This window comes from Micromys minutus (assembly GCF_963924665.1).
Source record: "Micromys minutus genome assembly, chromosome: 9".
Lineage (NCBI taxonomy): Eukaryota > Metazoa > Chordata > Mammalia > Rodentia > Muridae > Micromys > Micromys minutus.
The window spans coordinates 26,311,656-26,585,801 of NC_137978.1; the positions used below are offsets into that span (position 1 = coordinate 26,311,656).

Below are 274,146 nucleotides of genomic sequence, written 5' to 3' on the forward strand. Positions count from 1 at the left end.
CCCAGCCAGTCTGATCTACAGAGCCAAGACTGCATACTGAAATATTACCAATAATAATAATAATTTATTCTATCAATAGTTATTCTGCCACCATGCTGGCTATCTCTACTAGCAGCATGTGACTCTGCAGGGAAGGACTGGAATTGCTCACCTTGGTATAACCAAAGACTGAGTACCCACCAGAGCCTAGTAACAGGACAGTATCTAGAATATAATGCATGTGTCAGAGAGGGACCCAAGAGAGGGACGATCTTGAAGGCTGGGCAGGGTGTGCAGGAAAGCTCAGAGAATCCGATTCAGAGCCCCCAGAACCAGCAGGGGTAGGTGGCCGAGAGAATGGAGAAGAGAATTTTAGAGAGAAAGGAAAGGGGCCAGACTTTTGGTGCCTGCTTGTTCCTAAACAAGAGAGAGAGGGAAGAGTCAAGATGACTCCAGGCAGCTCCCCAGTCATCAGGGAAAGAGGGAGGCAGCTAGCAGGCAGCTCGGACACCAGTTACCTTGGACACAAATAACCCTCAGGGACCCTGGCCCCGTCAGCGCAAGCTGCAGCCTCTTGACAGCGCCTCGGCAGCAGCCAGTGCACTCCTCCTCCCTTCCCCAGGGGCTGACTTGACGCTCCGCTGGCTGCGAGCCCACCGCTCCCTCCCGCAGTCAGCTCTGCGCCAGCCAGGAGGGGAGGGAAAAGGAGGGGCGGCCCCCGTAGCCCTGCAGGGAAGAAGGGAGGGGCGAGTAGGCAGGAAGGCAGCCCTGCAGACCCTAACTGAGGAGCAAAAGAGCACAAGAGAGGGCGTGGCCGACAAAAGAGGAGGGGTCTAGCTGTGTCACCTAAGGGTGGGGGTTGGGGGGCTGCGGGGGAAGATGCTGGAAACCTTTATAACCCCATGTCCCCCTCCCATTTTACGGATGTGGACACTGAGGTCTAGAACCCAGCGTTTTGCAATTGCATACCTTTCTGTAGCCCCCCTCTCCCCAGCCAGGAATTGCCACTTTCACCCAGTCTGGCAGGGTGTAACTCAGGGCTGCAAAACAGAGAGCTTGGCTTGCTCCCCAAACCTAGGTTCCTGTCCCCATGATACAGGAGATAAACCACAAAACAGGGACTTCAGCTCTCCACTGACTGAACAAGTGAAATTTCTGAGTTCTCACTTGTAAAATGAGACTTGGTGCTTCAAGAATGGCCCTAACGACAGGGGACATGAGTGAAAACAGCACAGCCGGTTCAAACAAGCCTATGAATGGAGGATCTTCCCTCTGGGGCTCTGTTTCAGTAACTGCAGGACCAAGAGACTTGACTAGGGGAGCTTAAAGGTCCAGCATCCTCCAGAAAGGCAGTAGGACGCACCCGACTTCCCACCCAAGTTTTAAACTCTAGAATAGAAACACAAACCCTCCTGCCCCATCCTCAGCCCTTAGAACTGTCACTTGGGGGCCGTCCTCCAGCCTGTCACCAGCCCGCCAGGAGCACCCCAGCCCAGCCCTGTACTCCAGGACTTGTTAGGCCTCTAACACCCTAGGGCAGCCTCCCTGGTCCCACGGACTGGGCTACATCCCTCACCCTCCACACCCTCTCCCCTTCTCCGGCAGACCCGCGGCGGCCCCTAGGGGGCAGTGTTGCTCCGAACTTGGCGGGCCGCCGCCACTTCCCCCGCCCGGGCGAGCGCCGGGAGGACGCTAGGGTTCTGGGAATATACTGGATGCCCCCGGCACACGCCGCCCCCCGCCGCCGGCCCAGCCCCGGGGCTCCCGCGCTGCGCAGCCCGCTCGGTGCGGACTTGCTGCGGCCTCCCACCCCTCCCCGCACAAGGCACTTCGCGGGAAAAGGCTGGTTTTGCCTTTTTATTTTTCGTCAGAGGTTGAGGCAGACACTGGGTTCAAGCAGTACGCACGGACCTACTCGGCTGTGCTCGCAGATGAAGGGGGAAAATTAAAGAGGCCAGGAGGCTTGTTCTACCCAAGAACCTGTCAACTGCTTCCCTGTCACCCCTTTATCCTCTGCCACCCCTCCTGCCGTGACTGACAGGCATCCATCCCGCGAACCTCCTCTCCCAGAGCATCGCCTAGGAGCCCCAACCCTAGCAGGACGTGCCCTGAGGCTGTATAGTGTCCGAGGGGTTATGGCTCCAAAGCCGGCCTCGCCAGTGCAGCCGCGAGGTCCGGGGTACATTTAGGGGATGGTTCCTGGTGTGGATGCCCTCATCGTCCGGCTGAGCCCAGAAGTACGGCTGGAGCGATGTCTCTAGGGGGGAAACGGAGGGAAAGCCCCATTCCAGTTCCGGCCAACGATTTAATGGGAGGCGGGGGGGGGATGTAAAATCCCCGAACCCACAAAGCAGACTTTTTAAAAATTCTAATTGAAACCATCTCGAAGTAAGGGCCGCCAGGAGTGGACCAGCTCCCCACCCCCAGTCCCATCCCCCTCCTCTGCTCCCCGGAGTCCGATGAAGTCATGATAACTAGACTACAAAAAGAAAAAAAGTGGGGGTGGTGGTCTGGGGGGGCATGGGGGTCCCAGGCTCACGGACACAGTTTGGATACTATGGTTACGCGATCCGACCCAAACAGCGAAGATGAACAACAATAGCGGCCGCCAGAGGAGGAAATTCCTTCCGGGGTGGACGGCGCGGGGGGAGGGGCGCCTGGCTGGAACGCCGAGGCGGCGGCTGGGCCAATCAGCGCGCGGCCGCCGGCGGTTTCAAGGTGCCCCGCGCCGCCCGTTCCCTCCTCCCCGCACCCCCTCTCCCCGCGCGCTCCGCTCGGGTGCTGGAATTGCTGAGACGTTTCCCTGCACGCGCCCGGGTAACACTGCGGGGGCTGCTGCCCAGACCGACACCCCCAGCGCTCCCCTCACCCCTCCCGGAGCCCACCACCCGAGGCGACTGAGCGTTCCACTGCACGAGTTGCTTGCACTGGAAGGGGGGGGGATCCTTGCCAGTCACCCCTGTCTATGGGTTGGTTTCTGCATAAGCCTGTTTTCTATTTTAAAGTATGTCTCAAGGGGGAAAAAAGAGAGAGAGGGAGAGTGAGAAGGTTCACCCCGGATTCTGCAAACCTGGGAAGATTGGTCCCTGACTCCCAGATCTCAGGGTTTGTTACGTAATAAGTTGGGTTGTTAATTCTGAAGGTCTTGCTCGGGCAGCAGAGAAGCAGGAGGCCAAGGACAAAACTGCCATGTAACCCACCATCACCATCACGTTAAAAATCATCTGTCTACCTAGTCATAGCCAACCCAGGGGCTCCCCTCACCTGGCATCTGAATTTTTTTTAACGTGGTAACTAGAGATGGGATTGTGCTGGCGGCATCTCTTCCACCAGCTTCTCCCAGAGTCTAGAGTCTGCCCCGGGTCATCTTCCTTGGGAAGACCTGGACTAGCTACCAAGCCCATGTCTCTCAGTATTTCTATCCTGCCAGTCCCCGCAAACATGGTATACTCAGTTCTGGGAGCATCAGCTCTTCATCTGTCCCTTTTCTTTTTTAAGCTCCTGACCAGGCTTTTGCTTTCCGATGTCTCTTGGGCACAGAGCATCACTCCCCACAGGAGCACATGCGTTTTTATTCATTGCATGCATAGAGATTTGCTTCTCTGGAAGGATCCGATGTTCAAAAACCGTCTCTCCCTACTCTCCATAGATAATGGGGATAGCCTTAATTCTCCAGTTCCCCGTGTGTGTCTTTTTTATAAATAAATAATAAGATTTTATTAATTATGCACGCATGGTATCTGCACGCAGATTGCTAGGTCTCCAGATGCATAATAATAATAGTAATAGTAATAATATTATAATAATAACAATAACAACAACAAAAGAGAAACATTCCACACGGTGATTGGGTCTGTTCCCCCCCCCCCCCAAGCAAACAAAAACTTCGAGGGGCCATATGTCCTCAGAGGGAGTGAGAGGAAGGCAGAAGTTGGGGAGTGTGTGTGACACGGAATAGAGGGGCTTCCTCGCGGGTTTTCAGGGCAGCTGAAGGCAGGTTTCAAGCTGCCTGCTTCTCTTTCTGTAATTGAACTGCAGGTCTGAAAATTCACCGAAGTTCTCTAGGGCATCTGTGTGCTCGGTTGGCGGGATGGGCAGCTGTTGCTGTAAACAGGAAACCAGCAAAAAGAGAGTTGGCAGGAGCCCAGTCTCTGTCTCTTTTTGTGCCCCTCCTCAGAACCCCCCGACTCTGAGCTCTCAAAACACACTTAGCTCCTGACCACTGAAGCATCTATGTTCCTGAGATTGGCACCAAAATAAGTACTGAATAAACTTTGCACACTGAATGCATGGCGTGTGAATCATGCTGTTTAAAGTCGACCAAGGCTAGGAGGTCTCAGGTATTATACATTAAAGGTGTAGAACTGAAATCTGTTCCTCAGAAGAGGATGTGGGGGTGTGGGGTCCCTAAAGTTGTCTGGCCAGCAAAGTGACCTAGCAGAACTGAATGTTAAAAGGCTGAGACCAGAGAGAAATTAAGAGTATAGATCAGAGTCAGAACTGCCAAGGAGACATGAACTCAGAGGAGAGGGAGGTACCCTGCCCTTGATACCATTTTCTATCTCTGCAGTTAAGGCCTGGGGTCAGTGGTGCAGAGGCAAGCTTCCACTCCAAGCATTCTACTTCTGAGTCTGTGTGTGTGTGTGTGTGTGTGTGTGTGTGTGTGTGTGTGTGTGTGTGTGTGTGTGTGTGTGTTTTGAGCAGGATGGGGTTCGAGACAAGGTTTCTCTGTGTAGCCCTGGCTAACCTGGAACTTGCTATGTAGACCAGGCTGGTCTTGAACTCACAGAGATCCTCCTGCCTCTGCCTCCTGAGTGCTGGGATTAAAGGCACTACTGCCTGGCTGAGTTCCAAGTATTAATGAAAAGAGATAGGATAAAAAAGGGAGCTCAGGAACCACCACCTTAAACTGATCTTTTTTCTCTTCTAATGCTGGAGGGAAGAAATGCAGAAGGAAGGTTTCATGATAGACAAACACTCTACCAAAACCCTGAAATTTTAAATTTAAAATTGTGTGTGTGTGTGTGTGTGTGTGTGTGATGTTATATGTCAAAGGACAACTTTCAAGAGATGGTTTTCTCCTGCAGACTGAGTCCCAGATTGAGCTGTCAGTCTTGGTGGTAGACACCTTTTCCTGTTGAGCCATATTGGAGCCCTGACCCTGGAAATAATAATAAACAAACAAAAGTAAAATAAAATTACCCATGCAACCATTACCCAATGAGGACTTGGGGCAGGATGGGGGTGCAGTATGGGCCCCACCTGGAGTCCCACATGTTAAAAATGGATCTAGGGTCTCAGAAAAAATGACTACAGAAAATCCAAAGCCCTTTGGCAAAGTACAGTTTCCTTCTAAGGATGCCACAGATTTGCTTCTTACACACAGCAGTGAGGCCGAGATTCCTGTCTGTCTGCCTCACAAATTGCAATAGTCTTCTGAGCCAACCTAACTCAGACCAAGCTTCCTCACGAAAGGGAATTAAATTAAACCGCTGTTACTCACACTCGTGTATATATATATATATGTATGCACACATTTTGTGTGTGTAAAGTTGTGGATGCCATTTCTCCTGCCTGTGATATGCCTACAGATCACTGCCGAGTTCAAACATAAAAACAAAATTGCTCTGGCGGTGGTTACCACAAAGCTATCAAGCTGGGTCTTGTTGGTGAAGCCCTGGCATCTGCTGTGTAATTTGGGGAGCACTTAGCCTCCCGTCCGTGAGTGAGTGGGGGTGGCTGTCTGACTTATTCTCTTTGTATCTTCCTAATTAAAAAGAACCAGGATCACTTTCCATGTGTGTTCTAGAGCATCCCCAGTAGGGAGAGGCAAGGGTTGCAAACACTAGAGACTCTTAGAATAGCAGACAGCTCAGGAATCTGACATGCTTCCACCTGTCAGAGGAGTTATTCCCTCATGTGTGACCCTGGGCAAGGTCCTCCATTTGCCCACAAGCTGGGCGAGGGAGACTGGGTGTAGACCTCTGATCTTCCTTGTGCAGTGATTCTAAGTCAGCCTCACTATGAGCTGTTTTCCTGTGATCTGTTGAGATGGGGCCTCTTGTCATGCCAATATCCTTCTCCTGGTTCCAGTTTTAGTCCATGATCCCATAGGCAAGGCATGTCTACACAGCAAAGGTTCCTAAATTAGGGACACCCGGGAGCTGACAAGCACTGTTTCTCAAACATACACACAGCAAAAGACACATCACAAGCTGTCAGGTCTGAGAAGTCAGATAGCCCAGCTTGCATAAGAAGATGGGAAGAAATCCTCATCAGCATCCCTAGCTGCTGTGTGACCAGCCCCTATCTGACTGCTGCGAACGGCAGGGAGCTCATTCCCGCCTTCTATCCTAACTGTGCTGCCTACCAAGTCCATAATGGTTCCATCACTTTCTGAAACTGAACCCCTGTTCCCAACAGACCTATTCATCTCCCTTTGTTCAGGTGCTCTGACTCCAAAAAAATGGCATCCCAAACTAGAAGCTAGAAGAGCCCCCCATCTCCTGGTCACTCTACATTCAGCCCATCCGAGTCCTGGAATTCTGTCCTCAGGCTGACTTCCCCCAGTCAGCGAGCCTTAACCTCTGTCTTACAGCTTTATCTTGTCACCTGTTTGGGTACAGATACTTTCTAGCCACCTGGTATTGCTGCCTGCCTGTTCCCTTCTAAATTCTGCTCAAGAGGCCTATCCCTGAACACAGGAATATGTTTAGTAAACTATGGCCTGAGCTGCCTGTTTGAGTCTGAATTCCTTTATTTATCCAAGGCACTTTGGGCCTTGGCCACACACATATGCATACACACATATGTACACATATACATATGCACACACTCACATCTACACCATATGCACACACACATGTACACACACATACATATATATGTACATATACATATATGTTAATATCTTCACATGCACACTCACACACAGGAGCTGTGCACTATTCACCACTCCAAACTTCCGCACCAATTGAACCAGAGACCAGGAGATGGCCATGAACTTGAGCTCAGCCTAAGTTACACAGTGCCAGTTAAGGCAGTTTAGGCTACAGATAAGGAGAAGAACAAGGAGAAAGGGGCCAACATAGTTGTTAAGATGCCAATAAGGCAGAAGAAAGACTGAAGGTTGTTGTCTCATTTGCGGAGAATGGATTCTTGTCCCCTAAATGATTTGTTCTTTCATGCCTCCGGGTCTTTACACATGCTGTATCTTCTACCTAAGATGAGAGGCTGGAGAGATGGCTCAGCAGTTAAGGGCGGTGGCTGCTCTTCCAGAGGTCCTGAGTTCAATTCCCTACACCCACATGGTGGCTCACAACCATCTGTAATAGGGTCAGATGCTCTCTGCTGGTCTGTAGTCTGAAGACAACTACAGTGTACTCATATAAATAAAAATAAACAAATCTTATTTTTTTAAAGGAAGTTACTATGGCAGGAATGGTAGCACACACCTGTAATCCCTAGTACTTGGGAAGCTGAGGCAGGAGGATGGTACACATCCCAGTTATACAGAGAAATCCTGTCTTGAAAAAGCAAAACAAGGGCTGGAGAAATGGCTCAGCGGTTAAAAGCACTGACTGGTCTTCCAGAGGTCCTGAGTTCAATTCCCAGCAACCACATGGTGGTTCACAACCATCTGTAATGAGATCTGATGCCCTCTTCTGATGTCTGAAAATAGCTACAGCGCAGTGTGTGTGTATATCTTTAAAAGAAAGAAAGAGCAAAACAAACACAAGCAAAAAGATTTCCAAGCAACTCTAGACTCCAAACAAACAAAAAGAACTAAGCCAGGCTGAGTATCGCAAGTCTGTGATCCTACCTTACTACAGGACAGCAGTTAAATCTTCTCAAATTCAAGGGCATAGTCAAGTCAACTTAGGAGGACACTATCTGACTGAAAAAAAAATATTTTTTTAAAGAATTATTTGTTTATTTTATGTATCTGAGTACACTGTTGCTGTCTTCAGACACACCAGAAAAGGGCATCAGATCCCATTACAGATGGTTGTGAGCCACCATGTGGTGGCTGGGAATTGAACTCAGGACCTCTGGAAGACCAGTCAGTGCTCTTAACCACTGAGACATCTCTACAGCCCCTGACTGGAAATTTTTAAAAAGGAAGGTTAGGGGTGTAGAGGGTACACAGAACAGCAGTAGACTTCACTAACACAAGCTAATAAGGAAAAGGCAGCCGAGTATAACAATACATGTCTATAAACCCAGCACTTGGATTCAGAATCAGGAGTTCAGGACCAACCTTGGCTACATGAAACTGTTTCAAAAAAGGAAGAAGAAAAGTACTGTGCCTGTCAACATGTGTTGGGAGGGCCTCATGGGGACCTTACCTCTCCTTTCTGAACTATTGGCAATCGACGGATTCATGGGACAACAGTCAAGACTCTCACATGTGTACCAAAACATTAAGTCCACACACAGTCCTGGTTAACAGCAGTGAATCACAAAACAAAAAGGTATGGCTGTGAGAACTGTTGGGGAAGAGGGGTGTGTCAGGCATAGGAGAAAGATAAAAGGATATAAGGGATAAGGACACACATATGTATCAAACTGTCAAAGAGCAAATTTAATTAATGAAAGAAAAGAATGTATAGTCCAAAAATGAATTAATTAAATACACCTACTATAAAATTAAATGGGTGTGACTCACCTTTCTGACTTGCATCATTTGTCTTTGGTACAGAAACACAAGGAGCACAGTCATGAAAACAAGAACTTATAGGCAATTGGGGTTACCAGAGAGATAGTTCAGTTAAGAGCATTGGTTGTTCTTCCAGAGGACCTGGGTTCAAATCACCAGTCTGTAACTCTACTTCCAAAGGTTCCAATGCCCTCTGACTCCACAGGTACTACACACATATGCAGAACAGGTATAAATGCAGGCAAAACATCAATACACATGGAATAATTTTAAAAAAAAATAGCTGGGCATGGGGGTGCATAACTTTAATCTCAACACTCTAGAGACAGAGGCAGGTGGATCTCTGTGAGTTCAAGGCTAGACTGGTCTGCAGAGTGAGTCCCAGGACAGCTAGAACTATGCAGAGAAACGCTATCTTCAAAGAAGTTGAAAAAAGAACTAAAGAAGGAAAAGGAGAAAGAAAGAAGGAAGGAAGAAAAAAAAGAAAGAAAGAAGGAAGGAAGGAAGGAAGACAGACTACAGGTATGATAGCACATACAGGCAAATCCAACACTTGGAGGCAGAGGATTGTCATAAATTGGAGACCAGCCTGGATTATATAGTGAGTTCCAGGACAGCTTACAACATTGAGGAGGAGAAAGAAGAAGAGGGACCACCACAGTTAAGATGGTAATATGGCAGGAGAAAAGATGTTTCTGTGGCTGACTGGAATCAGGTTACCACTAGGGGAGGGATTCTCCTTTAGGCTGGCCAACCCCAGTTCACACCAGGCTTCCCAGCAGAGCTGCATGCCTTCAGCCGCACCTGGTTTCCCCTGGCTTGCAATGACAAATGCTGGCTGAATTAAGAGCATCAAGAAGGTCACTTGGTCATTTTTGTCTAGAAAGCTGTCCAGTCTTGGTCGGACTCTCCCCAGGGTCCCTGTCCTCTCTGTTTGCTGGCCACAGCTTCAGCCTGCAGGCTTCTTGTGGTGCTTTTGACCGGCATGACAATGGGCTTCCTTCCCAGACTCCACCTTCGGAGTAGCCAGCCTTGCTGTCTTAGGGCTTTGCTCAGTGCTTGAAGCAAGGAAGACATTTGGTAAATGTTTGTAAAAAGGGAAGAGAATTCCTTCATTCAACAAACATTTATTGACCCCCCCCCAGTGACCTTTCCAACTGCAACTATCAACAGCCCCACATGTTCTTAGGCTGCCTCCCTCCGTCCCTGTAGATGTAATGGGAAGGGTTAGTATGTCTAGCTCAAGGTTCAGCTAGAGGAGGAAATAACTTGCCCAAGGTCACACAGAAGGTCCACTTGAGGCTGACCGTCTCCAACCCATCCTTCAGTTCACAGACCTACTGCCTGAAACAAGGTTGGTCCAGGATTTTCTTGGGACAGTCCCAGTTGAGCAAAGAGAGCATCCCAGCCCTCTTTGCCTAGATCACCAGCCTGCCCTTCAATACCTCTAAAGATGTAAGGCAGCCAAGTCTAGCTTGTTCACAGCCCAGCAGCTAGTGAGCCCCTTACCCCTTACCCCCTCCCCTGCTGCCTTGAGCTGAACACCCCACCCCCAGCACCCCCAGAGGCCCCATTTGGGAAAGGGAAGAGGGAGGAAAAGAAAAACCCACGGGGCCTCCGGGGCACAGCCCTTGAGGAGCCCCGGTGTTTGGTTTCAATTAGGAGGAGAAATTCCAGGAAGCTAGGCCAGTGCTGGGGGAGGGGTGTGCAGAGCAGGGTTTAGAAAGAGGAGGCTCCTGGAATCCAGCCTCCGGAAGAGGCTCCCAGAGGGCTGAGCTCAGGGCCAGTTGGGGAGCTGTGAGACCTGTAAGGCTAGGCTCCTGTCCCAGGTCAGTGTGTACCTTCATGTTGGCTAAGATGTGGGCCAGGTGACTGTTACCCTACACACTCTCAAGACTCAGTGAACAGTGGTCAGCCTTGCGCCTCTCCTCTTCTTGCTAACATTGTTCTGGAAATTCCAACTTGGGGTGGGGAGGGCTGTCTGATGACAATGCAATCAGCCACATACCGAGATGGCCTTAGCCAGGAGTTTGAGCCAGCTCAGGAGCCCCAGGTGCAAACAGAACAGCTCTGCAGGATAGTCCTCTGGGGACAGAGCTCCCAGGAGCGGGTAGCAGAGAAGCCAAGGGAAGAATGGATGGTCCTGACCTGTTCACCCTGTCCACCTTGGCACACTGTCCCTGGTGCTTGGCACTCAGCAAGTGCTAAGCAATCTTGCCACATAAATGGCGTTGGACTCTGTTGGGAAATTTCAAAGGACGTTTCTTAGAAACAGGCTGTATCTAAGTGAGAAGCAGGTGAGGGCCAGTCTGAAGCATGGTGGGCTGACAGAAGTCGGGACACTATACTGTAAGCTGTAGGGACCCCCTAAGAGAAAACCAAGGAACCATTCAAACAAGGACCTATAGTTCCCAGTGGTATTAAGGAAGCAGAGCTGGCTTCCTGACAGAGTTCACTCGTGTCTGCCAGGTCCCCAGCTGTCCACTCAATGTAGCTTCTCTTCTGTCCGTCCCTGACACCATCAGAAATCTTCAGTGACTCTGGGTTATATCCTACCCCCTACTCCGTAGATCAGAAGGCAGACCAGCACATCTTTCCAGTGTTGGCACAGGCTGTGAGTGGGATGGGGCAGTGAGGCTCCAAAGCTCACAGACCAAGCCATAGGAAAACGGAGCCTCCACCTCGTCACAGTGCCAAACATCTTTAATCCCAGCGTTCCGGAGGCAGAGGCTGGTGACTTTTGTCACCACCATGTGGTTCTCAGCCACCGTGTGGGTGCTGAGAACCAAAATGAGGTGTCTGTCCAGCCCCTAGAACCTCATCTTAACAAAAGTTCTTCCAGGTGTCCGGAGAGGTAGCTAAAGTGCCCTCGTCTAGCTTGCAAAACACTCTTGGCTCTTTCTCTGGCACCACAGTAAGAAAACATAAGGCTTTCCTTTTTTTTTTTTTTTTCTTATAGATTAATTTTTTAATTTTAAATATGAGTACACTGTAGCCTTTTTCAGACTCACCAGCAGAGGGCATTAGATCCCTTTACAGATGGTTGTGAGCCACTTTGTGGTTGCTGGGAATTGAACTCAGGACCTCTGGAAGAGCAGTCAGTGCTCTTAATTGCTAAGCCATCTCTCTAGCCCACCCTCCCCCTTTAATAAATGTACTTTTATTTCATGTGCATTCGTATTTTGCTTGTAGGTGCGCCTGTGTTGGAAGGCCAGCGCCTCTGGAAGTGCACTTACAGGCAGTTGTGAGCCGCCATGTTGCTGTATGGGTTCTGTGAATCCAACCAGGGTCCTGTGGAAGATCAGCCAGCGCTCTTTGTCTCAGAGTCATCTCTCCAAGCCTCTGTTGTTTAGTTTTCATTTTTATTAGGGAGGTGGGGCCATGCACTTGTGGAGGTCAGAGGACAACTTTCAAGAGTTCTGTCCTACATATCGGGATCAAAGTCGGGAGGTCAGGCATAGACAGCAAACAGTTCTACCTAGTGAGCCGTCTCACAAGCCCCCTCTCCCTTTTTTCTTTTGGTTTTTCAAGACAGAGACAGGGTTTCTCCAGGTTATCTTGGCTAACCTGGAACTCATGCTGTAGACCAGGTTGGCCTTGAACTCATGAAGATCCGCCTGCCTCTGCCCCAAGTGCTGGGTTTAAAAGTGTCCCGCCACCGCTTGGCTCAGCTCAAATTCATTAGGTTGTCTCTTCAAATAAGTTTAGGCAGACAAAGGCTCAGTTTAAGGCTAATGTGATGGTTGATATGTCTTTTAAGACCTTTTTGTTTATTGTAAGATAGTCCTGCTATATAGCTGCAGCCAGTCTTGAACACTCAGCTGCCGAGTGCCAGGGTTACCGGCATTTGCCACCATACCTTGTGTCAATGCCTTTCTTACCCTGGTAAATCTGCCCGTATGGCAGAGAGAGTCCTCCTAGCAGACACGAACAGCTAAGCTAGAACCGGTTCGTTTTCCTTGAATTTATTTTTATCTTTGCCTTCTGTTTTTTTCTTTTTCTTTTTCTTCTTCTACTTCTTCTTCTTTTTTTTTTTTTTTTGGAAAGTCATGCTGGTTTTCCATTTTGAGTACTGATGCAGTTTCCTTGTTAAGTAAAGTTTTGCAAAACTGAACGAATTCAAAAGAAAACACTAAGTTACCATGCATGGTAGCCCGAGCCTAAGAATCCCAGCTAGTCAGTTTGCTGAGGCAGGAGTTTTGCTTGAGCCTGAGAGTTCAAGGCCAGCCTCTGTGACAGAGTGAAATGGATGGGAAGGAAGACCAGGGAGATAAAGGAGGGGACTTACTAAGTAGACTGTAAATACATGTGACTATTTACAAACTCCAAAGAAGCCCTGGGTGGTAGTGCCACCTGTTATCCCACCGCCACGGAAGCAGGAGAAGCAGATGGTCACATCCATTCAGCTTTGTTTTGTGATATTTTGAGACAGGGTCTCTCTATGTAGACCTTGCTATCTTGGAGCTCTAAGTAGACCAGGCTGGCTTCAAATGATAGAAGTCTACCTGCTTTTGCCACCCTATAGTGCACTGGCTCCAAGTCAGTGTTTCTCTGTGTAGCCTTGGCTATCCTGGTCTACTAGCTCTGTAGATCAGGCTGGTCTCTAAATCACATAAATCCTCCTGCCTCTAGCAGATTAAAGGTATGTACCATTACCACCCAGCTCCAAGTTAGAGGCTAGCCTGGGCTACTCAAGATTCTGTCTCAAAAAATAAACAGTGGCTAAGGAGATGGCTCAGAGGGTAAGCACTGGCAATGCAAACATGAAGACTGGAGTTTATATCCCCAGAACCAATGCAAAGCCAAACGAAGGAACAGATGTCCATAACCCTATGAAAGGTAGATGCGCCCAGCCGGCTGACCTGGTTTGTGCATTGACAAATAGGAGAGTCTGTTTCAAAAATGGAGGAAGTGAAGACAGATACTGAACTTGCCCTCTGACTTCCATGCGTAGGTTATGGGAACCTGTGTAAACCATCACAGGCTGGGAAACACACACACACAGACACACACCTTCATGAATTTCTTATGCTCTCTCTATAGTTCTAAGCTCAGTTATTCCATCTGAAACCAGCTTGGAGTCCAGGTGCTGTGGTCTGTGCAGAAGCAGGGATGACCATTCTCAAGGGCTTTAATGGTGGGGTAAGTCCCTTTTCCCAAAGAGTGGCTGTCTTTCAATGCTGTCTGTTTGACCTTTGCTGCCTCTACATGAAGGCACATGAAGCAGAAACCTCCAGTTGGGGTAGCTGAACCAGAAATCTGGTCATCCCTTTTTTATTTTTCCAGGGCTGGGATTGAACCCACAACCTTGTGCTTGCCAAGCAATCACTCTTCCACTGACTCATGGCCAAGCCATGCCAATATCTTCTAGATGATTCTGGAACACACTCTAGGGAGAGAACCCTGGAACTAGAGAAAATGAAGAGATGCTGTCAGACCCTCAGATCTACCATGTTTCAGGAAATATGCTAATGAAGGCAAAGACTCAAAGAGATGCCTACTTCCCAACTGTGATGCTCACAGGGTTCTTTGATATCATTGAAGAACTCAAAGTCATCTACAGTTCCAGTCTATTTTGCTGGTTACAACTCCTTCCTCAAGATTCTCTTTCTCCTTCCTGGCACCGGCCCTTTCAACCTGGGGAAATCCTTGTCTCCTCAGCATCCCAACCCAAGGCATGCCCATTATGTCTCCAAGGATAGGGCATTTATTCATCTTGATACCCAGCACAGGGTCTAGGTCTGGACAGTGCTCAGAACAGTTCTGCAGAATTGAAGAGGGTATACTCAGGGGGCATTGTGGTGGCCTTAATCTGATTCCTCTGAGAACTGTCCTAAATCCCTCTTTCTATAGGTTAGGTGTTTATTAATAGTTGTCAGAAACCAGGGAAAACAGATCTTATACCAGATAATGGGCTTCAGATCCTGGTTAACGTCCAACTGGAGTGGGTAGTTGATTGAGCTGAGCTCCTCCTGTGTATTAATAAACATCTGTCCTAACCTCTACCACAGCGGCAGACAGGGGACAGGATATAATGGATGAAAGGTCACATAAAGTGAGAACAGTGACATCTGCAATTCAGGTACATACTTGCTAATTAAATTATGCAAATGTTCCAACTAAGGAAAGAAAGCACAGGAAGCCTAGATACTTGTTGATAATTTTGTCTAAGGAACTTAGATAAAGCACTATTCTTTGTACTGGGCTTTGAAGCTGAAAGGAGTCCCCCTTCCCATGAGTCAGCCATGAGATTTAAGAAGTAAAGTGTGGGTTTTAGAGAAAATGTGGTTTAGACAAAAAAAAACAAAGAGACTGAAAAGAAAGAGACAGCAAGAGATTGACTCCATCCAGCCTCTTCAAGAAGAAGGAGGAATTCTATTTTCTGTTTTGAGACAGTACTCAGTCACTATGTAGCCTAGGCTATCCTAGAACTCCATGATCCTCCCTCCAGCCACAGGCTTGGGATTCCAGACTTGAGCCACCATGTTCGGTTGATTAGAAAGAAAAGTTTACAGTGTACGCTGTAAGGGAACTGCAGACCGCGCAGAGGCTAGAACACAGCTGCTTTTAGGTCTCTTAGCAAGGGCTGGGTAATTGCTGTAAGATCTCTGCTTTCCCTGTATAAGTGTCTTACCTACAGGAAGTGAGGACCTCTGACAGCTTCCAGAGGCATCAGGACTGATGACACCATGATATCTACTGAAATGTTGCTCACTCTTTGACTCTGTGGAGCTTGACGGAGGAGCGCTGTCTGGGCTGAGATGCTGGTGTAAGGAAAAGATGACGGGGCACCAATGAAAGGAAAAGTCACTGAAAGGAAAAGTCACAGGGCACCAATGTTGTGAAAGGATGACGATCCGAGTCACGGCACCAATGTTAGGGGAAGGATGAAGAGAGTAGGGGGCATATGGCCCATGGAGGTGCGGCGAGGCCTGAGGGCAAGGGAGATGTCTCTGGGGGGTCCATGTTGGGAATCCCTTCCCTGAGGGACCAGCCACACAACAGTATAGTACGGAATAGAGTTTATTCAGGTTATGGGAGAGTTAAGAGGGTGGCAGAGGCAGAGAGAGAGAGAGAGAGAGAAGTAGAGGAGTAGAGGCCGGCCATGAGCACGTGGGAGAGAGGGGGGAAGGGAAAGGGGAGAGCAAGGCTGCAAGAGCACAAGGGCAAAAGAGGCCAAGAGAGAGGAGGGGTCAAGCAGCTCCTTTTATAGTGTCAGGTCACTGGGGCGGAGCATACCTGGCCACTGCTGGGTAATTGAGAGGTGGGGTATACCTGGCTGTTGCTAAGTAACTGAGGGGTGGGGTTTACAGAATCCCAACAGCTGGGCTGTTTGTTGGAATGTTACTCAGCAGAACACTTGCCTAGTTCCCACAAAGCCCTGGGTTCCAGCCGCACCATTGGTAAGATGAAGGAAATGCTTCCTTAGCATTCGCAAGGTCCTAGACTTGATCCCCAGATCAAGGACAATTTCTAGTCCAGGATTTGATTAAAGGTATAAACTGACTTAGAATAGAGGTCCCCTGCCTCCTGAGTCAAAAGGTCACTGGTTTCTCTTTCTATGACCAAGCCCAAATTATAACCACTTTTCTCCCTAAGCCTGCTCCCTTGTGCTGGAAGTAAGCCTCGCTTTTTTTTTTCTTCATGAATGGGAGAGCCCCCCACCCCCAATACTTGGGTTTGTGTCCAACAGCCTGGGCCCATGGTCAAGCAACCCCTCCCTCTCTTTCCAATGCCTGTCCTCCCTCCCCTCCTCCTGAGCAGGTCCTTACCCCTTCTACAGCCTTGACCTCAGGCAGGCATGCCAAATTGAAAAACAAGCCCTTTTCCTAGGCCAAAGGCATAGGAGGAGGCCAAGCCCAATTCTGGGTCAGAGCACTTTGCCCTGCTCTTCCTCCCTTGCTCCTGTTGTCAAAAACTAGACCTTGGGGAAAGCTGGAGAGGGAGAGCCGCCTCTGCGAGTGCCTCTGAGAGGAAGGGGGGCGGGGAGGGAGGGAAAGAGAAGTGAGGGAATATGTGGGGGATGGGAAGAGAAAACAGCTTGGGTGTGTGTGTATGGCTGTATGACTACAGGACTGTGCAAGAGACTGGTGTGTGTGTGCGCGTGTGCGTGTATGTGTGTGTGTGTGTGTGTGTGCGCGCGCGCGCGCATGCATGTGCACGCGCCCTGCTCCTGCAGCAAGCTGTACCTTAAAGGCACAGCCCCTCCTCTAGAGTCCCCGACCTCCATCCGTCTCAGCCAGAAGAACCTCCTGTCATCAGCTGGGATCCAGCGCCCACTGGTCCCCAATGCCTGCAGGGCGCTCACATCCCCTCACAAGCTGCAGCAGGGATGTGGAAAGCCTGGGGGGGAAAAGTGGAGAACAGAGCTGGAGTGCCCTAAGGAACGAGGCGGGGAGGATCCCAGCTCTTCCCTCATCAGGGTCGAATCGGGAAGATTCCACCTCTTTCCAAAGCTGACAGAGCCAAAAATGTCACTACCACTGATGAAGATGGGGAGGAGCGGGACCGGGCTATAGCCTCTCTGAGGCAGCCTGAGCCGTGGCCTCAGTTCTGTGCCCTCAAGCAACCTTCTTGCTTCCTTGGCAGCTGGAAGTTTAGAATGTCTCCTCCTCAACTGCAGCTTCCCCTACCCTCACCCCTGCAGAGGGTGAGGGGGTGGTGCGCTGGAGGCCAGGCTTCTTATCCTGCTTCTGGCTCCTCCCCAGTTTGTGACCCTAGACAAGTCCCTCAAGGGTGCTTGCTCCCTGGGCTGGTGTTGCTTAGATGTGCACAGGAGACACCGAGTGCTGAGTCTACCAACTGTCTCAAACAACGCTGCCTGGTTTTCAGCCTTATGGAGGGTAACATTTCATGAGAAAATACCTCTGTGTATGAGAAATTACCCTTCAACCCTCCAAACCTTATCCTCGGGCTACCAAAAGAAAATAATAATAATAATAATATGCAGCCCTCGATTGTTTGCTTTTGCTCTGAGATGCCCGCCAACAACTGTCTCGTTAAGAATGCCTTCGATATTGGTGTGGCACACACCATTAATCCCAGCACTAGGAAGGCAGAGGCAGAAGGATCTCTGTGAGTTCGAGGCCAGCCCCGAGTTGTGATCCTGTCTCAAAAACAAAAGGGGGAGGGGTAGTGTGCAAGTGTACAGGGAGTGCTCAAAGGACCATTTGGTCCAGTTCTTCCAGTCACAAAGGGAAACTGAGGAAAGCGAAGGTGGTGAAGGTAAAGAGTTGCCCAGAGAACCAGAGGTCATTGCAGCTCCAGGTCCCAGACTCCTAACTGCAGGAGGAGGAGCTGCAGGGGAGCTGGCAACGACCCCGCAGGCCCTTTCGGACCCCTCCCCCAGCCCGCACAACGTCCAGCCACCTGCTCCCCCGCCCAGAGGGCGGGACAGCCACCCCTCCTGGTTCCCACGGCAACGTGCGGCTCAGCAGGCCCCAGCCTCCCAGCTACAGCACAGTCCATCTGGCCCCCAGCCCACCCGAGCTGGGCAGCCCAAGGCTAGTTCTCCGGGGAACCCGGCTGCTCTCTGGGGGTCACTGTAGCCCCCGCGGAATGAGAGCCCAGAGCCAGGTGCCCGCACCTCCCCCGTACCATGACGATAACTACCTTCTGGGATCAAGAAGTGGGTGAGAAACCACCTGCCTTCCAGAATCTACCTTCTGTGCAGAATTCAGAAACACTCCCCCAAACCAATTCAGTGCTGCAGAAGGCAGCTTGGAACAGCTCAGTGCTGTTCCAGAGGCCAGCTTTTTGGAGATAGTAGACCTGGGTTCCAGTCTCCAAGAAGTGTGAAATTAGCCAGCTACCAGGTGAAACAATGGTGACCATAGAACCTGCCTCTCAGAATGGTTGTAGGGAGTGGGTGGATCTATACAGAAAAAAAATGCATGGAGGTAGAATTAATAAATATATCAGCCACAATTTTTAGGGAAGGCTACCTGTTGGGTTTCATTACAGAAACCCAACATTACCAGTGGGCTTGACAGGCCAAAAATGGAAGGGTCCTGGCCCAGCCTGAGGCAGCGAGGGTTGGATCTCACAACAATCTGTAATGGTCATCTGATGCCCTCTTTAGTGTGTCTAAAGACATCGAAAGGGCTGGAGAGATGACTCAGTGGTTAAGAGCACCGACTGCTCTTCCAGAGGTCCTGAGTTCAAATCCCAGCAACCACATGGTGGGCAAGGACAAGGAGGTGAAAACATGGAAGGCAAATTGTGGGGAGACTGCTCTGCACTGGTTTGGTAGCTGGGGAAGCCAGCACTAGGATTGTGTAATAGTGAAAGGGACGGGGTGGGGGCTTCTAAAGGGTGTGGAAGGGAAAAAAGCATCCTGCGGTAGATTACCAGCCTGCCCGACGGTGGAATAGCTTCAATGTGTTAGTGGTCCTGGAAGACCAGGCTCGGGCAAGGCAGGTCCAGGGAAGGAGCATTGTGTAGAGCTGCTCATGCAATGACCCACAGCAGGCAGTGACCCATTATGGGTGCTTAGATGCTATGGGTGGCTACTGGGAGCATTTCAGGGCAGAGAGAGGAATGTACCGAGGGTGGGGAGGAGATGAAATTCTGACTTTGAGAAGCAGTTGTGTGGTGTGAGAGCTCTGGCCAGTTTGAAAACAGCTGCACCGTGGGTCTAAGAGACCTGTGCTGCTGAAAACAGGGGACAGGGACAGTGGCTGGATGGTAATCAGTACCCTAGAGCTGTCCCAGAGTCTGCAGGTAGAGCATTCCAGCTCCCTTCTTGGAGAACAGAACCGGCCTGCGTAAAGAAACCGTCCGTGCCCTTGCGTGGATACCTAGTGGAAGCAGAGATAAAACTTAGGGCTTGAGAGACAGTAGTTACAAAGATTCTCGTCCACTGATCTTTCATAGACAGGACCAGGGTTTGATTCCCAGCCACCCGCATGGCAGCTCACAGCATCTCTAACTCCAGGAATTTGGGTCTTACAGCACCCTCTTCTGGCAGTGCTCGTACATTCATGAAGGCAAAACAGTCAACAAGGAAATCTTTAATGAACAAAAGGCCTCCGGGTGGATGGTAGTGGCTTACACTCAGCAGTCTGGAAGCAGAGACAGGTGGCCAACCTGGTCTAAGGAGCAAGTTCCAAAACAGCCAAGACTACACAGAGAAACCCCATTTCAAAAAGCAAAATCAAGGGGATGGCTCCGTGGTTAAGAGCACTGACTGTTCTTCCAGAGGTCCTGAGTTCAATTTCCAGCAACCACATGGTGGCTCACAACCATCTGTAATGGGTTCTGATGCCCTCTTCTGGTGTGTCTGAAGACAGCTGCAGTATGCTCATATTCATAAAATAAATAAATCTTAAAAAAAAAAACAAAACAAAACCAACCAGCCAACCAACTCCAGGATACATTCTACACATGTTGTGATCTCTTTCCAAGCTGTTTGAGATGCTAGGGGATTGCTGTGTGGGAGAGAGGCAGAGATAATTCAGAAGGTGGTTGTCTGACTGACCCTTCACTGGGTCTCAGCATCCTCTTAGAAACACTGGAGAGCAAATCAAATCAGGGGGTGGACAAGCCCATAAGCCTGAGTGTGGGTCTGGAGCAGTTTTCTAGAGCATGCCTAAGGATGTACGGGCAAGAGTAGCCTCCCATGGCTGCTCCCTGGACATTTCTCAAGAAGGTCCTCTACAAGGTCTAGAATTCCAGAGCCCAGGTAACTAGAGAGTTATCTGGAACAAGAGCTTTATAAGCTCAGAGGATATATTCTCCTGTGCCCTGTCCCACTCCCATTAATCTTGTAGGGAGGGGTGAGGCTGGAAAAAATGGTTTAGGAGATTCCAACCTTATAATGTTCCAGAATAAGACCCAATTGCCTGGGGGACTCCCTGCCTCTGTTCCCAACAGAGCTGTTACTTTCCCAAGAAACTTACCAGAGTCAGAAGCCTTTGTTCCTCTGCCCCATGACCAGCTAAGGACCCCTCAGATTTTGCCTGTAGGCACAGTCAAAGTCTGTAGGGAGAAAGGAATTCTAAAGCCTCCTACTCAGCCACCTCATGAACTATCACATCACGTGTGCTAGCCCTCAGCTGCCCTGAGAGGTTACTGTGGAAACAAAGAGGGTGTAGCACAGTAGCTTGCCGTCTGTCTGTACTGAGTCAGGAGGATTACTATGAATTTGGGGACATCCTCGGCTCCATAATGAGGCGGTGTCTCAAAGGGGGAAAAATAGTCTGGGCTGGAGAGATGGCTCAGTGCTCAGAGCACTGACTGCTCTTGTCAAGGACCCAGGTTCAGTTCCCAGCACCTAGGGGTGATTCACAACTGTAATTCCAGTTCCACAGGATCCAGCCTGCTCTGGTGTTTGAGCAACAGTCACACAAGCAGTGTTACATACACATGCAGGCAAACAACCCAAACACATAAGATAAAAATAAAAACAGAACACACCAGATGGCTCAGTGGGTACGGTTTTTGCTGCCCAGCCTGAAACCCGGTTTTGTTCCCCAAGATCCACATGATGGAAGGAAAGAACCAGTTTCCTGACATTGTCCCCAGAATTCTTCAGGAGCACACTGTAGTATTTCCCCACTCCATGAACACCCAATCCCAACAATAAATAGTAAGTAACTATTTGTTGTTGTTGTTTATTTAAAAGGAAAAAAAAGGAAACAGGCTCATAGGCAGCTAAGGAGGGCAGGCTTCCTAACAGGGCTCCTTTGTAGCCTCAGAACTCTTCAGAGCCACAGGTAACCTCAGGGGGGGGGGGGGACTGTAGTTTATTCAAGGATTATCCAGATAGGAGAGTGGTGGAATTTGACTGTGGACCCTTAAAGTCCAAGGCTAGACCCAGGACAGACATAATGGGTCCTCACTTATGTCCAACTTAGAGGAGCTGAGGTTAGCAGGAAGCCTGGGCTGGCCAGCGCTGGAGAGACTCTTGGAATGTGAGGAATGTCCATCCCCAGGGCTGGGTGTGGACAAGGTGACCTCTGGGAGATAAAGTCAAATTCCAGCACTGAGAAGTAAGGTCTCAGAAAGCAGCAGAAACTGGCCCCGGGTGCTACAGACAGCGACAGGGATGGGAAGTGGAGCCTGTCTGGCTCCAAACCCCTTCCAGACGTAGTTATTAGAACGGAGGTCTGCAGTCGGGTGCAGAGAAAAGACAAGATAACACTCCAACTCCTACTGTTAGGACACCAGGTATGCCCTCCCTTCTCTGCCAATGACATGCCAGCTGATTCCTTGAACCCTGTTCCCACCCCAACCCCAGGCCCCAAGCATTCACCTTGTCATCTGCCTGTTGCTCTTTGGGAAGATCTGGAGAACCTCAGCCACTGTCACCTAGAATTATGGTCACCGCATTCCTTGCCCACTTCTAAGCTGTTCTGTACCTTTATCTGAGCACTCCGAGCTTTGCATCTCCCTCACACCCTGTGTGCCCACACACAGTGTCTCAGTGTCTCTGGGACCTTTTCTTCTGGCTACCACCATGTGTCAGTCCCTCTGTTCCTGCCCAGAGAACTACTAGTACATTCCCCAGGAGCCAGGGAATGAGAGGTAATTTGCCAACTAGCACCCAGACGGTGGGAAAATTAAATATAAAATGAAATTTCAATGGAGCTGGTGAGATGGTTCAGCAGATAAAGGTCCCCACCTCCAAGCTTAATGACCTGAGGTCAAGCTCTGGAACCCACAGTGATGAGAGAAGAGAATGGACTCCCACAAGTTGCCTGAACACACACACACACACACACACACCATAGTAATAAAAGCACTAACTGCTCTCCCAGAAGACCTGGGTTTGATTCCACATATGGTTCACAACCAAACACTCAACAGATAAAATGAAATATTAATTTAAAACGTTTTTTGAATCCTCCAACAACTGGAGGGGGGTGGAGACCCGGGTGGGGCTGTCCCTGAATCTGTTGCCTGCCTGTGGATTCCATTTCCCTAACCTTGTCTGGCCTTAGTGAGAAAGGATGAACCTAGTCCTGTAGTAACTTGATGTGCCAGGGTGGGGTAACACTGAGGATGATTCTCAGAGGAGAAAGAGAGGGTGGGTAAGGGGGAGGGACTGTGTGAGGGGGGGAATCCAGAGGGGGCTGCGATCTGGATGTAAAGTGAATAAATTAATTAATTAATGGAAAAAAGAAAAGAAGTATTTTTGAAAAGATTCAGGCAGTGCTCTGTTGCTCTGTGAACAGAAGATGCACTCCCCGCTTAGAGCATTCTCCTCTGGTCCTTCTCCACCCAGCTCCTGACCACCTCAATTGTCCAAAGCCACCGATTGAAGAACCTTCCTCAACCCCCATTCCATACATCAGAAGCAGCTCTGGACGGTCTCTTCCACCGAAGATCTCCACAAGAGAAAGAGATCTCTTTTGTCTGCTTTGTTACGTTTTCGTTTGTGATTTGTTTTGTAGTGTGTGTGTGGGGGGGGTCCTGTGTGTATGTGTGTGTGTGTGGGGGGGGTCCTGTGTGTATGTGTGTGTGGGGGGGTCCTGTGTGTGGGGGGGTCCTGTGTGTATGTGTGTGTGGGGGGGGTCCTGTGTGTATGTGTGTGTGTGTGGGGGGGTCCTCAGTACTCAGCCCAGGCTGATCTCAAACTCAGAGTCCTCTTGTCTCTGCCTCTGGGTGTGTACCATGAAGGCAGTCTGGAATCTTTCCCTTGTGTTTGCCATTGCCCCAAGCCCAGCATGATACTTGGAGTGGCTTGCTGCTTTCTCCATACAAGAGTGTCCTCTGACCCTAGAGGTGAGTACGGTTCTTTCCAGCCATGGCGATCCTGGGCACTGTGGGCCCAGAGAAGAAGCCTGGATTCAGCCCGGGAGACTGAGGTTCCTCCTTCCCCCTCTCTCCTTGACTTCTTATGATCAGATTCTGTGAAGACCAGGCCCCCACGCATGCTTGGTGAGGCTCTTACACTGAAAAGGCAGAGGGGAACTGTATAGGCAGAGTCAGAGCGCTGGAAGACCTTCCTTGCCCTGAGGAGATTGGGCTACCGCAACCATGGACGGGTAAGAACTGCAGGGTAGGAAAGAAGGGAGATGCTCGACTAGAAGCGTTTAGGCAAGAAATTAAACCTGGTCTTCCACTTTGTATGTTCTCAGGGCTTAGCTTCTTCTATGAGAGAGGCAAGGCTCAGCCCAGCTTGGACAGAGGTAACGGGAGTAAATCCTCTTTATTGGAAAGGTTTCATTTTCTGCCTTGGTGGAGGGCAGGAAGAAGTGGGTATGGATGGAGCATTCTCCAGAGGCTTTAGTCAGCTTTATATTCCCCAACTTCCAGGCCTCCAGGAAGCGGGGTGCCTGAGGAACCAGACTGTGTCCACTGGTCACTGGACAGGGTCTTTTACCCTCTGTGCGTACCTCCATAGTCCTCCAGTGCTGCATGCTGTTTGCCCAGTAGTGGGGAGAGAGGTTAAGGACTCCCTGCTAACCCTCTAGTTTCCTGCACCTACACTGCTTCACCAGGGACCATGTCTTCCTGGGTCCATTAAGTCTCCTCACCCAGGCAATCTGGGGCCAGAGCATACTATTAGCCTGGAGTGGCAGCACCCCAGGTCTGTGCACAGAGAAGCCATTTCTTGCCTCTGAATAGCAACTAGAAGGCAAACCTTCCCCTCCCCCTCCGTTCCCCCTTCTCCCCTTCCCACCCCCACCTCCCCAGCACACTGAACTAGTAGTTTCCTGTCTGTCCAGGAAACAGGCCTGCCTGAGCCCAAGCCGGAGAGCCTAAGAGGACAGGGAACAGGGAAGAGTATGCCTCAGTGCAGCTGGTCTGTCCCCGTTCCTTTGATCGGCCTCCCCAGCCACCTTGCCGACAGTACCTATTTTTTTTTTTTATAGGAGAAATTGGGTTCAAGAGTGTAGGCTAAGCCTGGTGGTGACACACACCTTTAGATCCACCATTCAGAAGACAGAGGCAGGGGGATCTACAGAGTAAGTTCTAAGACAGCCAAGGCTACACAGAGAAACCTTGTCTTGAAAATTATCTAAAAAAAAAAACAGGGCTGGAGAGATGAGTCAGTGGTTAGAGCACTGACTGCTCTTCCAGAGGTCTTGAGTTCAAATCCCAGCAACCACATGGTGGCTCATAACCATCTGTAATGGGATCTGATGCCCTCTTCTAGTGTGTCTAAAGACAGCTACAGTGCATTTACATATAATAAATAAATAAATCTTAAAAAACAGAACAAAACAATACAAAGAAAGAATATAGCCTGGCAATTCATTGCTTCCTCACTTACTCTGGGTCTTCAGGTTAGCAAGGAGAGGTGTTGCAATTTACCAGAAGCCGGCCACTTCAGGACCCTTGCAGTGATGGTACACACCTTTCTGTAAGCCCAGCCTTCTGGAGGTTGAGACCTAGGGATGTTGAGGCAGGGAGATACTCAGTTCAAGGCCAGTCTGGACTGGAATACAAGGTTCTCCATCCTCAAGTTTCAGACACCTAGAGAAAGATGTCCAGGTTCAGTCAAAGTGCACAGAGAGACTGGGTCTGGACATGCAAGTCATTTGCTTGAGGAACCCTCTGTCCAGCCGCACTCTCCCTGAGAGGAACCTTTGCCAATAGGTGCCTCCAGCCCTGCCTTGGGCACAGACTTCATTATGATCCCAGCCCTATTGTTTCCTAGCAAGATACAAGCATCTCCTGTCAGATGCTTCTGTCCTCTGCAAAATGGAGGTTTTCTGGAGAGAACAGCTCAGGGGAGAATGAGCAGTGATACCCAATCTTACAAAGTTCTCACATTTCAGTGGGGCGGCAGACAAGTCACCCCACCCACTCACACACACTTAAAGACTTCTGCACATTAACTCCACACTCAGCTCTCAGTGTGACTGGTCTCCCTTTTGCAAACCTACATCCCTCCCTGCCCCTGCCCCGGCCCCTGCAGCTCCACCCTCTTTCTTCCTCCCACCCCCACTCTCCCCACCCAAGAACAAAGGGGGCATTTGACATTCTTTGTCAGGTGCAGACTCATTCTATGAGACCTGGGACCTACCAGGCCCACAGCTGGGACCTGCCACCTTCCCCCAGTACTGGCCCAGCTCTCCAGGGATGCCTTCCAGGGGAGAGAAAGGGAGGGGCCTTAAAGGAGCAGAGGCTGCCTTCAGGATCTGCTGGAAGGAAAGGAGGAAGGTGTAAGGTAGCCTGAAGAGACTGTAGTCACATGACTTGCGTGAGCTTGAACTGGGGGCTACACCACAATCAGCACCCGCTCTCCTGGCCCCTAGCTCCAAGTTCTTCATTTGCTGGGGTCTCAAAACTGCTTTTTGTTTGGTTACTGTTGTTGGATTTTTTTTCTTCTTTCTTGTTTTGTTTTGGAGCCAGTGATATTCTGTTTAGTTCAGGCCAGCCTGAACTTCTTGATCCTCCTGCCTCAGCCTCCCAAGAAACTAGTTCCAATCCTGCTCTCTTCTGATGTGTGCTTCAGAGTGAAATCTTTCCCCCACTCTGGACTTCATTCTCGGCTGTGTAAAATGAAGGGGGACAGTGAGGGCGTGCGTACATTCCAGAAGTCTCTGAAGCAGACATGGAGTCTGAAACAGACAGCCCCCTGGGCTCTGCAAGTCCATCAGGAAAGGGCACAGAAGGTTTTGTGGCAACATTTCCACTGCAATAGAAACCCAAAATTGGGACCCCAAAACCAGTGAAGGGCAGCCCTACTCTCGAATGGTATCTTCTTACAGAACTCACAAAATTCTTTCAGCACCCTATCTCTCTCTACCATCAATGTCCCCAGCTTTCTCCCCCCTCCCTCTCTCTCTATGTGTCCCTATGTGTTCTTGTGTATGGAGGATAGAGGTCAAATTTAGATGTCCTTTCTCAGAAGTTGCCCACACTGGCATTTTGTTTGTTGATTCACTTTGTTTTTGAGAGAAGATCTCACTGTGTAGCTCTGGCTGTCCTAGAACTTGCTGTGTAGTCCAGGCTGGCCTTGAACTCACAGAGACCCAGCAGCCTCTGCCTCTCCATGCTGGGATCATGCATCACAACTTCCACATCTTTGTTATTTTTGTTTTTTTTTTCTTAAAGTATTTTTAGCATGCTTGAGTGTGTATATGTTTGCCCATACGTGTGAAAGATGTCTGTGTGAGGGCACACATGCACATGTGTGTGGAGGTCAGAGGACATTATAGAGTTGGTTCTTTCCTAGCTTTATGTAGGTTAGGGTGACAGGGCAGTCAAACTTACCACCAAGTGTCTTTCCTCTAGACTATCTTGCTAGGTCAGTGTTTTGAGACAAGATCTCTCCCTGGGACCTGGAATTCACTGATTAGTGTATAGTGTCTAGCCAGTGAGGCCCACAGATATCTTTCTAGTCCTAGGATTGCAGACCTATGTCACTGTCCAGACAGGGCCTGGGGTTCAGACTCAGAGCCTCGTGTTTGTATGCCATGCCTACATGCTGATTGAATCATCTCCCCAGCCCCTATCCCCACCCCCCTTTTCCTCCAGAAAAATCAAGACTGCTGTCACAAAGGCTAGACCCTGTCCCAGCCTGGGGTCCTGTCTAGGACCTGATGATGTCTGTATGTTGGAGAAAGATGGTACCTTGCAGCTGGCATTAGACAGGCCATGGGTGCGGGGTGGAGGTGGGGTGCAAGGCAGAAATCTGGACTCTGCTGTAGTTTAGTTTGGCAGGAGTCTAGGATTTGAGGGGGTGCTCAGCAGCTGGCTAAGGAGCTTGTTCTGTGGGTACAAAGAGAACTGGGGCTCATTGCATGCCAGGCAGGGTTTATTCACTATGGTTGCCATACGGAGTGAATGTGAGTAGCCGGGACAGCTGTACATACAGGTACCTCCTGACAAAGGGACATGTGGGGGAGGGGCAGAGAAGGGGCTCACCATGTTGCTGAGCAAGTCCTCCAGGGAAAGAGGGGAAGTGAGCAGGGAGAGGAAATGAAAGATTAAGTGCATAAGGGCCATAAAGCTCCGTGCAGGCCTGGCCGGCCGGATTCCCAGTTTATAGCTACATTTTAATGTTCAGGGATGCCCCACCAGGCTTGATGGCCAAGGGAGAGCTGTCACCCACTGAGGCAGGGAGGCAGGGAGGGGACAGGGGGAAGGTGGGTCGGAAGGGACCCTTAAAGCACTGTGGTCCTCTCTTGCCACCCCCTCCACCTATCCCCAGGCCTCTGCCTGGCTGACAGCCCAGCTGGAAGCAATTGTAGGCGCCCCCAGCCTAGACGCTGCATCCCGCAAAAGGCCCTGGTAAATAGCAGCCCACACCCTAGACAGCCTGCAGCACCCCTCCCCTGCCCCCTTGCAGCCCCCTGCCCGGAAATTTAAAACAACTGCTCAACACAGTCTTAAATCCTCCAGGAAGGGGCTTGGGTTGACAGAATGCAAGTTTGAGGCTAGCCTAGGCCCTGCCTGGAGATACCAGGGCCCCCAACACTCCCTGAACTACCATGAAATACCTACTCCTTCCTCAGCTCAGGATGGCCAAGGTTTGGTCCCCTGCTGTGTGTCCTATTGTTGGGACTGCCAGGGAGCAAAAGAAACTGTTGTATAGGAAGAATCAGCAAACAAACCCGTCACCTGGCCCCTAGCCATCACGATCCTTTTGGGGCTTGCTTCTCTTCTTCTGTCAAATCAGTGTGACTTTTAGCTAGGCTATCTCTCAGGATCATACAGGAACATGTGCTCAAGTGGAGCGGTGGGTGAGGCTGAGACAGTAGCTTTCTTTGGGCGTATACACGAAGCCTGGGCCCACCATGTAGAAACCAGGCATTGCACACTTCTAACTCAGCATTGGAAAGTGGAGGCAAGAGGCTCAGAAGTGAACTCCAGGCCAGCCTAAGCTAGACCCCATCTCAAGTGTGAGCAAGGTGGCTCATTGAGTGAAGGTCCTCACTGTCAAGCTTGACCACCAGAGTTCAAGCCTTGCAACCCACGACTCCCACCCACAAATTGTTTTCTGACCTTCATATATGTGTCATCCACACCCTTAATCCCACCATTTCAACAATGTTATTAAATGTTATTAAAAAGTTTTTTTTTAAATACTCTTATTTCAAAAGGAAAAGAGAGAGAGAGAAAGGAGGAACTCCTGCCCAAAGACAGGACAGCCATGGACACCGTGGCCAACGCATGGTTCTGCAAGACACAGGCCTGTCTGTGTGTGTTGCTCACTCCTATGGCCCATTCCCCTGGGGCTGAGCTGGCTCCCCCTGGGAAGTCTGAGGAAGGAATATAGCCAGTCCTGCACCAGATGGGTCAGTCTGAGGAAGGAATATAGCCAGTCCAGCACCGAAAAGCCCCAAGCAAACCTCGGACAAATCCCCTGCCCCGCCCCGCCCCCACACTGGGACAGACCTCAGCCAGCAGGCCTCCCGGCTTTGATCAATACAGGGCAGGCAGCCAAGGCGGCTGCAGGCTTCATCCTCCCAGGAGGCCCCAGCTCAGCCAGGGTCACAGTGGGGAGGGGCTGACGCCCAACCCAGAGGCTGGGGGCAGGGTAGGGGGAACAGAGAAGGAGAGCCTTTACCCACAGTTATTCACTCCTTTGCTGTTCGGTGGTCTGTTCAGGGTACAAATATTTAGTGAGCACCAGCTATGTACCAAGTCCTGTCACCCGCGTGGATGACATCACAAGGAGCAGCTCTCAGGAAACACATGGAGAAGAGACAAAAATGAATGAACAAAACAACAGAAAGGGTAGTTCCAGAAGGTGGCAAAAGCTGGTATGGTGGTGCCTCCCTGTAATCCCAGAACCTGGCAGGCAGAAGACACAGAATTATGAGTTCATATCCAGTCTGAGCTGTGTAGCATAGACTCTGTCTAAATAAATAAATAAACAAATAAATACTTTGTATGTTTGTTCATTTGAGATAGGAGCTCTCTATATAGTCCTGGCTGTCCTGGAAATCTTTAATGTACACCAGCCTGGTCTCCACCTCACAGAATTCTGCCTGCCTCTACCTCCTGACTGCTGGGATTAAAGGTATATGCCACCACACCTGGCTAAATGAATAAACAGAAAATGGCTGCTGGGCAGTGGTGGCACATACTTCTAGTCCTAGCACACAGGAGGCAGAGGCAGAGGGATCTCTGTGAGTTCCAGGACTGCCTGGTCTACACAGTGAAACTCTGTCATGGGGGGAAAAAAGCATGATATGAGTTTGATCCCAGAAATTCATAGTGTGAAGAGAGAATTGAACTCCAAAAATTGTCCTCTACCCTCTACATGCATATTTGTGTACACACACACACATATACACACACACACACACCCCACATATACATCATATGCAAAAAATAAAGTTGCTTAGGTTTTTTTCCTTTTTGATAAAAATACCTTGGCAAAGGCAACCTAAGGGAGAAAGCATTTATTTGGCTCCTAATCCCAGATTGCAGCCCATCCGGGCAGGAAAGTTGCAGCTGCAGAAGTTTGAAAGATCTGGTCACATTATAATCACTCTTACAAGCAGAGAACAACTGACTGCTATATCCAGTGTAGTGCTCAGCTGGCTTTCTCCAGTCTTCCCCTTCATAGGGTCCCACAGTGAGCAGTTTTTTAGGATGAGTTACAGAATAGCTATACACAGGGAAACCCTGTCTCAGCAGCCAGGGTGGGGTACAGGTGGGTGGGTATGGGGTGTGAGCAGATGTGTCCAGAGCTGTGAAGGACAGAGATAGAAGAACAACCATTGGGTCTTGCTGGCCACCTGCCTACCTCCAGGCTCAGTGGGAGACCTTGTCTCGTGAAAATAAGACAATAACAGAGCCGTATATTTAACATCTTTCTTTGGCTTCTCTGTAAACACCACATACATAACACACACACACACACACACACACAGAGAGAGAGGGAGAGAGAGAGAGAGAGAGAGAGAGAGAGAGAGAGAGAGAATATGGCAGAGACAAGGAGAGTGCTGTGCTTGTGCTAACAATTCAGAACATAGAAAGCTGGACCTGCTGGGGGATTTATTTAAAGCATTTGTGACCCCTTGTGAGTCAGAGAAGGGAGAGGTTAAGGGAAAAAGTAGACTGGGCTACAGGCACCACAGAAGGCTTTGCTTTCTCCCACAGGCTCTGGAACTGGAAGTACCCTTCAGGAGAGCCCTGCTTTGCTCAAGCTTGAGGCAACAGGGCTGGGACTTTGCACCACTCTTGAACACGTGGGCGGAGGGGCCAGCTGTCTGCTGATGGATGGTCACGACACCTGTTTGCTATGAGGGCTCTGCCACTGGAGGAATGAGAACCTCACCCCAAAGGGGACATTTGGGCGACACACTGAAGCATCCACTACACATTCTGACGTTTATTTGTAGGGAGAATGTCCCAGAGGGACAGTGTTAGCATAGCAAGCAGAGGTGGGCAGAGCCCACCCAGAGGGACTCCTGCTGAGAGTTAGAGTCATCTGCTGGTTACCTCATGGGGAAAGACCCTGGGTGGAGATGTGGGCAGAACATGTGGAGGGTGTGAACAGCCATGACTTAGGACAAGAGGCATGAGAGCTGGGATGAGGGGCCCAGGGAGAGACTCTCACTTGTTATAGACTGCCATGGTGTATTGCAGAGACGTTTCTAGCATCCCATGGGGGTGTTAGATTTCTTTTTCCAGGCTCACAAGATTTTTAACCTCTTGAGGGTTTGAGAAGAAACCTCAAACCAGTTCTATTCCTTTAGGTGGGCAGTTATCTCATCCCTAAACCTTGGTGACAAGTAGGCACACAGATCCTGTGTACCCCAAGGGAAGGAGCCCTCTGAGTTTTCATCCTTTTTCTGGAATGTTCCTTCCCAGAGCGGCCTCCTTGGAGCAGCCTCCAGGGTCCCCTGTTTTACTCCATCCTGACTGCATCTGTTCTGCTCCCTGTCAACTCCACAAGAGTTAGCACACAGACCCTGTCTCCATCCACACCCTGTTACTGCTGAATCTCCATCGAAGGGAGCATGGGCTCTCATAGCCAAAGGATGGAGAAACTGACAAAAAGTTGAAGGTGGAGAGGCTGTGACCAGGTTGCCAGCAGGAAATGGGTAGCAGTCAAAGGACTCCCTGAAGAGAGTTTAACAGAGGATCCACAGCTGCCCCTCTGTACTCTTGGGCTCTGCATCTAGAGATGGAGCCAACCACAGAGTAAAATGTACGGGAAGTAAGTTCTAGGTATATGGCTCAGTTAGTCCCTGCTTGCCTGGGAAGCACAAAGCCCTGAGTTCAGTTCCCAGCACTGCATAAAATTGTCTATATTCATATTCTTACAGAGGTAGATGCAGGGGGGCTGAAAGTTTAAGGTCAACCTGGGATACATGAGACCCTGTTTCAAAAAAAAAAAAAAAAAAAAGAGGCTGGTTATTGAGGCATACACCTTCAATCCCAACACTCAGGAGGTAAGGCAGGCAGATCTCTAAGTTTAAGACTAGCATGGTCAACAAAGATGGTTCTAGGGCAGCCAGAACTAAACAAAGAAACCCTGTCTCAAACAACAACAAAAAACAAAAGTCAAAAAAAAAAAAAAAATACCCAAAGGGATGCTCAAATGTTAAAAGTACTGACTGCTTTTCCAGAGGTCCTAAGTTCAATTCCCAGCAATCACATGGTTGGTGGCTCATAACCATCTGTAATAATGGGATCTGATGCCCTCTTCTGGTGTGTCTGAAGACATCTACAGTGTATCACATACATAAAATAAATAAATCTTTAAAAATAAATAGACAAACAAACAAAAAGAGAGAGAAATATACAGGCATCCTTTGTGATTATTCTCTCTTCTCTAGGTGACAGTATTTCTACAGCATTTCATTGTATTGGCTATTGAAGGTAATCTTGAAATGACAAAGTTACACAAGAGGATGTGAAGGTTGTCTATAATTAAGGACTTGAGCATCTGTAAGTCTGCCTGGGGTCCTGAAAACAAGTCCTCATGGATACCAAGGGACCACTGCCCTTAACATAGATGAAGAAGGCTAAGCAAACCAAAGGAAATGGTGAGGTCCCCTGAGGCAGAGGGCATTGTCACCTCCACAGATCTGACTGGGTGAAAAGATGATCATAGAACCAGATAAGCACTGGAGTGGGTTACAGAAGGCCACCTAACCCTGGAGGTGACAATTCCTCTCTCCTGCTGGGGCCTCCTGATAGTTGAACTAGAGGCCATATTCCCTAGGTTCATGGAAATCAGCCTTCCAGGACATGGAATTGAGAAACAGCATAGGAAACAGGCTTGGGGGGAAGGGTGTGAAATTGAGAGTATCTGGCCCAGAGGCAGGCAGGGCACCACCTGTACTCTCAACGTCCACAGAAATAGAGAATGAGAGTTCAAATGATGCATTAAGGTCATGGGAGCACAGAAAGAGTTAGCAAAGGGCTTGGGGAAAAATGCACAGGAGAGGAGCTGGTACCTGTCAGAAGGGTGGGAAAGAGGACCGGTGACATGGCTCAGAGATAAGTGTGCTTGCTGCCAAGTCTGATGATCTGAATTTAGTCACTAGAACCCACACGGTGGAGAAAGAGGACAGACTCCTGCAGGCTGTTCTATGACCTCTACAAATACCATGTGGCACATGCATGTGCGCGCGCGCGCACACACACACACACACACACACACACACACACACAGAGCAAATAATGAGTAAATAAGTAAAATTTAAAGAAAGTGATAACAAGCTCAGACCACACATTACAGGTAACTCAGTACATGTGTCTACATATATGTGTATATTTAGGTTATAAAGGTTAGGTTATTAGGTTAAAGAGACTGTAATAGAGTTCAAAGAGTAGACACAGTTCTGAGACTTGGAAGCTGATAAGCATGCTAAAAAAATCCTGTTGAACTAACTAACCCAAAGAGAGGTCCTCTGGAAATACTGCTGCAGAGTCAAATCATACAGTCACAGATTTGAGCCTCAGGTCAAGTTACAGTTGTGAGGTGTAGAAACATGAGGCCCTGGAAAAGAAGAGCAGGACCAGCTCTAGATGGACAAACAGGAGGACAGGCAGTTGGCAGTTTGAATAGTCTCCAGCAATAGTGAAGAGTGTCAACCTGAAGCCTCTGTGATGATGATAGAGGTTTCCTACCTACTGGTCCCTTTACTCTTGTACCAAATGGCCAGATGACAGGGTGGCCAGGTCCCTGTTGTCTTAGTATTATAACTTTAAAAAGACAGAGAAAGCTGGCAAGTTTGTGGGAAGAAACTGACACAGGGTGTTTCTTTTAGGAGAGCCTTAGGACACGGAAAGCAGTGTGTGGGAAAGTGGGCCATACCAGAAACCTTGGTAAGGCTGGGCAGGTTCAGAGTCCCCGGTACCCAGGTACCCACCTGAGATGGTAGAAGGTCCCCTGCTCCCAACCAGATTCCTGGCCTGGAACATATGCCACACTTCTCACATAGGAAACTTGATCTAGGGTCACATAGCCTAGAACAGAGCTCTCCATGCTAATCAGGTATCTAGAGGCCCCGATAATTTAGCCACTAAGCCTCTCTTCCTGTATATTCCTCCCTGCAAAAGGTGTTTAATCTCTGGTCCATCCTGAGGAGATGATATGCCTTCCTTCATTTTCCATAATAAACAATCAATAAACAGTTTGGAACAACAACAACAACAACAACAACAACAAAACCAAGATAACAAGCAGGCTGGAAAGTTGGCTCAGTGGTTAAGAGCACTGACTGTTCTTCCAGAGGTCCTGAGTTCAATTCCCAGCAACCACAAAGTGGCTCACAGCCATCTGTCATGGGAAGACAGTGTACTCATATAAATAAAACAAATCTTTTTAAAAAATATAACAATGAAAGAAAGGATTCGAAGAACATTCTAGAACAGCACAGTGCAGGCAAAGGCTGGAGGTGGGTAAGAACAGAGCTTCTCGGGCAGGAGTAAACAGTTCTGGGGTAGGATGGTGATGGTAAAGAATAGTGAGAAAGTTCCAGAAACCTATGAGGTAGAAGTGAGTATTGATCTCAGAAAGATGGCTGTAAGAACAAAATAAAGTCACTGGCCATCTATTTAAAAAATAAAGTGAAGCCAGGTGTGATGGCATATGAGTATAATCTCAGGATGCAGGAGGCTGAGGCAGGTTTTGTGGCCAACCTGGGCTACCTTGTAAGGTACATGAGGCATGACAACAAATAAACAAGCAGACAGACAAAATTTCAAAAACAGAAAAGTTAATAAGTGCCCTAGGAGCTGGAACTCTGGTCTTTAAAGGAAGCATTTGCTCAGTGAGAGCGAGGGCCTGAGTTCAGAGCTCCAGAATTCATGTAAAGTTCCAGTAAGTTCCAATCTGTGTAATCCTGTTGCTGGTGTGACAGAGATAGAGGCTTGTGTGCTGGCTAGTTTTCTGTCAACTTGACACAAGCTAAAGTTATCTGAAAACAGAAAACCTCGGTTGAGAAAAAAATGTGTCCATTAGACACAGCTGTAAGGCATTTTCTTAATTAGTGATTTAAGAGGGAGGGCCCCGCACATGGTGGGTGATGGGTGGTGCCATCCCTGGGCTCTATAAGAAAGTACATTGAGCTTTTATTTTTAAGTAATGTGTACGGCTGTATGTGCACCTGTGCAGGTGCCTGGGGAGGTCAAAGGCATTGATCCTTCAGAGCTGGAGTTAGGGCAGTTCTCAGTCACTTAATGTGAATCATGGGAGCTGAACTAGGATTCTCTGGAAGTGCCCTTGGCCACTGAGCATCTCTCTAGCTCCAGATGTCCTAAATCAGAAGAATACCGTTTGAATTGTAACTAGTTCTTACATGAAAGTTGAGAACACAGGGCAGTTGGCCCAGCAGGTAAGGCACTTGCTGCTATGATTGACAGCTGAACTTAGATTTTCTCGAATTCTTGTAGGAGAGCACAGGCTTCCAGAATTTAGGATGTAGAGACAGGCAGCTCTGTGAGATCAAGGTCACCTTGGTCTACAGATGAGTTCCAGTTCCACCCTGCCTCAAAATAAATAAATAAATAATAAAATCACCAAAACCCAAATACATGTAATTACTTAATTTAACAAATTTGAACATTTCCAATGTCCAGGACAATCTTATGCCCCCGTGTAGCCACATCCCTATAAAGTAACCAGGGTCACAGGCATGCTAGAAAAACATTCTACCACCGAGCTAGATCCTCATTGTTCTTCTTCCTCCCTCCTTTTCAATTTTGTAGACTAGATTTTTTTTTGGTAGTCCAGGTTGGCTTTGAACTCACAGAGTTCCTGACTCACCTATCCAAGTGTGGGACTGCAGGTGTGTGCCACCACACTAAGCTTGGTGCCTTTTCTTTTGTGTATGTATATGCACGCATGTGTGTTTGTGTGTGTGTGTGTGTGTGTGTGTGTGTGTAAAACTATTTTCTTACCAGTGAATGCCAGTGGCCTTTTCCACACATGTGTGATGTTTCTAGAGTTACTTTGTGTTACTGATCTCTTTGTCTACTCTGTGCTACTGAAGCTTTATACTGGAAAAATATTTTTCTTTGAGACAGAGATTTGTGGAGTCCAGGTTGGTCTGGAATTCTTTATGTAGATAAAGATGATCTTGAGCTCTCAATCCTCCTGCCTCTACAGTGTGGTGATTACTGACATGTAGAACCATGCCTGGTTTAGGAGGTGCTGGAGATGGAGTTCAGGGTTTTGTGCATGCTAGCTAAAATAAATTCTTTCCCAGCTGAGCCACACCCTGATACCTGCTTCCTTTCTTTTCTCTTTTTTCCTTTTTTCTTCTTCTTTCCTTTCTTTCTTTCTTCCCTTTCTTTTCTCTTTCTCTCTTTCTTTTCTCTTTCTTTCTTTCTTTCTCTCTTCCTTTCTCAGATTTAGTTCATTTATTTGTTGTCCTTTATTAAAAAAAAAACAAAAAAACCCTTATGTGGTAGCCACAGCTGGAGCCTGGATCCTCTGAATACTCTGGTGTGGGTTTTCACAAGATGATCAGTGAATTCCTGATAAGGAGACTTGGTGAACACTTTCAGAGGTCAGGGGTCAGGTAGCTGCACGTCTTAGAGATGGCATCAAAGGTGGCCTTGCAAAGTTGCCCAGGGTGGCACTGCAGCCTCTGGCTGAAGTGTAGCAGTCGTCTATACCGGCCATCATCAGAAGCTTCTTGGGCACAGGAGCAGAGACAATGCCAGTGCTTCTGGGGGCAGGGATGAGACGCACCAGCACAGAGCCAAAGTGGCCTGTCACCTTGCATGGGACAGTCTAGGGCTTGCCAATCTTGTTCCCCCAGTAGCCTCTCTGCACAAAGACGATGGAAAGTTTGGCCAACATGATGGCCCCTCGGATGGCAGTAGCAATCTCCTTGGAGCACTTAACAGCAGGACCAACATGACCATTGTTGTCCCCAATAGCGGCCAAAGCCTTGAACCTGGTCCGCTGGCCAGCCCGAGTCTGCTTCTGCACTGGCATGATTTTCAGAACCATATCCTTTAGAGATGCACCCAGGAAAAAGTCGATAATCTCAGACTCCTTAATGGGCAGGGAGAACAGGTAGATCTCCTCCAAGGACTTGATCTTCCTGTCCTTAAGGCGGCCCAGCTTGGTGACTGGGATCCACTGCTTGTCTTCAACTTTACCTCCTCGAGCCCCGCAGCCTTGACCATGGCCTCCGCCTAGAATCCTCTGAGGAAGTTGCCCGAGGCCTCCTAATCCTGGGCCCCCGGGTCCTCCGGACCCTCCCACCTTACCAGTGTCATCAGCCATTTGGTGTTTTCCTGAAGAAGGTGGCTTTTTTTTTTTTTTTTTTGTAAGATAGAAACTCATAATGTAGACCAGGCTGGCCTTGAATCTGTGGTGATGGCTTCTACATCAGTCTCTAGGCATGTACCACCACGCCCAGTCACAACGAATCACCCATCATACGTTGTGGAACAAATCCTAACACATTGTGCTTCCTCAGCATTATAATTTATTAGCTTCTTTGTATTTTCGTGTAAACTTTGGAATTAGTTTTCTTTATCTTTTATTTTAAAAGAAGATTTAAAAAACTCCTCATGGAATTTTTATTGTTATTTGGCCAACATAAATTATGACACTGAAGTTTGTTGTTTTGAGACCGGTGTCCTGTAGCCCAGGCTGGTCTGGAAGTCCTGGGATTACAGGCAGAGAACACCATGGCTGGCTTACGCAGTGCTGGAGATCAGACCCGGAGCCTTCCCCAAGCTAGGCGAGTGCTCTACCAACTGAACAATATCCACAGCCCCAGTTTGGACCTTAAATTTTTCCCCAGGGCTCCTGTGTTAGGACATGGTCCTCAGCTATTAGGAGATGGTAGGAACTTGAACGTGTGGGGCCTTGTGGAAGGAAGTCATATCACTCGGGGTGTCTTTAGAGAGAGATACTAAGACCCTGCCATGGGGGCTGGAGAGATGGCTCAGCAGTTAGGAGCACTGAATGCTCTTCCCGAGGTCCTGAGTTCAATTCCCAGCAACTACTGGGTGGCTCACAACCATCCACAGTAGGATCTGATGCCCTCTTCAAATGTGTGTCTAAGGACAGTTACAGGATACTCATACATGAAATAAACAAATAAATCTTAAAAAAGAAAAAAACACCCTGCCATGATGTTCTGTTTCACCACAACTGAAAACAATAGAACCAGGAAACCATGTTCTGAAACCATGAGACAAAGAAAACCTTTCCTCTTTATATATTGATTATCTCTAGTAATTTGTTACAGTGGTGGAAAGCTGACTAACACAGCATCTGTGTGGGTGGCAGTGACCTTCAGGCAAGGAGACTGTAAAGGCTGGTGTCTGATCCACACATAAAAGGGAGGAGACAAAGGACTGGAAGGTAGGGGAGAAGTTAGAGAGTGAGAAAGATTGAAAGAACCCAGGAGTCTGAGCATCAAAGAGCCAGGAAAATCGCATTCCAGAGAAAGAGGGATTTCTCTGTGAAAGCAAGAGCCAAGAGGTGAAACCACCTGCTGGGTGCAGTGGCACATCTATAATCCTAGCAGTAAGAAAGGCAGAGTCACTGCTTTTAATCCTAGCACTTAGGAGGCAGAGGCAGTTAGATTTCTTTGAGTTCAAGACCAACCAGGTCTACAAAGTGAGTCCAGGACAGTCAGGGTTATTTAGGGAGACCCTGTGTCAAAAAGAAGAAAAAGAATGAGAAGGAAGAAGAGGAGGAGGAGGGGGATAGAAAGGCTAGCCTTGGCTACATAGTGAATTTGAAGCCAGCCTGGGCTATATGAAAGCCTGTCTCAGAAAACCAAGCAAAACAAATAAAAGAAGAATGGACCCAGTTGAGACTTAGTGGTAATCTTTTGGTTTGGAAGGTAGGAGGGGACAGAGGCAGAGGGTGGTCCCAAGTTAAGGAGAAGGTATGGTTTAAGTGGATGCAGAACTAGACATGATTTCACACATGGGGCTGAGGCTGAGTGAGAAGGAACATCTTCATGGCCACATGTCATAGCAACAGCAAAACAAGGACTAGAATCCTGTCCTCCAAACCCTAGCCAAGGGGGCCGACAAGAGGGTTCAGTGTATGAAGGTGCTTGCCACCAAGTCCGAATTGCCCTTGATCCTGAAACACACAAGATAAAAGAAGAGAACTGATTTTCATTTGCTTTCTTCTGACCTAGACATATACAGAAATGAATGTTTACACACACACACACACACACACAAACACAAACACACATGCACACTTAAAGGAAAAGAGCCAAGTTCTTTCAGTATTGTACCCAAGAATACTAGATGACTTAACATTTACAGAGTTCTTGCTAAAGCCGGCATGATGACTCATGCCTTTGATTCCACACTAAGGAAGCAGAGTCAGGCAGATCTCTGAGTCTGAGACAACCTGGTCTAAAAAGAGAGTTTCAGGACAGTGAAGGCTACACAGAGAAACCCTGTCTTGAAAAACAGAAAAATCAAAAAAACTAAAACCAAAAAAAAGTTCTTGCCAAATGCCAAGCACTGTCCTAAGCGTTTCCCATTTAATATTTGGTTTAATCCTCAAAATGTGGTGAGTACCATTATTTATCATCTCACAGATGAGCTAACTAAACCACGGAACAATAACATTATCTACCCTGAGGGTACAGGCCTGTAATCCCAGACACTTGGACACCAAACCAGGAGGATTTCAACTTCCAGGCTAGTATGGGCAACTAATAGACACCCTATCTCAAAATGAAAAGTGAAAAAGAGCAGAAGCTGTCAGGTATGGTGGCATATGCCTTTCCAGAGGCAGAGATGGTAAGATCGTTGTGAATTATAGGCCAGCCTGGTCTACACAGAGAATTTCAGGTCAATCAGAGCAACACAGTGAGACCTCGTCTCAAAATAAACAAACAAAATGCCAGGGGCTGGCTCAGTATCTAAGAGCATAGGTTGCTCCTCTAGAAGACCTGGGTTCAGTTCCCAGCACCAGGTTGGCAGCTCACAACGGTCTGTAACTCCAGGTCCAGGTGCTTGCATGCCCTCTCCTGACCTCTATAAGTACTGCACACACATGGTGAACAGACATATATGTGGGCAAAACACCCAAACACATTAAATTAATTAAATTAAACAAAGAAACAAAATAGTTAGGGTCAGCCCCAGCGCTGCATGCTGGCAGGCAGATACGGAAGAAAAGCCAACCTAGGGCTATGACATGGCAGAGAATCTAGAGCATTTGTCTAGCATGTACATGTGTACCATTTATCTGTTTATTTATAGTTTGTTTGTTGTTTGTTTCAGAACAGGGTTGTTGTTGTAAATATGAAAAAAGTGAGCCACCAACTTTTGCTATTGCCGGCATAAGGCATTATCGGGGTATAGTCACCTCAGTGGCCGCAGGGTTCCAGTGGCATTATGCCATGCGACTCCCAGCTACTTTCTGGCTCCGGTCTCTCTGCCACCAGTGCTAGCCATCCTCTCCTGGCTGACTCTCTGCCAGCTGCGAACTCTGCTAACATTGCCGGCAGCCCGGAAATCAAGACCCTAGAGGTCCCAGCAGTGGCTGGGACCCACTCTGATCCCAGCAATGACTACCCTCTCACTGACTCTGCCCACACTCCCAGCAGCCAACACCATCACAACCCACACCAGCCCCACCAAACCAATGCTCCAGAAATTTGCAATTTAACAATCAGATTTATCTCAGTAATTTATCTCAGTAAATTTACTCTCTGCATAACGTCCACACAATAAACTCAGAGCCAATTGATATGATAAAATCTGCCCACCTACACAAGTCGTTCCATCCCTTATAAGATATTCATAACTACCTGTGGCTATGCAGAGCCACACAGAAATAGGTTATCTTCATCCTCCTCCATCTCGCCTCTCTCTATTTTCCTCTCCTGGCTTCTCTCTCCTTTCCAAAACTCTGTACCCACCACACTTTTTTTTTGTCCAATCACAGACCTTGCCTTCTCTTGTGCCTACCCTCCTTGCATATCACAACACTGGGTCTCTCTAGAGAGCCCCACCAGTCCTGGAAGACACTCTGTAGACCAGGCTAAAATCACGCTCACAGAGATCTGCTTGCTTCTGTCTCCAGAGTGCTGGGATCAAAGGTGTGTGCCGCCACTGCCCTACTGGATAATAGTTCTTAAGCATTTCGCTATGTTTCTTCACCCAAATAATAAAAGCTATCCCTCCTTCTGATCTGAAAAATAGGATTTTACTCAACAACCCTGACTTTTGAGTCTGTAACCACTCCTAGGCCTTTACCAAGTGATGTTCAAACCCATAGCTTCTCTCCTCTGGTCCTTCTGTAGTTTCCTATTGCCTATCTAACCTCCAACCTGTGTCCAGTTCTCCAAGATCTGCCCAGACACCCCTCACTCCATCACTCAGCATAGCATTTACCTCCTGGTGTGTGTGTGTGTATGTGTGTGTGTGTGTGTACGAGCTTTGACTTCCCTGAAACAGAATCTACTCAGGCCTGTAGGGCCAGAAGTATTACGTCTTGTAGGTTGTTGAACAGTTTGGAGAACCATGTAAAGGCAGAGCAGCACAAACTCAATTCCAGATGTCATTCCTAGGCACATGGTCCTCCACACTGCCAGGGCCACTTGGAGCCATGCTGTCATGGGCATCCTCATAACCCAACCCCAAAAGCAAAGACCTCAACTTCCACAACAATAATTTCACAAATGCCAATGTCACTTCTACACAGGAACTCAACCTTGCAACCCATGCTGAGTCCCAAATAGATGTGGTGCCACTACAGCAGCCCCAGAGAGACATGAGTATGCCGGGGCTCACTTCCTCATGTAACAGAACAAAACTTCAGGGTAAGGGCATCTGGTTGGCAGAGCCTCTGTCCTGTGAGTGCAATGTCTCTGTGCCACAAAGGAGAATGGGAGCTAGAGTTCTACCTTGGGGAGGGAGATCTTAAATACAGGAAGGCCCCTAGCTAGGGATGGATGTTCACTGGGATGGTGCTTGCCTGCCTAGCATGTACAAGGCCCTATGTGGGGTCCTCTGTACCACAACAAAGGCAGGCATGGAGAAGTCTTTCAGTCTCATTGAACCAAAATTTACTTTCTACGGCATCCTGAAGAATCATGTTCAAGGAATCCTTCCCTGACTTCCACTACACTCACCCCTTGCCTGGTGTCCCAAAGACCTCCACAACTCTGATCAGAGCATGCACACCTCCCTCTTGGGTGTGAGGAGCATTTGGAGTGAGTCTGTGGGTGTGTCTGGCATCCCAGGACCCATCTTGACTTGCACACCCATGATCCACACAGTCCTATCTTCTTTTTGCTTTAGGATACAGATCACATGCTTTTGAAAATATACTATTTAATTACATTTCAGTGAATTAAAGTAATTAAAGTAATGTTTAAAGGAGTTTAAGACACTACTAACTATTCGCCAGGCAAAGGGAAAAGGGACACATGCTTGGAACCCCAGCACTTGGGAGGTAGAGGCAGGTGGATCTGGAGTGGAGAGACTTCCTAAACTCTGAGTGTGAGGCCAGCCTGGAATATATTAAAAGCCCCCATCTCAAAACAAAAGAAAAACAAAAACAATCAATGAAACAAAATGTTCAAATGCACACCCATGGAAAGTCACTGAGGACTTGGAACATAACTCTTTGAAAAGCGGAGTGTAGCCATGATTATGATCAATCACTTACACCTTTAATCTCAGCACTGGGGAGTCAGAGGCAGGAGGATCTCCATAAGTGATAATGGAATATTCTAGGAGGAGCATTAATTAGAGAGGAAGGTGGTCAGCTATATCAATTTATCTGTTCATATGTGTTTCCCCTTCTTTTTACAAAAAGAACACACACACACACACACACACACACACACACACACACACACTGTAACTGTCTTTAGACACACCAGACAGAAGAGGGCATTAGATCTCATTACAGATGGTTGTGAGCCACCATGTGGTTGCTGGGATTTAAACTCAGAACCTCTAGAAGAGCAGTCAGTGCTCTTAACTACTCCAGTCCAATGTTTCCCTTAATTTAATAACAAGCCTCCCAATGGGTCTCCCTTCACACCAGTTAAGGCTCGCCTTAAATTCTTCACCCTCTTAGCTTTCCAAGTTCTGAGATTACAGGTTTGAACCACCACAGTGGGTTTATAACCTGTTCCAACAAGACTGACCTCAGGTTGGCCTGGTTGAGCAGAGTAATTACCACACTGAACACAGAGATTAGCCCAGAGACAGAAACATAATCAAGTCTGACCAATGAACAAAATCCCTGAGATTCTTGGCTCAGCTTCAGGGGAAGAATGACTTTGTGAAACCTACTAAGTCGTGGACTTAAGGGTGTAGGTCCTTGGCCTAAGCTGGTGCACTTGGTAGCTGTCTTTGGGGCTCCCTGAGAAATGCCCACCTCAGAATCAAGCCAATAGGAAAGAAAGCAGAGAGAAGAATCAGACACAGGGGTGCTACAGGCCCTGGGCCCAGCTAAGCATGAAGCCAGAACTGCCCTAGGTTTTTCAACTGTGTAAACTATTGCTTAAACTAATTTAAGTTAGGTTTCTTTTCTATTAAATCACTAATGGTGACTTTTTTTTCTTCAGTTTCAAAAGTTACATTAGAAGACAGCGCTTGGCTGTAATGGCCCACACCTTTAATCCCGGCACTAGAGAGGCAGAGGCAGTCAGATCTTTGTGAGTTCGAAGCCAGCCTGGTCCACAGACTGAATTACTGGATAGCCAGGGCTACATTCGTACCACCTTTGGTTTTAGCAATCAGGAGGGTGAGGCAGGAGAGTGGAGTGCTCTAGGCCAACCTAGGCTACAGAGTAAGACACCGTCTCAATAATGAGGGAGAGGGGAGACAAGGAAGAAAAAGAAGGACAGGAGGGGAGGAGAACCTGAGAGCTAAGCAGGAGGCTCTATGGAGAGCCCTCGGGCACGTGGGAAGTAGGTATACAGTTTTAAACTTTTGACCATACTTTTTCCAAACAGCCAACCATTTACATTCAAACCATGTAATTGGTTATTTAAAGGACAATAAGAACAGTTTGCTTACTCACCTAAACAAATCTATTTATTTCCTAAGTATGTTATGTCATTTTAGAAAATTTGAAAAATACCAAACTATTGTACAGAAGGAAATTAGAAGCATCTGTATAACCCGACCAGCTTTGGCTTCTCCAGAGAATTCCTTCTGGTCCATCTTCGGTTGCTCTTCACGGTGTTTCCTGTTTGTGTATTTGGGTTTTTGTTTTGTTTGTTTGAAGATTTATTTATTTTATATATGTGAGTACGCTGTTGCTGTACTAAAAGAGGACATCAGATTTAACTGCTGAGCCATTTCTCCAGCCCCATGTTGTTGTTTTTTGATACAGTCTTTTTATGTAGCCCTAGCTGTCCTGGTATCTGGCCTCAAACTTGGAGATCTTTCCTGCCTCAGCCTTGTGCTGGGATTGCAGAAATGTGTCACCACATTCCACTGTGTGTGCGTTTGTGTGTGTATGTGTGTTTGCGTGACAAAATTTTCCTGCCTCAGCCTCCTTAACTACTAGGATGATACGACTCATCCACCGCACTAACTCAGGACTTCTGCATGAGTGCTCGAATGATGGAAAGATCGTAGCGTCTTTGCACTGACTAGCCTTCTAGTATGTGAACATGCCCAGTCAACATTTATATTTAATTGCTCAAAATATACTTAGTGGGTCACAGAAGCGCTCCTGACACAGGCAGCTGCCGGCTCTCCAAAAGGGCTGGTTCCAGGTATAGACCCAGCGGTAGCCAGAAGATGCCCAAGTCCCAGTGGCCTTGGCAGCCTCACTAATGCCCTTCCCCTTCTCTAGGAAGGAAGTAGCCACACGTGCTCTTTCAGCTCTCACACAGAAGCATGAGGTCTCGTGTGGACGGGACCACAGGCTTCCCACTTCCTCTTACCTCTATCCTATTGCTTACAAATCAGGTGTGGGTCCTCATAAGAAGCTCCACCCAAAGGCTCAAGATAGCACCTGCCAGCCCGAGTGAGGCTCTGGGCTCAACCTCCAGCCCTGAAATAAAGCAGTTGGGAATGTAAGAGACAATTAAAACAGTCAGTCATTAACAAATCAAGTGCTTGGGGACCTACATGTCTAAGTTAAATTTCAGACAGAACTAGTATTTTAGCAAAAATGGTGAAATCATAAAAGTTCTGAAGAATACCTTCCACAGGGGACTTCACTGCCTGGGAACCAGCATATACTCTCAGGCATGACAGAAACCTAGAAACTATGAAAATAAAGATAGCAAGGCATCGGAGAACTAAAAAATACATTAAGTCAAGCACAGTGGCTCATGCCTGTAATCCCAGCACTGGGGAGACTGAGTGTTAGCATTTTGTCTAGGCTCCTCCCCACAGTTACCTGGCAACAGCTAGGTATGCCTGACACTGTAAAAGAGGCTGCTTGCTCCCTCCTCACTCTCTTGTTCTCTCATTCTCTTTCTCTTGCCTTCCCTTTTCCCCTTTCTCCCCATTTGCTTATGGCCGGTCCCTACATCTCTACTCCTCTTCTCTCTCTGCCTTTCTCTGCCTCTACTACCTTCTTGGCTCCCCTTCCCATGCCCTGAATATACTCTATTCTATACTATGTGGTTGGCTCCCCATGGGGAAGGGATGCCTCACCATGGGCCTGCGGAGGCACCCCTTCCCCACACCTCCATAGAACATATCTCCCTCTCTTTATCTTTTTATAAACACATCACTGAGGCAGAAGGATTGATGTGAGTTTGAGGGAAGCATGAACTACAGAGTGAGTGCTAGGCCAGGTTCCACTATGTCCTGAAAAAACATACTTCTCTTCATATCACAGGAAAGTGCTGGAAAGGCAAGTGGCTAATAATTATACACAGAAAGGTAGGGGGGTTTCTTTTATAAACAAAAGCCTAACTTTATCAAAGTAGAGGTAATCTCCACAAATTAACAAAATATACAGACAAACATAAGATTGATAAAGGATGGGGTTGAGTTAAGTAATGCAAAAATTTGTGTATGGTGGCTCATACCTAGGTGGATCCCTTTGAGTTTGACACCAACCTGGTCTACAGAGTAAATTCCAGGTCACCAGAGGGTCACAGTAAAACCCTGTCTCAATAAATAAATAAATAAATAAATAAATAAATAAATAAATAAATAAATAAAATTAAGGAGATGGAGAGATGGCTCAGTGGTTAAGAGCACTGACTGCTCTTCCAGAGGCCCTAAGTTCAACTCCAGCAACCACATGGTGGCTCACAATCATCTGTAATGGGATCTGATGCTGTTACTGTCTTCTGGTGTGTCTGAAGATAGCTACAGTGTACTCATATTATATAAAATAAATAAAATTTTAAAAAATGAATGATGAATAAAGACAGACAATAAATACTCTAAAATAAACAAATAAAACATGCTAAAAATATCAACAGTTTCACTTATACTTAAAGGAAAGCAAGGTAAGCCAATCAGAAACTCGTTTCACCCCTTAGGTTTTCAAGGTTAAGTCACTTGCTAAAGGACTACAATCTAGCACTTGGAAGGCAGAGGCAAGAGGATCAGAATTCCTGGACCAAAAGTGAGTTCATGACTCAAACCAACCAAACAAATTAAAACAAATAACCAAACCAGGCAGAATGGTTGAGTCAGTTTGGAAAAAGAAATGCCCCCCACAGGCTCAGGTATTTGAATATTTGGTCTTGTTGGCGGCTCTGTTTGGAGAAGTTGTGGAACCTTTGGGAGGCACAGCCTTGTTAGAGGAAGTACATCACTGAAGGGTGGGCTCTGAAGGGGTGCACCTATGTCCTACTTCTGGCTCAGTCTCTCTACTTCCTGCGTGTAGATGGAAATGTGATCGCTCAGCTTCCTGCTCCTGCCGGATGCCTGCTGCTTGCTGCTGTGCCTTCCCTCCATGATGGACACTCATCCATGGGAACTGTGAGCCAAAGTAAACACTTTTGTCTATAAATTGCTTTTGGTCATGGTATTTTATCTCAGCCACAAGGGTAACTAAGAGAGTGGTACACACCTCTAATCCCAGTACTCAGATGGAGGAAACAAGAGGATCACAAGTTGTCCTCAGATAAATAACAACTTGGACGCCCGCCTGAGCTACATAAGGCTGCTCCAAACAAACAGACTAAAGGAAAAAAAAGCCAAAACCCAAATAAACAAAATCTGCTGAAACAGTGACAAGGGGCAGCAGCTCACTGGAACACACATATATTCTTAGTGACGAATGATCTTGCAAAGTCATTCGTTTAATCCATACTTTGAGATCCTATGAAGCTGTTATAAAGAACGACGGGTTGCCAGATGGTGGCATACCCTTTTAATCCCAGGATTTAGGAGGCTGAGGCACTCAGCTTTCTGAATTCAAGGCCAGCCTGACCTACCGAGTGAGTTCCAGGATAACCAGGGCTACACAGAGGAACCCTGTAAGTCAGTAAATAGAGTATATTATTAAGTAGAAAGTGCATGAGATGGGATATAGCCAAGTTGGTAGGATTGTGTCTCATATTCACAAAGCCCTCAGTTCAGTCCCCTCACCCACATCATCCAGGCATGGTAGTTTATGTCTGTGGTCCTAGCACACATAGTGATCTTCAGCACCATAGTGATTTTGAGGGCAGCTTGGAATTTGCAACACCCTATCAAGAGAGGGACAGGAAGGGAGAAGGAGAGTAGGTAGAATAGAGTAAGGAAGAGAAGGAAGGAAAGAGGGAGGGATGAAGGGAAGCAGGCAGACTGGGTATGGTGGTATGGTGGGTGTCCCAGAGTTTTTATTGCTGTGATGGGACACCACGACTAAGACAATTTGTGAAGGAAAGGGTTGGTTTTGTTACACATCCCCCATCACAGCCCATAATTGACGGAAGTCAGTGCAAGGGCTCCAGACAGGAACCTGGGGGCAGGAGCCAAAATAGAGGACGTGAAGGTATATAGTTTACTGTCTGCCTCTCTCCCTGGCTTGCTACTCGACCCCAACCCCTCACCCTCACGTTTTGTTTTGTTTTGTTTTTTAAGGCAGGATCTTTCTACATAGTGTTGGCTATCCTGGAACTCATTATGCAGATTAGGCTAACCTCAGTCTCACAAAGATCTACCTGCTTCCTGAGTTCTGGGATGAAGCCATTGGCTTGCTTTCTTGTATAACTCAGGACCACCTGCTTAAAAGTAGGACTACTCATAGTGGGCTGGGTCCTCCCACATTAATTCTTAATCAAGAAAATGCCCCTGCACACTTGTCCACAGGGCAATTGGGTTAGGGCATTTTCTCAATTTAGGTTCCCTCTTCTCAAATGACTCTAGCTTGTGTCAAATTGAAAAGAAGGAGGAGGAAGAGAGAGAAAGAAGAAGGAGGAGGAGAAAAAGAAAACCAACCTGGACAATGGAACATGCCATTACTCCATGGAGTCAGGAGACAAAGCAGGCAGATCTCTGTGAGGTCTAGGCCAGCCTCATCTACAGAGGGAGTTCCAGGACAGCCAGAGTGACATAGTAAGACCCTGACTCAAAATGAAATAAAAAACCAAAAAGAGGCAAGCTCTGCCTCCAGTTTTACAATATGACCTTTCATGAAATGGCACATGTCTGAGGTCACAGATACTCAGGAAGCTGAAGTGTGGGAGTGCAAGACTAGCAATCTTGTGAGGCCTGCATCTCAAAAATAAACACAAATAATTTAGAAAAAAAAAAAAGAGGAGAGATGTCATAGGAAAACATTTTATTTGGTGTGTTCTATAGCAGCTTATTTATAATGTTGGAGATGGAGCCCCAACCTCATTTATGCTAGTAGCAGACTCCTCCCTGAGCTCTGCCCACAGCCTTTGCCTTCATCCTAGACATTCATGAAAGGCTTTTGGTCTTAAGAAACAGAAACTGCCAGTGACTGTCTTGAGCCTAAAGAAAGACTGATATAGCTGTTCTTCTGGAACAGGAAAAAGCACAGTCATCAGAACTTCGCGAGGATGATGGGAATAGTTTTCCAGGTCTACACTAGGCTTCATCTCTTGACTCTGCCTCTCCTGCCCTGCTTTTCTTCTGCTATGGGATCTTTTCACTCTGGGTTGGAACTCGGTGTGTACCAACAGCCTTCATCTGAAAATGAGGAGCAGGTACCTCCCATTGCCTGTCCTTGCATGTCCGTTGCTGTCATCTGGTGTCTGTAGATGCTGGGTCTTCACATGGGCAACTCAGAGAAGTCAGGTGCACATCCTGCCCAAGGTGCTCATAGCTCTGCCTTCCTTCAACCCAATATTGTTCTGAGGCTCTCCTCCTTAGAAGGCTCTCCCCATGATCTCTGAGTGGGATGGAGGAGCCATCTGGGATACACTACCAGGGTTCTTTTCCCCAGTTTCTTTTTTTACCTGAGTCACAGATGCACTTCCTTCATACAAGCCCTTACTTGGGCATTTGTTTAGGGAGGAAAGACTAAAACAAAGCACCATGTTGGGGGTAAACTAACTACCTTATGCAATAGGCCACAATTCAGATTCTAAGAGAGCTAGGCACTTGGTCCTGGAGGCTGAGGCAGGAGGATTGCTAGTTTGAGCTCAACCTGGTCTATAGAGTGAATTCAAACCAGCCAGGAATACATGGCAAAACCTCATCTCAGAAAAGCTATAAAGGGGCTTTGGAGATGGTTCTGTGGATAAAGGGGCTTGCCCTCAAAGCTGACAACTTAAGTTCATTCTCAGAAGCTACATAGTAATTCCCAAATGTGGTCTTTCAGCACTATTGATAAACACACACACACACACACACACACACACACACACACACACACGTAAAAAAGAATCTTAAATAGCATTTTAAAAAAATAAACAAGGGCTGGAGAGATGGCTCAACAGGAAACAACACTGGCTGCTCTTCCAGAGGTCCTGAGTTCAATTCCCAGCACCCACATGGTGGCTCAAAACCACCTATAGTGGAATCTGATGCCCTCTTCTGGCATGCAGGTATACAGGCAGATAATGCAATAATATACATAAGATAAATAAATCTTAAAAAACAAAACAGCAAGTTGTTGGTGGTACACATCTTTAATGCCAGCATTCAGGAGCCAGAGACAGGCAGATCTCTGTGATTTCTAGGCCAGCCTGTCTACAGAGCTAGTTCCAGGACAGCTTGGACTGACTACACGGAGAAACCCTAACTTGGAAATAAATAAACAAACAAAGTTATTTGAGAGGAAACCATGCCCTATTATTGGCCCAGTGCAGACTAAAGTCCACCGTTTGCTGAGACTTATGGTGGTGACCTCAAGATGGTCTCCTAGAGAATATAGTTCCCCAGAGCAAACCTACATGATGATCTGAAAGGGGCTGGAGGCCTTCAGGTGGGAAATCCCCTATGCCACATCTTGTCTAGACCTACCTTTGTCTTCCACACACTTCTCCACAATCCCCTTCAGATGCCCAAGCCTGAAACCAAGTGGAAACCTCATCTTTTGCACCCCCAAAACCAGCTAACCATCCAACCCAAAAACTTAGACAGCTTCACTTTTCTGTTTCCCCTCCCCTACTTCTCTCTTTCTTCCTACAAGTTTCCTGGCCTGAAACTCACTATGCATCTCAGGCTGGCCTTGAACTCTTGGCCCTCCTACTCATATTTTCCAGGTGCTAGAGTTGTTGGCATATGTCATCAGGCTGGGCTTCCTACTTCTGGTCTCTTCCTGTTCCTACTTTCTGTCTCCCTGCCTGGCCCTGCCTGTAATCTATCCATGGCTCTTCCCATTGGCCTGTACCTGTTTCTCAATAGCTTCCAATTGTTCTAGTCAACAGAAAGATCTCCATAAAAGACAAATCTTAAAAATCACCTTGCTGCACAGGACTCTTGACCAAATCAAGTAAAAAAAAAAAAAGACCAGCCTGCCCCCATTACCCTCCATGAAATGATCTGGTATCTTCTTGGCACAATCTGCCATGCCCTGGCCCATATGGCCTCTCCCTGGCAGCTGGCACCATCCCTGCAGTGGTCCAGCTTCTGCCTCTGCCATACTGTGCTGCAGAACCTGCTCTTTCTGAAGCCAGGGCCCAGAATGTCCTTTGGCAACACTAAGCATATGATCCTGACTCAAACCGGTTGAAACCACCTGAAAACAAAGTACCTTGCTCCAGGAGGAAGCCGAAAGAGAGCCGGCTCTAAACAATCAGCAGATGAAAAATGCGGAGAAACCAGCTTTCTGTCTGTCTCTGCCACCCTCAGGGGCAGACTCATCCCTGAAGTCAGATCCTTCCAAGGATGGAAGATGTGGCAGCCGATACGTACCGCACACCCGTCCATCACAACACCCAGCAGAGGAGAGTGACCCTTTTTTGCCATCTCTCAGCAGAGCATTCTAAAAATGCTCTGCAGCCCCGGTTTCACGGGTCTGCAGCTAAATCAACCAGTAGCAATAGAAATCCCATTCGGATTGGCACAAGGAGTGCTTAGCACCCACCTGACCTACCAAGACTCCTGCACCCTTATTCCTTTCTGTTTCTCTTTCTGATTTTAGAGACACGGTTTCTCTGTGTAGCCTTGGCTGTCCTGGAACTCATTCTGTACACCAGACAGGTCTTTTTCCCTCTTTAAGACATTTTTATTTTATGTGTGAGGGTGTTCTGCTTCTACGTGTGTCCCAGTGCCCCATGCATGTTGTATCCATATCGGTCAGAAAAGGATATTCAAATCCCCGGGAGTGGGAGCTACTGCCGCTTGTATGCCACCATGTGGGTGCTAAGAATCAAACCTAGGTCCTCTGGAAGAGAGGCTGATGTTCTTACCTGCAGAGCCATTTCTCCAGCCCCCAGTCTAGACACCATCCCCAACCAAACTGGCATTGCATCTGAAACAGTAGGGTTCTCAACCTGTGGGTCGCGAGCCCTAGGTTGTCAAATAACCCTTTCATGGGGATCACTTGACACCATTGAAAAACTAAGAGATTTCAGCTGCAGTTCATAACAGCAGCAAAATTACACTTATGAAGTGGTAACAAAACTAATTTTATGGTTGGGGGGGTCAACATAACATGAGGCTCTATATAAAAGGGTCACAGAATAAGGAAGGTTGAGAATTACTTCATTTCAGAGTCTGGAATGTGGTCGAGAGTTACAGCTCTTGTCTATCCTACCAGATGAGAGGTCTCTAGCATCATCCAGAATCATAATCGCTAACACCTAGGGCTGGGGTGACTGGTTTACAGTAATCAAATATTTTTACAATTAATGCAATCTTTGAATCAGGCATGGTGGTTGTAATCTTAGTACCTGAAGGGCTAAGGCAAGATGACAGCAAGGCCTGAGCAAAGGAAAAGAAAGCACCATAAAGTCTATGTAGTTTGTTACTGCTTTTAGGAAAAATAGTTTATTGCCTGCCCTGCAAGAGGGTAACAGAATTCTGTCCTTAGAATAATAGGCTTGTAGCCAGAGTTTATATAGTATCACATAATATCAGCATACTGTGTCAAAGATTATTCCACCCACATGGATTATTTTGTTTTCAAGTGTCATAAACAATGTTATAATCAATTTCCTTTTACATCGAATTTAGACATAGTGTTGTTGTTTTTTTTTTATGATACAAATCCTTAAACAGTGTATATAGAGCAAAACCAAAAACAAACAAAACAAACAAACAAAAAACCCAGCAGGGTTAAGTGGCCCTTGGATATATAGTCTCAGCAATTTGGGAGGCTGAGGGAGGATAATCACATTAGTCAGGGGTTTGGTTCCAGTCTAGGCAGTGTAAAATCCAGTCTTTAAAACAAATAATAGGAAGGCTAGAGAGGTGGCACATTGGTTAAGAGCACTTGTTGCTTTTACAGAGGACCTGAGTTCAGCTCCCCCCACCCACACAATGCCTCACAACCATCTACAATTCCAGTTCAAGAGACTCCAACACCTTCTTCTGGTCCCTGAAGGCCCATGCACATGGTGCAATACATATATGGAGATAAACACACACACAGAGTAAATCTAAAAAAGTTTTAAATAAATAAACAATTGATTAATAAAAACCAGAAGGTTTCAAATCTTGGATCTGTTCCTATGATGAGTGCGGTCCCCTCCCCCTTTTGTTTCTTTTTGTTGTTCAAGACAGGGTTTCTCTGTGTAGCCCCTGGCTGTCTTTGAACTCCTCTATGGAGCAGGCTGGCCTTGAACTAACAAAAATCTGCCTGCCTCTGCCTTCCCAGTACTGGGATTATAGGCATGTGCCACTACTGCCTAGCAGACATATATTTTTAAACCTTTGCTCCCTTAATAAATACCGAGTTAAAATTTTTAAATTTTAAGGCTTAATACAAGGACACATTTGTAAACTTTGAGAGGTCCTCTCCAGCACAGTAGGGGAGGTATATGCCTGGTCTCTAACCATGTGTAAGTTTACCACTAGCTCTGCGTTCAGTTGAATTTCCTGGAAGCCAGCCTTGATTGAGACGGTTGCGGCTAAGGGTTCAGTGAAGGATGTCATGTAGAGAAGCCAAGGAAGGCAAGCTTGGGAGAGGCAGAAGCCAAACTAAGGCAGTGTCTGGTTGGAAGAGGTCTCAGCTATTGCCCCACAAGGAGCTCCGAAGGCAAAATGACCCTTCAGAGGTGCCTTGAGTTGAAGGTGGCCAGTGTAGCTTTCCATTAACCAGACAGAGACCATGGTCACCCCAGAGCAGAGAGCCTGCATGAAGACCTCTGTAAGCTGGGGAGGTCCCTAGGGAGAGGCAGTGACCAGTCACATGCTACACAGCTCAGGAGAGTTGATCAGCCTTGCAGTGGGACTCTAGGAGAACAGGGACACACACAGCCCACCCCCAACCTGCCCTTCTCCATTTGTTTCTATAAATCTAACCCATCTTCTCCAGGCTGCTGCTCGAGTTTGCTTCCTGTAAAATCTAGGGCTTGATTGTAGTTTTTGTTTTAGGGGGTGTTTTGAGGCAGGGTCACTCACTGTAGCCCAGGCTGGCTGAACTTGTGAGCCTCTGTCTTAGCCTCCACCTGGCTAACTTCTGGTGACACTTAACAGAGAAGGTTAGCATACCGGCTGTAGCGTTGGTATAGAAGTCCCATTTCAAGCCACTGCTAATACTGATAGCCTTTTTCAGCCCTGAACAGACTCCTCTGACTATATCCTTCTGTCCATCTGTCTGTCTGTCTTTCCACCCATCCATCTGTCTGAGACACAGTCTTTCCATGTACTCCTGGCTGTCTTGGAACCTGATTTGTAAACCAGGTTGGTCTCGAACTCAGAGATGCACCTGCCTCTGCCTACTTAGTGCTGGGATCAAAGGTATACGCCCCTAATACCAGTACCCCTGAGATTTTTTGTTTGTTTGTTTTGTTTTTGTTTTTCAAGACAGGTTTTCTCAGTGTTCTGAACTTGCTTTGTAGATCAGGCTGGCCTTGAACTAACAGAGATCTGCCTGCCTCTGCTTCCTGAGTGCTGGGATTAAAGGCCTGCATGCTACCTCACCTGGCTCCCCCTGAGCTTCTGCAAGCATTTTCTTCTTACCTGTACAGCCTGTCTGGTGGAGACACAGACCTTCACCCTTAATGAGCTGAGCCCTAGATTACTGTGCCCTATTCAGACCACGGTGACCGGACTTGCTCATGTGGCACTCATGCCAGGCAAGGGACTCCAGGAGCACCTCAGTGAGTCACCTGAGTGGGACTCAGGCACTATGGTCCTGTTCTGTAGGAATATTTCCCCTGATGTTGGCTGGGGTCATCTCTGCCCACATGGAGATTTCTCACTGTTGACATTCCCTTAGCTTAAAGGTGGCCACAATGACCCTGAAGTAGTCACAGTTCAATGGGCTTAATAGATACAGTAACTGTGACAACATTTCCTTAAAACCTCTAGATTTCAACTCACTAGGTAGACTGGGCCTCCAACTCACAGAGAGCTGTCAGCCTCTCTCTTCTGAGTGCTGCGATTAAAGGCATACACCTCCATGTCCACCTGGTTTAGCATTAACTTTGTTTTTTCAAGACAGGGTTTCTCTGGCTGTAGTCCAGGATGGCCTCAGACTCAGAGTTATTATTATTATTATTATTATTCCAAATAGTGTGTGTGTGTGTGTGTGTGTGTGTGTGTGTGTGTACCATAGTGCACTTGTAGATATAGAAGACAGGTGGAAGAAGTTAGTTCTGTTCTTCTAACTTGTATGTTTTAAGAATCAAACTTAGGTCATCAGGTTGGCAACAAGCATGTCTATCTGCTGGTTAGTGTTGGTCCAAGATTTAATTCTTTATGAACAAAAGGAGCCAGATGGTGGTGGTACCTGTCTTTAATCTCAGTACTCTGAGTTTGAGGCCAGCCTTGTTTACACAGTGAGTTCCAGGACAGCCAGGGGCACACAGAGAAACCCTGACTCGAAAAAGCAAAAATTAAACAAAACAAAACAAATAAATAAAAGAAAAAATAACCCAGCACATCTATTTAATTTGTATTAAATGTGTTTTTATTCAGGTCTGGAGAGATGGATCAGTGGCTAGGAACACTAGCTGTTCTTCCAGAGGACCTGGGTCTAATTTCCAGAACCCACATAGTGGCTCACCATTGTCTGTAATCATAATTCCAACCTTAGGAGATCTGACACCCTCTTCTGTATCCAAAAGTATTGCACACATGTGGTACATAGGTATATATTCAGATAAAACACTTAAGATAATAATTAAACATTTTAAAATCTGTTTTTGCCTAGACTTTGTGTTGCACGCCTTTAATCTCAGCACTCAGGAGGCAGAGACAGATAGATCTCTGAGTTTGAGGCCAGCCTGGTCAACACACTGAGCTCCAGACCAGTCAGGGGGCAATATAGTGAAACCTTATCTCAAACAAATAAACAAAACAAAATAAAAAACAAAGAAATTGCTTTCATTCCTAATAAATGGTAAATTTATATCTATGCCATTAATTTTTTTTAAATGAAGTTCTTATTTTTTCTTATATTTTTTAAAAAAAGTTTATGTGTATTAGCATATTGCTTTTTTTGTATGTATGTGCGTCAAGTGTATACCTGGTGCCCAAAGACATCAGAAAAGAGTACCATATCCTCTGAAACTGGAGTTACAGATAGTTGGGAACCAAACCTGGGTCCTCTACAAGAGCAATAAATGCTCTTAAGCCCTCTGCCATCTCTCTAGCTCCAAGTCAATTGCTTTATGCCTTATTATCAATAAATGTTATTTTGTATATTTTAAATATTTGTTTTTATTATGTCTTTATGTGTATCTATTTGGGTATTTATGTATTTGCATATAGGTGCCCTTAAAGTTTAGAAGAGTGTATCAGATCCCAGATATCTAGAGGTACAGGAAATTATGAGCCATCAGCTGATCTGGGTGCTAGGATTTGAACCCTGGTACTATGACAAGCAGCATGTTCTCTCAAGCACCGAATGTGATTTTAATTTTTTCAAACCTTATTTATAATGATGACTCTTCAACGCTTTACTTTCCCTTTTAGCCCACCACCTACCAGAGGTAATGAAAAAGAAAGGGTACTGGGGAAGTGGACCTGTTTAGAAAGGTTCTTTGGAGCAACTCCCGTCTATGTTATCTGGAAATCCGAAGTTCAGTTCACAGGTTAGCAGGCAGCGGCAGGTCAATCCATTGGAAACACTCCATAGATACAACGGCAGTCCAGTTCGGTAGAGTCGGGTTAGCAACAGCCATGATAGGACTTGACCTAGCAGAGACAGCCAGGCTTCAGCCTGGGCTTAGTCAGCAGGAGGGACCCAGAGGGACACCAGAAGTTCTTGGCTGTGCCTCTCTCAGGGAAGCAATGTGAGACCCACAAGAATTGCATAGCTATGTGTCCCAGCAAGCCTAGCTCAGCCTCCGTCACTCCAAACATCCGTGTCCTTCATGTGTTCAGCCTCAGCAGTACATTCAATCAGCGTGAGTCTAAGACAGCAGCAAGAAACTGCAGCCCACCACCAGAAGGTTTTTGGTGCGGTTTTTTTTCTATGTGGAGTCATGACAAATACATCCCAACTATGCAATGTAAGAAGAACCAATACATGCATGTTGCTGGCAAAAAAAAAATCCTTCATTACGTGTCCTTTCACGTGCTTGTGTTAGCAGAACATCCTCTCTCCTGTGTATGTTCCCTCACGAGTCAGTCTGTCCTTAGCCTTTCACACCTATGTCCATTTTAACAAAATGTTCCTTCACGTGTTTGTCCCAGCAAAACACCATCCAAAGAGCTCTTAGGTTTCTACTTAATACTCTGCCATTTCTCCAGCTGCCATGTATACTTATTTTATACACCTGTGTACTCAAAGGTACATAAAACTTGCCTGGAGAGAAAAGGCCTCACATATGGGAAGAGGCTAAGTAGCCTAAACTAGATCTGCTGAGTTCATGCTGCAAGGATAGCCCTCCCCTTAAAGTGATGGGCCTCTGTGTGAAGTGAGGATATGTCCTGAAGCTGAAGACGGTTTCTAGGGGATTTCTCCCTAGCAGCCACTATCTCCAGAATCTGAAAGGTGTGTTGGAAGTGCCACCATCGCCACCCCTGGAAACATCCCAGATTTACTTTCTGTCCTTCGAGTGGGGACCACACAGCTTGTTGTTAGAGATATTAGAAAGGAAGGGAAGGGGGTTTAAACCCCTGAAATTGCACTCTGTGGACATGAGCTTCAAAAATACTTACTGGTTATTTTTATTTATATGTATTGGTGTGTGTCTGCATGAGTCTATGTACACCACAGACATGTGGGTGCCCACAGAATCCAGAGCGGATTGGATCCCCTGGAACAGGAGTTACAAGTTTTGAACTCTGGAGAGCAGTCTGGAGAGATGGCTAAGCAGTTAAAACACTAACTGCTCTTCCAAAGGTCCTGAGTTCAATTCCCAGCACCTACATGGTGACTCACAACCATCTGTAATGGGATCTGACGCCCTCTTCTGGTGTATCTAAAGATAGCTACAGTGTTCTCATATACATAAAATAAATAAGTAATTCTAAAAAAAAAGCTGTGAACTGCCAAATATTGAGTGCTGGGAATCAAATCCTGTTCTTCTTCAAGGGCAGTAAATGTTCTTAACAACTTAGCCATCTCTCCAATCTTCTTTACGCTCTTGGTTTTTGTTTCCTGATAGTTCTTTGCATCTGAATCATGTTTATAGAGTCCCAAGGCAATGCCTAGCAGAGGAAGCTGCTGTTTTGAACATAGCTCATTTTTTGAGATGTCCTATCTTTTATCTTTACCTAGAACCCAGCCCCAACATCTTGCTCAAACCTTGCCTCAATTTGTTTTGACATCAACCAGCCAACCTACCAACCACTGGCTGCTAGGCACAGGAGTTCAGAGTGACTCACTCTGACAAGTTGGAGAATTAAAAACAGGTACCAAAAATGGGGGTGGGGGTAGTGGTATCAGCAGGATAGCAGCCAGAGGGCCCTGCTCAGGAGCCTTCTTTCTGTCTCTTCCCTCACATGCCAGCCCTGTCTCTACCCATCTCAGACTGCTCAGTTAGCAAGCTCACCCTACCACTGAAACCCAGACACTTAGGGGACAGAATGGAGCACATGCTGATTAGATATTAGGTCCCAGCGGGGGTGGGAGGGCTTTCACAGCACATGCTGCCCTTGAGCTTAGCCCCTATCTGAAGGCACCTATGTGACTTAGTCTAGGACTCCACCAGGTAGTCAGCCCCACAGGCATCTCTCTACCCTTCACTGTTCCCCGGATAATCTTGTCATTGAGCTGCCACTTTCCAACCCACCTTCCTGCCTGGGGAAGCCTCTGCGTGCCACCCTCCCACTCTTGTTTCCATGTATAAGATGAGCCGCACTCAGGAATAACACTTGCTTGCAAATAGCAGACACTACCGCGGAGGCATCGCAAATGCCCATCACCCACAGCTCTAGCTGCTTCTGCCCCTCTCTCTGTCTGGTTCAGGGCTAAGGAAGTCTCCTTCAGGTCTCGACCTCCAGGACCAGGGCTGCTTCTCACACAAAGTGCTTCCTTCCTCTTGCAAGCGCAGTATTGCCCAGAATCAGCACACACTTGAGCACATTGCCCAGAATCAGCACACACTTATGGTAAGAGTACGAGGGCTGGAAGATACCTTTCTTCCTTTCTCCTTTCCTCCTTCCTTCCTTACTCCTTCCCTACTTCCTTCTTTCCTTCCTCCTTCTCTCCTTCCTTCTTTCCTTGCTTCCTTTCTTCCACCTCCTCTTTTTTCTCCTCCCTCTTTTCCTCTTCTTTTTTGAGACGAGATTTCTGTGTGGAGCCCTGGCTGACCTGGAATTCACTCTGTAGACCAGGCTGGCCTCAAACTCAGAGATCTGCCTGCCTCTGCCTCCTAAGTGCTGGGATTAAAGGCATGTGCCACTACTGCCTAGCCATTTTCTTTGCTTTGTATGCCTGTGGGCACGGGTGTACAATGCTGTGAGTGTGGAGGTGAGAGAGCAGCTTGGGAGACTCGTTTCTCCTTCCTCCATGTTGGTCCTGTGACTTAAGCTCAGGATACCAACCTTAGCAGCAGGTTCCTAGCTCTATCCACTGAGCCATCCCACCAGCTTCAAGGACAAACTATATATTTATATTTTAGATAAATACGAATTTTATGTTACGGTGATGATACTGGATTTAGGGTGCCCAGAGTCCAGCTTTCCCATGCAGACAGAGAGTGTGGTGGTGGCAGAGGAGTGGTGGGGTTGACAGTGAGCTGGGGGAGACTTGGACATCGCTCTTCCTCTCCAAGCCTCAGCTTCCTCTCCTGGAAACTGGGTGAAATGCTACTTACTTTTAGGTTTGTTGGGACAGCGAAATTACATAGTAACTGAGTGTCACCTGTCCTTTCCTGGTCACACACCAAGTCAGACACCTGTCCAAGCCAGTGACAGCTGTTATTCCACTCAAGTGGGTGCAGGCCCAAAACTTGTGAGGCCACCCTCATTTTATAGAGCTCGGGCCAAAAGCATGGCAGGAGGTGGAAAAATCAGGCCTCGGGCTTCTTTGATTCCAGCTCAGAGCACTTCACCACGTGTGCAGCCGCAAGATGGGGGTTTTACACATCTTTGTCCACTTTCCCTGGCAAATCCCTTGCGCATACAGAGAAACCGAGGCAAACACTTATGGCGAAGTGCTTGGCCCATTATCAAGTAATGAACCCAGAGAATGGCACCATAGCTTCTGCTGTGAAGGCCATCTGGGGTCCACGGGTGTGAGCGAGTATGATGTAAGGGTGAAGCAGCACCTCGGCAGGACCGTGTGCCCGTCGTCCTCTCCACTTCTCCCCCAGAGGACTGGCTGGAGGGTAGGGTCTGGGATGTGCAACCTCTTCATGCGAACTCTGGTCCATTCCTAATTCAGAGAGGAAGTGAGGCTCCTTGAGAGGTTGGGTGGTCACTGGGTCATACCAGACAAGGTGCAGCTGTTCTCAGCAGCTCTATCTGACACGGGTTCTTGGACAGGGGCAGCCCTTTCACTCTGAGGTTGGCTCCTTGGGTGGGGCACTCACTGGACTGAGAAAAACTCAGCGTAGGAGCCAGGAGCCAGGGAAGGCATCAAAAAGAAGCTGCTGTGTGTGTGTGTGTGTGTGTGTGTGTGTGTGTGTGTGTGAGAGAGAGAGAGAGAGAGAGAGAGAGAGAGAGAGAAGAAGGGACAGAGAGTCAGAGCACAGAAGAGCTAAGAGACAAAGGTCTAGGGGTGGGGAGTGAAGGTCATGTCACAAGATATAAAACTGCAGATGGGGCATGGCAGGCTCAGCAGGGAAACATGGGGAAAGGCACACGCTGACAAACCTGTTCACCTGAGTCCAATCTTCATGACCCATAGGATGGAAAGAGATCCATGCTGTAGCATTTTCATGGCTACACACACACACACACACACACACACACACACACACACATGCACACGCACACGCACACATGCTAATACAAAACCAAACCAAATAAAACTATAAAACTGCTGGTGAGGTTAAGAGGGAGGACAGAGGAAGGCAGGGGGTGGGGAAGCACAATCCTGAAACACTATTCACTTTCTATCAGGTAAAGGACCACCACAGGCAGGAGGGATCCTGTAATGGCCAGAACAGGTAAAAAAGTAAAATCTCTGTCCTTATGGGACAGTGAAGAGGTCTTGAGACAGGTAAAAACCCAGCGAGGAGCCCTCTGAAAGAATCAGAAAGCCAGAAGGAGAAACTGGGAGGCTGGAACAGAGATGGGGTGGGGGTGGGGCAGGAGCAGACACAGAAAGCCAAGGGAGGGCAGGTCTGCCTGCTTTCCCTGAAGAAATTCTTCCTGTGAGTTTGTCTTGCACTACCAACCAGGCTGTCAATGGAGGGCTTGAACCCTCCTATTTCCATTTCTCATGGGCCCCAGGATATAAGACCAGGAAATAGGTCTTGGGTTTCACAGCCTCAGTTTTGTGAGGGGAAGCCTTGGAGGCTGGAGGCTGTGCAGGGATGAGGCCTGACCCTGACACTCGAAGGCACCAACCAATCATCTGTTGACTTCCGGTACTGTTGCCTCAGAGGTAAATTAAGGTCCAAACTGACCTTGAGACTGTTTGCTTGCACGTTCTGGGTGGGGTTAGTGCCAGAGTGTGGGGTGCATCCTGCAGCCCCAAAAGCCCTGTTGTGTAAGTCACATGAGAGTAAGTTTGGAAGAGACCTATGTTTGAAAGCAGGGACTTTGACAGTCGCCGATGTCTGTTTCCGTGGAAACGGCAGTCAGAAGCAGAGGGGAAACCTGTGAGGTCTGCTCTGGGTGCCCCAGATAGTGAGGGAGAGGATCGACTGTACCCCTTCAGCGGTGGCCGCTCCCCTTTCTCTACTGTGGGCTGAGCAGGGAAAGGTGGAACTCCCTACAAAATGCCAGCCCCTCTTTTAATCCACAGCTCGGATCCTGCCTACCAGGCTCTGAAGCAGGAACATCTCAAGAAAGAGGCTACTTAACTGCTTAGTCTTCTCCCTTTCTCCACCCCCATGATTTAAAAAATTTTTACTTGTGTGTGCGTGTGTGTGTGTGTGTGTGTGGCTTCTACACATGAGATGATCTGTCTTCCCACCATATGGATCTCAGAGGTAGAACTCAAGTCACCAAGTTTGGTAGCAGGCATCTTTACCGGCTGAGTCCTGGTGTTACTCGGATCGGATCACAAGCAGGTACCACTGCTCCAGGTTCTGGCAGTGATGGGGAGGCAGGAAGAAAGTGCAGAGCTTTGTGCAAACTAGGCACACACTGCCCTCAACCCCACCCCTTCCCTACTTCTTAGAGACTTCGTGTGGCATTGTCAGCCTTCAAAATGGCACCTGCCAACCAGCATTCACACAGCTCCAGCCTCTCCAGTACTCAGCCTAAAACAGCAAGTACTTACTCCTGGATTCTGGGATGTCCTTTGTCCTCCGGAATGATTTCTGCTCTTGCTGAACTCTTTCCCTCCTTGTCTATTGTCTGGATTCAGTTTCTGTTACCATTGCTCCCCCAGAGCTGTTTTCGGCAGGCTGACCTCGCCCTTCACAGAGGTCTCACTGTTTGGGACACTCTCCCTGGACTGATGTGCAGTTGTGTATCTTTCTGGTTCTGGTTCTGTTTTTTTTTTTTTTTTTTTTTTTTTTTGAGACAAGTTTTCTCTATGTATCCCTGGCCGTCCTGGAACTCACTATGTAGACCAGGCTGGACTTGAACTCAGCCTTTGTTTCCCAAGTGCAGGGATCAAAGGCGAGCACCATCACATCCTGCTTCTGGTTTCCTTTCCTCAACCTCTCTGAACAGCCCTCCTTGGTCCCCCACTGGCTACTCTTTCATCAGACCTGTTGATGCTCCTCAGAGCTGCCTAAGATCCAGCCTCTCCCCGGGAGGGCTCAGAGCTGCCCACCACAGTCCAGGCAAGGTCATTCTCCCTGACCTCCAGTCCAACTTAGCATCTCCACACTGTCCATAGGGGCCCATGTGCTCCATCACTGCCCTGTCACCTTAGATCACAGACGCTGCTGGAGCTGTCTGCCTCCTCACATAAGGACCAAGGCTGTCTTATTTACACATCTGTCCCCAACTACACAGAACAACCCGTGGCAGGAAACGGATACAACGAGGCATAGGCCAATCAGGTTGTCATGCTGAGGCGTGTGGGCTCCATCATGTAAGATAGGGAGCCATTGGTAAGTCTTTACACAGGAGCTGGATAAGGTCTCAGGCCTGGGCTTGGAGTGCCTGCCTCTGCTGGCAAGAGAGGAGGGAGAGATGCTGCAGAGATGGGACAGTGCTCTTCATGCATGCAAGTCAGGGGGACCTGTGCAGAGCCCCACTGGGTTCCACTGACTCTTACAGAAAGAGGTGAGTGGCTGAAGGATGCTCACTTGGTCCAGCTCCTCACGGGGCACTGGCTAGGGTCAGGAAGTGGCACAGAGGCTGTCTCCAGCTCACTGGCCTGGTGGCTGGGGTGAGGTTGATGCTCTGTAAAGACATGGACATGAGCTACAGGAATTGGATGGAGAGAGAGATAAAGTCTAATCCTGGCTACCTGAGGGCTCCCGAGTGACGTTGGTGGGAATGCCTTGTGTTGGAATCTGTGGTGCTGGTGTTGAAAGGAGCAATCAGCACCAGGGAGATGGATCTAGTCAGGGGCCATGCCCACATGTGAGCTTATCCAAAGAGACAGAGCAAGAACTGAGAGCCAGGGAGGAGCCAGCTTTGATGGACTAAGTTACCAGTCTGTGCATGTGTGCATGTGTGTGTGCATCTGTGTGTGTGTGAATATATATAACATATATTACATATCTATATATGTACATATGATTTGTTAACATTAATAAATAAAAATATATACGAATATGGGATATATACACATATACACAAACACATATATATTCACACATCTATACATATGTATATATGGTCTTAATACATAGATCAGCCTGGCCTGGATTCTCTGCCATTTTGATGGTCTTTGATTTAAGATCCTCCTGCTTCAGCTTCCTCGGTGCTGAGATCCCAGCCATGTGATGCCACATTGATTTTTATTCTATGAATTTGCCTCCTTCTGAATCATTGAGCTTAGGCTTGGCACGTGAGATCAGAGCAGAGTGCAGGAGTTCAGCCTCTAGCACTGTTATTATGAAAGGAACATGTCAGGAACCCCTTGAGTGGGGATACTTGTGGGGTACACAGAAGTTGAACGTTGAATGTGGGCTTAGAGCCGGTGGCAGACCACCGACTGAGTGAGAAGTATAGCTTTTATGATAAGCTACTAGGATGTGGAGACTGTTGCTTAATCCTGTATCATCAATGGTGTGACTAATAGCAATTTAAGTGGGGGCTGAAGAAAAAGGATCCTTTAAGGTAACAGGAAGGACAGAGGAGAGAGGGAAACCAGGGAAGGTGGGACTTGGCATTAGGGTAAAGGGCAAGTTCCGGAGTTTTGGAACCCTTGAGCTCAGACACAGAGAGGCACTATATCTGCCTATATAGAAGCAAAGTATGGTAGCTTGTGTCTGTAATCCCAGCATTCAGAGGCTGAGGCAGAAGCATTGTCCAGCTTGGGCAGTGCACTGAGTTCCAGGCCAGTCTGACAAGAGTTATTAGCTATGCAGTGTGATGGTCTTGCTTAGCTGTTCCCCAGAGCTTGATCTACATTCCAGATACTGGTGACTCTCTAGACCTCTTCCTAGGCCTCCAGACTCATCTTCTGCCTTCTTTCAGCCATCTCCATCTTCCCTGGACCTTTAGTAAACTTTCCAAACTCAGCCTACCCAGGACTGACCTTGTAGCCTGCTCCTGAGACTGCGCCCTTTCTGGATTCCCTGAACAGTAAGTGCTATGGTACCTGTACTAGAAGCCAGGAGTCCTCAGTGTTCCTTCCTGGATTGACAGGCTCAGGAAATGCTCACCAATCTCTAACCCTAACCCCAGGGCGGCCTCTGTTCTTTGGGTGCACCAGGACACTCTAACTGCCTCTGTGCTTTTCCCTGGCCCTGGCTCCTTCTCTGCAGAGGATCTTGGGTAAACCGTCAGGGCATCAGCAGGACAAACCAGACTTCTTAGCAGGACATCCAAGGTCCTACATGTCCAGTGGGTGCATGCACAAATTCATGGAGTCCTCTCCATCCCACTCTATCCCACCCTTCCCTATACCTACCAGGGGCCTCTCTGTGCCTCTCCCAGTCCACTCCCTGACTGGTTTAACCATAATTCCATTTTAGGTAGCCCCTAGCAAGAAATTCTTATAGCCTTTGCCTCAGCTCAAGTTTTAATTTCCCTGAATTAAAAAAAAAAAAAGTGAACAGAGTGTGGTGACACACACCTTTTTAATCTCAGCACTCAGGAGGCAGAGGCAGAAGGAGGTGGATCTCTGTGAGTTTGAGGCCAGCCTGGTCTACAAATCAAGTCCAGGACAGACAGGGCCATTACAGAGAAACCCCATCTCAAAACCAACCAACCAACCAACCAACCAACAAATGTCTTATGCCTTTTGTTCCAGCACTCAGTAGGCAGAGACAGGCAGATCTCTGTGAGTTCGAGGCCAGAACTAGAGTGAGTTCTAGGATAGCCAAGGCCACACAGAAAAAGCCTGTTTCAAAAAATACCCTAACTCAACCCAACCCAACAAACAAAAATGTGGTAAGGGCTGAGAGTTTAAGGGCTCTGTCTGTTCTTCCAGAGGACCCAGGTTCAATTCCCAGCACCCACATGGCAGCTCACAACTGTCTATAATTTTAGTTCCAGGGGAAAGGACACTTTCACACAGACATGCATGCAGGCAAAACACCAGTGCACATAAAATAAATAAACCATTAACAAAAGGTAAAAAGAATGTGGTAAAATCCACATCTCCTATGAAAGGAACCGACTTAACTATTCCACACACAGTGAGTAGCGCAGACTCCTCCACAGGGTTGAGCAAACCTCCCCACGTTTATCTCCAGATTCTCTTCATCTTCACAGTTGTACCTACTGAACAGCCAGGAAGTCCCTGTTCCCTACATCCCTCCTGAGTTCCCTCCATCCCTCATACAGTGTTTGCTCCTTAGCGTTTTGTTAGTTAACAATCCTAAGTCACCCATGTTGAAGTATGAATAAACCAATATAAACCAGTCTCTCTCTCTCTCTGGATCCTAACTCCTCCAGGCTGGCCTTGAACTTGGTACGTAGCCAGGCAAGTGTCCGCCTCTATAGTCAGCTCTTTCTGAAAATGTATTATTTCTCCTTTTGCTTCCTGAATACAGTGTCCCCTCCTGTAGCTCATGGTCTTCCTGCCTCAGCCTTTTGACTATAGGGGTATGTCACCATGCCCCCTCAAAATCTGCTTCCTTTCCCCCCTTCCTCTATGATCCCCTCCTCCGCTTCCTTCCCTTTTAAGGCTGAATACTGCTCACATTTGTAGTGGACACATGGGTCGTTTTCATCCTCTGGCCCTTATGACAGTGCTGATGTGGCCACTGGCACACAGCTGCACTCCTGCCTTTAGTACTCAGAAATGAAATGATGGCTCTCGAGGTGACTTTCCGTAATGTTCTTCACAGAGGTTGTCACATAGCCCACCAACAGTATGGATTCCTAGCCTCCACATCCTCAACACCCCTCACTTCCTGTTTCCTGTATGTGGCTTTGCTTTTTGGTAACAGCCACCCTGTTGGGTGCGACTCCAGTCTATGCTCAGTTGTCTGCTTCCAGCGCCCCCTCAGGCAACCCCTGTCTTCTGTCCTGCACAATCTCTGACTTCCAGAAAGGGCCAGCTATCCGTAATTCTCCCTGGCAGAGCTCTGCCCTTTGCAAACTCCCTTCTCAGTCCTGAACATCTCACCCACGCCCCGCCCCCATACTCTCTTCCTTTCTTCCCTCCATCCTTTAGAACACAGAGTTAAGGTCACCTCCTCAGAGAAGCCCTCCTTCCCCACCAGCTCTGTCTATCTGACCAGCCTGCTGTTGTTTGCTTTCGTAGGGGCTGTCTGTCCCTCTCTTTTTTGATTGCTCTTAGCACTTGGCACAAGTCTGTAATGACCTAGGTACCTGCACACCTGCTGAATTAACCTTGTCTTCTCTGCTGGCTTCGTAGCTCCACACAGAAGGATCCTGGAGACATCTTTGTACACCCAGCGTTGACCAGTGCCCTGCCAAAGCCAGGTATTGAATCTCTTTGCTAAAGGAATTAATCATTCAACTTTAAGATAAAGCCCCCCTTGAGTGCCCCCACCCTAATGAGGGAGGTAGGAGAGAAAAACAAACAAACATCTACTCTGGCAAGTGGCAATGGAGAGAAGCAGACTGGAACTGACCAGGTGTCTTTTAGGGAGGGAGTGGTGCTGGGGACCTAGAGTTAGTGAGGGGCTGGGCGGGGGTGGGGATTGTCCCAGACAGGGGACAATTCCAACAAAGTTTGTACAGGGAATGAAAGCACTTGCCCCGTGGTTCAGGGCATGAAGCCCACCCCAGCCAGGTGAGTGCACAACTATGAAGAGACCGGAAATGAAAACAGAGACCTCACACGTCTTCTAGAAGCCATCAGGACAGGGCCTTCAGAGAGTTCTCCTCAGAGCATGTAGTAGGTTCTTTCTAGCCCAAACTAGACCCATCCTATATATTCCTTAAAACATGTTTTACTACAACATCGAATTATGATGTTTATTGAGAGGTAGTCCAAAGCACGTTTGACTCTAAACTTTTTTCTTAATCCACTCTTTTTCTTCTTTAGCAAAACCTGTTGGCTGACACCCTGCCTCTCTCTGCCTCCTGAGTGCTGGGAAGGCATGTGCTGTTAGGAAGAAGATGAAGAGAGTGGGGGGTGGGTATGGCCCATGGGAGCAAGGGGGATGCCTCTGGGGGACCCATGTTAGGAATCCCTTCCCCCTGAGGGACCAGCCACACAACGGTATGGTACAGAATACTTTATTCAGGGCATGGGGAGGGGAGTTAAGAGGGTGGTAGAGGCAGAGAGAAAGGAATAGAGGAGTAGAGGCCAGCCATGAGCAAGTGGAGAGAGAGGGGGGAAGGAAATGGGGAGAGGAGGAGCAACGGGGGCGGAGGGGGTGGGAGAGCAAGAGAGAGTAAGACAGCAAGAGGTAGTGAAAGAGTAAGAGAGAAAGGAGGGGGCAAGCAGCCCCTTTTATAGTGCCAGGTAACTGGGGCGGAGCATACCTGGCTGTTGCCAGGTAACTGAGGGGTGGGGTTTACAGAATCCCAACGCGTGCTACCCCCTTTTGGCCTGGAATACTTTTTTTCCTTTTCAAACAGGGTTTTATATATCACAGTGAACCTGAAACCTAGCCAAGGTTGGCTTCGAACTCCTGAACTTTCCTGCCTTTACTTTTCAGAGTGCACCGCATGTCTACCTAGTGACCATCTCTTTAAGACAGATTTCTTCTTTTCCTGAGACAGGTTTTTTTGTGTAGCCGTGGCTGTCTGAGAACTCACTCTGTAGGTCAGGCTGGCTTCAAATTTAAAGAGATCTGCCTGGCTCTGCCTCCAAACTACTGGGACTAAAGGCACGCACCACTACCACCTGGCAAAAAATAAGTATTTTTATCATTTAAAAATTATATGTAGATGTCTGCTTGTGTGGTATTGGATTCCCCAGAGCTGGGGTTACAGGTGGCTGTGAGCTGCCCTAACGGGACACCAGGAACTGAATGCTAATTCTCGACAGCCAGGGAAACTACTCTTACCTGCCACCTCTCCAGCCCCAATGGTCATCTTTTTTTCTTAGTTTGCAGGAACTTTCTCCAATCCTGACCTCTTCTTTGCTCCCCACCCATCCACAGGGCTGTGGGCTCCGACACACTGGTAGAGCCTGGAATGTGACTTGCTATCTTTCCCCTAATTCTGCCTTCAGGCCTTTCACGTGGACAGTAATACCCTCTCTCCCCAGACTGGACACGGAGGCTCCTCGAGGGTTATCTCTTGCCCGTAGGCTTTCAGCAAAACAATGAAGACCTGGAAACCAGGTCTCTGGAAGCTGGAATTTGCACCCTTCCCAGGGAGCCCCTGATGCCCTTTAGGGGAAATTCCTGCCCAAACCTGGGCTGACCAAGGCTTCTTGCAGAGCTGGTGGAGATTTGGATGGAAAAATCTCCATAGGATTCCCTGGACTGTGCTGGTGGGTGGAGGGGGAAGGACTGGATGCTAAGCTTCTGTCCCAACGGCTCAGAGGGGAGGGGGGCTTAGCCTCCAGCAGCTGTGAGGAACACCACCACACCACCAATAGAGCTGAGAACCAGCCAGAGGAAACCAGATACCCTGGCGACCTTGGCAAGCATAGCTTCCTTGGGTTGAGCTCACTGCCTTCAAGTCTCTTTATTTCAACTGCTACCTTTCGAAGGCCTGGCCCTCTCCAAATCTCCCCAGTTTGTGGGACAAGAAGCTGGCTAGTCCTCAATCTGTCCTGTTTCTTGTTTCTCTTAGCATCATTGCTGAATGATGGCAGTTCCCAGTGGAAAGACGAGCTCCCTGACCCCAAGGAGTGGAGTCATGTTTCTTTGGGGTCGGGGGTGGGGTGGTGTGCTTAGTGAACTACACTCAAGTAAGGTGCTGCCTGGTGCATGGTACTTGGATCTGGTCAGCTGGAGGCATACCTTACTGCAGCCTGGACGCTTCCGGGTGGGGGGCAGGGTGGGTGCACAGGAAGTCCCTCAGTAGGGGATTCGACCGTCCAGCTGGAGTAAGGAAGTCCTGTGTCACAAGAGGCTCCTAGCAGAGGATTTTACAACAGTGTAAGCCTCACAGGATAGGTGGTTTTGTTTATGTTTGGGTTACTACTCTGAGCTGGGGCAGCGTTTGCTACATAGTAGGTGTTTAATAAAAGTTCTGAAACAAAGGGATTGGGAAGAAGTTGAAAGAAATGGCTTGGTCCCTTTGGGATGTGACAGTACTTCCAGGTGGAAGAGGCTGTGGTGGGCGGGGCTTAGCAGAGGGAGTGGCCTGATCTAATCCTATTGTGGGAGGTGTCAGTTTCTTATCTCTTCACCCAGCCCAGAGCTACTTCAGGCCTGAGGTGTTGTTGTTGTTTTTTTTTCTCCCTCCCGAGTCCCCTGGTGTCCTGATGGGTCCGAATACACACAGGTATGGAACCTGTGCTAGGTTCAGGAGACACTCAGATGATTAAAATGTCCTTCTTACCATTCTCTCTGGTGGGGGAGACAGACGGTAAACACGTGGCTAACACAATGGGTTGGATAGAGGGAGGATTATGTAGGTTCAATTAGACAACTGAGACTCAAGACAGGATCAGAACAGGGAGTTTTGGAAGGAGCTATCTGGAGGAGTTTTTGGAGAGGAGAGAAAGGGCTTGGGGGTGAGAGGCATTCCAGGTAGAGCTGTCAGCCCAAAAAATGTACTCTAAAGGAGGTAGGGGAACCCAGTGGGAAAAGGTAAGTTAGGGGCTGGAAGGCCACCCCTGGGTGCTTGGGCCTGCTTATGATCTAAGATTCTGGATAGTTGCCAGCTGCAGCATCTTGCTGGGGAGAAAGGTCTGTCTTCTAGGGAACCCTTTAGTCGCCAAGACACCTCCCTTTGCCACCTTTTCCTTTAGCTCCACCAAGGACCCACCAACCCACTCACTTTGTCAAGCCTCCACAAAGGGCAGACCACAGGGATTCCGAACAAACAGCAACCCCCCCCCCTTCCTCTCACACATGCCCAGGAAGGAGGGGCCCGTCCGTTTGCAAGGGAGAAAAAGCAAGAGGAGCGCTAACTAGCCTGGTGGAACATCAGACTATCAAGAGATTCAAAAGACCCTCCCCCCAAAAACCTTTGCCAGCGGACAGGCTAGGAAGTGAGAAGCAAGTGGTCCCGAGGTGCCTCAGCTTTTAGGCTGCTAGGCATGGCCAACCTGGAGAGAGTGCTTCGGCAGTGGGCCCCCCAAGGGCAGTGCCTTCCCTCCCCCCAAGACCCAACTGGTCCTCATAATCTGCGAGACCTGCAGACACCAACGAGTCAGTGTGTTGACAAGCCATCCCTAGTTCATCAAAAATGGAAGGAAGTCCAAAGGAAGGGTATGAGCAGACCGATTTAATTAGCGCGGGGTCTAAAGGTACCTTAAGTTGGCCCTATTAAATTAAACTGCCTAGGGGAAAAATAACTGTAATTATTTCCTTTTTCTCTTTTACCATTGTATTTCAACTCCCAACCTCCACGCTTCTCCCCTCCTTGACAAGACAACCTTTAAACTAGGGGCAGGCAAAGGCATCCCCAAACTAGGTCTCAGTGTTTTCCTTTTTCTGCCCTTCTTCTGTCTGAGCTCTGGTTCCTAGCAGAGAGCAGAGTCCAGAAGGGTCCACGGTGCTTGGCTATATTCTAATTTTGGGAGGCTGTTACAAGAGTAGAACATTATTCCAAAAACGCACTCGGAATCTTCTTCCTGAACCAGTGCAGATCCGTTTGCTGTGGGGCATTTCTTTTAAAAATCCCTTTTCTCTCTTCTGCAGTGCAAAATAAGCAAACTTTAATGGTAGGGAATTATTGTTTATTTTGTTGAAATCTAGTTCTGAGTTTTCCTACTTAAAACGTGTTTTCCCCAGGACACTGACCTATCCTTTAATTGTTTGGTACGAGGCATGTTAGGGGGAGGGGCGTTACTTGTTTATTGGAACAGCGCAGTTAAAAAAAAAAAAAATCAACCTAGGCTAACAGTTTCAAGGCTCCCCTAAAGATGTATCCAAACAGGCAGCCAATCAGCGCTTACACAGCTTTTTCTGCTTGACTCTTTTAAAGAGACAGAGCCGACAATGTTTTATCACATTTAAAGAGAACCGCGCTCTAAAAACAGTATGAAAATGGAGCCATCCCTTATCTCACCAGTTTTTGATTTGGAATCTCCATTGAGAGTACACTGAAAGATTTTGGGGTCCTCGAGTGGACAGAAAGAGGAGTCGTGAGCAAAAAGCTTGGTCACTCTGCCAACCCCCCATTTCCCATTGTACACCTGGGTCATTGACAATGGAAGCTTCCCCTCCCCCCACGCCCGGCTCTGGTCCCCCTACTCTCCAATTTAGCTCCATTTATTTGAAGTTTGAGGTTTCTGCGGCGCGCATTCCGAGTCGCGAGGCGTCCAGGTGACGTCCCTCAACCAAACGGAACCCTTTCCCATGGAAAGGCGAGGGGCTAACTTAACAGAGCTAGCACACCTCAGAGATTTGAGAAAAATCACTCTCTTTCCTTCTGGTCCAAGACCCCCTTCCTCTTCTACAGCTTGCCTGGAGCACGCCAAGGGCCATTTTCGCGCGGCACCACTTTGGGGTTTCCCAAAGTATTTTAACGATCTAGTAAAGAAGCAGCCGCGCGCTTTGGCGCCAGCTACGGCTGCCCAGCTCCGCGTGCAGCCCTGGCCCGGGCTAGGGAGGCAGGGCTGGGAGCAAGCAGCCCGGGGTGGGGCGGGGAGCAGGGCCGGCCGGGGTCCTGGCCTGATGAGGATAAGATCAGCGCAATGAGGCGGGAGCCCTGGGGGCCAGGCCGACGCGGAAAGGGGCGCGCCGGGCCAGCTGGGGTCCGCGCCTCTCTCTGCGCCTGCTGTCGGAGCGCCCAGTCTCCGCTGCGCCGGCCGGGTGCTCCAGTCCAGGCTCGAGCCCCTCGCGTCGCCGCCCCACCCCAGCGCCAGGGCTCGCCCCCCACTCCCCTGGCCGGGGCACGAGCGGGCAGCGGCTCGCGGAGGAGGCGCAGCGGGACTGGCGCGGCCGCGCTGACAGGCGTCCCTCCCGGCCTCGGGGCCCGCCCCCGCGCGCCGATTGGCCGCCGCGGCCGTCCGTCGCGGGGCGTGGACGCCTGCCGCGCTCCTGCCGGGGCAGCCACGTTCGGTTGAGCTCCAAGTAGACCAGCGGCGGCGGCAGCAGCGGCAGCGGCAGCGGTGCTGAAGGCGCAGAGGGCGGCGCAGGCGGAGCCGGGTGGCGGGCGCGCGGGCCGCGAGCAAGCGAGCTGCAGGCTTCGGGCGGGCGGCGGCGCAGCTCAGGCCGAGCCGGCGCGGGAGGAGTTCCAGGGCGATGGGGCCGCGGCCGGGGCTGACGCTTTGACAGCTGGAAAGAGCGCGGAGCCAGCGCCGGGGAGGGAGGGAGCGCGGCGAGCGGAGTGCGAGCGAGCGGGCGAGCGCCGGGAGGGGGCCGGGAGCAGGGCAGCTCGGGAGACCGGACGGTAGCGGCGGCGGCGGCGGGCTCGGCGCCCTCTTCTCTGCAAGCCATGTTTGCCAAAGGCAAAGGCTCGGCGGTGCCCTCGGACGGGCAGGCTCGGGAAAAGTAAGCCTCTCGCGAGTGGGGCCGCGCCGCGGGTGGCGGGAGGCAGGTGGGCGCGGGGGTCGCGCTGCCTTGTGCCCCTTGGGCCCCGGTCTCTTCCCCGCGGCGGCGGCGGCGTGGAGAGCCCATTGTTGGGCGCCGGCGGAGGCTGGGGCACCCTGAAGGGGCGGTAGGGCAGCGGTGGGCGAGGGTAGTTGGTAGGCGCGCAGCAGAGCGGACGCGGGGGCCCGCGACAAGGGTGGGCGAGGTCCCACTGTGAGCGGGTGCGCTCGGCCCGCTGGGCGCGGGGGCCCTACTTTGCCCACCGAGTGCGGGCAGGGGGCGCGTGGCTTTCTGTAGCCCCGAAGGCTCCTTTTGTCCGCCCGCGGCGTGAGGAGTGCGTGCCGGGGGCTTTGTTCGCCCGGGAGCGCTCTCCTTACCCAGCCAGCGGCCTCGCGTCAGCCCGGTGCGCTCCGGGGCGCCCGGGCTGGGCTGGGCTGGCGGCGCCGGCCTGGCCCCAGGCTTGGGGGACAGTTGTTTGAGGGGGAGATGCTGAGGGCGGCGCTTTGCTGCCCTCTCTAGAGCGCGCCAAGTACCCGAGACTGTCCGGACCCCTAAGCTGGGCTAAAAGCAGCGAGCTGAAGTGGGCTGGGAGAAGAAGGAGGTGGCTCACGGCTCTTGTAGCAGCTTGCGAGTTTGCGAGATCTAGGTGGGTTTAGTCCCAGTACCACTTGGAAGTTCAAGTTTGGGGACCTTTCTCCAGCTCCCGCGGTTAGATGCAGCTTCTCTGTGGTACCCACCCACTAGCAGTTCTGACTCGGATCCTGTCTTGAGTAATAGGTACTCAACCTCTTGTCATAGCCACAATGGGATGGCACAAACCCGGCTCACAGTCACAGGCAAGGTCCAGAGCTAGCCTTAGTGTGATCTGACCCTTCCCTCTCTCTCTCTCTCTCTGCTTCTGCTCACTTTCCAGGTTAGCTTTATACGTCTACGAATATTTACTGCACGTAGGAGCACAGAAATCTGCACAGACCTTCTTATCAGAGGTGAGTGGGACTCCTCAGCATCCAGTTTCTTGACACCCCCTCCTCCCCACTATCCTTAGAGCCTTTGTTTTCAGGAGCAGCCACTGTGGCCACCATTTTGAATTTTTATCACCTTTTGGCATTTATTGTTAGTTGGTCTTCACAGCCTTTTGGCTGGGAAAGGCCCTGCTGCCCCCTCCTTTCTGCTCCTCTAAGCTGCCTCCACTCCTTCTTTTCTAGATTCGATGGGAAAAAAACATCACACTGGGTGAGCCGCCTGGGTTTCTGCACTCGTGGTGGTGGTAAGTTTGTGATAGTTTTGTGTGTGTTTTGTTCTGAGGCCCGGGTCCAAGCGAACAAAGACAGGGGTCTGGAGCAGGCCCTCTACCTTTAGCCTCTGCTTTCCACGGAGCAGGCACCTCTGGGTGATCTCACCAGGCTTGGCAAGGAAGAACGGGCAGAAGAGGCTGCTGCCTGAAGTTTTTGCTGGTGTTTCTCCGCCTGTGGGGAACTGACTGAATTTTACTAGGCTTTTCCATCTCACTCTGGGGCACCAGGCAGGGGGCTCAGAAAGAGCTGGGAGGGTTTTTGTCAATCCTGCATGCTGCTTTAATTAGAGGAGTGGGGGCAGGGCAGGTGGAGGGACACCAGGTCCGATCTGCAACTGGCCTGTCCCTTATGTTTTCTTCCTCAAACACCAAACCTTAAGAGACATCCACTGGGCCTTTTCCAGGGACCCTGAGAAAAGCAAAAAGGGCCGCACTTCCTGTAGAGACACTGATTCAGACTGACTGGGCCTTCCTTTCCTCTGCCTCCCCCCCCACCCCCCCAGCATCCCTGCAACCACAAAGCCTTATTTTACTGAGAACCTTAACCAGCCAGAGGTGGCCTGGCAGGATGCCTGCAGCTTGTTCAGGACTGGCTCTCCTTATCTTTGACCCTCTCTCCAGGCCTGAGCAGCCTGTGGTCTTTTCTGCAGGCGGGAGGGAAACATAGGGTCAGAGCCTTAAGCAAGTTGTCTTGAGTGTGTGACCTTTGTGGGGCTGATAGGTAGACTTCTTCACATCCTTTTGGAAAGGAAAAAGGAGAAGGGGTGGCTCTTGATATTTTGGTGGAGTTGAGTCAAATGCAGTGTTGTGTTGGGATGTTAGCACTTACCTGACTGGCAGCTCAGGATACTGTTTCAAGGCCCTTTGAACATCGAGAGGATGAAGTGTCTGTTCTAACTTGTGCAGAGAAAATGAGTTTTTAATGGCTTCTGCCAACCTCCCAACTGCCTGGTCGGAGGAGGAGGCTGATGTGGCGCAAGGATCACCTGCGGGAGTGGGTGATAGGTCGCCTGTTGGAGGTGGGCGTGTGATGGGGTTGGCGCGATTCTGGTTGCTCTGGATCTTGTAGAAACTTGGGCTTGTGAGTAAAAGTAACTTTGAGGGTGCTGGAAATGAGGGTGTCTTTGCTGTGTGTTTTTCAGGGAGCAGCTTGGAGGAGGATGGAATGGTCTCCAGCCTCCATCTGCAGTTGGTTTTCCTGTGGCTCCTGGAGTCTCTTGCAGCTTTTCTATTCCTGTTCCAGGAATGGAAGGTTGACTGTACTGGGGCTCAGGTTGTGGTGTCCGGCTTGTTAGAATGCTTACTCTTTGGCTGTTATGTGGGGCCGAGGAGGCCTTGGATAGGGTGGGTTTTGTTCTAGGCATACCTTGAGAGTGGTGCTCTCCGGTGACAATGGAGCTTGCTGTGATGGGGCCACAAGTCAGATCAGACCCTCAGTTTCTGAGTTCACTGTGCCCTTCAAGCTGGTTCTGGCTGGGCCCTGGTTCTGGTAGGGTGTTTCTAAGGACCTGGGTTTGTATAGCACTCTTGTAGTTAGATAGCACTGTGTTTCTGTTCTGGTGACTGTAGTGTTGGAGTGACCATATACAATTACAGAGGGTCTGGAATACTGTGCCCTGGACCTGTGTTCACGTTGCCCGCTTACTCTGTCTGATGGGTGCTGTCTGATGAGGCCCTTTTGCTTAGAGGGGTAAGGTTGTCTCAGTTCCTTCCTCTTTGGCTCACAGACAGGTGGGGGTGCAGGCCGAAGGATTAAGAACCTATAAGACCGACTCCCTTCATTCCTGGAGTCGCCCAGATTGCTCCGCAGATGAATCATAGTTGTGCCCTGACTTTGGCAACTTAACCTTTTTACGATATGCTGCAGCCATTTTGGTTTGAGGTGGTGAAAAGGATACGGAAGAGATGGGCAGAATCTCATCCAGATTCATATGTGGACAAAGCGTGGCTGTGCTGACCTTTGCAAGCTTTAGTGTCTACTAACCACAAACTGTGTCACTGATGGGAGATACCCAGCACATGGGGGACTCTTACAGATGTCTGGCTTGCCAGGAGAGGTTGCATCCAGTTCTCTTACGGGCTGAATTTGTCCAGTGCTTTAAGGTGGAGGGAGCATTGGGAGAGCTGGTGCTGTACCGTGTATCCTGCACTCCCCCGTTATGTACACAGTAATAATTAGTAACCCGATCTTACTTTGTTTTTCTGTTTGCAGTGTATTTTGGGACCTTTACTGTGCAGCTCCTGAAAGGAGAGACACTTGTGAACATTCGAGTGAAGCAAAAGCCTTTCATGATTATGTGAGTAACAAATTTTTAATCCTGGCAATAATTACAGGGTTGGATGGCTCTAACTTCTTTAGTATCAAAAGCAAGTGCACAGCCAACTAACTGGCAGTGGTCTTTATTTCCTCATTGCCTTCCTTCCCGGTCTCCTGCCCACCTGCCTCTGCTGCCTGCCCCTCACACCCTCCTTCCCGGGTGTTTTAAGTTGAGGGGCAGTTCATCCCTTTGCAGTTACGTCAAAGAGGCAGATACCCGTCTGGAGCAGGTTTGAAGACTCAGAGTCATGTGGGGGTTTGTCAAGAGTTAGTTGGGAAGGGACTGGTTGCTGTTGGCTGAATAAAAAAGTGACCACAACCCAAAAAAAAGTAAATGTGGAGTGTATTTTAGACTAGAAGGGGTGGTGGAGCAACAGGGCTGTGGCATGGACTTAGCTCTGTGTTCCACAGAGCAGCCTTTCTGTTGTGTGTCTGTCACACACAGTGTGGGGTGTATATGGGCACACACAGTGTGGGGTTTATGGGGTCACAAGTATGGAGGTTTATACAGCTTCTCAGTTGATGTGTGCTGTAGGTGAAGTTCACTCACTGTCTTTTGCTCAAACACTCCATTTAATTATACTTGTTTATATTGTGTGAATATGCATATTTGAGTTGGATGTATGTGTCACCTGTATGTAGTGTGAGAGTGGAGGTCAGGACAACTTGAGACTCAGTTCTGTCTTCCCACTGTGTGCTTCCTGGGTCCTCAGGTTTGGTGGCAGGCATTGTTACTGGCTAACCAGTCTTGCCAGCCTGGTAGGGATTGAAAGGGGACAAGGATGGGACACAGGTAACTGCTGTAACTCGGGTTGGCCTAGAACTCGGTATGCAGAATCAGGCTGACCTTGACTTTTTAGCAATCCCACCTCAGCCTCCTAAGTGCTGAGAATATGGTCACCATGGCCAGCTCAAAGTTTTCCTTTGAGAGTAGCTAAATTTTACCAGGCAGTAGAGTCTTCTGCTGCGACTATCTACCTGGATACATTTAAGGTTCATGAAGTTCTTACAGGGGCGGTATCTGCGTGGCAATGCTGTTGTGTCTTGGCACCCTGAACCAATCTGGGTTCGGGTAGCCATATTTTATGATTTGATGGAACAGGTGGTTCAGATCTGTCAGGGAAGAGTGGTACGAGGAAAGGGAAGCATCTTGATGTCTTCCCTGCTTCTGGGTCTTGTTTCCAGTAGGCACTGCCGGTGATTGTGCACAGATGTTTGTGGCACCCATGTCTACATACACATAGTAAAAGGTTTGGACTTGTGGGACAGGACCAGTCCTCATGTTCTAGGTGTAGGAACTGATGACCAGCATCAGTCTTATCTTCTTGGTCAGGTCATTTGCCTCCTTTCTTTGCCTAGGAGACCAAATCCCACCTTTGAGTTTCATAGGTGGTCAGTGTCACTGAGGTGGGTGTTGCCATGGTGAAGATGGTTCCTGTAACAGGAGTTTGAGTTCCAGTGAGACTGAGCTCACTGGCTTCCCAAGTGGTTAGTTAGTGCAGTGGGATTTTGTTAGGCTGGAAAAGTAATATTCCCTTGGTGTAGGATGCTCAGGAATGCGATCAGTTCTTGTATCCTCCCCAGGGTTGAGAAAAAGAAGCTGGGTGTGGTACTTCTAGCCCGGTGGACTTTGAGTTATAAAAGGGACTGTCATTTGCATGGCGTGGTTCTGGGAAGATACGTGGTGATGATGACTGTGGGGCCGAACTTCTGAACTGGAGCTTGCCAGAAGCCGAGTAGTATGGCAGCCAGGTGAAAAAGTCAGTGGACGTCCCCTTCCCCGTCCCTTTCCCTTTCCTACCTAGCAGACATGTTGCCTCCCACCTGTCACCCCTTTAAAATGACTACAAATAGCCAACCCTACCTTGCTCGTCTCTCACTATATTGCAGATGGTTCCATTTTAGAGAGGAAGGTAGGATGGGAGTGTCTGTTTCAGAATCCCTTCCCCCCCATGCTAGGAATCAAACTCAGGGCCCAACATATGCCAGGCAAGCTCTCTGTCACTGAGCCATGCCTCCTAATTGCTTAGACCAGTTTTGATGGATCACATATGCTAATAATTTTTAAAAAGTTAGTGTGTTAAAAAGGTAGTGTTACTCATTTACCTGCTTGCTTAGAAATAAGAGTGTATCTCTGACTATCCTGGAATTCACTATACTAGGCTGGCTATGCCTCCTGAGTGCTGTGATCAAAGGCACACACCCCTACACTAATGCATATTTATTTATTATATGTATGCATGCCTGCGTGAGCTAATGTACACCAGGCCCATAAAGGTACATAAGGATCAGGGAACACCAGATTAAATTGACTACAACTGGAATTCCAGTTGTGAGTGTCCCAAGGTGGGTGCTTGGAACTGAACTCAGGTCTTCTGCAAAGCAGTCAGTGCTCTTAACTGCTGAGCTGGCCTTCCTGCCTGAGGTGATGAATTATAGCTTGCTACTCTTGTAGGTAGCATCGAGATTCTCTCTGGCAGTTTGTGGTTTGGTCTTGCATCTTGAAGCGAGATGGCAGTGGTAGAAATGTGTATTAGTTTGCAGCCTGTGACTTGCTAAGGAGTGGCAGTCAAACCTTGCAGATTGCTGAGGTTGGCATGACATTTAGAAGATGCTGCTAAGAGATGAGGTCATACTAGTTGGGGGCCCATGATTCATAGGTTTGCAGCTCAAGGCCTTTTTCCCTTAAATTGGGATCAATCTGATGTGTCTTGTGACCCAAGTCAGGTCACAAGGGAAAAGGAGTGATGTGATTGAGTGGAGATTCCTCCTCCCCTTCCCTCCTCTCCCCTCCCTTCCCTTCCTTTCTCCTCTTTTTTCTCTCTTCTGTTCTCTTTGAGACACAGGGTCCCACTATGTAGGAGTGGCTACTCTAGAATTTTTAATATAGACCAGGCTGGCCTTGAACTCAGAGATCTGCCTGCCTCTGCCCCCTGAGTGCTAGGATTAAAAGTGTGCTGTTGCAAGACTCTGGGGTTTTCCCTACACTGTAAAAAAAGAAAAGAGGAGAAGAGATACTGAAGACAATTATGTTGTTCTGTTTTTCCTTTTCATTCTTCTAGTTTCTCTATTCCCATGTGTCTCATTGTGTTAGACTTCTTCCTGAGAAGATCCTGGTGGCTTATATTTATTTTTTGTGTGTATGATGTGTGAGTGTTGGGGGTTTTTCAGAGAGTGACTTTCCCATACGCTGAGTTCTGGGGATTGAATCTACTGAGCCATCTTGCTGGCCCTCAAGTAGGTTCTCCCCTAGGCTAGAATGTATTTTTCTCTGCTTGCTCTAATCCTTTCTAATGCCTCCTTGGAAGACTGGCTCTCACTGTGGTATAATTCTCAATTCTCCTGCCTCAGCTTCCCGAGTAGCAGGGGTTATAGGCCTCAGCCATCATGCACAGGTCTCAAGGACACCTGTGATCGGTTTCTGCATTTGGTGATCATTCCATTTTAGTGTCTGTAAACAGCACCTGTGCGTTACGTCAACATTTACCAAGTGTCTGTGTGCTATTACTGCTCTTGCTCAGTTACCCTGCCATTGACCCTGTTAGAGGAAGCAGGCACGATGCTGGCTCCATCTTGTAGATGAAGAAACTGAGGCACAGAGAGGTTACTCACAACAGGAGTGTTAGAATGTGCATACAGCTCCTGGCTAACACCAGAGCCCATGCTTCTAACCTCTCCTGGCATAGGCATCACTTGCTGGCATGATCCCGGCTAACTTTAGATTTGCCTGCTATTTATTTCTATAGCTCACCTAAGGCCTTCTGCATACGTAGTAAGCACACACTGATGTGGAAAAGGAGGGAAAGAAGGGGGGAACCTGGACCAGGTTCATCATTATTGGGGTTGTTCTTCAGGTGTTAAGTTCTGTGGTCATCTTGAGCAAGTGGCAGCTTTAATGTCAATTAGACATGGATGGTGTAAAGAGTGTTCACTGGCCCCAGGTCCTGAGCCAGGGAGAGTCAACAGTTCTGACAGTGTGGAAAAAGTGCCTGGGGTTCCTCTTGGCAGGGGGAGGTTCTCCAGTTCAAACAGAAGGTGTGGGCCCTTGGTTCTTGCACAGAGTGATACTGTCATCTTGGTAGGTCTTCTCCCTCCAGAAGAGGAAGGGTCAGGTTAGGTGATCTTGAGGCTTCCTCCCAGATCAAGGCCAGATGTGTGGATCGTGGAATGAGCCAGGTGACTGAGCAGGGAGGGTGTTAAACTGTCCTTGATTTGCTGGGTTTTTATTTGAGTCATTGTCTATTTTCCGCCTCACACCTGGTGGCTCGGGTTTTCCTGGTTCATTTAGAAGCCCGAAAGCCCTGATGTTGGCCATGTGTACACGGAGTGAAGTGGTTTTGTGTCTAGGGTGGACTTTTCTGAGAGTGGGTTTGTTCTGACTACCTGAGGCCACAGGAGGAGTGACTGGGTCCCTGTATGACTTCTCTGCTGTGCCTCTGATGAGAGATGAGGAAAGCCCACGAGACCCCCCCTGGGGCTCCCTCTGGGTTTTCTCTGACAGGGTGGTCTGTTACTGTCCTTTGTAAATGAACACTCCCAGGCATTTGTGTGTGTCTCATTCCCTGTGTGGGGCTGTAGGATGGGTCTGTGGGTAGAGAGAAGTGTTTTTTGGTGCCTTTACCTCTGGTGGTTGTCTTCCTCCTGTTGCAGCTGTTGTATATCTTCAAGAAAAGATCAAGTAGGTTAGCCCCATGGCAGCCCTCAGGTGCTGGAGAACCGCACACCTTCAGATGTCCAGCTGCCTTGTTGGTTGGGTTTTATTTCTGAGTCTCATTCCATTTTACAGATGAGGCCACTGCCAGGCAATTCAGTTGCTTGTCTAGGAGGTGGTGGCGCTGAGGCCAGAACTTAGTCTTGTGATCTACATGGCAGTGTTGGCTGTGCTTACCTGGTGCAGGCTCCCTGAAGAACGGGAGACGTTGCACTTGACCAGAGTGTGCCCAGTACCCAGTCTGTGGCTGTATCCGTTTTCTGAAGAAACGACAGAATAAAACTGAAGCCCCTGTATAGAGAACTGCCTAGTCACAGGCTGGTGAGACCTGACCCATGGAAGGGGAATCTGTTGTGGTGAAGTGGCTCTTTGCTTTTGCCAGAAGTAAAGTGATAAAAGCCACCAACTTTCTTTTCTAGAAAATTCCATGTCTTCATAAAGAAGACTTTGTTTATAATTTTAGGCGGTTCATGGATTATTGCTCCAAAATAGTCTAGATCCCTATTTCCCATAGTGAAGAATTTGGGCAATATAGTAGGCTTGCGTTCCTGCCAGATTTCCTTGCCTGTCTCAGTTTCCCCGTTCTAAAGACCTGGGCCCCTTTTAGTGCCTGTCCCAGCCCCCTTCTTGTGGAGAGTTGGTTAGCAGAGGGGGAAAGTGCCTGAGTTGTGGGTGTGGACAGCAGCTGGGGCATTTGTGACCGTGTGGCAGGGGTCCAGTGTCCTTGGTGGATTTGAAATAGCAAAGTGATATTTGAGAGGGCTCTCCTTGGATATGCTGAGCTGAGGTTCTGCTGGACAGGGAGTGTCTGTGTCTGCCAGGGCCCACTAGGAAGAGGGGGATGAGAGGGTAGCAGTGGGTGCTGCAGCTGGCTCTGAGGAGCTGGAGGAGTGCTGGCCTCTGTGATAAGCCATCCTAGCTATCTGGCCAGAGGTCCTGGCAAGTTCAAGGCTTGTCTTTGGCTTTGACCCTTGGCACCTTGTGTGACAGATTAAAAACAACAGAATATGCAGTTGTGGCCCTTCTTCCTCCCAGCCTATACTTTGTATTGGGTCCCTTCCTTGGGCTCCCACCCTGTCTTCTGGAGTTCCTCTTGCCCCCAGAGGCTGCCAGCCTCCTCTGTTAGTTAATTAAACATTAAACAAGGAACTGGAATTGCATTTTGCCAGAACCCAGGCAATGTGGCCACTGTAATGGGTTTCAAGTGGCTGCAAGACCCCAAATTGCAAATCCTTGCCCTTTATTTAAGGCAGGAGGTGGAACAGAGGAGGGGGACGACGACAGTGGGGACCCAAACAAAGATTTTGGCAGTGGTCACTTCATTTGAACTCCCAGACCAGCAGTGTGCAGCAGCCTTTTGCATAATGCCATCTTTGTTAGCTGAGCATTTGCAAACTTGGACTGAGAGTTAGCTCTGTGCCAGCCAACACTTGGAGGGAGCTGGGAGACACCCAGTTCTGTGTCCCTTAGGTCAGCTCTGTTTTGTAAGGGAGGAGGGCTCTCCAGTGAGTACTGTGTCACTGGACCCTTGTCTTCTGAACATGTATTTAACCCTTAAGAGGAGTCATGGCATGTGTGTGGGGTTGGGTGGTGTATATGTGTGCTTGTGCGCTTGAGGCTTGTCGGCTAAGATGACAGAAATGTTACACTGCAAATGCCTTTGTAGTCGTGTCTGAGGGTTTAGAGTATTTAGCAGAATTAATCTTTTTTAGCTTGGTAGTAATTCTGACCACGGCAAAGTGCATTAGGTGATTCACGTAAACTCTAATATCCGTCGTTGGGAGCTTACAGCACGCAGACAGTGATGATGGTGTGCTTTTGATTTGTCAGGGGTGGGGTTTTCCATGGTTTTGAGGATCTTTCCACGAGATGCCTTTCTTTTTCTGGGCTTGGAGCCCCTGGGTTTGGATAAGTTTGAGCCCTAGCTTGGACTTGTCCCTGACCTCATGTGCACGGTTGCTGTTTCCTGTCTAGATGTCCTTCGTGTTCATCTGTTATCCTGTCTGTTGGCTAGGAAATGGTAGTTCCTGAAGGGCTGTGAGGGCGAGGGTATATAACACATATTAATAAGGTGGGCGTCTTCCTGCCAGTGCTTGCTGAGTTTGTTTGTTCTTTGTAGTCCTGATGTTTGCTCAGAAAACTCCTTACTGTACTGTCTCCAGGGAGAACAGGTTCACCCTTAAGGAAGAATCCTGCGTACTTGACCCCATCTAGGTAATGCCATTCTCTGCCATTCTCTGGTGTGTCCCAGGTTCCTTCCCTCCCAGCTGTCTTGTCTCACTCCTTGCACTCTTATGAGGCAGTGATAAAGATTCGCCTGAGCTGTCCCTGCCTCTTATCTGTGTTGGACAGTATCCTGGACCACGCCTGCTTGATCTGCTACAGAGCCCAGTGTGGAGGCCCAGGGGCTTGTGGGTGTCACTGGCAAGGGTCTAGATCTGAATACCAGTCTCAATGCCTGTGTTAACATTGTGGTCCTCTTCTCTGTAAAACATGGGCAAGGCCTGTTTTCCTGCTCTCTGCTGTCAGAAGGCAGGAAAGCTGTCTTTGGAGGTGGTGCTGTGTAAATGTGCATATGTATGAATAGACTCCCTAGGTGCTGTGCCAACAAGCTGGGAAGGGAGACATTTGGTTTGGTCTCTTTGTACTTCGGGGGTAAACCACTATGTGACCATGGACAAGGAGCACATGAAACTGTCCACAGTTGCCAGACACCTGCTCACCTGCCCTGCTTGCTGAAGGGCTGGAGGTACCCCGAGTGTGAGCAGTGCTTACAAAGGGTTGTGTGCAATCTCCTGTTCACATCAGTTGGAACATCAGGGCTGCAGATGGTTGAACTGGGTGTCACTAGTCACAAGCAAGTAAAATAGATAAAGGAAAGCCAGAGAACAAAGATGTACACACTTCATATCATCTCTAGTGGGTCTCAAGTCTGCACACTCAGGCAGGAGCCAACACTTGCTAGCGGTGTGGACCACGAGCACCTTATTAGCCTATGTGCCTCAGTTTCCCTCAGTAAAGAAGAGATGTAGCCACATACCTCTCAGGCTTATCATGTGGAGTAAATGACTTTATGTGTGAGTCTGTATACATGCATGTGTACACACACACACACACACACACACACACACACACACACACACACACGTGCAGTAGGTACATATTCATGACAGGCACATTGTAAGTTTTTCATATATGCATGCTCGTGATCTTCCTGACTCTGGGAAGTCTTGCTTTCTGACATATGGTGCTCAGTGATTGATAATGGAGGGCAGAAGGGTCTTATTGGGGGGGGGGTGGATCCCAGCGAGGCTTGTCCTTTGTTTACTTGCTCACCTGTTGATGAGCTATAGAATCCCTGGAGTCCGTGGGGCTACAAGAGATGGGGGTGGAGGTCTCGTATGCACAGGTTTCATATCGTTTGCTTGGCTGCTGCCGGCCTATGCTTGTACCTATTTTTCTCCTCTGTGGTCCTGCTCAATGCCACAGCACCTGGGAAGTTTTGTTTCCCTGCACACTAATTCTTCTGGTAGCCAGTGCTGCCTTAGAATGTGGCAGCCTCCCATGGGCCTGCCAGGGAACTCCAGGAAGCTGGAACTCTGACTCTCTTGTCACTTGTGGCCTAGAAGAAGTCTGAGTCAAGGTGGAGTTTCTTTCCCTCTTTCTCTAGAGCCTTGAGGGACAAAACTTCATCTTTGCCTCCTCTGCCACCCCTCTCCTGGGGCTGATTGTAGCGTCTTGAATAAACCCATGGTCAGTGAGCAAGACTCTGTGCCCTGAGAAATGAGAAGGATTTGATCCTTGCCCAGTACTAAGTGTGTTAAGGACGTTTTAATGAAGAGTGACAAGTGGCAGAAAGTGGCAAAGCGTTGTTTTGCAGATGGAACTGTGACCCATTAGTGGATCTTGAATGAACTTAGTGGGTCATGGCTGGCAATTACAAAAAAAAAAAAAAAAAAGGAGAAGAAGAAAGAAGCAACTGTTGGATCACAGAGTAATCATGAGAGCTGCTTCTGGCAAACTATTCAGTGATTTATGAGTGCACACAAGTGTATGCGCGCCCTGTCCTAACCGTGTGAAGCTGTCTCATTGCAGGTCTCAGCCTGAAGTTGCACAGCTACTGGCCCAGCGAGAGCCATTCCTTCAGGTTGGGTGATTTGGGTCGAGTGATAGGTGGTGGCTGACAGATCTGTAATAAGGAAACAGCTCCAACTTCAGAGGGCTGAGGAGACTCATTTCCATCAGGTTTAGGGATGTAGGGGTGCTTGTTAACTACCGGGTGCTTGGGTCCTTTGATTCTGCAGCTGGCTGTTGTAGTCTTAGTACATTAAATGCACAAGCGGCACTCTGCATGCTTCTTGCATGCTGAATAAGTGTATCTCTCACTTGGAGGGAAGGGGGGGTAGGCAGGTCTGGGAGGAGCAGTGGTCTCACTTCTAAGAGGCAGAGTGCAGATGGCTTCTTGAGCATGAGTTTGCCCTGTGGTCCGCCACAGACAGCTCTTCCTACTCATCTTAGGTTAGGGATGTCCTTCTCTCATGGAGAAGATTGGCTAAGCAGTGTCCAGGTGTGGCTGTAGGAAGACTTAGAGAGAGTCTGTGACCCAGGTTGACTCAGATTCCCTGTCCACACCCTCCGTGACTGGGCAGGCTTTGTGTCCTCTTCTTCGTGTTTTAGGGGAAACACTGAAATTTTGTTTGTTTCCCAGTTCCCTGCCTCTTGAGTCCCTGGAGCCTGAGTTTTCCTCTCATCTTCTTTCTCAGTCACAGAAAGCTACTTGAGAGGGGGGCTCTGCGGTGACATAACAGCAGACTGGCAGACTGGTTGCTTGGTGGGCAAGCTGTCTTGGGTGTTAGAAACAATGCAGTGTTGTGAACTGTGCATAGGTTTGGACTAGGATGGCTAGGGTACAGTTCGGATTCCTCCTCATGACCTGGGGGACTTGTTTGGGTCTTTTGAGCTGTTGCTTGCTCTTCAGTCGGAGACAGTGAGTTGAAGTCAGGGCTGTCATTTTTCTAACCCTAGTTTTTGAGTCACTGTAATGGCCTGCCCCTCTCCTCTTTTATATTTATTTTTTTGGGACAAGGTCTTGAGGCTGGCATTAAACTTACTATGTAGTAGAGGCTAGCCTCATTTTTGTTCAGGTCAGCACCCCAAGTCCTGAGATTTCTGCTGTGCACTACCTCTGCTGGCTGGGGGTGGGGGGGGTCTCTTTGAGAATTCTTTTTTACGTCTGAATTGACCATCAGATGATGAACACTGTTTAAGAAGGAACTGCTAAGTTTCCAAATGGGGAAACTGAGGCTTAAGAGTGGGTGGTAACCCTGCTGGTTTGTGACTGTCCAGTCCCAGATGCCTGTGGTAGACACTGACTCTAGATACTGTACCTAGTCTGGCTAGTGTGCCATACTTCAGGAATCTGGCAGCTTTCTTCTTGTAATGCCTGTGGCTTTGGCTACCCAGCCTGTGCTGAGGGGGCAGATGCCCAGTGAGCAGGCCTGGTGTCAGGCGTGTGCAAGTGGCTGGTCTTTTCTTCCTGTCTTTTAGAAGGCGTCCAGTAGAAAATGTTATCCTCTCTCTGGAGGCCCTTCTTTTTGGCAGCGTTGCCTGCCAGCTCCGGATCTGCCTGCCTGCCTGCCTGCCGCTTGGGTTACGTGAGGTGGTGCTGGCCGAGGCTCTGGGCACAGGTTCCATTGAGGGTCTGCAAGCCATGAGCTGCTTTGAAAGGGATTTTACAACATGACAGGGAATTTCAGCCACCATGTTATCTCCGAATTGGCCAATTGATGGCTTCAGCAGAGCGTTTCGGCAACTGGGAAGCCAATACAATTTGAGTTAGTTGTGATGGCTGCCACTTTAAATACCACGGTGAATTTCTGTCAGTGAGCTAATGTGTGGAATAGGGAATTGCAGAAAACTTGATCACCAGAGTGCTCCGGTCGATTCTGACCCCAAGCTACAGAAAATGAACTTAAATCTAGTTGACTGTCACCACATACTTTCTTTGGCATTATTTTGCTGGCAGCATGTTCGTCAAAGGGAACTAGGTGGAAATCACAGTGTTTGCCTCTGGCACCCCTGATTTTAGAGAGAGTGAATCCTCTGTGGGTGCTGAAGCCCTAGGCAGTCCAGATGGCGGTTTGTGGTGAGGGACAAATTACTAAATGGTGGCATTACGGCTCGCTAATAATCCTTTTTAATGAAGGATACAAGTGTTTACTGAGTACTTACTATGGTTACGGACCATATGGTGGTGGTAGTGGTGGTGGTGGTGGATATTATGAGTCTCTGGTAGTCCTTTTTGGTCTATAACTTAATATGTAGACCAGGGTGGCCTCGAACTCAGAGTTCAGTCTGCCTCTGCCTCTTCATGTACTACCATTCTATTCTCCTTTGAGGATGTAGGACATGGGTTCTTACTTCATGAGCAGAGCGCTAATAGTAGCAAGCAGTTATTGAGTACTAAATGTACGCCTTATTCTGTTTCCAGGTAGGTTTTGTCAGTCACCCTTAGAGTGGATTATCTTATTTTTGTTCTTATTTTGTACATGAGGAAATGGAAGTATTTGGAATGACTCAGTAATATTAAAAAAAATAGCCTTAAATTTAAGTTCTTGTTCTTTCTCTGAATCCTTGGTTGGTCTTGCCCTTGGCTGTGTTTCTGAAGGTGACCTTGAGCTGATCCTCCAGAGTGCTGGGGTTACAGGCGAGCCCTGAACTTGGCTTTTTCGGTGCGGAGGATCAAAGCTAGGGCATGTGCGTGTGAGGCACCTGCTCCCTGTCTGTTTCCCTCATGCACCTTGTTACTGTGCTGTGCCGCCTTCCTCAGAGTTCGCACCGTGTGTCCGATGACGTACTCCTGTGCTCCTAGCTCTTAGGATGCTCAGATAGGTAGATTTCTACAAGTGTGAGACTGTAAGTTCTAGGCCATTCTTGGCTACAGAGTGACACTCTATCTTAAAGAGTCAAAACAACCCCCTCCCCAAACAACAACCCCTACCCAAACCACAGTGGGCTTAGGGGCTACATGCTTGAATATAATTTTATTCATGAGGACATTGCCCATATCAGGTCATCATTAGTTAATTGTTAATGTGGTGTCAGGGCTCGAACTCAGGGCCTTGAATAAACTAGGCAAGTTCTATGACTGTTCTCAACCCAGAGGCACCATTAATTTGATTTGTCAGAGTTTTTTGAGACAGAATCTTTCTATGTAGCCCAGGATGGCTCATGATTCTTCTGCCTCCCATTCCCACTATTGGTTTTAATGAAGCAGTACGAAATAAAATGTAGATGCTGGTCAGAGCTTTTTAGTAGCTTTAGGGAGCCAGCTCAAGTTTACAATTGGGTACAGTCGCAGTGAGCAGAAAACACTCCCAGCAAAAGGCAGACCTGAGTCTTGTTGAGCTTAGATTAGTAGTGACGCCCCAAGCACTCCCAGTGAGGTTTTCTGGAGGCCTGTTGCAATCATTAGGCTGAGGTCCTTGGCTCTGCTGGCGTTCCTCACTGACCAGCAGTGTTGGTGGTTCTGTCTTAGTCCTGGCTCAGGAAAGTCGGAATGCAGAATTGTCTCTGACAGGGTCACTTGACTGACCCTCTGAGCCGAGAGAGCTTAGGGTGCTGAGCAAGGGCTGTGTATGCAGAGTGCAGGGCTGGCTGTGCACACTTGGAGAGCTAGAGGGCCCATGCGCCTTGCTGAGCTGTTTCCCCAGATCGGCTTTCTTAACAGACCTTCCTCCATAGATGCTGTCAGTGGGTCATTGTCTTCTTTCTAGGCTGTGGCTTCCATAGTGTGAGGCTAGTGAGGGACATAAGGGCAGTCTCTGAAATAATGGTGACCAGTATTTACTGAACGGACATTTACACAGGACTGCCTGTGGGTGGTATTTAATTCCCTCAACACTCTCCAAGGCAGGGGCTGTTATGATCCCATTTCTTGGATGAGGGTAGTCAAGGCTCGAAGAAGAGAAGCCAGGAGCCCATGGCTATGGCCTTATTAAGCGGAGGAGTCAGGACTTGCTCTCAGGGTTCCATTCATAGTCTTTGAGCCACTGCCATATCAACAAACTGGGATGGCTTTGGGAGATGAGTCCTTGGGGAGAACTGTTCTTTGAAAAAAAAAAATGGAGCATTTCATTATACAAACGTGTAAATGAGTGTCTTGAAAAAAAATGTCAGTGACAGTTTGCATCTCAGTGAAATGAATGCAGATAAACCTATTTTGACTGTTAACTTATTTTGTTGTTTAAAAGCCAGTGACACGGAGCATTGAATTTATTTTTCTTCACATTGTTAAGTGTTTGCCATTTCTTGAATGACTCGTATGAATTTGGAAATTGTCTTTTTGGAAGTGGAGGCTGCTTTGTGCACTTAGGGTTGGCCTTTGAAGGGGTTGAGTTAGGTTTGTTGGGTGCAGATGTAGCCAGGATGTGTTTGCTGGGAAGCGGCACAGGTACCTGTGTCTGAGCGCAGAGCCAGGACTTGTCACTCTGGAGTTGGGGTCATGATGGAGCGCCCATCGCAGGAGTCTTTGTGACGGAAAGCCTAAATATTTATTCTGTTCTGTCCCTAATGAAAACAAATTGTCAACAGTTGTTCAGTAACTGACTAAATTAAAATCTGTAATTAGTCAATTAGATTAAAGAGTTGGCACAACCTGATTGTATCATGCTGCTTAGGTTATTAAGAGAAAGGGTGTGATTTTTAATTACTGAATGCTAATTTTGACAGTTTCAAATAGAAACAGACGTGGTTTTCCCCCTTTCCCTAATTCTCAATGGTTTGGAAAGTGAAGGCACTCAATGTTTAAATTATGTATTTTGAAGGCAAATAATCCAAGATGGCCTTCTGTAGGGTGGGAGGGATTTGGGTGGAGAGTCCATATTGGATCTCTTTGAGGGTTGCCTGGAAGTCCCTCCTTTCTTGAAGGAGGTGTGGTGTTTCTGCAGTGAGAGTCTGGGTCTTAGCTGGAAGTGATTGATCTGTAAGTTCTCTTTTGGGGGTTCTCCAGTGCACTCATGGGGGAGGAGGACAGTTTTTCATTCATTCCTCTCTCTGTAGGGTCTTACTGTCTGGTACTGGCTGGCCTCACCTAAGACTTGATATGTAGATCAGGCTGGCATCAAACGTACTGAGATCTGCCCTTCTCTGCCTCAGGAACTGGGACTAAAGGTGTTGTGCCCCAGTGCCTGACTAGCTCTTTCATGTTTTAGAAAAAGATTTATTTTTATTTTATGTGTAATGTGTTTTATGTATAGATGACTTACTAATATACATGTCTGTGTACCATGTGCATGCCTGGTGCCCAGAGAGGCCAAGAGAAATGTTAGATTCCCTGGAACTGGAATTACAGACAGTTGGGAGCCTCCATGTGTGTACTGGGAATTCAGTCGGGATCCTCTGGAAAAGCAGACGTTGCTTTTGACCTCCGACCTGTCTCTTCAGCTTGGAGCTCTCTTGTTTCTGAGACCAGACTCTTGCAAAGTAGTGTGGATTAGCCTCACATGCATGATTCTCCTGGGATACAAGATGCGTACAACTGTACCTTGCTGTTTGGAGATGTTTTTCTGTCCTGCAGTTTAACAGACGAAATCTAGCAGGGAAACTACATGAATAAATGATTGGAGAAGGGGGCATCCTGGAGATGTCAGTTTGTACGGAAAAGGGTGGAGATTTGCATAGTGTTTCTGTCTGCTGGTACTCAGTGTCAAATGACTGTTTGCTTTTCTCTGTGGGAAGTTCTGGGTGGAACGAGAGTTTTGCTTTTTGGCTTTGGGGAGTTGAAAGCTGAGAGTTTGAGGTGCCAGGTATTGGGGCTGGTGATGAGATAGGGCAGGGGCCTATGCACAGCAGGAAGGAGCAGCTTCTTCCTTGGGGAGAAGATGGATCAGAAAGCAGGTGTAGATTTTGGGGTTAGAAGCTAGAAAAATCAAGCCAGAGAATGTAGGGAGAGTGTGGTAGGTTGACTTACACATGGAGTGAGATTCCCTTCTTAGTATCCTGGGGGATGCTGAGCCAGTCTCTGGGAGATAGGGATGAGGATTCTGAGCTATCACACCTCCCTGTTCCATTGGCTCTATTCCTACAGATTCATGCTTCAGGGACTGAGTTTCTCAAGCCTTCTAAGAGGTTCAAGTGGGAAGGTACCTTGATTATGCTGCTGCCTGAGGCCTGGTGGGAGTGAGGGCTGTGACCCGTGTCATCCTGCAGCTGCTGCTAGCATGGGCCCTTTGGTCTTGAAGGCTGCATTGGCCTCCTGTGCCTCTGGTGTCATTACTGATACAAACTGCACCAAGGGACAGAGTCATAGACAATACCTGGAGTGGCTTTCTTGTAGTCATGTCTTCACTATGCTTTAAATTTTACTTACTTATTAGTGTGTGTAGAAGTTGGAACACATGTTCGTAAAATTGCTTCTCTTCATTCACATTCACTTTTCTGCAGGTCATACTTAGGTCTCCAGGTGTACGGAGCTAGCACCTTTACCTGCTGAGCCATTTTGCCAGCTGTCATGATGCATTTTCAAGTGCCAGTCAGAACACTCCTTAGCTTTCGGAGCTCACATTTACAGTCCTTGGTGATCTAGAAGGTGTTTTTCTTTGCCTGTTGTGGCTGGTGGACAGGGGGTGCTTGGGAAGTAAGGTGGGAGTAGAGGAAGCTTCTGAAGGGACACAGCCTGGCTCCATCTCCATCAGGGCCCTGCTCACTGTTTGCTCTGGTTTCTACCTCAGTATCCTCATCTCTAAGGTGGGATCACTGTTTGCAGTGGGTACTTGAGAGTCATGAGAGAACCGTAGAGGATGTATAAGGCCCATTTCTAGAGTCAGAGTAAGAGCTGAGGTAGGCATTGTTCCTAGGCACATTGTTTGTGTTGAGCAGAGCTGTTTGTAGAGCAGTTAAAAGAGGGAGGGAGAGAAGTGGGTTCTGAACTTGGAGTTCCTCTTTCTGGCCCAGGCTCCACAGGCAAGGTTAAACCCCTACAGTAGCACTCCTGCATGTTGGGGAGGGTGTGACCAGAAGAAGAAAGGAAGTGACAGTGTTTATTTTTAAAGATTTATTTAATGTATATACGTACACTGTCGCTGTCTTCATACACACCAGAAGAGGGCATCAGATCTCATTACAGATGGTTGTGAGCCACCATGTGGTTGCTGGGAATTTAACTCAGGACTTCTGGAAGAGCAGTCAGTGCTCTTACCTCTGAATCATCTCTCTAGTCTGAGAGTTTATTTTAAAGTAAATAAACTGATAGATTTGTGTGTAAACCTTGATTCATTTTCTCCTGATTTTCGTATTTGGTTCAGTAGGGAAAATGGAGACAGCCACGGGACTCAGGTCCCTTCAGGTCGGCAGAGCTTTATGTCCCCAGAACATTCGGTGTACTGATTGGATGGGACCTCGTGTTGCCTCCGAGGTGCCCGCTGTCCCTCCTGGAAGAATGGGATGGCCTGTGGGCCAGGGAATCTGTCAGTCAGTGACATGGATGGTTGAGCATGGTTTCTGCACTGGGATGCCTTCTTCCTTCCCGGCCTGGAGCTTGCTCTTTCAGTCAGGATACAAGTTCTCCCTTGTTCTTGCCCAACTTGTCTGAAGACTGGACAGGCTGGCAGAGGATAATGAAGAGCTAGGCTGCATCCTACATTGGAGGCATGTGTAAACCGCTCAGGAATCAGACGCTTGCTCTGGGAAGACACAGTGTAAACAAAGGTGGATAGCAGGCAGATGTGCAGTGAACTTACCTGTTGGAAAAATAAAGTTGAGGAGCAGAGATGTGTCTTTGAACTAAAACTGACCTCCTTGTTGTTGGCTGGATGGAATTGAACTCTTGAGACTCGAACTGCTAGGCTGTAGTTGAGCATAAGGCAGGCCAGGCCCGCCATCTTGGGACCTTTGCACATGCTCTCCAGCTTGAATCACTTTCTTTCGTTCTTTCTCTGTCTGGAGGAGTCTGATTCTCTTTAGATGTCACTAGATTTAAAGTCCCCTTTGAGTTGCTGGGGACAGAGACTGCTGGTAGATTTAGTAGTGGACCCTGAAAACTTTGGATCGTACAGTGGATACCCAACTCATATTTGCTGAGGCTGCCTGCCTTCCAGGTGTGGCTGTATGTAGTCTGTCATATTTGAAGGCTTCTTGAGGTCCTGAAGCTCTCAGAGCCAGTCCAGGGTTGCTACTGTGGTGTTTGCCTTTCTTCTCTGAAGTAGGCCTTTGACATATCGACAGAAACTTCTGTGTGGAGTGCCCTCAGAGTTGTGTAGTAAAAGGCTCATTCTTGTCTTGACCCAGCCTTTGGCTATCTCCTGAGACTCGTGGCAACCCCTGCTCAGGTTTTGCTTGTTTCAGGTGGACTGTGGAGTGGAGGGGGCAGAGGTGTGGTCTGGGGTTCAGCACACTTCTCCCTTAGCCTGAGTCTTAGTGGGGTGCTAACCTAGCATTGATGGGGGGGGCTCTTTGGTTCTGATCATCCAACTTCCCTGAAGGTCTGTATGGGAGTACTGTATTACTTGGCTCTGTAAGTTAGGGTGGGTGATTTTTATTCGGCCTTTTGAGTCTTCAGTTGACCTTTGCTTTATCGGTAGACTCCTGTTTACTTAGCCGAGGATAAGCAAGATGATTTCAGAGTGGGGTGGCCCCTGCATGTGCCCTGGGCCTTCCTACGCAGCTGGTTGCTTCTAGTTTGAATGTCTTATCTGTTTTTCTGGGAGGGGGTTTAGCCACACCCTATCGTAGAAAGAAGCTTATTTCTGAGCTGCCCATTCATGCCTTCTCAAGCCTTGAAATACACGTTCCTTTAAACAACCATTTCTTATAAAAACTGTCCCAGTTCAGAACTTTCTATCCAAAACCACTCCTTTGGGCCACCGCAGATGTTTGCTTTTTTTGTGTATTTAGTTTGTCTAGTCTTTCATTCTTTAAGTACCTGATGCCTCCCTGTGTGATCACAGACTGGAGAGATGCTGCTACATTCTTTGCCCTCACATGGCTTCTAGACCCTCCTTCCTCCTTCCAGTGAGTGCTCAGGGCTTATGTGCTACCTTTCTGGGTCCTGTGGGCATGTCTGCCAGAGAAGCACAGGATCCAGATACCTTCCTGCTTTCTTGACTGTTGAACTGCTAGGAGACCATCCTTCCTTTGCCTGTCCTGACACCCCCCCCTCCCCGCTGTGCTGAGGGTCTGCGCTGTAATGGAGGCCAGTTGCTCTGACTCCTGAGTGCTCACCTCCTTCCTTAGTAACAGGAGCCCTTTGTGGTCCCACTACAGGTGCTGGGAGCTGAGCTGAGCTGAGGAGCAGTTGGAGAGCCCAGAGAAAGTGGGGGTTGTTCTCAGAAAGACCCATGTGGGGATGTGGTTAGAACAGCAGTGCCATGGTATTCTAGAAATGATGAAAACAACAAAAACCACAAAAAATAAAAAAAACCCAAAACTGGCTTTTGGAACTGATACCCCATAGAGGCTAAGTAGAAGGATACAGAAGGCGCTAAGGGCTCACATTTTCTCATACTTTAGATAATTTTTTAAAAAAGGTTTTACTAAAAAAACAAACAAACAAAAAAAAAAAAAAAAAAAAAAAGCACAGTCTCCTGTACCCTATCAGCTCCCCATTCAAGTTTGGCATTTTTATCAGGCCCTGGGAGTCACCTCTGAGGCACAGGTGCTGGCTACAGACCCCCTCCCCTTTCCTGTGAGTCAGCAAACTTGTCCTGAATATCCCTCCCTGGTGAGGCTGGGCAGTGCCGGGCCACAGCTCCTCAGGAAGCTGGTGGGCCGTCCGGAGCTGCCCTGAACACTTGAGATGCACAGATGGCTCCTTCCCCCTTCTGAATGTTCTTTGAAAGTGTTTTCAATGCAGAGCATGTGTCCTCATGGTACTCTTTTCATGCGGACAGAGGCTGTCACTGTATGCCTTGGAGAGGCTGGTTGGGATCCAGAGCCCACTGTGGCCCGATCTTCAGTGTCTGGTGGACCCTGTGCAGGGGACATCAAGGCTCAAGCATCGAGGCTGGGTGAAGAGGAGTCCTGTGGAGTGGAGGAACGATCTAGGTGTGACTCTCAGTACCACAGAAACATCATTCTCTTCTGAAACCAACCTGCCTGCTGCTGTAGGGGAGGGGCTGTTCTGATCAGAGGTGGTAGCTGAGGCCAGCTGGACGCTATGGGAGTGGAGGAGGGTAGAGGCACCCCCCTTCTGATCAGAGATCCCCTCCTGGGTTTTCAGGCTCTTTGTGCTAGTGAGCCCCCTCCCCCAGGCCTCCACTGCTCCCTTTGTGGGACCAAGAATGCAGCTCTCTTTTTCCTCCATGTGTAGCTCCACTGGTGCTCAGTACAGTCTCCTGTGTTAGTACTGCTTGGGAGGGACTCTGGCTGTGTCAGTCTTGTGTGCTGTGCTGTGTGTGACACACTGTAGGGGCTCAGATATTGGGGTGAATGAGGCAGAGAAAGGATTTTTGCATAGGTGGGTGGAAGACAGAGGGGTCTTCTCTAGGGGTCTCTTGCTCATGAGGACAGTCTGTCTCTCTTTTGGCATTGTCTTGGGTGCTGATGCCAGATTTTTATTAACGCCCTTATTAAGGAAAAGTCAAACCAGAACCAAGACCAAAATAATCGAGAGCCACCACGAAGACATCCCATGGAGGTCTCCGCCCTAGACCTCGCCAGGCTGGCTGTCTTTACCCTCACTTGGATTTTGTGGCGAAGGCCCATTGGGAACTGGTGTATCTTTATCACAGCCTTGTTGCTGAAGCAAACAGCAGGTTTTAGGACAGAAAGACAAGACATGGCAGACAGGTTGGGGTTCAGAGGTAGGGGGAGTGTTGCTGGTGATCCCCCTCCCTTTAAAACACACACACACACACACACACACACACACGCACACGCACACACACACGTGCGCTCGCATCAGGACCTCTCCCTGTGCAGCCACTAACAATTCTGTTACTGGTTGACTCTTTGAGGGTTTTCTTTTCAAGTAAATAATTCTTTGTCTCTCTTCTGGATGGCAGATTGGGCCTGGAGAGGCAGCTATCAGAGGCAGCTGGCTTGACTGATCAAGTAGGCTAGAAGGGACCCGAAAGGTCTAAAAGGTCTAAATGATAGTGTCTGGCCTAGACCAGGAGGGCCAGTGGGATACCTGGAGCCACCTCTCACCGTGTGATGTGGGGTGTTTTCTTGTCCAGGGATGTGCTAGTGAAGTGCCAGGCTGAGGGAAGAGAGTGTGAGGAGTTCCTTCCTCAGAGGAGAAAGCAGGCTCCTTTCCTGTCCCTTTGTCTCTTGTCCCCTTTGTCCCAGCCTTTCAGCTCTGTGGCCTCCCCTCCCCCAGCGGTTCCTCCCTTTGTGCCCAGCAGGCCACTCACCAGTGAAACTTAGCTGAGGCCTGGCTCCCTGAGAATCAGCTAGGCCCAAGGAGTCAGTGAATTTAGGCTGCTTTCAGCACCATGGGCTTAAAGTGAACCCAGTTTTTTCCCCTTAGCCTTCAAAAGGGGGTGGAGGTTGGCTCTGACTATGCTTTGTTGGGGGTTGTGCCAGACATAAGGTTGTGGCTGACTTCACAACCCTTTCTTGCTTTACAGTACTACTTACTCTTGCTCAGAGTGGGTCTGGGGCCTTTCTGTTCCTAAGCCCTCTGAAACACCACAAATTACAGGCATGCTGAGGACTGAGAGTTGGCTCACATCTGTTATATGAAGGTGTTTTTGTTTTTTTTAATTTTAATTTTATGTACATGGTGTTTTGTCTGCCTGCATGTGTGAGGGTGTCCGATGTTGAAGTTACTGATACTTGTGAGCTGCCATGTGGGTGCTGGGATTTGAACTTGGATTCTTGTGAAGATCCGTCAGTGATCCCAATTACTGAGATATCGCTCCAGCCCGTTTTTAAAATTTTAAGACAGGATTTCAAGTCTGGGCTAGCTATGTAGCAAAGGAGGACCTTGAACTTCTGATCCCCCTGCTTTCAACTCCCGGGTGCTGGGATTACAGCCCCACCCCCAATTCCAGTTTGTATATTGTAGGTGTGGAACCCAGGGCTTTGGCATGCTAATGCTGGGCAGACATTGACACAGGATTCTGCTTTAATAGTCATAAGCAAGGGCCAGTCACAAGGGCATCAGTAGAAACCTTCAAGGAGGAAAACACAAAGTTGAGGAAAATACATCAGAATGAAGTTGTTGAACATGGCGGAGTTGGTCTTGGTTTCTAAAGGTCGAGGACCTGCACTTGTGGGTGTCCTGTCAGCCTGGGGCCTGTGAAGTACCCACGGGATAGAGCAGAGCTGTGTGCAGTGGCCAGTCAGGCCCAGATGAAGCTTCGCTGCCATCTGGAGTATTTTTCTCTGCTTACCATGTTTATTAATTCAGCTGTACATGTTCGGATAATAAACTAGGGGATGACACACACATTTAGAAACACTGTAATTCACCCTCATGCGTTCTATCAGTTCCTAAAAACACTGTCGGAAGCCACTTTTCTTCACCATCAACACCCTGCCTGAACTGTTGGAGTTTTCTTTTCACTTTTATGTGTGACTTGGTCTCTAGAAATTATGTGCAGTCACAGAGACCCATCATTAACAGGAAAGCTGGCTTTGTAACAGGTGTCCATAGCTGCTGCACGCCATCCCTTATCCCTTGTTCCGATGCTGGGAGTGGGCAGCACTGAGCGGCAGCTCCTTGCCTTCTGAGTGACCTTGATAGTTCTCCAAGCATTGGCATCTTCAGCCATTAAAATCAAGAGGCAAGCAGGGCAGAGCAGGGCCTCCGGCTAAGTATGAAGAATTCAGCATGGTGCTCTGCATCCTTAAAAGTGCCCGCCGCATGCGGCCTGGCATACCCGGCCCCCTGCTGCATGTCTGGTTTACAGAGTCACCTTGTGGGCTTGTCAGGCCAGGCCAACGCAGACCTGTGGGGGAAATCCAGAGGACCACAGTGGGTCCTGTTTAGGTTTGGCAGTAGAGAACCTGGTCCTGGGGAAAAAGGCCTGTGTTCGCAGTAGGCAAGTAGCAGTAATGGATTGAGGTGAGGCCCTTGGCCCTGGGCCATTTATTGATTGCCTGCCTGTTAAATGCAGTGCCTTAGACCTGTCTGCTGGCACTCCCTCCCAGAGTACTTTTAAAAATGCCCTTGGTTTGGGTACCTGTGCCCAGGAGGCAAGAGAAGACTTCCTAATCTATGGAAAGGACGCACAGAACCCACCGAGGCTTTGTCTTTTAATAGCTTTACTTCAGAACTGGTACACACGTTGGCAGGTTGTCTGTGGCTGCGGTGGTGTCATGGTCATCATGTGTCGGCTGCAGGGTGACAGGTCTCACACTCTGGTTCTTAGTTGTGTTAGGCTGTGGCTGAGGGGTGTGTCAGTGCTGGGTCTGTGGGACTGTTTGGATTTGCATTGCCGTTTGTAAGTAAGTGCTGCTTTGAATACCTACCTTCGATATGCCGTCGTGAGGGAGCTGGGGTCCCCAATTTAGATGTTTGACGTAACCCGAAAGTGGAAGGATCAGAAGTGTATCTCAGGAGACTCTTAAGAGCCCAGTGTTGTCACCTGGCTGAGCCTTCCATGTGGTTTGCAGGAATCCCAGGCTGACCAGATACTGAGCATGTGGCCCTCAACTACTGAAGTGCCCTAAGAGTCTGTGAGATGAGGTTGGACCAGGTGCTGGAGCTCTCCACCTCATCTTCATCTCCTCTTGTCTTCTGCACTGCTGAGCCCAGTGTGGGGGTCCTAGAGTAGGGTGAGGGAAACAGGTTCAGGAGCTTGAGGAAGGGGCTGGGGTGCAGGGCAGGTTTTTGTTTGCTGGGCAGCTATGCCTGGGTGGGGTTGGGGGTGGGGTAGAGTTGTGGATTGTTGAGATGGAGATTGAGGGGGAGGGATGGAGAGGGTCCAGGAGAGCAGGTGGGGGGAGGGGCTCGTTTGCATTATTAGGGGAGGAGCTTCATTGGTAGGAAGGTTCTTTCCTTGCCTGTCCCCTATCTAACCCTCCTTTGTACTATCTTTTGTCTACTACTCTACCTTCTTCCCTTCCCTTGCCTCCTGGCCTTGCTCTGCCTCCCTGCAGCCCCCGTGTGCTGCTTGGCTCTTTGCCACTGGTGCTGCCTGCTAGAGTGCAGAGGAAGGCTCTGGCTGCAGTTTTTCATGTAGAGCTGGTACAGTTTTGTGTGCTACCAGCTGTTTTTTCTCATAACCATTTCTTCTGTCTGGAAACTTGGAGGCTCCAGGAGAGACTGGCAGATGCTTTGCCCCTGAGATGGTTTTCTGGAGCCTGTCTCCAGCTTGACACTTCCTTTAAAGCTACTAGCCAAGGGTAGCTGCTGGAAATGAGGTGCCCAAGGCAGAATGAGTTCATCTCAGAATGGGGGTGTGGCAGAGAGGGGCCGGTGGACTGGCACGGGCAAGAACAGGTCTTAAGTTGTGCTGCCTGGTTGGCCTGCCATGTGTCTGCACTCTGCACTCCAGGCAGGAAGGAGCTCTCCTAAAGGTTTTTCTTCTACTTCGGGCTGTTCATGTGCATTGCCACCCCTGTGAGTATTTCTTGAGTCTGTCTGGCCTGGGTCAGAGTAGGCAGGCCATTGTAGGCGGTGGGTAGCATGTGGGTCCTCTGCCCTGTCATAGGCTACAGGACAGAATCCTAATTGTTCCTGTAGATGGGGCTGGGTCATGCTGCCTTTTGTCCTTCCTGTTCCTAGTGTATCCTGCATACCTGAGTTACACTTGTGCTTAGGATGTTGTCTCCTCACAAAATGACAGAATAAAGGAAATGTTGTAAAGCCAGCCTGTGCCTTATTGACCAGTTTGCACCCTGATTGGAGAAGCTGGGTGGAGTGGGGTTGGCATCTCAGTCTTTTCATTCCCCTTAAGTCTCTAGCATACAGGGCAGGTGAGTGTGGCTCTCCTTTGTGCCCCCCACTCCTGCCCCCCCCCCCAGTGTGGAAGAAGGGGACAAGGCAAGCGTGGTACAGGCTTTTGTTGCCTCGCTTCTGAATCTCGTCATTCTTACCTATGAAGTGGAGGTTGTGATGTTTACAGCTGGAACTGGATCAGTAAAGGTGGTGCCACACCACACAGTGAGTGTTGTCAATGGTTTCAGAAACCAGGTAGGCGACAAAGCAGAGTTTGTACTTTGCTGAGGAGAATAGCAATAAATATGGGCTTTCCAATGCAGGAGCTGGTGCCCCCTTGTGAGTAGCCATGACACTTGGGCCTCTTGTCTATCTGGTTGCTCTGTCCTGGTCATCCAGGCCCACCAGCATTTTGCCAGTATAGGTTGCTCCTGAGTGTCTGCTCAGCTCTGACTTCTGTAGGAGCTCCTCAGCTCCATGGCTCTTTGTGCCCTGCGTTGACATTTTTGATCAACTCACTGTGCTGAACACTGTGGCAACTTTAAAGCAGTTTGCCCCTCCTGTCCAGCAGAATTATGGCTGAAAGGCATAGCTTTCTGGAAGACCCCAGCATGCTGTCAGACTGTGCCCTCAGCTTCAGACATTCTTGTGGGAGGCAGGAGGATAGGGGTTTTGCTGAGCTGAACATTGAGAGGCCCTTTTGGTCTTCTAAACAGTAATCTACTGAGTCCTCATAGTTGACCCTCATCCTCAAGAGGCTAGATTTGTTGGACGCCCCCCTTTCCTGCTGAGCCATCTGACTAGACTCATGGAGAATGGTTCCTTCCTCTGCAAACAAGGAAACTGAGTCCTGGGCTGGGAAGAAGTTACCTTGACAGACAGAAAGGGGCCCCAGAAGTTGTTCAAAATTTCCCCTCAGCCTCAGCAGCATACTCGTAAGGTGTCTTACCTTGCTCCCAAGGCCGTTGCCATTAGCAACCTACTTCCCCTGTTGGTTCTGGGGGCCCTTGAGGGGAAGAGGAGGTGGTGGTTGAGTGCAGGCTGATGACACTGGAAAGGAGGACCGGGCCACATGGAGCTCTCAGTGTAAATGAAGCCTGTTGGTTTCTAGTCATTGTTCCCAGTCACAGGGAAATAATAGATGGGGCACTGCACTTTTTATGTGCAGACATGTATTCCCACTCCCAGTACCCCACAGGACAGAAATGGTAGAAAAACAAAGGGGAAAAGGTCGGCTAGCCGTTGTGTCTGTGGGAGACATCACAAACTGACTTGTTAACTGTTAAGCCAGTAGCTCTTTAGTTTGGTGAGTCAGTTTACCTATTTCTAAAGGGGTGGTAGTGCAAGAAGCACCCATAGCTCCAGAGGTGCTCAGAGGTCCAATCCCCTTGAGGCCTCAGTCGGGGTTTTCTGGTGGGGTCCCAGTCACATGATTATTGTCAGTCGGGTTCTGTTAGAGTTTAACTGAGAGGGTGAGGATTGTGCTGAGTACTGTCTGCAGGTAGTAAGCCAGTGATGATGGTCAGCACTGGAGGGAACACAGGCAGACTTGTATGAAAGTGGTCAGACTTGGGGGGAGGGTGCCTTCCTGGCTGGTGTAAGGCGTGTTGTAGCTGCTTTCAGAGAAGGGGTGAGAAAGAGCAAGGGAGAAGAGAACATTTCTGAGGCCTGGAGCTTTGCTAGTGCCTGGTCTTTAGAGGATCCCTGCGCTGTATGTTTGAAGCAGTGAATTCCTAGTAACTAGCCTGCAAAGTGTTTGGTACTCTGAGCCACAGAGAAGTGAGGTTACACTGGCTCTTACAGCCCAGTGGACCCAGCTTCAAGAGCCAGCTCTAGAGATCAGGGATGTGTGTAGCCATTCAACTCACTTCCTAGTGCTCGTTGGGGGTAGAGTTGATGACTTCCTTTTGCCTCAGGTTTCTTACCTGTGATGTGAATGTATGAACTCCACATGCCCATGTCTGTGAAACACAGTGCCAGTCTTGAGTGCAGCTAACTCGAGTGTGTAAGTGCTTTGGGTTGTGGGCCTCTGCTCACCCTCACTTCTTTTACCCGGTTTTGATTATATGTGGAAAGGTGTTGGTGCTGAAGGCAGCTACTCCTCTATCTGTGTTCTTCCTTAATTTTGGAAGGCAGGAGCTTTTCAGACTTAGATACAGTATGGGCAGCCTGCCTCCAGGACACAAGTGTGTGCCCAGCACCAATAATCGGATTGTTTTCATTGTCCAGTCTTATCTTTCATTACTTACTTACTTTCAGTACTTACTATTGAAGGGTCCCTCTTTGGTTCTTGCCTTAGAATTGGAAGCAACCTAAAGGGAAACGCATCTAGAGTTAGTGATTGGCAGACAAGATTAACAAAACAGGGAGGTACCAAAGGCTGCCCTACATGTCAAAAATTAGGGCCTAAAATGGTCCCAGGCTAGTCAGGGTATCCTGAGATAGCCTGCCGAGAATGTGGAGTGAGTGAGATAGGAGACTAGCACTAAGTTGGTGGCATCTGCTCTTGCTTCTGCTGTTCTCGTTGATATTCTCCTATGCCAATGTCCTTGGAACCTAGGCTTAGCTCTGAACAGAGTCTGGCAGTTTGGAGTATATAAATGGTGGTCTGATGAGGTGATCTTTTCTAATACTGCCTGCAGACCCTTTCCTTTGCCAGCTGGCATGCTTCCTGTGGGTGGAATCCCCATTTACCAATACTGGGAACAAGTGGTTGCCTATGTCATGCCACTTAGGCCCATTTGGTGGGATTCGAGAGTTGAGGTGTCAGGGCTGTGTTGTGAATGGCATTGTGTTGGAAAAATCAGAAAGACATGGGATATTCACTGGTATCCCAATGACGGGACAAGAAACCCAGGCTCTTGCCCGGTTCTGTGTCCTGGGAGCTGAGGGCCACTCAACCCCACACTTGGCTAATTTTTGGTGATCTGGAAGCTCTCTTGGCTTGTGTCATGCTTCAGGGCCACTCTTGTGGAGAAGGACTATAATCCTCAGATATAATAACCCCCTGTGCTGGGCACTTTATACAATGGTCTCCTGTATACAAGCTCATTGGCACCATCCCTCCAGCAGTCCTGGGGCAGTGATAGACAAGGTTTATTACCTTGTTTTGTTGATGAAAAGGCAAATGGTTTTAGTGACTTTCCATAGTCACATGTCCGTGTCCAGTTTATGGTGAAGCTCAGATAAAATTCAATCTCCAAGCTAGTCAAGGTGTACAGGGCAGATGGCAAATGCTTGGTGCATTTTGGAGCATCCCCACTGGCTTGAGTCAGATGTTGCAAGCTGATCTCAGTAACTCTTTCTGCCAACCCTGGGTTCAGACATTTTCAGTATTTCATTCAGTCATTATTCAGATAACGTGCCTATTCAACATGCGTCCATTGTCCTGTCATGGGCATCACATGCTGGGCTGGAAGTTGGCTAGGGGTGTACCCCCTTTTCCACTTGTTTGGATTTCTAGGTAAGGGAAAGTTGGCTGTTGCTGTGAGTGGCATCTAGTTGGAAGACCTGTACCTGCCTGGCAGAGATAGTCTTACCAACTTCCAGGACGGCCCCGGAGGATCTTAGACCTATGCATAGTGTTTGAGGAAAGGAGGGCTGCTTGATTTTAGTGCCAGATGGTGATCCAGAAGGGCACGGGAGGGGGTGTGGGGGGAGGGCAGGGGCAGTGTCTTGCAGAAACGAGCTAGCTAGATAGCCGAAAGAAGTGAACATGCAAACTCCCTCCTGACACCTAGAGCTTCACTCTGCAAAAAGGTTTCTCTTGGGATGTCCCGAAGCGGCTCTTTACACTATATGTGATCTTAGGATGTGGGACTCTCAAGAAGGTTGGGGTGAGGAAGTTGGCAAATGTTGTTCCGGGGAACCCCACCTGGTTCTGAGAATGTGGTCCAGCTCAGGGCGTCTCCATGCATCAGCTTTGACGCTCTCATTGAGCTTGCACGCCTGCCCCTTTGTCTGCATCTTCTCTGTGCAGACACAGGGGCATCTGCTGTGCTCACCTAACTTATGCCTGCCCTTTTGTGATCATGTAACTCTTCAAAAATCGACTAGTTTCTTTCTGTCAGCCTACACGTTAGTTTTCTTGACCTTGGATTTCAAGGTGCTTTTCATCTGTTCACCTGGCTGCCTGTCCTTCTCATTCATAAAGTCATGGTCATCTGACTTTGTGCTCACAGGAATTCCTCTAGTCATTCCTGCCTTGACCCAAGGAGCTGCTGGCAGAAGAGAAGAACGGCTGGTTGTATAGAAGTAGGGACAGGCCACGGTAACAGCAAGGAGGGAGCCCATGTGATGTGTGCTTCAGTCGCTGCTGTTCCCTTTGTAGCAGAGCCTTTTCTTTAAACCTTGTCTTACTGGGAAGCCCAAATAATAAAATGAAATGGACTGCTGTGAGTTGGGGCAATCGGGGACTCCTGCCAGCAAGCTGCTCTAAGTCCTGCTTCCTCTTGTGCACCTGTTTCTGGGAGGGTTCACCTTTGAGAGAGAGCACTGTTTAAGATTCCTCTGATTGTCAGGGGCTGTGACTCAGTGCTAGGGCACTTGCCTAGCGTCTGCAGAGCTCGATTCCATTTCGGATCTCCAGTGTAGGGATCTTGGCCAGGAGGCAGTGGCTTATGACTAAGGGACCCAAGCCTTCTCTTCATACTGGGATGCTTTTTGGACCCATTTCAGGAGTGTATTCAGAGTTCTGAGAAATGGGGGAAGTTTCAGTTTATCGGGATGCACTGCAGAGCCCATTAGAAGGCTGGGATCAGGCATGTGTGGACAATCAGCAAGGGCTTCTAGCTTACTAGACCGCTGGCCTTCATGTTTGGGCATTCCTAAAAGTTCTAGAATGTTCCACATTTATTGTTCTTTTGACCTTATGACTTATTTCACTGGGCAGCTGGTGTCAAGGGGCTTATGTGCGTCCCATGTCAGTGTTTCCCAGTGTTTCTTTAATGATTGTTGGTACCCTGCTGGCTGTGCCACACTTTACCATTCTGTAATTTGTTTTCTGCTCTTCCAGTTGAGCTGCTGGGTGGTATGATTGGTCACAAGTTTCTCATGTTGCAAGTAGCACTTAGGCATGGTGCTGTGGTTGGGTCTTGTACTTGGAAAGGCAAGTTTGAGCTAGTTGAGCTTTCGAGAGGACTAGAGTTTAGTTCTCAGCACTCATTGGGCAACTCAAAAGTGTTTGGAACTCTAGCTCCCGGGGGATCTGATGTCCTCTATTGACTGCACACACAAACACACATACCCAGTGCATGTCTATTAGAACATCCTTAACATTGTTCCTGATAGACCAGGAAGGACCAGCTGTGGAAGTGGCTTTGGCCCAGATAAAATCAGTTCCATAAAGCGAGAAGGGAGGCCTGCTGCTGTTTGCTGTGCTGCCTTCTCTGGCTAGTCCCAGAGAGCTGGGCATTGCCCCTTGTCACTTCTGTACTCACTGTAGCAGCAGGTCCTGTGGGGACTTACTAAATATCAATTGGTTAGCTAGAGATGCTTTTCCCTGTGTACAGGCGTAGTAGCTGAGACCTGTTTATTTGAATGCATTTTGTGTTGACGAAGCCTAGCAAGGTGGTACAGATTGGACTGTAGAGACAGTGGATTTGGCTCACAAAGAAGTCTCTGTCTCCACCGTTACTGCCTGCATATGGCTGACCTCTGACTAGTGTCTCAGAAGGAGGTGTAAGGGTACTTAGGGGCCAGAGTAGCTGCAGGATTTATTCTCCTTTCTTCTGCCCGTGTTGATGGTTTTGGAGGAGGGCTGATTTTGGGTATAGCGTTTATCATCTAAAACCGAGTTGATCAGGTGGCAGAGCAGTCCTCTGTCAGCCTCAGAACCTTGATCCCTAGGAAAGCCTGCAAGATGTAAATGGTGTCATGGATCCCTTTTTGGCACAGAGTTGAGGCACTAGGATAGTATTGTGGTAAGTGAACATTGTCTTTCTGCTGTCAAGGGAGGGGATGCCCATGAGACTGGGGAGCAATGATGTCATGGCCCAGGAGGTGAGACAAATGAAGGTTTGGAGAGAGTTGCGTGATTGTTCCCCGTGTTGCAGCACTGCCGTCAGAGTGGATTGGGCCGTGAAGATTCGATGCAAAGCAGAATAAACTGCAGGGGGCGTGTTTGCGGCACCTGGGGCTTCAGGGCTCCGGAGGTCATCAAAAGACTTGAGGAAGCGCCTTCCAAGGAGGGATAGAGACCTTCATAGACTACTTCACAGTGTTCTGAGTGCTCTGTAGACAAACACATTCTATCTCAAACCAGTAGCCCTGAAGTTGGAATTGGGATTAATATCCCAGGTGAAGGGACAGCAGAGAGGCCAAGTAATGTGCTTATAGTCACACAGCTAGGATGTGTCCCAGGCAGGATTTGAATACAGACAGGCACGCCTAGCATTTGGTAGGTTCAGCCTATTAGAGGTCACGGAAGACTGGGTGGGAGGAGCTACAGGAATCTCTGGGCAAGGAGAAGGCTAGAGGTGTCCGAGGTGTGAGAGATGCTAAGGTGTCCATGCTCCTGCTCCTCAGGCAGCTCATAAGCCAGTGTTCTGCCGTCCAGTTCCCCCCTGGGAGCTTTCACTGCAGTCCTGAAATGGTACCCTTACTGGTATTTTGATTACTGCTTTCTTGAGGTTGATATAAGAAACTTGAATCCCTAGTGCATCTCCTGTAGGAAACACACCGACAAATGCGTGGCATGACTGAGCATGTCTTGACCCCTGTCCCCTGGTACCTGGGCCACCTGGGGCCTTTTGACATGGCGTATGATGTCCTTATGTGGTTGTACGGCACAAAAGAGCCTCTGTCAATATGCCAACGAATTAATTGTAACTTTGCAGTGTTGCCTCATCTCCATACACTGTCCATGTTGCCTGTTGTCTTCCTGGTGAGTGTGTGTGGAAGCTCCTTGGTGCCATTGCCTGTGGCTGGACCGTAGCAAGCATCCATCTCTCTTGCCCCCTCCCATCTCTGTCCCATGGTTGCCAGGGAAGTATTGGGTGCTCCTTTTGGGAGAGGCCTTTATTACTGGAGGCTTTAAATTTAGCACAAACCCCACCAGTTTGGACTCCTCAAGGGCAGAGCTGTGAGACCTGAAAAGATGACGTTGCCAGCAACTGGTAAAGAAAAGCTGCTCAGTCCTGTATTGTCAGGTTCACCTTCAGTGCGGAGAAGGAAGTGGCATGCCTGGGCAGGGAGGGGGTGGGACTTGTTAAGAGCCAGGCTTTTTTTTGGTGTGTGTGTGTGTGTGTGTGTGTGTGTGTGTGTGTGTGTGTGTGTGTGTGTGCGTGTGCAGAAGGGGTATTGGTAAAAGGCAGTTAGCCTGTGCTTTGGGATATTAATTTGGGTAGATCATATCTTTCATTTCCTTCCACATTTTCCACATCTTTGATATGGACCGTGGGCTAAGCATTATGCCTGTGAGGCTTATTCTCTGTTTCTAGGTCTTGCTGAGTTTTCGTTTTGAAAACACCGCCACTTAACTTTATTTAATAGCATATGGGATTTGAAGGCAGCTGGGACCTTAGCCTTTGACAGGATACCCCCTCTGCTTTGGGCCTCAGTTTTTCCATCTGTGAAGTGAAGGTGCTGAACTGTAGCACCTTATTCTTTGAAATATCTCAGTTTACGTATAGCCTTTGTATAGTGCGCTCTACTGTAGAGTGTGGGTCATCAGTCCTTCCTGGAACGGTCCAGCCAGTAGATTGTTGTCGTGGGCAGTGTGGTCTTGTAGTTCAGCCACAGATGATACAGACGCAAATTCATGTCTGTCCCCGGTCAAGCTTACTTACAAGTGCTGTGTTTGACCTGTGTTCTTAGTCTGCAGTCTAGCTCTAGAGTATCCTTACTCTGTTTGGCTGCTGCAGAGCAATGTTGGGTTTTCACCCTGCTGCGGGTGGGCTGTGCAGTGCTTAGCCTGTGTGGCAGAATTCCTATTTGAAATAGGGCGGCACCCGAACCATGAACTCTCCTGAGGCCCCACCTTGCCGTGAGTCTGCACCACACCCATACATTTCTTCTGGCAGCTGGCAATCGTCTTGTCCAGCACTCCCTAGGGAGCAGGTGTGCTCCTCCAGTGTAAGTCCCTCAGCTCCTGCAGTGCTGGCACATCTGGGAAATCCCATTCAGAGTCTGGGTAAGACACCATCTCCTACAGAGCAGGACACTTCCTGTGGCTCTCCTGCAGTGAGGGAGGCAGGCCATGGTGACTTCAGGGATTTTTGTCTCTGTTTGTATTATATTAAGTAACTGTGGCTCAGAGGATGGTTTCAGAGATCACAGTGTGCATTCTTGTGCCCTCTCATGTGACACCCCTAGCCCCTTCTTGATTTTTATGATGTTTGGTTGAGGGCTGGAAAAGGCAGGAAGTGGAGGCGCTAGAGGATAAAAGAAGGACAAATGTGGTTGCCCTTTTTTGTTTTTTTGCTTTTGTTTTTGTATTTTTCTTGTTAAATTTATTTTCACTTAATGTGCATTGGTGTTTTGCCTGCATGCATGCCTAGCGAGGGTGTCAGAGCCTCTGGAACTGGAGTCATAGATTGTTCTGAGCAGCTGTGTGGGTGCTGAGATCTAAACCTGGGCCCTCTGGAAGAGCAGCCTGTGCTCTGAACAGCTGCGTGTCTCTCCAGTCCCTCCATCTTCTTTGTAACTTTGCCCATTGTGGCATCGGATGGTTCATTTGTTACTGCTTCCCCTCATTTCTTTGAACTGTGCTACTTTCTGCCAGGTGGAGACATGTTGGTTCCTCACAGGCTGCAGGCTCTGTGGTTTTCTCTTCTTGAGCTGTTGGCAGGAAAGGGAACGCTTGTTCCTATGTCTCAGATTGGTAAATAAGGCACCTTGTAGTTCTGGGTAGAAAATGTACATGTGGTTCATGCAGACTGAAGTGTGGCTCACAGATAAGACCGGACCTGGCAGGGGTGCTGTACCAGAGCGGGCCTCGAAGGTCTGGGGCCTCCTTTCCCAGACCCACTAGGTACAGTACCCAGACTGTGAAGGTGGTGAGGATTACCGCCCTCTCTGTCTAGGGTATTGTCTGGGCAGGCCAACCATTGGCTTTCAGACTGTTCATTTTCTCTCCTGCCCCCTTCTGTTTTGTTGTGGCCCTGAGGGAAAATGCAGCTTTATAAACTCAAGGAGGCCCTTATGGGGAGAACTGAGGGGATATAGCACTGAAGCAAGACTAGCCCCTAGGGCAGCTGCATGTGGCTCAGCTGCTCAGACAAATGTTTGGACAGCTTAAGAAGATAAACTAAAACTTAAGTAAATAAAACCAGCTACCTGGTTATGAAGAAAAAGTCAGGCATGAGGCCTTCTGTTTCCTGAGGTTTTTTTAGCTCTCAGGGTGAGGAGTCTCCCTTGGCCTTCCTTACAGCTTCCCTCCGTGGACTGCAGTCTACACCTGTGTAAGGACACCTGAGGGAGCTGAGGGGGATGCAGGCTTCTGCCCTTTGGGGTAGCCTTTGCAGGAAGTTGGCTTGAACTCATCCTTCTCCCCCATTCTCTGTGGATCAGTTCACAGGACAAGTCCAGGTAGTCCCTGCTCTGCTAAACCATTTCCCAGGTGAAGAGAATGCAGCTGTGGAGGAAGTGACGCAGGAACACTTGCTCTGCCCCTACAGGGTCAGAGTCGTGCTATGAATGAGGCCATGTCGTTTTGAGGACAGTTTCTCTATGTAGCACAGGCTGCCCTTGAACTTTGTCTTCCTGTCTCAGCCTGAGTGTTCGAATGACTGGGGTGCACAGACGCACCTCTGTGCACTGTGGGGTGCACAGACGCACCTCTGTGCACTGTGCACACTAGTACCCGAGTTGGTGCCGGGACTCTCACTTAGGGCTGGCAGCCACTGCTGCCCATGAGCTCTGCGTGTGGGGTGAGGAAATGAAATGGGGTGGACAGAGGAGGGCGGGCCTCTTTCTGGATGCAGTGAGGGCGTGTTTATTTATGGCCTCCTGTGCCTGTCCTTACCATGGGGGTAGAGGTGACGATAGGTCTGAAGGCAGTCAGGGTGCCGATAACAGACTGAAAAGAGGACATGTATGTTCCCTTGTCAGTTCTGAAGGGATGCCCAGCTCTCCAACTGGGAGAATGTCTATTGAGACAGTGCGATCAGTGCGTGAGGTGAGGGGGTCTTACTAGTCAGGTGGAGTTGGGGGAGATGGCTTTTACCTGTAACGTTGTTACCGGCTGCGGCATTGTGGAACTGGAGCCTAAAATATCTGTAGTGTTTTGAAAGACCACTTGTCTTGACTTTGGTTACTGATGCTCATAGGTCCTCTGTTGCCACACACCACTGATTATAATCTTGCTTGTTTAACTGGGCCTCCAAGCGGGAGGAGAGCGGCCTCATTCCTTTGAGAACAGGCTCTGCACCTCCTCTTTAAGCCACTTAGTCCCAACCCAAAGGCTCTTCCTAAATCCCTCTGTGTGGGAGGGGCGGGCGTGGAGGAGTGCAGTTCCTCTGCTTGCTGCAAGCCTTAGTAACTGACATCCCACCCCAGCCTCACTGTCAGCTGAACAGTTCAACTGTCTAGACCCTTCTTCTCCTTCTCCAACCCCTCTCTCTGTTCAGTTTCCAGAGAAGGGTTAAAAAAAAAAAAACCTTGTGAATTGTACTATCAGAATGTACACCTTTACGTTGTGATGGTGTTTGGAGTGTGGATTTTTACATAATGTTATTTTGTGAAGTGGTCTTGATTTTCTTTTGTCCCTAATTGGCACATGCCACTGAGAGCTGGCAGGAGAGCAGATTCCTCTTGTGAGGATTTCAGAGTTTCACAGTTAGCACTTCTCCCGCCAGTGCTGATGGTGGGGTTACATTCATTCTGCCAAGGTAGCTGAGGCATGGCCCTCGGTTTGCAGATGAGGAAGTTCAGGCTGAAAGATGGTAGATAGTTTAGTAACTTCCTCAAGACTGTGTGGCTCTTTACATGACCCCACACTGCCTCCTAGCTTCTTCCTTGTGGAAACACTTAGGCTTGGGTAGGCTTGTGCAGATTAGAGGCATTCCCAGGCTGGCTTTGGATGATTACCTTGAGTTCCATGGCATTGTTGTTGCTGGGTTTTTTTTTTTTTTTGGGAGAGGTGTTGCACATTTTTTCTTTTCTTGAATATTTTCTTTATTTACATTTCAAATGTTATCCCCTTTCTCTGCCCGCGCCCCCCCCCCCATCAAAATCTCTTGTAGGTGGAGTTGCAGACTGACAGCAGCCATCCCAGTGCTCAGGAGGACAGGAGGGTGGTAAGCTGGAAACTGGCGTAGGCTACATACCCTTCTGAGTCTGCAGAGCCACCCAAACAGTAGTCTCCAAAGATGGGGGCTAAGCTCATTTGCTGCTTTTCCAGAGGACTTAGGTTCCAACCCAGCACCCACTTGGCGGTTCATATCTGCCTGTAATTCCAGTTCCACAGGATCTGATGCATTTCTGATCCCTCCTTGCTATCTGTCACAGGCACCCATTTCATATCCTCAGGGCCGTGTCGCCCACAGCCACCCATTTCTTCTCCCATATCTGCACTTTCTCGACGGCCGCCATCACCATCTTGATGTCATTTTTGGCCCTGCTACAGGTCTCGGCCTGAACCGAATGGCCCGGCATGGCGGCGGTGGGGAATGGTTGGGGGCTGGGACACTGCTCCCAAGATGTGGGATATCACGCACCTCATGCGTCGCCGTCCACCCGCTTTGAGAAAAAGATGGTCTCAAGGGGAAAGTAACTTGGCCAGGGTCATACGGAGAATTTGTTGGCTGAATTCATTTCAAGATATTTGTTGAACAGAGTGGTGTCCCCTCCTCCCCCCATGTGCTGAGGTAAAGTGGTAGACAGAACATAAACAGCCCTACTTCTGTGGGACTCAAGTTGAAGTTTCTATATTCCCATGCTTCCTCACTAAGCTTCTACGTAGTTTGTATTTTTTCGTGGATTTGAACACTGCAGAGGACATTTATTTTAGTGCAGTATTTTGAGTTGAATGCAAAGTGAGAGATAACATTAGAAAAGAAGTTACAAAATTGAGACTGAGTCTAGGGAGGTGACTCCGAATGGCCAACTTGAAGCTTGGGGGACCCAACTTTGAGTCTCTAGCACCCACATAAAAAGCCAGGTATGACTGCATATGCCTGTAGTCCCAGCATCGGGAGGCTGAGGCAGGTGGATTCCAAGAGGTTACTGGCCAGCTAGCCAGTGTGCTCCAGGTTAAGTGTGAGATATTGTCTCAAGGCGAAAGATGGAGTAGGGCATCAAAGTGTGTTACAGGAGGCTATGCAGTTCTCCCCCGGCTTCGGCATTTGTATTCATGGACATGTGTACACATTTACAAACACACACATCCCACAAGTTTTCTGATGTTCCATTCTGGCTTTGAACTCTTGACTCTGGAACTTGTAAGTGCTGTGATTACTGGTGTTTGCCATACTGTCTTGTCCTGTTCTTTGTTCAACTGTTCCTTAAGCATGTGTAATATGTTGGTCAGCGTTTTGGTTGAGAGAATTCAGCCAGACCTGTAGGGATGGCAATTCCGTGGTCTTGAGTTACACTGACACCCAGTAGCAGTGGGAGGCTCAGCTTTACTCCTTTGTGATTGGTCTGATTTGAGTATTCCCCTAGGCTGGGTGATACTGCAAGGAATCACCAATATGGCAGCAAGACCTTCCAAAGCTGTAGTGACTACCTGCTGCATTTCCCATGCAGTCTGCTCTGAAACTCTTGGTCTGTTCTGACTCTGCAGGACAGAAGTACCCTAAACATTTGAGTTTTCACACAATGGAGCCTTTCTTACTAACCCAGCATCTCAGGCACCACCTGCAGCTTTTGCCACAAAAGAGTGACCTCTGTAGCCTGGAAGAAGGGGGCGGGGCTTGACCAAGGATGCCAGAGAGGCCTGGTGTTTATAAAAAGCCTTCTGAGGCCTGTAAGAGGCAGGCAAATCCTTTCCATGCCCCTCCTTAGGAATCTTGCACTTTTTTTTTTAAAAAAAAAGAAAAAGAAAGGCTATTTTAAAGCACGAAGGGCTCGAATGTTCTCTTTTATATCCCCTTATCTGCATATTATCAATTGATCACCTTTAAAGTCCCTTCTGAGATGGAGAGTTTGTCTCTGGCTCTGATTCCTACTACAGCCCCTGCTTTGTCCCAGGAGGCAGGGGACTTGTCACGTGGAAGGGTAGACAGAAGCTTGGGTCTGAGGTATTTCCACCAACAAATGGACAGAGCTCTCCCCATAATTGCTTTTTGGGTGCTGAATATCATCCCAACTCACACAGGTTTCTGTTCTTGTCAAAGTCTTCTTCCACGATCACCAGTGAATGGGTTCCCAGACAGCCTCGGTTCTGCTTCGAATGGGATCTTGCTGGCTTTTGTCTGTGGTCTTCTGAAAATATAGTTTCCAAACTGACCTCTAGCGCCCTCTCTCTGGCTCCATGCCCTTGAAGCGTCTGCATTTGGCAAGAGGGAGAAGTACAGTGGAGCGGAAGATGCTTCATCAGGAGCTGGCAGTGGCCCGCTTTGCTCTGTGGTAGGTATTAACTGTGTTCCCAGGCCTGTTTCCTGCTCCCAAATGCCAACATCCCTGCCTCTTAAGTGAGGTTTAACTTAATCCCCAACCTTACCTAAATGTTACGTCTAATATTATTCAGAGCTGTGGGCAGCATTTCCCTGCAGCAGAGACCTGAGAGGCTGAACATTGGCTGCCTGCTCTGCTCTGCCTGCCCACAGCTCCCCTGGCAGTGCCATCCAACTAGGGCAGCTCCAGGCTGCTAGGGGTCAGGGTCACTAGAGTGTCTTTAGAAGTTAGACTGGACAAACCCTTCCTTCATTTGCCAGTAGGAGAAACTGAGGCTTAGGTAATGGGGGCAGACCTTTCTCTCTTTTCCTGTCTCAGAGTTGGTCACCAGGCTTCTTGTGCCAGAGCTCTCTGCCTTAGAGAGAGACTTCTCAGAGAGTCTCTGAGAAATGGTTCTGCATAGAAGCTCCGAAACTGCCGTTTACTTTGTCTGGGCCAGGTGGGCACCCTTGAGCTCAAGGCCACTGTATCCAGATGCCAAGGGCCTGTCAGCAAGGCAGAGATGGAGCCAAATGTCAGAGTCTGCCTGTAAGAAGCTCCCTAAGGGTAGACAGGTGATTAGTCTTCATTCTTATGTTTACAGTATCTGGCATACAGTAAGTGATCAGAGAGGATTTGTTCAGTGAGCCAAAGGATTTGGATAATAAGACCTAACAATGGATAAGCTTGGTGGTAACCCACCCATCTGGTGGGTTAAAATCAGAAAAAGAACACTTTTTAAAAAAATCTCAAAGACATTCTTAGAGCTCCTCCCAAAGGCCCGCCCCCATTCCTGGATGGCATACTCTCTATTATGCACAGGAGTCCTTCCCTGAAAGCTGCCTCTTGGGGTTGGGTGCACACGGTATTTCTGCTGATGTGCCCCTTCCTATCCCAGGGAGGGAGAGGCATATCCTGCCTTTCCCCTTTCCCATCCCATCACCTCACTTTCAGTTCCTTCTGAATCTGGTGGAATGATCTGCATGAAAGGGCTGGGTGCTGGTGGATCTGCTAATGTGTCCGGGTGCTGTGCCTGCCTCTTTACCAGCAAGGAGGACATTAGCATCTTAATCTACTGTACTGGATTTTGTCCCAGGTGTCCCTTTGGTATGGGACCCAGAGGCTGGCTGGATGCAAAGCATTCTGGTTGAGAACCTTTCCTCAGGAGAGAAGTGAACCCATCCCTACGGTTAAGGCGAGTCCCTTGCTTTCCGAGTATGGTGTAGATCTGCACTAGCTCAGGGTACCAGGCACAGAGAAGACTTGGGCAGGTCTCCCTCTCAGATGCAGCCTCATTGGAGTCCTGGGTTGCCAGCACTTTCCCCGATCCCACTGCCTTTTGTTCTTACCCCTCTTTTACTGGGAGCTCAGTTATTTCTCCTTCCTGTACCCTCCTTTCTAGGGACCGTTTGGTCCACTGGCTCAACCACAGGCCTGACTCCATCTTTGGAGCGGTTATAGGGTGAGGCTTGGCGTGGTGGGACGTTTTCTTCCTTTCATCCATTTATGAACTTCCCCTCTCCTAACAGGAGGGGTTGAGGAAAGTCCTTGTACAGATTGGTTCTTTGGAGACCTATGAACAAATTGTGGATGTGGGTAGAGGCAGGCTGCCCTGCTGTGAAGGAGGGCGTGGCTGGGTGGCTGGGCTCTCTGGGAGGATGGGGAGGATGCTGAGGATGACTTGCAGATGTGGGTGGAATGCAGGAGAGGCATCTGGCTAGGGCAGTGTCACAGCACTGCCTCACGTTGGAATGGGCGTGACTCTACCCAGGCTCTGCCTCTGGAGTGGGAGAGCCTGCAAGGAGACTGGGGCCTGCTTGGCAGCCGGCGCCTATCAGACAACTGGAAAGTGCCAGTGCTTGCGGGCCATCTGTCCCCTGCGCCTAACTCCCAGCCACCTTCTGCTTACCACAGAAGGGCCCAGCGCTGTTCCACAGCACAAGGGCGAGGCGCCTGCTGGGAGGGGCAGACAGCTTTCCATTTTGCTTTTGTTTAGCTCCATCTTCTTTGTAGCTCTTGGTGCTTTGGTGTTGCCAGGTGTGTGGAAAGTTTGCCGGCTGCTTTCAGCCAGCCTTTTGGTGGATAGCTGGTGGGAGAAAACGGTGGGTGTGTAAGCAGCCTGTTCACTCTCACTGTTTGTTTGCCCAACTGTGGACTCTGGTCCTTTCCTGGCTGCCTGCCATTTTCTCATTCTCTTGCTTTAATTATAGGAGTATAGCCAAAGCAGGACAGCACTTGGGGTTTGGGTTGGGCTGTACACCACTCCTCTTCCAGCTACTTAACGGGTTAAAAATTATGGGGAAGTTCAGCCGACACTTGCAAGATATGGTTGCCGTAGCAACAGGCCTTCTAATCTGGTAGGTGACCCGAGAGACTGGAGAAGATGTAGGGGTTGGTTTGGCATTTCATCATTTCATGAGGCTGCCTCTCCAGCTGGTTTCTTTGCTGAGCTAAAGCTTGCTGTTCCTGCCGCCAGAATTGCTGGCACATTCCAAAACAACAGTTCGGATGGCGTGAGCAGTGTTCCTGGGGGTTGGCTGGGCTCGGTGGAAGAGAAGGATCTCTGGGGAGGGCCTTTGTGTGGGATAGCTCTCCATACAAAGAAAAATGGCCTGGACAGTGGTGTGACTGGCTCTCTCTCCTCATCCCCTTGGAACAGCATGTCCAGTAAATGGATTTGTTTTTAAAGTGTGTTTATATCTGTGCTGGTATGTATACGTCTGTGTACATGTATGGAGGCCAGGTTACTCCTTGAGTGTCGTCTTCAGAGTGTTAATTTTCTACTTGAGTCAGGGTCTCTCATTGGCCTGCTTGGCTTACCAGTTCATCACTAGTTGTTAATCAGTTAGGTAAGGTGGCTGGCCAGCAGTCCTTAGGGACTCTGTCTCTAGCACTGGGGTCACGTGTGAACTCCACCAGGCCAACATTTTCATATGAGCTCTGGGGCTCAAACTTGGATGCTTATGTTTACTGACTAAGATATATCCCCAGATCCTGAATCCCATTTTATGTTTTTGTTTTGTAATTGCCCTGAGTGGGAGTAGCTCTTTAAGGAAACCTGAAAGGTCTTCCTCGAGTTTGCCAACAATCTTCCTTAAATTTGGGGGCTTGTTTGACATGGAGAAGGTCTTAGTTGTCATGTTTGTGCTCTGGACTCATCTTCTATTCACCTCCAGGTGGATTTTTGTCCAGCCATTGAGTTCACTTGGGCCTATGAGGTTCCTCATGCTTGTCAGGTCCAGCAGTACCAGACAGAGTGCCTGGTTTCTACCATTCTTGTAGATGTCTGTAGCATGTTATAGGCCCAGAGTAGAGGACTAGTGCTGGTTTGAGCCTCCAGTTCATACACAAGGAACCTTGGGAACAAGGGCAGGAGAAGGAGAGAGCTGCCTGTCCTTACTTCACCTCTGCACTTTAGAAGGCTGTTCATGGGCCGTCAGACCCCAGGGGCCCAGTGCCTCTCATGTTTTGTGGAATTATATGGGTGTCGTGTTCTTTGGTAGGGACATCTCATTCAAGCTATGTGGGTCTTGAGTGTTTTAATTGTTAATCATCCTCTGGCTTGGAGAAGGGGAAATGTCAGAGGAGTAACCTGTGTTGATTATTTTGGAGCTGCTAAGATGGTAGCTCTTTTAAATTTTGGAGCTCTTAGATTTGTGTTGGTCATAGTATTAAGGACAGTGCTGTCATGGGAAGTGCCACATGGACAGGAAACTGGGTGAGACCCAGAAGAGACCAGCCACCATATACTGTCTTCATCATGAGACTTGAGATAGAAGGGAGGTGAGGCCAAGGGAGAAAAGGTTTTGAGAAAAGAGGAAACCTGACAGGAAGTGAGGTGATCCAGAGAGACAGTGTCTAGTAGGAAGTGAGGTGACCCAGGGAAACCATGTCTGACAGGAAGTGAGGTGACCCAGGGAGACCATGTCTGACAGGAAGTGAGGTGACCCAGGGAAACCATGTCTGACAGGAAGTGAGGTGACCCAGGGAGACCATGTCTGACAAATGCTCTACACAGATAGTTTGTGGAGAAGCATGGCTTTGTTCCAGTGTCATTTGAAGAAGCCATCTCCTATAAGTCAGGGGTCTGGACCCTTTGGCTTTCCTGCAGATTTAGCAGGCTAGACAGTTTCTCTGTAGAACTGTATACTATCCCATACGTCCTAAGGCATTAGGTGCTGATTCTGCAATGCTGGTGTTTGCTCCTTTGTGTGCCCTGAGTTCTGCCTAGCCCAGGGTTGTGTAGACCGAGGTGCCTCATGTGAAAGTTTGTTCCTTTATGCTGTGAGAGCCTTCTGCTTAGTTGGGGACCACACTGCCCCTTGGCTCACCAGACCCATCTGGGAGATGAACATGGCTGGTAGGGTACGTAGTAAGTAGAGGAGTGTGCTGAGCCAGGCAGGTTGGGTCAGGAACGTTTCAAAGCATCGTTACACCTGCATGAACATTCACAAGGACTTTGCCACAGTTGAGTGTGTATACAGCACACTGGTTCCAAGAGGGCTTTCAGAGGACCCAGCCTTCCTCTGAGATTGCCCACAGTTCCTTTGTGTCAGCTTGCACTGTCCTAGACTCATCTTCTTGTAAAGAGTCCACTTTTTAAGAGGAACGTGAAATGAAGAAAGGTTGGTTTGCTGCATGGTCTTGCTGAATAGCCCAGGCTGGACTTTAAATTTATAGTCGTGCTGGTGTGCTCCAGTGCTGAGGTTAGGGGATCGCAAGCACATCGAGCTGATGGCTAGCTAAAATTGTTTTTAAAGTTAATCTCTACTTAGATTATTACAGTGTTGCTCTTGAGGTTTGTTACTGAGCTCTAGCTGTTCATAGGTGTGACTGGAGTGATTTACTCTGAGTAGAACTACAGATGCTTTCTCAGAGGCACTGGGCCCTCTGCCCTTCAGTCTGGTGTTCTGTGTGCAGTTTTACTCAATAATCACACTAACGTGGGCCACTGTTGCTTTTCTGTCCTCGAGAACAGAAGGAATTGTGTGTTCTATACACAGTTGAATAGCAGCAAAAGGGTGGAAGGATGGCCCAGTGGTGCAATACTGTCTAATGTGCGTGGTGTTGGGTTCCAACCTCAGCACTGGAAGAAGTCACCTGTCAGTCCAGTACCAAGGCTCACTGTAGTCAAGATTCTTGAGGATTTTCCTCTTTTCAGCTTTTCATGGGGCTCAGAGTATTGTTGTGATAGAACATGACCTGGAGCTGGAGAGATAGCTCAGTAGTTAGGAGTATACACTGCTTTTGCAGAAGACCCGAGTTTGGCACCCATACCGGTAGGTCACAGCAGCCTGTAACTCCAGCTTCAGGGGATCCTGTGTTGTTGACCTCTGTGAGTGTGATCACGGCACACCCCTGCCTCCACACACTGAAAGTAAAACAAATATTTAATAAGAGATAAACCTGCAGCACCTGAGAAACCATGGAGGCTCAGTTTCTGTTTCCAGACTGAGGTTTCTCCTCAGTGGGTGACTTTTGTAAAGTCTCTGTGTGGGGTGCTGTTTGCTGATCCCAGGCTGCGGCTGGAAGAGTTCTCGCAGCTCAGCATCCTGGGCTTGTGCATCCAGACTTGAACAAGACCCTTTGTGTCTAAGGAGTTGCTGATTGGAGTGCTAATGAATCAATTAGAAAATTACTTGCTGCTGAGATCCGTAGCCAAACCGGGGCTGCTGGAGAGCCTGACAAGCCATCTGAAGGCCATACACGGATAAATCTTTCTTGGCCATGGCCCTCGTAAATCGCACCACAGCCTTTCTTGGGCCTGTTAATCACTTGAGCAAAGCAGGACTTCTGCTTTGTCAGGCTGCCTTGTGTCTGGCACAGATTTCTAGCTTGTGCCTTCATTTGTCCCAGCGTTGGTGAGCAAGGCTGCTTCAGTGCTGTATAGCAGCCTTGGTGTGGAATCACCAGAAGCACTCTTGTGTCCTTTTCTCTGTCCCCACAGCAGCAGTAGGGAGATGTCCATCTTCATGAGAGGCAACAGAGGCTCAGAAAGTGCATGCAACCTCTACTCAGATCATCTCTTCAGGTAGAATTGGAGCTACAGACACGTCAAACAGCCTTGTGTTATAGGCCTTTCCAAATGGAATCCATTGTTCTATTTAGGGGGTCTTCACAATTCCAGTTGGGAGTTACAGGTGAGGAATAGCCTGGTGAGGTGGGGGTCGTAAAAGTGATTTTGGTTAAATATCTGGGGTTGTGGTTTGGTGCAGTTTAACTTGAGGCAGATGGTTGGAATGACAGCCAGCAGCTGAGGCTTCAGCACTTAGTGTGACTACTGGCAGGGCACTAGCTAGGTGCTTAAATTTGAGGGGGGGGGGATGAATTGTTATGACTCTCAGGTGAGGCAGGGCCAGCTCTTGAAAAAGGCAATTGCAAAAATAATGATTTTGGTGGATTCTCTGGCTGTTCCACACCAGCCTGTTGGTTATACATAGTGTAGCTTCCCTATTCCCAGAGCTCTGAAATATGTTTAACTGAGGCTAGAGCTGGAGGCAGCTATTTGCTGGGCTCCTTGTTTAATTTGGATTCGTGGGGTATTGGGACGATGGACTAGGATTCTTGGCTTTGTGTGTGTGTGTGTGTGTGTGTGTGTGTGTTTAAACCCTCTGTGGGGCCATGGTTGCTAGTTTTTCGGACCTCAGATTCTCTTTATTTTTTTGTTTTTTGAAAAAGGGTCACTGTTGGTCTAGAATTCATTATTTAACGTAGGTTGGATTCAAACTTGTGGTAGTCTTCCTGTCGGGATTATTGGCATGAGCCATGAGCCACCATGCCTTGCTAGATTTTGCCCTTTTGTTCTCAAGGTGGTTTGTTTTTGCATATAAAGCTGTGGAGGCCTGAAAAGACTTGTGTGTGTGCACGTGCGTAGGTGCAAATCTCATGTGACTGCTGAGGCCCCCTGGTGTTATGATTTGAACTTTGAGTGTGACAGAGGATGGAGAATGGGATCACAGGTGACTAAGCCAGCACAGGTAGGGCAGAGTGTGGAATCTCCAGCCATCCATCTGCCGAGCCAGCTACTTGGCCTGCCCATGTTGACTTGGCCCCATGGAAGTCCAAAATAAATAAGCCTAGCCCCTGGACGGAAGCAGGCTGCCTTTCTCTCTGTGAAGCTCAGAGTACAACAGCTGTGTGGATAGAGAGCACCAGGTGATCTTCTGTGTGGCAGACTATTGTAGTGAGGTTCCAGGAACTTCAGTAGGGCACGAGAGTCACAGAGTTACCTCCTAGTAAAGTTGACTTTCTTGCTGTGCTCTGGATGGCACTTGAACTCTTTCTGGCCTGTCCCTGGTGGTCCTGGTGAACCGTCAAGGTTGGTTGCACAGTGGTAGTAGCTCTATCATTTTGGGTCATGTATTTGAGGTGGGAATAGTGCAGAGGAAAAGGGGCAGTTGATGGGTAGGTGAGAGAGAGGTCTACATATTTCCAAAATTGTACCACCAAAGGACCATAAATGAGTGAAGACTAGAAGTCCAAGATCAAGGATCAGTAGAGGGTCCTGCACTCCTGAAGGGTCTAGGGGCCTGTTTCATGACTTTTCTTCTGGTGGTGTTGGCAGTTTTTGGCATTCTTTGACCCATGCCATTCCAATCTCTGCCTCTCCTGACTTGGCATTCTCCATGTGTCTGTGCGCCTACATTTTCTCATTGGAATAGGGCCCATTGACATCCAATATGACCTCATGCTAGCTTGATTACACTGTAAAGGACCTTTTGACAGGTTCATAGGTACCTGGATGTGGGGAGGCCTTGGACATGTTGTTTGCTTGTTTGTTTGTTGTGGGGTGTGGCGGGGGTGAAAACACAAGCCAACCTTCCCAGAGGTCTGTAACCCCAGAGGAGTGCTTCAGTTCCTGCCATGAGGGTTCTTAAAGTTTCTACTTGCGCCAGTCACAGTCTGGTCTCAGCCAGCAATGGGAGTGAGACATCACCTGGTTTTTGGGGTGAGAATTTATTTCTAGAAATTTTTAAAGAAAGCGTAAAGGGAATGTTTGCACATGTACTAGGAGATGGCTTAGAAACCAGGCAGGTTTGCCTTCCATCCCTGTTAATTTTGAGGCTATTTGGCTCCTTTTCCTTCTTAAAGAAGGGTGATGGGGAAGGTAGAGGGTTGGCTGGCTCTTCCCTGGAGGAAGGCAGACTCTGATGGTTTGGTATGTGTGTGTGGTCTGTTCCAGGTAGCCTTGGTAGCTGGTCACTTTTATTGGAAGGGCAAATACTGTGCAGTGTCAATACGGATGTGTTTTTGCTGTGGAAGAACACGAATGGCCAGGTGTGTGTTAGTGTTTAGTGGCTGGGGCCAGCCAGCTTTCTCCCCTCACCTAAGTTTCTCATTGCACAGAACCCAGGTGGAACTCCATAGGTCCTTGCAGGCTGTCTGTTCCAGCAGTGCTCGCTCAGATGACAGGATCGGAGTGGAGGCATCTGTAGCTTTTGAGTTGGTGAAACCATCATAGTGTAAATAGGAAATCTGGCTTCTACATGTCCTCAAAACACTACAGCTGAAAACCACACGTGTCAAATGAAATTTCCCACCTTGTGCCGGTAAACTTGAGAGCACTGTCTGCAGGTGACAGGGCCTTGGGCAGTGAGGAACCTTGCTCCCTATCTTGGATATTCATCATGTCTCTGCAAACCACATAAAACAAGGAGAAGGAATTTTATTGGCATTGTCCTCGTGCCCTCCCCTCCTTTACAGACCACCCCAGCAGGTGGCACTGGCCAGAGCACATCTATGTGCTTGTAATAAAGCAACTCCAGAAGAATCCAAGAAGACTCTTGAGCATACTTGACTCTGCCTTTCTAGGAGTGGCATCTGTCACATTTTGGATAGAAGTATTGTTACCTCAGGAGTGATAGATACAGTGCATTTGCAATCTTAGAGTTTGCTGTCTGTTCCCAGAGTATGTGTGGGTGTATGCTCTTTGTAAAAGAAGATAGATCATAAAGTAACCACTGCACCTCAGGCCTTCACAACCACAGATAGTAGTGCTGTTCAGACAGTTCCATAGGGTCTCATCAGAGTCCTTCCATAGGGTCTCATCAGATGCACTTCTCAGCTGCTGGGCTCTGTCTTCTGGGCCCAGTTTCTTGCCTCCAGTCTTCCTTCCTTTCTAACCTCCGACTCTGGTGGTATAGCCCACTTAGCTGATCTGCATGTCCAGAGCTTTCTGTGAGATCTGCCTAGACAGTTCACTACCACTTAAAGTCAGTAGATCTTGGTGATGAATGTAACTAATACCTTTTTTTTTCCTGTTGGAGTGAGGAGGTGAGGTGTAATTCTTGCTCAGAGAGAGCCCTAGAGTCTGTCTTTATGTGGGAGGCATTGAGGTGTGTGTGTGTGTGTGTGTGTCAAATTGGTAAGTTGGTTTCTCACCTTTTTGTGTTTTTCCTCTGCCCCTCTCCAAGCACTGCCCACTATCATGTACAAATGACAGAACACCACTGGTTTGGTTTGGAGACTCTCCCAATCCCTTCTCTAGGGGGCCTCCCAGAGCAGATCAACTCCCCAAACTACTGAACCTCCTGGCCTGCTTGCATGGCCTCCTGGAGCCTTTCAGTGGGACTAGAAAGAGAGGAACCCACAGTTGTGCTGTTGTAAAGATGACAGTCTGCTGTACTCTTGAACTCTACTGTTCACCTTCCTCACTGTGACGCAGCGAGGAAGAAGTTCTACTGTGACCCCCCCCCCCCAGAAAAAAAATCCACCATGACTTTTATAGACCAGCAAGTGAAAGTTCAGAAAGATAATATTTCTGGCTAGAGCCTGGACTGGAAGCAGTGTGGATGGCTTCAGAGTGTGTGGCAGATGCCTAGCAAGAGCAATGACTGTGCCCTTGTTCAGGAAACGATGACTAAGTGTGGAGGGTTAGGACACCATTCCTTCGCCCAGGCTTGTACCCACTCTGTGTCCTCCTCATGCAGACACACTGTCTTCTGAGGAGCCTACAAGCTGGAGGAGGAGAGCACAGGTCCGCCGCTCTGCAAAATGTGTGAAATCCTGTTCCCGAGCCGGCCGGCTTCTCTGAGTGTCCCGGCTGGCTCACTTGCTAGTCACGAAACATGATCCATGCATTGTATTTTAGGATTCCCCATCTGTCAGTGTCTGAGAGGTTGTCCCCTGAGGGTAGAGGGGGAGCCCTCAACACTCCATGATGGGGTAAGGGTCTGTGGTTGGGGCCTAGGGGTACTGGAGAGTAGAGGGTACAGGTCTGGTTTCCACAGACATAAGATGTGCCGGGTCATCTGTCAGAGTGACTCCCATGCAGGGCACGGGGAAGGGAGTAGTGTTCTTTTTCAACCAAGTTCAGTGCTGTTCAGATACTGAGCAGCTAAGGTTTGAACAATTTGTGTCTAGGCTGTCTGGAATTCTCTACTAGTTGTTGTGGGAGGGAGCGTGCCCCGGGAGTGACAGAAACAGTCAAGGGCCCTGCTTAGGCCCACTCACAGGATGCTGTTTGCCCACCTGTCCCTCAAGCCTTTGCTGGTGGCAGAGAGAGAAGAGAAGGACCATTGATCCACCCTCTCCTCCTGGGGAGGCCACAGCACACTCAAGGCTTTCTTTTAAAAATGTATTAACCTGACCACAAGCAGGCCCCAGTTTAAAAATAAATAAAAGTAAGAGGCTAAACAAGCAGGAAGTGAGGGGTAGGGATAGAGGTGTGAAGGGCACGGGACAGGCTCTTTTCTCAGGTGCCTGGGTTCTAGGGCCCCTGTGGCCCTGCTTTCTCTTTGCTGAGAGCCTGTTTTTCTTTGGCTTACTCAGTACAGTACAATCTTTTCAAACCTTAACCCAAAAGGGCCTCCCAGATTACAGTGACAGTTTGCCATGAAAGCCTGCCTTGTTAGCCCTGCTAGGGCACCCTGGCTACCCTTCTTGTCCCCCATTGTTTCTCAAGAGTCACAGCTCCAGCCTTTGCATATACGGCTTTCCACAGTGGGCTTAACCACCTCTCAGATCTCACTGGGAGCAGTTCTTAAGGAGCTGGCTTTCTTCTGGCTGGGTCATGCTTCCTTTTCGTCCCCGTGGTTTCCAGAACTAATGTGGAGGCTAAACTCAGGGAAGACCTGCCCTCCTGTCTAGGGCTTCTGTTTCTGCAACAAAACACTATGACTGAGGTAACTTGACAAGGAGGAGAAGGTGTATGCCCTACACTTCTTATAGCACTGTTCATTGTTAAAGAAAATCAGGACAGGATCTAAAGCAGGGTACCTCAAGGCAGGAGCCGATTCAGAGACCATGGAATGGTGCTTGCAATCGCCCCTTATGGCTTGCTCAGCTGCTTTCTTAGAGAACCCAGCACCACTAGCCCAGGGATGGCACCAATCACAGTAGATTGGGCCCTCCCCCATCAATCACTAATTAATATAATGTCTACAGCCAGATTTTATGGAAGCATTTTCTCAGTTGAGGTTCCCTCCTTTCAGATAACTAGCTTATGCCAAATTGACATAAAACTAACCAACCAACTCCCTTTGAGTCAGGAAATCATTATGGTCTGCAGCCATGGTGGCCAGGGTCTACTCTTGGTGCATTGGATACTGTTTGGGTAAAGGTGGAGGGAATGGCATTATAATCACAATTCCCTATGGATGGCATCCCCCACCTCCCTTTTTTGAGACAAGAGTCTCACAGTGTAGACATGGCCATCCTGGAACTTGCTTTGTAGACCAGGCTGTCTTCAAACTCATAGTAATCCTCTTGCTTCTGCCGCTGGAGTCAAAGGAGAGCACCCCCAGGTCCAGTTGCCTGGTTCTTAAGGGTAGGCTAATGGGGAGGTTTCAAGAAATTTCATGCAGGCATTTGCCAGCAGGCCGGGTTTTGCCTCACCTGAGTCTGCATCAGCTTGTTCCCTCTTGATGGAAAGACATGAAGTCCAGAGATTGGAAAAGACTTAGCCAAGAACCCAGCATCTTTACCCAGACCTCCACTGCGGAAGGATGATCTGACAGGTGGCGGAGTGGGCATTCCGCCGTGTGGCTCAGCCTTTCTGTGTGGGGCGCACACAGCAGTCAAGAGACTCAGCCTGCTCCTTCAGAGCACCGTGGCCAAAGCAGAGCTCAGCCTTTCTGATTAATAGCGTGGTTCTACCCCATCTCCCAGGAGGCTGGGATAGTGTCACAGCTTCCATTTCTTGGGTGGGCCATGGAGGGCACTCTGCCTCCAGTTAATAGAAGAGTCACGGGGCTGTATGACCTCCATGGCTCCCCATCCTCTCCTTCTTTGTATCTTTCCTTCTTGTCTCTGCAACCATGTTAGACCTTCCTCTTGTTCCCCCTTCCTCGTCTCTGCAGAGACTGGGGATTCTGGAATGGCACGGAGGGTGATGAAGCAGAATTTCCACCTTTCTGAGAGTAACATTCGGTCATTTGTAACTAAAAATAAAAAGCCCGCACTTGCTCCTCTTGGCAGCAGATGAGTTTTCTTTTTGGGCTTTGAAGGGGTAATAGTCCCTCCTATCCTGCACAGGTATGAAGGGTTCCATTACTTTGGGGACACATTGGGCTTGATGCTACTCACTGGCTTTGAGCCTCAGTCCTCTGAGGAAACTTCTGTAGCCTCAGAAGTGGCTTTGGAAAGTGGGTGGGTATGTGTAAGATGGGACAGATATCCCCACTCCCTTTGCCAATATGACCGCAAAGAAGCCACACACCTTCAGAGGACTTCCTCAGTGCTGAGTGTTTTCTCTTTGGTACCTAGAACGCAGAGAGGCAAGACAGAAGAAATTGGTTTAATTAATTTTATAAATACTGAGGAGACTTTTTATGCCAGGTCATATGACAGGGACCTAAGTACAGACTGAAAAGCAACATGGCCATGTTTCTTTCTTGTTTTGTTTTATTTTGTTTTTCTAAGATGGGGTTTCTCTGTGTAGCCCTAGCTGTCCTGGTACTCAATCTGTAGACAAAGCTGGCCTCAAACTCACAGAGACCCATCCGCCTCTGTCTCTTAAGTGCTGAGATTAAAGCTGTGTGCTACCATCACCGGATTGCTAGTCCTCAGTTCCCAGTGTGTGTGTGCAGGGAAAAGGAATAAATGCACTTTTATACCAAGTGTAGAGCTATGTATTAGATTGGGCTAATACTACATTTATTTTCAGGGATAAGCATTAGCTTTGGTCTCTTTACCCATTTTCTAGGTGACTAAAGTTTTTTGGAGCTCCCAGTTTGCTGAGGTCCAAGCAGTAGATTTAGAGCCACCAGTCTGTCCTCCTCACTTTGAGAATCTTCAATACACTTTCCATTTAATACATACAGTATTAGTAGCCTTAAGGATAAGACTCCCATTATCCCCTATTTTTAAAAACAAACAAACAAACAAACAAGCCAGATGATGGCAAGTGAGTGTTAGCTGCTGTCTGGAGAGGCTAGCATGCTTTTAAAATAATTAAAACCAAGATCTTTGTATGTATGAGGTGTGCACGTGTACATGTGCCATGGCATTCATGAGGGAGTTAGAGGACAGCCTTGGTGTAGGTACTTGCCTTCCGCACTGTTTGAGACAGTGTCTTTTCTACACTGCCGTGAAGCCTACTGTAGCTGGCCTGTGAGCTCCCAGGAACTCTCATCTGCTTGTTTCTCAGTAGTAGTACCAGGACGTGAGATGTGTGGCTTTTGTGTGGGATCTCTAGATCCTTAGGTCAGTGGAGCAGGTATTTTGCCCATGGAGCCATCTCCTCCTGTGTGCTTTTTATCTATTTTAGTAATAGTACAAGGTCTTGCTATGTTGCCAAGGCTAGAATCCTACCCCTGGCTCAAGCAGTGTTTTGCGTCAGTCAGCTTTTTAGGTAGCTGAGACTAGAGGTGTGCACCAGCCTATCCAGCTTAAAACATGCTGTGTCTATCCAGAGGCTGTGGGAGAGAAAGCCTGTGCGTGCGTGCACTCACTCGGTATGTTTAATTTTTGTTTGTTTTGTTTGAGGCGGTTTCTCTGTATAGCCCTGGCTGTCATGGAACTCACTTTGTAAACCAGACTGGCCTCGAACTCACAGAGTGCTGGGATTGAAGGCGTACACCACTGTGCCTAGCTGCATGTGTGCACTCAGAATGGTGAGCGCCACATGAAAGAAAGGCACACAGGAGAGGTGTGTAGAGAAGACTAGTGTGTCATTTGGACCTTACACATCCCATTTGGGGATTCCTTACACTGTTGTCATGATCTGGTTTCAGACCTGTGAAAAAGATGGCAGTCGTAATTTAGAATTCCCCATTGGCACACAGCAGCTGGGTTAGATGTAGGAGGCTGGGGCGTCCATGTGGGAACAAGCTGAGGCTTGTTAGGGGTGTCACTTTGTTCTGCCCTTTGTGTCACCAGGGTGGGAGCAGAACTGCAGGAGCTATTTTTACATTGTTCACGTCATGTTCAGAATTACTAGATGTTTGTGGCCAGATCCCCGTTTGGCTTCAGTCGGGGAGAGAGCTCCCTTGGCTGCCAGTACCCGCATGGAAACTTGAGCTCAACCCCTTGGGTATATGTGTTCTGAAGGCAGAGGAACCTAAAGTGACCGTGCAGTTACCCTGGGTCATTGGGAGTTTGTTCTTAGGGCTTATATTTTCCGTGGTTCTTCCATTTGCTGCTGGGGATGGGATGCCAGTGTGGGAGGCAGAGACCTTGTACTCACCACAGACTTACTCAACAGGTAGTCAGTCTTTCAGTTTGAGACACACACTATGTGTGTGTGTATTCAGAGTGGAATAAAGTATCATCTCTCAATGATTTTATAGTTGATCATCCACAAGCCAGGCATATGTGCTGGGCTCTGAAGGAGGAACAGAAGCCATGGCAAGGCAGAAGAAGGGCCCAGGTCATTTGGGGTGGTCAGAGTCTGCTTCTCTTTCAGGTGCCGAGTGGCAGGAACTTAAAGAATTGAGGGTAGAGGTTTCCAGGTGTGCACAATTGGGTTGTTGGCTACTGAGTGTCACGTGTTCATACATGCTGTTCTGGGTGATGTCCTGCGAGTTTAGTTTTTACCAAAAGGGTACTGACAAGTTTGGGGGTGGGCGATATCTCATGCTTGCGATTCCAGCAGGAGGGAGGATGGCTATGAGTTCTGACTGGCCTTGGCTATATAGTTCAAACCAGGCAAAGGAGTGGGCCGTTGCTCTGGGGGAACACTTGTCTAACAAAGTCTTGTTTCAGTCCCGTGCACTTGGTGAAAAAGGAAAAGAAAGCCAAGAATAAAGCCAAAGGAAAGGCTTTGTGCTAGTGCAGCATTTGAAGCCTCAGTGACCAGAGGTTGGGGCAGTTCTGCCCTTGGACCTTGAGGCCATTTTACTTATGGGCAGCCAGGTCGGAGTGGGTTGTTGAAGAGCAGGGATCAAAGAAGCCACCCCTCCCAAGTTCTGGGTTCTACTGGACTCTAGTTCAGTTCGTATGCTGTACAAATGCATGTGTGTGTGTGTGTGTGTGTGTGTGTGTGTGTGTGTGTGTGTGTGTGTGTGTGTGTGTGTGTGTGTGTATGCCTGCTCTAGCACATGTCGCTGGCCCCGCATTATTTGCAGTGAGTATTCCAAATGTCAAGTTCCCCTTGACTTGAGCTGAACAGATGAAACAAAATGGCAGACAGATTAAAAGGGGCTTGAGAAGCCTTTTAGGATTTGAAAACTGGACTTTGTTGACTTTGAAAAACTGCTGAACTGGCCCATCTGCACGGAGGCAGGGCATCTGCTCGGCTCTAGGTTCGAGAGGCTGCAGGCACCCTTGTACACACATCTCCTCAAGCCCCATGCATGGGGCAAGCCTGTCTCTGAGTCTCTCAAGGATAGTGATGGGAGCAGGGGAGCTGGCCTCCTGGAACTTCAGGAGTTGAGGTAAATCTGCTGTGTGCGGGTGCGTGTCAGTGCACCTGCTAAACCTCACAAGTCTTTGCCGTGCCTTTGCCAAGGACCCAGTAGGTAAAAGGAAAGAAGATGGCCTTACTGCGTCCTAATCTGTAGAACAGACCAAGAGAGACATAAAAGTTAAAGCACAGAAGTCTTGGCTGAGAACTCAAAGTGTCAGTGCCAGGAGAAGCATTGAGGTGGCTCTGTTTGTTCCCTTTGTACTGTGAGTGTCATTCCAAAGCTCAGAAGTGCACTGGAAGTGGTACGGTTGGACCCTGAGCTTCCCTCTTTGGCCTTCAGCTCATACTTGTTTCATGGCATCACATTGACTTTCTCTTCATACACTGATTTCTTCTGCTCTTCCTTCAACCGCTTCCTCCTCTAGCCTGGATTCCCTAGGAACCCCTCAGTAGGTGCTGCCTCTTCCTAGGAGAACTAGGAAGAGCAGAGGGTTTGTCTGCGCAAGAACTCAGCCCCTCACTGCTCCTGGGATACCCCCTAGAGAGAATACTATACTTATGGGACACACGGACACGCACGCACGCGCGCGCACACACACAGACAGACATATCTCATACCTTGTTAAGCTCCTCAAAAAGAGTTCATGGAGTTGGACTTTGGGGCTGTGGGAAGATGCTCTTTAAAAGGTGTGGAAATGTTCTGTCAGTAATAGTCAAGTCCTAAGACACACCATCAGGCTCAAGTCCTGAATTGTCCTGCCTTCAGCAGTGAGGTGGACCATCTTCTCTAGAAGCATCACTGAGAAGTAGGAACTCTGAATATCACATTGGAGGAAGGCTGTAGAGACCTTGAGGGGTTGGGTGCCCGTCAGCAGCCTGTTCACATGGCTGTACTTCCAAAGTGAAGTGCTGTCTCTCTTACTAGAACTCTACTACAAAAGCTGGCTCTTATCCCCGTGTTGAACAGTGGGCAGAGCTAGCTGAGGCCCTCACCATGTGGCCACCATTGTCTTAGGCCTGGGAGTTGCTTCTGTGGTCCTGTCTAGGAAGCTGCTGAGCAGGTTGAGTCAGCTGATCAGCAGATCCTCCTGTTCTTATTTCCAGGTTCAAAGCCACAGGATGAAATGTAAACGTTAAGTCCTGTGTGGGCTTTAAATAAATGAAGATATTGTCACAGTGCAAGGACGAGTGGTCTTAATAGTGGGCTTGAGAAAGTGATCAATCCACCTGATAGCTGGCTTTGTGTGCCGACAGTTGGTCATCAGTGAAAGAACATGACACAGGCTTTTTGTACAATTCCACATCCACTGGAGTGATTGCCAGTAACTATTAGTAGGCAGGTGTTTTACCTGTGTGACCATATGCCATCTTTGAGGCATAGTGTGTGAGCCTCCTTTTTCAGGAGATGGTTTGTCTAGCATTACTCAGGGAGAAGCACAGGACCAGATGAATCCAGGCAGACCAAGAACTTGCATGGCTGGAACAAGCAGAGGGTTGGGTACTGGTGAAGATTCAGAATGGAGAAATGCTGAAGGAAATGACAGCGCTTAGCCCTGAGGCAGCTTTATTTGTGCCAGGCCCAATTCCAAACAGTTTTTATGTGATGACTCTGCTGTTGCACCTAATTTTTTCAGGCAGAGAAATTGAGGTATGGGGAGGCTAAGTTAAGCAATTTGTCCAAAACGAGACTGCTGTATACAGCAGATCTTGGGTTCAGACTGGAGCACAAGGCCTTATAGCCTTAAAGAGGATGCAGCTGACAGGCAGTATAGCTCCGACTGCCCTCTTCAGCATGGTGGTGGCTATTCTGTTTGGACTCATGGAAGAGCTGCAGTTTGACTATAGAGTGATAGGAGGAAGCCGGGCCCAGACTCTTACTTCTGTGGACACCAGATGGCCATGAAGCTCGTTCCCTGTGTGAGGCAGTGAACTTCCTGTTGCCAGGTGACTACCCACAACCAGGCTTGCTCCTGGAGGCCGGATATATAGGATATAAAGGTCTTCATGACCTACTGTGTAGCTGGCTGGCTCCCAGTGCTTTGTTGAAGACTGGACCTCCATTACCTGCAGCTGGTAGTGTGTCCGCAGTGGTGGTCCCCATGGATCACTGCAGGGGAAGTGGCTGGCTGTCTTCTGGTCCAGCTTGGCCATATTAGGGAGCGCGGGCTGTGAGGCCCACAGAATGCTGACATGGTGCCTGGGAACAATGCTGCGTAGGAGGGGTATGTTTGCTCGCCTCCTGACCTGAGCAACACAGTTTATTTTTCCCCTTTGGTCCCCAGTGAACACTCAGCCTGGCCTGATGCATTTGACTCTTAGGAGCTAAAGCTTTGCTGTGGGCGAGGGTGGAGGGGGAAGGGGAATGCTCTTGAAACCCTTGTCAGGGAGCCCTAATGTGGAGGGGCAGAGAGGAGATGACATACCTCATTGGTAAGCCTGACTATAATTAGCCTCTGGTGACTGGAACTGTGGTGAGGGGCCTTTGAGGATTTCCTGTGCAGCCCAGTTGTCTTACTGATGAGAAATTGGAGGCCCAGACTGGCAGCTTCACCTGGCCCTGTGTCTTCTCCAGTCATTGGTGGCAATCAAGTCTAGAGCTGAGGTCTTGTGGCCTCACATCTCAGGCCTCTGTCGAATTTGTGTGTCTCATTGCTGCCAGGCGGGTGAGAGCATCTGTGGCCACCACTCAGGTTCTTTCCCTGCCGCTCCCGACAGTCTCCGTGGAGATTGATAATCTATCTGCTTATATCAGCTGCCATTTTCTTTGCTTTTTAAGAGCTGGGACCCAGGAAAGGATCACATGGTCATGTCTCTGTTCTTCTAGTCAGGAGCTGTGTGGTCTTGGGGAAGTTGAATAGCCTTTCTTCAACCTCGATTGGTCATAGGGGTTGAAAGGGGTAAGGTGATATTGATTCAACCTCCAGTGGCCTCAAGTCCTGCAGCTCTATGACTAGCGGTCATGCAAGTATGCCAGCCCTGACTCAGGGTTGGGGCTCTGAGTGAGTACAGGTACCATGGGAAAACCCTGGATGGGAGGTACAGGGGACCCCACCATCCTTCACCATGCCTCTGCCACCTCTTTACCTGCTTTGGTGCTGTGGGCATAGGCATTACCCTTTCTTGGTTGAGGTTGCCTGTGGGTGTATGAGCAGTCACACTGTACCAGTCCATTGGCAAGGCCTTGGTCAGACTGACAGCTGGACCCACATCCTTTGTCCCACTTGAAGATTGAACTCCATCCTGGTCTTGGGCCTGGGACACCCTGCTTTCCATTAGATCACGGGTATGAGGTGGAGGTAGCTACAGAGCAGACAGAGAGTCACTGGCTTCTCAGAGTCTTCACTGTCCCATCATGTCAGCTGTTTACACAGTTGTCATTCTTTGATTTTTGCCTTGGCTGAGGAGTTACATCCTGTTTTATATAACCTGAACCCAATTATCTGAGCATGAAGGGCGAGTTTTTTTTTTTCTTAACATTGGATATCCTAGGCCAGCCATAGCATCTGGAAGTGATTGGGCACCTGGTTTGAGCAGAATCCATGCATGCATGCGCACACTTTTACAATATAATATGGCTGTGCTCAGAAAATACTCCCATGTCTTTTTTTAAAACTAATTTATTTTATACACATGGGTGTTTTGTCTGCATGTAAGTATGTACACCACATGTGTGCCTGGTGCCTACCGAGGCCAGAAGAGGGTGAGTTACGTCCCCTGGGGCTGGAGTTATAGATGATTGTGAGCTTCATGTGGATTGGAGAATCTGGGTCCAGAAAAGTAACCAGTATCTTTACCACTGAGCATCTTTCCAGCACCTACATCCCCTCCCCACTTCTTTCTATATCAGATGTGTAACTGTAGTTTCTATGTTGATGATGTTAACATGCAGATAGTATCAGATTGTGACCTGGGCTTGCACCACATACATACATGGATAAATGTTGACTTGGGCTGAGAGTGAGGACATTTCCAAGGGTTTCATGTTAAAAGCACTTGCAGTGGTGGGTGTTGGTGTGCTTTTCTTTTAAGTTTAATACACTGTCTAACAGTGTCTTCAGTGGTTATAATCACACATTTCTCCACTGTTGCCAGGCATCGCCCACTCTTTCTGTTCCCTTAGAGAGGTGATCTCTACTCTCACTCCCTGTGGGTGCCTGGGATGGGCAGCTCCATTTTTAAGTGGCCTGTTCTGAATGTCAGTTGGGCCCCTTCATGGCCTGACTTTGGTAAAGGTGAGAACCTCACCCAAGAGGTTCTGGGTGGTTATGCCTTTGAGAGTTAGGCTCTGAAAGGATTTCCTCCTACCACATAAAGGTTGGAGATGATTATTGTACTGAAATTTGGGCTGTGTTAGCAAGTGAGCCTGTGTGGCCTCACCTTGTGGCTGGCAGACAGGGGGCCCTGAGAGCTTCTGTGTTTGTGGACAGTGACTGGATGGGGGCGAGGAACTAGACAGCTTATCCTTGCTCCTGTTTGCTTCAAGGAGTAGCCAATCGACAGGGTCCTAGCACTTGACTCTGCTCTAAGAAGAATTTGGTAGCATAAAGGCGGGCATTGGGAAGAGGGATAGAGAGCTCTGGAAGAGGGACACTCAGCGGGCACATATGGATCCTCTGTAAACTGTAGGCTACTCTGTCTTTAGGGGCGGATAGCACCTCCTTGTTCTCGCCAGTACTAATGCCCTGTGTGGTCCTCCTCTGTAGGCAGTCACATTATTGATTTTTGGTCAGTGTGCTGAAGTTGCCAAGTATGTACCTGGATTATCTGGGATATTTGGTTTTTTTTAGTTTCTAATTTTATTTTATTTTTTTTTGGAATTTATTGTCTTAGGTTTTGCCTTTTGGTTTTGTTTTGTTGAGGCAGAGTGAGTGTCTCTGTGTTGCCCAGAACGGCCATGGGTTTGAATGCTGTATTAGACTTCTGAGTGGCAGAGTCACAGACATGTGCCACTGAGCCTGTACTGAGGTCTCTTATGGTTTTTCTCTTTTTAGGCTTTTCTCCAACCATAGGAAGTGTTTGTGTTCCTCTGTTCTCTCCACCCCAGCTCAGTCAACCTCACCTGGATTGGTGCAAAGAGGGCAGCCACCCCAGGGCCATTGCTTTGAGATCACTGTCTTAGCTTGGTTCCGTGCTGCTAGGTTGAGTCTTGGGGAGTATGGAAGATTCCTGCCAAGGATTATATATCTTGGGGCAGTTGTCTGAGAGCTTGACCTCTGAAGTAGAAAACTCCTTTTTTGGCATCCCTTGTAGAGGGATCTTGAGTCCTGTTGAGCTCCCCTCTAGCCCGAGCCCCAGGTTGAGCCTAGGGGCCTGAGTAGGAGGCTGAGGCCTGATAATGGCCGAAGTTGGGGTGGGTTCCAGCCTTCTGCCACATCCTAAGGTATAACACTATTGATTGCGCAGGAGGCTAGGCTGTCATGTGCAGTAGTCCTTGCTTCGAAGCAGGCATGCTCCTTCAAGGAAGAAAGGAATTGGAGTGATTCTGTCACCCATCTAACATGCCTTTAAAAATGTACCTTGATTTAGGATTTCAGATTTTTGCAGCATATTTTAAAATGTCAGATAAATATACAGCCTTTTTTAATGTGCCTGCTTTGAACGGTGCTTTTAAAAAGGGTGTCATTCATCCTCAGGGTTACAGGCTGTTCAGTTCCTTTGCTGTAGATGGTCTGGTCACCTTCCCCAGGGCAGTATTTTTGGTAGGGGAAGGAGAACAGAGAGGCAGACTGCCTCCTTCTGAGTCCAGAAGACACGCGTGTTTGCCTAGTTCTGAGTCTGGTAAAGTTATGTAGTGTCTGGAATACATTCGAGAAGTCCTTTATTAGACTTCTACAGCAAGCACTGTTTTCTAGTAACCTCCATCTAGATAAATACTCTCCTCACTTGGAGTAAAAGTCCTTTAGACAAAGAATCAGAAGGAAGCCGCTAACCCTGGCCCACCTGTCCTGTCACTAAATTGATGGTACCTGGGGGTGAGTCCAGGCTGTTTTGTTAGGAACTTGGGTTTTAGGCATTGGTCTTGAGCTCCCAATTCCCTTGCCTAACCAACCAACCCCAAGTAGCTTGGATCACAGGCCTACAGCACCAGACCTGGCTATGGTGTCTTTATCTTGTCATTATATAGGATTTTTGTAAATATATTCTGGGAGCCTAGCTGGTGATTTTCTCCCACAGGAATTGGGGGAACCTTTGGGGGCTCTTAAGGACTCAGTTTCACTGGCTGAGGAGAAAGCCCAGAAAGCTGAGCAGTGTCCTGCTGGAGGGGAAGCTGCAGGGGAGCCTCTGGTTTGAGGAAGTAGTCACGTGTGTTTAGCTTTAGGAGTGGAGGCCCGGAGAAGGCTGGATGGCACAGTGGACCAGCATCAGCATGGATCTAGGACTTTCCCCAGGACAACTCACTGTGTCTTCCACCTGCTGCTTTAGGTGGGCTGGGCCAGCTGGGGGCTGGGCAGGTGATCCAGAGCCCTGATCTTAGCACTCGAACAAGGCTCTGCTAGGCAGAGTAGGTTTTCATCTGTGCTCATTGTTCTCCGATAGGAGTGGCGGTGGAGCACCTCTTCTGTATGATCTACTTGGGCCGGGGTCAGGGAAAGTGCCCGCCCGTTCCTCATATTCCCTCCAGTCAGCAGTCCTCTTCCAACACCAGCTTTGAGGATCATAACATTTATCATGAGCCTTATTATGAGAGACTTTTTTCGTGTTTAAAAATAAATGCTGGCGTACAAGACTATATTTGGTATGTGGAAGTTGCTTGCATGTAAATGTGCTTAAAGGACAACAGCTTTGGCTGCGATAGAGAGGGGACCCTAACTGGAGGGTGCAGGAGTGGGTGGGGAAGGGGTTCAGAGTCGGCCTGCTTGGGACAGTTGACTTGGAGCCTTCAGGCTTACTGGAGCCATGTTCTTTTCTTTAGAGACAATTACTAAGCAGGATAACTAGTGCTTAAAAATTCATAGAAACTGTTTCTTATCACAACGTCATAATTGTTGTGACTCAGAACAGTAAAATTGCCGTTCCACTCTGCCTGTCTGCCCTCACTCGAGTCCCCACAGCAGCTGCAAAGTCTTCAGAAATGAGAGAGAAGAAAGAAAAGGGAAGAAATCCAAGGCAATGCCTTATTTATGTTAACGGCCACATTTGACTCGAAAATTCTGTCCTTTGAGCCCTGAGGTCAGCACATTACTGGTGATTGATGGCTGTCAGGAGCAAGCCAGGTGGCACATGGCAGTGGGGGAAGTGGACAGATGATGCTGTGGCTTTCAGGGGCTTAGCAGACCCCGAGCTTTGAAAGGAACACAGTGGAAAACAAAAGCAGATGGACGTGGGCTTTGGCCCCTTCCCCTCTCTCTTCTTTCTTTCCCCCCTCAGCCTCTCTTTTGTATTGAGCATTAGGATGTGAGGGAGGGGCACTCATGCCATCAGAGGCACCTGGCATCTTTTAGGGTGCGACACGATCGCACAATCCTAAATGTGCTGGGCCTGAGACACTAATCTCCAACCTTTAGCACCCAAAAGTCTTAGCCTAGAAACCAGGAGGCTTGGCTTTGCCTGTCTCAAAGACATCTTGGGAACCCCCCCCCCCCAATTCTTAGCCTCATTTCTGAGCTCTGTGGGGCTCTTCCTTATACTCTTGCTACCTTCTGGACTGAGTTACTTAGGATTGTTTCCAACAGGCTTTTTGACTAATTCGTGTGTTTTCTGTGGTGGAAACAAATGGTATCAGACCGACAGGCCTATTTATATATGGGGGGCACGGAAACGATGGAAGAGCTTTAAACACTAGCTAATGAAATTACAGATGAGGGCATCGGATGGAATGCCCTGGTACCCCGGTGGAATGGGGCTTCCCAGAAGGAGGACAGGCGGGCACACAGACCTCTGTAGAGTCCCCTTCTAGTATCCCTCTCTCTGAGTGGCAGACAGTAAGAGTTCTGCCTGCCTGGGCACCCGGCCTGGTTAAATAAATGGTCAGCGCTGGATCTGAAGGGCACAACTGTGTGGTGTGTCAAGGCTAGTGAATTTGGTATCTGCAGGGTTCCAGACTGGGCAGGAAAAGGAGGCTTGCGCCCGGCTGAAAGCAGGCAGATTGGCAGGAAGGTGTTCCGGGTAGCTGCTGGGTGAGGCTGGAATCTTTTTTTCCCGGGATCTGGGCTGCAGTTCGTCATTTCCTCTGCCTCTGCCTCTGCCTCCCCCGCACTGTGGAGCACAGTTGTGTGGAGATGGGACTGGCTGTTCATTCATCCGCTAATTGTTTTGATAAGAGACTCTAATTATCCACTGTGATCATCAGATTACCCTGGCTCCGGGAGGGAGACACTAGAGTTTGAGCTGCTGCCCTGCTGCCACCACCATCCCTGGTCCTTGCCAGAAGATCCTTTTCCTAGTGCCCAGGCCAGCATGCCCAGCACTGACTGGAAAAGCACCATAGGTTGTTGATGGTGAGTTCTGCTTGCATCATCAACCCAAGAGCTGAGTCTGCTGATGTCAGTCAGGATTCTCCTTTTGATTATCTTTGTCTCACTGTGTTAAGTCCACAGATGGTTCTAGGGATCTCACCCTGTGGAGAGGAGCGTGGGGGAAACAGAGGAAAACACAGCAGTGCCTAATGAATTGACGTCAGCATTGAGACAAATTCACATGCCTTTTTGTACTGTTTGATTTGATTAAATTCTACTTCTACGTGATTTTTTTTATATAAAAAGAGCAATAGCCCCCCCCCCCAAAAAACCTAGGAGGGCAGATTATAAATTAATCCAATAATTGGATCCCCCAGCAGAGGTAATGGGGAGCGATAGCATGGTAATTGATCTGATACAGGTATTCACGTGAGTGGGAGCTGCAGCAAAAGGAGTGTCTCATCTTGGAAGGAGAGACTGTGACCAGACCAGACAGGTTAGACCTCTGATACCTTGGCCTTTGACAAGCCGTGGTGTGGTGAGTCTTACCTTCACTGGTGGGGGATGTGTCTCTCCCACTTTCCTCCTGTCTTCACTGTTCAGACAGTATCAGTGGAGCCCAGAGAAGCTGCTGAGAGAAATGAGCTTCTGAACAGCCCTGTGGTTAATGTGGATCTTAGAGGAAGCACAGCCCTCACCTGTGGGATCTGACCCACATGGGAGCAGCGGTGACAAACAGCAGTGTGATAGAAATGCCACAGGCACTGGGCAGTCCATGCTGGAGTGGTTCTCATGCTAGTACGAGGTTCTGCTCTCACCCGTTCTGCATTCTCAGAAGATGGACATGTCTCAGGAGATAACTAATTTCCTTTCAGTTCTCATTTCTTAAGTTTCTCAATTCTGAGCCTCATTTTCGCACCAAAGTAGATAGCCAGAGGTCTGAAATTCAGTTCTCTTCAGTTCCAGGGCTCCTGCTGCTTCAAGATGCACTTTCCCCCTCCAGAGCCCATCTATTGTCTTCACCTTTGGGATTTATCTAGCCTGGGAAGTTTGGCAACACATCAGGCCTAGATAACCTGCCCTCCAGAAACTACCTCTTTTAACAGACTTACTGACATCTTGGACCTACTTGCTTCTTAGGAGCCAGCATTCAAAACATTTCGGGCACTGCCATTAATTTGGTACTCCCATAACTTGGAGTAGCTCTGGCTGACTTTGAACTCAACGGAGATCCGCCTGCTTCTACTTCCCTAGTGCTGGGATTAAAAATGTCCCCTCATCATGTCCAGCCTATGAAATGATTTTGTTGTAAAGGGGGTTTGCTTGTGGCTTCCAAGACTCAAACAAGCCCATTTCCAGCTCAGGGTTCCTTGACTTAAGCATTTCTGGGGCATTCAAGGCTAACAGACCTGGTCACTAACTGGGCAGCAGACCACCCTGGTTCCTGCCTTCTGTGTCTGTACAGTGGGATTTATTAAAATACACTCTCTAAGAATACTTGGATTAATTAAACGAAATGATTTTGTAAATGCTCAGGATAATCGGGTCATGCTGGCTGTCTATAGATGGCATTTCATTAGTCTTATTTGAAGAGGCACACAAATCTAAGTGTTATACCACACTTAACACTGAGCTAAGGAAATACTAACCCCTGATGGGAGAGATACTTCGTTTTGCTGGTTCTCTGCCCTTCTCCAAACCCCAACAGTCTTTTAAGCCATATTCAGTGGGTTTGGGGTAGAAGCTAGCACTCAGGAGGCAGGGACAGACAGATCTCTGTGAGTTCCAGGCCAACCTAGGTTAGATGTCTCCAAAAGGGGACAGGGGAACAAGTCTGACAGCTTGTATGGGTTAAACAAACAAAAAACTAACCTGGACACCAGGGTCAGTCCTTCTCACCTCTGATTGGGGAAATTTAGCTGTTCTGAGAATCCAGACCAACTTTCAAGCCAGCCAGCTCCCTCCATGCCTTTTGCTTGCCTGAGGGCAGGGAGCATAGGAGTTGGGACAGGAATGGCACTGCCTGCCTGTTGGGACAGGGTCTAGCTAGCAGGCCAGGGCAGAGTCTCTAGGTAGCAGGCTGCAGCAGAAGCAGGAACACCACCTTCTAGGGAAGATAGCGAGCCTCCTTCCAGAAGCAGGACTCTGGCATCTTGTCTAGCTGGAGAAACTGGTTTCTAGGCTCCTAGGCCAACTTGCTGGAGGGGTCCTGGGATGGAGAGGCCAGGAACTGAGACTTGGCTCTGCTTGTTTGCTGAGCTGCTGACTTGCCCCCTTTCAGTAAGCCACCTATTATCTGTGTATCTCTTGGTCTTTTACAAAGCTAATTAAACCCTCCAGGTACAGTTTTAGATCCTAGAACTTTTTTCAACTTTCCTAACCATCGTACTTTGTGGTGTGCTGGAAGTTTAATTGTCTTGCTTAGGGCTGATCATTGAGTCCTTGAGCTGGGAAGGAGAATGGAGGACCCTCTTTGGTTCACCTAAGATGGTCCTAGCATACCTGCCCTTTCTGGGGTTGGTTTTTTTTTTTTTTTTTTTTTTTTTTTTTTTTTTTTTTTTTTTTTGGTATTGGAAGTATCTCTTGAAAGTCCTAGGTTGGGGAGGCAATGAAGGTGGTGTAATTGTTTACAAGTATTGTTCTAGAAGGCAAGGATCATGGCTTTTTATTTTATTCCTCTCTCTCGAACAGAACTAGCAGAACAGAGAGAGGGTCTTCCTATTCGGCTAGTGTGGGTTGAGCCCTAGAACATCAAGTAGGATTCACCAGAGAGCCTGTGTGTCCTCCTTAAGTAAACGTAATGAATGCTGCTTATAGAAGTACAATTTTGGGGACCAGTGACCCCATGGTGTCTGCTTTGTGTCAGGTGCTATGTTGGTTTTCAGATGTTCTCTGTCATATTAACTGCCTTGATCCTTGGGTTGTTGGTTTTTCTTGAGCTTTGATTGGCTCAGGGTCAGGGACAGTTGTAGGCCTCTGGAGACCAGATATGTTTCTTCCACTCTTTGTGGGTGGAGAGTGCTTGCTGTGGTGTATACTCTTTGTTTCCATGTGACCTGGCCAGGCAAAGCCTTGTGGAATTTAGTGTCATCTTTGGCGTTTGTGCCAAGTATGCTTATTGTGAGGTGGTGGCCATAGGAGGAATCGACTGTTTGGAGGCTCCTGCAGGCGCTGAGTAGTGTGCACAGAAGAGGGATCAGCCTTTTGTCCTTAAAGTATCTGCTGGCCATGGCTTCACCTGGTAGCTTTCCCGTGCCATAAAACAGGCAGGGCTGTGGTGGGCCTTGGTTACCACAATAGAATCCTGTAGTCCTCTGTGCTATTCACTGCTGCAAACTGTGCTGCTTTTCCAGCATGGTCTGTCTGGCCTGGCCCAGCCACAGGCAGACAAGAGGACTGGCAGAGACCAGAAACCAAACCAGAATCTCCTTGAAGTCAGAGCCACAGGGTCCTGTCCTCCATGTTCATTGCATGCTAAGACCCATGTATTTTCCAGTCTTGAATTGGAATTGGCAGGGTGGAGTGCTAATGTCTTCTGTTAATTTCTTCCTTCTCAGCCTACTTCCTTCTTTCCTTCTGCAAACCAGCAGTGCATAAAATATGGCCTTTCTTCTTCAGCTGCCTTTTCTGATTGGCTAAGGCCTCTCTGCCACTGCCCACTGCAGAGAACTCATCCATTTTGACTTTGATGAACCAACTTCAGCCCTGTGTTCCTCATCCTGCCCTAAATTCTCAACAGCACCTCAAAGATAGATATCCACACCTGTGGGAGCAGCACCACTGCCTGAAGGGCTTTCCTTCTGTTGTTAGTCAGCACACTCCCTCTTGGCTTGTATATAGTCACCCCAGGGGGAACCCCTTAACCCTCTGTTCTCCACTCAGGAAACTGAAGTCCACACAGGCGAAGAGTTCTTGGACTTTGACCTGAGACTTACAGCTTTGTGGGCTTGTAAGTCCTGCATTGCAGAGAGCTTTCAGGGTTACTATGGGTATGGGCAAGGAGCCTATGGCAGGCCAAGGGGGAGTACACACAGCTTCTTGGATGACCCCACTGTTTTAAGATTTATTTATTTTATGTATATGAACATGCTATCTGCATGCACACTAGAAGAGGGCATCAGATTTCCAGTACAGATGGTTGTGAGCCATCATGTGGTTGCTGGGAATTGAACTCAAGTCCTCTAGAAGAACAGTTAGTGCTTTTAACTGCTGAGTCATCTCTTCAGCCCCATCAATGGTCCTACTTTTGTTCCTTAAGTAGAAGCTGGGATCACTGTTGCCAGAGTTGCTTTTTAAAAGAGATGCTGTACCATATCTGGCATCTTGAGAAACCCCCTGTCCTGTAGGGTGAAGCCCTCTACACCCTATCCTAGAGCCTCTAAGGTCCTGTGGTCAGCATCTTTTCCCAGCTACCCGTCTCTCCAGCATGAACAGAAAGTCTCCTTGGAGTTCACTCAGTATGTTATAGTGCCTTTGCATGGGAGCTTCCTTCTGCCTGGTGTAACCCTTGCTCCTACTTTGAGTACAGGTTTCTCTTTATAGCTGGCTCCCAGGGCATTTCCCTGGCAGATACTTCCTGCCTCCTCAAACAGAACAAGCTGTTCACTGTTGTATTCCCGTTCTTCCCTTTCAGAGGCACCGGTTGAATACTTACTGTCTGCCAGGCACCATGCTGACCCACAGGGGTTTCCCAGATAGCCTCCCGAACTTGTTTCTGTGGACTCTTGATTTGGTATTCTCCTCTGTCCTTACCCCCGTTTCCTTTCTCCTGTGTCTACTGCAGGAGAGCAGCCATCAGCTTCCCAAGTGACTACAACTTGTCAGGCCCTGGTGTTAACTTACAGCCTGTTTGTATTCAACCCTCTCTTTGGATTCTTTGAAGCTAGTCCTCCCTGCTCCCTGGTCTTTTAACCTAGAAGTGCCAGTATTTCTCATCTCAGAGACTGAGTTTTCTTTCATCTGACTCTGTCCCCTCCACTTAAAAACACTAGCATTTTGTCAGACCTTCCCTACCAGACTGGAAGCCCCTGAAGGACAGGGACAACCCTCTTCACCTCTAAAGTTTGTCCCCTCCCCCAGGTACGAAGCCAATGGCTGTCATGAAAGCAGTATGCAGAGTCCTGCTGCTGCATTTCGGAAGCTGAGCCTTTCTCCTGCCTAGACCTGAGGAGTCAGAGTTGGAAACCAGTGTCTTCAGCTTTGGTCCCTAGAGTTCCACACTGGCCACCTGACTCCTTCAAAGAGAAGAGGCCAACAAAAGAACAATAAAAATACCTCTTTCTTCCTTCAGGACCTTTTCTTTTTTTTTTTTTTTTTTTCTTCTTTTTTTCTTTTACAACCCAATAAATTGGTGCCAAACCTGCTTCTGGCCATTTTCCTGGAGGTAGTCATTGTCTTCTTGGAAACTGGCGCCAGCCTGGAGGGCTAATCATTAACAGATTGGGGGTTGGGGAGAGCTTGCAATACAGGTAGTGGGCCTCAGGGTGCGCCCCAAGCCGGCCTTGTTGGGAGCTTTCTCTTCCTTCAGGAGAGCCTCTTTCCTGTGGCTACTGTAACTTATCATCTTTACAAGTTTCCTGGCCTCTGTTCCCTTCCTCCCAACCACAGCAAATGTTCCTAGTCCATGTGGGTCAGTGTCAGGTGAAAGGGAACCAGGGGCGGCAGCAGGTGCAGTTTGTAATCCTATTCCTCCTGTGTGATGGGATGGGAACTGTGTGTCTTGTGTGTGTGTAAGGGGGGATGGTGGGGGACTGGGGCTTACACGAGAACCCTGGGTTTGAGAGGTGGGCCCATCACTTAGAAGGGAGTGAGAATGGAACCAGTTCCTTGGAGCCCTGCTTGTTCACCTGCCAATTTGGGGTGAGGAAACAGCCCTTCGTTCTCCAGGTTGCCACAGGGAATTTAACAAAGGCACCATCTTGCTGCCTTGTTTGCTTTCTTGCTGGCCCTTCCCCTGGTAGGAGTTTCTGTAGTAGTTGGGGTGGTGTTTCTAGGGTTCAGCTCACACAGAATAGGAAGTTATCTACTGAGGGGTAGAACGGCTCATGGGGTCACTGTGGCTAGTTGTCCTCCCCATCTTTCTGATAGTACAGTCAGAGGGCATTCTGTGCCGTTAGCAGCCGTATATTGGGCAGCACGTGGCGGTCTGTGCGATGTCACCACCCCCAGCCTGGCAGGAAGGCTGTGGTGGCTCCTCTGGCAGCCCTGCTCTGTCTGTTCGCCTGTGCTTCTGTGCTGTGCATCCTTCCATGGATGGCAGACTCTGTAGAGCTACTTGGAAAGCGCTCCCCCCATCCCCCTCTCGGGTGTGAAGATGAACTGGTGTGACTGTAGCTTGGTGTTTTGGTGTCTGTGAGAATTGCAGAATTGGCTCAAGCTGCTTTCTCAGTTAAGGGGATTTAAGAAGAAGGAGAAAAAAAATTAATCCTATCCTGGTGATCAATCTGACACCTTCCCTTTGAGCCCCAGATGGTTCATTGGGGTAGAAAGTTGGCCACGGCTACTGTAAGGGAACGGAATGGTGTGTCTCTACATTGGAAGTTGTGGCTCTCAGTTACGTGCACATGTTTGTGTGTGCACACTCGAGTGTGCTCATGCTTGGTGTGTGTATGTGTATTGTGTGTGCGTCGTATTTCCAGAAGTTTCCCACTGGTGAATGTCGTTCTTGGAGGTGTCAGATAACCTCCTTGATTCATGTACTTTTGCTGTGGTTTGTGCCTCACACCCAGTTCTTTGCTCCTGGAGGAGTCTGAGATGGGTACCTCTCAGGGTTTGGAAGATGGAGACACAGGCCTAGTTGTCCCTCTTACAAACAAGGTCAGAGAAGCTCAGGAGTGGAAGCAAACTTTCTCTCTGTTCTTACGCTGTCATTAGCCATGACAAATGCTGTTCAGGTTCAAACGGTTGGCTGGGGTCTGTGGCCTTTTCTTTGAATAAACATGCTTCCAGCTATTCATAATTATGTTTTAATGGCTGCATAAGGTTTTATTGGAGTATTTCCTTATTGGCTAGTCCTTCCTGCCGTTCCGTACCATCTTGCACTATACATGACGGTGAAAGCCTTTGCACATCATTCTCCATGGTTTCCTTGGGATAAATTCATAGAAGTGAAGTTACTGGATAAGAAAGGATGGGCTCATTTCAAGACACTTGAATTATTTTGCCAAGTAATTTTTCAAAGGGTTATCTTGAGGTATACACATACAAGCAATACATAAATGACTTACCTAACTATACTTTTGCTTTTTAAAAAAATTTTTTTAAGTTTCGCTACTAACTAGATAAACAAACCATAGCTAGCTGTTCATTTAGTGTTGTAGCTCTCTAACTTTCCTACTTTATGCACTAACCTTTCAGCATAGAGCCTGCTTGTGTTACACGTGGTACAGGTGAAGTATAGTAAACTCTCCCTTACCCTATATTCCAAGGAGTAAGAAGGGGGTCACAGGTAGACCACTTGTGACCTTGATCCATTGTGCAGGATCCAGATGGCTGCCTGTGCTTTCTCTCAGCGATGGCGAAAGGAAGTTGTGGCCTAGAGAGCCTGAGCACTGAGGAATGAGTACCCAAGGCTGGCTTTGTGCACCGGGGTGCTGGTAGAAACCCTGATGCATGATTTTCTTCAAGAGTATTTGTGAGGCCTCCTGGGCACCGGGCTCAGTGGGGACTGGGAAATGGATAAGAGCCAGCAGTCACTCCAGGCAGACAGAATCACACACAGGGAACTTCTATGTGACGTGACAGATGGCTGGGTAGGGTGCCATGGATGATCAGGGCCAGAGTGACAAGCTCTGCCTTTCTTTTGTTCTTGAGATTTTAAACTCCCTTCCCCCATTCCTGCTTATTAAGGGAGGTTAGGCTCCTATTCTCTTCTTGGCCAGTACATAGGTAGCTTTGGACTTCATGGGCTTTACACACCAGATGGGGCAGCTTCCTCTGTCCTGGTGTGAGACCCAACTCTACAGACTACGGAAACACCCTTTGACAAAGTAATGTTAAAGCAGAACCTAAAGGAATTTAAGTGGAGTATTCTTGTCTTAGTAATTGTAACTTTGGCTCTAGTTAACTCCTGCGCCTGAGCACATATCTGTGTGTCAGCTGAGGGCCCAGCTTGATGACCATGCCTTTCTATGTCACAGTGTATGATCTAGAAGAGCCTTCTCCTTACGGACCCGAGAGCTCAGTGATGTGGGGAGACTTCTTCCTTTCTGATTGTCCTTGATGTTTGTGCTCCATAGTATCCCTTAAAACTTTTCATTTTACTCTCCTTCCTACCCCGACAAGCAATTCTTCGCCTGGAGACTAGGTCTAGGTTAGGAGCTGGCAAGGAGGAGCCTCGGGTTCATAAGAGAGACCTGGCTCCTGGCTCCAGCTCAATTCCTTGTTGCCTCTCTGCTTGGCTCCCTCTGTCTCCCATCTCAGCCACTTGGTTGCCTTCTAGGTCTAAAAGTAAAGGTTCCCACATTCCAGATGCAGGACTGAGGTGACACTTGCAGAGGGAGAGATGCCTAAGACCTCACACTTTTACACTTTCCATTCAAAGTTGGACCTTGACTCTAGGGCACAGGCATAATACAGTGGATGCTCACAGGTCCTAGCTGAGGAACAGGAAGGCCAGAGGCAGAAGAGCAGGCCAGACCCTCAGACTTTTAGAGGAAGATCCTAGGGCTGTGCTCCCAGCTGCCTCCCATTGTCCTGGAGCCATAAGCTGCAGCCCCCTCCCCCAGATCTTCCTCTGGAGAATAAACTATCAGCAGGATTGATTACCCTGCAGGTCCCTAGACAGCTGTCTCTGGCCTGCATCTGGAGCTGATTTCTGTGCCTTGTAGACCCATTGTCTTGGATGGCTCATTTCCACAAATCAAAGTTGGCTCCACTGCCCTAACCCTAGTGTGACCCCAGATGCATGTTTGTTCGTCCAGTGAACACTTCCTGCTTTAGAAGGGGAGAAAGGCTGAAGTGCACATGAGTAGCTCAAGAGCCACTTCCCTGCTCCGATGCAGACAGGATGTTCCTTTCCATCGCAGCCCCTCCCTGGCCTCCCACCTAGGCCTGCCTTTCTGAAGTAGACTCAAAGAGGACACATATTTCCAGGAAGCTGGATCTGTCACCTGGCACCGGAGGGGAGACTCAGCCTAGTGGTTCCCATAAGGTGCTATAAGGGTCTGCCACCCACAACAGTGTGGGAGCTACAGGACCCGAGACCTGGCAGCCCCTGGCATGGGCAAGGAGGTTTGATCTAAAATACTGGCAGCAGCCTGTTGGCGAAACTTCTAGCACAGGCAGCTGTGTGGGTCAGTGGTCAGTGAGGGCTTCCTTCCACACGGAGGGAATTGCTGAGATGAGTTACTATGTGGAGTTATAGGGGGTTGGTCACGTGTTCCACACTACCCCATCACAGCCCCTGCTCTGGACTGGGGGATTTTAGGGACCTTAAGTTTGTCCCTTGTGACGGTTTTTTGTTTGTTTGTATGGTTGGGTTCTGGTTGGTCAGGCCAGTAAGATACGAAGCTCTCAGGATCCACCTGTTTCCACTCCCCAGTGCTGGAGTAAGAGGCACAGGGGTTATGCCCAGCTTTTTGTGTATGTCTTCATGCTCTTGCCTACCAAGTGTCTGTCTAGCCTTACTGTTACAGGTTTTGTGTTCCTCTTGAAGACCTTAGAAGAAGACCTTAGAACTTGACCGCTGTGTGGGGTACTGTTGCAGAGAGCCTGTTTTTTCAGGGCAGTGAGTGGCTTTGCTCTTTGCCTCTCTCCCCAGTGGTGATGGGAGGATAGAAGCCGGGATGGCTCAGCCCTGTGGCTGACTGACTCACTTCTGATTAGGGACCTGTGTGGCTGGCGTCTTCCTGCCATTGTTTCCCAAGCCCTTTACAAGCTCCTCTGTCTTTATGAGCACCACAACAGGTCCTGCGAGTTAGGGAGTCCAGAGAGCACACCGGCATCCAGGGTTCTTGAGGAGCTGTCTCTGGCATTGTGGGCTACTCCTCACAGGCTTTTGTTCAGGAAAAGAGAGCCCTTTCCATGTGTATTTTGAGTTACCATGTGTAACATGTAGCCTAGTTCTATCTCAGACTTTGGAACTTGGAGGCTGCCCACGATCAGACCTTCACTTTGCTGCCCCCTTCTGGGACAACCAGCTCTCTACTCATGGGCCGCCTTTGCCTGATCTTCCTTACCCCAGGAAGCCATATGTCCAGCTGCAGAATTCTTACTGCTTGAGAGCCCCAGACAAATGACAGCAAGGATATAACCCCTTTCTGCATATGCATACTTCCTCCAGGAGTGAGGACACATGATTCTTGTAGGTGCCATCACTCCTACCCCCAAATCCAGACCCAAGGGCAGGAAGGCTTATCCTACCTATCCACCCAAACCTTTGTTTTTGGTGAGACCCATAAGTCGGCCTCTTAGAGCAGGGTGGGTCATCTGCTTGTCCTGTGGTGTAGGATGCCATCTACAGTTGTTTAGCTCAGCAGCAAAAACACAGAAGCCTATGAAATAGTGGAGGGAAGGAGACGGCTGGAGGGGAGTGGGAGGGCAGAGTCAGAGCTGCAGACCTTCAGAGTCCACCCCTTGTGAACCCTACCCAGCAGACTTGCTTCCCACCCAGCTTCTTCCCTCCCTGTGGTCTGGACCCACCCGGCCTTGTAGATTGCATCAGGGAGCCACTTACCCCCATTAAAACTGGGAGGGCCAGGGAGGGAGGAAATGGGCTAGGGTGTGTTGGGAATGTTTTAGCTAATGCAGGGAGTGCTTTTTAAAAGGCAGGTAGAATTTTTTTTCTTTATAGATCAATTAAAAACCCTTCTTAAAAATTAGCCTCTTGGAAGGTGTGCCAGTGGACTCCTGTTTTCTTATGTCCCACGCTCTGCACATTCGTCCTAGCAGAAACCCTTAAGAAAGTTCTTTCAGAGGTGACCAGTGTTTTAAAATGCCAGGTAGTGAGTGACCAAGGGAGGGGGAGCTTGCATTAGGGTTAAGTACCCTCCCGGGAGGGTGTGTGGATGAGCTGTGACTCCTTAGGGCCATACAGCTGGTTGGTAGCAGCAGGCATGAAGAGGGACATCTCATCAGAGCCAGGCAGATGGTGTTCACCTGCTTGGGACACACTCCCTGGTCCGCAGCCCTTGGAGTTGCTGAGATAATAACAGACAGCTGCCAGCCCTGGACCTAGATCTGCCGCCATTCAAAGGCGGAGAAGTGTGCAGGGAGAAGCAGCCTGCCCAGGGCCTCCCCACCCGCCAAGCCCTGCTTTTGTTTTGAGAGTTGTGAGCCCCTCCTTTCCCGCACCAACATCCGAGCAACAAGAGCGCTTTAATGGAGGACAGTTCTGTTTTGGAAACGACAAGAAAGCTCCTTGTCAAGTGTGACCTGGCCTTTCCTTTGTCTTGCCTCCCTTCTTTGTGCGAGTCTGCAATGGGTTTTGTTCCAAGGGGCAAAGGAGCTGGACATGGATTTGGTGTGTTCCTGGGGTTTTTCTTTCTCTTTTCTTTTTTTGGCAGCAGCTAAGGCTTTTGGTTATTTCTGAGTACAGGACAATTGGGGAGTTGGGGATTCAAGACCACTCCAGTGCCTTTGAGTTACTGAGTGGTGTCAGCAACAGCGAGTGGCAGAGAAGCCAACTTTCTGACCGTCTGGAGATCTCCCAGCTCATTGTATATGTTCGTAAAGGACAAAAAATTTCTCATGGCCTCCAGTCCTAATAGGGGCATTTGCCCAAATATCCTCAGAAGGCAAGATGAGCTGTTTTAGCCAGGCACTCTGCCCTCTAGCTGTGCTCTGGAGGAACTGGTATTGCCTAGTTACCATGTTGTCCTCCTTCACTGCCAAATAGGTCTGTGCTGGCTAAGGTTATCTAAACCTGGCTCCGTCCAGTGTGACACTGGTGCTATTGGGGGGATGGTGAGGGGCAAAATTATATGTTGCTTCCCTTAGGCCAGGGCTCAGGCCCGATTCCTTCAAGCTCAGACTCAGGGCAGCTCAGTAGAGGAGAGGTGTTAATAAGATTACAGGATCGGCTTGGTCATCTTAAATGCCCCACCCAGAGCGCTCTTCTTGCCTACTGTGCTGCTCGGCACCTCTGACAGTTGTCCTCAGTTGAGTCACAGGAGCAATGTTCTCTGTGTGCCCCTTAGGGCTTGTCAGAAGAGCAATTTAGTTGTGGTGATGGCTCAGTCCAACTTTTCATCATTGTCTCTTAATTATCCCAAGCTAGTGATACTTGTCTTGCATGAACCTCCATATAGAAATTGTCTTTTATTACACGTTTTTAAAGAGCGGGTTTTTGTTTTTTAAGGTTTATTTATTTCTTTATGTGCATTGGTGTTTTTTGCCTCCATGGCTGTGAGAGAGAGCCAGATCCTCAGGCACTGGAGTTACAGACAACTGTGAGCTGCCATGTGGGTGCTGGGAATTGAACTCTGGTTCCCCGGAAGAACAGCCAATGCTTTTAACCACCCAGTCATCTCTCCAGCCCCAAAGAGTAATCTTAAAAGAATTTCTCTCAGTCCACCTCTCTAGGGCCACATGGTAAGACCCTGTCTCCAAAAGACCAAACAAAGCAAACTGCAACTTAGTTCTTAAAACTGTCTTTAAACCAGCCTCTGACTTGCTAGAAATCCAAACCTCTTCTGTTCCTCTTTTTACTTTAATTATTGATAACCATCTCTGGTGAGACTTTTAGCTGTTTTTTTCAGTTGAGCTTGAAAATGTCTTCTAATATATTTTTACAAATACAGGGGAGACATGTGGAGGTCTTTTTTGCAGTATGATATGAGCTGGGGAACAGCTAGAACGCTGTTTAATCTTTGCTTTTTGGAACCTCAAGGTTGAAGTAAGGGCAGAAAACATAGTAGGCAATGCCACAGAACAGCAGCAGCAGTCTTTGAGAAATGTTAGGTCCTGGCCCTAGCTCCCATCATAGGTGGCTCCCCACTCGTCTCTGGTGACCTAGGTAAGAGTAAAGACAGCTCTGGTGTGTTTGTGTTTGCTTTCTTTTGTTTTGTTCTCTTAAAAACTTCTTTGTCAGGCTGGTTTCAAATGATTCTTCAACACTTGATAATTATGAACCTGGTGTCCTGGCCTGAAATGCTCTACCTGTTTGGACTTGCAGCTTTCCAGTTCCAGAAGTGGATATATGCTCTTTGACACCAGCCCAGGGCTTATCACATCCAAAGTGTGTGTTCTCACACTGCTCCCAATGCTTACTCAGCCAATGTGTGGTGTCCACTGTCTGGGCAGTGTGCAAGCACAACTTGCTTCTACGGGAACCAGGGAGACGGGTGGATGGTTCGAGGAAAATTGGAACTGAACCAGGATGCGGCCAGTCTGATTAGAAGAATGGCAGCAGGTAGTGACAAGCAGGAGGGGGAACTTAATCAATGAGGGTAAGTTTGGGAAAGGTTGCTGAGGAATGCATGTCGTATTCCACTGGGACATGGGTCAGCATGTGCACACATAAGAAGGGTGATGGGCTGTCGTAGGAGAAGAGAGTCATGGAAGCAGGTTGCAGGTAAGAGCCCTGCTAGGCAAAGAAGCAGATGAAGGTTCTAAAGTGAGGATTTTCCCCAAGAGTATGCAAACTCAGCTTCTCTTGCTGCTGTTCTAAGAGCAGGTGTGGCCCTGTGCTACCCAGGAGGGGAACTTTCTGCTCTCCGGATCTGTCTCCATCCAGGGATAGATGTAAGCTATTCTTTCCCCAGCTGTAATATCTAAAAGCAGGAAATCTGAACCCCTTGGATGTTCTAGACAGGTGCTGTATCCCCTGAAAAAGCGAAGAGGGACCAGTTACCTTAAAACAAGGGATCCTCTTCTATCCAACCTCTGCTCCTCACTGGGGATTGAGAAACAGTTTAAACCAGCCACGGTGCCTGGTCTAAATACTCAAGAGACTGAACTAGGGGAGTCCCAGACTTGAGGCCAGCCTGGGCTATGTAGTTAACAACAACAAACAGATGTAATGGCCTAGAATCCCGTGAGTTTGCCCCTTCATGTTGATGGTGGTACTGTTGTTTTTCCTGGGTGTTGTGATTGTCTGAGACCTGCAGTGGCAGACTTGGTATCATTTTATAGGCAAGTTCCTGTCCATTCTCTGACAGCACACACTGTTTAGCCTCTGGCCTTTCTCTAACAGCATTCCTTGCCTCCTGGCAAACCCAGGATGATTCCTGACTCTGGTGATGACTGAGTGAGCTTAACCTATCGCTGCCCTCTTGCTGCTTGCTCCTGACACTTGGAGCTGTTCCCTAGAATGACCTGTCCTTCTGGAGCCCCACCTGTTCTCCCTCTCACAAACCCTCCCTCTGCCAGAACATACTTGGCACTTGGAGCATACCCATGAGCAGTCTATGTTTCAACTATGTGTAGCAAGAGATTCCAAGAAACACCAGTAGGGCATCGAATAGAGGCAGGATTGCCAGTGAGTGGCAGACCTGTTTGGGGTGGTTGGCCTAGGACTCTGCACTGTACTGTCTCTACTTCAGAGTGGTGTACGAGCTGAGTGAAAGGTATTTGCAGAGGCTCCACAGATTGGAAATCTTGGTACTGAGAAGTCCTGGTGACTTGTATGTGAAAATACTGAGCCAAGGCCTGTTTTGGTGTCAGGACCTGTTCTGTACTCGTGGAACTGGATACCTAAGTGGGTGCTGTCGAGGTTCCTGAGCAACGACACTAGTGTGGCAGAAAGGGTGGGCTGGCATGGGGACAGGCCCCAGCAGGAACATGGAAGAGAGTGCAGTAGCCAGGCGGGCCTCTTTGAGAAGGAGGCCCCACCTAGCTCATCTTGGGTTTCATGGCTCTCAGAGCCTTCTTGGACAGCACCCTCACCCTGTGGCTCCTGCTCCAGTGCACTTTGTGATTAGTGTAGTGTGCCCCACTCTTGTCTCTAATTGTGTGGTACAGTGTGTGCCTTATATCAGGATATAATACTGTTGGTCTGGCAGTTACCTTGTTCACTAATTGTTTTCTGCGTTTATCTTGTCTTCCCTGCTGCTCCTTTTGAGAAACAGGTACTGTTTCTGTGACTGATCTCTGCCCAGGGCCCAGAGGCTAGGGTGTAGCTGGGCACCAAGGAGCCTGCTCTCGGGCCTGGATCCAGGTCCTGCATCGGTCAGGTGGAATCGATCTGTGGCCTTTTGTTCTATACGAGCATGGTCTTGGAGCCCCTTTCAGCCCTGTTGCTTTCTGGTGTAGTGACTGCCTGTTTCTTACAGTAGTCAGCCATCACCCTTTGTTCTACAAGAGTGGCTACTGAGGCTGAGTATTAGAAGGCACCAGTGAATGAGGCACATGGGATTTTTGCCTTCCGGTGTCTAAAATAGTAGGAAATAGATATTGGAGACACAGCCTCCACTTGATGCTTAGTTGGGAGCTGCATCTACTCAGTAGGTGTTCCAATACATTTTGTACAGCACCACCTATGCTAAGCACTGGGGTACCCCAGTGATCAAAATGGAGGTTCCTCTGGTCCTGTTCTCATATTCAAAGCTAGATAAATGTATATTCTCTTAGGAATATGCTCTTACACACGTGGTGCTTTGGTGAGAACAGCAGGGACAAAAGATAGGCCTATTCTTCTGATCATCAGAGCCCCGAGAGACTCCAGAAAAGGGATGCACCAAGTTTTTGTGTGTCCCACCCCAGGCAGTGACCCAAAGCTGAGTTGTTTGTTTATATTCTTGCTTTTTAATACATGATATTGGGGTGGGGGAGTAGCTAGGCAAAATTTTAAATAAAAAACAGATGAAGGCAATACCATGGGTGTTTGGGAGTAGGGCAGCTCTGAGAGCATGTTGTTGGGTCACTCTTATAATTATGCCTCTATGGAGAAGGGCCTGGAGCCCAGGGTGGTGGTGGGCAGGGGATGCCTGGCTTCCCATCTGCTCTGCCCCACTTGGCTCTGAATGGATTAGTTCTGTTTGGGTTAGAGCTTACTGTTGTGTGTGCTTCTTAGCCCTCTCCCATGTTCTCACCCAGGACTGCAGCCCTCACCCAGACGCCTGCCCCAGATCGAGTTTTAGGAGCAGAGAGGGACCCAGCGTGGGTGAGAGAATAGTGAAGTAGCCATTATCCCAACAAGAGAAGGGTGTTCAAGTTTGCATTCTTTTGGGCTTTCATACAATTGCAGTTGGACCTGAGAAGTGTCAGGACTCCCTGGAAGTTAAAGGGGAAGTGTCCCCTGTGGAAAATGAGGGGCCACTGTTGTCTACAGGAATGAGCACTGCCAGGAACACAGTGCCCTGTTTGTGCTGCTAACCCAGGGGAGATGCAACTGCTTCTTGTTCTCTTGTGACTTTCATTCACATGAGATTTGTGAATGGGCACTGATTCTCTCTGGGCAGATGGTCCTAAGTGAAATTTCTACTGAAGGGACTATTGCTGTAAAGTTAATATCATGGGCAGCGTGGCAGAGTGAGAATTGGATGTGGTCTGCCCCTGACCTTAGTTAAGTGATCTCCGAGCCTCCGTTTTCCAGTCCGTCAAGTGGAAATACTAATTCCTGACCTGCGGAGTTCATAAGTGTAAGCGACTCAGTGGCCCCTCATTGGGCATCAGTGGTCCCAGAGGTGTAAAAGTCGCCATTTCTGGAATGCCAGGCCTGTTGCACAGGGCAGTCCGGTTGTTCAACGTGTTGGTGGAAACCGTTTGATTCTATGAAGGGGTTCAGGGAGCCTCGGTAGGGTACAGCAACTCTGCTTTGAAATAAATGTGTTGAATGACTCGTACTAAGCTTCTCAGAGCCTCGTGAGTGAGAGTGGACACTAAGCATGTTGGAGAGGGCAGAGGCAGCAGCCATGGCTTGTCCCTCCTGGAGCCTGCATTCTAACTAGAGGCTCAAAATTTCACACATGTGGAACAATTAGAGAAAAATAGCAGATGGTGTCTGATCAGATGTCACCACACTATGAAGCTCCCCAGACTGCCCTACTCTGAAGGAGAAATAATCCTTCCTTTTCTCTGGTATCCTGGACCCAGGACAGGCCCGGGCAACACTGTATTGTTTTGGTTGTAATTGGCCATTTATGCAACCGCAAATGTTTACTGAGAGCCTCCACTTACCAGGGACCTCCCTGGGCCTTCCTCATGTGTTTGCTGGTACCTACGCTGGGTCTAGTGCTGAGTTAACTTAGGACTTTCAACTCTCAAGACTGGCAATGCCCATGACTTGTGCAGTGCTTATGACTGTCTATTTTGAGATAGTGTTACACTAGTCTAGGCTGGCTTGGAACTATGTAACTCAGCTTTGTCTCAAACTACCAAGTGTTGGTGTGAACTGATTGGATGAACTGGTATTGGGTTCTGAGATTTTTGAAATTTCTTTTGCAAATAAATTCTTTAATGTGCTAGACTGTCGTTAGTAAGGCTCTAGAGATATGGAAGTTACTGTTTCCTTCCTAGTGTATCGTGACTAGATCTGCCATCCTTAGCCTGTGGAGGGTCTAATCAGATATTTACATTACCATCCATAGCTGGCAAAGTAACAGTTATGAAGTAGCAAAGAAGTCATTTTATGGTTGGGGGGTCACCACAACATGAGGAACTGTATTAAAGGGGTCACAGCATTAGGAAGTCGAGAACTACCACCTATTTGATGTAGAAGGTGAGATAGCCTCAGCCAAAGTTGAGAGTGTATGAGGGAATCTTGTCACTAACCCCAGTCCCTGAGAGAAGGTCTGCCTTAGAGACATAATAGAACTGCATGATGTGTGAATCTGAAAGAGAAAAGGGACATAAGGTGGGTGCCTGAGATGCAGAGCGTAGTGGAGCAGTCTAGAGTGAAGAAGAGTTTGAGCACGCCAGGCCTTGGAGTGAGGCACCCTGTGAGCATCAGGAGACAAATCTCAGTTCAGAGCAAGCTCAGTGCAGACCAGGTAGTGGGAGGCTGGTGGGGCAGGTCTGCTATGGGGAGTAGAGCCCTGAGTAAGCCAGTGGCCTGAGTGTTCCTTCTGGAGAATGGAGCAGGACTGAGGTAAGGAGGCTGGCACGGTCTGCCAGACTGGGAGGAGGGGGTTTAAGTTCCAGTGGCACTGAGGCAGCCAGAACCCTCCATGCTCCAAACCATTGGAGAATTTGGGGTTGGGAGAAGTGCCCACAGTCCCTTCAAACACCACACTCTTTCCTAATAAAATTAATGTTCTTGTGTCCAAGAGGGTGGATCTGTGGATTATCATAAACAGCCCAGATTGAAGAAGCTACCTCTCCCAAGTCTCCCAGAGGATGGCAGTATGCTAGAATTTGAGGCTTTCTGGAAGAGTTGTGGGCACGTATGTTTCCTGCTACAGGCCCTAATTTTCCTTTTGGTGGAAATGGCAGGTATGGATTGTGGACCAGCGGAGGTGTGTTGGTACACCCCCATGACTGCCACCTTTGTTTCCAGGGGTTGGCAGCTCAAGCGTGTAGGGCAGGGTGCTCCCTTCTTGGCAAGTGAAGTGGAAAATGCCAGTGTCTCTCAGTGAGTCCCAGTGTGTGTGGGGTTGGGTGTGTGTGTGTGTATACTCGGCTGGGCGTGCCTCCAACATCTCTCTTGGACAAAGCATGTGTGCTGGCCTGGCTGGGAACCTGCCTGGAGTTCTTTAATAAAGTACTGTTTTCCTTATACCTATCCACAATACCAAGCACAAAGCCCTAGCAACCCTTTAGCTCCCCTCATACACCGTGTGTGTGTGTGTGTGTGTGTGTGTGTGTGTGTGTGTGTGTGTGTGGCGCGCGCGCGCGCATGTGCGTGTCTTTATTTTGGACCCACTGCAGAATTTATCAGTGTTGCCAACTTATTTTCTTAGGATATATTTAGATAAAGTGAGATAATCGAGAAGTAGGACACGTGTATTTGCACAGGGATGTTTGCACACGTCATCAGTGATGTTTTTGGATGACCAGGAGCTGAGCTTTCCTCACCCTTTCTATTGCACGTGGAGAGTGAGTCTGCAGCATCCCCTCCTTGGGATGTGTGGGCAGGAAGGGTGATGGGTGAGCCTTTTCTTGCCGAGATGAAATGCAGCTGGTTGTCCTCCCGGCACCCCCACCACTGCCTCCTTCCCAGTAGCCACTCACGGTCACAGAGAATGAGTGGGAGGACAGTTGCTGTGAGTCTGAGTCTTAGGGCAGCCACCTCTTGGGTTTCAGGATGGTGCCCTATAAGAGAGTGAATAAACTTACTCTGTGGTTTGCATTTATTATAGTCTCAGGGACAGCATTCACCCCCTGCTTTGCAACCCTGCCAGAACACCTCTGTCATTTCTTTATAGAATTGCTGCCTCTCGAGTTTGAGTGTGTGCTGTCCAGGTGGTGAGCTAGAAAGCTATTGCAGAGAGGTCTCCTCCGGCCTCCCAGGATGGGATTGGCTTATATAGGGCTGGATGGTGCTCTTCTGCATTAAGCCCAGGACCTCCATCTTCATGATAGAGGCAACATTGATGAGATTAGGAAGCTGAACCAAACGGCCAATTAAATCTGAGGCTGTGCCTGTTTGGGCAGCTGTCTAAGCCCTGACCTGCACCCACAGGCATGGTGGAGACTCCAGAGAGCCTGGGCAAGGACTAAAGTAGCCTCGCTACTTAGGCCATTGGTCCCTAGACCCGGATCTCTCTTCTAGGTTGTAGTCAGAGCCAACGAAAGATGCGATACGATGTCTGGTTCAGGGGCTCCCAAAGACATGACCTTGCATCTTCTCTGCAGCCATGCAGCACCAACAGCTCACAGCCAAGAAGTATGTGTGCATTCTTTGTTTACGTGAAAGTGGAGGGGACAGGAGGAACCCCAGTACAGCCTTCCTTCGGTTTCCGATGGAGAGGCATGTTTGGGCCTAACCAGGAAGAAAATCCCATCTGCTGTTACCTGTGAACTTGTACAGGTCACTGAGCTAGCCTAGTCACCGCTGGCAAAATGGGTCAATAGAAAGCAGATTCCCCACCTCAGGAACTTGCTGAGGGATTCTGAGCTGTCTCCCCTGGTGTCTACAGAGAGTAAGTCTCAGAATGAGGCTTTGGGAACAGTGCTGGGAGCATCAGAGGACAGGTCGATGGTGGTGTTAAAATGTGTGCCTGTGGAGGACCTGACTCATACATGCATGCCTCTTTCTTGGAAGCCTTGCAGGGTTAAAAGTCACTTTCTAGAGCCAGCCAAGGCACAGACACCTTAGGAAACCCTGTTCCAGTGCTGCCTTGCCCTTGATTCGGTATGTGAGCCAAGGGATCCTCAGTCTCCTTCCTGTTACATAGCTCTGGATTGAGCTTCTGAAGGCCCATGCATTGCCCGGGTTTAATTAAAAATTCTTGTTTTTGGTGGAGACCATGATCATGAGTAGAATTAGACAAAAATCAAAGGAAAACAACCCACATTAGGGCAGTTTTGCCACAGATCAGGGAGCTTGGTCATCTGCCAGGGACGGGTCTGCTGTTTCTGAGTTCTGAGTCTCACAGTGGAGGAGACCTTGGATTCAGGTACTGTTTCTAGTAACCACTGTGACAAGAGAACAAGGAGTCTTATACGAGTGGTGCTGTGTTTGCCCCTCTTGACATTTGGGCTTATACTAGTATGTTCTGTTCTTTGAAGTTCCATGGTTATGAAGAAGAATAAGGAAAGAGAGAGATTTGTTCCCCCCTAGAAGGGCCAGGCTGAGCTTGTCCAAAAAGGTCTTTTAACTTGGTTAGCGCAGGGAAGGGGCAGTGTCTCTAGTCATTTGCTGTTTAGTGGTTATCGCATGTAGCCGACATTGAGACCTGCTTTGCCTTTTCCGAGCCAGAAGTATGCAAGTAGGTACCCTCTGTCCCTGTCATGAGGCCAGTTGAGAAACGCTATGGCGATATAGGTAGGAGTTTCATACAGAGATGAAACAGAGTCTGCTCAGTGCTCAGGACCACCTAAGACATGCGTTGGCGTGGCAGAGAAGTGGATATGCCAAGTAGAGACCATGGCACCTGCAGAAGCTGGCCACTAGCAAGTGAGGGGACAGGAAGAGCAGGAGGGTAGATTGGGAGGAGGAGGAGCCCTGCATTAGAGGGCAACATGCCTACCTTCATAGGTGAGCAGCCGAGGCTGCGAAGCCACCCGAGTCTACATGTTCTCTGCTTTCAGTGCGTCTTTGTTTTCGGTGTCTCTGCTTCCCGAGAAAGAGGCACAGGTGGGAAGCAACATTGTTTAGTGTTGAATTCTGGTTTATAATCTTTTTGTTCGTCTTCTGGCCTGGAGAGCAGGGTGTGTTTGGGTGTTGATGTAGGTCTGGGAATTCTCTGGGAATCTGGAAGGAAATGGGAGAGCGTGTTGAGCAGAGAAGAGAGGACTGGCTCCTGGGTTGCGGGGTTGGCACCATGATGAGGTGAGTACAGTGCAGGCTAGAGAGCTCCCCTTCCTGCTTTACCTTCGTTGTGCTTGTCAAGCAAGACTGAGGGAGTAGGCATATGGTGGCGTATCTCCCTAAGCTAGCTCAGAGCTTGTTCGCTGATGCTTGTCTCTTGTACTCTGACTTAGTGGATCCAGCTGTGGACAGTGATCTCAGGCTTAGCTAAGGACTGCACTGCATTGGAGCATGTTGTCAGGGAGTGGGCCTCTGCTCAGGCCAGGAGCAGCCCCCTTTACCATTTCCAGACACCACAGCTGCTGTAGCTTCTCTTGATCTTTATGAGTCCCATGCGGAAATGACTCTTTAGGCCATCGGAACAGAGGGTTCTTAATCAAGAACCCATCTGAGAATAAACAGCAGTCTTTGATTTGCTGGGCTGAGATCAGGAGAGACGGTAGGTCTCAGCAGTTCACTGAGAACTGGGTTCCCTCCTTCACTTAGTCTCCGAAATGTGTCCTCTGTGTCTTCTGAAATGGGAAAATGGCGAGTTAAGATTCCTGAAGTCACCCCACACCACTCTTTGCCACTGCACTCCTTGGATGTACAAGCACTTTTCTTGGATAGTTGAAGTCTCTGTAGTTGAGAGGGAGATTCAGCAGTGGTCTTTGCTGTACCGGCATGACCAGTGACTAGGAGATGTGGTTTACCTGAGTCCTTTGGTAGCAAGCTCTCAGCAGTAGCAACAGCAGCACTTAGGCATTCTCAGTTCCTAAGTTGGGATATGCTTAGAACAATGTGTCCTGAGACGTGTGGTGCCGGGTGCATGCATGTATATTGGAGCAACTGGTTATTTGGATGTGGGCTAGCGGTAAGTTAGAGGAAGCCTTGGGATTTAACCTTGTGAATTTGGTACCTATTCTCAATAGGCAGAATTTCTGCAGGAATTTTATTCATCCAGATAATACTGAGACAGCATCTTCTCTGTGCTCCACAAACCACACCACCTGATCCCTGAGAAGACAGCAGGCTCGTTTAGTAAGAAATAAACAGTCAGGTGTGACAGCGCTGTGACGAGGAACGCAGGGAAGATGAGGGGCATCTTAGAGTAGCTGCTTATCTTAGCTTCAGTTTATATATGGTACACCTGGCAGGTCCCAGAAAGTATCCACAGAGAGCTTCAGGCCAGGCTGTATCCAGAACAGAAGCAGGAAATAAACTGGTGGTTTGTGGTGGGTGCATGACCTTTTCACTTTGGGAGCAGACCAGCCAGCACTTTCTGTGAGCCTCCTGAAAGCTGGTCAGGGTGAGCTTTATTCTAATTCTGCTGAACAGGAATGTGGGGTTTCCTCACAGCCGACTACTACAGAACAAGAATTTGAGACACATGGAATGGCTGTTTGGTTTCTAGGGAAACCCCTAAGTACCAGAACTATTTCCTTCTCTACATGTGCACACAAACATCATGGAATCCATCATTAGAGGTCTGAACATTGCCTTCTCCTCAGTGCCACTCATTTTAGTTTGTTTGGGACCCTAAATAGTTGGAAAGACAATTATAGGTGACAGGACCAGTCTCTTTGGTCTAGCCGAATACAGCCAGCCAAATGCTGTGTGCCTAGGCTTCAAGGAAATCGGTTAGCCCAGTGTAGGGACTGAGAGAGCTCCCTCACAGTGTGAGTACTCACAAGGGAGAGGCACCCAGGTCCCGTGGTGTATGTGGGTGGTATGATGTTCTTGGCAGAAGGACTGAAATTTGGAACATTATCTCTTGGAGTGACCTCAGGGCTTGCCCCTTAGCCCTGCCATTCTGTAAACCAAGAGCTTGGGGCTCTGAGAAGGCCAGAGTGGCCTTATTCTTGGTCTTCTGCCTGTTTCTGTCAGTTCCCACGGAGCTGAGCTGCAGGTGTTGGGGTCTTTAATGTCTGTCTGAAGATATGATAGAGAGGAAGAAGTGTGGACTTTGAAGTCAGATTCACCAGGTTTGAGTCTTAGACTGCTGCTTCCTGGCCCGCCATGCAGCCTGGGGCAGGTCAGCTCTGGAACTTCACTTCGCTCTGTAACACAGGGAAGATAATACCTCAACTGTAGGACTGTTGAGAGGATCAGAGATAAGCACATAAAAGGCCAGGCATTGGGAGGTGCCTGTTAACATGTCAACTGTTGCTGTCTTGTGTGTCACCTCCAGGGGAGCAGAGACTTAGCATAGGAGCCGGAAGCCTCATCTGTAGGCTCTTCACTCTGCAGCTTAGTGCCCGGTTTAGGCTTCTGCCCTCCTGCTTGGCAGATGACAGTGTCTAGCGGTTCCTCAGGAGCTGATTTCAAAGTCTCCAGACAAGACCCGCCACCTTCCATGTCTCCGCCTGTGCAAGGGGCAGGCTGGGCCTGAATTCTGGTTGGAAGGGCTATCGGCACTGACTCCCGCCTGGCAGCTGGATTGGAGGGCTACTAGACTGGACGGTGGCAGGCACTGAGTGCCCAGCTCCTCGTGGTGTTGTTTGATCCAGTTTCCTTTGCATTGTGACCTACATCATTCTTTATTTGCTAAACCCTCTGAGCAGGCAGCAGTAATAAATCAATTAATGACTCCGATGAATCGTTTAATGGCTGACAAAATAACACTAAGCCAACAGCTTGCCTCTCTCCAGCAGTACCAAAGGACGCTGGTTGATGCAGGGTGGGGGACGAGACAGAAACTGTTAGCGAAATTAGCCCAATTAGTTGTGCTTTAAAGGCTTAGGAGGCATCTGCTCAGCTCTGAGCTTGCAAGTGGGGAGTGGGGCATGCTTGAGGGATGGCTGCATGAGCCTCGGTGGGTAGCTCCTCTTGGCTACCCGAGGCCAGGCAGGAGAGCCCAAGGATTCCAGTTCTCTCTGCTGTGCAGAAGAGACCGGGGTGGGCTTGAGCCACTGCTCCCCCACCAGTGCTTTGATATTAGGGACCCCAGTGGAGTTTTGAGACTGCACAGTATCGTGTCACAGCAGAGGATGAGGAAGAGTGACTGAACCCACTTTACTGAGTACCAGCTGAGGAGCTGTGGGCTCCCATTCTTGAGAGATATGTGGAGGACTTTGCCTTTAATGATTCCTTTCAAACTTAGAGCACAAAGTTCCTAGAGGCAATGGCTTCTGTTCACTGTGTACCTTGGTCCCGACAGGATTAAGTTGTCATTGGAACTGAGCTTGTATGCAGGTCCACGCCAGGGAATTTTCCACTCTGCAGGAGCAACTGTCAGCCTTCTTGTTAAGGAGCTGCCACTGGCCTACTAGGACATGTTTGTGGTTGTAAGTAGCTCTTTAAGACAGCAGGCAGTGTGTGTGTGTGTGTGTGTGTGTGTGTGTGTGTGTGTGTGTGTGTGTGTGTGTGTGTGTGTGTTGTTAATGGCATAAGCCATCTTTTGGAGAAGAGAATGATCACTGTACAAAGAGCATGCTGTTGACTTGCTACATAGTATTCATCATCCAGGGGCTCTGGTCTCCCTCAGCCTCTCCGGCCTCCCCAGCCTCCCCGTATGCAAGGACAGGCCAAGCTCTATATGGGACAGCCAAGATAGCTACACTTACTGGGCTTGAGAGTTTCTGCTCACAGAGGGCACCCTGGCTAGGGTCCAGGGCACAACCAGGTGACATTAGCAACCTGGACTCTACTCCTTACCATGAGGCACCTTTTAATCCACTCCCCAAAACAGACTGGTGCATCCTAGGATAGGTGGGCCGGCCTGAGATGGGACAGCCTTCTCTCTCAGCCTGGGGAGACAGTCTGTCTTTTGCAAAGGACTAATGTGACTTTCTCTTATCTTGTTTCTTTCCTTCCTTCCTGTCTGTCTGTCTTTTTTAACTCTTGTAAGGTGGCCACTGAAGAGACTACTTCTTAGAAGTGTAGCTTCTTTCGAGCAGACGCCTCATGTGCCCCCCTCTTCGCTGCCTCCCCCCCATGTACCACTCTCCTGCTCACACTCTGCTCTGTGTCTGTGATCCCGGCTACTTGACTGAGGCAGGAGGATTTCTTGAGCTCAGAATAGGCCAGCGGGGGCAAGAGTGAGATCCTCACCTCACAAATGAGCAAATACATCAAACTCAGAAAGCTAGGCCTATCTGTAATTGTCCACTCTGTATCAGGCTCAGAACCAACAATGGCTTAGCACCTGCTTTGCCCACAAGATGTCTTATCTGATAGTCCCAACAGGGGCCAAGACTTCCATTCCCCTGTGTCACCACGGAGAGCTGAGTGAGGAAATGTGAGGTATACAGGTATTCCCAGTTCCTGGTGACTCAAAGGATTAGAACTTAAATACAGACTTGGATTTCTTTGTGGCTCCTAATCATTCATCCCAAACTGGGAGGAGAGAAACTGGGATTTAACAACACCAGGCGCTGTGAATTTAGCCCATTGGGGCTTAACTCAGAGAATTGCCTGTTCTGAGCCATAAGGCCCCAGATAGGTCTTCTGTAGCCTGCATTTTCTTATGTGTAATGATTGGTTACTAAGGGGCCGAGAGTGGGCCTGGACAATTGCTGCCCTCTCATGTGAAAGAGGGTTAGGGAGAGGGAGCCAATGCCCACCCCTAAGTGCAGATGGAGTGGTCCTGGGTAGACAGAGAGCACTGTTGGAATTCCCCCACAAATCCCCTCCCCAAAGACATAGCAGGTGCCTGTGCTGGCAGAGAGGGTTAAGATGTCAGCCGTTAATCTCTTGCAGGCATCATCTTTGAGTTCTGCTGTCCTGTAAGGCCCTGGCTTGAATGCCACCTCTTCCTTAAAGCCTCCCTGATCCCCCTAATCCCTGCTTCAGCGCCTGCCTAGAATACCTTTCCATGTCCGTAAGTTCACTGTCACAACTCACTTCATCTTTTAGAACTTCAAGGCAAACCCACACCCTGTTGTCTCCAGCCTAGTGGGTGCAGTACCGGCCACCAGGGTGTTTGCTGAATGCACCTGATGCCGCCCAGCCCTGCAGCCTCTGTGCCTTTCTCCCATCCATCTGGGCCACTTGCAAGTTAGGTCCACAGGCTTTTTCGAAGGATCTTACAAACATGGCCTCATTCCCTACTTCTTGGCAAGTTGACAGAGAGGGCCGAGTCAAAGTTCAGCCTCACAGATTACCTAAGTCACAGAATGAATTGTGATTATTGGGTGCTTTAATGATCCGTCTGCTGCTTCGCACTGTGAGCCAAAAAGTACATGGTTGTTTGTTTGTTTGGGGGAACTGTGGAGACTGTTTGGAAGACTGGTGCTTGGGTTTCTTGATTCTGAAATTGGATGTATAGGGACTAAAGTTAGTCCTAATTATTAACTGTATAACTGTAAAGCTCAGTTTTCTTACAGATTAAACCAGAAATGATAGCTTCCTAGGTTGCTACATTCCTTCCACTCGCCCCCTCCTGGTTTATGGGTCAGGATGAAAAGGTGCCTGCTTCTCTTTCTGTTCCTGAGTTAGTCCTTAGTTGATGAGATAGAACTTTTTCAAAGAAGCGCATGCCTTCGATCTGCCTTCCATGAGCTTAGTGGCCTGGCTGTAGCTAGTGGCCCTTTCTACCTGCATGGTAGCCTTCCTTAGTTACTTGCATAAAGGGCTCAGGGGGTACCTGTGGTAGCATTGGGGTGGCAGAACCCTCATCAGCCTGTGTGCCAAGTGCTCATGCTTTGGAGGTCTAAGTCTTCGAAACGAGCGGTTTGTAGCCAGAGCTAAGTCTTGAGGACCTGTGCTTTAGGCTCTAACGATGGTCATCCCCAGGATATCATAAGTGGTGGTAGGTGATATACTGGTTTCCTTTGGCTCTGTCACTAGTGAGCAACCCAGGTTACCCCAGACCATCCCCTCCAAGGCAACCAGTCCTGGAACATAGATCAAGGAAGCTTTGTGTAATTTCATTCTGTTGTTGGTGCTGGGCAGACGTGTTCATGCTCTTCCCAAATACTAGTGTCCTGCCTATATGAACCAGGTACTCTATGGTACTGGGACTTGTTTTTTAAACTAGCTGATTTATATCTTTTCATGTAGGTCAGCTCTTTGATTTCTCTGAGCTGCAGAGTTTGAACATGTTTCACCAAAACCATTGTCCTGTGGTCTGTGTGGGAGGCTTTTGCATATCACCAATGGCTACTGCTCTGGTGGTCACCTTTCTGTAGGATATGGCATTTTCTCCACCCTTGTAATTCCCATGTGCATCTTCACTATTGCAGGGATGCTCAAGGAGGGAAGGCTACCTCAGACTCTGTACAGACTCTTGGGACCTGGAGCAGCATAGGTCTCCCGCTCTACTCAGGGGGCATATCTGCCAAGACCACACTTACCTTTGCCACTTTCATTTCCTGGCCACATTTAGGACACACCCCTAACCCCCTGCTGGTCGGGCCCTCTGCCACATGGCCTGGCTTGAGTTTCTCATGTGGTTTCACATGTGGCTGGGGCGCTGCGTGCCAAGGCCTCGGTGTTGGGCAGGGAAAGAGGGAAGGATTTGTAGAACAAAATACTATTTTTGTAGCCTTATAAATCAGTCAGGAGTTATTGGCTGAGCTAGGAGAGTCCAGAGTCCATCTGACTACTTATAAAAATAAATTATTTTATGGGGACAGGCACTACAGCATCCACGTGAAGGTCACAGGACAATTAGGGAGAATTGGTTCTCTCTTTGCTCCACGTGGGTCCTGGGGATTGAACTCAGGTTGTCAGGCTTGGCAAAAGCACTTACCTGCTGAACTATATTAACCACCCGTGAATATTTGGCTTCATTCATTTCCCTAGAACTTGATGGGTGTAGATGCAAGAATCAATCAATTTGAGCACATATATCTATCTGTCTGTGTGCATGCACACACATGCTTGTGTACTTTTCCCTCTATCCAAATGTTCATGCTAGAATGGGTGCGGGAGAGGAAGGTCTGGGGTCTAGACAGACGGGTCTCTGGGTGCTTTTTAATTTTTGACCTCTGAGTGCCCTGTCGTGAATGACGCTCTGTTTTACACTCTGCTGGTTCCAGCCTCCTCTTTCCAGTGTGTATGAACCAGGATGGGCAGACTTTAGGAAACGGAGTCCCCGCACGAGAAGGGACCTGGCTCCCATGTGAGAGGTCCTTTCAGCCTTAATTCGTGTGTGACTGTTGCATCCTCAGCAACCATGCAGCCTGGTATGCTATAGCCCAAAGAGTGTGCCAGGGGGTTGGGTTGTTGAAAAAAAAACTCACACGAGATGCTTTGTTGAGTGCCGTAATGGAACTCTCAGTGCTTGAAACCACAGGGAGAGGCCAGTTCTTAGCAGGCCTGAAAGGTCTGGCTCCACGGTGGTCAGGTTTGAGCAGGTCCTTGAATATTAACGTAATCATTTATTGAACACTTGCTGTATGCCTCACCTTGTGGCTGGGTCGTGGGCGTAGGCAAGCAGCTCCTGTGGTTAAGGCGTGGGAGAATGAGGGCAGGTCAGTTATAGCCTGGGTCCCCTTGGTGAGAGTCTGTAATAGTGTGTCCTGAGCCTTCCCTAGTCTTTTAGAGATTGCCCTTCAGCACCAGTTTCTGCTTGTTCATCCTTTTGTCTCCATTGCACTAGCTGAAGCACACGGAGCACCTCAGCTTGCCTGCTGGAAAGGCAGTACCTGATAGAAATCATCTCCTGGCTTCCTGCCTCTTCCTCATGGTTGACATGGTTGCCTTTGTTGTCTTCCACTGGAGATGGTGAAATACTGAGAGTTACACCATCCATTTAATTAGGATCATAGTTGCTCTGGCCTGTGTCCTGCACCCCTAGTCTCCAGAAACAAACATGTGTGTGCGTGTGTGCGCGCACACACACACACACACACACACACACACCCCTGATTTTATGGTAAGCCATATCTGAAAGGAAAGCAGCGGTATCCTCAGTCTTTCATTTAAAAGTTTATGCCCCCCTACCAGTTAGAACAAAGACTTCAATATGTAAAAAGTCATATGCCCAAATAATAAAGGAATTGAAAGTAGAAGTACAGTTGTCCCAGGGTAAGGCACTTGAAAATGTAGTAATTCAGAACACCAAAGAGTCAACAGGGACTCCAGGTCAGCTGTCCGTGAAGGATGGTGTGTAGTACCTTTTCTGGAGGAACCCAAGGGATACATGGATTTTATCTCAGCCCCCACTCTTCTGCTCCTGGTGCAGAGAAGTAGTTGTTGGCTGTTTCAAAAAAATTACAACTTAGTCCCCTAGGCAGTGAGTTCAAGGTCAGCCTAGTCTAATTGTGAGTTCTAGGCTACATGGGGGGATGGTGGTGGTGATGAATGAGTGAATATATTTATTTCATAGAACTCTTAGCCACAATAACACAACTAATGCCTGTGCCTGCTGATTCGCCCTCAGATCCTGTCCCAGATAAAGGCAGGACTGGGGTGTGGCAAGTCTCTCTTCCTCTCACTATGACTGTAGACTGGGAAGCAGTTAGGTAGAGTTTCCTTAGGGGGGTTCTGTCAGCCTTCATTTTGAAAATAACCAACAGCCAGCTCATTCTGTCATACCTGGGATCTGCCAGGTAACCACTGTATTCCCCTGCTGGGTCTTCGTTCTGTATCAACAGAACGTTCCCCTGCCTGCAGACTCAGTGCCTCCCAGCACCCGGTCCTCTCCACATAAACAACAGCGCTCATTTGGTGTTCGTTTTCTTGTACTGGGTATGTTAGTGGAAGGCCATACTTCTATGTCAAGGAGAGAAAGAAGTGACTTCCTAGAGTGAGGAGGAGCGAGTGATGAAGCTTCGTGTTCTGGGTCACGGTGGAGCTGGCAGGACCAAGGTTGGGTGGGTGTAAGCAGACAGGTGTGTGTAGAGGTTTAGCTTGCATAGGAGAAGCAGGGAACACACTCTGGTAGGAAGCCCAGATCTGTGACTTCCTTAAAGGCAGGATTTGGCATCTCAGCCTCAACTCTGCACCTGTAAGTACAGAGCCAGGCACAGATATGCTGATCACCCAAACAGGTTGCACACAATTGTTAGAAAGTGGCCACGTGGAACATCCGATATCTGACCACCCCTGGGAGGCATTTGTTGAGGCAGACGTGCCAAGTGGATGCTAAGACAGCAGGATTCAACAGTGAAAAAGTAGAGGCCATCTCCCATGATGCAACCCACACTCTTCTTAAGAGGCATGTGGGACCTGGCGAGGGTCAGAACGTGTTCTTGAAACTAGTCTGGAGGTTTTCTCAGTAGCCTGTCATCTATTCAGTAATATTTATTGACTTGCTCTGTGTAACATGTCAGTGAACTGGAGAGGGTACCACTGTTATGTATTGGTCTCCCCGCTTCTTAGAGCAGCTGGTGGAAAGTCGAGGTACGGTATCAACAATATACACCGTGGATTGACTGCACATTACCGCTCTGCCAGACGATAGCAGTACTTTCGCTGTGCCCCTGCAGTGTGCCTAGAGGTAGACATCGGCCTCTGCTTCTCATTTTAGAGATGAAGCAATGGGGGCCCAGAATCCATGGCTTGCCCAGTGAATAACACCTCTGTAGGGCTTTGTATAGAAAGTGGCCTTTGAGGAGGAACGGTCTGTTGGGGACGGGGACGAAAAGCTCTGTGTGTGGTTGGATGTTAGCCGCTGACCTCCTCCTTCTGTCTCCACAGAGTGCAGCAGCTGCCCCAAGCCCTGTGCTTGGCAACATTCCCCCCAACGATGGGATGCCTGGAGGCCCCATCCCACCAGGTTTCTTTCAGGTACGTGCTGGCCCGGGGCCCTGTGCTGGGCAGGCAGGGAGGAGACAGGGAGGCAGCTTTGCTTTGTTTGCCATGGTTTAAATACAGTTGCTTTGTGCTGGTTGAGGCCCTGCACTGTCACCTCAGGGAAGAAAGCGCTGGGAAGGTTTCTCTTTCCAGGCAGGCTTCGGCCATGCCCTTCTGCCCACCCTGGTGTTGGGGGAGGTCAGTGTTTCCAGGCCAGTGTGGGGTTTGTTTTATAACAATCTGTATTCTTTGTCTTCCCCATTTTTAATGAGTAAACTGTTCTTTGTTTCTGTTCTGTCACTCCTGTCTCCACCATTGTTTACTTTTCCTGTCCAAACTACAAACCTTAGGTATAACTAGAAAAACAAAACCCCCAGCATCCTGGCATGCCTCAGCATCCTTTCACTTTGGTCAGCCACTGACTTTCCAAGTGCACTCACCAGCATCTGTGCTGGCACTCTGCCTACCACAGGCAGGATCGATCCCACAGTGGGGGGAGCCCCACCTTCTCCACAACACACCTTGTTGGTCTTTCAGGCAGGGGTAGGGGTCTGGGAGATGTGAAATCACCTTTCTCTTTTGTCAGGTTTGGGTGTGGCCTCCACACCTTCTTTTCCATCTTCTCCCTTCCCTTCTGGGCTCATGCCTCCTCAGCCAGTCTGGGGCTGGGGAGTGCTGCCTTGCAGTGATGTCAGCCTCAGCCTGCCCTTCCCTTCCGGCTGTGAGAGGGAGACTTTCCTGCTGGGGCTCTTGATGTGACATTACCAGTTCCTTCAAACCTGTCCTCACCGAGTTTGAAAAGTACTTGATTGTCCACACCTTCTGAAGGGTGGGGCTCTCAGACAAGGTTGTGAGGAGAATTCTCAACAGAAAGCCCAAGCAGGAATGCAGAATTGGACCAGAAGGACCCCACGCACAGTGCAGGATGGAGCTTTGGAGTCACGAGAAAAGATGAGGTTGACCCTCTCCCCCACCATGGAAACGTTAGGACTCCTCTTTCCTGGCAGACACTTCCCATTTTTAAAGATTGCATGTTTTAGGTCATGATAAATCTGGGAAGAGGAGGTCTAGGGTACACACTCATCAAAAAGGACATTGGTGAAATTTACTCACTCCATAAAACAGAAGTAGCTGACTACTCATTAGTTGACAGCAAGAAAAAAAAGATACAGACGACAGTTCAGGGCCGATGACCACACATGTTCTGTCTGCCAGCATGTCACCAAAACTGAGGCTATGTCCAAGGTATGGAGTCTCGGGGTAAGATTGCAGACATACGTTAGGCCGACAGAAAGCAGCCTGGAACCTGCTGACCTAAGAAAGGCAAGAGCTGTGTTGTAGCTCATCTTTGCCAGAGGGGAGGCAAGGATTTGGCAGGCTTCCCCACTGTTGTTAAGCTCAGCGGGAGTTCTTTGTCTGGTTGAGGCATCTCTGCACACCTTGTGGGTGTCACAGATGCCCTGATATAACATAAGCATGGCTTCTCTGACTGGCAGACACAGCCCAGCCAGGTACCTCAACCGCCTGTGTGCCTCTGTTCTGGGTTTTCTTAAGGATAATTATGGCCTCTAGGAACCCACTGCATGCTGCTATAGTGAGAGACAGGGAGTGGACAGTTGCAGATTGTGTTTGGTTTTTTGCACAAATCAAATCATTTTTGTAAAGTTTTGTTTTTATTTTATGAATATGAGTATTTTGCCTGCATAGATAAATGTGCTTCGTGTGTGTGTCTGAAGCCAGTGTAGGTCTGGACACAGCACTGGATCCTGTACAAAAGCAACAAGTGCTCTTAACTGCTGAGCTATCTCTCCAGTTAATGCCAGTTGTATTTTTAAAAATAGGCCATTGACTTCTATTTTGGCTTGAGCCTAGGAGAAGGAATGGGCCTGCATGACATGTGGGCAGCTCCCAGCTTCCTGCTTTGCTGTAATCTTCCATGGTTGAGTTCTAATTCCAGTCATACTTCATGGGCCCTCCCCTGTGACGTTTAGGGGTGTGTGGTCAGATAGCCCAAACTGATTCTGCCCTTATTTAGCCACTGCCAGCCACTGTTAAACAGAAGTATCGTCTAGACTCCAGCCCTGAGATCATCTCTGTTCCCCAGGCTAGGTGCACTGCCAAGGGTTGGCTGGATCATTCAGGAAGGTTCTGCGTCCTGGGCCTCTCTGCTCTCTCACAGACTCTGTGTGTCTTCCTCCCTAGCATTGTAGCAGTAAAGGGCTAAGCTGCGTTGGCTCCCGGCGAGTCGCACGTGCCAGCAAGCACCCTCCCACTGTCACTCCAATGAAGAAGCTAGGGGAGGCCAGCCACTGTGAGGGGAGCTTGCTTTCCATGACGCTGACCACTTGGCCTAGGTCCTGCAAAAAGAAAGGGTATCTCTCTATAAAGGAAGAAGTGACAGGCCATTTCCAGAACAGATCATCTCGACAGAAATATTAGCGATTGATATTTAGCCAGCCACCCTTTACTGTTCTCAGGCAGCCACTCTGATATTGGAAGGAAAATATAGATGATATCAAGGATTTTATCTGTTGTCAACAATTGTGCTTCTTCCCTTCTTGGCTGGAGCCTGGACAGGTAGCTAGGCCACAAGAAGGCTACATCCTGGGAAGCCAGCCCAGGTAGCTGGGCCAGCTTTGTCTAGCCTGTGTCCTGTGTATCTTAGACCTTTTCCAAGTCAGAACTGTAATACCAGTTAGTTGTTCTTAAATTTAGAAACCAATAGGACCTCCGAGGATGGTCATGAGGGAACAGCTGACTCCTGCCTATAGAGGCTCCTCAGAAAATACCACATGGGACTTCCTTAGGCTTCTGACTGCCATGCGGGAAGGCCACTTGTGGAGTTAGGTTGGGCCATTGATACAAGAGGCCCTGTTTGCTCTCTTCCCTTTGGGTCTAGGTTTCTGAGATGGGCAGTGCCTGTCTAGGCCCATGGAGTGCTGTGAGATATGTGCAGCCATTTTTATACTGACCCAGTCACACTTCATGGTTGGAGATCCTGTGGGATTTTTAGTGGCCTTGAAGAGTCTAGCCAAGACAGCTGAACTCTGATCCTTGTTATTTAAAAATAAAAAGCCCAAAGTATAGCAGCTGTGGCACCTGGCAGGTACGTGTTTGAACCAAGTTTATTTGTGGTGTTCATGATACAGGACAGAAGCCTAGCCAGCTCTGCAGACCTGGAATTTTGGTCACTCGAACTCTGACCAAAGGCTAGCTTGGGCATTTAGGACTGGCACTCTGGAGAAGGACACAGAGGACTTGGCCATGCGCTTGCTGAGTGACATTGGGGCAGAGCTCCCCATTGCTGGACTAGATTTTCTCATTAATAGATGTGCAGGCTGGACTAGATAGATAGTCTTCCAACTTTGATTTTCTGCATTAAACCCAGGTGAACTTTACATAAGCAGGCATTTCCCCTCACAGCTAACTCAGGTTAAACATCTGGCAAGTGGGCTGGCCTTGGCCAAGCCCACTGCTCTGGCTAGGTCACCTAGTTTCTTGCCCCAAGGGGGAGACTCTCCAGTAAAGATTTCTAGGTTCAGAACTGGACAGTTACAGGAGAACGGGGGGTCATAGAGCAGAGCACCGGGTACAGACTGTTTCTGTTCTTGTTTTGTCTTTAAATTTCATTACTAATTTTCAGTTGTATTTTTAAGCATGCAGCTTACTTTCATATAGTTGAGTGATTCTGCCAGTGAGGCAGAACTGGTCAGGAGAGGAAGACTTAGAAAGTTGAAGGACTACTTCACATTGTCCAGTGAATAAAAATTGTATTCAACCTCTGGCTGCCTGGTTCCCTGTGTTCTTCCAGGGATCACTGAAGTCCAGGTGTAGGTGTCTCCTGATTGTCTGAGACAGGAAGGATGACTGTTTTCTTGAAATAGCAACACATAAACTTCTAGCCAAAAGCCAGATGGAGTTGCCCAGTGGACAAGTTACACAGGAGCTACTGGCAGTGCTGGATGCAGCGGAGGGACAACGCATGCATGATGGCTCGTTCTAGTATGCTAGTCCATTCTGCTTACTCAGTGATGTGCACAAGGAGTCTTGGAGGGAGAAGGGAACTGGTGCCATAGAGTACTGGCAAAGGTCAAAGGTCACAGGGACAAAAGTTGTGTTTTCTGTGGATCAGTCCTGGGCTAGCAAGGGAACCAACTCCTCTTATCAAAAGCTCAGCTGTGGAGGCAGTGGTGATGTGCCCCAACACCTATTCCAGCGAGGCCCCTTCCTACCCCATTCTCATTTCTCTCTCTGCCTGATACCCTGGAAATAGGCTGAGCTCTGGACAGGGACAAGGGGAAGCTACAAGGAGCAAACACTGCTCACAGCCTGGAAGGTGGAGAGCAAGCAAATGGAAGGAAGGTCTACAACCCGACCCTTCTCCTGCAGACTCCATGGGCTCCCCGTGGGCTCCCCGAGAGACACAACCTCAGGAGGCTCTGCTGTTTGTTGGTGTCCTGCCAAATGGTAGAGACAGCCTTGTCTTGTGAGGCTCCTGCATCCAATCCTAAGTCCTTGAGGGAATCGAGAGAAGCTAATTTGAAGCTTTGTGGAGAAGGTAGTGAGCTGGACTGACAGTGATAGTAAGCATTCACAGGCCGGATTCCCAGTGGAGAGCCTGGGGACTCGGAGCCTTGGGAGGGAGGATATTACCAGGGAGCTCAAAGCCCAATAAACTGGTGGCAGTGGGTTGGCTGTAGAAATTCGATGCTGTCTCCAGCCTCCTTCTTCAGAAGAAAGGAGAGAAGAGCAGAGGTGTGAGTAAGGGAAAGGGTTCATGCAGGCCATTTCTCCAGCCAGAGAGCTGCTACCGTAGGACAGGCACCTCTGCTGGCCACTTCAAGTCTAGGGGTTGGAGAAATAGTTAAATTCTGTTTTTCTGATTTCTGAAACCCATTACTAACCAGGACTTGCTGTCAGGACTAGGGGCTAATAAGAAAGAAGGGAATCAGGGAAGTAGGCAGGAACCAAATCTATGGGTGTCAGTCATCGTCCCTATGGTTGGAGGACTCTGGTGATCACTACCAGAGGGAGCTATAGACAGGATCCTGCCCAGGGACTCGGTCCAGCAAAGGCCATAAAGTGAGACGTCATGGTGAATCAGAAGCACAGGCCAGGGTTAGGCAATCCTGGGGAGCTTGGGTGCAGGGATTGGGTGTATAGTAAATAACCTCCTGCCCCTTTAGTCCCCTCCCTGCCTGCCCTGGTGGAGCTCAGGCCCCTCCTGGTAGAGCTATCTGGCCTTTTTGAAGTTAGGGGAAAACATTCTCTCCAGAAGAGTTAGCCCTTCCTTCCTGCCTTCTGGGATTGCATTGACTTAGAAGGTAGACCCCCCAGAGCCCAGCGTGGCTGTAGCACAGATGAGGAAACCCTGCTGGAATTGCACGGGTCTGGCTAGGAAGACAGTTCTGGACAGTACCTTCTGTATGAACTACTTATCTTTCCAGGCATCGCTCACCCCTCCCCTCCACCCAGGCCCTGCCCCCATCCCAGCCTCTGCCCACTTCGTTGTCCATTGATTGAAGGCCCACAGGTGCTGTGTGAGACCCCATTCCCCTGCCCCAGCTTCTTACCAGGTCTAGTCATCTAGACTGACAGGAAGTGAGCTTATTACTGCTGAGAAGTATTAGGACTGAAGTGTCCCAGCTGCTGGGTACAAGCCTCAGTTGGAGGTGAGGTCCTTCCTCCTCACCAGCATGCTCTGGAAGCCAGCTATAGGGCAGAAAGGCTCTTACCCTCACCCCAAGAGCTAAATACCCTGGATTGTATCAAACCCTGCTGACAAATTCTTGTGTGTCCTTTGAAATCCTTCCTACCTACTCTAGGAGTTCCTTTTGTCCTTCGGTTTAGTGATGGAGCCGTACCACCAATTGCCTTTCCTGGCCACCATCACCACCTCATAGGTCAGACTATTCTCCCCCAGTGGCCAGCCTGGTGCCTTATGTCTGCCCAGTGGCAGATGACCCGCACCAGGGATCCTAGCAACCACGGACAAAAGGTTATTCCTGATGTGCCAGGCTGCCTGAGTGACTGACTGGGGCCTTGGCTGGTATGCCTGCCAGGATGCATGTGTTTGGACAGGTTTGTGCCTGCACACTCCAGCTGCCCCCACCCCCTACCCCCCACCCCCAGTGTGCACTCCACATGTAGCGTCGTAACTCTCACTGATGAAATGGATAGTTGAACATAAATCAATGTCTGCCGCCCCGTTAGCTATGCATCAGCAGTCAGCGCCTGGGAGACTTGCTCAGTAACAAAGCCTCCAGCATCTCTGCAGGCTGCGACTGCCCCCTAATGCAGAGCCAATTCTTCGCCATGGAGCCCTGCTGGTCACTTCCACAACCACATAGCTCTTTCCCTCCTTCCCAAGCTGGTAGGAGGCCCAGGCAGAGCCAGGCGATGCTCCTTGCCTGTGGTGGGCCTTATCTCTCAAGCTGTAAACTCCAGCTGGGCATTTACTCCTCTAGTGCTGGAAGGACTGGTGCCCACTGCTGCTGAAGTCCTGGGGCTGACGTTTCCTCCCCTTTTTGGACTTGCATTTTTATATGGATTTCTTTTAGCATTGAGTTCTCTTTTCTCCTTTTGAGAGCTGCTGGCCTCTGCTGCCAGCTGCCTGATTCTGATATTTCCCGGTCCCAAATACGAGTCACTTATGGAGGTGCTCCCATTTGTGGGAGCTATTGTGTTTGGACTCTCTCTAGCTAGTGCAGGGTAGACCCTCTGCCTGTTCCGCTATCATGTCAGCAAATTGTGAGAGGTTTTTCTACTTTACAAAAAGGAGGTCAGATTTGCTGAGTCCTTATAGCAGAAGGGATTTGAGGAAGAGAATTCCAGTAGAGTCCTGTGTAGTACACAGTACACTTGCCTCTGCAGAACACAGGTGAGGATGACCCCCCTGGGTCTGTCATAGTATTTGTCCTCCCCTGGACATATGAGGACTCTTTCAAGGACTTGGAACAAGGCAGGACCCACCATGTGAGATTCGGGTGTGTGCCCCATTTCTGTATGAAGGCCCTTCCTTCCCTAGGCAACGTTGCTAAGCAGAGTTCTGTCCAGATGAAAGCCTTGACAGCAATGAAACTTCTAGCCCAGACCCACCAAGCTCCTTTGAGCTTCCTCCCAGGAAAGCTCCATCTCTTGCTAAGACTTAAATGTTGGTTAATGAGGCTGTGGAGGTATTAGGGACAGGCACAGCTTTCATGAAGTGCCAGCTCTAGGTGATTTCTGTTGTTTTTGTCTGTGCAGGAGGGGTGGGCTAGATACAAGCATCTTCATGTTAGATGATGTTTTGTGGTACTGCTGGAAGATGAGGAACAGCCTCAGATCCATGCTGGCAGGGTTATGGGGAGCATGCTGTTCCCTCTGGGTCAGGCAGATGCAGAGCCCCATCCCTCCTTCCTCTTTGAAGGAGGTTATTTTTCCTGGTGTCTAGGGTTGTTCCAAAAATTCAGTGAATCTCTCTGAACCTCATTTGCTGCATCCCATATTTGGGGTTGATGTATATCTGTGACTTCTTAGGACCCTTGTGAAGATTGTGTGACATGCACAGGGAACCAACTCTGCCTGGTGTTGGGTACCTGGTGAGTACTCTCTATCAGCCAGCACATGGATGGTTCCTGTATGTCTTGGGGCCGCTTTATTCTCTGAGCTTCCTACCTAGACAGGAATCAGGGCTGCTTTTAGTGTATTCTTTTGGCAGAAGAGTGTCTCGAAGCTTGGTACAGTCTTCTTTATGACGTTACTGAGGTTTACGATTCTTCAAATCTACTACCCTGTTAACACTTAAGTCTCTGGTTCCACTGACAAGAGTTGGTGCTGGTGAAACACCAGTGTCACTTGGCCCTTTAATGAGGCAGCTTCCTAATCGCTTGCTGATCTGCCCACTTGACTTGCTCCCTTCGCTTTGGCCATTCTGGCTCGTTTTTTTGGTCTAGCCCCCCACAGGCGTCTCTAGGGAAAATGAAAGTAGGAAAGTACGTTGTGGGTTCAGGAGCTTCTGCTCCTAGCAGGCTTGTTTGGGTGAGCTTAATGGAGACCCACTCTCAGATGCCAGGGACGGACCCCAGGGGCAACATGGAGTTCTGTCACCAGAAGCTGCCGGAGTACCCTTTTATATTTTGTTTCTCCCTTGCCTATAAAACCGCCTACTTCATCAGCTCTGAATTGAACCAACAAGCATGAGAATGGTTGGAAATTCTACAGGATTCCTTTCCAGAGGCCAGCATTGAATCATTTATTCATGCGGTTCACAGTCAGTTGATGGCCTTCAGACTGGCCATGGTGGGTACACTTGTCAGGTGCCATCTTGGACTGCCATGTCACGTGCTCTTCTATGGTGTCCTTACCTATAAAACTCCACATTTCCTAGTATAGCACCTGGAACCCTGTCTGGTCTGTCCCTGCCATCCTCACCCCATTGGTAGAACAAGTCTTTGTCCTCCTGGGGAGGATCAGATCTGTTGCTCTCAGGTTCGGTCTCTGTCCCTCTATCAGTCTGTGATTTTTTTTTTTCCTCTCCCAACTGCTGTGTTCACCTAGGAGTGAAGGATCTTCACTCCCCACTCGCTCAGTACTCTTGAAGCCTGTGACAGAGTCTGGCCTGATCTGTGCTCCAAGGTCAAAGTGGACAAACTTAACACAGATCTCACCAAGTTCCACTTCCTGATGATAGCTTTAATCCCAGTAGCTGTGAGGTGATAGGAATAGTCAAAGACGGGAAGTTTGTGATCTGATCTGGGAAAGTAGCCTTGTTTTCTAAGTCCTGGTCTCCAGTGACAGTAGAGGGAGTGGACGTGGGAGGCACAAGAGGAAACCATGTCCCAGGCTTGCCTGTTCTGCCATTTAAGCCTTGTGTCAAGTGGGATTCTTGAGTGGGTAATAAGGAAAAGACAGGGTGTTCCTAGAGAACTCTAGGGTGGACAGGATTGCAAGTGGCAGCTTCACGTATTAGCAGCTGCCTAGTGGTGATAGCTGGCTCCTGGCACTAACCTGAATACTTGACTCTTGGCACCGCAGATTTGTGATTGTCTTACAGGCACCCAGGCCAGGCTCCTGCCATAACCCTGGCTTCTCTCATTACCCCAGAGCCATTCCTTCTGCCAAAGTTCTCCAGGGATCATGTCTGTTGTCCACATGGCAGTAGACCAGGTATCTCAAGCCTGTTTGATTCCAGAGTTCTGGCATTTACCGGTCCAAGCCTGTTGCTTCACCTTAACTGAGAAGAGAAAAGAGTCCCAGGTCATCCCGACATGTCACACTGGCGGAGCAAAATGAAACCAGCAGCCTCCTGATCTCTTTTGGAGTCTGCTGTTTGGTGGGCGTGGGAGGCTGAGTTCTGGGCATTTTGGATTTGTGGCTTCCAGGGCCTGGTTACCTGCTTCCTAGTTGGCTGTGAACAGTCATGGATTGTTTAGCTGTGCAGTGTTATTGGAAGAGTTGTGTGCACAAGTGTCTGGAGGACTTCAAGCAGAGCAGGCTTCTCTGGGTAGATGAGGCCATGCCTCTTTAACATGCACCTCACCTTCACTGTGCTGTTGTGATTAATAGCAGAGCGGAGTGCTGGCAGGCGGGGTGGAGGCCGGCAGGAGCCAGCTGCATCAGTAACACTGTCCAATTTCAGAGCCAATGACAGTTTTTAGGGGGTGGGAAGCTGATTGCTCTGGCAAAGCAGGAATATTCTCTCTGTGTCCTGAGGAACTGATGTAATTTACTATCAGGGTCCGTCTCTAATACCCACATAGTCCCAAAACATGTTACTTTGCAATGAATAGAAGTCAGAGAGAGCATCTGCCATCAGACCCTGTTAGAAGCCCCCGGGGATGAGACTCTGTATGGGAACCTTGACCTGGCCAGTGCTGTGGCAGACCCCAGCAAGGTCACAGTACCTCTCACAGGGAGAAGATAACGGAGTCCCTCAATCCCCATGGCAAGAGATGGGAATTAGCACCCTGGATGGCGGCTGTGAGCTCATGGTTTTCCCCCATGGCCACAGGCCCTGATTTCTGACTTGAAAAGGAAGTAAGGAAACATCTTGGGAAGAAATGGATGTGTGATCCTCAGATAGACCAATCTCATTATGACTTCCTTACAGTAGCTTCCATAGGGTAAAATTCTTTCGTCCCAGGCCCCTATCTTTCTGTAACCTTTCCTGAACTGGGGCTGCCTAGATTCCATCCTCTGTGTCTGGTCTGTCTACCTTTTTCATCCAGGGCACATTTACACCCTCAAGGCCCTGCCTCCTGTGATTCAGGGATAATCACTGCAGCCTAAATACCTCTTGGATTTAGTTTCTGTCTCTGACACTGCTGTGGTCATAGTTACACTTCATTCTCCCACCAGGCTTCAACTCCTGAGGGAAGGGTTGCTACTTGTTTGTGACACTTGGTACAGCAGCTGGTACCCATCAAATGCACTGGCTGTAACAAGGTCCTACTCATTATTCTAAATTCTGGATATTCTTCCTTTGTCCCTGCAAAAAGGTGACCAGTTAAGCTACACAGATGACAGACACCCAGTGTCTAGAAGGGAGATCCCTAAGTTTCAGTGGCTCTTCACATCACCTCTCCTCTTTTTCCCCAGTACAACCCATGCATTTAAGATTAGGCCTGATGAACCCAGAAACTCCTCCATGAGCCTCAGTCCTTAGAAAAGGGGCCAAACAGCCTGAACCTGCCGAAAGAGTGCAAATGCTCATGTCCTAGACAAGAGAAATCGAGCGCTGTAACAGGGATGGAGTGATTGAGACCAGCAGAGGACTGGGGAGAGGGATACACGTGTGGAGATCCAGGTCAGCTTCTGAGTCAGTCTCCTTCACATGGTCCGAGGATCAAGCCTCAGTCATCAAGCTTGTCAGCAAGTATCTACCCAGGGAGCCACCTCACCAGACCTTGATGTTTTATGCTGTAACGGTGAACTGCAGTTTATTCAGGACTGAAAGGCAAGCAAACCAGGCTGGCGAACAGCGATGGGGCCAGTGGGAATAGAGCATGTTTGTTGGCTTCTGACTTTGTTCATTCTGGCCATTTCCCGTGGGATAAACCTTGGTTCTCTACTAATGCCTTAATGTCACTGGTCTGTCATGCCCTCCCCATTTCAAACTCACTATGTATCTAAAGCTGTCTTTGAACCCTCGGTCCTCCAGCCTTCACCTCCCAAGTGCATGTGCCACCGGGTGTGACTCCGTTTTCTCCTTTGCAAATAGTTGGCTTTATTCCTTTGTCTTTTATGAAAGGTGTGGGTTTAAAATCAGAAAGTGTGCAGAGTATTGTGTTTTTCCTTGCAAATTAATACAGACTCTAGTTTTCCCTCATCAGCCCTGAAAGCTGTCATCTCCTTCGGGGACCTCTGGACCATTTCTGTGATTGGCAGGTTAGCAAATGTCCGAGGCCCTGTGACTCCTCAGCTCTCCCATCGCTGCACAAAGGCAGCTGTGCATGGAGAACACAGCTCCTGGCTGTGTCCCAGTAAAACCTTAACAAAATGCTGGGAGGTGGGGTCTCTCCCGAGCTTAACTGTCGTCTGACCTAGTAGCTGTACCCCTGGGCCATTCACTTCAGCCTCCACCTGAACTATATGCATAGCGGCAGAGGACTGAGTCTGAGCTTTGAGCTTGTGCCTTCATGACTAGGGCATGTCTGGCCTCTTTCTCTGACTAAAAGCAGTAAGCACAGAATTCCTTCCCCACCTTTTTTGTTTTGTTTTGTTTTTTTTTGAAGCTACCATCTAGTGAGTGGTGGTGGTGTATCCCTTTAATCCCAGTACTCAGGAGGCAGAGTCGGGTAGATCTGAGTTTGAGGCCAGCCTGGTCTACAGATCCAGAACAGCCAGGGCTACACAGAGAAACCCTGTCCCAAAACGCAAAACAGCAAAGCTATTATCTACTGATTCATGGGCAGGTGTGCCACACACACGTTGAGAAATTTTTTTCTTGAGTGTCCCCGTGTTCAACCAGTCCCACGTGAGACTCCAATTGACCGAGTTATCACCCCTGCTGCCCACTGCTATCCTGACATGGAGAATGGACCGGGCAAAAGGCCATGATGCTGGCTTTACTCAGCTCACATGAAAGCAGAGCCCCTCTGCTGATTCTTCCTCATGTTTCCCCACTGTGGAAATACTCGCCGTGCATTTCTCCTCACTCTTAACTGGTAACTTCCCCGTCCCAGATGCAGGGTGTATATGGCTCATGGGCACACCTCCGTCCCCATACAGAGTAGGGTATAGCCGTTTCTGCCCACAGTTTATGTCCAAAGTACGAAGTGGATTGTCCGAAGTGCTTTTGCTATGTGTATTGTCATTATTTTATATTGCCTCATCTATAGCAACACGGCCAGCGGGCAGGTGGCTACCAGTACCACAAGGCCTTTATACTCTACTCTGATCGAGCCCAGTGTCCATGGAGTCAGGGAAGGGGTGGTGATGTCATAGCTCTTACTTTATCTTAGATTTTGCTTAGATGATAATGACACTGTCATTGCAAAGCACTGTCCAAGCCCTGGGGACTGGGTAAGAGCAAAGAACCTGGCAGCCAAAGCCATGGGCCACAAGAGAGTGACTCTAGCCCTGGTTCCACAGCCTTATGCTGTGCTCCTTCCATCGGGGTGGGTGTAGGGGCGTTTGGGAAAGGAGCACATAACTGCTGCTCCTTTAAACATTAGCTTATTTGTCTGTAGGTTTTTTGGGTTTGTTTGTTTGTTTGTGTATTAAAGAGCTATCTTTTTTAAAAACCCCATTTAGAGTACCAGCTTGGTCAATCTGTTGGTACTTACATGGCCCTCATAGCTCCGTAAGCTCAAAAGCATAGAGCTTTGTGAGGTCCCTTGATGTAGCTGTGTGGTCACATGCCCAAACCTCACTGCACTGGTCCAGCCTTGGATATCCTAATGAGGCAAGCAATAATAGTTATTGTCCCAGAGTTCTGCAGGCTATCTGTGGAGGCTTACGGGAAGCTATATGGCTTTCCTCAGGCTGTGGATAGTCAGGACAAGACACTCGGACAAGAACCAGCAAACCAGACAGCCAAACACCCAAGAGTTCCATTGTGAGCCCGGCCACATGGCTGCCCTGTCTGTATAGATGGTTCCACTTTTCTTAGAGACACCTGAGGCTCAGAGATGTTAGGGAATTAGACTCGGCACATATACTTCAAGGATTTCCCCAGCATGCCCTAGTGCATTGCTCAAGAGCTTTGGTACAGGGCATAACCAGAGTGTGGCAGGAGGGGCTCTTGCTGGCAGTTGTGAAATGCTTTTCTGCAAAGACCTCCGCTCTCTGAGCTGCAGGAGTGCTGCTTCCTACCATGCTGATGCCCCATCAAGGCTTTTGCACTAAACCATCGGTATCTGGACTGTGAGGGTCTGTGAAATGGCTAAACACTTGCCTCGATCACACCCGTAACAGAGCCCCCCAGGCCTTGCCTAAGTGACTCTCACAACCTGCTGGATATAACACTATTCAGTGCTGAAATTACAGAAAAAAGAATGAAAAGGAAGTCTGGGGGTTCGGGTGTCTGAAGGCAGTGATCTGGAGCCAGCTGTGAGGGAAGGGCAAATCCATTATCAGGGCAGTGTGAAGGCCGCATAGGCCATAGGTGTATTTTCCACCTTTTTTAAGATTCAGGAACAGGAATTACCCTAGTTCATTTGGCTTCCCCTTGCCTCAGGTCCCAGTCTCCAGACAGACGGTGAAGACAGTAGAAACAAGTCTGATCCACTGTAGGACTGTAGTTCTCAATCCAGCTTCTGGGGGCTCCAAGAGGAGACCTACATCCTGTAGCCACTCTGGGCCTCAGTTTACCTCTCTGGGCAGCAAGAGTGAACTAGGCGTCACTCCTAGAGCCCTGGGTGGGTTTGCCAGCTCTCAGCCCTGTCATTGGGTTTTTTTTTTTCCCCAAATGGACTTGGAGGTCTTTTGGACACAGGCGCACAGGCTTGCAGGGTGCTGGGCTCCTCTAGATCCCAGGTTCCAAGAATGAGGCTTTGGTTCCCCACTTAGTAACTACAGAGCTAGTGAGAACATTCTCCTTTCTTGCCTATAAAACAGCATGACTGGTGAACCAGCTGGTGCAGGCAAAGGACCCTCTCTCCCCTGGGTTTCCGGGATTGGTTTTGCTCATCAGTGAGAGGCCAGGAACAGCCAGTGACAGAGATAACTAGAATTTAAACCCAGTTTCCCCAAGCCCTGTTTCTTTAAAAATAGATGAAGTTGGAGACATAGTGTATTGCAGAGCCCTGGCGAAGCTGGAAAACTTAGCTCAGCAAATAGCTAGTTTCTGGTAGTCTTGGTTAAGTCCCATCCCTGCCCTGATTCTTCTCTAGAAACAGGACTTTAGGGAAAGAGATGGGCAGTCTATCAGTGTAAGGCCATCTATAAACAAATGAATATTCGAGCTGGACTGAGCCATCCTGATCTACCATAGTGTTGTGCAGCTCTTGTGGCAGAAAGCTCCCAAGCACCCCTAAAGGAATGGGCCTTCGCCAGCTAGACACACATTAGGTTCTTCAAAAACCTTCCAGCAACTGAACTCTAAGATAGCCCATAGGGAACTTGACCTGTCCGGGAAGCCAGTCATTGGGATGCCCTCTTTCTCCCATCTCAGCAAAAAGGTCAAACTTCAAGCAAAGACTTTGTGTGTTTGTCGAACTTCCTGTGTGGGATTTGCCCATGCAGAACAAATTGGGGAAACCATCAGGCTCCCTTTATGTAAACCAAATGGCAGCTCTCTGGCAAAATGCTGGCTAGAAGGGACGGTGAGGCCACTTGTTTGGGGCCTGTGTGGCAAGCTGTTGAGGGTTCCCTCTGTGGATGCTTCAGATGGTTTGAAGGTCACAGCCCAGACACACAGCATAGTGAAGAATTCTCCAAGCTGAGGGACAGATGGTACGGGTCCCGGGAACATGGATGAACTACTGGCAAAGCACAAAGAAAAGTTTTTGCTTCTGACCTGTGCTGTGTTTTTGCTGTGCCTGGGAGTTTGAGGAGAGGCAGGTCTAAGGCAGACAGAGGCTACATTTCACCTAAGGGGATGAATTGAGGTTGCCATGAGTTTCCTGTCTGGGCTATCTGTCAGAGGCTGGGCTAGGATGCTCTGACACCTTCATGTGAAGACCTTCATGCCCTCCCTGTCTCCAGTGGTCCTCAGGGCCTCACCAACAGCCTTGCTTTATGGTGCATCTGTCTTGGTGACAAACTTGCACTCTCCCCTTGCTCACAACCAGCTTTGCCTTCTGCACCCCAGAGTGCCTCTTGTAAGGACCTAGCCTGTGCTACTAGCCAGGCTTTCAGGGTGCTTTTCAGCCATCACTTGAGGTCACAAGGTGGGGTTGCTGCAAGTGGTTTTCTCTGGTTTCTAGTGACCACCAGGAACCGCTCCTGCCTGATGGGGCACACGGGTGTGCAGTGCTTCCCCAAAACAGTCTGCTTGCTCTGTAAATGCATTTGTGTGACCAGGGAGGGAGCAGGACTGTGAGGGAGGAGATACTCCCTGTTGCCAGGAGCCCGGCGGCCAGCAGACAAGCCTTTGCCCCCTCTTGGCAGCTGGACCTTACCCCTTGAGCGCTCTTCCTGGTCTTTTTTCCCCCCATTTTCTTTTTGGGGGTTGGCTTCAAATTATCTTGTTTTGTTTACATTACACCCAAGTTTTGTGGTATAAAAGACTTGCAGGTGCAAATATGTCCCGCCTTCATTAACTTCCCCTCCCTTTTTAATTTATGTGATTTCAATTTTCCTTCCCTGTACTGTTAATTAGGGGACCCTCTAATCAGTGCCATTATCACAGTGGTATTCATGTTTAGGAAAGACGCTAAACAAATGCTTGCAAAATTGCTAAATGGCTAATTAATGTCTGTTAATTAAGAAAATTGCTCATGGTAACAAACCATGCCGTTGCTGGCAGCCGCTAGAAAGACACACACTTGTTGAAATTAGTAGCGTGGCAGGTAGGGGAACATCTGCTCCTCCAAGCTTTCCGGAAGTGAACAGCCCTTCACTTTGCCAAGAAGCTCTGGGGCTGTCCCCACTGGTGCCCTTAGCTGCTGGACAGTTCTTGTCCCCTTCCCCTTCTTTTGCTCACCTCTTTGTTGTCTACCTTCTCCCCCAGCCCCCACCCACACCCAGGCTTCGTGTCCCCATGGGCTTTAAGAAAGGAGACTGAGGATGGAACCAGTGACTGTAGCTGACTAGCTTTCCTTACTCTACACTAAGGGACAGCTCCGGTGGAGAAAGGTGCACATGCTCCTCCCATCCTGAGTCAAGGTCCTAGTGGCCTGCTGGGCCTCAGAGGCAAACTGGCTGTGAGCCACTATAGTAAACTTTTAGACTCCTCCTTATCTGCATATGTGCATGTTTTTGTGCAAAGGCTTGCATACTTTTTCCTGCAAGCTGGAAGTTCACTCTTCTTGTGATACACAAGGCTCTGATACTTCGTTTTTACTTATGTTTGGTTTGTATTTATTACATTGTTCTTAGCACCTACTGGCAGGATATAACCTGCAGTTTGACCAACTCTGTAGATCGTAAATGTATCTCCTTGTGTCTGGTGGGCAGTCGAGGTAAGCATAGCTGAGAGCTTTGGGTCAGCTTGGAACTGCAGGCAACTTGCCATCATCTGGTGTGGAAAGTGGGCCCTCTTCCCACTGAACCACCAAGCACTGGCCCTCCTCACACCTGTGCCACTTGACCCTCGGCCTGGCTCCGCCACTTAGAGCTTGTGTAGCTGTGGCCTGGGCTCTTCCGCCTCTGTGAAGGATGAAAGAAGAGGCAGTGCATACAGAGCTATTTTGAGTTGTAGGTGAATTCACAAACCACAGAGTCCTGGCATTGCTCACACTGGGCTTGGCTGCCGTCTGTGTACACCATTGGCTTAGAACCTAGCACCACCTCTGCCTCTGCCTCTGTCTGTGTTTGTCCATCATTCCTTCTGTCCTGCTTCAACCAGCCAGACCTTATGAATATTGTCTCTAATCACCTGTTCTCTGTCTCTTGAGACTGTGAGCTCCTTGAGGGCAGGGACTTCGCCCGATTCCTCCTGTGCCCTCTGAAGTGGTACCTGTAGGCATTGTATCTGGGTCCAGGGGCCCTGTCTGAGTCAACCAGTGTATTTAACATGGCAAACTCTGTTTGGTAGTAGCCTGTGTCTGGCCCTCGCTCCTGTGTGCTTTGATGAAGGTGCTTTGTTTTATTTTTTCGTTTTTCCAAATCCCTTGTGAGTGTATTGGTCAGCCTCCCTCCTTCCCACCTGCCCGCCGTTGTTCGCCATTGAACCAGGACCCAAGCAGCGCTCCGCCACCTCCTGCCAGCCACAGCCCACCACCCGCACGCCCGCCACCACTCTGCGTTTTGGTTTAATTTTTGTTCTTTTAAGCTTCTTCTGCGCTTCTCCATGTGCTGTGATCTATAACCTGCCTCTACTGTCTGGCCTCACAGGGTCCTCCGGGGTCACAGCCCTCGCCGCACGCACAGCCTCCACCTCACAATCCCAGCAGCATGATGGGACCCCACAGTCAGGTAAACGCACTGTGGCTCGCCGGCTCAACGGCCCGCCGGCCGGGGGGCGCCGGGGCAGGAGGAAGGAGAGAGCCGCAGAGGAAAAACAAAAATCAAAATGAGCTCCAACATTGCCTTCCAGTCCTGATTGACAAGTTTAATTTTAAAAATATTCTTATAAATACAGTCTTCATTTCCTGGACATCCCACCCAGTTTGGATCTGAAACCAAGAGAAAAGAAACAAATCTTCCTGTGACCTTGCCAGTGGCCTTTATGTTTTTGGTTTTTCCTCTCTCCCTTTTGTTTGGTTTTGAGTTTGGTTAACCATTTGTTTGTAACCAAGGCTGCACCCCTGGCCTTTTCTTTGTGCACTCTCGCTGCTCAGAAAGCTTTCTTGCCCATTCCGTGCATTAAGTTAGGGGACCCGCTGTCCCTTACTGTTTTTTTCTCCCCCATCATGTTTTCCCATAAGTCCTTGCTCCCTTCCCACTCCTCCCTGTTGATGATTTCTCTGTGCGTGCTTGTGTGTGTGCTTGTGTGCGAGTGCCTGCTCTGTCTGCAAACCTGAAGATGTCTCGCTCCTTTTGCTTGTTGTTTTCTTTGCCCTTGTGGAGATCAGAGGTGGCCTCCTTTGCCTTGCATTGATTTCGCTATTCTGCGTTCTGTGTGACGTTTCAGCTGCTGCCCCTCCACCCAAAGTAGATTTCTGCAAGCCAATGCAGGTTGGGAATTGTGTGGATCTGTTGTTCCTCTGCCCAAAGGAAGTTTTGCCTGGAAGGAAGAGGAGGCTACCGGACTAGAGAGAGCTTAGAAGATCACTAGTTGTTATAAACTGGACTTTGCAAAGTGCAAAGCATTTGTGTTTGTCACTATACAGTAGTTCATCTGTCATTGAACTGATTCCCTATAATTACAGCCTTTTATGTCACCGCGATATGCAGGCGGCCCCAGGCCCCCGATCAGAATGGGAAACCAGGTACAGTATCTTTTCTTGTTTTTAATTTCCTGTCAGCCATAGGCCTAGGTAGACCTGGACTCACGTCAAAAACAAGGTGCAAGACTAGGGGGCAGAGTACTGGACTTTAAGGTGGGGGAACTTGCCCATGTGTCTGTTCTGAGCCCATGGTCCGGCATATAACCTGCTTTTCACAGGGAGGCTCATAACAGCCTGTATTCAGGTAGCACCAACTGGTGGGATTGCAAGGACTCAGCTCTTGTAGAGAAAGTGGTAATGAACCTAACTCCCTTCCAGCCCATTCTTAGAAGAGGGTCTTCCTCCTTAACGAAGTCAACTGACTCTGTGGGTGTGTGGGTATGTGTGTGTGTGTGTGTGGGTGTGTTTCCTGGAAGCTTTTGAGAATTGCCAAGGCTGTTACTAGAGGGAGAGATGTCCTGAAGGAATGTTTAGACTGCAGAGGGAGCTAGGCATTTGTGAGGTGTTCAGTTTGCCTGATGTCCTGGAACAAGGAAGGGTTTGTTCATATAATTAGAAAAGTACCCTGCTTATGAAGAGGGCTTTTCAGCCCAGGGCCATGTACCTTCCTCTAGTCCATCAGAGTTGACATGGGTCTTCATGCCGTCTTCTTTGGTTTACACTTGAGTGGGGTGCTGAAGAAAGGCAGATGTCTCTACTGAGGATGGAAAGACAGACACAACCTGATGTAGACATCAGAGAGATTTCTCTCAGTGCTGAAATATTTTTAGCTAAAACTCTTCCAATGTCTTAACCAAAAACTCTGACAGCATTCGTTGCCAGCACACTGGGAGCTAGAACTTTGCTCTCCTCCATTGTGACTCTCTGACACACTCCAAGAAAGCCCAAGTGACAAGACACAGACTGGAGGATGCTCTCCAGTGTAAAAGCGCCCACCACCTTTCCACCTTGCTATTTTCCTTTCCCAGAGTCTTTTGTTTCCTGTTTTCCCCAACACAAAGGGGACAGATTTAGACAAAGAGAATTTAGAAACCCAGGTTTTTTAGCAACAAGGACTTCTTGGGTATGCCACAAGTGAGGAAGCAAAAGGAAGAAGGCCAGGCTTGTAGAAGAGCAGGCTCACCTCCAGGGGTACCCCTGTCCTCTGTGGGCCTTTGGAGGGCGCACACGGCAAAATTATGACCCCCCGCCCAATCTACAATGCTGTTCTCAGATATGAAGGCATTAGCCTTCTAGTGTGAGACCTGCTTTCCTTGGCCATTGTTCACATAGTCTCTTTCCTCTACAGAAGAGCCTGGACTGCCCTGTCTCCATTTCAGACACCCAGCTGAAGATAGTAATTCCCAGATTTTTTTTTTTAACCTAGACTGCCAGCTAAAACCCCTGGCGCATAGCAAGTTTAGAAGTCATGGAGAAATGTTGTGGAAAGCAGCCATTGTTAGAGCTGTCCGAACAGTACGGGTCGGGTGTACCTGTACTGGGGATCTAGGAGGACTCAAACCCTCTATCTCCATTAAAAACCAGCAGCACAGATGGGCAAGCACAGACCAGCCAGGGGACTCATAGTTTAAGAACTTGAGAGGAAAGGGGAAAATGAGGAAGGTAAGGATGACTCAATTCAGGGCACAGGGACCTGGCCTCATCGGCTGCCCAGACAGCAGGCGCTAGCACCACTTTGTGAACCTGCGATGCAGCATGGCCAGCAGAGCTGCTCCTCATAAAGCCTCCTAACCCCAGCCTCACCTTCCTGTCCTGAAGCTGGGAAGCAGGGAGGCTCTTTTCCTTCAACTCTCACCTCCCTGTTGAGCCTGCTTGGCATTCGCTGCCAGCCAGAAGCAGAAAAGCCTAGGTGTCCTATAGTAGCACTCAAGTCTAGGTAGGTTGTCATGGTCCCCAAGCCTCCACAGCACTGGCTTCAATCAGGAACTGTGGCTTTCTGTCACCAAGGTTTTTCTTCCTGAAGTCAGTGGCTTCTCTTTGGTCTAAAGGTCCCACAGGACACTTGGCCTGGCCTCTGCTGTTCTCTTGTTTTTCAAATTACAGCTGGAATAACTTCCCCCGAAGTCAATTACCTTCCTCTGTCCTTACAGCATCAAGTCTCCTTTTGATGGTATCACACTGGCACCCACTGCTAGAAAAGCAGGCTGCCCTTAATCACCCTGTTCCTCTACCCACAGATGCTTCTGCTCTGTGGTGGGAGCTCAGAGGCCTGGATGGATGGCTCTGCTGACTCAGCTTCAAGCTCTTAGAGCTTGGGCCCCAGTTAACCCCACCTGAATCTCCAGGGCCCCTTTATGGTTCGCCAAAGGCCTCCCTGTGGTGATAATTTTTAACCAGTGGCTCCTCTAAGTTCTTGTTGCTTGGAAATGTACTTAAAATGAGTTACATCTTAGTAAGTCAAAGAAAGGTAGGGCTGGACTTGAACTGCAGCCCTCAGGGTTCATGTGCTTCCCTTGGGGTGCGGGTGAGCAGTGAATCCGGAGCCTGCCTTGTTCCGGATGCAGGTACAGGTTCACACGGAGAGTCCAGCTCCTCATTGTGTTCTCACCTGTTGCTACAGTCTCCACTAATGCTTACAGAAACTGTCTGCCCTGCTTTCCAGAGCTTGGGGGACCCTACCCAGCTTACCGTGATGGTCTTAGGGAGGCCATGAGTAGCCCCATATGGCCAGGTTGGAGGAGCAGGGTAGGGCAGCCAGATGCATCCCTCCCAACCCCCAATATCACCCTTCACCACCCTATCTCTGTAAGTAGTAACTCGGGCTATGTCTCATGTCTCTTTCAGCCTCCAGGAGGAGTTCCTGGGACACAGCCATTGCTGCCCAATTCTATGGATCCCACACGACAACAAGGTAGAGGGGCAGGCAGGGTGGCCTGGCTTGAGGCGTTGGGGCCTCCTCTTTGCCTAACAGTACTGAGCTCACCTGTCTTCTCACACAGGTCACCCCAACATGGGAGGGTCAATGCAGAGAATGAACCCTCCCCGAGGCATGGGGCCCATGGGGCCTGGCCCACAGGTAAGCAGCTACCTATCTGTTCGTCCATCTGTCTCCCTGCCTTCTGTGTGCACCCGCCTTCTCTCCTTTTTCCATAGTCTTGTCAGTCTCCACATTTCTGGCTCTCAGTTGGAAGGAAGGGCTCCTTCAGGCCCCTGCAGAATGCTGAGTAGGACTAAAACCCCAGGGAGCAGTCTGGGTACCAGATCTTGAGCTGAGCAGCTCAAGCTGTGATATGGGAACCTCAGGAACCGAAAGCCACTTCCCTCCCTGAGTGGAACAACTTTAAGGGGGGTCCAGGACCACTTCATGACTTGAGTCAAGTGAGAGGGGTGGTGATGGCCTTGATGAGTCCCTTTGACTTCGGGGGACCCCAGGAACTTGTACCACTGACCAAATGAGAGTCTGTATCCATGTCCCCAGGAAATGTGGCCAGCCATGCTCCTCAGCTCCCACTTCCATCCTCAAAGCTGCACGTTGTCTGTCCCTCTCTTTGCTGTAGGTGATTGACATCTTTGGGTCCTCTTCTTGGGTCTCCAGTTTCCCTGGGGCTGAAGGTGTACCCTTCTGTCCTATGTTGCTACTTTATAGGAAAACCTACAGACCCAGAAACCATCCAGTCATTCCCAGAATCCCACAGCAAACCAACCTGCTCCCCTTTCTGTGATGTTAAAAGATCTCAGGGCAGCCCTGTCCTAAATCCTAAAGGGAAGGAAGGCTATGACAATTGTGACGTGAGAGGTCTTGGTTTCCTCAAATTTCCCATAGCTCATGTTTTCCCCTTCCTGTCATCTTGAGCTGACCATGGGACTGTCCTTGGACAGGTCAGAGGGCAGCATTTCCAAGTACAGCATCCTCTCTTAAAAGTCAGAGGTGGGTCTCTGTCCTTCGGAGGGCTTAGCCTGAGCCGTGTGGGACTCACTGCTGGTGAGGACTTGACAGGAGCTCTGGCTTTTCAGGGATCTGAGTGATGCTGGGTGAGATCTTGCTGTCCCTGTGGAGACTCTAAGAGGCTTGGCAGCTGCATCTCTAAGATGAATAAGCACAGTACCCACACTGTAGAGTGCTGAAGGAACTTACAACGCTCAGAGTGGAGGTGGAGGCAGCAGGAGCTCCTGTGAGTTCCTGGCCACTCGATACTGCTTAGCAAAGCTGTGTGGCTCTGTAGAAGTTCTAGGTCAGCTGGGGAAACAAAACAAAAACAGGACTTAAAGCCAATCCTCAGGACTTGAGCTGTTTAGTTTATCAGGCCTCAAGGTAAGGTCTGGGCTGGAGGGGGGGGTGTGGGCAGTGGGGCAGTGGGTCAATGTGGGCAGTGCAGAGCTGTTTCCTAGCATGTATATCCCTTGCTTCCATGCCCAGCATCACAAACAATAAGATTGGGGGGAAAAAAAGACTTACAGGGGCTGGAACATAAGCTCGGTAGATAATTTTCTTGGCATTCATGGGGTCTAGCTTTAACCTAGAGCAGAATCAGATCAAGATCATTGTCAACTCCACAGTGAGTTTGAGGCCAACCTGGGCTACATGAAAACATGTCTTAAAACAAAACAAAAAAAAAAACCTTGGAGAAATGGAGTGAGACTCCAGCAGTTGTAAACGGCATTATTAGCGTTAGCACAAAATGCTCCAGAAATCTAGGCCTTTCTCCTGGCTCCAGGATGTCTCACTGTATCCGTCCAGCACATACAGAAAGGCAGGATGCCAAAGCCTGAGATCGTCTGGCCTCTTTGCCTGCCACACCTATGAGGAGGGTCTAGGGTGCTTTGACCGTATTCCCTGGAACATGCTGCGTAAGGTGCAGCATTAAACCCTGACACTAAACCTCTTGAGCAGCCTGGAATTCTCATACCAATTTATTTCTGAGGCAAGAAGGCCTGGGCTGATTTAGTACCAGTCCAGGCACAGTCGGGGAGTGGGCTTCAGGATCATCGAGGATATCAACCGAGAAGTTTTGGACCCTGTCTTACTTACTGTTCAATTACTGTAAAGAAACATAGTGACTAAGGCAACTTATAAAGAAAGGTATTTAGTTGGGGGCTTGCTGACACTTTGAGAGGGTTATTATCATGGTGGTGACCTTGGTGGCAGGAAGGCAGGCATGCCATTGGAGCAATAGCTGAGAGCTCACATCCTCTGCAGGTAGCAGACAGAGAGTCTGGGCCTGGTGTGACATACTTCCTCTACAAGGTGTGTTCACTGTAGTAAGGACACACCTCCTAATCCTTCCAAACAGTTCCACTAACTAGAAGAACCCTAGTATGAGTTTTCTCTTTCAAAGCACCACAGATCCCAACCAAAGCTTCCCATAGGAGAGGGTGGACCTTCTTCTCGAGGTGCCTTTTGTGTTACTTGACTGCTGAGGCCACTCCAGGCACAGTAATGGACAAGAGGAGTGACCTTGAACTTGGGAATACTGGTCTCTTCTGACTCAACTCTTATTTCTGTTTGCAAAGTGGGTTGCCAAGAGGCGATACTTCATGAGGCAGGACAGGAACGTGGCTATGGACAGTTTCCTTTCTGCATGACATACATTCTGTTTTTTGGCCAAGGCTGTTACTAGCATAATTAAGTACTGCTGTATGAGTCCTGTTATGCTGTGAGATCAGACAAAGGTATGATGTCACTTGTGTGATTTGACCACTAATCCCTCTAGAACTTTCTGGGAGGGGTTGGGATATAGCTACAGTGTACGGTCTGAGGGTAGACTAGCACTCTGGTTTTTGACTCTGTATCCTGTTATAATCCAAAGGCGTGAGCAGACAGTTGTCCCTCTGGGACCTGCGATGGTTTTAGTGTGCAGTGGGAAAGAGGATGTCAGCCTGAGGTCCCCGGGGCCCTGGTGTTCACATTTTGCAGAGTGAATTCGTAGACAAAACTAAATCTTGGTCACATTGGATAAAGCAGGAGACCGGTGGGTTTTCTAGCAGTTTTGGCCAGGCTAGAATCACACCACTATCCTGGTTGGATTCTGTGTTCAGAAGTTTGGGTAGAGGATATTCTTGATTCTCCAGGGACAGTCCTGTGCCATCTGGAGAAACAAAGACCCAAGGCTCAGAGCTTTGGAAGGACTACCTATGCTGTAGAGAGCACCTGGGAAGTGAGGGAGTGAGGCAGGCACTGGGGAACCACCTGTCGCCAAGCACCCTGGCTTAAGGCAAGATGTGGGGGTCAGGTCTCGTGCCCAGGAGACCGCATTATAGCTACAGGTGAGTCTAATGACAGATGGCTCTGTTTGAAGATAAAACTATAGCAGGGCAGGTGACAGGAAGCATGAGAGAGTCCACTCTCAATAGACACCACCACTCATGTCCCCTAGTCCAACACAGCTGTGGAGCAGGCGCCTCTGTTCTCCTGCTGGGAGTGAGGAGGAAAGACCTGGTGCCCATGTCTTCCGTGTCCCCACAGAGGGAGGGCCGATGAGGGTGAGGAACAGCTCCTGTTCAGTACAGTCACCTGCAGCAGACCTGGAACCTGGGCACTGGTCTTGCAGTCCCAGACGGAAAGCTAGTGCTTCTGTTTTCAGCTCAGCTTTCATTCCTGTCTTGCTTACTGAGTGGCTGTGGGCAAGTATCTAGTCTTTTTAGGCCTCCAGGTTGTCATCTATGACTTCCAGCTTTGCATCTATAGCAGGAAGACTTGCCAGGGCTCTATGCAGGACACCAGCTTGTCAGCAAGCTGGGTAGGGTTGGAATCCTCTGTGTCTCCCCTCAGCATGCTGCAAGTTTAGGTAGCTGGCCCTCTTTTGACCCAACTTTGTGCTGTAGCAGCATCTTGATCTCCTTTAACCCTGGAGCGTGATGCTTGCCTCTTCTGGGGAGAAGGGCATCTAGATCTTTCTCATGAACCTGTTCTCATGCACCATAATAAACTGGTTTGCTGTGAGGGGCAGAATCGGGTAGAAGCATTCTGGGTCTGCTGCTGTCATCAAGTAACTGTACACCCCTTACTAAGGGGACATCAGAACCAGCACTTTACAGTCAGCATGGGTCCCTGTAAGGCTGAGGGCAAATAGGCTCTTTGTCCCTGTTTTATAGACTAACCAGGGTGGTGACCCTGCAGGCAGAACCTGGCAGCAGGTCCTTGTCCCACCTTAGCACTAGCTATTCTGTGCCTCACTTTCCAGCCTCTAAGTTGCTGTGACAGTTAAAGATCCATGTACACATGAGCATGGGACAGCTCTGTCCTCCATAGTGAGAACTGATGTTTGTGTAGGTGCCGGAGTCAACAGCAAGTGGCCAAGCTGAGGTCAGCTTTTTTTGTGGCCTCTGCTTACCATCCAGGCTCAGGGAGAGAGGCTGTGTGAGCTGGCTGCAGCCTGTCCTCCCTGCAGGCCTCACCCCTTGCCAGCTGAATGTCATTGCCTGTGTTCTGTCTAGGCAGCCTTGTAGACTCAAGACCTCCATTGGTGACCTAGCAGAATAGGGGCCCCTCAGTACTGAGGTTTGGGAGACACTTCTTTGTGAAGTCACCGGTTTTCAGCCCAGTGTTACCTCTGTGCTTGTCTGACCCAACACTGTCCCTGCCAGAGGAAAGATCCAGGGCGTATGACTGAGACTCTGGTCTGCCATTTGCTATTTTTTGGCCAGCTGCTTCTTCTTAGACTTAGAGTCTCTCCTGTTGTAAAGTGGGATCAGCTTCAGGGGGTTGTTACAGGGTCAGAGCAGACGACGTAAAGACCATGTGTGCACAAGAGGCGGCTCACACAGATCTCACCTTCAGCCTCTCACCAGCTTACTGCTCTCAGATACCACAGGGGCAGTGCCCAGACTTAACAGCAGGTACACTTGGTTCTCTTCTGTCTTCCACACTGTTTCTGTCAGTCACTGAGCACCCCAGGTTTTATGGGAATAGCCATGGAGACACTATCCTGCTATCTTCAAACAGAGTCCAGCAACGAGGGAGAATGGCCATATGGCTGTAGGGGAGGCTATTGAGCATTCTGAGGTCAGAGACATGGTTCCCCCTGTTGTCTTCTCCTTCAGTCTGATGTGACCCCAATCACCAAACAGCATCGAGCCCAGTAGCAAGAGTCACCTGTCTAACTGCTAAAGCCTGTGGGAAGGGGGCCGGTGGCAGCTTGCAGACCAGACACGTTTTAGAGAAAACCATTATGAAGGCCCTGCACACGCATTGACTGTTGTGACTGTCCCTCTGTGCTAGCTTGTTGTCATTGTGGTCCCTGTCACTTGGTCCCGTTTGTTCTGAAAGAATGTGATTTTTTTTCTCATCAGGTTGTTGTCACAGACTAATCCTCTCACTTATATTCTGTGTTTGTCTCCCTCCCGGTTCCCCGTCTCCTCCTCATAGACTGACCCTTGGTTATCGTTGCAGAATTACGGCAGCAGCATGAGACCACCACCCAACTCCCTCGGCCCCACCATGCCTGGGATTAACATGTAAGGCAAATAGGCCCTGGCCAGTGCCTCAGAGCCTGTGGCCTCCCCACCCACTGTTGGAACCCCAGAAGACTTAACCCTCATTGGTGCCTCTCTGGACCTCAGTTTCCTCATCGTTAGGGTGAGAGCTCTGCCTTATACAGTGTTGTGTGCCAGGCACAGTGTTGGCTACACTCATGGTAACCAAGTTATTCCTACAAGGAGTGGTTATTCACTGTCTGTGATGAGGTCACTGAGGCCCAGAGAAGTAGAGTGGCTTCCTTAGGCTTGCACAGCTTCAATGGCTGATTCAAGCCTTAATCCTTATCCAAATAAGCCCTGGTACTTAGTGCTTATGAGAATCGGTGGTCTGTCTTCCTAGGGAAAAGCAGAAATACTTTTGTATGTACTTTTGTAAAAACCTATTTTACAAATTTTTTCATATAATTTGAAGGGGTGCATAAGTCTCCTTCTGTGAAGTCAGATGGCACCCAGGACTTCCTGCACTGATGCAGCCTGATCCTGCCCCACTGGCTTCGTGCTGTAGAGTTTATAGCCCCACTTTCACTGTCCCCATCTCTCCTTCTCTTAGGGGCCCAGGAGCTGGCAGACCCTGGCCCAATCCCAACAGTGCCAACTCAGTGAGTATACAGATCTGAGGGGTGCCGTTTTCCAGGGAAAAGGTCCTGGGCATTAGGTAACCCAGTTGCCAGGAAGAGGTGTCAGGAGAGAAAGAGTGTAGTTTGATTCCACCTGATACCTCTAAGATGGCTTCTGTAGGTGGAGCCCATGGGCAGTGTGCTGGGGTGCTCAGAGGTGCTCCTGCCCTGAGCTCATAGATCCCAGCTGAGATCTGAGACTCCAAGTGCATCGTGGTTCTGGTTTCTGGCATTGAGGGGAAACGATTGACTGTTTGTGCAGACAGAGGAAGGGGTGTGGGTATAGCTCCCTCCTAGTTGTGAGGCCTCCTGGGACCCTACTGTTCCACCAAAGACTGGGAGAAAGGAGCCCAATCCCCAGGACCACTGCATGGGGCTGGACTCCTGTCTCAGACCGCATCCTCTAGAGACTGACCAGGTTACTAATTCACTGGGTCCCCAAGCCTACATAAGAGTAAGTGTGCCCCAAAGTGGGTTGGAAGTGACAGGGCACGATACTTGTCTGTCAGGGAAGACAGCTCCAATCCATGGCTCCTGAATCTTCTTTCCAGATCCCGTACTCCTCCTCATCACCCGGAACCTACGTGGTAAGTGCAGCTATAGATTCTGACTCTCTAGTGCGTATGACCAACTGCCAGGGAGGGCTGAGCCACTCAGGGTCTGGTATGTTTGTTCCTCATGAGAACACATCTGAGCCCAGAAGCCAAATTGCTATCAGTGTTTAAATATTTGTATAGGCCTGGGGTAGCCCAGACTTCTTCAGAGTTGACCCAGGAGGGGACTCCTTTTCTGGGAACACTCAGCGGGCTGCATGTTCCCATGTACTGCCTCTGGCTTTTGCCAGTTGGTGTGTGTGGGAGCAGATGTGTGTACACACCCACTGCTGATGTGATGCCTCTTGTCTTGAGAGGAAGAGCCTGAATCCAGCTTTCTCCAGGCTGTTCTGCTCCAGCTCTGAGTCAAGGGAGGTAGCACTAGGTACCAGGCCAGTCTGGGCACTGGCAGGTGGCAAAGAGGCCTCCCCAAGCTGAACAGCACAGGTTACTGACAGCTTTTTTCTCATCTCAGGGTCCCCCTGGTGGTGGCGGCCCTCCAGGAACCCCCATCATGCCTAGTCCTGCGGGTAAGAGGGCTTGCTGGGGGGGGGGGGTTACATCTGGTAGAAGTGGGGTGCTATGTGTCTGAGGGCTCTGTTGCAGACCATGACCTTTCAGGTTCTGCTTCCTGGGACTGAGTGCATGCTCTGCCAGGTGCCTGGAGATGTAAAGGCCATGAGCCCTCACTACCAACAACCCATTGTGTGGCTTCAGCCACCTGGCCCTTATACTCCTATACACTGCTTTGAAAAGAACAAGGTTGAGCCAAGGTCTCATTGCCGTACGTGACTTTAAAAGGGTCTTTGGGTTCCTGACAACTAGGAATCAGGATTGTAAAACACACACACTCTCCCCCTGAGGTTCTGGATTCTAGATCTCTAGTCCCCTGTGTAAGAGATCTTGTTTCCTGTTTCTTTAGTCTGGAGAAGGCATGCATGCACATGAGGGCAGGTGCACACGTGCACACATACATAGTATCACATGCACACATACATAGTATCGAAATTATCTGTCTACTGGCTAAGAATAGACTTGCAGTCAGCTGGGAGGAGTGCTGCCTACAGCCCCTACCCAGCCCAAAATAGAGGGAGAATTTCTGCTCCTGATAGAACATCATTAGCTGGTTTCCTAAGGAGACTTTCCTGGCTAGGTGGGAAGTGTGGAGCCTCCCCTTCCAACTCCCCATAAAGGAGATCTGCTCAGCTGCAGGGGTGGGGCTGGCTACAGCCACAACGGCTCCCGCTCCAGCTCCCTCTCTGCAGCATTGATGAGCAGCGTGACCTACATTCAGACTGGGTCACGTTAACCCACTCCTTATGTTAATGCAGCCCAGCCCCAGTTCCAGCCCCTCAGCCCAGCCGAGTGGTTCTGGATAACTTGCTGCATTTTCCTTCCGTGGGTGGGGCTAAGAGGAAACACAGGCTGTGTCCTTGTGTCCTTGTGTCCTTGCTAAGCTTAGGGGACAGATCTGTGTCCCTGTGCTGTGCTTGCCCAGATATCCTCACATTCTAGGGTTTGTGGTTGAATGGTTTTCTCAGTTGAATTTTCTGTGATTAAAAACTTTGTGGATCTTCATTAAATGCAAATTAGCCAGAAGATGGTGATACTTGGAAGAAATTTTAAGTGATAAAATACAAAAGAATGAGTTCAAGTGCCACGAGTTTGTTTTAATTAAGAAATGAATTAATCACCTGAACTATACGGTTCTCACTATTCTACAGACTCAACAAATTCCAGTGACAACATCTACACAATGATTAATCCTGTGCCGCCTGGAGGCAGCCGGTCTAACGTGAGTCTGCTTCCTGCTCTTTTACACACCAGATACCATAACAAATCATAATTAACTTCATCAGCTGAGGGGAAAGCAAGTGTAATTGATTCTAGCCATTTGTTACCAAAGATGAATAAAACAAACCATCAGAAAAGTGATTAACTCTTGGGCAAGTCAGTCCCCATCTTATTGCTAGTGGGAGGCGGGAGGGGCGGAGCTCACCCTCCGGGCAGGTGTGAGAATGCTGGCAAGGGAAACACCAGGCTTCTCGAGGCTCTGGCTTGCTCCCCATTCTTCTGACTGGCTGTGTCACCTTGGATAGTCCCTCTCACCCTTCCATCCTGTGCCCTGGGCATTAATGCTAAGAGGTGCCTTTGGATGCCTGACTAACCCATACTGATGCTAACATTGCAGCTCCTTTACCCCTTCTCCTGACTGTCTTCTCCCCAGTGCCCCACCCAACTTCCCTACGCAGCATCTGCCTTGATTCTGTAGATGTGGAGAAGAGATAGCCTCTGGTTTTGTGGGCCCAGTTCCTGGATGACAAAAAAGTCATGCTAAGAATTAGATCCCACATGTGGGCTGCCCAGCGCTGAGGCAAACATTTCTGTTGATGAGGAATGAGTCCAGGGCCTTGTGCACATAAGCACTTGCCCCTCCTGTACGGCACCTCTAGCATCGGATGCCACATAGATTTCATCTCCCAGCAACCTTCAGAGGTCATGTTCTTTGCCCCCCTCCTTTGCCAGGGCCATGTGTTGAATGAATATGGGGAACTCTCCTTGCCCTGGTTCCCCCTCGATAGGGTTGTCTTTTGTCCTGATATTACCACTAAATACTCTGTATTCTGAGATGCCTCAGGGGATATGTCCTATTTTGTAGCAGTGGGCATAGAAGTTTGAGAATACCAAACCCAGTGGACTGTGTGAAGAGCATTGTCCTGTCAGATGGATGTGGGTTAGGTCATTTGCCACCTACACTCACTGTTGTATTTTCACAGCCGTGGCTACTGTTAGGTATCCTTTATGCTGTGTTGCCCTAAGGGCTGTGGCCTCAGGACCTCTACCTGCTGCCATAGTTTATTCTCAAGTTTGCTTCATTTTAAAAAAAAAAATAGTTTATTTTCTGTATATGAGTACACATAGCTGTCTTCAGGCACACCAGAAGAGGGCATCAGATCCCATTACAGATGGTTGTGAGCCACCATGTGGTTGCTGGGATTTGAACTCGGGACCTCAGAAAGAGCAGTCAGTGCCCTGAACCACTGAGCCATCTCTCCAGCCCACAAGTTGGCTTCTTGATGCTGCTGAGTTTACATTTAACTTTATGAATACTGTGACCGTGTCTTTAAGAGTTGAGGTCATGAAACTATGAGCCATGACAGTATGTGTGTGACCCAGGCAGCACCAGAGTCAGTTAAAGGACACACAGCTGGAGGACAGTCAAGACCGTTACACTACCTTTAGACAGGTGCTCCAGTGGTCGGAGGTGGAGGGAAGCTCACGCTCTCTCCCAACTGTGTGGGCACTGGCACATCCTTTGAACCAAAAGTTCTTTTTGTTCTTCAAAATATCTGGTGTGTACACACACAGACACACCGATAGTGTTTCGTGCAGGCTGGAGAGAGCACTGCCACCATTCCATTCCCTGGCTGCTCTGGAGCTAAGTTCCAGATTCAGACTATAATAGAAGTCCTATGTGTGGACCAGAGGGAAGGGATTTTGATAACAGATGTCCCAGGCCCTTGGGCACAGCTGTGTTCTTTATGGTGTACAAGTGACAGCTCACATCATTATAACACAAGATTGTGCACTGAAGGCGAGGCTTAGGGTTAGAGCACACACCTCACATGCAGAAGACCCTGGTACCACCCAACAAAACAACAAAAACAATCAAAGCCAAGCCCCGGTTTGCTCATTAATCTGCATGTTCCACAAATCATGCTTGGCAACTTGATCTGAAAGCACTTCCCAGTGAAAGGAAAGCCTCTCACACCCTGTGCCAGGATTTCCACAAAGGGTGTCTATGACAACAGCCATCATGGTGAAAGTGTCCGTAACTTGTCAGTTTGCAGAAGAACTTTATCCTAATTTTACTTCATAGAAACAGAATGCCTCAGGTACATACTTGTAAGATGACAGCCATTGGGGTTGGAGAGATGGCTCAGTGGTTAAGAGCACTGGCTGCTTTTCCAGAGGATTTCAGTTGATTTCCTAGCACCCTTGTGGCAGCTCACACAGTCTGTAACTCCAGTTCCAGAGGCTCCGGCACCCTCACGCAGACACACATACAGGAAATAAAGAGGACAACCACTGTTGGCAGCCACAAAAAAAGGTGGTAAATGTTGTCTCTAAAGACTCAGCAGTTTTGTCGGGAGGCTGGGGACAAATGCCTTTAGTCCTACTTCAAAGAGTTCTACAAAGTGATTGCCAGGAAAGCAAAAGCTCCCAAACAAAACAAAACCCCACAGTTTTTAAGTGTGAGATGAGCCCAGTCTAGTGGTTCACACCTATAATCCTAGCACACCCAGGAGGCAGATGGGCAAGAAGATTGCCATATGGTTCTAGGCTAGCCTAGCCTACTAGTAGCCAAGGTTATATAGAGAGCACCATGTCCCAAAACACAAGAAAAGCAAAAGTGTGAGGCAAGAGGCTGTCCATTATCTAATCTGGAAATCTTCTAGAAAAGGGCAGGAGAAGGAATTGAAATAAAAAGGAAGGAGTGTGCTCAGCTAGCCCCTGTGCTAACCCTCATACCACAGAAATGAAACTTGGGAGAACTCGGAAAATGCCATGCTCAAGGCCAGCCAAACTAAACAGGACTAACTCACTTGGACTTCAGCTAGATCTCACAGGTGCAAGTGTTCCTCCGTGGCTGAATACCACTTCTTTGTGAGAAAAATGTTTAGTCAAGCAGGATGTGTGTGTGTGTGTGTGAGAGAGAGAGAGAGAGAGAGAGAGAGAGAGAGAGAGAGAGAGAGAGAGAGAGAAGGGCACACACTTTTGAATACTAGTCATTACAGGTAGAAATGTCCCAGAGGTTGGGGAAGGAGACAGAGGCAGAAGGAAGTTAGATGCGTCAGGGCAGAAGCATTTTTGTAAATATACTAAGCTTCCTCGTTTCTGTAGACAACCTGGCTCCTACCTGCTATTGCTAACTAGCCAACTCAGATTAAGTAATGGTGTCAGTATTGGACAGTTACCAATAGACTAAAGCAGTAAAGCTGGGACCGTGGCACCCACAGCAAGTAGATGAGATGGCCTCCCACCGGCGCGCAAAGATGCTCGCGCCTGAGAACTGGGAAGTGGGCTTGCTATGCACACATGCAGTTCCACGTCAATTCCCCAGAAAGCAAGGCTGTGTTTTATTTATTCTTTAAAGCGGGTCACATGCACATCCCTGGGACGCCAGCTCTGGGGAGATGGGAATAAGAGGAACCTGAGCTTACAGGTCAGCCCGTGATGAATAGACAAGCTCCAGGCTCAGTGAGAGACCCTATTTCAAATAAAGAGCAGCAGAGGAAACACAGCCCTGACCTCTAGCTTTCCTGTGCAGGTGTGCACTCACAGACACGCTTACATACCTACACACATACTGAAAAATACAAATTAAATAAAAATCTAGCACCCCAAATATTTAGACCAGGTACACATGGATATGTGCCTGTAAATGCAGCAGCTGTGGAGACTGAAGCAGGAAGATTGCTTGAACTCAGGAGTCCATGGCCCATCAGGGCAAGCAATACAGAGTTACCTCAAAAAGGTAATGAAACGGTGAAGCAGAAAATCTGCAGAATGGAAGATGTGATATTAAACTCGGGGTGGGGATTGTGGGAAGGGGACATCTGATATGTAAATGCAGAGAATATCTAATTTTTTTAAAGTTGGGGGAAAAAAAGAAACTCAAAATATGGAGAGAACTCTAACTATTCCATAATGAAAAGACAACTCAATTTAAAAATGGGGCAGATATGGGAATAGATGCTTCTCCAGCATTGTGCAGATAGGCCAAAAACAAACAAGAAGCTGTTAGGAAATGCAGTATAAAACAGCAAGGGCCACAAAGGAGCATCTTGGCTCTGCTGGGCAGGACCATGTGACCCCGCAGTTGCACTTGGGCATACCTGCCAGAAGTTGGAAATACCTAGCTCAGAAATGAGTGTGGAATCATCCCGAGTGTGTGATGAGCAGATGTGGGTGGCAGAGCTCTGCCTTGGACTTCCACCCATAGGCAGGGACGCAGGGCAACCTTAGAAATGTGCTCAGAGATTAGCACTAGCCACTGGAGTCCATGGAGTGCAGTGTCCAAAATAAGTAAATCCATAGATAAGAAGCAGACTGGTTATGGGGCTGATGGAAGTTGAAGTAGTTTTTTGCCTACAATAATGTAATGAATCAGTTGTATGATGTATGAATGTTTTAAGTTACTAAGACATTTATGGAAATACATATGTAATTTCAAAATGGTCTGATTTGGAGACAGATGTGTTGGTGTGTGTCTTTATCTAGAACTTGGGAAACAGGCAGATCTCCAAGTTTTAGGGTAGCCAGGATAACATAGGCCTTCTATCAGAAAAATGACCAAAAACATGCTTTTATGTGTTGGTCATATCTATGTTAGAATAATGATGTGCATTTGTATATGTGTGTGATGTGTGTATTATGTTAGCAAATGTAAACAGTTTTTTTGGTCTAGGGCAGCTGTGTCTTAGGAGCATAGTAAGATGGCCATTCCCCATTTGGGCTAATGTCTTAGTTAGGGTTTTATTGATATGAATAGACACCATGACCAAGACAAGTCTTATAAATAACAACATGTAATTGAGGCTGGCTTACAGGTTCAGAGGTGCAGTCCTCTATCATCAAGATAAGCGCATGGCAGCATCCAGGCAGGCACAGTGCAGGAGGAGCTGAGAGTTCTAAATCTTCATCCAAAGGAAGCCAGGAACAGACTGAGCATCCTCAGGCAGCTAGGAGGAGTGTCTCCAAGCCCACCCCCAAGAGTGACACACTTCCTCCAACAAGGCCACACCTTCTAATAGTGCCAAACCCTGGGTCAAGCATATGCAAATCATCACAGCTAATTAGCATGAAATTTATACCTTGGAAAGGTCACAGATGTTGGCCCTCACTGTTCAGTTCAGGAAGGCCCTGCCCTGCCTTGCTGTTAGTCAGGACACCAGTGCCTGTACACAGCTCCACCGGTCTGCCTGCTGCCTCCTGTCCTGTGCTCTGTTGCCCACATAGCAGTTCTGGAATGGCTTCTGTAATCTGTTCATTGCTGCTAAGACTGTAGCCCCTTCTGATTTCCCTGCCTGTGTGTGAAGCTGCGGCCATGCCTGTCTGTGGCTGTGTTTGGAGCTCAAGCTCTCTGGTCCCTCTTCTGTTGGCTGGCTGTGAAACAGGTGTGACCCAGTTCCGCCCTCACCACCCAGCTCAGGCCACATGCCCAGCAGTCCTCTCCCTGTCACATCTTGTCTGTCCCCTCCCACCCCTATCCAGTCGGCCTCACAGGCACTGGCACTGTCTCCACAATAGGCTCGGCCTTACCTCAGGACACTGAGATGTGGCCTTGGTGCCTTCCTTCCTAAGATGAGTTTGGCAGTTACAGTCAGGATGGAGTGGAGTATACTCTTCGCCTTTGCCCCCTTAAACTTACCATGCCTGAGGAATAGCCCCATAACACACCCCTGCTCCACCTGGGCCCCACACGCAGGTGACAAGTTTAAATCATTTGGTCTGTGCATAGTTGGGATTTTTTTCTATGCAACAGTGGCTGGTGAACCAGGCACCCCACCAGGAGTGGATCAAGTCCTACAAGGAGGCCCAGGAAATTGGCGAGCTGGCTGTATGCAGAGCCTGGTGGCTTTACTCTGCTTCCTTTCCCTCTGACTTCCCACTCAGTTTGGCTGTTCCATAGACTCGGGTTCCTCTGCTCAGCAGTCAGCCCCGAGGGCCGACTACACCCAGTGCCTCAGTCTGCACAGGGAGACCATCAGCCTGTAGCGTCCTGGTTGCTCTGCTAATAAGCCCCTGAAGCCCGAGGCCTGAGCCTTTGAAGGTGCTGGGGAAGCAGAAGAGAGGTACAAAAGGCCTGGGCCCACTAACCAAGCTCTGCTTACCCCACAGTTTCCAATGGGTCCTGGCTCAGACGGCCCAATGGGAGGCATGGGAGGCATGGAGCCACACCACATGAATGGATCCTTAGGTAAGCCAGCCCCACACACTCCACCTGCCCAGGCAGTGGACTCTGCTTCAGCTCCTCGGTCTCCTGGGTCTGGGACAGTGTTGGCCTTGACTGGGCACCTAGAAAGGTCCTGAGCAAAAGCTGCTGCCTACACAGGAAGTGGGGTCATGTTTGCACACATATACTGTTGTCATTTAGAACCTGAAGCAGGAGGGTCACAAGTTTCAGGCCTGCCTGGATAGCACATAGTAACACTGTTTCAAACTAAAGGTCCAGTGTCTAGGCACTCACCAGAGCACGCACGGGACCTAAGATACCGAGCTAGGAGCAGAACTGATTCACGTAGCAAGGGCCTGGCTTCAGAACAGCAAATGGGGCTGAGAAAATGGCTTAGACAGTAGTGTTTATTTCACAAGCTTGAGCACACTTAGAATACCAGCACTGTGGGGGCAGAAACAGGAGATCTGTAGTGGAATCAGCAGTTGAATCCAGGTTCAGAGAAAGAACCTGTCTCAGAGGAAAGTGGAGAGCCCATGGCAGTGACCTTTGACCTCCCCCAATATGCACACATACATACATGATGTACCTACATATCACCCCCACATCCTCAAAACCCACCACGCTGACTTGGTTTCTTCTTCCTTCTTAGGATCAGGTGACATAGATGGACTTCCAAAAGTGAGTGCCACTTGATTTCCCCTCCCTCAGTGTCATCCTGTCTTTTAGGTCAGGTTTTGGCAACATGGACTCACCCACTCATTTCTTTCCACAGAATTCTCCCAACAACATAAGTGGCATTAGCAATCCTCCAGGCACCCCTCGAGATGACGGCGAGCTAGGAGGGAACTTCCTCCACTCCTTCCAGAACGACAATGTAAGTCCCTGGAGACCCCCCTCTTCCACTCCTTGGGTCCCAGTGGCTCCCGTAGGCCTGAGGGCTCCATAACTGCAGGTCAGCCATGCGTCTTTCACCTCAGTTATTTTCCAGCCACTTGCAGAGCCCCTGCCATTCATTGTGTTTTCTGTTGCCTGGTCCTTCCAGGGGGACTGTATGAAGGCTGGGACTCCGAATTGATTTGGGGCATGTTCTATGTCCACCCTCATTGATGAAAGCAACTTTTGAGAGCCGTGGGCTGTCCCCAGCCCACAGCGCCCTTCAAGGAACCCTGACTCAGTAAACCCAGTTCCCTACTGTCTTGCTTTCCCCAAAGAGCTGACTCCAAAGGATAAGAATAGAGGCCATTAGTGCTGCCAGAGTTCCTGGCAAGAACTGGAACTCAGCTGGTCCCGGAGGTGTCAGCTCCTGCCTCCTTCCCCTGTCCCTACCCATTGTGCCACCTGGTTGGCTTTGGTCAGCACTGGACAGCAAGCCTCCAGCAGGCTTTTGGCACGTTGGCAAGTCCGTGGCCCCCCTCCCCGCCTGACCTCACCTCTGCTTCCCTGCAGTATTCTCCGAGCATGACGATGAGTGTGTGACCCCCTCTCCAAGACGCTGAGAGCCGGCATTGCAGGCAGAAGATGCCAGAAATTATGCAAGAAGAAGTGAGGTGTCGATACCAGGAGCGGGGGAGGGCGTCTCCTGCTCCCCTCCATCCCTCCCATTCACTCCCCCACCTTTCCCAATTTTAGTTTCATGCAATAAAAAGGCCAAACTTTTATTCCGTAAAACATGAAGGACAAAACTCAAAAATATATTTCAAGTCAACAACCAGAAAAATCTCACCTCCCTGCCCAAAAGGACCTTTCTGTACATGAATGACACTTTTTGTTGGGTTTTTTGTTTGGGATTTTACCGTTGCTGGGATTTTAAATTTGTTTTCAGGGGGGTTTCTTTGGGGGAATTTTTTTTTTAATGGAAGCTTCTAGCAAGCCCTATGCCCCACCCCAATCAACCTCTTTGCTTTCTTCTTTAAAAAAATGAAAAAAGAAAAAAGAAAAAAAAAGGAAAAAGGGAAAAAAAGGCAAAAAAAAAAAAAGAAGAAGAAAAACCCACAAGCCCTGCTGTCTGTCCCCAAGTCCTGCCACCAGAAAAGCTAGTCTAGGTGTGCAATATCACACTGACGTTGTAGCCATCTAAAAATAATAATAATAAACTGGACAGTTTACAATTGGTGGTTTCTTTCAAAAGCTGTTTGGGGAAAAGGAACAGAAGTCAACCGTTTCCACGTGGGCCTTTGGGGTTTGCTCTGGGCGAGGAGATGCAGGTGTCAGCTTTGCTCTGGCTTGGCTGGCCATCACAACACACTGGGCCAGAGGACCAGAGCCCCCAACCTGCTGTTACCCAACAGACCATCGCTGTGACCCAGCGTGCACTGTTCCAGGATGGCTGCCTCTTCTCCAGATCTCTCATGCCCAGCCACGGGGGCCTCCAGTCCCTCGGTCCCCACCGTTTTCTGGCAAGAATCCTGCTGGCTGGGTAGTGGCCCAGCCGGAGTAGGAGAGGCCCCACCAACAGGATGACTACAATCTGGGCTATAGAACTGACCTCCATGTTCTGGTCCTGAGCTCCTCATACAGTGCGCACTGGCAGGGCAGGCTGAAGTTGTGGTTTTCTTTTTTTTTTTTCTCCTGTTTGTCCTTTTTCAAAGATGGGTGTTGGTTGGAATTGCTCTGTATTTGCTTGGAACTGGATGGACAGACTTCGGCATTGCTGTGGGGGTGGGGGGAGCACCAGCAACCAAACAGACACTGTTTCTGGTCCTGTTTTTATTTTCAAAAACCAATGAACCTAATGATGGAGCCTGTCCCCTCTGAGGAGGGGTGACTTGGCTGCCCTGGCCTCTCCGGTGGCAACCTTTGTGTACATTTACACCCTCTGCGCACTGCCCACCCTCGTAGCTGGTCTTTGTTTTCTTACCTCCCCTTTCTGACCCATGTATATCATATTATGTGAGATACCATCTGCCTGAAAAAAGACCTTGTGCGGATTCTTGGGAACATTGTAGCTGTTTCTGTGTTTTTTCTTACCTTGTAGTCTGGTTCTGAATTATGAGAGGAAAAAAAGTAATTATGATACATTGTAGTTTGTGTACGATATATGTTGATAACGTTTTATTAAAGGGACATCTTTTTTCCGCAGCCCTTCCTGACATACTTGGGGGCACCTGGGTAGGAGCTGATGATACTGATCAGGAAGGAGAGGCTGTGCCTGGCACTTGAGTTTGGTGCCTTGGGAGGGGTTTGGGACGGGTAGATGCCAGCCTTACCTCAGACCCATGGAGACCTCAAGGTGAGGCAGCTTCAGTTTTCTGGCATGCAGTCATGTTTCAGCTTCCAAGGCTTTGCTTCTGTGAGTAGACAACAGTCCCAGGAGACTGTTTTGGGGGGGGGGGGGTGGTAGGGTGGCCCTCAGCTGTACCATATCCTGCCTTCTCCCAGAGGCTAAATTCATTAACTTCCATGCCCAAATGCCTGATGTGTCTGGGCGGTATGCAAGTCTGTAGGTTCTAGGTTATTGAAAAATGGAATGGAAGTGGGAACGGGCAAAGGATTTCAGGAGTGGTCCAGAGTGACCTGTAGCTTACAGAATGTGGCAGTTGTTGGTTCACGGTGTTCACAAAGTACAGTTGAAATCCTGGGTACATCTTCCTGGCCTGGGGTGGACAGTGCTTGAGCAAAGTTCCTTCTGCTTTTCTAAGAAGCTTGGAACCAGATTGTAGTTCCCACAGACTGGAATCTTGCTTTTGATGGTACTTGGGAAACGATCATGGACAGGTTGGTTCTTCATCTAGACACTGATAGTGCCCTGTGTGGAGTGTGAGCACTATGTGACTGCTATTAACTCAACACTTGGAAGGACAGTGGGATGGAGGGAAGCTGGGAAGTTTCTCTGCAGTTTCTGACTGTTGGGAACATGCCCTTTGGACCAGTGGTTGATGCAGGCTGTGGCATCCTCATTAGTGACTGAAGATAATTTATTGCACGTCCTCACTTACGCTTCCAGACAAAAGTTGTAGGGGCACTCGGTGTGGGAGAAGACACCGCCAGCTCTGTCTCAGATGGTAGGTAGCCTGCACTGCATTCATCCCCTGTACCCCACCACAGCCCCTACACGTTGCCTCCCCAGCATTGACAGCCACTCAGAACCTGACTCTGGAGGAAACAATTGGTCCTCATTCACTAGTGTGTTGTCATTACCTTGCTCAGGCCTACCCAAGACATCAGGGCCAGGCTTGAGCACTGCTGAGCACTGCTGGCTGGAGCCCCTCAGCCTCCCTGCTGATCGCTGTGCACTGGCACCTGACTAAGGGAAGCTGGCCTGGCTGCCCTTTTCCTGTCCATGGGGCAGCAACAGAGCCACTCTAGGCAGACCTCATGAGTGGAGGGTAACCACCTGCTCTCCTGAGGTGTGTGGCTCTCCAGGCCTTGGGTGTGGGCTGGGCAGGGGAAAGAGAACTTGGGGAACTAGGCCTTTCGGCCCTGGGCTCACTGAGGGTTTACTTTAGCATTGGGCTAAAGTCAACCAGCTGGGCGCCATGTATTGAAAAGATGCAAAGACTTATTTCTGAGGCTCCTTACTCTTGGCAGTCACCCACTCATTGTGTGTTTGGTGACACCTACCTGCTAAGCAAAATAGGCCTGGAAAGATTGTGCTACCCTTTCGGGCCAGGCAAGTGGCAGGAGAACTGCTTTGTGGGTTAAATTGAGACGGGACAGTAAAGAAAGTGGGTGTTTAGGCCTGTGTTAGAGATAGACTTAAGGGGTTGTTGGGATTTGAATGTCTCTGACGGAGAACAGCTTAGGTCACCCAGAGAGTAGACCAAGGTGGGTCCTGGGGTTCTCAGAGATCAGAAACTGAAGTGGGAAACAGCAGAGGTGGGGCCGGAGGACCATGGCAAGGGTCAAAGCACAGCATCTGGTGAACTCCTTAACCTCTTGCTCACACTTCATGCTCCGTTTATATTCCCTGGCAGTTTGTTACCTAAGCCTTTCTATCTGATCCCTGGAACCAAAGTCCCACAAGAAAGCTCCTCAGCTGTGGTCCTGTGCTGATGAGTCAGTGTCTACCTTCCCTAAGCCAGGGCCTAGCTCCTGGCAGGCGCTCACTGGGTGTTTGTGGAGGAACTGAAGGTTGCTGAGTCAGTCAGCCCTGTTCCCAGTGTTCAGGCAGGGCCTTAGGTGTGGGGGGAAAGGTGACCTTTGTGAGTATCTGCTACTGCCAATCCAGAGACTAGTTATTGTCGCTGGCCACTAGACAGACTAGGAACTCCTGGGGACAGGGACTGTGGCTCCCAGCTTGAGTTTCCCAATCCCAGCACAGTGCCTGGCACATAGCGCATAGTTCTAAAATAGTGTGAATAGCTAAATTGCCAGAGATGTAGGAAGCCTCAGGACTCTTAAGTCCTGACACATTTGGGAGTCCCCACATTGGTCTATCTGGGTTAGAAGCCTGTAAATTATTTATGTGCTCTAGGGAGAGGCATGTTGCTCTACACAAGCTGAGCTCTTAAGAATGGGTCAGGTGAGATGTGGCCTGAGGTAGGTGGCATGAAGTATGATCTTTAAGGTGGTCATCCTAAACAGGTCACAGCCAGTTCTGTGAACTGAAGTGGAGCCAGCCTGTGAAGAGACTGTCCAAGGTCCATCATCCTCACCCAGTCTTTTTTAGGGAAGGCCCCTACTGGAAGAGGGGTGTGTGTGGCCAGCAGGTAGAGCTTAGAGCTGAGGCCCCCAGCACTGAAGCTACAGGACGGCATTCCTTTTACCTCCTTAGGACACTTAGCCACCAGGGCACCTAAAAACTGAAGGAGAATGCTTACAGAGGTGTTCCCTCATGGGGAGGGATGAAAGCGAGCTAGGGAACCAGTGCTGCGTATGTTTGAGGAGGTCTGGTTCCTAGGACCCAAGGTGGGTGTAGATGGCAAAGTGGAAGATAAACAAGCACTGGAGATAGGGCAGCTCACTCTGACAGCAGACCTGATTCTGGTTGGATTGCCACCTCTAAAAGGTCTCTGGAGGCTTGGTTATGCAGTCACTTGCGCTTCCTCTTTTGGCAAAGATGTGACTCTAGGCTGCTCCAACCGTAACCAAGCTCAGAGCTCACACTGTCTCCAAATACCCTCCTGGTTTGCCCGACTCTCCATTCAGGCCTTTACCCAGTGTCATTGACTCAGAGAGACTGTCACTCCACATACCCTTTCTGGCTTGGGAGGGCAATGCTAACATCATCCTCAGCTGTTAGTGATTCACAAATATGCACCCTCCTAGAACCTGCCTCCCCCCAGATCTTCTAGGCAGTAGCCAGTAGCTGATATGGGCCAAGGTGGTACTATCTTGCCTCAATGTAGGGTTTTCTATGTCGGAATGCAAATCCTGAGGCTGCAGGGCCTGTTTTGTCTGCTCAGCATCCACAGTCTGGCACATACCAGACACTTCAGGAAACTATTGAAAATGGATGCCAACTTGTCATCCAAGACAAGGAACACATGCTAGTGTTGATTGTAAGTAAAGACATTCCTCTAGAAGTTCTGAGGATTGGGGTGGGAGGTTCGGGTTCCCCATGTCCTCAGCATTCATGTGGGCATATTCAAGAGACAGTTTTCAGGTCCTTCCAGCCTTCCAAGTGAGATCACAAGCTCTACCAGGACCAGCCTCAGAGAAAAGTCAGCAGCAAGTGAGCCCATTCCAGCTGGGACTTCTAAACCTCCAAGGCCATCTCTGCCTGAAGAGGACCGAAGCAGCTGGATCCTGGAGGATCCCAGGCCAGACTTAATTCCCTTGAGACTGAATTGAGCCAACCTTTCTCCCTCATCCTTTAAAAAAAAAAAAAAAAAAAAAAAAAAAAAAAGTGTTGTTTTTGAAATAGAGATTAATGTAGCCCAGGCTGGGCAGGAATCCCCAATATAGGTAAGGATGAACCTGAACCTCTGATCTTCCTGCTTCTACCTGAGGATTTGGATTATAGGTCTATTGCCTCTCTCAGCATGAAGCTTTTCAATGGGCTGGGCACATTTAGGTTCATTATGAGAGTATCATTTTGGCCCAAGTCTATTGATTAAAGTCCCCTGGGCATCTCATGCTGTGGTCCTGTAGCCCCTCTTCTCTTGTCCCCTACACAGCACCTCTTCCTTCACCCAGGCTGCCAGCTAGCACCTGTCCTCAGGTTCGACTGGAAGAGACAGGGGAGTTGGGGAAGGAGTTCACCTTGGCAGCAGTGGCAGTTGTTACCACATAATGAACTGCTTAGCTCTTCACCAGTAAATCATGTGGACCTTTCGGCCTCCTTAGTTTCCCCATCTCTGGAGGTGGGGATACCCATTATTCCTTCTACCTTAGTATGGACAAGCTGCACTCTGTGTTCATTCCAGTTCTCTGTGCTGTGCGCTTGTGTGGGTATAAGACCAGCAGGCAGGAGGTCCACAGCTAGGAGAGTATGGACTCCCAACCCTGAAACACTGGCCCATCTGGGATCATGGATGGCTATGCTTAGTGAGAGCCTCCAACCCCTCAGGCTGGTCATTCATCCTCTTCACTGGCCATCAAGCTAGTCCCAACAGGACTTGGGCTGCCTCATCATCACTGTCACTGCAGATTACCATGATGGCCTTCAGCTGGCTGGCTGTCATCTGCCAGCTCGTCCTCTGTGCTCCGACCAGTGTTGAAAACACCTCCTCTGATGGACCAATTCCACAGCCAACAATTCACCCGATGGCCACGCTGGCAAAGCATACTTGGAGCCATGTACAGGGATGCTTGCTGCTGTATTTCTATAACCAGTGCCCAGAGACAGCCTGTACGGCCATCTGCAGCCACATCTGCAGCAAGGACTGTCTGAGTCTAGGGACATGTGCAAGGAGGACACAAAGGGCACACAATTGTGTGCTTAGGGCACACAAGTCTTGACATGGGGGGTGGGGGTGGGGGACTGGATTACCCCTTGAGAAAAGAACTAGGAGTTGCTTAGGACGAATAACTTTTGTACTTTTCTCAATTCCCTGTCTTTACCTTCTGTTTTCATCCTGAAAGGCAAGGCAAAACTGGCAACGAGGTTCACTGGACCCCGTGCCAGTTACCCACCTCCCTTGGAAAGCCCAAGGTGCCTGGTGCTGAAGGTCTCATGAGCCACCCAACCTCTATCTCAGCCCTCCATGTTCCACATTCCCAGGACCTGAGAGGCCAGGTTCCTCCATCTTTCCTACCTCTCCAAGTCCCCTGCTAAGCCCTAACTCTGGCTGTGAGGTGAACAAGCAGAGCCCAGAGTGGGGCAGACATGGCCTAGTGTTACCAAGCTACAAGGTCTTTCTGTGCTCTTCCCATAGGAAGCCTGGTTATTCAGAGCCACCTCACCCAAATCCCTTCCTTGTGTGGAAGTAGGGGTTAACCAATCTGCAACAAGTCAAAAGTTCCTGTAGACAGGCTCGCCCATGTATGAGCAATTTGGCTCTCAGGTTCTGGGGACCCCAGTGAAGCCTCAGGTGTGATCACAGATGCAGCAGGCTAGCGCCATCTTTTCCGTCCATGCTCCTCACAGGTGCTGGGCCTAGGTTAGTTTCTCCCCACAAACATCCACAGAGTCCGTGTCCCTAAGTGTATACTACGGAAGCTGACTAGTCATCAGCTGAGGGAACATGGGGCCACTCCATATGGCTTCTCATTATGCCTTCCACGTATCCATCACTCTAACGACAACACACACTGGCATTTACTATACAACTACCCTGTTGACCACAAGGCACAATGTCAAGCAGGACTTGATGTTATTTGGAGCCAAGCTGACCCAGGAAACTCACCAAGCCTATTAAGCAGGAAACCAGGAATCTACAATGAATGTTCTCTCGAGGCCTCTACAGTCACTGAGAAATGTTTATACAACTTATATAGCTGAGCAGCTAAGAGCACTGGCTGCTCTTCCAGAGAATCTAAGTTCAGTTCCCAGCACTCACATGGCAGCTCACAACCACACCCCATCTTCTGGCCTTTCTGGGCATTGAACATCCATCGGTACAGAGACATATACACACAAAACCCTCATATATTAAAAAGAAAAAATTACGTGAACTCAGCTCAGGTTTAGATCACCTGCCATGAGGCAGGAAAGACAGGCAAGTGTAGAATCTTCAAAATTAGAAAGATGTGACAGAGATGTGGCTCAGCAATGTTCTTCATAGGTTCAAGCCCCCGAACTGGAAGAAAACAAACAAAAAACCAAGGAACAGTGTGTGCCACATGCCTGGAATAACAGTATTCTAGGGCTGGAGAGATGGCTCAGAGGTTAGGAGCACTGACTGCTCTTCCAGAGGTCCTGAGTTCAATTCCTAGCAACCACATGGTGGCTCACAACCATCTGTAAAGGGATCTGATGCCCTCTTCTGGTGTGTCTGAAGACAGCTACAGTACATTCATATGCCTAAAATAAATAAATCTTTAAAAAAACAGTACTCTAGATGCTAAGGTAAGGGAAGAGCAAGTTCAAGGCAAGGCTGGTTACACAGCAATATCTTGATTCAAAGACAAAGAAGAAAGGAAAGAGAGAGGGAGAAACACACACACACACACACACACACACACTGAGTGAGTGAGAGAGAGAGAGAGAGAGACCCCCAAACTCTAAAGGAAGTGATATTAGCTTCAGGATTTGGATGAGAAACTCAGGCATCATCTGAGACCACATGTGTGCAGAGCACAGCTGGTCCAGCACCTGTACTTTAAGAGGCAAGGAGGCACAGGTGTGGTCTGCATACAGCACCTGCCAATGTCTCACAGACAACCTCACACCAATGCAAGACTAAGACTTTATTTCCATAAAGACCACTAGAACGAGAGAGCTGGAGGCTCACCCAGGCTCCAGCACCACCGTCCCAAGGACATGAGCTCTTCAGAGGCGTCAGACCCCAGTAGGTTCTTAGTTCACACAGCACCATGCAAGTACAGAGCTAAAAACTTCCTGAAGGTCTCCGGCTGGAAATCAACAGGCCCAACAGGTTCCTGGAAGAAACAGACCATTAGGATGCTGCTACCATTCGTGGTCACTTTCTGAGAGTCACCAGTGCCTGGCGAGTCACTGTCATCTCCCCATCACCTCTGTGAACGAGGGCACTGAGGAGCTAGTGCTGCAGATAGACAGGATTCCTGGCACCCGTCGGCCAAGTCATCTGCTGACAGTGCTCTGGAGGGACGCAGATCCAGCTCCTAACCTCAAGAAGCTTTCAATCAGGTGTTTTACTGACAAGAAAATGTGACAGATCTCATCACAGAAGCAATAGGAAGAGCCCAAGGTTTGCATGTTTGCCTAACTCACTGACTTTCACACACAGAGGCTGAGTAAAATGAGCTTGGAAGAAAAAGGAGGGAGGTTTAGACAGAGCTGTGCATTCAATAGCACAGGCGAACAAATGAAGGCAAGGACCAAGGACCAAGATTAGGACCCAATTCAACAGTGGTGGGGCTCAGAAGCGGGAAACAAAACTGCAGAGGTTAAGTGAGAGCTCTGACCAACCATGAAGTTCACATTCTCGGAGAAAGACCAGGGGGAGACGGCACCAACCCCTGACTAATTGGGGTGGCTGGCAACTGTATGGGACGGAGGGTGGGCGAGGCCAGAGAAGGGTCCAGACTCCCACAGCATTTCAAGGGGAGAAACACACTGGAGGTGTGAAGGTGGAGGGAGAAACCACTAAGATGATTCAAACTTCAAAGGCCACCCAACTCCATTCAGCACATTGGCCTTGGGCTTAGTAGGTCCCACAGCACCCGTGCTCTGGCCTGTGATCCTCAGTGCTTCTCGTTACATCTTAGCCTGGGATGGCTTAGACATCGTCACTGTCTCTGAGCTGAGCCCCAAGTGTAGAAGGAACAGGATCACAGGTGAAGATCCCCACAACTGACTGGGACTTTAGTACTTCAGTGCCTTCAGGGGTGTTCAGCAGTTAACCACAAGGCAGCAATATGGTTGTGCTGTAACAGGGCCTACCAAGGCACTGAAGCAGGCAGGGGAGGAGACACGGGAACATCCTCCCACAGCAGGAACTGAAGAGAAGGGCAGGCCCATGTGAGTGTTCAGTCCCTGAATCCCCCCACCAGACCAGGCCCAATTGCAAGGAATCAGGACCCTGTTGTAACCACCAGACTGTAAGTAAGTAGACTTACCACCACCACCTTTTTCTTTATGACCGGCCGACACCAAAAGTGCCGGTAAAGGAGCTGGTCCGAGTCTGTCCATACCAAATTCTTGATGCCCTCACTAGAAGCCAGATCTGTGGTGTTCAACTGCAACACCAGGAACTGGAAGACACGGCCATCAGTGCCCACGCTCTGCACGACTATAGGCTGCTCCAAGACTTGGGCTGTGTTCTAAGAGTGGACAGATAAACCATATGGAGAAATGGTGCATACCAGTCAGCCCCACTCCACCCTTTAAAACAGCCACTTGCTTCCTTTTTTATGGCTTCACTTCACCTCCACAGTCCGCACCCCAGCCTCTCCTGACCCAGACAGGCTTTTCCTCACCCACCTCAGCATCTCCTTACAACAGCCTGGCCTCCCCTCACACAGAAAAACGTTTCTTCATGCAGTTAGGATTCCCCTCACCTAGCCTGGCCTTCTCTGCCTCAAAACCTGCCCAGAAACCTACTCTGCAACTCAGTAATAACTCCCACAACTCACTGGTGATTACCGGACAAGCCTTGAAGTTCAGGCAGATGAGTTGGAAGATTAATGGTGGGAATTCCTGAAACTTCCACCTTACTTGACAAAACAAGAGTGATGTGCTTATCAAAGGCTAACCCGGAAGTTTACTATTAGACCTATCATTCAGTTCTCACTCCATCTGACAGATGACAGACTCAACATGGTAACCTGACTTGTCTCCAGGAACAGGGATGGACTGAACACGTTGCCATCGGCCTGGTATCACTGGGTACTTCTGAAAGCCCGGCTGTCTGCTCTGCAATCATCAGAGTTTCATTTGCTTACTGCAACTTGTTGTGGTGGGCCACATTCCTGGAGGATGATTTCCAGGCATGCCATAGCCAGGGCCTGTACTGATTTTATGGTAACAGTAATGACACAACAGTTATGGGAGCTCACCCAAATGCCAGGTCCCCTACCTGACTTTACTCACTACACTCGTAAATACAAGTATATTCCTGCTCCTCAGAGGAGCTGAGGTTTGGAGAGGTTTGTTCAAGGGCAGGCTGAGGCATGAGCTAAGTCAGGGAATCCTACTGTTCCAGTCTGCACCTGGTATCCCAGCATACCTGAAAGCAGAGACCTCTTCTATTCCGTTTCTTGTCTGAGTAACTCTATGGCCTGCCTTTGCACACTTCCTACCAATCCAGACTGCTACTGGCCTAAGAAGCAGGGAATTCCTAATGCAAAACTACTGATGCTTTGCTCCTCCTGGATTCACCTAACTTTAGGACTAGCTGATGGAAGTCCCAAGTGTGGGCTGCAGCAGGGCTGCTGGTCTTATAAATACCTGTTCTTAGCTGCATGAGATAAATAAAAAGTGAAGTACCTGTAAGTGTTAGCTGAGAGTCTGTATTGACTCTTATCTCCCTCTACAGATCAATAAAACTGCAGGTAGTACATAAATTTCTCAGCAATTTTACCTTTTACATGGAGGCTCTTCCTATAACTGCTCAACTTCATAGCCCCAGGAATGATTTGTACCTGGAGACGGTGGGGAGGCTGCTTCTCCTCTCTATCTGGGTAGCAATTAGTCAGCATTGCTACGTAGGCCCTTCTGGCAACAGCTGGCAGACTACACTGAGCCTGGGGGCCTGGGCCATGATAAGTGGTTGCTTCCTTCCTCTGCCTAAACCGGGGGTAGTACATCCTTTTGAAGCCATAGGAATCCCAGATCAATCTCTGCTTTCCTACTCATTAGCTGTGGGATCATGAGTGATTTACCTAATGCTACAGAGTCCAGGAAGTATATAGGAGGAACGGGACTAGAGCCAGCTCCCCACCTTCCCACGTTAAGACATAAGAAGGCCAGAGCTGCTAATCTTTCTGGTTCTATTTCTTACCACAATGGGGATGAAAACTGGGGGGTTCTCACATTCTAGAAAGCTGCTGTACCTCTGAACAATACCTCCAGTTCACTCAGGCAACTCAGTTGTGTGATGAGGAACATAAATAAGCCTTCCTGAGACTGTCTCATCTGTAAAGTAAGGCTCATAGCACCTGCTACACAGAGTTGTTCAAAGAACAGATCATGTGAGTAGTTCTCACACTAGTATGGGGTTCACTGGAGGGCTTCTGAAAGACTGGCTGCTGAGCCCCACCTCAGAGCCCCTGATTCAGTAGGTCTGGGAAGTCTGTGTCCATCGAGCTCCCATAGGAGGCCCTAATGCCCCTCCAGAACTGTAGTTTAAGAACCACTAACACCAACAGTTTGTTAACATGTGGGATATGTCAGGTAATCAATACAGGACAGTCAATTCTACTCCCCACTCATACGGCCAACCAAGCCCAGCCCTGCCAATACCCAGTGCAGGCAGGATGGAAATCTGAATCTCCTCTCTCAGGAGGCTTTGGGACTTAGGTTCTAACTGGGACCTGGGAGAACACCAGGAGCTCTCAGAAACATGCCCTGTGTTTCCACCCCTGTATCCCAACCAGGCCTTTTCCCAATTCTGAGACAGTTCTCTTTGACAACCTTTCAGCCTCCATTCTACACCAGCTAGGGCTGGAGACTTCCTCTTAATATTAAGGACCACGACCAAGTGGTATCCTGGGTCCCTGAGCTGAGGGTGCTCTGCCTGGGCCATCTGCAAGACCTCACTTCCTAGGCCTCCTGGTAGTGCTGGAAAGGGGAGCTCTAAATGACACTCAGAGGGCCACTGTGTCTGGACAGAGCACCAGCCCCATCAGCTCCCAGAAGTCAGGCAGTACAAGTTAAGTGCAAGTGCACATTCCTGCAAGTCCCATGCCATTCTTCCTGGAAGTGGTCTTTACAGCAGGAGGCCAACCCCAGAGAAAGCGGTTCCATGGTCTTTTCCACACACATACCCCATAGAGGAGCCTGGCCTGAGCCAGGGCATTTGCAAAAGCAAACAGGAGCATCTTAGCCCTTAGCTGTTCTGGAAGAAAGCGCTGTGGCCGTAAATTGGCCTTTTCCAGGCAATACAAGGTGTGGGGATGGGGGTAAGGATAGCCCTCCCGGAATCCTGCAAGAGAACAGACAAGAATGGTGAGGAGACAGATTCACCAGTGTGCCACAGAGAATGACTCATGGGACACTAGTCACACAGCCATGTTCATAGATGGCTACTGAGGAGTTCAGACAGAAGCCAGAGGTGGCCTGTAAAACTCAGAACGCTTTCAGTGTTACTATCTGTCTCATCCCAGAATATGCTTGTCAACATGCAGCAGGTACTTCATACACACATTCTCACTCCAGCCACTCATGCTCATTCAAGTGCATGGCAACAGTGGCACTAAAACACAGAGAACTCTGGTTGCTAAGAAGGCAGAAGGCTGTGCTCTATTAGGAACAAAGGACTTGCCTCAGACCTCACAACTTCAGACATGACTGAAGTGTTCACTGTCACGTCATGAACCTCTTCTGAGTAGCTAGGAATAAATCTCTGGTGAGTTGGGAGCTTATATAATAATTGCATGGAATGGGTGAATGCGGGTGAGGAAGGAGGAAGCTGCAGAGGACGTGGACGCTCAAAGTCTCAGAAAGGAATGCGAGTTGAGAGCCAAGGCTCTCCTGCACATCCTGGTCCTCCAGGCCGCTCCACTCTGCAGCACGTGCCCACTGAACTCTGGACAGGAAGCAAGGAGAGCGCAAGTGGAGCCTGCTGCTGCCCGTAAGGAGCTAGCTCACAATCTGGAGGGGAAGCAGACGGGAAAATCGATCACATCCAAGCAGAGATGTGGCAAGAACAAGATCCGGGGTGACTCAGGGACTGTGGGAAGATAAATGAAAAGTCCCTGATCGAGGCATAAAGCTCCTCATTTCTGGGAGGAAGTAGTTCCTAACATAAACTGCAAACAATTAAGAGTTAGGAAGATTCTAGAAGGTAATACACTGTAGTGCTGACCCCCAGTACTGTTAGTGTATCTTTCCCTTTAAAAAAAAAAAAAAAAAAAAAAGACTATATAAATAAAAACATGTCCCTTTCTCTGCACTGCCTAAAATCCAAAGCTTTGCTTCGTACCTGTGTCATTTTTCTTTTCATAAACATGGCACTCTTGAAGATCAATGGTAGGAGATATGGGATAGAAAGTTTCGAGAACATGACTTCTGGTCGCTTCAACCTCCTCTCTAGAGGCAATGGTCGGCAGGGGATCCTTGGCACTCAGTATGGTACTACTAATACCTCGGACCTGAAGGAGAAGAGACTCTAAAATGGGGAAAAGAAGATTAGTCTAACTGGATCTTATTACAGCTCTCAGAGTGCGAAGCCTTCATTACCCACAAACCTCAAGTCCAGTCTGTTATAGGTTCTCTAGTTGACCAGCTTGGTTACAAAACACACACATGGCATTGGGACAGTAATTCTGAGCCCCCCAAAAGATGAGGAACCATGACATTCTTTTCTCTGGGTGTCTTCTGCTAAACCCCAAGGCTCCTGACTCCTGGGCATCCTTCATCTTCCATCAGCTCCAAGCCAGGAACCCAAAAATAGGTCAGAATTACCCTTTGCTCTCAAGGAGCCCTTTAGGCATCTAGTGTGGCTATGGAAAACACAAGCCAGATTTAGACACAGCCCTCTGCAAAGCCCAGAGCCCCTCCAGCAGGAAGCAAATCCTTTAAACTGGGCAGCTGAAGCACCTGGGAGGCAGAGGCAAGATCTCAGTGAGTTCAAGGCCAGTCAGGATTACAGAGTGAGACTGCTTCCAAACAACAACCAAGAGCATCTGAAGAAGGAGCAGGGGGTCCTCTCACGGGACCAGCGAACTCTCCATCAAGGGGCTGGACTACACATGTACGCGTTCAGCAGCAGCCTGGCCTCTGGCACTAAAAAGTCCATCTCCATCCTCACTAATGCCATCGGCTCATGATCATTAAAGCCGGCTTCAGACACTGCCACATGCTTCACTGTTTCGGTAAGAAAGCTGAAAATGAAGGCTAGCATGCAAAGGCATGAAGAAACAAACCAGGGTGCACTGAGCATGACACGGGAGAAAGAAAAGTTCTGTGAGCAGGAGCAGAGATTTTTCAAACCCAGGCAAAGAACAAAGTTCTTCTTAACTGAGTGAGAAAAGCCAGGCAGATCAGAGAGCCCGGGGTAAGTTGGATTAGTATGTATACTACATGGGAATACAGGAGGTCAGAGGAAACACACACACAGCTAACTAATCACTCAGCCTGTTGTATGTGAAAATGTCACCTGCACTATTCCCCTGGGGAAGCCAGATGCCACTACCAGACAAATGTGTTTGGAAAGACTGTTGTCAGCACCCTGAGTGTCTCTGAGTGGCACTGCCCTCTGCAGGTGCCTGGTTTCAGAAAGAGTCAAATCTCAGTGTGAAGGTAATAGATTAGGGCTGTTGTAAGATTAGAAATTGGTTTGGTGGGTGGCACGTCATTTAATTAGCAGGCAGTCTCCCAAGATATGTAAAAAGTGAATGTTACATTTGCAGACAGATACATTCTGCAGTAATTGCACCTCAAGAACAGTTTCCTAAAGCATTTCCTGTTTCCTCACACAAATGTGCCTGGACCTCTCCTAACCTTGGGTTTTAGATTCTCCCAACAGATCACTGTAGTGTGGTTTCTAATTCAATTCCCTCCACATCTCTCCTCCAGTGACAGCTCAAAATGGGGCAGTTTAATTAGAGGTAATACTTGACAAAGGGCCAACAAGTACTCTCCATTAATGAGGTGCACTAATTTCCTTAGTGGTGCCATTACCTCCGCCAGGCTGACTCCTTGCCAGAAGTCCATATGCAGAGGGGGGAGAGGAGAAAACCGGATCAAACCAATATCCCAAGTCTCACACATTCCACTGAGGGTTTCCTTGCTCCCTAATTCTATCAGTTAGAACTCCCGGACTGACACTGCCATCTAAAACACCAGCAGGCACTGCCAAGCAAACAGCCTATGCAAAAGCAAACAGGTGGGAAAGCTAGATGCCAAAAGCTCTCTGTGACAAATTTAGGGACATGGGGAGGGGTCAGCAGAACAGGTGAGACAGCTAGGGCTAGGCAGAGGCCACAGCACAGAGGGCCTGGTGTCCCATGACAAATGACAGAGCTGGGTGACTTGCTTTGTGGAACCACTCCAGCAGCTATGCTCACATGGCCGTGGAAGGGCACAGGAGTAGGAAAGGGAAACAAGGCTGCAGAGCTGGTGAGGGAGAATCAGTGTGGTCTACCATTTCCCTGGCTACAGTGTTTAGACATTCCCAAGCATACTGTGGGAACTCAACGGACATCAGCCATCTCTGGCAGAATAAAGGTTTAGATGCAGGTAAAAACAGAAATGAGAAAGATGGGCATGATGGTCACAAGTCTAAGGCCAGCCTGTGCTACGTAGCGAGACCCTATCAAGGGTGTTTCTGAACCCAGAGAGTATACAGCAGGAGCGGATGCAAGGAATGGGATCAGAGATCAGACACACAAAAGAAAAAGCAACAACAACAAAAAGCCCCAAAAGGCCTTCTGGTCTATAGGATGACTGACCTCGATTCCAGGTGGTGGCTAAGGAGCAGTTTTGGGCAGTGGTCCGCCTGGCCAGAGAAGGGTGCTTGAGAATCTGGGACTTACACAGCTGTAGGAGGCTGTCCACAATGAGTGGGCTTGGAGAGAAAAAAAAAATATGTGGAGACTTAAAGCAAAGCAACATGTAACTCCCAACACTCCTCAGGTAACTCATCTGGAAGAAACTTACCAGTAAGTCTCTCTCTTGGGGATGTCCTCAGTGGAGTGCCAGAGCCGGGCATGAGAGATGATATCCAGAACATGTTGATCTTGGTTCTCTATGTGATTCGCTGGATCATCAACAAGGCTAAGCACTTTCTTGGGAAGACCTTCGATTAACTTGCTCTTAGTAAGCCAGAGAGCCTGCTTCATACCTTTGGGACAACCAAAAAAAAAAAAAAAAAAAAAAAAAAGAGAGAGAGAGAGAGAAGACAGCTCAGGAAGGGATGTTCATGCCTGCCAGGTAGTACCACAGAGAAGAGGCTGCCTCAAGAGAGGGATGGTTTTGTTTTTGAGACATCTGAGAAATGAAACTTCCAGGCAGTGAGAGTAGCCTATGGAAGTGAGTACCTAAAACTGGAGGGCGTTCAAACGAGGCTCAAGGCAGGCTTCCCTGCTGACTCCACACGGAGAAATCAAAGGTGTGAGACTAGTTCAGCGGATGCCAGCCCTTCAAATAAAACCCCAGCTCTGTGATGGCTTTTTGCTAGCAATTTCAAGCCAGGTTGTTTCGTTCTTTAGCACATAACAAAATATGTAGTATTTAGAGCTGCCATTTACTGAATGTTGCCTCCTGTGTCATGAACTTACGTATAAGTTGGATGGGGTTCTGACATGAAGGGGGAACTTGGACAGACTGAGTTTGCTTCAAGTCGCCTATCTTTAAGGTGATACAAGAGGAGAACCTGAGCCTGTCTACCATAAATTCCGCAATCTCTCCACAACCCCAACCACTTCTCAGGCCCATATCTCACAAGTGTTTACTGTGATTTTTATCAGACCTCTCTGTACCTTGAGAAAGTGTAGGATAGAAAATACATTTTCAGACTAGAGCAATCTTAACCTCTGATCTTTTTTTTTTTAAACAGGCTTTCTCTGAATAGCCCTGGTTATCCTAGAACTCACTTTGTAGACCAGGTTGGCCTGAACTCACAGAGATCTTCCTGATTCTGCATCCCCAGGGCTGGGATTAAAGGCTTGCACCACCGCCTCCCAGTGATGCACCTCCTGGCTTCAATTGTAACTTCTGAAACACATCTGTCCACTAGGCTTCCATGATCAGGGTCACTCAAAAGGGTCATGTCTGTGAGAGCCTTCACAGCACCTGAGTTCACTGGAAATGGCTAATGGCTAGAAAACTCAGCTTGCAGGCATAGAAGTGGGTATTTTAGGAGGCTGGTTTGTGGCTGTCAATTTTTCCAAACTTCTGACTGATTCTCTTAATTTGGCTCCAAGCCTTGTTAAGTCTCTGTATTTCCTAATTATCCTTTGGAATCTCTGCTCCCACATACTTCAGTTGTTTTCGTTTTTTTAGGATCTGCCCAATCTCATCCTGATCTGCTGAGTGGACGTAGAAGTTTGAAGAATAATAATCAACTCTGGACAATAATTCCTGACACTATTCTCAAATAACAGACTGATTTTGAGGCACTACTGTGCCACCCCCACCCCCCACAGAGTGTATTATTCACTCTGTATAGATCAGGCTGGCCTCCAAATCAGGAAACAGTCTCAAGACATTTTCACCTGTTCTTAAGTGGGTAGACTTTTGGGTGCAAATCCCTTCCTTGAAAACATATCCCCAGACCTATTTAACAAAAAGACACTGACCTAGGAAAGTAACGTTGTAGACCTGCTTCACTATCCCCTCTCCTTGCATATAAACAAATCACCTCCCCTCTACAGCCATTCTCCATTGCTCCCTCTCACAAACACTGACAACTCTTGGAAGACGGATGTCACTCTGAGTCTACTTCACAGAGGAAGAAACTTCCCCAGGTTTGGGGTCACTGCTGAGCCGATAACCGGGTCTCCTCCCATTTGTCCTGCGGCCTCACCCTCAAGGAGTCGGCAACGCTGGTGGAAGATGTAGCAGGGTTCTTCCTGGTACAAAGGCTGCTCGTGGATGGGGAGCGCACGGTGGAACCGTGGGTCATTCCAGCCGCGCTCCCACGGCGGGAAAATCGGCTTAGCCAGCCACGGGACGAAGTGCTGCTTTCCCTCATAAGTAATGGGCTCCAGACCAGGAATCTCGTACACCCTGTCCAGGGGGCGAGGCTCGGGCTTCCGCGTGGAGCGCACACCCCACTCATACGCCCCGCGTTTCGGGGCCCCGTAGCCCCCGAGGCCGAGCCTCCCAGAGCCAGCTAGTGCCCGCATAGCGGGCCCGGACGCCAAGGCCATACCGACTCAGTCTCTACAACACCGCTACCTGGACGCCGCCATCTTTGCCCGTGCAGGGCCTGCTGGGAGCGAAAGGGGCGGAGCGCAATGGCGCATTTTGCGAATGACAGACACTTTACCCAATCACAATTAAAATAATCTTGCTTTGTCCCCGCCCCTTAGGCAGCTTCCATCCTTATAGGTGGAACCTGCAAAGCCTTCTTTTGCTTGGGGTTTCTGAAGTAACTCCTGTGAAGAGATTTGCAAGTAGGTAGGTGAGCGTGGTGGTGTTGGTTGCGGCTGTAGCGGAGGAGTGTAGGGACGTCAAACTTGTACTTTGAACGTCTTCGACTATTAGACATTTAGAACCTGAGAGGGCCTAGTCTCCTCGCTATAAAATTAGGAGTTAAAATGTCTTAGCAGGTCCGACGCCTAGTGAGTTCTGGAACTGCCCTCTTCTCCACCCTTCTCGCTATTGCCCACTCTTTCCTGGCCGCGGCTTCCCAGAGCCTGCGAGTACCCTAGGTACCTCTAGCTCAGACAGCCGACTGCTGGCACCGCAGCTCAGCCCAGCATCGAAAGCCAGTTCCTTTTGCTCTGCTCCTGAGATTTCCTATCCCGGAGACGAGGCCAATGCCGGGAACGGCTCGTTCTCTTTGCACTAGCCTCACTCTGGCAGGCTCGCTGTGGGGGTCAGGGTGGGTATTGTGCTAAGCACCGGGTGGGCTTGTAGAGCATAAGTTGAGGGACCACCGAGTGAATACAAGAGTGACCTATGTGAACGGTGGCAACGCACACATGCATCCTGTTCAAGTCCTTAGGTTTCTTATCTGACCACTGTCAAAGTTGCTACTCAATTTTGTTTTGTTTAGTGACTGTCCGGTGAACTCTTCCTGGCTTCTAGAGCAGCTGCATTACAATGACAAAAGCGTGTCACTTGGGAAGATCTCTGAGAGGAGATGACCTTTCAGTCAAGGCCTGAATGAAGAGTAGGAGTAGGCATGCAGGCCAAGGCTGCAACAGGGATTGTGCCTACCAGATGGGAAAGAGCCATGTCTTTAAAACTATGACGATATGGCCAACTTGTCTGCCAATTTCCAAAATAACTGAGACAATAGGACTGTTTAAACCCCATGAAGGCAAAAAACAAAAACAAAAAAAAAAAAAAAAAACAAAAAAGGCCCAGGACAATATGACTGACACTCAGACTGTGCATCTGTTTACAGTTAACAAAGCATTTTCATTTGTCTGACTTTAATACACCCCTCCCCAAACCCAAAGAATAGTTGGCATAAAGAGAAACATCATTCACTCATGTATCTGATACACAGCATACACTAACGATGGATTGATGTAACACCATACTAGGTCTTTTTTCGTTTGTTTGGTTGTTTTTCTTTTTAAGATTTATTTGTTTTCTTTATATGAGTACACTTTCACTGCCTTCAGACACACCCAAAGAGGGCATCAAATCCCATTACAGATGGTTGTGAGCCAGCATGTGGTTGCTGGGAACTGAACTCAGGACCTTTGGAAGAGTAGTCAGTGCTCTTAACCACTGAGCCATAACTCCATACTAGGTCTTAGGAAGGACAGGGACTGTGTCCTATGCACTTCTGATGCCTTCCAGCACCTAACCCTGTACCTAGCTCCCAGACCGTAGAGTCAGTGGGAGCTTTCCATATGCCAGGTGTTTGTCAGAATACAGAAAGAGTAAGACACCTACTTCATTCTTACTGGTTCCCCAGCCTCAGAACATACTGAAGTCAAAGAGCTTCTTACACAGTAGAAAGGTCTTCTTAATTTAAATCCCTTTCTCTGCTAAGATTTATTTCACACACACGCACACAAAACCCCAATAATTGTAAGCAGCAAGTGTTTTCTGTATGACAGTAGATCCTCTGGCTAAGTCATCTCTATCCCTGTAGCCTGGTGGGCTTTGAGGACAGTGAGAGAACAGAGTATAACCCTCATGTTTTCCTTCTCCCAGCCTGACAACAAAGAGCCCAGCCTATTCCACTTGTTCCCCCAACCCCCATATTGCCCAAGCCCTGCTGACAATGGCTGAGAGGGAGGATGACGATGCTGAGGCTTGGCTGCAGTTGAAGCCTGTGGAGCCCTTGCCCTCCCAGTGCTGCGGCAGTGGCTGCTCTCCCTGTGTGTTTGACCTCTATTACCGAGACCTGGAAAGATGGGAAACAGCCCAAGCCAGAAATGACAGGAGCCTGCTGAGTGGGAAGCAGCCACCTGAGAGCCAGGTGAGGAGTCCAGAGTAGCAATATCTATCTGCCCTGCCCTGCCCTCCCCTCCCCTGCCCTCCCCTCCCCTCCCCTGCCCTGCCCTCCCCTGCCCTGCCCTGCCCTGCCCTCCCCTGCCCTGCCCTCCCCTCCCCTCCCCTGCCCTGCCCTGCCCTGCCCTGCCCTTCCCTGTCCAGTGCCTCTGCTATAGGAAGCCTTCCTTGACTAGACGGTAGAAAGAAAAAAGTCCTTATAATGGAAGCAGGTTGTACCAAGGAGCAAGGTCCAGACCTATTGAAATTAACCTATTAGCTATGTGGATGTAGTCTAAGACCCTTACCCTCTTGATGCCTTTTTCCCCCAACTATAAAATGGACCCAGTTATTTGTAATGTTTAACACTGAACCTAGTAATTATTTCACCCAACAGATATCTATTGAATACCCCAGGCCCTATAAGCCACTGAGGATTTGTGAGTGAGCAAAACTCACTCAAAAGAGCAAACTGACTTGGTATTATTATACAGCCAGGTAAATAACGGGTGTTGCCATTACCTGGATCTTAATAACTTTCTCTTTCCTTTCTAACTCCTTCATTCATTTCACAGGAGTTGTGTGTTCAGCATATAGTGGCTCTGTAATCACCTGTGATAACAAAAAGTTAAGTGATATTACAAAATTTAGTAAGTCTTACAAAAAAAAAAAAAGCTTTTTTGTCCTCTTTGGATTTTTCAAGATAGGATTTCTCTGTGTAGCCCTGGCTATCTTGGAACTCCCCTTTGTAGATTAGGCTGGCCTCAAACTCAGAAATCCATCTGCCTCTTCCTTCTGAGTGCTGGGATTAAAGACATGCACCACCACCACCTGGACAAAACAGCATATTTCAATCTAATAATTTTATCTTTTAAATTGTCTCCTTTCTCCTGCCTCCTGGGAGTCAGACAACCTGACTGCCAATGTGTATTATGGGCTACATGACCTAAGACCACCCTTTTCTCTCTGAAGCCTATAAGAAGAACACCCATTTAGCTTCATGAGCCTGAACTTTCTTTGGAACTCCCGCCATATTATCTGTCTCTGATATTAATGAATCTGTTTCTAGAAAGACAGTCTACCCCAGCATTCCTCCTGAAATCCAAAACCTAAGACCTTTCAGGTCTCATTTTCCCCGTTTATGATACAAAGATGTTACATTGGACCATCTCTAAGGCTCCATCAATTTTTTGCTCTCTAGATCGGAAAGATGAGCAGGTGTTTTGTATAGAGGATACAATTTGAACAATAAAGACCTTGAGGTAGGTAGGCAGTGGCAGGTGGGCCTTGGGAGGAGGAATTGGAGTCTAAGATCTGTTCTGTGGCAAATAAAATGAAGCTTGTAGTTGTCCACTGCTCCCTTGAATGCAGGCTAAGGAGCCTGTGTTTGGTCCTGCAGTTGTGGGGAGCTACAGAAGGTTTACAAGAAGAGTAAACTCCCCAATGAGGTTGCTAAAGAAAGGAGCTAAGGAGCTGAAAGGGGTTGCAACCTCACAGAAAAAACATTACCAACCAACCAAACCCTCCAACACTCTCATGGAGTAAAACACCAACCTTTGTGCACACATTGAGAGACCTATTGATCCAGTTGCGTATGTGGATGAAGATAGCACTGTCTGGCATCAATGTGAGAAGAGACTTTTGGTCCAGGGTAGGGGAATGCCAAGGCAATGGGGTGGAGAGGGTGATCAGGAGGGTGTGCACCTTTGTGAAGGCAAATGGAGGGGAAGGGGGGATGGGAGCAGGATAGGGTAAAGGGATAACATCTCAAATGTAAATACAGAGTATCTAATAAAAAATATAAAATAAATAAATAAATAAATTTAATCTAAAAAAAAGAAATTGTCATCTGTAAAAAAAAAAAAAAAAAAGACAAAAAAAAAAAGAGTAAACTCTGTTGTAGGTCAAAGAAAAGCAGGGGCCAACTCTCTGTCACATCAAGAGATGTCTGTCACCAAAATCAGGGGAAGTAGCAAGGATGTGTGTCCCTTGGGTCTGACCTCTAGGAAATCAAATCTTTTCCTGTTATAGGGCTGTTCTACCAAGCTGAGTCCAGAGACTTTCCTGGCTTTCCACATCAGCACCATGGAGAAGGTCACCAAGGACACGTATCTTGTCCGGTTCACACTACCTGGGAACAGTCAACTCGGCCTGCTTCCTGGGCAGCACCTCATCCTACGGTACATTCAGGTAGTGGGAGGACCAATGTCTGCCACCCTGCTTTGTCATTGACAAGCTGCGTAGCTGGCAAGGAGCTTACCTGACCTTTCTTAAGCCCTTGTTTGCCTTCTTCAGAATGGACATAGCAGCATAAAACTCAAGGATCTTGGTGTGGAGCTCAGAAATGTTTTTGTGATTAATATATATATTATAGTGTATATATATATTACACTAGCACTTTGATAGTACTTACTAGCCAAGGTATAGTTCTGTCTACTCACATTCATAAACTCATTTAACCTTCACAAAATCCCCAGAGGACGCTAAAGCCAGAGGATTTCAGGAACTTGCTCACACAGGAAGTATTGGATCATGATTTGAAGGCAAGCAGTCTACCTTTGGAGACAGTGTAATTAGCATCTGATGTTAGGAAGGGCACTAAAAGTAAAGAACTTGAACATATAAAAGCTAGAGGCAAGAGAACTGAAAGTCTAGGTTCAGCCTTAGCTACGTCTCAAGTTTGAAGCTATCCTGGCTTTATATCTTATCTCAAAAACAGTAATGATAATAATAAAAGAAGAAACAACAAGCAAGCAAAAAAAAAAAAAAAAAAAAAAGTATCCCAGTCTCCCACAGCCACCAAGTCACGGTATCCAGATTTCAGCCTACACAGCCTGGTTGCTGAACTGCTGTTAATATCCTTTTCTATGAGAAGTGTCCTCTGAGCTTCCTTCTGACCTGTGCATCCCCGGCCGGAACCACCCCCACCTTTCCTGGAAGAGCATCTTTCATTGTTATGGGTATGTGAGGCTCTGCAGAGAGATCAGTACTGCAGACATGGACCTGGATGATATCACACACCCAGACAGCATTCAGGAGCATATTCATATGTGGGAAGAAAAATAGGAATAGGGTTGGCAAGAAGAGAAGAAACCAACCAACGAACAAACCAAAAGAAAACAAAAAATAAAGCCCTCAAGGCATGGCCAAAAGACAAGGCAGGAGGGCACTAGAAAGAGCTAACTGCTGGTCAGACTGGCGATTTGCCTCCAAGTGCTGGAGTTCTGCTTCAATCCTTGAAGTTCACTATTACAGCTGTCAGGAGAAGCCACAATGCAGGTTATAATACTCTGCAGCTCTCCATAGATTGGAGTGGCCAGGACACCCCACTTGTAGGCTGACTCCCCTCCATCCTCTCTACCACCCAGTGACATTCCTAATACATGTGACCGTGCCACTCAGTAAGACATAGTCTGGTGTTCCTCATTGTTTCCATAATGACATTCTTGACATGGTTGCCCAAGCTCCTTTCCTACCATGCAGGTCCACATGTGTCCCTGTCAGCCTCAAAATCCAACTACAAGTTCCTAGCTTGCCTACATTGTCCAGCCTGAGTTGTTCCCTCTGCTAGAGTTACTTCCTTTCCTGGCCTCACCTGTCAGTGGGCTGCTCATGTTTCAATACCTGACTCCAGCAGACTTCTGAGTTCACGTTCATTTGTGAAGCCCTCTGAGACACGGCAGGCTTCACCTGCTGCAGTGGTGTCACTTAACTACCTGAAATATTTTGAGGAGTAGAACTGAATTTTGATTTGGAGCTATGGCCAGATGCCGTCTGTACAAGGGCTTTCCTTCTCTTAATACTGCATTCTGCATGTTTTAAAAGATTTATTTATTTATTTACATTTTATGTGTATGCATGTGTGCTTGAGGGTATGTATATGCATTGTGTGTGCAGTATGCATGGAGGTCAGAAAAAGGTGTCAGACTCTCCTGAAACTAACAGGCAGTTAGTTAGTTGTAAGCCACCCAATATGGGTGCTGAGAACCAAACCAGGGTCCTCTGCAAGAGCAGTGAGTGCTCCTCACCTCTGAGTCATTTCTCCAGCCCTGGGTTGTTATTTTAAATGAAACTATGTATATAATATGCCTGGTGCACTGTAAGTGTTCACACCTAACTATTATCAAGACTCAAGATTGCTCTCCTGACCCCATTGTTGGCAACATTGTAAAAAAACAACTCAGGCCCCTTAGAGGACTCTGCCAGTTCTGTGCTTCTTGGTCTCTGGTAACTTTGCATAAGCTGTTAGCAGCTGCTTTAATCTGTGCTATTTTGTAGTAGAGACAGAAACTACAGCAATGTCCCTCAAACTGCACACAGCATCAGTGTACTCTTTGATATACTATTCTAATTCCAGTGAAGTCACACAACCAGGACCTAAATGACTACCTCTATGTTACAGGAGGTGCTGCTGAGAGATTACGTAATGTGCTAAGGTCTCACAAGTAGTGTGGATAGTGGTGAGCTCACTGTTCTCCCTTCTGCTGTTTTTACCTGTCCCTTGGTGAGGACTTCAGGAATGACTAGAACCTACCCTTCATGTTCATTAACCTGGCAGGGGAGGTGCCTGATAGGAGCTTATTAAACAGCTGACTCCCTGACTTCCTGTGCACTTCTCCTTTCCAGAGGTGTGGTAGATGGCTTAGAAATTCAGAGAGCCTACACTCCCATCAGCCCCATCACTGCAGAAGGATACTTTGACGTTTTAATCAAGGTGAGTCAGTTCTTCTTGAAGATTCTGCTATGGACTTATATCTCCCTCTCTGGCTCGCTTGGGGGGGGGGGTGTCCCATCTATTAGTTGGCCCGAGAATGGGCTGACTTGAAGGAGCAATAGTTTATGATGGGGTCTTTTCCTACCTTTCTAAGGAGGAGGAGGATGCTGTGCCCAGATGTTATAAGGAGATTATAGAACAATCCTATACCTTATCACCTTTTATATTCTGGTAGAAATAGAGTACTGAGCTGAGAAGTGGGGAGAAAGTCCCTGCACCTGTGTGTACTGGCACAGGGGTCCAGCCTGACCTGGAGGGACCCAGGACAAGTGATCAGACCAATACAATACAGCATGATGCTAGTCATAAGAGTGGAGACCCAGCCAAACTCAGCCCAGCTTCCTGGTAGATGCTATGTGTTTGAGGGCCAAGAAACAAGAGAAGTATGGGGAGAAGGCTCTGAGAGCTGGGAGAGGCACAACAGAAGAGGCATGAACTGGGAAAGGCATTCATCGTGGCACAGAAGGTGGCAGGATACCAGAGAGAACTGGGCATAAAGACCCTGCAGACAGAACTTTCCTGACATCCTCTCTGAACTGATGGTGGCGAGGAATGAATGACATTTTAGGCTGAGAGCACTGATAGCCAGACTTCGGGAAGGGTGACAGAAAACAGGCCTTCTGGGAACTCTGTTCAGCCCACATGGTGGAGAAGAGGATGCCTGTGTGGCAGCTGGGCCACTGGAAGAGCTGTCAGGAATCAGTGGAATGGGTTGCATACGGAATGCCCCAGAGATTCAAGATCCATGGACCTGCTGACCCACTGACATTTTACCTACAGCGAGTGAAGCTTTGTGTGTGACAACCGTTGCTCTGCTAGGCACGGCTAGCCTTTGTCTTCACAGCATCATGCTGTCATCTCCAAGGTTCAGTTTTGTGTCAGACCACTTTCATAACTGTCCTTAGCTGCTTGTGGCCATAGGCCACAGGTCTGACATGCCTACACATGAGAACATTTCCTTCATACGGTCCTAAGGAGTATCAGCATGGAAGAACAAACAGATTTGACATCCAAGCCTCCTTACAAGGCTGTGTCATTATCTCCTTCACCGGTCAACAGCTTGAGGCCTGGAGGACTCAAGGTGGGAGGTGAAGGAAGGAGTGCTCTGGGTGAGCAAGCCCCTGATTCTGAGGCCTAGAGCCGACTTGGGCTCCTACTTTCTTGCCTGCCTGAGAGCCTGGATGTTTATTCCTTTCCACATAAGCCTGGACGAGCTCCCTTCTGCATGCTACTGTTTGTCTGAGAGATTCCACAAATCCTCTCCAAATGGCCTGCTTCCCTGCGCTGCTTGTCTAGGGCGCTTCTGCTGAGAGGATAAGCCTGGAGACAGCTCTCCAGAGCAGCTGGATCCCTCCCAGCTGCAAGGCTGATTTTCTCCTTCAGAGCAGTATCTCATTATCCCTAAGCCACTGGCTGGAAAGAGCTGGAAATGTCTTTGCAAATTGGGAAGGCAGTGGGAATCTGTGGGTTGACTTTCCCATGAGGAAACTGAGGAGGGCTCTGTTCTCAGGCACCTGCTTATAACTATTGTCATTTCAACTCATGACCTCAAGAAAACCATATTATTCCCCTTCTACCATTGAAGAAATGGAAGCTTAAAGCCCTCTTAGGTAGTAGGACAAAAGCTGTCTTAGTTTTTCTTGAGCATTTGCTCCAAACCAGGCTCTCTATGCCAGAAGAATCTTTTCTTTGATGCTGTCTAGGGCTACTAGGACCATAGCTAAGGCTTTCTTTGTTTTGTTTTGTCTTGTGTTTATGGACAGTGGTGAGCCACCATCTAGTGCTAGGAATTGAACTCAGGTCCTCTAGAGGAAGAACCAGTGCCCTTAACATCAGAGCCATTTCTCTAGTCCCTATAGCTGGAGTTTTTACTTTCCCCAAATTGGGCCCAGAAAACAAAATGTGCCCCCATACAGCTTCCAATACAAACTCTCCCTCCCGCTTGTCTCCCAGGTGAGCCAAGACTTCCTGTGCTTCGTGCAGATAGTGTCGGAGGGAGTTGTGGACAATCAAAGGCAGGTCTCACACTAAAATCTAGTCTGTCCTTCAAGCTTTGGGCCTTCCGGTTTTGTGTCTCAGCGTTCCCCCAAGTCTACCCCTCCACGGCCATCGGTTCTTCCCAAGAGAAGACCTGGGCTCCTGTGCCCTTGCCTGTGCAGCCTCAAATCCCAAGAGTCTTTGCATGTCTTCCCACCCTGGGAATCCAGTTTTGCCCCAACATTTCCACCTCCAAGAAGCCAGCCTAATTTCACTTCATGGGCTTACAGTTTCTCATGGAGTGTGAAGCTGTCTCTACCATGCATATGTCGGAGATGTGTATATACATCCCTCCTATCCTGTGAGCCCACCAGAGGAGGCCTGACTGCATAAATTAATTGACTGGAATATTTATTGCTGATTGTTCATGGTTCAGGCACTGGGTATCTTCATGATGTTTCAGACTCAACTGTGTGTCCTGCTACCCCAGCATGGTGTTCAGAACAGTGCAGGTAGACAGTGTAGACAGCTCACTTCCTCAGTAGTCATCCCACCAGTAGGTGGTGTATAATGAGCCAGACACTGAAAACTGAGTCTGGTGTTCAAATCTACTTGGCTTTAGCCTGCCCAAGATTGCAGAATTACAAGTTTATTGCTGGCATTCAGAAGTGGAAGGGTTTTTTTTTTCTAACAATTTTATTTTTAAAAAAGAGATACATGTACAGATTTTTAAGAGCATTTTGGAATAAAACTATATGAATATATTTTTGTCAGTACTTGATTTTTTTAAAGGTTTGATAGCATGCATTGAAATCTTACTAGTTACCATGAGCATAAAGTACATGTAAAACAAAACGTAACATGGAAATAGTGAAAGTTTTTTTGGTGTGTATAAATTAGACATAATTTTTAAATACCAAAAATTGCCACAAGGCTCTCTTCTTAGCTCTTGAGTCATTAGTGATTTAAGGTCTAGGTGTACCCCACTCAGAGTGGGTGCTATACATTTGTTATTGCTTTTATTTTTCTAAGAAGAAAAGGCTTTTCTAAGAAGAAGGCTTCCACTTTTTGGTCTTTCTTTTTTTGAGCTTTATATGATCTGTGAGTTGTTTCTTGGGTATTCAGACTTTTCTGGAGCTAGTATCCAATTATCAGTGACTGCATATTTTTATGATTGGGTTGCCTCACTTTGATGATATTCTCTAGATGCATCTATTTTCCTAGGAATTTCATAAAGTCATTGTTTCTAGTAGCTGAGTAGTACTCCATTGTATAAATATACCACAATTTTTGTATCCATTCATCTTCTGAAGAACATAATATAATAGCTTCTGGCTATTATAAATAAGGCTGCTATGAACATGGTGGAGCATGTGTCCTTATTGTATGTTGGAGCATCTTTGGGGTATATGCCCAGAAGTGGAATAACTGGGTCTTCAGGTAGTACTATGTCCAATTTTCTGAGGAACTGCCAGACTGATTTACAACCCCACCAACAGTGGAGGAGTGTTCCTCTTTCTCCACATCCTCGCCAGCATCTGCTGTCATCTGAGTTTTTGATCTTAGCCATTCTGACTGGTGTGAGGTTGAATCTCAGGGTTGTTTTGATTTGCATTTCCCTGATGAGTAGGGATGTTGAACATTTCCTTAGATGCTTCTCAGCCATTCAGTATTCCTCAGTTGAGAATTCTTTGTTTAACTCTGTACCCCATTTTTTAATAGGATTGTTTGATTCTCTGGAGTCTAGCTTCTTGAGTTCCTTGTATATATTGGATATTAGACCTCTGTCAGATGTGGGGTTGGTAAAGATCTTTTCCCAATCCGTTGGCTGCCGAGTGGGAGGGTTTTTAGTAAAAATATGGATCTCCTCTGTCTCTTGGAAGACTTCTGAGATCTGACATCTGCCCTGCAAGCTACAGACTAGCACCTGAGATGCAGCTTCCTCTTAGAAGGGACATCCCTTGGTAGACACTGCGTGCTAGTTGCCTTTAGTCACTACCCAGTTCTTTGTTGGGCGACACTCCCTGCATGGCCCCTCAGGCATTTCGATGTGCAACCTCTCTGAAGGTTGGTAGGTCCACTGGAGTCTCATCTCAGCCTTACCATCCACATCGGGTGGCTAGATGCCAGTGTGGATAACAGCTCCAGCGTGTGGGGTGCAGAGGAAGAAGGTGAGAGTCCCTCAGGAGTTCCAAATGTTAGTTAGGAAGGTTTGTGCAGCGGTGCATGCCTGTCCACTCACTGTTTTCTGTGTTTGCTTCAAGTGCTACCAGACTGGGCTCATGTCCCAGTATGTGGAGTCCTGGAGAACCGGAGACACAGCTTTCTGGAGAGGGCCTTTCGGACGCTTCTTATATGAACCAAAGAAGGTCAGTGCCAGCACCTTCCGTCCTGAGGAGCTTCCACAAGTCACTATGCTGTTCTTCAAACACTTAACCCAACTCTCAGAGTGATGTGAGGCTTATTAGACAAGGGAGGAGATCGATTAGCCCTAGTAAACACACTGTCCACTTTACTCCAAAACTGTGGATGGCTGCCGCGCCTCAGGTCAGGTTTGAGGACTTAGAGTTCAGGATCCTGATGCCTTCTGACTCTTAGGTGCTATTCTAATTGCTCCTTCTCCACACTCACTTCTAGATTGAAAGGCTCTTGCCTTGTCTCCTTTCCCAGAAAGGACTGCCTCATGCCTGTAGGAAGTCCAGTCGTGTGTACCGAGGGTCTTGAGGATCCTTTGGCCCAGTGGTTCCATTTCTGGAAGTCTATTACACAGAAAGAAAAACAGAACAGGACAGAACCCAGTGCTGCTTCTTGTGCCTGTGCTAGTGGTGTTTTTATTTATAACAGAAGACTGGAGGCCACTGAGTATCCAACAAAGAGAACAGCTAAGGACACTGGGTTACAGGTACTTGACAGAACCTTCCCCCAGATTTTACAGTTATGTTTTTAATGATGCTCTATGCTTATACTGTACGAGACAGTGACAAGTGCTAAGTACAAAGCAGTACACACCCAGCAGGGAAACTACCTTACGATGCACAGAAAAATGTGACATGTATGAAATATTAGCAGGTTTGGGGGATTATGGGCAATTTTCATTTTCTTCATTATGCTTTCCAAATTATCTGGAATAAACACCTATTACCTGTATAATTAGGAAAACAAAGCCAAAACCAAAACAAGTGGAAAAGAATGAATCATGCTTGCCTTGCCGTTCTTTTTGTTTAATTTAAAAATAGCTTTTATTGTATTTTCCCTTATTATAAATGCAAAACATGTTCACTAACAAAAAAAAAAAAAAATCATCAGAGACAGACAAAAGGAAGAAACCCAAATGCACCTGGAAGCCAACTCCCCAGGATGCCAGCCTCACTTCCCATACATGGGCATATGTACAAACACACACACACACACACACACACACACACACACACAATCATGCTTATATGAACATCATCATACCAGCCCTTTCAGGACTGGAATGTAGCTTAGTATAGGACACTTTCCTTACACTTATGAGGCTCTGGGTGCCATCCCAGTAAAGATATGCCCCCATATATACTGTGTAACCCATCTGCAATGAATCCTCTGTGTGGGCTCACTCATCTTACACATACAGGTGTATATGCTATCACCTCCAGCCGTGTTCTGGAACGATCCATGCTCAGCTCTGCATTGTGTCCCCCTATTCAGTGTCCCTGCACTTAAGAACAGGGTGTGGATGTTGTTTCTTTTCCTGGCTTGGAGCAGATGGTCTGACCATTTGTCCCATGAGGGAGCCTCCCAGTGCCTGTGACCTGCATCCTTGGGACATCAGAGCCTTTTGTTTCTCACCTAGATCCAGCAGCAAGGGCCAGGATGGTCCCTCCCACATTCAGTTAGCCACCAAAGCTTTGCCAGGGCCTGCTTTGCTCTCTGAGAAGGCCAAGGATCCCACCCTCTTCCAGACCTGCTCTGTAGTTGTCTGATTATACACAGATGTTAAATCAACCATACAAATGTCTGTCTCTGCCTTCATGCCTAAGGCAGACACAAGTGTCTGTCCAGGAGGAGACAGGTCGTATTTGCCAGTGTATGAGGGAGGCGCAGGCTCTGGGGACAGGAAATGAAGAGTCCCTCCCTGCTCCCCCCCTCCCCGCCCCAGCTCAGCTCAGGGAAGGCTTCCTAGGACACAACCTGAGCAAGAATGAGAGAAAAGGAGGGTGAGACAGAGAAAAGCCTGGAGGCTGCAGGGACCACTGTTGCAGACAGGGTGACCCGGCCTAGCATCTCAGGCTTAACAGGGGGGAGAACTGAAATAGATTAAGCCTCAGCTCCATACCCGGCCTTTATGTTACCTCATCTGGTCCTCAGGGCAGTTCTGAGCTAGGAGCTATTTCAGGAAAATGCTCTCATTATTGTTTCCACCAGTGAAGGAGATTGAGGTTCAGATTAGGAAAATAGCTTGCCCAGATCACAGGGTTGATATTTATATACAGATGCCTAGTCTCTGGAATGAAAAGGTGAATATTTTTCAGGCATTAACCTTTAAGAAACTGACTTTGAGAGCAAGGTGGTGGTGACAACACCCCTTTAATCCCAGCACCTGAGAGGCAGAGGCAGGTAGATCTCTGAATTTGAGGCTTGCCTGCTCTATAGAGTGAGTTCCAAGTTAGACAGGGTTATACACATACAGAGACAGACAGACAGGCAGGCAGACAGAGAGACTGACTGACTGACTTTGGAAAGGCCTGCACTGTGTTTTAAGGAATGTAGAGACAGGAAATGGGCTTAATGAGGAAGGGTTGATGGGTTGATGGTAGTATTCTCTTGGGCAGAAACTTGCCTTCCAGTGCCATGCTAGGTAGATGTATTCATGACTTCATTTACTTCAGAGAGGCTCGGAGTTCTAGGTTGGAGTCCTAAGACCTTTGTAGAGCTCCCCAGAATCAGAGGAGGTAGTCTGGAGAGCAGGCTGGGATGGAGTTGGGAGGGGCAAGGTTTTGGTGGGAGAGGAAGTGGCTTTGGAAGATAGCTGAGCTCCTTGTCAGCTGTAAGCAGAGTCTTTGTAGAGAAATGTTAAAAGGCAGCCAGTCCCCTTTCAGGTTGGACTTTGCTCTCTAGAAGTCTCAGAGTCCCATGAGCTGTGTTCTGCAGGCTTTACCTGCTTTTCATAATCCAGGTGACTTTATGCACCGGGGAAGAGCATGGCAGAGGCACGTGGTACACTTGAGAAATGCATTGCTGCCCAACATAGGTAAGACCAAGAGAAGACCCTGCGGGCAGTCATCCACCATTCACTGTGCTGTCTGTCCATCCTGCTCTCTAGTATGGTGAACTCCTCATGCTGGCGGCAGGCACAGGGCTGGCCCCTATGGTGCCTATCCTGCAGAGCATCACTGACAATGAAGACGATGAGACCTTTGTCACCTTGGTTGGCTGCTTCAAGACCTTTGAGGGCATCTACCTGAAGACCTTCTTGCAGGAACAGGCCAGGTTCTGGAATGTTCGAACCATCTTTGTCCTCAGTCAGGTGAGCCTAGGGTGGGGACCTCTCCCCTAACAAGCTGCATTCACATTGTGCTGTCCTGAGGACTGGCTGGAGCCTCTGCCCTGTGCCGTGTTAAGAATCCCAGGTGCTCCGTGTGGAGTGTAGGCATTTCCAGGTCCATCATGCAGGGAAGGAAGCAGGTTTACAGAGGTGCTGGGCCCCAGATGCTTCACACTCCTAAGCTCCAGTTTGTAGCTGCTGCCCTCAGCTGTGCCCCACCCATCCCTTGGGGTCACCTGTGTGGAGTCAAAGCCGCAGCAGTCCTGTTCACATCTTTGTGGCTAAGAATTGGGCTCACATATGCACCATGGTGCCTAGCATGAGGCCAGGCCCAGAGTAGGGGCTCCATCAAGACTGACTAGGCAGTGCCTTAGTAAGGTCCCTGCCACTTTCACATGTTCCTCCACACAGCTGTGGAACAACTGTAAGTTCAATAGCTGGAAGCCACCCATGTCCTGCTCTGTGTCCCCAACTCTCACCATTTCACCATTGCATGGCATTTCTCATCACCATTAGTTACCGTCCACTACCGTTGTCTGTCTGCTTTCTAGAGGGTCTAATCTCACTGTTTTCTGTGCTCCCTAGGTTGGGGTTCCCTGCTGCCCCTTCCCCATGTCATTTTGCTTGAGGGTCAACGTGATATACTGCAGATACCCCCTCCTCAATTTCCATTTTGAGAAAATTTTGGAAAATCTCTGACAGCTTACATGATCCTCAGCCTTATGGCTGGGGCCAGGAAACTGGATTGCTGTCCCCCTCCAGAGCTTTGTAGACTCAGAGTCTGCAGACCTGTCCACAGGCAGAAAGCTCTTTGAGATGCACACGGGAGGGTCTGTTTGGTGAACATTAACCGAAGCAGAAGGTGCCCAAGGCAGGCATAAAACAGAAGGCTGGTGTGCAGCAGAGGGGACAAGGGAAGTCCACACACGCTACACAAGCCTGGGCCAAGAAGAGAAACGCGCAGCCACCTAGCAGACTCATACCCGGCTGCTGCCTAGCCCTCTTTCCCTCCATCCTCAACCACAGAAGAGATGCCAGGGCCACAAATGATACCCTCTGCCATAGGGACACTCACCTGTCTGCAGGGACAGCTGGTCATAGCTGTCTGTCTTAGTTGCCTTCTACTGCTGTTGAAGACCCAGAAGCAGCTTGGGAAAGAAAAGGATTACATCAGACTTTCATCTCTAGTCCATCTGGAATGGAAGTCATGGCAGAGACTCAAACCTGACAGAGTCCGTGAAGGAAGACTTTTTCCTGGCTTGTTCAGTTTACTTCCTTAGTAGTCCAGGGTTCCCCGCTAAGGGTGGCACCACCACAGTGAGCTGGGCCCTTCCACATCAGTTATCAGTTAAGACAATGAGCTGGCATGATGGCTTACACCTTTAATCCTAGCACTAGAGAGGCTGGAGCAGTCAGATCTCTATGAGTTTGAGGTCATCCTGGTCTGCATAGTGAGTTCTAGGCCAGCCAAAACTATATATAGTGAGACCCTGTCTCGTGGGGGGGGGGGAGAGGGAGAGAGGGAGGGAGGGAAGGAGAGAGGGATAGAGAAAGGGAGAGAGACAGAGACTGAGAACACGCTCCACAGGCTTGTCTCTAGGCCAATCTGATAGAGCCATTTACTCAACTGAGGCTCCTTCTCAGATGACTCCAGTTGTATCCACGCTGACAAAACTGGCCGACCAGGGTACTGCTTTTCTTTAAACATGTTATGTGCCACTCAGAGCACTTCAATCCCCGCTGCAGTCTCATGAGGTCTGTACTGCCATCCTGTCTCTTCCCAGATGCGGAACTTGAGGTAACAAGGTAACAGCAACAGAGAGCTGGGTACCAGCCCAGCTGGCCCTGCACAGAGGCCACTGTCAGTCCATCGGGATAGTACACATACATGCTGGCCAGCATGGAGGGCAAGCAGAGTCAGGAACGCTGCAAGAAAGAGGTAGCCTTTGAGCCTCCGCTGGGAAGTTATGAGACAGTTCACCTCTGGCCTTGCTAGGCTTTGATGATGCTGAAGGTTGAACAGGGGAATGGGCTGGCTGGCTCCACAGCAGGAGTAAGGGTGACTGTGGTAGGTCTACTCACACACATGTGCTTGACACAGGTTGCCCCTTTCTCTGCCTGAGCCTGGCAACACTCCTTTCACCTCCTGCCAGCTTGTACGTCATCCTGCACTGCCTTGCTCCTAGCCCTTTGCTGCCTCCCATGTTCTCAGGACTTCCCAAGCCCAGTGGCCTAGTGACCTGGACAGCTCCATCTCCTGGCCTGCCCTCCCTAGTGCTGTGTCCTGGTGTCACTGGCAAGCTTGCAGGTACAACTGTGCTGTGCCTTTCTGGTGCTAGCCTTTGTTCCTGCTGTGCTCCCTCCCTCCCCCGGCACCTCCTCACCTTTCCTGGCTCTGCTGATGGGGAAGTCCATCCTGCAGACACCCCTGTTGCCATAGCACCTACCAGACTCAGTGCATCTTGAGGCACACAGTTCAAGTAGGGCCAGTGGAACCAAGGGGCTGGGGAGAACTGGGAAGTGGGAAGGAGAGACGGGCCAGTGAAGTCTGCTGGCTCTACCCTCGAGGTTCCACTAGATAGTGAGAATGTTTGGGGAAGTGTAGGAAGATCCAGATCACCAGGGGACCTGGGAGTCATCCAGATTCCTTGAAGTGAGGCTACAAGGCCTAAAAGCGCAAGGTACATAGGAGCTCCTTGGCCTCCCCAGGGCTGTGTTCTTACTCTGGCAGGACCTTGGCTCTCCACAGCCCAGGCCTTCATCTCTTGGCTCAGAGACTAGGAACTCAGCTTAGCAGTGGCAGTTGAGTTAGAAGCTTCTTTTGGTGAATGGTTTCTCCCATGTCCTGCAGTGACAGAAAAGAGCTAGCTGGGGGAACACCAAGAACCCCCAGGAGTCATTGCTGCTCTCTCTTGACTTCCCAGGAGGTCTCCCCAGAACAGCTTCCCTGGAGCTACCGTGACAAGACCCACTTTGGCCACCTGGGCCAGGAGCTGGTTGATGAACTGGTAGCCTGCTGCCGGAGAAAGCCATTTACATTAGTCTGTGGCTCACCTGCATTTACTGAGGACATGGCTAGGTGTTTGCTGTCTGCTGGCCTGACCGAGGACTCCTACTTCCTCTTCTAGCTCTGGCCTTGGGCCCTAATCTGCATACACAGAGAAGCCCAGATCAGAGGCAGAAGACATGGAGTCCAGGCCTGGCCCTGCTGCTGACTTGCCAAGAGACCTTGGGCAAATGTCATCACCCTTGGGACTTCCTTTCCTGTCTGCTGCATCCTGCTGTGCGGAGGAAGGCCAGCAGTTATCCTGGGAGCCAGGGAAGACTGCTCCAAGGGAGCCAAGCAAATGGAGTCCTGCTGAGCTCAGGCTGGTGGGAGTTGGACAGGACAAGGCTGTGAGGAGCCTCTTGTCCTTCCAGGGAACAAAATGACTTGGGGAAAGCTCAGAGCTCTTTGGAGGACCTTAACTTCTGTGCTTCCTGTGGGGTAAACCTGGCTTGCTCATGGCCTTGGGTCTATGACCTGACCATGATTTCAGAACAAGGCCTTGGATCATCTCTGTATCTGTGACAAGTCTTTCCTACCATGATCAGCTTCATGCTCAGTTTCTTTCCTGGCTCAGGAGGCCAGCTTAGAGTCCTTTCCCCACAAAAGAAGAGGAACAGAGGCAAATGCCCCTCCCTCCTGCAGGCAGCCACATAGCCCATGCCTTCAGCTCTCGGTGCCCTGGCGACGGTTGCTATGGAGATCTAAAGATAGAGCAGGAGTCAGGAGACCTGGGTCCCTCTCCCAGCTCTGCCCACCGAGTGGCTGTTGATCCAGGTCCACCCAGCCCCCACCTCCACCTCCTCTATCCTGCGTGGGGCATGCCCTCTCCAGGGAATTCACTGCCCCTGGGCATCACATTGACTTAATGAATTCTGCTTTCCACAGCCTGGGCCCCAGTGCTGCACCAACATAGGGTACATGCGGACAGTCCCAGACTTCTAATGCTCAGCAGTGGAATGCTGGAAACTGAGTGCCAGAACCTTCAGGATTAGGCGTTTATAACTATGGAGCTGCAACTGTCCTCCATAGCAGAGCTCAGATGACAGAAAGCCCTGTCCAGCAAACTCGGTGTACCAACGGGTAAACTAAGGCCTATGAGTGACTTACCCAAGAAGAAGGCTGAGACAGCCCTACAAGTCTCCCATCTTCCCCTCCCCCGCCCACGGTTGTTCCTATGCTTTGCAAACTGGGCTCCACAGGCCTCTGGGGAACCTTGCCTGGATAGCAGCAGTAAAGGTGGCTGGAGGGATCCCTGGGTCCCCTTCAGTCACAGCACATCTGTTCTTACCTCATCTTCATAGTGGGGCATGGAGGATTTTTTTTTTCTATCTCACCCGGAAAAATCACAACAAAGAAATCTCTGTTCCCTGCACAGCCATGGTGAACAGCTGGGTGATGGAAAACTTGCAGGCTGCACCTCAGAGGTTTAGGACCTCTGTCATGGTTTTATAGGACATTAGGTGTGACTTCTCAGAACCAAGTGTCATGAGCAAATTGAAGCTGCATGAACATAGGTCAAGACACTTTATTTTGTTTGGCCCATGTCCTCAACTTCTGGGTTGTTTTACTAGCACAACGTGACAAGACTGAGACAGAGCTCCCAGACAGGGTCCATGGGCTATCCTTGCCCTGCCTGTGACTTGGGGCAAGGCACATGTCATCTATCAGGACCTCTGAGAACTTCATGAGGGTGCCTTAGTGGGTCTTACTGTCCTTACGGATGCTCCTGGGGGCTAGGAGCCCAACTGTCTGAGGAAATAGCAGCATGCTAGGTACAGCCCTCCCACTGCAGAGCTCCAGCCAAGGCACAGGTTGGCTCACATTAGCTCTGAAAGGGGTGAATATTACAGAAATGGGGTTCACAGTGCTGAGTGGTGAGCAGGGCTTGAGCCTGTAAGAAAGTCAGGGACACCCCTCAGCACAGTGATAGAAGCCTCAAAAGCAATGCTTTTGCTCATCCCTGGGAGGGTCAGAGAGGCCCTACTTAAGGAGAGGAGCTTACGGCAGTTCCCACGTGCCTCTCTCTGTACCATTTTAGATATTTGATGCCTTGACAGTAGATTAGACGACTCAGAGGCAACTGACATCCCCTGTCCTGGGCGGGTTGCCTTCCTCTTCACCTCCCTCAGTGTAGAATCAGGCAGCTGCCATACTGGTGGGATTAGTTATCCTGAATATTGGTGAGGGCACAAATGTGTCTGTAATGTCAAGATGCCAAACAGTCTTCTGTTACCTGGGTACTTGAGAGCTCACAATAGTGTTTGCTGTGCCTGGCAGGGTATAGGCGAGCATAAAACAGGACTGATTGGAATTCATGAGGTCATCCCACTTTGTGGGTGGGTCCTGTCAGCTGCCCAGGTCCTTGTAATAATACCTGGCTCTCTGTAGGCTATGGGGATGAAGTACCCCCTGGGCACTGCCATTGTGTGATAGTGCAGTGGCAGAAAGGACACTCAGGACCTGAGCATGACCTGAAGGCCTCAGAAGACCAACAAAGAGCTCACTTCTCTGTGAGCGAGACAGATCAGCACCCCAAGTTATTCTGTCATTTCCCCTCTATTCAGTCTGGAAGCATAGCCAGAGCCTGTGTGGCCACACCCAGCCACCGTATTCCTAACACACAGAGTGCTCAGCACCACCTGGAGGTAGAGACCTGGGATACAGCAAAACTGGGGAGTACTTTATAGGTGGTGGGGCTCTTTATCTATGGGGAATCAGTCGAACCACTGTGTTTACCCCAGGTTAGAGACAGAAACTAAGCCTCTGAGCCACCAAGATCATGTAAGGGGGCACAAGTTCCGACATGCGTTAATTGTTTTAACAGTTCTATGAAGTGAGCACACCTAAATTCCATGTAAAGACTTCTGTTTCTGTATGGCATGAGACAGCCAAGGCTGGAGTCTATGAAAAAGAATGAGAAAGAAGAGGTTCGGGCCAGAGCTGCTCTTGTATTGTGTTACAGAAAAGATTTGAAAGAGCTGTTGGCCAATCCAGATGTTGGTTCCCTGGTAGCTACTTTGTTATTTTTTTCCCCCACCTGTGTTTAGGAACTGTTTTACAATTAGATTGCAAAACAGTATCTACTGTACCCAGCCAGGTGTACGTATACATGTAACCTCAGCACTTGGAAGGTGGAGACAGGAGGGTCAGATGAACATTATTCCTGGCTACATAGGAAGTTTGAGGGTAGCTCTAGACACCTGAGGGTGTCTCAAAAACAGACCAAAACAAAATGATCCTATGTAGCCGGTCCATATCTGCAGAAACTTGGGACTTCAAGTGCTCATGGGCTCTCCTACCTCCTGATAGAATTACCCCCTCATGCCTCCACACTCTTCAGTAATTCACTGACAGTCTCTGAGCTGCTGTGCCCCAGGCCTTCTAGGTATGGAAGACACAATATGCAGGCAGAAATGTTCCTGGCCCCCAGACCTGGTAGGGGGCCTTGTTCTTCCTCTTTACCACATGAACTCAAATCAAAATGACTTGGCAAACCCCTTGGTGGCACACTCTTCGTTTTTCCTTTTCAGCCACGTTTAAAATGAAGCAGACCTTGCTTCAAGTCTCTTCCTGTGACCCACAGCAAGTAACTTAGTCCCTTTGAAGTTCAGTTTGCTCATCTCTACAATGAGGATGTAACTGTACCTCAGGTCATCTATCCTAGTGAGGATGAGGGAAACGGTTTGCATAGCCTGGCCTGCATGTCCCCAGCCTGTATTAGTAGGTTCTCACCACCGAGAAAACTATCCCAGAGAAAATGGAGGAAGGAGTTGAGCGTTTCAGTCCATGGCCAGCTAACTCCACTGCTTGGGGTCTAGCATCCTAGCAGCTGCTGTGAAAGAGGAGAGCCTTCTACCTCCTAGCAGCCAGGAGAACAGCAGAGACAGGAAGGGGTCAGGACAAGATGCACCCGCCCACAGAGGCACCCCAACACCCCTGCACCCTCAGTGACCTACTTTCTCCAGCTAGGTACTGCTAAAGTGTCTAGCACCTTCCAAAATAGCACCACACATGGGGATCAGACCTTCAACATATGGGGACATTTCATATTCAAAGCATAACTGGCCTGGTGTACCCCCATCTTTTCCTCTCCCTGGTGCTCAACTCATGGTGACCTCTGTGAGGTGCATTTCTTCCCAAACATCATTGTCAGTAACCCTCTGCACTCCCAGCATGATGCACTCCCAAAGCCTCAGTTACTCAGACGATGAGGTGGGAGTGTTCGAGACCCACCTGAGCAACATGGCAAGACTCTGAAATTTTTAGAAAACAAACAACAGAACCCTCACACCAACACCACCTTAATTCTTTTTCCCACACTTTGGAGGATTTTTTTTTACCCCAGATTTCCAGTATTGGGTGATGGGTGATGATTACTTATCTCCCATGTTTTTATTAACCATTTAGAGGACTGCCACTCAAAGCTACCAACCTGCATGTCCCACTGGTCATGACTGACGTAATGCTGGCCAGAGAGAGGAGAGCTGTAGTATGTGTCATCTTCAGGTGGCTGGGAAAGCTGCTGGCCTTGCCCAGGTGAACACTGTTTTCACATCTGGTAATGACTGGCAGGCTGGGAACTGAGTTTCTTTGTCATGCTCTAGTACAGAGCTTCCTGAGGGTCCCAGGACCGCTCACATACAGGGAGGTGGCAAAGCTGTCTGTATACAGGTCCCACAGACCCTGGCTGGAGGCCACCACATCACCATGTCTGCTGCTCCCAGTGACAGAAAATGCTAGCTTATATGGGGTGGGGTGACAGTCTTGACCAGATCCCAGATCTCAGTTCTCAGAATGGTGGCCAGGTGGGCAGACTGAATAGAATGGCAGGACACACCAGCCACTTGGAGGGCAGGTGGGCCTGGATTAGCCCCTCCACCTGGGTTCAGGGGAACTTGGTCTCTGGTCTGGCTGACCACAGGGGCCCCTGAAATAAGAAAAAGAGAAGTAGGTTGTTTGCAGCAAACAATTAAAACTTGGACACATGGTTAGACGTAGACCTCTCAGCTGGAGGACATGATTTGAACACAGTGGGAAAATGAATGTGGAAGCTGCCTTAGAAGCCATACTATGTGTTAACCTGTGTTTCTGACCCCTTCCTCTCACCATGTCCCAGCCCCTGGCTCTTACCTGCTCCTGGATGATGCTCTTAGGCCAGCCCATGGTTCCCCTGGGGCTGTGTCTTTAAAGATGTTGAATTCTGAAAAAGGATAACACACCGAAGTGGACCACATCCACTGAAGGCCCACTATAGGTACTGGATTTTATTTATAATTAGTTCTCTCTGTCTCTCTCCCTTTCTTCTTTCCTTCTTCCTTCCTTCCTTCCTTCCATTAATATACAGTCTTTTTATGTAGCCCTGGCTGGCCTGAACATGCTGCGTATAAGCCAAGCTAGCCTCACACACAGAACTGCCTGCCTCTGCCTCCCAAGTGCGGCGTTCATCAAACCTGTCCGAATACTAGGTTATAAAATGATATTAAGAGCTAAGTATGGTGGCATGGATTTTAGTCCCAACATTGGGGAGGCTGCAGGACTTGAATCTCTGTGAGTCTGAGGCCAGTCTGGTTTACATAGAGCATTTGAGACCAGTCAGATACACAGTGAGATCCTGCCTGCCTCGTAAAAACAAAACAGAGGCTTGAAAGATAGCTAACTCTTATGCTTACAGAGGACCTGAGTTCGGTTTCCAGCACCCACGTGGTGGTTCACAATTTTCTATAACTTCAGTTCCAGGAGATCCAGCACCTCCCTGGGTACCAGGCATGCCGAGTGATGGATAGACAGATATTCAGGCAAAACATACATAAAAAAATAAATCTTTAATAAAATACAATAAAATGACATTGTTTGGAGCTTGCTCTACCCTAAAGCCAAATGAGCAAGGATTTTGAAGGTGATCTGAGTATGCAGAGAGTAAAGGGTGATGTGGAAGGCAAGATCCCTCTGAGCTCACCCAGAACTCATGCCAAGTAGCTGCAGGATGTGCTGCAGAACTGTCCCACCAAAGGATAAAGAAGCTGGAGCCTTTGCCAACTAACCATCCCCCTCACTTGCTAGTAGAGGACACAGACTCCTCGTACTTCTGGCCTTCCTGGGTGGGCTCAGCGTTGGAGACACTAGAAGGCAGGAGTGTACATGGAAACCCTACCTGTGCCTTTGGTGGACAGTGGTACACACAGTGCCTTGGGTGCCCACTGACCATCTTGTTTAAGGCTTACTGTTGCTAGAGAACAGGAGAGTTTGTTTGACTGTCACCTATGCCCTAGGAGGAGCAGCAGCAGCTCTTACAACAGATGGGCAAGGCCTAGTGTTCTGCCCAGTGCACAGCACTCAGTGAGCCTGGGGTTCTTTTCCCCCCCCCCATCCTCTTTGGGCCTCAGTTTCCACAGCCAGAAAGTGGGGTTGCATTTGCTCCCTGCAGTTCCCAGCAGCCACACTGTTGTTCCTCTACCAGAACTCTGACCATTAACCTTAACCTTCAGCTCTCTCTCTCTCTCTCTCTCTCTCTCTCTCTCTCTCTCTCTCTCTCTCTCTCTCTCTCTCTCTCAGGAGCCTGCATGCAGCCCAGAGAGGTTTCTGTCTCTGGACTTGCAAGAAGTCATCTGGGTCCCTTTTCTTCCTATCCTTCTTCTTCTCCTCCTTCTCCTTCTTTTGTTTGTTTTTCTGGCTCCTATTCCTGATGGAATATTTGCCAAAGGCCTGCTGCTGCCCTGGTGGGCATGATAAAAGTCCTGACAGGAGGTAGCACTCAAGGAGGGAGTCTGTGAAGTTTTGGCCCATTACCTGCCATTTCAGGTATTACCCCGAGTCTGCACCCCAGCTCAGAACTCCATAGACAAGCTTTCATGGGACAGAGTAAGCACTGTAATGAAAACCTAGGGCTTCAAAGATGGCTCAATGGGGGAGAAGCTTGATGTCCATTCACAGGACTAGATCTCCATCAGCCTTGTAGAGCTAGGCATGACTGAAACTCCAGCTCTTGGCAGAGAGTGGAGCTAAGTTGGGCTTAACGGTGACTAGCCTAGCTGCAGGGTCACATACAAGCACCACACACAAACCAAGAAGTAAGGGGTGGGGTCCTTTTTAAATTCCTGGTACTAAGTCTTGAAGTGGGGTCCATTCTGGTGGCTTTGAGCTCATGATTTTCTTACCTCAGCCTCCCAGGTTAAGGGATTCAGGTGTGTGCCACCACACAGGCTTAGACCAGACTTTGGTCTGTGGAAGTTTCGGACTTTATTTCTGCTGTAGAGAAGCTGTATGATCCCGGGTAAACTACTCTGCCTCTGTGAGCATCAGTTCCCTAAAAATGAAATGAGCTTTTTAGTCCCTTCTCCCAGCGGCTGTTCACTGGGCATCCAGTCTGCACCCCATACTTGAGTGTAGCGGTAAACACAGTACAAAGCTTTTCTCTACTGGTGTCAGGACAATAACCAGGAATCTCTCTCTCTGAACCCATTCCAGTCACCAAACAGTGAACAGAAACTGGTAATTCTTCTGAAAGGTTGTTATAAAAAACTGAACTGGATACTTGATCTGCTACCCACGTGGTATGATTCCGGACATCTATAGCTTGGAACGTGATGGGGGCTCCTATCCCTTACCAGAGGGCTGGGGTGAGAATCAACGGAGCAGGCAGTACCGCCCTGCCCTGAACAAGGTAGCTCTGGTCTTCAGTCCCATGCCGCAACCACAGATGCCTGCCGACGGTGGCTCTTTATAGAGTCACTTCACAGGAGCACGAATTTAGTCCTCACGGTAGCCCAGGGCGCTGGAATATGATTAGGAACCCCACTCGTTCATGTAGAGACTGAGGCTTGGTAGGGGAGGAACTTGCTCAAGGCTTCACAGTGGGTCAGAGGCAAATTCCAATCACTGCCTTGCCAGAGAACCTTGGGTAGTAGAGGACCCCAGTGCTGTTGGGGGCTAACAGCTCCTTCTGACCCCCCTCCAGCTCTTGGCCTTGTCCCAGGGCACTGAATAACCACTATGGTTAGGCCCAGCTGTGGTGGGACTAGGCCTTTGGGAAGTTAGGACTCAATCTTCTCATCTGTGGCCCTACAGGGCCAAGAGACTCTCTGTGTAGCTCTGGCTGTCCTGGAACTCACTCCACAGAGCTCAGCGGTCAGCTTGCGTCTGTCTCATGAGAGCTGGGACTAAATCATGCACTGCACCTCCCATCTCCCCTCGTTCATACAGTAAGTGCTTAATAAAAAGCTTTGCAAACCTTAGGATCGCTCTGCTGAGTCTGCTGCCAGCCCCTGTCCCAGCCCCCCTCCCGCCCCTGACCCCCGCACCCCCGTGTTCCCTCCGCTCAGCTCGGTCCAGCCCAGTTCTCCGGAGATTGAAGTTCGTGTACAAAGAGGAGCATCCGTTCAAGAAGCGCCGTTCTGGGGGCGAGAAAATCCGAAAGAAATACCCAGACCGGGTCCCGGTGATAGTGGGAAAGCTCCCAAAGCTCAGACAGGGCACCTGGACAGAAACAAATGCCTGGTGCCTTCTGATCTTACAGTTGGTCAGTTCTGCTTCTTGACCCGGAAGTGAATTCATCTCCGCGCCGAAGATGCCTTGTGTTTCTTCGTCAACAATGTCATTTCACCCACCAAAGCCACGATGGGTCAGCCGTACCAGGAACACCTTGAAGAAGACTTCTTTCCGTACATCCCTACAGTGATGAAAGCATCTACAGTCTGTGAGGCTCTGTACCTGAGGTGGGGGGGCCATTCTATAAAGAGAGGTCGCGCTCCTTCCTTGACATCCAGTTCCTCTTGCAGGTTCGAACACCATTCCTTTCTTCAGGACCTGCACCTCCTGTGTGAGGCTGTCTCTCCAGGGCCTCTCAGCGGGAGGGGTAATGGCAGATACAGCCTCTGTACATCTCTCTTTCCCCTTGTTTACCCTCCATTCCCACTCTGCTTTAGTCTTCCTGATTGTCAATCTGTCACATCGGATGATTGTTTCGGTTTCTATCCCCTTTCTAACTGCCCATCGCGCTCAGCACCCCAATAATCCCTTCCTTTCACTCCCTTCTTTTTGGGGGGTGGATGGCAGGGATTGACATTGGGGGCGGGGAGGTGGGAGGCATATCAATAAAAAGGAAGCCACGGAGCTAAACTGAAAAATACATAAATAAATAAACTTCGCTTCTCAGCCTGCTCAGAACTTTCCTTCCTTTCCACCCAGTTCCATGGATAAACCAGTCTCTCTGGTCGGACCATCCCCATGCCCTTTGCTGAACACCTTCCAGGTGGCCTCCTCTGCCAGCAGCCAAGGGCTCCCCTGGGACTCCCTGACAAAAGGATGGGCCAGAGGCGACATGTGCTCTGGCAGATGGACAGCTGGGTTCCTCTTGGGTAGATACAAAGCAAATTTGTTGTGGTGTAGTGAGCCAGACTGGTAAGACATCCGTTCCTGGTCTCATTTAATCCTACTGGAGAAAAGCAGGAGGTAGCTACCTCTTTCTGTGGAGGAAGCTGGGCCTCAGAGAGAATGTCTCACTTTCTCAGACCCCTCAGCCTGGCAATTGGGTGGCCAGGACTGATGTCAACCAGAAACCACAGTCCAGGCTCTGCCCTGCCTGGGGAGGTGGGCATCTGTCCCATTTCTCTTCAGTACCCCTGGACCTAGTACAGGCTCTGCACAAACACAGCAACTGGAAATACATGGTGGAGGGACTGGGGAGAGATAGTAAAGTGATTTCCACACTCACATTGATGATTTGAGTTGGATCCGTACCACCACCACCACCACCACCCCCCACCCACACACATACAAAAAAGCTCAAGCATTTGTTAATTCAGCACTGGGGAGGTAGAGGCAGCCAGATCCCTAGGGCTTACAGGCGAATTCTAGATTCAATAAGAGACTCTTTCAAAATCAAGGCAGATGGTTTCTGGGGAACAGCACTCAAAGTTGGTCTCTGGCTTCCACACATGCGTTCCTCTCTCTCTCTCTCTCCTCGCTTCTCCACCACTTCTGCCCCCTTCCCCAGTGGGATGGACTGACTCAGAGGGAAAGATTCCTAGAGGGAAAAGCAGACCCCATTTCCTGCTGGACACAGCTCTCTTCAGGACCCTTCTGCCGCCCCAGCTCCTAGCAAAGCCTGGATGCAAATGAGCTTTGTGGACCAGCTAAGGCGTGGTTACAGTCCTGGCCACACAGCCGACTTCCGCCCATGTCTATCTCATCAGAAAACCCAAAGTGCTGATGCCGCCGTTCTTGAAAAAGACTCCTGTCATCAGCTGTCCACAGCTCCTTCTCCATCCCTCTGAGCTGAATTCTCACATGCCTGTCCCAAGAACCGCAGGCTCCTTTGGCTCCCTCTGACGTGGAGGATGGAGAAAGACAGGCATACTCACCTGCTGAGTGCTTCTGCATAGTCTGAGCACTTCCTGCATACATTAGCACGTGCGAGCTCTTTTCTTTTTCCCAGTAGCCCCAGAGGCAGGGCTGCATGGCTGTACTGGTTGGATCAGAAGGCCAAGAGACACAGGATCACTGAAATGGCTTGTTCAGGATCCTCTGGCTAGCGGGAGGCTGAACTCGGATAGGTCTTGCCCTGGAATTTAGCCCTTTCTCTACTGTCTTCTTCCTGATATAGGGTGGCCATTGCAGTTCTCAGTGCGTGTCAACCTGGCGACACCAGATCCGTCACCTCAGTGAGGAGTGGAGGAAGCACCTAGGATCAACTTACTAATTCAAGGGCCCAATGAATTATTCACACCGCCATTTACTTGGAGGCCCTTCCAGCCTCACCTCTCTTTCCCTCTCAGACCCTTGGATCCTGACCCCTGAACTCAGCTTTGGTGCGGGGTAGCCCCTGGTGAGGAGATGCCAGCTGAGCTGGGGGCCTGCCTATTGTTGGCAGTGGTACTGCTGAACTCAGGTCCTGGGACCCAAGCCATGGAAGGTAGGTGACCTGGCAACTCACAGCAGGGCGGATGGAAGGAGGGTGCAGGGGAAGCAGGGGTTCAGGAAGCTGGAGCCAGAAAGTAGGAATCACTTTGGGGACCCGGCTCAGTTGAAGTGCACGCTTGCTCTTGAGGAGTGAGGCCTGCTGTGGGCTTCCAACACACAAGAGCATTTAACCTGCAGAACAAAGTCCCAGGTGAGGGCTGGCCTGCTTCCACAGATAAAGAAATTCAGGGCTGAGGGCTTAGGTACAAGGCCACACAGTTGTGGCACATGAAAGGAATGGCTCAGAGGTGTGGAAGGCCCACCCACCAGAAGGACCCTCTTTCTGGGAGCCCACTGCACCTCACACGGCGGCAAGCCGTGCCAACTTTCTTGCTGTGCCATTTGGTGCCTCTGGTGTCCTGGCTCCAATGTGTCTGGGTCCTTGCTGGTTCTCTTTCTAAGAATGCCTTGCCCGGCTGGCCCTCTGCCTGGGAAAAGGTTCTTCCTGGAGTTTCTTAGAAGGGTTCTGTTTCTCTTTAAAATACTTTTCCAATTACATTTATGGCGTGTGCAGGGGACGCGTGCAGAGAGCACATGCACGTGGGAGAGCTGCATCACACCCGTGGGGGTCAGAGGGCAAAGTGGGGAGCTTGCCCTCTCCTTCCGCCATGTGTGTACAGGCGTTAAGTTCGGGTGGCCAGGCTCAGTGGTGAGAGCCTTTATCCCCTGAGGCATCTAGCCAGTCTCCTCTGCTCACCTGAGTATTGTTACGTACTAACTCCCAAGGCTTGGGTGGCTTTGACATGACCCTGAGGGTTAGTGTACCTGGCTAGATCTTTGTAAGCAAGATTTCCACTTATGTTGGTGACCAGGGCCACCTAGGCCACAGGAGTTCCACTCTGACACTTGTGTGGTCAGCGTGCGGGGAGAACAAGAGTGGACACTGGAACAGAGGTCCCTCCATCTTCTTACCATACGGCTATGAACTAGACACCATTCCTGGAAGCAGCCTGCTCAGAGAGGGAGGAAATCATGTGACCTGCACTGCCCTTGCACTACCTCTGTCTGCCTGGCAAGAAGGAGGCTAGCACCAGGTGCTTGTCTGAGGTCCACAAAGGGGAGTTATGCCCCCCATCTTCACCAAGAAATGCAATCTTTCTTCCCACTCTGCACAGATCACTTCTTCTGTGGATCTTGGTGCTCCCCTAGTGTTGGTGCTCCCCTAATGCTGGTGCTCCCCTAATGCTGGTGCTCCCCTAATGCTGGTGCTCTCCTAATGCTGGTGCTCCCCTAATGCTGGTGCTCCCCTAATGCTGGTGCTCCCCTAATGCTGGTGCTCCCCTAATGCTGGTGCTCCCCTAATGCTGGTGCTCCCCTAATGCTGGTGCTCCCCTAATGCTGGTGTTCCCCTAATGCTGCTGTCCCCCTAACCCTACACGACACAGGATATATCATAATCGCAGGTATGGCTTTACTCTGCTCAGCCCCACCCCTCCTGTGAGCTCGCCTGGGATGGAGGCTCAGTACAAATCAGCAGAGACCTTTGGCTGAGCTATGTCTTCAAAGGGATGTTATTCAAGTGTGCTTTTTATTGTTGAAGTACTGAGACTGCTTATCTCACAGAAGTTTCTTCATCCTCGGCTTGGCCAAATGGAGCTTCATGGTGTTAGGAACATTCTTGTTTCTAAGCCAGGCAATGGCTGTGCACACCTTTAATCCTAGCACTTCGGAGGCAGAGGCAGGCAGGTCTTGAAGTTTGAGGCCAGCAGGGTCTACAGAGTAAATTCTTGGACAGCCAGGACGACACAGAGAAACCTTGTCTGGAAAAAAATACACACATACCCACACACTCACACACACTCACACATACTCACACACACAGAGGAAGAAGAATGTTTTTGGGGCTGCCAAGAAGGGTCAGCACTGGGCTGGAGAGATGGCTCAGCAGTTAAGAGCACTGACTGCTCTTCCAGAAGTCATGAGTTCAAATCCCAGCAACCACATGGTGGCTCACAACCATCTGTAATGAAATGTGATGCCTCTTCTGGTGTGTCTGAAGAGAATATTCACATACATTAAATAAATAAATCTTTCAAAAAGAAGAAGAAGAAGGGTCAGCACTGGCTGCTCCTCCAGGGAGCCTGGTTCTTTCCCAGTATCCATGTCATGAGGAAGTTCATAGCTCTCTGTTCCAGGGGATCCAACACACTGGCATCTGCGGGCACCTACACTAATGCATACTCCCATGTGGACACACATGAACACATGTAATTTAAAACAAAAATAAATCTTGAAGGAGGAGGAGGTTTCTTTGTGGGGCCAGTGAGACGACTCAGCAAGTAAAAGCATTTGCTCAAAGAGTCTGATGGCCCGAGGTTGGTCCCTAGAACCACACACAGAAGGTTGTCCTGAGTCTCTGCATTTCCCCCACCTCCGTGATGCACACACAAATTCACAGACGGTAACAAATAAAATCTATATTTTAAAGATTGAGTTATTTTTGTTTCATGTGTGTATTTTGTCTGCCTTAATGTCTGTGAACCCGTTGTATGCCTGGCACCTGTGGGGGCCAGAAAAAGGTATCAAAGCCCCTGCAACTGGAGTTACAGACAGTTGTGAGCTGCCATGTGGGTGCTGGGAATGGAACTGAGGTTGTCTGCAAGAACAGGAAATGCTTTTAACCACAGACTCAAAATTTAATAATTTTTTTCTTTAAAGTGTGCTCTTTTATAAGCTGTGGAGGTAGCTCATTTGGTAAAGTGTTTGCCATGCAAGCAGGAAACCTGAGTTCAAGACCCAGAAGCCACAGAATAATACTGCACCAGGGCTGGGGATGTGGGAAAAGCAGATCCCCGGGCACTGGCCAGGCAGCCTAAGCTACTTGGTGGGTTCCAAGCCAATTAAAAAAAAAAAAAACAAAAAAACAAAAAAAAAACGTCTTAAAACACAAGACACAGATGGATGGCCTCTGAGGAACAACATCTGGAGCTGTGCTCTGGCCTCCATGAGCACACCTGTGCACACACAGATGCTCCTTCAGCTGGGTGTAGTGGTGCATGCTTGTAATCTTAGCACTCAGGAACCAACTCAGAAGGATCCAAATAATTCTGAGGCCAGATTGGTCTGCGTAATGAAAAACTCTGGCTCAAAACTAACTAATAAAAGTTGTTTGTTTCCTTTTTAATGTAGGGAACAGTGGTGCATCTCGGTAGTCCTAGTCACTGGGGAGCTGAGGCAGGAGGATCACTTGAGACCAGGAATTCATGCACAAATACACTCGCAAGCACACACACATGCACACACACACACACACACACACACACACACACATTTTATCCTAGCACTCCGAAGGCTGAGACAAGAGGATCTGCAGTTCAAGGTTAGCCTAGTCTCTAAAACTATGACTTTGTAAGTAATAGAGTGTATACATTTCAAATTGTATAGCATTCTACTTTATAAAGTTTTCTCTTGGCTTATTTTATTTTAAAGATTTATTTATTTTATGTATGTGAATACATTGTCACTGTCTTCAGGCATACCAGAAGAGGGCATCAATCCCATTGCAAATGGTTGTGAACCACCATGTGGTTGCTGGGAATTGAACTCAGGACCTCTGGAAGAACAGTCAGTGTTCTTAACCACTGAGCCATCTCTCCAGCCCCTCTCTTGGCTTATTTTTACATTTGTCAGTTCTTTGGCATTTCTTACACACAGACAATACATCCTAACTACACACTAACTTTCCCTTGGCTCTCGTCTGCCTCTGTCGACCCTATGGCTGCTGCTGTGGTTATCATTGTTTTTGAATCATCATCTGGGGTGATAGAATTTGAGGCTGGTCTGAGACTACTCAGTGATACCTTGTCTTAAAAACCAAAACAACAAAAATATATCTGGTTTTCAAAACTAGGCAACACTGAGCAAGCTTCACAGGGAATGCCTGTGTGGCCAGCCACCTAGGCTTTCTTTCTCACCAACCTTTTCCTTGGCAATAGCACAGCATTAATGATGCTGTCTAATGTAGCATTTCATTAAACTTGTCAAATCTGGTTTCCTAATTGCCTTTCATTGTGTCCTTTTAAATTATCGCTTTCTATTTATTTACTTATTGTTTGTTTCTTCTTTTTGAGACAGTGTGTCTCTGTGTGGCCAGCCTGGAACTTCCTAAGAAGACCAGGGTTCTTGAGCTCTCAGAGATCTGTTTGCCTCTGCCTTCCTAATGCTGGAGTTAAAGCTGTGTCCACCACTCACTGTTCTCTCCAGAGCTTTTCTCTCTCCTGTCTGCTTCACATTCCGCTTGCATTTATTGTCTTCCCACCAGGACATGTGTGCTGAGAGCAAGAATTGCTATTCCTGCTGACCTCCAAGCGCTGAGTGCTGCCCAGTGCGCAAACAGTGTGTGTTGTGTGACTAGAAGAATGCTTCCCCGTTATCTGAAAGCTTGACTGAGTGCAGGCACGCACTGAGAGTGATTCGGGACCCTGACCTGTTTTCTTTCCAGCCACAAGGACCCAGACTTGCCTCATGTATCCAAAACTGACCCAGAACCCGAAACCCAGAACTGACTCTCAGCATCCTTTTCTCTTGCTTCAGGTGTCAAGTGTGGGGGTGTGCTCTCGGCACCATCCGGAAACTTCTCCAGCCCAAACTTCCCGAGTCTGTATCCCTACAACACAGAGTGCAGCTGGCTGATCGTGGTGGCTGAGGGCTCCTCCGTGCTACTCACCTTCCACGCCTTTGACCTGGAGTACCATGACACCTGTGCCTTTGACTTCCTGGAGATCTACAACGGGGCCTCTGGAGACAAGGGCAATCTGCTGGGCAGGTTCTGTGGCCAGGTGCCCCCACCCCCCTTCACCTCCTCCTGGCATGTCATGTCTGTTGTCTTTCACTCAGACAAGCATGTGGCCAGCCGAGGCTTTTCCGCAGGCTACCAGAAAGGTCAGCAGAAACGCTGGCCCCAGCTGCCAGGGTGGGGGTAGGGGTGAGGGTGGGGAGGGGGATTCGGGGGCAGTGCACAGGGGAGGTGAATGATCAGCAGCTTAGTGTGGACACTCTGCAATCAGGATGACCTCGATTTCACAAATGTGTCTTCCTTCACACCCATGACCCCCCGGGAAACCAGTCCCTGCCAACCTTATACTCCCTGCTTCCTCCACGACCTGGGTCCTCTAGGCAGGTTGCTGCTCCCTGAAAGGAGGTCCGCAGGGATGCTCCACCTTTGTCCTCTCTGAGTACAGCATCAGACCACAGGAGGACCCCGGCTGATGTTCCTGCTGTTGAAATTCTGTGGCTTCTGCCTCCTTCCCCTGCCCCTACCTGTGGTTTCTCCTCTCTGGGGCTTTTCCCCCAAAGTGTCACTTACTAGTGCTCCTGAATCCCCAACTCCTCCAAGCAAACCTGTCACCTACTATAGAGCCTCATAAAGTGGAGCCTTGGCCCTGCTCTTTAGCCTTCTTGCCCCCTCCTTCCTGTTTTGAGATCCTATGCACAGATCCAAAACTCCTTTCTTCCCAGGAAAAGATCTGGTAGATGCCTCTGTGTCAGCCCACTCAGGATAGCCACAAATGCCCCTGTCCACAGGTCAACTCCCAGCAACCCTCAGACAAAACAGCAGCCTCTGTTGAAGTTAGAAGCACAGAACTGTGGTGTGTTAAACCTCAAGAACAAGAGGCTACTCTGACCAGAGCATGGGGGCCTTAGGCCTGGGGGTTGTGGGACTTTAAGGTATCAAAGTCCTCACATCACACAAAATGCTCTCTGGCATCTTTACCAACAAGAATAGCTGATGGTAGATAGAGCTGTCTCATTGATCTTTGAGATCTAAAAAAGATAAAAGATAAAGATAGTATTTTAATCATATGCATTTATTTCACAAGTTTACATTTGTGTATGTGTATGCCTGTGTGTGTGTGTGTGTGTGTGCTTGCATGTGTGTGTGCATGTAAGCCAAAAGTAAATCTTAGGTGTTGTCCCTTAGGAGCCATCCACCTTACAGGGACCTGGGCTCTCCAACTAGGCTAGAGTGGCTGCTGGCCAGGGAGCTCCAGAGATCAACTTGCCTCAGTCTCCCTAGCTCTCAGATAGTTCAAGCCACCATGCCTGACTTTTGTGGGAATGCTGGGAATGAAATTTGGGTCCTTAGGTTTGGTCAGCAAACACTTTAACAGCTGAGTTACTGCCCTGGTCCCAGGCTCACGTTTCCAGCATTCGCTTGTGAAAAGCCAGTCCCTAAAAATTGTGAATGTTGATGGGCTAACTCCACTGGGCTAAATTTTCCTGTATAAGATGTATAACTTTGGCTTCTGTCTTTTATTATTCTAAAAGATAGTTGGGCTGGGATATTGCTCTGTGGGTAAGTGACTTTGGATTCCCAGCATCTCCACATGAGATACAGGAATGGACGTGCACACCTGTGACCCTGGTTGTTGGCCATTGAACCTAGCAGGAAATTAACAAGCTTCAGATTCAGAGAGAGACACTGTCTCAGAGAGAAAAAGCAAAGACAGAGAGAGCAGGATAGCTGTCCTCCTCTGACCTCCAAACATACACACATCTGCATACATATACCCACACATATATGTAATTACATGTAAACATATGTAAGCCACACATATATGTAAAACACACACATTGGAAACACAGCATAAAAATTCCAGAGTATCTATCTGCTCAGGTTGTAGATATTAATTGATGGGATATCACAGACTATCACCAGATACCTTCTCACGTCACCATAAATCTGATGCCCGGAGAGGAGACACTATTACCTACATTAACACAGTTGAGCAGGAAGCCAGGGCTTCATCTGTCTGCTAGCTAGGTGACCTGTCCGTGCCTCTTGGCTCTTGTCACCTCAGTGAGGTCTGCCAATCTCTATGCCTCTGTCTGAGGGTTTTGGTGCTGTCTTTTCTATCACTGTGACAGACCCTTATGACTGAGACAACTTATAAAGGAAAATGTTTAATTTAGGGCTCACGGGTGCAGAGGGTGAGAGTCCACAACTATCATGGCAGCAGGCAGGAAGGCATGGCGCTGGAGCAGTAGCTGAACACTTACCTCTGGATTCAAAGCTTGAGAAAGAGAGCTAGCTAACTGGGAATAGCATGGGCTTTTGAAACCTCAAAGCCTGCCCCATGTGACACACTTCCTCCAATAGGCCACACCTCCTAGCCCTTCCCAAATAGTACCACTGACTGGAGACAGAGTATTCAAATATATGAGCCTATGGGGGCATTCACCTTCAAACAACCACTGAGTGTATAATTCCCTATCCTCTCCATTCCTGGAGTAGCATAACTCGGATGCATGCTTTGTTCCCCACTGGACATTCCCTAGTGGGGTTTAGCGACCGCCTTTAACACACCTTTCCATCTTATCTCACCCCCTTACTCCCACTTGGGGAGTCTGGATCTTCAAATAAACCCCTTGTCTTTATCCCCAGGCCTACCTGAGCGGACTCAGGCCTGGTCAGATAAGTTACTTGGTCTCTCACTGTAAAAGGTGAGTCAGGGTACAGATCTGTGCCTACCACACGTGTTTGTTGAGCAATGTTTTGGGTGTCTGGTTCCCTGGGGAGGAGGTCAGCTCAAGTGGGCTCCCTTGCAGATATGTGCGGTGGTGTCCTGACCGGCCTGTCAGGGGTCCTCAGCAGTCCTGAATACCCCAACAACTACCCCAACAACGTGGAGTGCCACTGGCTGATCCGTGCGTCGGGACCTGCGGCTGTCAAGCTGGTGTTTGTGGACTTCCAGGTCGAGGGCAGCGAAGAATGCATGTATGACTACGTGGCTGTGCTTGGAGCACCAGGCCCTGCCCACGGGCACTACTACTGTGGCCGCACCAGACCGCCTACCCTTGTGTCCCTGGGCCATGAGTTGCAGGTGGTCTTCAAGTCTGACTTCAACATTGGAGGCCGGGGCTTCAAGGCCCACTACTTCTCAGGTAGAAGGGGCCAAGGCTATGGTAACCTGTGCACTCCTGCCTACTGCCTTGCTTAGGGAGTCAATTAATGCTTGCTTGTGGCCTCAGGGCTTGGGTTTTCTGCACTGTGTCTAATGGCTTAGCGCACCCTTTTGGACCAACACCTAAGCCTGATCTGGTCATGTTCTTGCTCAGATGGGATCAGTCCCTTCTAAATGCCTTAGAGCAATGGTTCTCAACCTTTGGGTCGTGACCCCTTTGGAGGGTCACATAACTGTTCCACAGGGGTCATATATCAGATATCCTGTAAACCAGATATTTATACTGTGACTCATGACAGTCTCAAGATTACAGTTATGAAGTAACAACAAAAATAATTTTATGGAGCTGTGCGGTGGTGGTGCATGCCTTTAATCCTGATACTTGGGAAGCAGAGACCTGAGTTCAAGTCCTGCCTGGTCTACAGATTGAGTTCCAGGACATCCAAGGCTACACAGAGAAACCCTGTCTTTAAAAAACATGAAATAATAATAATAATAATAATAATAATAATAATAATAATTTTATGGCTGGGTCATTACAACTTGAGGACCTGTATTAAAGGGTCACATCACGGATGGTTAGGAACCACCGCCTTAGAGAATTCCTTCATACTCTTATCTACCTCGCGCCATTTTTGTCCAACCCCCTGCCTGATGGTGAGCTAGCTCCTTTTTTTTTGTGCCTGGAATGCACTATGCGCTGACGTGATGTGCTCCTAGAAGAACAGGTGAGCTTCAGAGAATCCACAGTCCCCAGAGAAAGATGGGTAGTTCAGTGAAGAGCTACTGCCATGAGTGCTAACAGGTAGAATCACAGAGGACTTCCTAGAGGAGGAATTGAGCAGACCCTTGAAGTCACCCCAGGGGCATGAACAGTGTGTGGGAAGGCACAGAGAGCAGGCAGCTGAGAGCAAGGCTGGCAGGTAGGCAGAATGTGAGCTTCCCACGCTGAGAGACACAGTGTGTGAGGCACAGAGAGCAAGGCTGGCAGGTAGGCAGAATGTGAGCTTCCCACGCTGAGAGAGAATGAGAGCTTCCCACAGTGTGTGAGGCACAGAGAAAAGTCCGCCATAGCTCACGCTTGCAGAGACCCATGGGCTGTCAGCCGTGGTCTTTGGGCCTGTGGTGAGGCAGAACATTATGGCAGGGAGCGAGGAGTAGAACAAAGCTGCTCCCTTATGACAGGCAGGAAGCAGAGACATAGAAAACAAGGGACTGAAGGGCATTTCCCCCACCCCCCATGAGCCAACCTCCTCCCAGTAAGCCCCGTGTCCTAAAGCCTCTACCACCTCCCAGTAGTACCTCAGGCTGGAGACCCTGACTTTATTTATCATTTATTTTGTGCGTACGCATTACTTCCTTCTCCCCAGGGGAATGCCAGGAGGTGTTCACGGCTGTGCGTGGCAACTTCTCCAGCCCGCAGTACCCTGGCGCCTACCCCAACAATATCCGTTGCCACTGGACCATCCGCCTGCCCCCTGGCTACCGGGTCAAGATCTTCATCCTGGACCTGGGCTTGGAGGAGCCCAACAGCCTAACCGGAACCTGTGACTTTGACCATCTGGCAGCCTTTGATGGCGCCAGCGAGGAGGCGCAGCTGCTGGGGATGTGGTGTGGACATCACCTGCCACCGCCTGTCACCTCCAGTCACAACCAGCTCCTGCTTCTGCTGCACACTGACCGTAGCACCTCTGGCAGAGGCTTCTCCGTGGCCTACATTGGAGGTCAGCTGGGTTGAGGGGGTGGGTCCTGGGCAACTCTGCGGCCCCCTTCCCGTGTTCACCGTGACACATCCCCTCCACGGTCTGCTCCAGGCCCTACTCGGTTGCCCACCCTGAGGACCTTTGAGGCCACTCCAGTACGGCCTTTGTTTATTTCCACTGTCACGGGGACCTTCTTTTCATAGCTTCTGACAACATGATTCCCAGTTCTCCCCCAACCTGACTCCTTTCCCCGTGGGTTTGTCTGCCTCTTGGATATTTGATCCAGTTTCCAGGATCGCTGCACAAAATATGTCAAGTTAGCAACGGTAAGTAGGTGAAAACAGCGAGATGCCACCAGCCTTGCCTGCGCCATTCCGAAGCTGACAGGACAGAGGGTACTAACATTCTCACTCATCACTGTGCCAGCCAGGCAACCCCTGAACGGGGCCAGGGACTTAGAATTTCCTAAGGGCGCTGCTGAGATACTTGTGTTTACAACAGAGATGGCATCCTGTCCACAGCCACGGCTGGGAAAGGAGAAGAGAGGTGACGGCCACAAAAGTCACCTTAACCAGGGAACCTGAGCAACTGCCAGAGCACTCTCGATGCTTTGTCCTCAGTCACGGTGTTCCCAAGTCAGTCACATGGTCATCCCTCTTCTGCAGAGGTGACCGGGAAGCTAGCTTCAAGGCTCTTCTAACTTTTGTCATGTGAACTCAGTGGTACGAGGCCAGTGAGACCCCGAGTTGGGTGAGGAGTAAGGCTACAGGGTACGCCTGGCTCTGGGGACATCCTCATCAGGGGAGGGACCCTTTTTCCTCGTCCCTGGCAGCAGAGGAGATGAGGATCCCAGTCACTGCAAGCTGGTGGCCCACAGAGACCCAGTGAAGAATTGGGACTCTTGGCACAGTTTCCTGTGATTCTTCATGGACAGGGAGAATACTGTGAGGCCGGGTGCCATCTGGGTCCTGCCCAGTGACCTAGAGCATCCCTTCTGCTTCCCAGATCCTGGTTTTCTCACCTGTACAGGAGGAACTTTGATTGAAGGGTTTCAGGGTCCAGCTTGCCTCAGAGAGCCTGAGTCTCCAGCCCAGCCCGAGGAGTGCTAAGTGATTTAGGCCCCGCCTCTTCTTGCAGCATCTCTGGAGATGAGGGTGGGGGTGTTCTGGCTCTTGTTCCGGGACCTTCTGTGATCCCTTCACAAGCCCCTGTGGGAGTCTAGGGTCAGACAGGGTACTCACGCTGGACCAGCACCAGATGGGGCCCAGGCTGTAGGCAGCCTCTCCACAGGGAGGGCAGCCTCAGCATCAATCACTGAACACACAGTTCAGTGCCACCGAGATCATCGTGGGAGACGGCGGACCCATAAATCCCCGCCTGCCCAGACACCCGAGGTTGAAATATGTCTGAGACATTTCCCAGAGAGGACTGAGGGATTCAGAAATCTGCCTGCCAGGTTTCCTTTTTCTCCCAGCTAGCTACCAACCCCCCACCTGCCTCTGCCTTGCATGTACACTCAGAGTCACACTCTCGCACAGCACAGAGCATGCTGGGAGCTGACGGATTGTGGTGAGGAGACTGGTAAATAGGGGATCCTGCCCACCACCTCCCTCAAGTCTGAAATCCAAACTTGGCCACAACCGGCAGCTTCACCCCTCGGAGATTTGTTTTCAAAATTGAAGTGGCTTGCACCGTCCAAGGCCATCAAAGGGAGGGACAACAGGGTTCCCCCTCCGTGCCTTCTTTATAGCCACACCCCCTTTCTTCTATATTGGCTCGATTGTCCTCCGCAGCACTCCTGTGCGTTTCCACATTTCTTGTCCTGCACAAGCCGTGGTGTGGCAGACTTCTTCATGGCTAAGTCTGTGTGTATTGTACAGAGGAGGCGCCGTGCAGCCAAGTGATGACACTTTTATTGTGATGAAGAATTCATTCATTCATTCATTCATTCATTTATTTGTTCAGCATTTCCTCAGCCTGCCACGCTCTATGCTGGCCTCAGAGGGGACAGAAACAACGGCACACTACTTGGCCTAAGACCTAGGGGTTCAGGGGAGCAATGCACAAAATATATCCCACCTGAGTCCTATAGTATATCATAAGCACCTTTCCTATTCTGGGGTTCCGTCCCATGTCTACTGTCCTTCCAGGAGGCTAAGGGATGATGGGTCTGACTGTCGCCCTAAAGTCTCAGACTCTCCATCCTGTTCCAGTGGTGCCCATGAACGTGAGCTGTTCTCGCACGGACTTCCAGATCCTGATCTCTGCCCAGGCACTGGCCCCACTGGAGCGGACCAAGGTCTACCTGGGTAGCCGGAGCTGTGCAGCCCAGGAAGTTGGTAGTAACTTCCGGATCCAGGCCCGCTTTGACACCTGTGGTACCGAGTCTCAGGTAGGGGGAAGGGAGAGGAAGTATAAGAGATGGGCTCTGAGCCTTACTGAAGGGCATCTGCTATCCTCAGTTTCCCTCCTGGCTCTGATGGTGCACACACAGGCTTGGATGCAGGCTTACTGGCACCCTCATGGGGAACAACCCTAAATTTCCTCCCTGCTCCTCTCTTTGAGAACCCCCAGGGGAATGGAATCCCTGATCCCTTTAATATGCACAGCTCTTCTCCTGTTCTCTTCTTGCCCATCCCCCCTAACCTTGTGACCCCAATACATCTCTGGACTCCACAAATGAATGAGTCTTTCAAGTAAGGATCCTACAAAGGCTGTGGAGCTTAGAAGTGAGCTATTTCTACTATCCTTTGCTCCTGGAGGCTGTGGACCCAGGCTGGGGTGGGTAGGGAGGAGGGGCCTGAGAGAGAACCCAGGCAGTGTAGTACCCCAACACCCTGAATTATGTCCTTAGGAGAATATAGGGAAGGGGGTGGGAAGAGAAGGAACAGTGGTCTGTCCCTGTGAGAGCCCCCAGCTCTGAAACCTGGGTGTTTGTAGTCTGGCTTGGCCTGAAGCCTCATGCCCTTAGGGTTTTACTGCTGTGAACAGACACTGTGACCAAGGCAAGTCTTATAAAGGACAACATTTAATTGGGGCTGCCTTACAGGGTCAGAGGTTCAGTCCATTATCATCAAGGCAGGAGAATGGCAGCATCCAGGCAGGCATTGTGCAGGAAGAGCTGAGAGTTCTACATCTTCATCAGAAGGCTGCTAGCAGAATACTGACTTCCAGGCAGCTAGTGGTCTTATGACCCACACCACAGTGACACACCTGTATAAACTCTATTCTATACCGTACCGTTGTGTGGCTGGTCCCTCAGGAGAAAGGGATGCCTAATATGGGTCTCCCAGAGGCATCCCCCTTGCCCTATACCTCACCACACCTCCATAGAACAACCCTCCCCCTCCTTTGTCTTTTTCCTAATATTGGTGCCAAAGCCCGGGACATATCTTTTCTTTATCTTTTTATGTACCACCCACAGCTCCTGCCCTGCTTTGTCCCGTGTCCTGATTCTGTGTCTCAAAAATCAAGACTACAGGTTCCCCTTAGAGAGTGGGGAGTAGGTCAAGGCAGACTAACTGAGGCAGGCTGACCAAGGGCACAGACGCAAAGGCTTCTTTGGGGATATGGGATCCAGGGCCATCAGAAGCCCAAGCTTGGGAGAGGTCATAAAAACACTATGACACTCATTCACACCTTCCCAAAGAGGCCACCCTGTCTTGGATGATGGGAATTCTCAATTTCCTGTACCTATGTATTCCTTCCAATTTAGGCAGCTTCACAGCTCAGACACCATTTTCAGAAGTGGCAGCCTTGCATGGGGCAGCTTGGGCAGTCTGAGGAGTGTGGCGTTAGGTGTGGAGTTGGCATACATGTAGCCAAACAGGCTCATGTCACTGCACCCCTGAAAACCTGGCTTCTCCGAGGCTGGCCTACACTTCTCGCCCACTTAGGGCAACTTGACCCCTGATTCCTTCATTCCAGAGATGAGAGGCTGTAGTGAGCCAAGCCACTCACATCATGTTTTTCAGGGGCTCTTCCCAGACCTAGAATGAGGGGGTCATCTAGGGTGGTGGCTTTAGAATGACCAGGGCCTCAACAAACAGTAGGGGCCCCTGCTTCATACATCATTGAGAGAATGCTCCTGAGGGAAGTTCACACAATAGGGACACAGCTGACAAACAAGCAAAGCAGGAGCTGCTTCTGGGCCGCACACTGGGCAGATGATGGCCTCTGGGCTCAGTGGTCACAGCTGCAAGCCACCAAGGGTGGGGACCCACTCTTCGGTTTGGGTGAAGTGTCACGGCTGGTAGAGTAGGTTGGGCAGGTCAGGGTAAGAATATGGCCTCTGTGGATTTACGCTGCATGGCCTCAGACAAAGGATTTAACCTCTAGGCGCCCCAGTTTCCTTGTCTATAAAATGAGACTGTTAATGACACCAAGAAGGCTATTGTGAGAAGTAAAGGAACTGATACACTTAACTGGAGCCTAAATGGCCCCAGCTCCATGGTCTTTGTTTGTTTTTGAGACAGGGTATCAGGTAGTCTAGACTGGCCTCAGGCTTGCTATATAATTAGAAATGATCTTAACTCTGGAGTTCTCTTCTTCCTGCAATGCTGGGATGAAAGGCGTGCACCAGCACAAGTGGCTAAGTATCGCCAGTGTAACCTCAACTCCACGGTTGCTGGGTTTGTGTTTTTCTGGTGCTGAGAATTGAACCTGGAGCCTCAGAGATGCTTAGTCAAGTGCTCTGACCCCAGGCTATGTCTCCCAGCCTGGGTGTTCTTACTGTTGCTGTCTGTCATTCACCCTAACCCCTGGAAGTCAGGGCAAACATTGGGCCATCAAGTCTGATGCCCTTCGAGACAATCCACTCTCACATTCCCCCTTCCCATAATTAGTGTGTCTGTGTGTGTCTGTGTGTGTGAGGTGTGTTGATCAGAAGACAACTCGTGGGAATTGGATTTTTTTCCTTCCACTGTTTGAGTTTCGGTGACCAAATTCATGTTGTCAGCCTTGGTGGCAAATTCCTTTACCTTCAGAGCCAAGTTGTTGGCCTTGCTGCCCCTTTGATACATGAGAGCTCTGAGGCTCAGAGTGTAAAGGAGTCTGAGGCTAAGCTATGGAATCAGGCAGGTGTCTCTTCAGAGCTTCCTTGGGACTGAGCGTGCCTCTGTGACCCCACAGAGAAGAAATAACACCTCCGTGATTGTCAGCGTGCTGTACATTGACTTCTCTGCTGCTGGCCACGGTGACATCCATGAGTATGAGGTGCGCTGTGAGCCCAGGCGCAAGGAGGCATCCGCCCACCTGCTGTCAGGCTCTGATCTGCTTGGGCCCTACGCTGCCACTGCCGAGCACCTTCAGGAGGCACCACCTGGAGATGAGGCAGAGGTCCTGGAGGGCCCAGGGACTATGGTGACCCAGGACACCAGTGACATCGTCTTCCTGGGCCTCTGCATTCTAGCCGGCATCCTTATGATCATTGCCATTGTGGTCCTGATGCTGCTGTGAGCAGGTAAAGAGCAGCTCGGGGGCCCGTGGTAGGGCAGGGTGGGGCTTGTGGACTCTTGGTGACCATGGGCACGTTATGTTCCTCTCTGAGACCATTTCATACGGATTACTGCTCTGCCCTGCTCCTCACAGGGCTCAGAGAAAAGTGTGTGTGGGTAAAGGCTCTGCAGAGTATCGCAATTGCTGTTGAGTTAATTTTAAGAATATTCTGCTCCCACATGTGTTTCTTGTGAGCTTGGTTAGTTGGGGTCACAGGTAGCAGTGTGAATACAACCCATCCTGTTCTTCACCAACTCAGGGCACCTCCTAGCCTCTCAGACCTTCATGAATAGGAAGTCCAGTATCTGTGCAGGGGCTCCTCCCTCCTTAAGTGACCCAGGTGAAGACCCTCCCTAAAGAACTCTACCCCTGCCTCCAGGAACCGGGTAAGAGAGCCCAGGCTCTGGTTAGTGCCGTCATTTCAGCCCCTGCCACACCACTGAAGACTGGTCCTGAGCATCCTCGTGGGTGCCTTGTGTTTGCTCAGTGTTGCTCACAGAGGTACCGATGGCCTGCTGTGTTCGGTTCCTATAGATGCCAGGTCGGCTGGGCAGCATGCTCAGAGGAGAGGCTGGAACTGAGGTGTTCCTTTTATGTTGAGACTTGTGCCTGAATGCCTTAGACCTTTGGCCAAAATGTTGAGTGAAGTCCCATGTGTCTCCATGCTTGCTCTGATGTTCATGCCACCAGCTCTTCCACACTGAGAATATGAGTTCTCTTTGGAGCCCTCTGCACCTTTTCCTACTCCTTAGAGCTGCACCAGTCCTGCAAATATGCTCAGTCCCCCAGAGCTGCTCCAGTCCCCCAGGGCTGCTCCAGTCCCCCAGGGCTGCTCCAGTCCCCCAGAGCTGATCCAGGTTCTCAGAGATACTTCAGTTCCCCAGAGCTGCTCCAGTTCTCCAGAGTTGATCCAGGTCCTCAGAGATACTTCAGTCCCCCAGAGCTGCTCCAGTCCCCCAGAGCTGCTCCAGTCCCCCAGAGCTGCTCCAGTCCCTCAGAGCTGCTCCAGTCCCCCAGAGATGCTCCAGTCCCCCAGAGCTGCTCCAGTCCCCCAGAGCTGCTCCAGTCCCCCAGAGCTGCTCCAGTCCCTCAGAGCTGCTCCCCAGAGCTGCTCCAGTCCCCCAGAGCTGCTCCAGTCCCCCAGAGCTGCTCCAGTCCCTCAGAGCTGCTCCAGTCCCCCAGAGCTGCTCCAGTCCCTCAGAGCTGCTCCAGTCCCTCAGAGATGCTCCAGTCCCCCAGAGCTGCTCCAGTCCCCCAGAGCTGCTCCAGTCCACCAGAGCTGCTCCAGTCCCCCAGAGCTGCTCCAGTCCCCCAGAGCTGCTCCAGTCCCTCAGAGCTGCTCCAGTCCCCCAGAGATGCTCCAGTCCCTCAGAGCTGCTCCAGTCCCCCAGAGATGCTCCAGTCCACCCACATTGATGTTTCTATGCTTACATCAGATTAAGGGAACTACTGCTCTTTCAAGCGAGGATCTTTAGGATTATTATGCAAATTAGCACAGCCTTCTCCAGAGCTCTACTTGATAGCAAGAAGTGGAGCAATCTTGTTAATGGAAAATAAACAAACGCTACATTTATAATCTGCTGCTCATCCCTGCTCACCTTTATATTGCATAATGATCACTGACCGTGTCTTTCCACAATAACCATGATCTCCAGAGTCAACCTGCTGACCACTGGGATCAGGTTAAAAAGACAGAAGGCCCATTACAGCACAGCTCATTCAGCAACCTATGGAGGGAGTGTAGGTCCCCAGTTCTGCCGTCTGGGCAAGGCAGCATACAACAGCACACAGGCAGATGGGTTCCTGCCTCTGAGATGTGTCTGGGTGGCCGAGCAGAGCTGGAGAAAAAGAGGCAGACCAGCTGGGACCTTGCAGAGAAGGTGGAGAGTGAAGAAGCCTTGGAGGAAAGCATGAATTAAGCAGAGGAGAAAGAGTAGCCTGAACTCTGGGCGACAAATGGGGTCCAAGTCCTTCACCTTGTTATCGGAAAGCCTGGATGAATTCTCTGCGGTTCTCATCTTGTGGAGAGTGTGTCATATAGTGAATTTGAGAAGTCAGCTGACATAGGTGTTCCTGCAAGGGAGTCCTCAGTCAGCCCCGGGCCTCTAGACCCAGCCTTTCTCTCTCCTGGCTTCACTCTTAGTTTCTGAGTTAAGCACCTTTGCCCTGTTATGTTAACAAAAACTAGGTCTTGGTTTCTGTCCTGTTTTTCTATCGCTGTGATAAAACACCATGACCAAAAGCAACTATGGAAGGAAATGATTTATTTTAGCTTATAGTTTATAGGCCACCATGAAGGGAAGTCCGGACAGGAACCTGGAGCAGGGGCCATGGAGGGGTGCTGCTTACTGACTTGCTGTCCATGGCCTTGTCAGCCAGCTTTCTTAAGCAACCCAGGACCACCTGCTCAGGGATTATGCTGCCCACAGTGGGCTGGGTCCTCACACGTCAATCATTAACCAAGATAATGCCCTATAGACTTATCTATAGGCCAACTAAATGTATTTTCTTAAATGAGGTTCACTCTTCCCAAACGATTCTAGTCTGTGTCAAGTTGAAAAACAACAATTAAAAACAAATGGACAGGACTGGAGAGATGGCTCAGCGGTTAAGAACACTGACTGTTCTTCCAGAGATCATGAGTTTAATTCCCAGCAACCACGTAGTGGCTCAGGACCATCTGTAATGGGATCCGATGCCCTCTTCTGGTGTGTCTCACATACATAAAATAAATAAATAAATCTTAAAAAAAACAAACAAACAAGAAACAAACACCACCACCACCAAAACAAAAAAGATGTACCTAGCAATTCCCCTGCCCCAGAAGACTGGGCACATCCTGGATACTCTCCAAGGGAGGCCTGGGGGTCTGTCCTCTGTGGTTGGTGGTGAGTTGGTGGTGGGCTGTGTACCACTTGCTGATATGTGTAATTCTCTCACTTTATAGCTGAGGGAGCTGGTGCAGCAAAAGGAAAAACGCTTAAGGACACACTGGTGTTGGCTAAAGAGGAAAGTCCTTCCCTGAGCTGGGCCTCCCAAGCCCAGGGGAACCCCTAAGCTGTGAGGGAAGTGTCTGGTGAGAAAGGCCTGCATGGCAGAGCAGGAGAAAATGCTTCTATGTTCACAGACGTGCCCGCAGACAGCTGTTTCCAGCTCTCTCGCAGCCAGCATGTTGATTATATAGGCGAGCTGTGGGACATGCCCGTCGTTATGACAGGACGGTGTCTGGTAGAACCGGATGGCTGAAACGATCCACTAGCCACCACACTCAGGCCCGGAAGAGTAGGACAGGACGGGCAACACCCAGCTCCGCAAGCTCAGTATTCACAGAGAGGGGGCCTCCCATCCCACAAGTCCTCTGTGGGTCTAGCCTAGGCAGGAGCTTTGGGTCCTGCTGCCAGCTTGTCCCTATAGAGCTCATGTCACAGAGGAGAAGGAACCTTGGTTAGCAAGCACGTTGGTCTTGGGAAAACACCCTTTAGACTGCAGGTCAGACAGTGGCTACCTTTCAGGTTTTACCCTGACGCAGTGTGACCGACTTTAGGGTGAATGTTTAAGCTCTCTTCTCTTATGTGGAGTGAAAATAGCAACATCCTCCTTGTAGTTATTATTAGGGATTGGTGCTGATGGTTCCTGACTCTGAGCAAGAGCTTCTCAAGGAGTCCTTAAATCTCAGGGTCGGAGAGGGCCTCATAGCAAGTCCCCAGCCGTCTCCTTCTTCACCAGTCTGCCCTAGCATCTCTGCTGCTCTCCATAGACAGACCCATTCTACAGGAGATTCCTGCAGGAGCATCCCTGGCTTGTCCTTTGGGTCCTTGTTCCTCGTGTCCTCCTCTGTTCCCCTTGACCACTGATGTAAGATGATGTCCACACATGTCACCCTGCACCCTGTGCCTTCTTTGTTTTCTCCATAGGGTCTACCTGAAATGTGTTTGCAAACCAAGGTCTGTGCACATGAAAAACAGCTAGCCAGGGTTCCCTGGGGAGGGAGACCAAGGCCCCTGCAAGCCTTCCCAGGACTCACAGGAGTCCTGAGTGAACCCTGAGGGACACAGCAGACCACACAGAAATAAGCAAGGAGTGTCCTCTCATAATCTAGGGACAAGGACAGAGTCCAAGTGAATGTCTCACCTGCCTAAGTGCTGGAGGAGCTCAGAGGAGAACCTGGGCTTCCAGGAGAGACTCACCAGGTGCAGGACAGGAACAGCATCTCAGGACAGGGTAGGGCACATGCCAGGGAAGGGTCTTGAGAAGCACATTATGCCCAGGGTTGGATAGAGGGCTGGGTGAGGAGGCTCAGACATATTCTGGGTGAAGTCAAAAGGGCAAGGCAAGCTGGAAGATTGCTTCAGGCACCAAGATGGCACCTCAGAACAGAAATGCACCCTGTGTCATAGACCTCTGAAAGGAGACCACTGGACCAAGAGAAGCAAATGAATGATACAACCCACCATGTAGAATGTTCCCAACTGGCTGGCCACTCACGTGCCTCTTGCATGTAAATCACTTGGTCTAGGGATCTGAGCCATGGGTTCCAGCTGCCTTGGCCACATGTGACCTTGGTTTATCCATCCATTTCCAAGAGGCCTTTCTTAGCATCCCCAGGAGCCTGGCCAGACTGGCTGATCACAAGGATCAGGTTGCAGGGATTCAGGCCAGAAGAGGCAAACATTGGGAGGTGGCCCTATAACTGGTCCTAGCTTGTTCTGTGGCTCGCTGTCTGAAGAAGCTCTCCGAGCCTCTGCTTCCGAGAGTTGAAAACAATAGCAGGAACAGTTGTTGAAATACACTTCATGCCTGGCATGTTTCTAGACTTCTTCTTCTTCTTCTTTTACATTTACTTATTCATTTTAATTTTCTAACCAGTAACTATTTCTGTTCTTTCTTTGAAAACACATTCAGGTCAGGCAGTGGTTGCACCCGCCTTTAATCCCAGCACCCAGGAGGCAGAGGCAGGTGGATCCCTGTGAGTTTGAGGTCAGCCTGAGATCCAGAGTGAGTTCCAGGACAGCCAGGGCTACACAGAGAAACAAACAAACAAACAAACAAACAAACCAGAGAGCGAGCAAGCAAGAGAGAGAGAGAGAACAAAACAAAACAAAACCAAAAATGAATTCAAGAAGGGCCAGGGTCTCAGCCCCAGAACCCACTAGTGGAGGAAAGGAGCCGGCTCCCCAAGAATGGTCTTCTGACCTCCATACCAGCACTGTGGCATGTGCACGCACATACTTGTGTATACACACACACACACACACACACACACACACACACACACACACAAATAAAAAAGCAAAACCACCCAGATTGCAAGTCAGTCAGCAGAGCCCAGATCTCAGGTGTGCTAGAAAGAGCCGTGAAGAAGCCGAAGGCACAGGTGGGTCCCATAACTCTACACACTTCGTGCTTGGCACCCTATGACCCTGGTAGTTCCGTCCATTTAGTCTTCTAGGTAACACTGTGCGTTGCACAGACCCACTCAGAGGCCAAGGAAGGAATCTGGCTCCCAAGCCTCCAGGGGAACCTTAACAAACTGCCCAGGAGACAG

The 274,146-nt window shown here is 49.0% G+C and overlaps 4 protein-coding genes and 1 pseudogene across 12 annotated transcripts; 4 read left to right on the forward strand and 1 right to left on the reverse strand.

Moving 5' to 3' along the window:
- The first annotated feature begins 72,695 nt into the window (after positions 1 to 72,695).
- Positions 72,696 to 208,044, forward strand: SSBP3 (single stranded DNA binding protein 3). Of its 8 annotated transcripts, none has more exons than XM_080921852.1 (18): positions 72,696 to 73,101; positions 74,054 to 74,126; positions 74,346 to 74,407; positions 76,647 to 76,731; positions 168,867 to 168,956; positions 186,384 to 186,464; positions 187,361 to 187,420; positions 190,163 to 190,229; positions 190,318 to 190,394; positions 195,684 to 195,772; positions 196,344 to 196,392; positions 196,920 to 196,997; positions 197,479 to 197,533; positions 198,728 to 198,798; positions 204,909 to 204,987; positions 205,616 to 205,644; positions 205,739 to 205,840; positions 206,413 to 208,044. In XM_080921852.1, exons 1-18 carry the CDS (start codon positions 73,046 to 73,048, stop codon positions 206,440 to 206,442), a joined length of 1,233 nt encoding a protein of 410 aa, XP_080777978.1. In that variant the 5' UTR covers positions 72,696 to 73,045; the 3' UTR covers positions 206,443 to 208,044. The 8 variants fall into 8 exon arrangements, with proteins under 8 accessions (XP_080777978.1, XP_080777980.1, XP_080777979.1 ...); XM_080921854.1 differs by having other exon boundaries at positions 196,962 to 196,997; XM_080921853.1 differs by having other exon boundaries at positions 195,708 to 195,772.
- A 6,639-nt stretch (positions 208,045 to 214,683) lies between these two features.
- Positions 214,684 to 225,018, reverse strand: MRPL37 (mitochondrial ribosomal protein L37). Its single transcript, XM_080921960.1, has 7 exons — positions 224,622 to 225,018; positions 222,755 to 222,938; positions 222,547 to 222,662; positions 220,077 to 220,262; positions 218,920 to 219,077; positions 216,052 to 216,255; positions 214,684 to 214,890 (listed from the first exon to the last, which is right to left on the reverse strand). The coding sequence occupies exons 1-7, from the start codon at positions 224,965 to 224,967 to the stop codon at positions 214,813 to 214,815; spliced, it is 1,272 nt and encodes a 423-aa protein (XP_080778086.1). The 5' UTR covers positions 224,968 to 225,018; the 3' UTR covers positions 214,684 to 214,812.
- A 166-nt stretch (positions 225,019 to 225,184) lies between these two features.
- CYB5RL (cytochrome b5 reductase like) lies at positions 225,185 to 243,405 on the forward strand. Its single transcript, XM_080920692.1, has 7 exons — positions 225,185 to 225,217; positions 226,937 to 227,204; positions 229,247 to 229,395; positions 231,842 to 231,929; positions 236,231 to 236,335; positions 239,272 to 239,475; positions 242,418 to 243,405. The coding sequence occupies exons 2-7, from the start codon at positions 227,007 to 227,009 to the stop codon at positions 242,619 to 242,621; spliced, it is 948 nt and encodes a 315-aa protein (XP_080776818.1). The 5' UTR covers positions 225,185 to 225,217; positions 226,937 to 227,006; the 3' UTR covers positions 242,622 to 243,405.
- A 6,689-nt stretch (positions 243,406 to 250,094) lies between these two features.
- LOC308424973 (gamma-aminobutyric acid receptor-associated protein-like) lies at positions 250,095 to 251,238 on the forward strand (annotated as a pseudogene). The gene is made up of 2 exons: positions 250,095 to 250,158; positions 250,861 to 251,238. The product of its transcript is annotated as a gamma-aminobutyric acid receptor-associated protein-like (transcript).
- A 2,134-nt stretch (positions 251,239 to 253,372) lies between these two features.
- Positions 253,373 to 268,562, forward strand: CDCP2 (CUB domain containing protein 2; the record flags this gene model as incomplete). Its single annotated transcript, XM_080921453.1, has 6 exons — positions 253,373 to 253,451; positions 258,032 to 258,379; positions 261,047 to 261,382; positions 262,773 to 263,126; positions 265,319 to 265,497; positions 268,236 to 268,562. The coding sequence occupies 6 exons, from the start codon at positions 253,373 to 253,375 to the stop codon at positions 268,560 to 268,562; spliced, it is 1,623 nt and encodes a 540-aa protein (XP_080777579.1).
- Between the last annotated feature and the right edge of the window lie 5,584 nt (positions 268,563 to 274,146).

Bases quoted from the DNA above. Each gene is read 5' to 3' on its own strand.
- SSBP3 (XM_080921852.1), top strand. From the start codon at position 73,046: ATGTTTGCCAAAGGCAAAGGCTCGGCGGTGCCCTCGGACGGGCAGGCT. The intron at 186,465-187,360 runs GTAAACGCACTG...CTATAATTACAG, and splicing joins TGATGGGACCCCACAGTCAG to CCTTTTATGTCACCGCGATA. The intron at 197,534-198,727 runs GTAAGAGGGCTT...ACTATTCTACAG, and splicing joins CATCATGCCTAGTCCTGCGG to ACTCAACAAATTCCAGTGAC.
- MRPL37 (XM_080921960.1), bottom strand. From the start codon at position 224,967: ATGGCCTTGGCGTCCGGGCCCGCTATGCGGGCACTAGCTGGCTCTGGG. The intron at 222,663-222,754 runs GTAAGTTTCTTC...TTTCTCTCCAAG, and splicing joins CCCAAGAGAGAGACTTACTG to CCCACTCATTGTGGACAGCC. The intron at 214,891-216,051 runs GTAAGTCTACTT...TGTTTCTTCCAG, and splicing joins TAAAGAAAAAGGTGGTGGTG to GAACCTGTTGGGCCTGTTGA.
- CYB5RL (XM_080920692.1), top strand. From the start codon at position 227,007: ATGGCTGAGAGGGAGGATGACGATGCTGAGGCTTGGCTGCAGTTGAAG. The intron at 229,396-231,841 runs GTACATTCAGGT...TCTCCTTTCCAG, and splicing joins GGGCAGCACCTCATCCTACG to AGGTGTGGTAGATGGCTTAG. The intron at 231,930-236,230 runs GTGAGTCAGTTC...GTTTGCTTCAAG, and splicing joins ACTTTGACGTTTTAATCAAG to TGCTACCAGACTGGGCTCAT.